The 245,565-nt window shown below is 42.9% G+C and overlaps 4 protein-coding genes, 1 long non-coding RNA gene, 2 other non-coding genes and 1 pseudogene across 15 annotated transcripts; 3 read left to right on the top strand and 5 right to left on the bottom strand.

The window, feature by feature from the left end:
- Nucleotides 1-58,931: 58,931 nt before the first annotated feature.
- LOC131740352 (protein FAM114A2 pseudogene) lies at nucleotides 58,932-64,071 on the bottom strand (annotated as a pseudogene).
- A 5,954-nt stretch (nucleotides 64,072-70,025) lies between these two features.
- On the top strand, nucleotides 70,026-71,162 carry HTR1D (5-hydroxytryptamine receptor 1D). The gene is given in 3 exon segments (XM_059062333.2): nucleotides 70,026-70,301; nucleotides 70,304-70,936; nucleotides 70,938-71,162. Coding segments are annotated over 3 exon segments (1,134 nt in total).
- A 14,662-nt stretch (nucleotides 71,163-85,824) lies between these two features.
- Nucleotides 85,825-90,966, top strand: LOC131755898 (uncharacterized). 2 transcript variants are annotated; one of them, XR_010837597.1, is made up of 3 exons: nucleotides 85,825-85,896; nucleotides 89,758-89,805; nucleotides 90,211-90,966. It is a non-coding gene; the product is annotated as an uncharacterized lncRNA (long non-coding RNA). The 2 variants fall into 2 exon arrangements; XR_010837593.1 differs by lacking the exon at nucleotides 85,825-85,896 and adding an exon at nucleotides 86,247-86,451.
- Nucleotides 90,967-92,297: 1,331 nt separating this feature from the next.
- LUZP1 (leucine zipper protein 1) lies at nucleotides 92,298-175,951 on the top strand. Of its 7 annotated transcripts, XM_067015229.1 has the most exons (6): nucleotides 92,320-92,398; nucleotides 108,446-108,585; nucleotides 144,866-144,930; nucleotides 145,776-145,881; nucleotides 166,680-169,858; nucleotides 171,971-175,951. In XM_067015229.1, the coding sequence occupies exons 5-6, from the start codon at nucleotides 166,799-166,801 to the stop codon at nucleotides 172,124-172,126; spliced, it is 3,216 nt and encodes a 1,071-aa protein (XP_066871330.1). In that variant the 5' UTR covers nucleotides 92,320-92,398; nucleotides 108,446-108,585; nucleotides 144,866-144,930; nucleotides 145,776-145,881; nucleotides 166,680-166,798; the 3' UTR covers nucleotides 172,127-175,951. The 7 variants fall into 7 exon arrangements, with proteins under 7 accessions (XP_058917989.1, XP_066871328.1, XP_066871330.1 ...); XM_067015227.1 differs by lacking the exon at nucleotides 108,446-108,585 and having other exon boundaries at nucleotides 92,301-92,398; XM_067015244.1 differs by lacking the exon at nucleotides 144,866-144,930 and having other exon boundaries at nucleotides 108,446-108,632.
- Nucleotides 111,317-111,389, bottom strand: TRNAE-CUC (transfer RNA glutamic acid (anticodon CUC)). The gene has a single exon. It is a non-coding gene; the product is annotated as a tRNA-Glu (tRNA).
- LOC131740411 (large ribosomal subunit protein eL43-like) lies at nucleotides 143,070-145,209 on the bottom strand. Its single transcript, XM_059036256.1, has 2 exons — nucleotides 145,156-145,209; nucleotides 143,070-143,381 (listed from the first exon to the last, which is right to left on the bottom strand). Exons 1-2 carry the CDS (start codon nucleotides 145,207-145,209, stop codon nucleotides 143,070-143,072), a joined length of 366 nt encoding a protein of 121 aa, XP_058892239.1.
- A 1,773-nt stretch (nucleotides 175,952-177,724) lies between the features above and the next one.
- On the bottom strand, nucleotides 177,725-241,877 carry KDM1A (lysine demethylase 1A). Of its 2 annotated transcripts, XM_059062125.2 has the most exons (20): nucleotides 241,437-241,877; nucleotides 233,315-233,480; nucleotides 219,679-219,738; nucleotides 207,991-208,124; nucleotides 205,307-205,385; nucleotides 204,586-204,678; nucleotides 203,599-203,705; nucleotides 201,933-202,014; nucleotides 200,593-200,687; nucleotides 191,662-191,804; nucleotides 191,199-191,289; nucleotides 189,862-189,996; nucleotides 189,012-189,085; nucleotides 187,473-187,584; nucleotides 184,355-184,487; nucleotides 182,600-182,787; nucleotides 182,063-182,177; nucleotides 179,926-180,053; nucleotides 179,088-179,234; nucleotides 177,725-178,229 (listed from the first exon to the last, which is right to left on the bottom strand). In XM_059062125.2, the coding sequence occupies exons 1-20, from the start codon at nucleotides 241,788-241,790 to the stop codon at nucleotides 178,044-178,046; spliced, it is 2,622 nt and encodes an 873-aa protein (XP_058918108.1). In that variant the 5' UTR covers nucleotides 241,791-241,877; the 3' UTR covers nucleotides 177,725-178,043. The 2 variants fall into 2 exon arrangements, with proteins under 2 accessions (XP_058918108.1, XP_058918118.1); XM_059062135.2 differs by lacking the exon at nucleotides 219,679-219,738.
- LOC131747091 (small Cajal body-specific RNA 24) lies at nucleotides 188,397-188,526 on the bottom strand. The gene has a single exon (XR_009332756.1). It is a non-coding gene; the product is annotated as a small Cajal body-specific RNA 24 (non-coding RNA).
- Nucleotides 241,878-245,565: the final 3,688 nt, after the last annotated feature.

Below are 245,565 nucleotides of genomic sequence, written 5' to 3' on the forward strand. Positions count from 1 at the left end.
CTCTTCTGTCTCTCTTTTCCCTTTTTATCTCTTTTTCTCCTTTCCCAACCATCTTTTCTCTCATACTTTCATTTTTTCTTCCCTGTGCTCATAATGTGATATGCATTTAAGTTTATTCCAACATTTTATTATGAATATTTCAAACTTAGGGAAAAGTTGAAAGAATTCACATTGACTACCCCTATACCAACCACCAGGATTCTACAATTATTTTACTATGCTTGCTTTCCTACATGTCTATCCATCCCTCCATCAATCAATTCGTCTTATTTCTGTGATCCATTTCCAAGTAAGTTGCAGACATCAGTACACAACCTCGCAAATAATTCTGCATGTGATAGGCCTTTCAGTTCATCTGCCAACATGAATCTTTTGGGTTTGCAACACCTCTTCTATGAAAAACACCGTGTACTTTTAATGAGGTTTAGTGGAAGTTTCTTTCACTTGATGGAGCTTAGGTTCTTAATTTATTGTCTTGGTCCTGCCAAGCATCATAACACATCTTTCAATATGAAGACACTTTCTTGGCAGACATCTCTTCTTGGGCTGCATCGAGAATGGTCAAGGATTAGTTAATCATTCAGTGGTGACCATGTTAGTTCATTGTCTTTGGCTGGACAAAGTCCTTAGTAACCATTCCCCACCCACCACACTCCATGACATGTCTTCTCCCACCTGCTGTGTTTTCTAGGAGAAGCTCTTGTTCCTTCCCACATGAATTAGGGAACAATGTCAGTTTCCAGAGCAGAGTGTGTTGCTATGGGAACCTGAAGTTATTTGGAGTTGCAAAATGGTAGCAAGTAATCAGTGACACAACCTGAAACACTCTATAATTGTCCCTGGAGAATAAGAGGGTAAAATGTTTTGTTCTTAGATGAGGGAACTTCTGTGCTTTTGTCCTCTGGGGAGCTTCTGGGAACAGTGTTGAGCTGCTGAGTGAGAAAGCAGCGGGCTAGGAGAAGGTGGCTTCAGGTGGCTTGAAGAGACTCCTAGTTTTCCCTGGTATGTGTCCCTTAGGTAAGTCGTTTATTCTTTCCTTTTTTAAAAAAAAAATTATTTATTTATTTGGCTGCACTGGACGTTAGTTGCAGCACGCAGGATCTTTAGTTGTGGCATGCAGGATCTTTATTTGCAGCATGCAGGATCTAGTTCCCTGACCAGGGATCAAACCCAGGCCCCCTGCATTGGGAGTGCGGAATCTTACCCACTGGACCACCAGGGAAGTCCCATTTATTCTTTCTGAGCTACAGTTTTCTCTTCTGGAAAATGGGGTGTCAGTCTAGAGCTAAAAGGGAGCTTGGAGATAATCTGAAGTTGTTTGATTCTCTGAAACAGATGATGCCTGCACATTTTAGGAAAAAACCCTCTACCTGTGGAAATCAACAGTGAGCAGGAATGTCTGTATACAAAACCCTGGAGTTTCCTGTGCCTTTCTTTTATATGACTCACACATTCACACATTACACTTTGACAGACCTTAATATTTTAACCTACATGCAGTACTCAGGATAGCCTGTGACTAGCGCCATTACGGTACAGTATAATTATTAACCTACAGTCAAAAAAACGTGATGTTTGCATTTCAAAAGATAATGATGCATTTTTTAGAAGATATTTTTGTTCTGGTGTTAACAAAAATGTTTACGAACTTAAAGGTAGAGTAGGAGATGAAATCAGAAAGGTGAAAATGGTGAGGTCTATAGGATCTTAAAGGCTGCTGCAAGGATTTTTGAGAGAAATGGGAAACCAGTGGAGGATTTAGAGCAGAAATATGACTTTCTCACTCAACTGCTGCCACAGGGGTTTCTGTTCCTTGAAAATGAGCAGCTTCTGCAAAAAACATAAAACAACAAAAAAGGGAATTCCCTGGCGGTCCAGTGGCTAGGACTCCTTGCTTTCACTGCTGAGGGCCCGGATTCAATTCCTGGTTGGGGAACTAGGATCCTCAAGCCGCTCGGCACAGCCAAAAAAAAAATCAAAAAGAAAAAATATAAAATGAGCAGCTTCTATTTCAGGGCCGTTACACTGGCTGTTCCTTCCTGCATTGCTCTTTCCACAGATACCTGCAAAGCTCATTCTCTCACCTCTTTCAACCCTGTGCTTCTCCACAATAAGGCTTTTCCTGACTACCCTATGGCAGCCTGGCCTGACTTGCCCTGCCTTTGCACTTCTGATTCCTCCCTACCCTGCTGTACTCTTTCTATAGCACTTATAACCATTTAACCCATAATATATCATTTACTTACTAATTATGAACATTATTTATTGTCTGTCTCCCTCTGCTAGACTGTAAGCTCCATAAAGGCAGGGATCTTGGTCTCTTTAGCCCACCAAACACCTAGAATGTGTCTGGCACATAGAAGGCTCCCACATAGTTGCTGAAAGAATGACTTAAAGGAATACATTTTGATTATATGGAAAATTCATTTTTTTCTCATCAATGATGAGTAAATGGTTATTGAAGATTTAGGATCCTGAAGAACCTCTGAATTATTTCACAGAGGTTCAGTTCTGTTCCGTAGAGGTGTTTACCAAGAGAGTGGACTTCAATTCTAGGAACATTTTTAGCGCTGTTCAATGAAATAAAAGGTTTATGGTCAACTATTTTTGTTATAATTTATTTTCATGTAATTCAGACTTACAGAAGAGTTGCAAGTTAGTACAAGGAACTCCCTATAGCCTCTTTCCAGATTCATCAATTGTTTACATTTTGCCTCATTTGCTTTATCTTTCCCTCTCTCTGAATGTATGTTTCTGAAACTTAAGAGTACATTGAAGACATTACGTCCCTGTAACCATAAATAGTGCATCTTTCAAGAGCAGACATTTTCGGGACTTCCCTGGTGGTGCAGTGGTTAAGAATCCGCTGGCCAGTGCAGGGGACGTGTGTTCGAGGTTCAAGCGCTTGTTGGGGAAGCGCTTGTTGCTCCACATGCCGTGGAGCAACTAAGCTCGTGCGCCACAACTACTGAGCCTGCGCTCTAGAGCCTGCGAGCCGCAACTACTGAAGCCCGCGTGCCTAGGGCCGGTGCTCCGCAACAAGAGAAGCCACCGCAGTGAGAAGCTCGCTCACCTCAACGAAGAGTAGCCCCCGCTCGCTGTAACTAGAGAAAGCCCGTGTGCAGCAACGAAAACCCAAAGCAGCCAAAAATAAGAAAGAAAGAAAGAAAAAGAATACGAGGAGGAGCAGATAAAGTAAAAAAAAGAAAAAAAGAGCAGACATTCTCTTGCATAACCACAGCACAACTGTTGAAATCAAGAAGTTGAACGTTGATAGAATACTATTATTTAATCCACAGCCCATTTTCAAATTTCATCAGTTGTCCCAATAATAATGTCCTTTGTAGCTATTTGCTACCAATCTTGGATCCAAGCCGGGTCACACGTTGCATTTAGTTATTAGTCTCTTTAATCTGAAGTTGTTCTTCAACCTTTCTTTGTGGTGTTTTTGTAGAGTACAAGCCAGTTGTTCTGTAGTTTGTTCCTCGGTTTGAGATGGTCTTAATGTTTCCTTATGATTGGGTTCAGGTCATACGTGCATATTTAGCAGACATACCACAGAAGTGATCTCATGTCCTCACTGCATCATATCAGAAGGCGTATTTGCTGGTTTGTCCCAATATTGCTGATGTTAACTTTAATCACTTGCTTATGACGCTGTCTGCCAGATTTCTCCATTGTAAAGTTACTATTTTTCCCTTTGAAATTAATAAGTTACTTGTGGGGATATTCATTGAGACTATGTTCCTCATGGAACTTTCACCCACTGGTTTTAACATTATTCCTTCTATACTTATTAGTTACACAGGCTACTGTCAGGAAGGACTTTTCTTTCTCCCCTATTCATTTCTCAGCATGGACTCATGGATTCTTATTTTATTCTATGATTTATAACTCATTACTATCATGCATTATTTTACCGCTCAAATTGTCCCAGACTTCTGACCAGCTGTTTGCCTTGAAAACAATTTTACATGAACCATATAGTCTCCAAGTAGGATTTTTTTTTTAAGAGGAAGTGGGTCCTAATTTAGAAAAGGTAGAATTTAGCTTACTGGAAGGTAGAAATAATTAGGTAAGAAAAATTACTTTGGGCAATTTACAGTGACAAAAACACCCTATAGGGACTTCCCTGGTGGTCCAGTGGTTAAGAATCCACCTTCCAATGCAGAGGAAGCAGGTTCAATCCCTGGCCAGGGAACTAAGATCCCACATGCCGCAAGGCAACTAAGCCCGAGCACCTCAACTAGAGAGCCTGCATGCCGCAAACTACAGAGCCCATGTGCTCTGGAGCCTTCACGTCACAACTAGAGAGAAGCCCGTGCGCCGCAGCAAAAGATCCCGCCTGCCACAACTAAGACCCACACAGCCAGAAATAAATACTTTTTAAAAAACACCCTATACACTGAAGTGTGTTAAAATAGCAAGAAAAATAGCACAGCCACTCAGCAGTGATCAGAGCAGGTTCAGTCTAGCAGGTGAGGATGGGTGTATCCTTATGTGAAAGAAGAAAGAGAAATATGCTGCTTGAGCTACTGAGTTGTTTCTGCCCTACAGCAGCTCATGGAGGGGATGGGAGGAGTGATGGCTGACCATAAAGTCAGAATGTCAGTGCTGGAAAGAATCTTAAAACTATTTGGTTTAGCTATTCTTTTTTTAAATTTATTTTTATTTTTTTTGGTTGCAGCAGGTCTTAGTTGCAGCAGGCAGGCTCCTTAGTTGTGGCATGCTAACTCTTAGTTGCGGCATGCAAGTGGGATCTTGTTGCCTGACCAGGGATCAAACCCAAGTCCCCTGCATTGGGAACGCGGAGTCTTAACCACTGTGCCACCAGGCAAGTCCCCTTGTTTAGCTGTTCTTAACCTCTTTGGGGACACAGTCGTTTTTGAGGATCTGATGAAAGCTATGAACCATTTCTCTTCAAAATGCACATACAATATTAGGTACAAATGTGGAGGGTTCATAACTTTATCCATGGATACTAGGTCTATTCAATTAACTTCATTTTTCCATAAACTTGCAATTTAAAGAAGAGTGTTTAATTAAGAGAAGATTTTCACACTCTTAGAACAAATCGAAGTATGATGTGTTTCACTATGAGATCGTCTACAGGTAGATTTTGTTTTACTCTGATGTTTCTCTGAAGGTTCAACAATCAGCTATCAGCCAAGAGTTTATGTCTTCAACAAAGAAGGACCACCTCAGAATCTCCCTTTCCCTACCCACTGGAAAAGAACTGTGCTAGTTACTTCAAACCGTTCACATGTTAAAGAATAGTTACAGGCTTCTGGCTTCATTGCTTAGACAACTTTCAGACTGTAACAGTGGGCCAAGTTAGGATTTCCAGAACTCTTTTTAGCCAAGAAGCAGGTGGCTTCATGAAATTGCACCCAAGATCTGGATTACATAGGACTGAATGAATTGATGAGAGATGATTATAGTTTGAAATATTACAGGTGGGTTTTTTTTTTTTTTTTCGGTTCGCGGGCCTCTCACCGCTGTGGCCTCTCCCGTTGCGGAGCACAGGCTCCGGACGCGCAGGCTCAGCGGCCATGGCTCACGGGCCCAGCCTCTCCGCGGCATGTGGGATCTTCCCGGACCGGGGCACGAACCCGCGTCCCCTGCATCGGCAGGCGGATTCTCAACCACTGCGCCACCAGGGAAGCCCCAGGAAGCCTTTTACTTTCTTCATAAGCTATGTGTAACCGATGACAATTTAGTAGACTCTGCATTTACAAGCTGAGATGAAACTTCAAAAAAGGATCTTATTCTCATTGGCTCTTCACTATTCCCTCCTCCCCCAGAAACTCTTACTGAGTCTTTCTGTTTTTCATGGCAGTATAGTTATTTGCATGGGTTTGTTACGAATATATCCTCTTTTCTTTTGGCCGTGCCACATGACATTCGGGATCTTAGTTCCCGACCAGAGATCGAACCTGTGCCCCCTGCAGTGGAAGCGAGGAGTCCTAAGCACTGGATCGCCAGGGAATTCCCCTATATCCTCCTTTTTGCCATTCTATAATTTGAAAAATTCATTCTGCAGTCAAAGGCTTGCCTTGTCACATTTGAAAGTGATGCTTATTTAATTACCAATTTCGATATGACTAACACTTTTAAGGAAGTAGAAGCCAATGACTTTCACAGCCCTCCCAGGAAAACTGAGCTGGCACCCAGTGAACAGAGTTCCCAGCCTTACAGGTGAATAAGGAAGGTCACTTCCAGGCAAGCCCCCAAATCTTAAATATTTGGAGGACTCAAGAGGAGAGGCATTTACCTAAATTTAAAGTCCAATCTGAGATTGCTTATGAAAATTTGCAACAAATTCATAAGGTCTATCTGGTAGATTAACATTCTCACTGCACCTATGTACATAATCAGGCCAAACCAAATGAGACCAATCTTATTCTGTGATCAAGAATAATCTTTCTTTGAGATCATTTTTTGGTAAAAGGGGGTATATTAGTTTCCTGTTGCTGCTGTAACAAATTATCACAAACTTGGTAGCTTAAAACAATATAAATGTATTACCTTACAGCTCTGGAGGTTAGAAGTCCAAAATGGGTCTCTCACTAGGCTAAAATCAAGTTGTCGATAGAGTTGTGTTTCTTCTGGAAACGCTATGGGAAAAGCCATTTCCTTGCCTTTTCCAGCTTCTAGAAGCTGCCTGCGTTCCTTGGCTCATGGCCCCCTTTCATCTTCAAAGCCAGCAATTGTTGTCAAGTCTTTCTCATGATGTCAGCTCTCTGTTCTGACTCTTTCGCCTACCTCTTCCCAAGGAACCCTTGGGGGACTTCCCTGGTGGTCTAGTGGGTGAGACTCCACACTCCCAACGCAGGGGCCCGGGTCTGATCCCTGGTCGGGGGACTAGATCCCGCATGCATGCTGCAACTAAGAGTTTGCATACCACAACTAAGAGTCCGCATGCCACAACTAAAAAAACAAAGATCCCACATGCTGCAACTAAGACCCAGTGCAGGCAAAATAAATAGATAGATAGATAGATATTAAAAAAAAAAAAAAAAACCCTTGGAATTACACTGGGCTCACCCACATAATCCAGGGTAATCTTCCCATCTCAAAATCATCTGATTAGCAACCTTAATTCCCCTCTGCTGTGTTACATAACATATCTATTCACAGGTTCCAGGGATTAGGATATGGACATATATGGGGAGGCATTTTTCTGCCTACCAAATTGAGAGACTATAGAGAAAAATTTATGCTTCAGCAGAGAACTGCATTGTTTAGAGCAGGAGTTGGCAAACTGCTGTATATGGAGCAAATCCAATAGCCACTTGTTTTTATATCCCTTGAGTGGATTTTACACTTTTAAAGTGTTGAAAAAAATTAAGAATAATATTTTGTAACATGTGAAAATTATACAAAATTCAAATTTTACTGCCCTAAGTTGTATTGGAACTTGGCCAGGTGCACTTGTGTATTATCTATGGCTACCTTCATACCTAAGAGACAGAGTTGAATAGTTGAAACAAGACCATATGGCCCACAAAGCCTAAAATATTTACTACCTGGCTCTTAACAGTAAAAGCTGACCCTGGTCTGGCACACACTTTTCCAGGTTATCTGATTCTAGCTTTTCATTGCCTTTGAACTACTTTATAACTCTGTGAATTGTAGAGAACTGATAGCAAAGTAAAATAATTCTCGTCTATCCACATGCACATTCTGTCTGGCAGACGTTCCATGGATTTTTACTCCTTCACTGTGGAAGAAGCTGGTTTTTCTTCCATTTGGGCATTTATGTCAATATTCCTGATCAATAAATGTGTCTGTTCCTTGGATTCTCCTTTGAACTGGTTGTAACATCTTACCAGTTCCTTCATTGACAATGTGTTAAATGAAATCTTTAATATGTGTTCATTTTATCCCTGAATGCAAATCATGATTTCACCCTTTTTTGAAAATGGTCCTTTAACATGGGCTATTCAGTGAGAGATGTTGAGACCCAGCCTCAGCCCCTCCAAATCCAGCCTCGGCCTGGCCCCTGCTTTGGCCCTAAGATTTCCAAAGCTTCCAGAGATACCACAGAAATCATTCTGCTATTGGGCCTATTTAGTGATAGAGCCAACACCAGGACTCAAGGGCCTGTACAAGGGAGGCACACAGAGGAACGTGGACAGACTAGAAGCTGTCCCGAGGTGAAGAGCTATAGTCTGGGAATCCAAGTGCACAAAAGATGAGACTAAGGAGGCACTTTGCATCGTAGCAGAGCAGATGACCTCTGGGGTCAGACAGCCCGCCTCGTTCCTGTCCTAGTGCTGCCATAATGTGATCTTAGACAAGTGACATTATCTTCTCTGATCCCGCTCCTTCTGTATAAAGTGGGCATAATACAGATTACTTACAGAATTGTTGTGAGAACTATATGAAGGAACTGCGCTTGGGCCAAGGCCTCTCACGTGGTAGGCTTCAATAAGTATTATCACCAGCGGGGGTAGCAAGTAGCTAATGTTGATGGGCACATGAGTGCCATCTTCCAAAGATGACAATAAACATTGCTACCATTCACTCTGTCTTTACTGTGGGGAAGGTGCTAGTTTAGTTCTCACAGGACCTCAAGGAAGTAGGCACTACTATTATAGAGCATAGTTGATTAATGAAGTACTGCCATGGGGAGAAAGGGAGCTGAATTACTCTGACTGCCCCTAAAGTCTGAACGAACCCCAGTTGGTGGAAGTTTCAGAGAGACAAGGGTTTGGCTTAGGGAAAGAGTTGTGAATGTCTGAAGCTGTTGCACGATGGAAAGGATTAACGGACTGAGGCAGTGAACTCCCTATGACAGTGTTCAAGCAACAAGTTTGGATAACACTGAAGATGGGGTGTATATGCTATATAGGAGTTTGGACTAGATGACCTCTAGATTTCTTTCCATTCAAATTCTGGATCCCTGTTTCTTTCCGACTTTGTCATTGATCCATCCCCCTCAGGCCCTGTACTCTCCCATAATCTGAGTCGTTCTTTGCCTCTCAGAAACCTTCTAATCCATGTGGTCCCTAAAAAGTGTCCCAGTTTTATGTTCCTGTCTTTGTTCTCTCTTATGGTAGCTACAAATGGGAGGAGGGGCATCCGCATTTCACATGTCCCCCTGAAGCCATGCCTGCAATGTCCCCTTCTTTCCAAAACAGATTTCATTTCATCCCTTCCTCCATCATAAAGGCCAGGCCACTCACCACTGTGCCGCTGGCCACAGTGGACCAGTCCAGGTCCATCAGTATTCCTCCCCAGATTTTTTTGAAGCTGAAGCTTGGAAGAGAAGTTTTCTTTCCTCCTGAGTACTAAAGTCAAGGGTAGAGGGAATTCCCTGGCGGTCCAGTGGGTAGGACTCAGCGCTTTCACTGCCGGGGCCCAGGTTCAATCCCTGGTCGGGGAACTAAGATCCCGAAAGCTGCGTGGCAAGGCCAAAAAAAATAAACAAATAAAATAAAAATGTAAAGGGTAGAGGTGGAGTTGCTTGTGGCCATATTCCCCAACATGAGGCAGGAATACAAGGGTCCTGCTGGTACCTGAGGTTCAGAGCCAGCCTATCAACCCCTGTCCTTTCCACAGCAGGGCCAAGCAACCCCAACCTTTCTCTCTCTTTTTTTTTTTTCTGGGACTCGGGCCTCTCACTGTTGCGGCCTCTCCCGCTGTGGAGCACAGGCTCTGGACGCACAGGCTCACGGGCCCAGCCGCTCCGTGGCATGTGGGATCTTCCCAGACCGGGGCACGAACCCTCGTCCCCTGCATCGGCAGGCGGGCTCTCAACCACTGAGCCACCGGGGAAGCCCCCAACCTTTCTCTTTTTAGCTTACGTCAATGGGTCATTTGCAACCAAGAGTTCTCTTCCGTGGGTTTACCCTTTGGCCCACCAACCAAATGAACAACATGCATTAATATGTCTGAAGTCTAATTTACATAACCAATGGTCCTCTCCCAAAGCACCGCGGTCTGCAGTTCCTTCCTCCACATCCTTGCTCTGCCCGCGAGGAGTCACTTTATTTGCTTGACCAGAAAAGTCTAAGAGGAGGAGCCAGGGACCTTTCCTGGAGAGGAGAGGTTGGTCCCAAATGCAGTGGTCCTGCCCATACCCGTAACACCTGCCCCTGTGCCCTGGAACATTCGAAGGGATGAATGAAGGAACCAAAAATAGGACATTGCAGGTATTCCTCAAAGGCAACCTCTGTAGCAGTCAGGATTCTACAGGCTGATTACTGTGATAGGACCCTAAGTTCTGTTCTAGATTCTGCCACCTCTTCCCTGGGTAGAAGTGGGCAGGTCAGTGGTCCTTCCAGAGGCAGATTCCCCCAAAGTTCATGAAGCCTCAACTCCAGGGCCCTCATTTGCACAGGCTGTTCAAGACCTTGTACCAAATTCCGTATTTGTAATTTTTCATCCTTTACTTAAATAGGGCCCTCCAAATTGTGTACGTTTCAATACTTATGAATCCCAATCCATCTGGGTCCCTGTTTGGGCCTTGATCTCTAAAGATATAAGAGGAAAGGGTTGTTTTAGATGGTCTCAAAGATCCTTTGGGGCCTCACAGTCTGAGACTCTGCCAAAATGGAGTGCTCCCGGACTATTGGCTTTCGGGGGAGAAGTCTTTGACAAGGCACATAGCACTAAAAACCCATGTCCTGCTTAACATACATCAGTGGTTTCCCATTGCTGCTTAGGTCAAAGGAAAAAATTCTACCTTGATTTATGAAGCCCTGCCTGGCCTGGCTCTTACCTCCCTTTGCTCCATCCCCTTCTTGCTTTCCGAACTCCAGCCACTCTGGTCTCTCTCAAGCCTATGCTCCCCCAAACCACAGGGTGTTTGCACATGCTATTCTTCCTGCCTGAAATGCTTTTTCTCACTCCCATTAAAGCCCCCTGGGGGACTTCCCTGGTGGTCCAGGGGTTAAGAATCCACCTTCCAATGCAAGGGACGGGAGTTCAATCCCTGGCTGGGGAACTAAGATCCCACATTCCTCAGGGCAACTAAGACTATGCACTGCAACTACTGAGCCCGCGCACTCTGGAGCCTGCACGCCACAACTAGAGAGAAGTCCGTGCACCACAACGAAGATCCCGTGTGCCTCAACTAAGACCAAACACAGCCAAATAAATAAATATTTTTTTAAAAAGCCCCCTGGTTCTTTACCTTGTTAATTCCTACTTCTCTTTCAGGTCTTAGCTCTTCCCTGACTTCTTGGAGCCTGAGATGACCAATTCCCCTGTGTAACACCAAGTACCTCTCCTATATAGCATTTATCACCATATAACTTTACATTGATCTCTGTGATTGCTTAATCAATATCCTCTTCCCCAACTAGACTGCAAGCTCTGGCGGGGCTGGGACTGGTTTGATTCTGCTCATCTTCACAGCTTTTTTTTTGGGCCGCACTGCACAGCTTTTTGGATCTTAGTTCCCCAACCGACTGGGGATCGAACCCGGGCCCTCGGCAGTGAAAGCACTGAGTCCTAACCACTGGACCGCCAGGGAATTCCCTCATCTTCACAGCTTTAATGCCCAGCTCAGTGACGTACAACAGGGGGCCAATTTTGTCCCTAGGGGACATTTGGCAATGTCTGGAAACATTTTTGGTTATCAAGACTGGGGCACGCTACTAGTGTCTGAGGCCCAGATACTGCTAAACATCCTATGATGCATAGGACAACCTCCTACAACAAAGAATTATGCTGCCCCAAATGTTAATAGTGCATAGGTAGAGAAACGCTGGCCTAGAACAAAACCCAGCCCAAAGGAGGGGCCCTGTGGATGTTTGCTGAGTGAATGAAGGAGAGGAATCCATCCAGCTTTTTGAGTGTGTTCCTTTCGAATGTGCCCCAAAATGATCTCAAAGATATGATTTGAGGCTTGAGTGTTGAAAAAGGGAAAAAAAACCTGTAGGACTGGAACTAGGTTATTGCCTGATATTTCTGGAATGTAAGTAGATGTATTGAGACATCCTGGAGAGGGTCCCCCTATGTGAGGATTCTGGCACATACACTGGCATGTGAAAATCAGAAAGCCCCTATGCCAGTAACATGAGAAGAGAAATCAATTCTCACTACCGACTGTGACTGTAAAAAGGCCAGAGCCCTGGGTGGTGGGGGCGGGGCGGGGAAGGGAAGTCACCAGGGGGAGGTTCAGGGAGAAGGGAGAGGGGCTTCCCCTTCCAACCCAGTCACCAGGAAAGCTCAGCCCCCTAAGGCTACCTCCCCAAGGGGCCCTCACTTAACACAGCTTGAGAGCTATCTTATCTTTACACTCATCCCCTCAACATCTAATCTGCCTCCAGCTCAGATCCTTGTTCTGTAAAATCTTAAATTCCTTCCGTTCCTCTCACTCTCTTTGTCCCACACATGGTCCTGTCTTTCCTGTGTCACTGCAAAAGGGTGGCTTCACGTTTCCTTGCCTCAGGTCATCCTCTCCTCTTAGCAAAGAGAGCTCCACAGCATCCAAGCAGACACTGAACTGTACTCAGAATGATCATGATAGCTGCTCACCTTTGTACATACGTCCATTTGCAAGTCATGCTCTCACCCAGTGACCTCATTTCAATTCTTTGAGCCCATCTAGCAGATAAAAAAACAGATTCAGAGAAGGAGGTCTGTGGGTGGGTCAAGTAAATGATAAGGATGGGACTTCATTCCGAACCCAAATTTTAGAATTATGATGGTGCCTAGCACATAATGGGTGTGTGAATGGAATAAAACATGAGCCCATGGATCAAGTACCACCACTCACTTTACAAGTGAGGAAATTGAGACCTAGGAAGGTTAAAATTACCTTGATAGCAAAACTAGGACTTGAATTTGAGACTTTGGATTCTTAGCTCAAAGATAATAAAGCCTACAAGACTTCGGATTCTTAGCTCAAAGCCTAAAAGTCTAGAGCTTTCCACTCCATACCCAGCTTCTTCCTCTTTCAGTAGAACTGGGGCCCATGAACTTTTTAAGGAAGATTTCCATCTAAAATGGAAATTGTTTTAAAGAATTTAATAAAGTTATCTTTGTGAAAGCAACCCAAGTGTCCATCGATGGATGAATGGATAAGCAAAATGTAGTGTATACATACAATGGAATATTATGAATCCTTAAAAAGGAAGGAAATTCTGACATATGCTACCACATGGAGGAAACTTAAGGACATTATGCTAAATGAAATAAGCCAGTCACAAAAAGACAAATACTCGGGGCTTCTCTGGTGGCGCAGTGGTTGAGAGTCCGCCTGCCGATGCAGGGGACACGGGTTCGTGCCCTGGTCCGGGAAGATCCCACATGCTGCAGAACGGCTGGGCCCGTGAGCCATGGCCGCTGAGCCTGCGCGTCCGGAGCCTGTGCCCCGCAACGGGAGAGGCCACAGCAGTGAGAGGCCCGCGTACCGTAAAAAAAAAAAAAAAAAAGATTAAGATGGTAAATTTTATATGTGTATTTTTAAAATAAATTATTTTATTTTATTTATTTTTGGCTGCACTGGGTCTTCGTTGCTGCGCACAGGTTTTCTCTAGTTGCGGCAAGCAGGGACTACTCTTGTTGTGGTGCGCAGGCTTCTCATTGTGGTGGCTTCTCTTGTTGCAGAGCACAGACTCTAGGCATGCAGACTTCAGTAGTTGTGGCACACAGGCTCAGTAGTTGTGGCTTGCGGGCTCTAGAGCGCAGGCTCAGTAGTTGTAGCGTATGGGCTTAGTTGCTCCGCAGCATGTGGGATCTTCCCGGACCAGGGCTCGAACCCGTGTCCCCTACATTGGCAGGCAGATTCTTAACCACTGCACCACCAGGGAAGCCCTGTTATGTGTATTTTACCATAATTTTTCCAATTATGGTAAAGAGAGGAAAAAAAAGATTGAGTTATCTGGATAATTCCCCATCTGGGCAACTCTATAAACACACAGATTAAGGAGGTGTCACCATTACCACTTAACTATGTCAAGCACATCATTGCTACTTTGATTGTGGCTTTGGTGGTGGCTTGGGAATTAGGTTAATTTGCACATGTTGGTAGAAGTCTGAGAGGTGTTACCAAATCTTTCATGCATTCTTCTTCCCTAATGTGTCTGTAAGCTTCACTCAAGGGAGAAACGGGTGTGACTTTCAGTGTTTCTGGCATTCCTCAGCCACCTCCTGCAGAAGGACATAGGTTGAGGCAGGATACATCCTCGAAACTGGCCTAGTATAGCTTTTCCCCAAATCGGTCTTTGAGGGCTCCATGCTTCATTCATCCTAAGTGCGGCAAAGACTAAATAAAAGCTCCATCATAGTTTTGTGCTGGGGAGACAAGGTAAGGAATAAGGCAGCCTTAAGGTAAACTGAACCATCTCCCTTTTCCCTCTTTAAGGTGAGGTGGGAAGCTTGGGGCAGGGCTCCATCTCTGTTTCCTAATTCGAAGAAGTTTTGTAATGCAAATCCAGGCAAGGAGGGGGAAAGGCTCCTCTGGCATAAGGAGAGCAAGAATGAAGTTATTGTTTCAGAGCAAACAGGATGAAAACAGTGGTGATAGGAGAATACCAATTTCTCATTCAGATTAGAAAGGTATGATCTCCATGGGGAAATCAGTTCTTATGGAGGGGTGTTTGCTTTCAGATATTTATCAAACTAGAGATTCAGCCTGGAGTGGAAGCACCACCACTCTTTTCTCTATCCGTGGAACCAGGGCTCACCCTTTGCCCTGGACAAGGATGGCCTAAAGAGAACTGAAAATGAGAGAAGAGAGTCTGGGAGCACAGGAGCGTCTGTGCAGGACATCTCTTCACCTTCCAGGTAACATTTGTAATGCTAAAAGCTGAACAATCCATTGCCCCTTTCTACCATCTTCCCACAGGCAAGAGAGATAACTGATGTGAAAGTCCAGTAGAAAATGCTCTTCAGGTCTCATTCATGACCACCCAAGAAGAGTCTGCCAACATCTTCTCTCTCCAGCACAAGTTTTCTCAGCTGAGGCACTACTGACATTTTGGGCTGCAAAATTCCTTCCTGAAAACCACTGCTCTAGCAGAGGCACAGGTGGATTTATTGGGTTGCTAGTGAAGCTGTGGTCTCAGAGCCCCTCATTTGCACCAACACCGTCCAAAGTCCTGGGAGAGGCCCTAACAATGAGTTCAGAGAGTAAACGCTTTTGCAAAATTTGCAAACACAAGATAGTTTTACTTGCAATGAGTTGAGACCACTCACTCCTTTTACTCCAACACTTTCGTACCAAAATTTGTGCTTCTAAGGTTTTATCCTTTTTTAAAAAATTGAAGTATAGTTGATTTACAATGTCATATTAGTTGGAGGTGTACAAAATAGTGACTCAGTATTTTTGCAGATTATACTCCATTATAGGTTATCACAAGAAAATAAGTATAATTCCCTGTGCTATACAGCTGCGGTCCCCAACATTTTTGGCACCAGGGACAGGTTTCATGGAAGACAGTTTTTCCACGGATGGGGGCGACGGAGCGGGGGATGGTTCAGGCAGTAATGCGAGCGACGGGGAGCGTCAGATGAAGCTTCGCTCGCTCACCCCTCCCGCCCCGCCCCGCCCCGCCCCGCCCCGCCCCGCCGCTCACCTCCTGCTATGCGGCCTGGCTCCTAACAGGCCACGGACGGGGTGTTGAGGACCCTTGCTATAGGGTATCTCCTTGTTGCTTATCTATTTTATATACAGCAGTTTGTATCTGTCAATCCCATATACCCTTAATTTGTCCCTCCCTCTTTCCCTCTCCCCTCTGGTAACCACAAGCTTGTTTTCTACATCTGTGAGTCTGTTTCTGTTTGGCATATACATCCATTTGTATTATTTTTTAGATTCTACATATAAGTGTTATCTGACAGTACTTTTCTTTCTCTGTCTAACTTATTTCACTAAGCATAATATTCTCTAGGTCCATCCATGTTGCCAATGGCAGTATTTCATTCTATTTTATGCCTGAGTAATATTCTGTTGTATGTATGTACAATACATCTATCTTCTTAATCCAATTGTCTGTTGATGGGCACACTTGGGTTGTTCCCATGTCTTGACTGTTGTAAATAGTGCTGCTATGAACATTGAGGTGCATGTATCTTTTCGAATTAGTGTTTTCATTTTTTAAGGGTATATACCTAGGAGTGGAATTGCTGGATCATATGGTAGTTTTTTAGTTTTTTAAGGAATCTCCATACTGTTTTCCATAGTCACCGCACCAATTTACATTCCCGCCAACAGGGTATGAGGTTCTCCACATCCTCACCAACATTTGTTATCTGTGTTCTTTTTGATGATAGCCATTTTGACAGGTGTGAGGTGATACCTCGTTGTGGTTTCGATTTGCATTTCTCTAATAATTAGCAGTGTTGAACATCTTTCCATGTGCCAGTCAGGCATCTGTATGTCTTCTTTTTCTAAAAAATTTTTGGCTGCGTTGGGTCTTCATTGCAGCATGCGGGCTTTCTCTAGTTGCAGCAAAAGGGGTTACTCTCCGTTGCAGTGCACGTCCTTCTCATTGCAGTGGCTTCTCTTGTTGCAGAGCACGGACTGGCTCTAGGCGCACGGGCTTCAGTAGTTGTGGCACACGGGCTCAGTAGTTGTGGCTAGCGGGCTTAGTTGCTCCGCGGCATGTGAAATCTTCCCAGACCAGGGCTCAAAACCGTGTCCCCTGGATTGGCAGGTAGATTCTTATTAACCACTGTGGCAGGCGGATTCTTAACCACTGTGCCACCAGGGAAGTCCCACCATCTGTATGTCTTCTTTGGGAGAATGTTTATTCAGGTCTTCTGCCCATTTTTTGATTGGGTTTTTTTTTGATACTGAGTTGTATGGGTTGTTTGTAACACTTTAGATATTAACTGCTTGTCAGTCACATCATTTGCAAATGCTTTCTCCCATTCCGTAGGTTGTCTTTTCATTTTGTTGATGGCTTCTTTGGCTGTGCAAGAGCTTTTTAAGTTTAATTTAATTAACTCCAGGGTCAGATCGACCTGACCCTGGAGTTGGACAGCCCTGGGTTCAAATCTTGGCTCTACCCCACCCTAACTTATTCAAGATTTTTAAATCTCTTTGAGTCTCAGGTTCTGCATTAGAAAAATGGGGGTTTATTGGTGACTCCTTTTTTTTTTGGTTGTGCTTCTCATTAGAGAAACGCAAATCAAAACTACAATGAGGTATCACCTCACACCAGTCGGAATGGCCATCATCAAAAAATCTAGAAACAATAAATGCTGGAGAGGGTGTGGAGGAAAGGGAACACTGGAGAAAAAACACTGGAGAAAAAACACTGGAGAAAAGGGAACCCTCTTGCACTGTTGGTGGGAATGTAAATTGATACAGCCACTATGGAGAACAGTATGGAGGTTCCTTAAAAAACTACAAATAGAACTACCATACGACCCAGCAATCCCACTGCTGGGCATATACCCTGAGAAAACCATAATTCAAAAAGAGTCATGTACCACAGTGTTCATTGAAGCTCTGTTTACAATAGCCAGGACATGGAAGCAATCTAAGTGTCCATCAACAGATGAATGGATAAAGAAGATGTGGCACATATATACAATGGAATATTACTCAGCCATAAAAAGAAACGAAATTGAGTTATTTGTGGTGAGGTGGATGGACCTAGAGTCTGTCATACAGAGCGAAGTAAGTCAGAAAGAGAAAAACAAATACCGTATGCTAACACATATATATGGAATCTAAGGGGAAAAAAAAAAAGGTCGTGAAGAACCTAGGGGTAAGATGGGAATAAAGACACAGACCTACTAGAGCATGGACTTGAGGATATGGGGAGGAGGTGGGGTAGGCTGTGACGAGGTGAGAGAGTGGCATGGACATATATACACTACCAAGCGTAAGGTGGATAGCTAGTGGGAAGCAGCCGCATAGCACAGGGAGATCAGCTCGGTGCTTTGTGACCGCCTAGAGGGGTGGGATAGGGAGGCTGGGAGGGAGGGAGACACAGGAGGGAAGAGATATGGGAACATGTGTATATGTATAACTGATTCACTTTGTTATAAATCAGAGACTAACACACCATTGTAAAGCAATTATACTCCAATAAAGATGTTAAAATAAATAAATAAATAAGAACCATCAAGTACTAAAAAAAAAAAAAAAAGAATCTGCCTGCCAATGCAGGGGACATGGGTTCAAGCCCTGGTCTGGAAAGATCCCACATGCCACAGAGCAACTAAGTCCGCGAGCCACAACTACCAAAGCCCACGCGCCTAGAGCCCGTGCTCTGCAACAAGAGAAGCCACCGCAATGAGAAGCCTGCGCACCGCAACAGAGCAGCCCCCACTCACCGCAACTAGAGAAAGCCCGAGCACAGCAACGAAGACCCAATGCAGTCAAAAATAAATAAATAAAAATAAATTAATTTTTAAAAAAGAACTCTGAATATAAAAATAAAATAATAAATAAACAAATAGATGCAGCAGTAGGGCCTTGATAGATATTGGTATTAATTCTATTTCTGAAACTGGGTGGTGGGTTCAGGGATTTATTATGATTCTTTTTTTTTTTTTCCTTCAGGATCCTAGTTCCCCAACCAGGGATTGAACCCAGGGCCACAGCAGTGAAAGCGCAATTCCTAACCACTGGGCCACCAGGGAGTTCCCAACACAGACAGTTTTGATAGCAATTATTACAGATTCACTTTATCCTAAAACAACTGATTCTAAAGAGGTAGCAAAGTCTTACTTCACAAGAGGACACAAACAATGTAATTGTAAAGGTAAAATAATGACAGCTAACATTTTTGAGTGCTACCTGCTACCTACCATTCTAAATAGTTTATGTGCATTATCATGAATCCTTACAATCACACTGTAAGGTAAATGTTATGATTAAACCCATTTTTCAGCTATGTTAATTGCTATACCCTTCATTTCTGTACTCTGCTGTCTTTCAGGATTGTTCTGAAGGAGGTGCTATTATTATTTTCATTTTATGGATGATGAAACTGAGGCTCAGAGAGGTCAAGTACCTAAGGCTGCATAGCATTTAAGTGACAGAACCAGGATTCATCCCGGGTTGATGTGTTTTCAAAGCCCATATTACCTCTCTAGGTAAGTTACCAAGGGGCCTCTGTGTGCCCAGCTGTGTGCTAGGAGCAGCTGGGGAGACACAAAGTAAGAGAGAGAAGTTGTGGAAGTGCTGTCAGGTGGGACACACCTGTCTTTGCTCTGGAACTGTCACTAATTCACTGTGTGGCCTCAGGCAAGTCAAGGCCCTTCTCTGGGCCCCTGAGTCCCACCTGTAAATGAAGTTTGCGCGTTCTTGCGGTTGTGGCCAGGACATGCCCGGTGACGTGGGAGATGGATATGAGGGCCTGACAAGGAGCAAAGAAGGAGATGATTCAGCTGCTTCAGACTCCCAAGGAGGACAGAAGACTCCAGGGTACAGATGTCCTACAGCTTAAGTCAGAGAAGCCCCTTATCGCAGTCTCCTTATTTCGTCCCAGAGGAGAAAGACCAGGAAAAGGAATGATAGGAAAGGGAGGCATGTGTATGAGTTTCCTGTCACTGCAGTAACAGATTACCACAAACGTGATGAGAGAAATTTATTCTCTCACGATTCTAGAGGCCAGAAATCTGAAATCATGGTGTCAGCAGGGTAATACTCCTTCAGGAGGCTCCAGGGGAGAATATGTTCCTTGTCTCCTCCAGCTTTGGTGGCTTTCAGCATCCCTTGGCTTGTGGCTGCATCTCTCTCTGCTGCATTTTCTTTTTCTTTTTTTTTTTAAAGTCTCTTTTTGCATTTTATTTTATTTTATTTATCTTATTTTATTTTTAAATTATTATTATTATTATTCTTTTGCGGTACGCGGGCCCCTCACTGTTGTGGCCTCTCCCATTGCGGAGCACAGGCTCCGGATGCGCAGGCTCAGCGGCCATGGCTCACGGGCCCAGCCACTCGGCGGCGTGTGGGATCTTCCCGGACCGGGGCACGAACCCATGTCCCCTGCATCGGCAGGCGGACTCTCAACCACTGCGCCACCAGGGAAGCCCTCTGCTGCATTTTCACATCACCTTCTCCTCTGTGTGTGTGTGTCTAATTTCCCTCTGCCTTTCTCTCTCTATATATATATATATTTTTTTTTAAATAGGTGATTTGTTACTTTATTATTAATTCTATTGCTATACATTTTGCATATGGATACATTTTCCCATTTTTTATTGTTATAAAATACACATAAAATAAAATTCAGTATCTTAGCCATTTTTAAAAATATATATTTATTTATTTAGGCTGTCCTGGGTTGCAGCACACCAGATCTTTTCTTAGTTGCAGCATGAAGATTCTTAGTTGTGCCATGTGGACTCTTTTTTTTTTTTTTCATGTGGACTCTTAGTTGCACCATGTGGGATCTAGTTCCCTGACCAGGGATCGAACCTGGGCCCCCTGCATTGGGAGCACAGAGTCTTAACTACTGGACCAGGACCCCAGGACCTGGGACCAGGGAAGTCTGATATCTTAGCCATTTTAAGTTCAGTAGCATTAAATATTCATGGTGTCATGCAACCATCGCCACTATCCATCTCCATAACTCTTTTCTTTTTTTTCCAGAAATCTTTTCATCTTGTAAAACAAAAACTGTACCCATTAAACAATGATTCCTCAATCCCCCCTCCCCCTAGCCCCTGGCAACCACCATTCTACTTTCCACCCTATGTATCTGACTATTCTACGTACCTCATGTAAGTGGAAACGGAGTATTTGTCTTTTTGTGACTGGCGTGTTTCACTTAATGTCCTCAAGGTTTTCTCCATGTTGTAGCATATGTCAGAACTTCCTTCCTTTTTAAGGCTGAAAAATATTCCACTGCATGCTTATACTGCATTTTGCTTATCCATTCATCCATTGAAGGACACTTGGGTTGCTTCCAAACTTCAGCTATTGTGAGTAAGGCTGCCGTTCCACGACAAGGTCACTTGTGATTGTATTTAGGTCTCACCGGGATAATCCACGATAATCTTCTCAATCTCAAAATCCTAAATTTAATTATATCTGTAACAACCCTTTTTCAAAATAAGGTAACATTCACAGGTTCTGGGAATTAGGATATGAACCTACCTTTGGGGGCCATTTTCAACCAGGGTAAGAGGCGCAAGAAAGGGGAACAAATGAAGATGTGGGGAGGGGTGTCCACAAGCGGTGATTTTCAAGCCCCTCGTCTGTGCCAAAATGCCTAATAATTGCCCTCTACTGCCCTGTCTTGTTCCTTAGTGAGTCTGTACAGATTTGTACGACACTCCCAGGTGAAGCGTCCAGATTCTGTCCTTCTCAGGCCCCACAGGGCACAGCAGCAGTGTTACAGTTCTTCCTGGTTTGGCCTCCCGCTGCCGGGAATCCTAACAGATGATGTGCTGTAGGTCTGGGGCCTGGGCCCCGGTTTAGGTCGGCTGTGCTGTGTGACTCTCTGTAGCACTTGGAGCGAGACGCCCCTCCTGAGCCTCACTGCCTGAGCGCCTTTCTCACGCTATTCCCTCCGCTCAGGTGTCTTTTCCACCTTCTCTCCCCTATCTCAAATATCAGTTTACATATCTCTTCCAGAAAACCTTTTCTTAGCTCCCAGGATGGGGCTAGCAGCCCCTGCTCTGTACCCCTGAAGTGGCCTGTTTCCTTGTCTGTCGTTCACACAAACACGCCAGACCGTGGCCACTGCAAGGACCACCAGGGTGACCAAGAGCCTGGAGCCTGACTGCCTGGCATCAAATCCAGGCTCTGCCATTGACTATCTCTGCAGCCTCGAGCAAGTTACTTTCCATTTCTGCGCCTCCAGTTTCCTCATTTGTAAAGTGGGAATAATAATAACAGCCTCTATCATCTAGCGTGATTGTGATCATTCAATGAGCTATTATCTGTCAAGTGCAGAGCCTGGCGTGAGATCTCGGCACACTTCACTGCTGATTACTGTCCTTATCGGTCTCTGTAGCCTCAGGCTCTGACACACAGAGGGCAATCCTGGAAGTGTTGAGTGGGACCAGGTGTTTTCCAAGTCCTTTCCAGTTCTCCCTATTTTCCAATTGGGTGTCAGTGACAAGCTGCAGCAGGAGAGGCCAAGGAGGAGCCACAGTGAGAAATGCACAGTGACTTGAGCACGTCCAGGCTCGGAGTCTGGGGGAAGTTCAGCTGAGCATTTCGTCTGTGATCCCAGTCCTTCCCAGAAAGGATTCAGCCTCTTCTGTTTCTCTTTTCAGTCTCAGCCGGCCCTGTGGATGCTCTCTGAGGAGTCCCTTGTCTGAAAGCTGCCATGAGCTGAGCAGGTCATTGGCTGACCAGCCCGGAAGAGCCCTGTTCCTCAATGTCCTCAGGCGACCACAGCGCTGTGTAACATGGGAGGAGGAGGCTGGGCCAGAAAGCACCTGCAGCTTTGCAGGGAGGCCTTGAGTCAGCTGTGAGGGAGGGAGCAGTTCCCCACCATCCTGCACCCCCCACACACATTTGTCCACAGGCTGTAACCCTTCTTTGTTTCTCTCGCCTTCATGGATCAGTTTTGGAACTTATGTCATCAATGGATGAAGAACCCATAACTTGGGTGGCCTATAAGGTTTATTTTGTATACTCTGTTTTCTCCCCAAAATAGATTCGAAGCATCATGAGGTCGTTTAGAGTGACCTAGCCTGGGCTGGCACTGAGCAAACCGTGTTTTCCTCTTCCTGCCCCCAGGACATGCACCTTCCTACCCCAGGTCCCAAGACTGTGATCCTTCCCAGCTGCATGTCACCCAAGCCCAGCTGAAGCTTGACTGGTCAATGACCTTTCTTTGGGGGTATTTGCATTTGAGAAGCACAGGAAGCCCCAGCAGCCTGCTTCTTCCAGGCCACAGTTCCCAGGAGCCAGGGTTCTGGGAGATGGTCCCAGATAACCTTTTGTACATTCAATCAACAAACATTCACTTGTGCCAGGGCCTGGGATACAGTGGAGAAAATAAGGATCCTGCCCTCAAGGCCTCACCAATTATTGGGGAGACATGCAAATTACAAATAAGATCATTGCAATATTGGAAATGGGAACAAAGTACTAAAGGAGGCCAATAATAGGAGCGGACATTTACTGAGCACTTACTATGGTCCGGAGCTCTGCTATGTGCTTCCATTACAACTTATCACATTGGAACTTCATGATGATCCTGTGAGATGCCCATTTTACAGATGATATTCATACACACCTGGAAGCCTGTGTCTTCTGAGCAGCAATATTGGTCTCCCCCTTACCTCTCTGGCTGGAAGCATTTCTAGGAGGTAGAGTGACAAGAGCACATGTTTGGGACTAAACCCACCTTGGTTCAAATCCCAACTTGGTAACTTCCTAGCTGTGTGAGCAAGTAGCTCTCCCTCCCTGAGCCTCTGTTTCCCCACCTATGATAGGGGGCTAACACCCTGCCGCCTGTTCTAATAATGAAAAACCAAGAGGATGTGGCCAAACCTCCTGGCACCGCCCTGGCACAGTAAACAGCAGCTGTTATTCTTATTAGGAGGTATGTGGATCACTGCTTCAATTCCAGCTAGTTAATTTCAGGAGCTGAAACATTTTCCATGGAGCAGATGCCCACTGGCTCTAATGACAATCTATGGGCAAAAATCTCTGCAGGGAAAAAAAAAAAAAAAAAATCTCTGCAGGATGCAAAGTCTAAAAATTAAATGAAGCCTGAAACTTAAACAAGCCTAAAAATTAAACGAAACAATTCATGTATGCAGAGTGCTTTGTCCAACGTCTAGCACATAGCGGGTGGTGCTCCAGAAATGAGAGCTCTTCCTAATATTTCTAATTCAACAAGCTTTCTTATGCAGACTTCAAATGGCTTTAGCACAGTGTAAATAACCACGATTTACAGAGGATTTTTTCAGGAATTCATCTCATGCTTTCTATCAAGGGACTCCTATCTTGTGCAACCACTTTATCTCTCTTTACAAACCTTGTTAGGTTCTGTGTATTTTTAAGACAAGTTACTTTTTGGCAAGCTTGAATTTGTAACTAGAAAAGGGCTATGATTGCTTTAGAACCAGAGAGCCCATGTGTGAGGTTGCCGTGGAAATGATTTAATGTAAACTTTATTTTACAGTATGCCCATCTAAGTAATTCGTTGGGAATGGAAGAGGAGGGGAGAAGCTAGAAGCAATGTCCTCCAAAAAAGAAGAGAAATAATAACTAGGAAAAGGCTGATGGGTACAGAGTAATCCTTTTCTGCTCAGGGAAAATGTAGCTAAAAGTTCATGCTTCGTGAGGACAGAGGCTGCGTGGAGCTGGCTTTCTTGTGTTTCCTTCTGTCTATGGATTGAGATACAGGGGCAGAAACAGGGATAGAGAAAGAAGGGAAAACAGTAAAGTTAAATAACACTCCCAACTAAAAGTGTGTAGTCTTTATGGCTATGAGAACAGCACTGGCAAGTAAGAAAAGCCACATGTACAGAGTTTTGTAGTTAAGGTGTTTTCAAGCCCCACAGAGATATTTAGATATATATCACAGGAAGTTTTAGACTGTTAAGAGATGAAGAGTAAATTAAAGTATCTTCTGTTCTAGCCAGATCCCGAAGTCAGTGTTAAACCTAACAGTAATAAATAATAGTTAAGAATTAGTGATACCTGGCTACTTGTTTTAATCTAATTCTTGTTCTAATTGCATATATTTTAATACAATATATTATTATATAGAACATTAACATTTTGCTAGTGTTTCATTGGTCTTTTTAAAAAGCAAGTTTTCTCTATTCACTAACCACCCCTTCTGCTAAACGTCTGAGTCATCAGCCAGTTGACAAATATTTACTGAGTGTCTAACGTTTGCCAGACCCTGAGCTAGGCCTATGGGTACATTCGGGGGTACTCAAATTAAGCAGGGTCACTTCCCTCATAGATTTTATAGCCTAGGAAGGGAGGTAAAATTCAAGAAAAATTACAGAATTGCCTTATAGTTGCAGGACAAGTCTGAAGATGTGCAGTTTTGTGCAAGCAGAATATGAGAAGTAGGAGCCTAAAATTAAGTACTAAAACGTCACTCATGCAGATCATGACCTCCAGAACTCTCAAGCATGAACACCAAGAACTAGAATCCTACTCGTGTGCTTTCTGAATTCAGCAAATTTAATTTTTTTTTTTTTTTAGGATCCATTATGTACAAGGTATAGAACAAATGTGATCCTTGCCCTCCACGAGCTTGCACTGTACGTGGGGAGACAGATACGTGGAAACGACCTATTGTAGTTCTGTTATTAGCACACAGTCCTTGAGCCCTTGTTATGGGCCTGGCATGAGGCTAAGTGCTGACGTGTGTTATCTCATTTAGCCTTCACAACAACATCGTCACTCTGGTACTATTAGTATCCTCATTTTTCATATGGGGAAACGGAGTCACAGGCTGGTGAAGCAACTTGCTCAAGGTCACACAACTAGGAAGTGGTGGAGTGGGAATTTGAACCCAGGCCCTGGGTCTCCAGGGCTTAGCTGCCTGGCCACTGTCTGCTGCTAATCACGTTGTGTGAGCAGCTATTTGAACCTATTTTGGACAGAGGATATGAGTCAGGAATTTGGAAAAGTCATACAGTGGAAACGGTGGGAAGGGCCAGAAGTCAGGACAGAAATCCTCAGAACTGAGAGGGGCTCCCGTGTAAAAAGAGACTCCCTTCCATTCCCCAGTGTTGGAGCACATCTGCTCCTTCCCCCTCGCTTTTCGGGCAAGGCACCACCCGGTCCTGCTCTGAGAATGCTGAAAAGCAGAGAGTATTTAACAAAAGCTGGAGAGGAAAGAGGGTCGCGGGACACCCGGGTTGGCTGGGCACGCGTCAAGCCTGTTCCTAGGATCTCCAGAAGACAGCAGCCATCAAGTACGTGTGTCCCCTGGAAACGGACCTGGAAGAGGAGGGAACCACGGGAGGCCCTGAGAGGCATGGAGGTGACAGGCCTGGGCTGGGACCCTCGAGGGTCCCACTCACCAATGACCACTGGGTGGCCTTGGGCAGCCATTATACCTCCCTGGGCCTTGGTTTCTTCTCCCCACTATTCCCACTGCTTCCGCGGTATAATGTTTCCAAATTCCTGACTGATAGCCTAGAATGAGGAAATAGAGGCAAGGTGTGTGACCTTACTCAAGGTCAAGGCGAAGAAGTGGGGAGCCTAGATGCAGACCCAGCTCTCCTCCCCACCCGTCACAGTCCTTCCCACACTCAAAGGCCCAGTTCCCGCACTGAGTCAGGCCCCTGAAGCAGAGGACCAGTTTGCTCTCCGGTGGTTTCCCTAAATCAGTCCCATCGCACACCACCTTCTCCCTCCCCCTCCTGGCCACCCCAAGAGCTCCCTGAGAGCCCAGTGATGTACAGCCCTTCACCCAGCCCACCCCACCACTGAGCACTCAGTCTGTGACTGATGGGTACAACCATTTTCCTGATAAATAATTAAAACCCACTGGACATTTGCAGCCTCAGCTTTTGGGGTAGCAAGTGCTGCCTCGGTTATTTCTGAAATAATTAATGAATGTGCCTGTCTAATCTCACTTCAGGTGTCAGGAGCAGGAAAAGCTGGGGGGGGGGGTCGCTGCTTCTGCCCCACGAGGGACTTGGAGGGTTATATTTATAAATTGGACCTCAGAGCCTTTGTTGAGACAGACCCTCCTTCCCTGCTCAGCTGCTTCAAGATGGCAGATGTTCTGGCCGACCCCCCTGTTCCGACCCGGAGACAACTCTAGACACGCTTTCCTCATACTCAGGCCCACGCAGCTCCACACACAAGCACTTGTGCACTGTCCCCCCCAGCCACACCCCTGAGGTCACACCGAGGGTCACAGTACAGTGAGAGCCAGAGGCATGCTGTAACCCCACTGTGCTGAAGGCCAGTGGCTTAGATGTCACATCTCCCATGTGCCAGGGTCACTAGCAGCATCATTTCCTCTTACGACATCTTCCTGGAGAGGAGTTTTATCACCCTCACCTCCATTTTCCAGTTGGGGAAACTGAGGCTTAGAGAGGGTAAGTCACCCACCCAGAATCCCATGGGTAGTATATGGCAGAGGTGGATTGGAAGACCAGATCTGTTGGACCCTGGAGCTCTTAACCAGTAAATTAATCTGGGAGAGCCAGCAGGTCAGTGGAAACCAGGCTGGATGGAAGTCTCACAGGGACTGACCATTTGAGCAAAGTGTCTCAGGGGTGTCACTGGGGAACAAAGCAACCAACTATCTCCTTCCAAAAATAATAAAAGTGCAACTCTTAGGGGGTCCAAGCAACTCTCTAGGGACCATACACCCGGGCAGCCCTGGGCAGCTGGAAGAGACCAGCCCATTCAGCCTCCTTGAGGGCAGAGGCTGGCACTGGGTCCCAGGAGCCTCTTCTCCTCCATCTGCTTGTGTATCACTATTCTGTTCCTGAAATGTGCCCCTCAAATGCCACTAACATACTGGAGAGTCTGCATGTTTCTCATGTGCGGGGCAAAGGAGGTACTTGGAGGGCCAAGGCTCTTGGGTTAAAAACCCAGAACCTGAAACTTCTGAGGACAAGGAAAGCAACATACATCCTGCCAGAATAGGCTCAGGAAGCCAAGAGAAGCTCTTTGCACCACTTCTGAGGCACCAAAGGTTTGCATGAAGATCTTCCAGACCAGAGTCCTCTGCTCAAAATTAATTAAGCATCGTGACAAAAAAAAAAAAAAGAACAATCAAAGCAATGGCAGTTTTTTTTTAAAGTAGAAATGTTATGCATGCTCATGTGTAAAGAAAAAATTTCTTTTTTTCATGCCTAAACAAATATATGTGTGTGTCTGGGTGTATAGTGTTAGGGCTTCTTGTTTGTTTCTTTTGCTTTATTTTTCTACCAACAAAAAAACCATTTTTTATTGTTCTAGAACATACATTTTTCATTTAACAATATACTGTGGACATCTTTCCAATATTTTTAGATCTGTGTATTCTTTTAATTAATCTAAAATTTTAATAAGTAATACATTCACGTGGTTCAAAATTCCAAAGGTACACCACAGTATTCAAAGATGAGCTTCCCCCACCCCTCCCCTTCAGGCGCCTGGCTAGCTCCCTAGAAGCAATGAGCATTACCTTTCTTGTGTATCCTTCCAGATCTGTTAAGCATGGACAAGCAAATGTGTACATACATTGTCCCTCCCAGTTTACATATCAATATATACTGTACATATAATGTATTCTGTTCTGCACCTTGCCTTTTAAAATTAATACCATGTCTAGAAGTCAGTCATATCCATATGCAACATTTCATTCCTTTTGGTAGTTAAGAACATTCCATGGGAGGTCGGTAGACTAATTGATTCAGCCCTTCCACTGATGGACCTTTAGGTTGCTTCCCGTTTCTTGCTTTTCGCTATTATGTAGAGTGCTTCAGTGAATCTCCTGTACGCCTATCCCTATGTGGTCATGTCTCTATTTCTACCTGACAGATTCCTAGAAGTGGAATTGCTGGGTCAGAAAGTATGCAGACTTTAAATTTTAGTAAATAGTGCCAAATTATTTTCCCAAAGGTTGTAGAAATTTGTGAGCTCACAAACATTTCTCCATATTTTATTATTAATTGTTTACATTTTTGCCAATCTGATGAGAGAAAATAGCATCTCCTGATTCATAATGTACATTTCCCTGACTTCTCTGTGGGGATGAGCATCTTTTCATAAGCATTTTGGTTATTTGCAGTCAATTTCTATGATTGTCCATGTCCTTAGCCCATTTTTCTAGTGAGTTCTTTGTCTTCTTCCTATTTACTTCTTAAAACTATTTTTTTAACATCTTTATTAGAGTATTACAGTGGTGTGTTAGTTTCTGCTTTATAACAAAGTGAATCAACTATACATACACATGTATCCCCATATCTCCTCCCTCTTGTGTCTCCCTCCCACCCTCCCTATCCCACCCCTCTAGGTGGTCACAAAGCACTGAGTTGATCTCCCTGTACTATGTGGCTGCTTCTCACTAGCTATCTGTTTTACATTTGGTAGTGAGTATATGTCCATGCCACTCTCTCACTTTGTCCCAGCTTACCCTTCCCCCTCCCTATGTCCTCAGGTCCATTCTCTACATCTGTGACTTTATTCCTGTCCTGCCCCTAGGTTCTTCAGAACCTTTTTTTTTTAGATTCCATATATATGTGTTAGCATACGGTATTTGTTTTTCTCTTTCTGACTTACTTCACTCTGTATGACAGACTCTAGGTCCATCCACCTCACTACAAATAACTCAATTTCATTTTGTTTTATGGCTGAGTAATATTCCATTGTATATATGTCACATCTTCTTTGTCCATTCATCTGTTGATGGACACTTAGGTTGCTTTATGTCCTGGCTATCGTAAATAGAGCTGCAATGAACATTGTGGGACATGACTCTTTTTGAATTATGGTTTTCTCAGGGTATATGCCCAGCAGTGGGATTGCTGGGTCATATGGTAGTTCTATTTTTAGTTTTTTAAGGAACCTCCATACTGTTCTCCATAGTGGCTGTATCAGTTTACATTCCTACCAACAGTGCAAGAGGGTTCCCTTTTCTCCACACCCTCTCCAGCATTTATTGTTTGTAGATTTTTTGATGCTGGCCATTCTGACTGGTGTGAGGTGATACCTCATTGTAGTTTTTTTGTTTCTTTGTTTTGTTTTTTTGCGGTACGCAGGCCTCTCACTGTTGTGGCCTCTCCCGTTGCAGAGCACGGGCTCCGGATGCACAGGCTCAGCGGCCATGGCTCACGGGCCCAGCCGCTCCGCGGCACGTGGGATCCTCCTGGACCGGGGCACGAACCCGTGTCCCCTGCATCAGCAGGCAGACTCTCAACCACTGCGCCACCAGGGAAGCCCTCTCATTGTAGTTCTGATTTGCATTTCTCTAATGATCAGTGATGTTGAGCATCCTTTCATGTGTTTGTTGGCAGTCTGTATACCTTCTTTGGAGAAATGTCTATTTAGGTCTTCTGCCCATTTTTGGATTGGGTTGTTTGTTTTTTTTGATATTGAGCTGCATGAGCTGCTTGTAAATTTTGGAGATTAATCCTTTGTCAGTTGCTTCATTTGCAAATATTTTCTCCCATTCTGAGGGTTGTCTTTTGGTCTTGTTTATGGTTTCCTTTGCTGTGCAAAAGCTTTTGAGTTTCATTAGGTCCCATTTGTTTATTTTTGGTTTTATTTCCATTTCTCTAGGAGGTGGGTCAAAAAGGATCTTGCTGTGTTTTATGTCATAGAGTGTTCTGCCTAGGTTTTCCTCTAAGTGTTTTATAGTGTCTGGCCTTACATTTAGGTCTTTAATCCATTTTGAGTTTATTTTTGTGTATGGTGTTAGGGAGTGTTCTAATTTCATTCTTTTACATGTAGCTGTCCAGTTTTCCCAGCACCACTTATTGAAGAGGCTGTCTTTTCTCCATTGTATGTTCTTGCCTCCTTTATCAAAAATAAGGTAACCATATGTGCATGGGTTTATCTCTGGGCTTTCTATCCTGTTCCATTGATCTATATTTCTGTTTTTGTTTCAGTACCATATTGTCTTGATTACTGTAGCTTTGTAGTATAGTCTAAAGTCCAGGAGCCTGATTCCTCCAGCTCCGTTTTTCTTTCTGAAGATTGCTTTCACTATTCGGGGTCTTTTGTGTTTCCATACAAATTGTGAAATTTTTTGTTCTAGTTCTGTGAAAAATGCCATTGGTAGTTTGATAGGGATTGCATTGAATCTGTAGATTGCTTTGGGTAGTAGAGTCATTTTCACAATGTTGATTCTTCCAATACAAGAACATGGTATATCTCTGCATCTGTTTGTATCATCTTTAATTTCTTTCATCAGTGTCTTATAGTTTTCTGCATATAGATCTTTTGTCTCCTTAGGTAGGTTTTTTCCTAGGTATTTTATTCTTTTTGTTGCAGTGGTAAATGGGAGTGTTTCCTTAATATCTCTTTCAGTTTTTCATCATTAGTGTATAGGAATGCAAGAGATTTCTGTGCATTAATTTTGTATCCTGCTACTTTACCAAATTCATTGATTAGCTCTAGTAGTTTTCTGGTAGCATCTTTAGGATTCTCTATGTATGGTATCATGTCATCTGCAAACAGTGACAGCTTTACTTCTTCTTTCCCAATTTGGATTCCTTTTCTTTCTTTTTCTTCTCTGATTGCTGTGACTAAAACTTCCAAAACTATGTTGAATAATACTGGTGAGAGTGGGCAACCTTGTCTTGTTCCTGATCTTAGAGAAAATGGTTTCAGTTTTTCACCATTGAGAACGATGTTGGATGTGGGTTTGTCATATATGGCCTTTATTATGTTGAGGTAAGTTCCCTCTGTGCCTACTTTCTGGAGGGTTTTTATAATAAATGGGTGTTGAATTTTGTCGAAAGCTTTTTCTGCATCTATTGAGATGATCATGTGGTTTTTCTCCTTCAGTTTGTTAATATGGTGTATCACATTGACTGATTTGCATATGTTGAAGAATCCTTGCATTCCTGGGATAAACCCCACTTGATCATGGTGTATGATCCTTTTAATGTGTTGTTGGATTCTGTTTGCTAGTATTTTGTGGAGGATTTTTGCATCTATGTTCATCAGTGATGTTGGCTTGTAGTTTTCTTTCTTTGTGACCTCTTTGTCTGGTTTTGGTATCAGGGTGATGGTAGCCTCGTAGAATGAGTTTGGGAGTGTTCCTCCCTCTGCTATATTTTGGAAGAGTTTGAGAAGGATAGGTGTTAGTTCTTCTTTAAATGTTGGATAGAATTCTCCTGTGAAGCCATCTGGTCCTGGGAGGACCATTTTTGTATTAACCCTTTGTTTTATGTGGAAATATTTCCCCCTAATTTGTTATTTTGACTTTGTGTGTAGGGTCATGTGCCAAAGAGAAAAGTTTATTTTTGTTTGTTGTCAAATGTGTCAAGCATGATAATATTTTAAGGAAAATAAATTTATTTTTATCTTAAAAGATAAACATTTTTAATTTAGATAGTGTAATTTCAGCGTGAATGCTGATTTGGCTTGATTGCCAGATGCTTTACTATTCTAGCTATTGTGAAAGAGAAAACAATAGAGCTCACTGGATACAACAAATCTTTTTAATCTGCTTTGTTCCGGATAATTCCCCCCCTCTAGATGATGAAGATGCTGCTGCTGCTGAAGATGCTGATGGCAAAGCACCTACTCTGTGTCAGGTGCTATGCTACACTCTTCCTTATGCTCTACTCTGTGCTATCTCACTTAATCCTTAAAACAGCTTTTGGAGGTAGGTGCTTTTTTTTTTTTCTCTTGAAATAGAATTCACAGATCATAACATTCACCCCTTTAAAGTGTACAGTTCAGCGATTTTTACTCTATTCACAAAGTTGGGCAACCATCACCACTATATAAATCTAGAACATTTTTATCACCCCCCCAACCCCTCAAAAATACCAATGGTAAACTGTTCTCATCTCCACTTTACAGATGAGGAAACAAGCTCACAGAGGTGATGTAACTTGGCCAAGACCACACAGCTGTGTCTGGATTTGAACCGAAGCCCCATTGCCTGGGATGGCATCTTTCTAACTGAGATCCACTATTGTAGACCAGGGATCAGCAAACATTTTCCTTAAAGAGGCAGATTGTAAATATTTCAGACGTTGTGAGTCACTCAGTAAGTAAGTATTCTTTTCACTGAATTCAGGGCAAACCAAGGATAACACCATATGACAAAGAAATTTCTAAATGCCCAAAAGTGGGTCAAGATTCCAGGGAGGTATTCAAGCAGAGGGCAGGAAAGTAGAAACAGTTTTAAAGGGTTGGGTCCAGAATAAACCTACTGGAGCGGAGAATCCAGTTCAAAAGCAGGAGCACCAGACCTATGAGACATCTCCCATCTCAGCTCCCATGTCTAAGAGCACACCTGGCATACAGCAGGCCCTTCAGAAGGTGTATTCTAACGTCTAAAGTTTCACGTGCTGCCCTGGCATCTATGAGCCTCACAGGGCCCCAAAGGCCAGTTCCCCTGCTCCAGTATTCCCCCACCCATCAGGAAAGGCTCTCCACCCTGCTAGTTCCCCTATTGGCCAGACCAGCTGCCCAACCGGGTCCTTTAACCTAACCTATTTCAACTCCCTGCCAGCCTGAGATATTATTCAAACAAAAGAATCACTTCCTCCTGAGGAAAACAGGGGTCACCCCATCCTCAAACCCTCAAACCCCAAACCCTTTGGGTTTACTACAAAGCCCACCCTCCCAAAGCCCCTGCTGGCTGTTCCTGAGTGCAACCCCCATGTGGCCCTGTGTGGCAGGCCATGTACGCTTCTGGGGCTGTGCATATGTTTGATTAATATTACCTTCTCTTTGAGTTCATCTGTCCATTGTCAAGTGTCATGTGTTTGGCTATCTGTACTATTCAGGGCGGGGTTCCTCCCTCACCAACCAGATGAACAGGAGGCAGTCGGAACAGATGCATCCACCGCCCTTTCCCTGAATAATTTTTCTGGTGTCAGCGATCTGATTTTCCCTTGCAGACGTCACCCCCACCCCACCTGCCACTTGGACCTTGTGGTTCAGGTAGGACTGGCTCATTAACATATTACGTCCATTTTGCCACAGTGATTGGTTCAAAGACAGATGCATGACCCAGCTTGATATACTGAGAGTCAATTCCAGGACTTTTTCTGGAACTGTTGAGAAAGAGGCACTTGCTTTCTGCTGAGGTGGTTAATCAAGTAAGATAATCAACAGAAGTTATTGGTGGCTCTGCTTTACTGAGCTCATGGGGAGCCTGTCTGAGAATGAAGCTGTTATAGTGGAAAATATAGCCTGGATCCAGCTATACCTGAAGTGGTGCTGTTCTTAGACATTTTCAGTTACATGAGTCAATAAGTACCCTCCCCCCTTTCTTTTTTGCTTAGCTCAAAAGTCGTGACTAACAACAATACACTCCATAGATATAAATTGAATGAATAAATGCATTTTCAGTGCTTGCTACACTCCTTGGCATATGGTAGGTCTTAATCTGTATCAAATGAAGTCACCCACTTAAGAGAGAAGAAACCTTATCTGTTGGAAACAGAGCAAGGATTAAGATAAGAAATCTAAGATGGTGTGAAATTTTCGGGGCTGTATATTTTCATGTACTCAGGCCACCCACTGAAGCCACCAAGAACCAGAAAGGACTGGTCTGCCTGGGAGGAACCTCCCTGTGTCAGTATCATGCATGCCTCTCTTGGTGGCCCTGCTCCTTTGGATGGTCATCCAAACAAAATGCTTTTTTCCCTAGGTGTGTATAATGGGGTTGGAGAGCATCATATACTTGGCCAAATATTAGGTCTTCCATGAAACAAGCCATTGACAGGTCACCAAAGCACAACTATGTCTTATTCTAGTATAGCTCAATCCAGTGACCAGAGTTACAGTCTATTTAGGGGATGTTAACCAGGGTCCATGGACAGAATTCAGGCAGGACATGGACTTGGATAGTGGAAAATTATATCTGCGTTTTTACTATCTTTTAACCCAAAGTTAGAATGGATTGAGGCAATAAACTACATATTAGCAATTCCTGTGGCTCTGGTTCCTAAAAATCATAGATATTTTGGCATCACATTATGGTTATTGCAGATATCTTGAAATATTGTTTATGGTCACCATGACTTTGAAATTAGAGTACGTAGTTATTACACCAGCTGCTAGATCTTGTTATTTAATGTGTTAATAAAAAAGCACTCTTGGGACTTCCCTGGTGGTGCAGTGGTTAAAAATCTGCCTGCCAATGCTGGGGACACGGATTCGATCCCTAGTCCTGGAAGATCCCACATGCCGCGGAGCAAATGAGCCCATGCACCACTACTGAGCCTGCGCTCTAGAGCCCGCAAGCCACAACTACTGAGCCCATGTGCCACAACTACTGAAGCCTGCGTGCCTAGAGCCCATGCTCTATGACAAGAGAAGACACTGCAGTGAGAAGCCCATGCACCACAACGGAGAGTAGCCCCCACTCAACGCAGCTAGAGAAAGCCCGTGCGCAGCAATGAAGACCCAAAGCAACAACAACAACAACAAAAAAGCACTCATTATTATATCATGGGTTTTAAAAAAATTTTTATTCATTTATTTATTTATTTTTTGGCTGCACTGGGTCTTCACTGCTGTGTGTGGGCTTTCTCTAGTTGTGGAGAGCAGGGGCTACTCTCCGTTGCAGTGTGGGATCTTCCTGGACCAGGGATCGAACCTGTGTCCCCTCCATTGGCAGGCAGATTCTTAACCACTGAGCCAGCAGGGAAGTCCCTATGATGGGGTTTGCTTGTTTTTTTAATTGAAAACATTTTTTAAAAAGTATTTATTTATTTATTTTTGGCTGCACTGGGTCTTCATTGCTGTGCGCAGACTTTCTCTGGTTGCAGCGAGCGGGGGCTGCTCTTCGTTGTGGTATGCAGGCTTCTCATTGCAGTGGCTTCTCTTGTTGTGGAGCACAGTCTCTAGGCGTGCGGGCTTCAGTAGTTGTGGCACGTGAGCTCTAGAGCGCAGGCTCAGTAGTTGTGGCACATGGGCTTAGTTGCTCCACGGCATGTGGGATCTTCCCGGGCCAGGGCTCAAACCTGTGTCCCCTGCATTGGCAGGCAGATTCTTAACCACTGTGCCACCAGGGAAGCCTATAATGGGATTTTTAAAAAGCATTTTGACAACTGTATTTCATTATTATTTGTTTTCTTTGCAATTCTATGTATTGTATTTTAGGCATTTAAAACATGTTCTGAGGAGGAGTCCATAGGTTTTGCCAGATTATCAAAGAGGTCTGAAGCACAGAAACAGGCTAAGAGTCCCAAAACTAGTCCTTTTGTATTGTTATACCCTGAATCCAGTTCTTAGCCTCAGTGGACCTCAATGGACCTATCTATAAATGGGAACATTAATACCTATATTACAAGACTATTGTGATGTTTAAATGACATAAACATAGTATCTAGCCCACTGCTTAATATATAGGAGGAAATCTGGGCATGTTTATTCCCCTTTCTTCATTTCAAGCAGTTCCCAACTGGTGAAGCAGCATAAGGCACAGGGAATTGATGCCAGAGTTTCCCGGGTTCAAGTCCCACTTTTGCTGTTTTATTAGCTGTGTGATCTTAGCTCCCTAAAGCTGTTTCCTCATCTTTGAATCGGGTCATTTTTCCCCAGCAGTGTTACAAGCATGAAAGATTTTACATCTGTAAAATGCCCCGCATGGTGCCTGGAGCAGAGGAGGTTCCAAAAAATAGAAGCTGCTCTCATCACCAACAGTCCCATCAGTTCCTGTCCAAAAAAAAAAGCTGGACACTGCCTAGCACATTCCCAAGTCGTCTTGCTTTGCCAGAGAACCATCCTCATCCTCAGCTCACCCCTTAACGGCCCCAGTCACACCCTGCTAAGTGGTGAGTAAGTATATGGGAATTTCTCTTCCCTGATTTAGCTTTGCCCCAGTCACCGCCTCAGGATAGCTCTGGAGGCAGCCTGGTGCTGTCCTCATGCATAAAATACTAGGTAGTCAGAGCTGAAATGTCCTCTGGACCTTGTGTTATAACTGGGGAACCTGAGTCGCAGGAGGGTAAGGAGACTTACTCAAGGTTGTGCAGATTTCCTTCAGGAACATAGATTAAGTTGCTGTCCTTTCTAAAAATTATTTCATCTTTTCTCTGCATCCTTCCTCCCTGAGAAAGAGAAAAAGGAGGGTCAACCATAGGCCTTTCAGGAAAGTGTAGAAGAAGAATAACGAGAAATAATAAAAGAACTAACTCTCAAGCACTTAATCATGCCTGGCCTTGTGTTAAGAGCTGGACAGACATCCCTTCACACCTCCTCACTCCAACCTAGGAAGCAGGTATTACTATCACCATCTTACAGAAGATGAAACCCCAGAGAGGGCTACGTATCTTGTCCAAGGTCACATAGGTAGTAAGTGGCAGGGCCAGGGTTTGAATCCTGAGCTGTCTGATGCAGCACCTGTGCTCTTCCCCTGATGACATTCCAAAGCCTCTTCTGCTTCTCATGTTTACCGAGTTCCAATGACACTGTGACTTTACAGTCGTGCTGTTGCATGGGGTCAGCACTGCCTCTGTTGGGGGCCCCCAGTCCTGCAGCCTCTCCCTTGTACAGCACTATGCCCTCCACCCCGCACCCCAGTGACAAGAGCTGGTGCCAGCTGCTGGTGCCATGCTCCAACCGGAACCCAGACTCAAGGGGAGCCCTGGAGCTGAGCTGACCTGCTGCCCACCCCACGGGCACCACTGTCCCCCTGTCTTTAGATTACAGGGCTGCATGAACCTGCTAATTGTGTTTGTATTGGGGTTGATTTGTATTTGTGCGCCCCACGTATCCACACACCCCCACCTTGAAAGCAGATGGGCACTTTGCGCCTTCGAAAGAAACATAATTAAGGCAATTTAGCATCTTCCTCAAAGGACGCTCTTCCTCCACATGGGAGGAAATGTCTTTGGAGCTGCGTTAAAATGCTTGAGGATTAATTCTGTGGTGCTCACAGCTGGTGCAATCTAGAGGGGCGGAGGGAGGAGCATTCTTTTGCTTATAGGGCCTGGGGCAGGAGGGGAGGGGACATGGAACTTGCTGTGTGAGTTTGAGAAGACCTCTTTCCTTTTCTGAGCCTGTTACCACATTTGTTTTTTTTAAATAATGTGAAAACAAACAAACAAAACCCTCAGTAATAGTTGGGAGAGCAGCCTTACTGATTCAGAATCCCTGGAGATACTTAACAAGTTTCACAAGTGATCCTGACTCAAGCCAGGCAGGGAAACCTTCGGTTTAGAAGTACAGTATCGGGGCTTCCCTGGTGGTGCAGTGGTTGAGAGTCCGCCTGCGGATGCAGGGGACACGGGTTCGAGCCCTGGTCTGGGAGGATCCCACATACCGCAGAGCAACTAGGCCCGTGAGCCACGGCTGCTGAGCCTGCGCGTCCGGAGCCTGTGCTCTGCAACGAGAGGCCGCGATAGTGAGAGGCCCGCGCACCACGATGAAGAGTGGCCCCTGCTTGCCACAACTAGAGAAAGCCCTCGCACAGAAACGAAGACCCAACACAGCAAAAATTAATTAATTAACTCCTACTCCCAACATCTTCTAAAAAAGATCCACCTGCCAATGCAGGGGACACGGGTTTGATCCCTGGTCCGAGAAGATCCCACATGCAGCGGAGCAGCTAAGCTCATGTGCCACAACTACAGAACCTGCGCTCTAGAGCCTGCGAGCCACGTCTACTGAGCCTGCGCCACAACTACTGAAGCCCCGTGGGCCTAGAGCCTGTCCTCTGCAATAAGAGAAGCCACCGCAGGCTTCCCTGGTGGCGCAGTGGTTGAGAATCCGCCTGCCGATGCAGGGGACACGGGTTCGTGCCCTGGTCCGGGAAGATCCCACATGCCGCGGAGCGGCTGGGCCTGTGAGCCATGGCCACTGAGCCTTTGCGTCCGGAGCTTGTGCTCCGCAACGGGAGAGGCCACAACAGTGAGAGGCCCGCGTATCACCAAAAAAAAGAGGAGCCACCACAGGAAGCCCACGCACCACAACAAAGAGTAGCCCCTGCTCTCTGCAACTAGAGAAAGTCCGCGCACAGCAACAAAGACCCAACGCAGCCAAAAATAAATAAAATTAAATCTTTTTTTTAAATGCTTTTATTTTATTTTTAGTATTTGTAGAATTTTAGCCAGAAGTTACCTTAGTAGCTCCTCTTACATAATGTGGAGCATGAAATTTGCTGATGTAATGTAGCTTGCTCAAAAGCCTCATAATTAATTTTTCTCATATATATGTAAATGTATTTTGAAGTCATAAGTTATATGCTTGAAAAAAATGCCAACAACAAGAGCAAAATGCCAACGTATAAGAGAGTAAAAGGTGAAAGTCCCTTGCACTCACCCTATCGCCCTCCCTCCTCAGCTGACCACTGTTAACAGCTTGGGGGTGATTCCTTCCAGGTCACTTTTCTAGCATTTATGTGCATTTTTATAGTTGTACATATACACAAATGTAGTTTTGGCACCTGAATGGGATCACAGCATATGCTGTTCTGTAACTTGCTTTTTTCACTTCAGCTTTTTTCACTCAGAGAGCTTATCACACCAATACACAGAGATCTGCCAAACTATTTCTAATGCTTTATGGTAGCTCATAATGTAGATATAATATCATTTATTTAACTAAAAGGAATACCAAGGCATAGAAGTCATCTTAATTTTTTTTACAGTGATAAACATACATCTGTATGCGTGTGGGAGAGTATATTTTTAGGATGATATTTAGCAATGGAATTGTCAAAAGTATGCTTACTCGAACTTTTTGATAGCTGATGCTAAATTTTCTTCCAAAAAGACCATCCTGGGCTTCCCTGGCGGTGCAGTGGTTGAGAGCCCGCCTGCCGATGCAGGGGACGCGAGTTCGTGCCCCGGTCCGGGAGGATCCCACATGCCGCGGAGCGGCTGGGCCCGTGAGCCATGGCTGCAGAGCCTGCGTGTCCGGAGCCTGTGCTCCGCAACGGGAGAGGCCACAGCAGTCAGAGGCCCGCGTAACGCAGAAAAAAAAAAAAAAAAAAGACCATCCTCATATGCACTTCTCCCAGTAGTGAATGAGGGTCCCATTTCCTCACATCCTAGCCAATGCTGGGTATTACCAATCTTTTAAAATGTATTCTCTGATGGGTGAAAATCAGCTCTAATTTTTCAAAATAGCATTTCAAATGAATGTTTATATCTACATGGAATTCAGAGGCTTTTTATGTTTTGAAGGGAACACATGAGATTTGAAAAAGATGCTTAGGAATCTCAAATGTATCTGTCAATTAATTTTCCATGCCAGGTGGTTCCCTTGAATTTCAGAAACTGTCAAACTTTCTTTTTCTGGAGCGATGAGAGCTGATCCTTCCACAATATCTGAGGGTTAAATTTGGAAGCATCCATGATTTTTTTTTTTTTTTTCCAAGCCACGTTGTAGAATTAAATTCTGCCTTTCAGCTTGGCTGGGCCCTGGCGGGCGTGGTATGATGGGATTATAAAGTAATGAGACTGGTAGATGTGTGGGTTCACAGCATCAGCCCTATTTCTCTCTGCTCAATTCATCTTTGAGAAAGAACCGAGTACTTACTGGATTCCTCTCTGTAACATGCACACAGCCACAGGGTGGAAGAACACTCCAGGAACAAGGGGCTCATGAGCTTTAGGGATACAAGGGGGAGAGAGGCAGGGAAGCAGTTTTGCGGAGCTGTCCGCGGCGGGTGGGGCGGGGGGCGGCAGGCACAGTGCTGGCTACTCTCCCTAATCTCCTTTAATCTCGGTTCCAGAATAGCGATCCCTCACTTCATGCTTTATACTTTTCATAATGCTCCCCTGTGCATTAGGACCTCCTTTGTCCCCCACCCCAGTCCTTTTAAGAGTAGATGGTATGAGTCCTAGTTCATAGTTGAAGAAATAGACTCAGGCTGAGTGGCGTGGGCCCCAGAGTCAGGTGCCTGCGTTGGAATCCTGGTGCAGTCATTTACTAGCTGTGAGTCCTTAGGCAAATTACCACCCACTCTGTGCAGTTTCCTCATCTGTAAAATGGGAATAATAAGGCACAGACCTCATGATCAGTTGGGAGCTATTGTATGGAAAATGTTCCTTGGGACTTCCCTGGCGGGCCAGTGATTAAGACTCCGCCCTTCCACTTCAGGGGGCATGGGTTCGATCCCTGGTGGGGGGAACTAAGATCCTGCCAGAGGGCAGCGCAGCCAAAAAAAAAAAAAGTGTTCCTCAAGGCAGTGCCTGGAATTCAGTGAACTCGTAGCAGATGGCTCCTGTTTTTTCCAGCTCTCCCTAAGGAGCCCTGAGGAGTTATTTCAGCCCTCTGAGCCTCAGATAGTTCATCCATAAAATGGGGATGATAATCCCCTCTTCAAAGGCTGTTGTGAAGATTAATTAAGGAATTATTTGCATGCTGTGCCCAGTGCCTTGTCACCCTCCTGGCCTCAGCCCTTTCTCTCATTGATTGACATGTTTGGAGGGGTGCCGTCCTGGAATCCTCTGGGAACGACAAGACTGTGGAGGGCGGCAGGGTTGACTGAGGGTGCTGTGTCTCTCCCTGAGTCTGAAATTGGTCTGTGACAACCTACTATGCTTCTCAAAAATGGTCCTAATTTTTCTCCCCTCATCTTCCCACAGCCACTGCTGGAGTCAGGACCCATACTTCCTCCTGCCTGGTCTTCCCCATTGCAGACCCTAGTCTTCACCCATCCTTTACCCTAGCTCTGGAGTTTTGTCCATATCACATACCAAGTTTGGGTTACCAAACCAAACTCTGGTCCACTCGCCCACGCAGTAAAACCTATTTACTGACACTGGGTGGTAGTGAAGGAAAGTGCAGCGTTTATTGCAGGGCACCAAGCAAGGAGTCCAGGCAGCTGATGCTCAAAAGACCTGAACCCCCTGGTGGCTTTCAGGGAAAGGTTTTTAAAGACAGGGTGAGGGAGGGAGGTTGTGGGGTGTATGATCAGCTCGTGGACATTCTTCTGATTGGTTGGTGGTGAGGTAATCGAGAATCAACATCATCAACCTTCTGGTTCCAAGCTTCTGGGCTCTACGTCCTTGTGGGCAGCATGCACTTAACTTCTTCCACCTGGTGGGGGTTTCAGTATCTGCAAAGCAGCTCAAAGGACATGGCTCAGAATATTATCTATAGCCCTTAAGAAGGAACTGAAGGTCCTTGACTTTGTTTAATGGCTAATGGCTAAACTATTATTATTTTGTCTTGCTTGACTTTTTCTCACTTCTCTGATTAAATTTATTCTTTGGAACTCGGGGAAGGCCTAGGAGGCTAAAGTTTCTCTACAAATAAGAGGCAGGTGGAGGGCACTTGCGGGGTGCCCTGCACCCCAGGACCCACCCACTTGCGGGGTGGATCCTGTCCCAGGAAGGTCCCATAGGGTCCTGCTCCGTTACATTTGGAGTAAACCTTTCAATTCAACTATTGTCTGTTCAAATACCTGACTTTCACTGAGCACTTACTATGTACCCAGCAATGTGCTAAATACTTTATAGGCATCATTTCATGTGCCATTCACAATATAGGGAGATGCTTTTACTATGCCTATTTAACAGATGAGCGGGAAGTAACTCATCTAAGGTCACATAGCTGGTAAGTGGAGGAGTGAGGTGGAAACACACTAAAATCCTCACCACAGTCCTGTAAGGTAAGTAATAGCCCTTTTGCATTATTTTATTCATTTGGGAGATACGTACTGTGCATCTAGCATGTGCAGGCATTAATCTAGGGCCTTGGGTAGATTGACAAACAGGACAGACAGCAGTGGAAGAGATGGACGGTAAACAATGAAAATATAACATCAGGTAAGTGCTAAGAAAAAAACATACTGCAACAGGGTAAGGGGAAAGAGCATGATTGAGAGGGAGTGCTGGGGAGACCTCCTCCAGGAGGAGATAGCTGAGAGGAAACCTGAAAGAAGGTGGAGGAGAGAGGAAATGAGGCCTTGGAAAGATGATGGGTCCTGCCCAGGTCACCTGGCAAGAACTAATGGTCAAGTGAATGGGACTCAAAACCAGGTCCTTGGGCTTCCCTGGTGGCGCAGTGGTTGAGAGTCTGCCTGCTGATGCAGGGGACGCGGGTTCGTGCCCCGGTCCGGGAGGATCCCACGTGCCGCGGAGCGGCTGGGCCCGTGAGCCATGGCCGCTGGGCCTGCGCGTCCGGAGCATGTGCTCCGCGATGGGAGAGGCCACAACAGTGAGAGGCCCGCGTACCGCAAAAACAAACAAACAAACAAACAAACAAAACCAGGTCGCTGTGCTTTTCTCTGCTTCTCGCTGCCTCTTTTCCTCCTAAGACATCCCTAAGACTGCCTGAAGTTGGGACATCGAGGTAGAAGCTTCTTCTTGGCCATTTGGTGGGCAGATGCATCAAAGCCCTTCTCAAATGGCTTTGTCATGAATTAAACCAAGATACCAGAAAATCTGCTCCTCTTGGGGGACATACCTCCATCCACAAATAATTGACCAGTTAGACTAAGTTGAATGTTGCTTTTTTTCTTCTTTAAACAGAATTGATCAGTGAATTTTGTTAAAATGACTAATCTGGCCCCAGCCCCAAGTCGGCCCTGCTGGAAGTCAAGAAAATTTGTCTTCTTCTTTGCAAATTACTAACTCTCCAACCCAGCCTGGAAAAGCTTCAGAGAGCAGAGAGGTAGGACGTTATCCCAAACCACAAACAATCCTTCCTCAGAAATTCCTTCCCTCCATGAAAAATCCTGGGGGGCTGGTGGTGATACAGGGGATGAGGGGTGTTCAAATTTAACAGACACTAAATGAGTGCCCACTGTGGGCCAGGCCAAGTGGTAGGTATTTCCATATCCTGTTCCAGTTAATTCTCACAATAACCCAGGGAAGTAGGCACTAACATCCCCATTTTACAGGTGAGAAAACTGTGGCTCAGAGAAGTACTGTACCTGCCCAAGTTCATTCAATAGGAGAGTAGCAGAGCTGGAATTTTCTCCCAGGCCTAACTTCCAAGTCCATTCTCTGTTCTCTCTGACACTTACCTCCCTTCTATCTTCCAGGTTCTGCCTTGTTTTTTCCTTGCCCCCCAACTCTGCAAGAAAGATGTTTTTATTCTCATTTTATAGGTAGATCAGGTGACTGGGTTGCTGGAGTTGTCCCCATTTTACAGATGAGGATACTGAGGCTCAGGGAGCGAAAGTATCAGAATTTGAACCCAGGCCCACCGGCTTTCCACTATACACCAGCAGCCCCAGGGAAGACAGTCAGAGTGACGTGAATAGGGACAATGGGAAATATCAAACTATTTCTTTGGCCGGTTTAAAGTTCTTACAAATTGTATCGCAGAATCTAAAACTTCCCAAGATCCTTGTAGGGAAAGATTCTTGTCTTAGGGGTCACACCAAATGTCCTCTGTGAGCTGAACTTCTCTGCTGCAACTTAAACCCATCACGGGTTGATCTGGGTCAAGAGAGGCCCTCCCTCCCTTCCTGGCCACCACAAGCCTCAGACTCACCATCCCCTCAGATTTCTATTCCCTGGGCAAAGCAATCAAGCTCTTAATTAAATTCTCTGGTTCGAAGTCAAGCCAGAGGAAAACAAACAGGAAAACCTCTCCTGTGGGACCTGTCTCCTCCTTGCACGGAGGTTTGATGCTGGAGATATTATCTATGACTGCTCTCTGGACAGCCATCCCTCACTGCTCCCGGGGCATTTCCTGTTGGCTCCTTCCCTGGCGCAGCCCCACCCCATCTGGCCCAGAGGAAATTGCAGTGGGAGGTGTGGGATGTTATCAAGAGTCTCCTGCATGTTCCAGTTAGGAGTGAGTCTCTGGACTGCAGTCAAGCGGGGAGGGTGGGGGTGGGAATGTTTCAAAGATGGGGAGGGGCAGTGGCAGAAAGCACTGAGACAGGGACTCAGGGACACCTGGGCAGATACCTGAGCACACGCATCCCCCCTCCCTAGGTGACCTCCATTCTCCTCCGACCACCACTCAAATGGACACAAGGAACCACGGAGAGCTGGAAAGAGCACTGGGCTGTGAGTCAGGGAGCCTGAGGTCTAGTCCGGATCTGTTACTAACTCATTGTGTGACTGGTTAATCGTAATCAAAGCACAGTGTGTTGTGGGATTACTTAAGTGTTATGCTAAATCCCATGCATGGATGATCTTACTTCATTCTTATAATTTTGGCCACCCCCCTTTTTTTTCTCAAAGAAACTGAGTCTCAGAAAGGTTAAGTGATCAACCCAAAGTCACACAGCTGGTAGGTGGGAGAGCAGAGATTCAAACCAAATAGTCTGTCTCCAGAGCTCAAGCTCCCGACCACATCCTCTAGTTAGTTCCTCCGTCTGGGTCTCAGTTTCCCCATCTGTAAATTAACGGGATTGGTGTACTTGCACTGCAAAGACCCTTCCGGCTCTGACAAATCTGTGTGCAGTATTCAACATTGGCTGGGAATTCCCTGGGCTGAGAATACAAAGATAAGTGAGGCTTAACCTCTGTCCTCAGGTTATAGACTCCTTGAGAGTAGAAATCACATCTGAATTATCCTTGCTGCCCTGCACCATTTACCTTAGCACCGTGCAGAGCGAAGGTGCTCAAAATATTTGTTGATTCGATGCATGATTCATGGGGGGAGCATGGGCTTCGCGACTTAGATATAATCGAGGTCCCATTCTGTTACTACCCTTGCGAGAGAAAGTCCCCTAACTTCCGTGTCTGGTTCTTCATCCAGCAGCAATCCACAATGGTACCTTGCTGGCAGGGTTACGGAGAGGGGAATGCATGTTAAGCACTTAACATTGTGCTTGGCACATAAGAACTGCTCAATAAATGTTGGTTCTTTTCCTTGACAGATTCTCCATCCTTCCCTTTACCCTGGACACCAGCTGGCAAGGGGCCATGCTGTACCCCTCTTTTGTTGTCCCCTGGTCAAAGCTGAGAACTAACTTCCACTGCTGGAGACTGGTAGCAAACTTGCTGAGCCAGCTCCTGAGTGGTGAGGAGGGAAGAAAACAGGGAGAAGGCTGGGCTTCCGGTTTCCTGAAAAGCCCTCCCCTGGATTCTGATTCCCATGCAGTGCCTGCTTCTCCCTGGTGCAGCTGTCACCTCTGTCTAGACTGCTCTCCCCTGAAGAGATTGCAAACCACAGACTGTCTGATGACAAAGAATGCCGCAGACAGTAGTTCCTTGACACACAATTTGTTCAACCCTCTTCAGAAGACAGCAAGCCTGGCTCCCACCTCCCAAGCAAGGCGGACTCTATGGGAGCAAGAGTGTCTGGGTGGCTTCTTTCATGCATCTATCCATTCATCCATCCATCGATGGTTGAATGCCTATAGTGTGCCAGACTCAGTGCTGGGCATGGGGCATGGCTAGGTGAATAACCTCTACCCTTCAGAAACCCATGATGTTGGGGGAGATGGATGCAAAATAATTGTGAAAGGTGTGGCATTCCAATTACAATTACAGTGATAGGGAACACTCATGGAGGGCTTACTGTGTGCCAGGCACTGGGCTATGTACTTAGGTGCACAATTTTAAGTTGGCCCTCATCATAACCTCACGAAGTAGGTACTGTTATTGTGATCATTTTACACATGAGCAAACAGGCTCACAGAATTTAGATACAGTAGGTCCCCTACATATGAACCTTCAAGCTGCAAACTTTCAAAGATGCGAACGTGCATTCGCATGTCCAACCACATAAAGTACGGTATAGAGTACAGTAGTACAGTATCTTTATTTCAAGCCCAGGATGTCCGGAAGCCAGTGAAAAGCAGCAGTGATGTAGCTGGTACGTACTACTGTACTTTTCAAGGTACTGTACTGTAAGATTAAAAATGTTTTATTTCTTGTGTTTGTTTTTTATGTATTTTTTGTGTGAAAAGTATTATAAACCTATTACAGTACAGTACTATATAGCCGACTGTGTTAGTTGGGTACCTAGGCTAACTTTGTTGGACTTCCGAATAAATTTGACTTATGAACGGGCTCTTGGAACAGAGCTCGTTCGTATGTAGGGGACTTGCCATAACCTGCCCAGGGATGCACAGCTACTGAGCAGTGAAATCAAGATTCAAACTCAGTCTGATCACTGAGTCAACACTTTTACCCCCCACTCGGCCCTTGGATCTCCACAGAGGGAACCACCATTTCTGTTCAGGAGGAAGGAGAGGGACCCTGCAAAGAAGGGGATTTTGGAGTTGTGCCTTGAGGGATGTGAGTCATGGTAAGCCAAGGAGGCGTGAGATTCTGGAAATGAGGGGGAAAGTCAGAACTTTCCACATGGGAGGAAAAGCATCAGCCAGGTTTGAGAAGGCAGGGTACAGAGTGGGAACAGACTGGGGAGAGCCTGGATGCCAGGACAAGGGAGTCAGAACCTCTTCAGGAGAGAATGGGGAGGGCCTGGAGCTGTCTGAGCAAGGGATCCATGAGCTTTAGGAAACCCGGTCTCATGAAGCATGGAGGATGGTTTGGAGGGGGGAAGAAGCTGATCAGGAATTGCCCCCGGTTTTTTCATCATGGCGGCAGTAGGGATTGTGATGATTTCCACATGGGTATCACAGTTCAGGGTACCATGGATTGCCAACCTACCCTGTCCAATCATACCACTCCCTTGTTCAAAGCCCTTCCCTGGCTCCCATGGCTCTCAGGATAAAGCACAGGCTCCTTTACCTGGCATTCAAGGCTCTTCATAAACTGGCCCCTTCCCGCCTCTCCAGCTGCAACTTGCCTGCTTCTCCCTATACTAACAACATCTACAGACTTGCAGTTTCCCTAACCAAATTCTCTCTTTTAGCCCCTTTGCCTTTGCACATGCTGTTCCTTCTACCAGGGAACTTCTCTGCTTTCCTTCCCCCTTCTTTGTTCAGATGCCTCCTACTTGCCCTTCAAGGCTCAGCACAGGGGTGGCCCGTGTTCACCTCCCAGGTAAGGCATTCTGTCCTCTGCGTTCCTTACCCGCCCACACCTCTCTCCCTTCCGCCACACTGAGCTGTGCTTAACGGCATGTGGGTTTTCTATCCCGGACTCTGAACTTCCTGAGAGTAGGGACTGTACTTAACACATCCACTGGCCCAGGGGGAGGTCTGAGAAGCTGAAGTGAACCCTCTCCTGCAGACCCAGCCTCTTCCTTAAACCAGTGGCACTGTGCATCTCCAGCTGCTTTTTTCCAGTTGTTAAATGCTGTCAGCTGTTAGAGTGTTAGAGTGTGCTGAGATGCTGCACATCCTTGTCCCTTCTGTTTCTCATCACTGGTCAGGGCAGCTTCTGGGGCTGTCAGGGTCTTTTCAGTGAGGAGACACAGCCCGGGCACGTCTATATTTTCTCTGCCATGTGATTTCTGACAGCAGATCTCAGGCTAGTACCTCAGCAGCAGCTACAGATGCTTGGGCCATGTAGACAGGACCCCTTCCTCCTCTGTGAAGCTTCAACTTGGGGCATCAGCAGTAGTACCTATTTTGGGCAATGCCTACATTTGGCATTGGTCAATCTTCCTACTTCCTTTTTGGGAGAAGAGCCCAGGGCCTGAGTAGAGGGGAGAAGGCCGAGGTGTGGCTGCCGATAACTCCTGTCTATTTGCCAGTGGTTTATTTGCCTGGGATTTGCGCTAAGACAAAAAGAACTTTTGCATTATTGATGATCATTGATCAGAGCCTGCCGAAAAAGAGAGAGATTGAGAGAGAGATGAAGATTCCAGGCCAGTCATCAAATGGTAAACCAGGAGGGTGAGGAGTGGAGAAAGGAGGGGAGGTCCAGGTGGGTAGAGAACTCATGGAGCAGAAGGGCACAGAAAGACAATGGAGAGAAAGTCTGGAGAAGGTGCTGAGTTTGGGGTGTACCAGATGTCAAACAGCTGTGTGGGCTGGAAATAAACCAGCAGCAGGGGCTGCTGCTGGCTTCTCCCTACACCCAGCTAAGGAGACTTCACGACACGAGCTGTTGCCAGGGACAGAGGGTCACTTCATAATGATAGAAGAGTCAGTTCATGAAGATGATATAACAATCCTAGCAGCAGATGCACCTAATAACAAGGTCTGGAAATGCATGAAGAACAAGGAGACAAAAAGCCCATAAAGGGACAGAAGGTCAACTCCCCCTGAGGGCATGAAACTTGGCCATGCCCAGCCCTGAGCCTCCTCCTGAACCTTTCTCCTCGTCTGTCGTTCCTCTTTGAGCTCAAGTCTTCTCTCAACCTTGGTTCTTAGAACCAGGCAGATTCTTCTCCACACCCCCTGCTGCAACCTGGGGGTTGGGTCCCCTGCTCAGAATCTGCTGCTTGAATGAGCGAGGCAGCTGCCCCTTCCCCTGCCTCTCTGACCTCAACTTCTGCTCTCACTGCCCTTGCCTCGCTGCCCTCACTTGGAGTGTGGTTTCCCTGTATTTCTGCAGGGCTCACTCCCTCACTTCCGGTCTTTGCTCAGATGCCACTTTCCCAGGGAGGCCTCCCCTGACATCCCCGTTCAAAGCCTGCACCTCAATATCTCCTTTCCCGGCTTCATTTTCCTCCACACTATTTACCTCTGTAAACACTTCATATGTTTTACTTACTACATTCACGTAACCTCCATCGGGTCCACAAACGTTTTGTTCACTGCTATGTCCCCAGTGCCTAGTACACGCCTGACCCATAGATCAATACATATTTGTTAAATAAAGGGAAAAAAAAACCTAACTAGGGATAAACACAGGGAACAGAGACAGATGGGGCAGGCTAGGCTTTCAGCAAGGGTCTCTGGGCAGGGCCCACCTCTCACCACCCCCTACTCCGGACACAGCCCGTCCTCTCTCCTGCAGGTGGGGACCGGGGAGCACCGCGCTGCGGACTTCCTCGCCTCCCTTCCTCAGCGCCTACCCCTCCCTGGGCCTGGGCCTGCGGCGACGGCGGAGGCGGGGGTTCGGAGCTCCCGGCCGCCCCGCCGGGACAGGAAGGGGCCGAGCCTCCCTCCTGGCGGGCAGGGGCAGAGTAGGGAGGGAGCCTCGCGGGTGTGGGAAGGAGCTGGGGGAGGGGAGCGAAGAGGAGCGGCGGGCGCGGGAAGAAGGGGAGAGGGGAGCAGGAGCCGCAGGGCGCAGGGAGGTGGGGCTCGAGAGGGCGCGGGCCAGGGAAGAGCCCCCGGGGCGGCGGGGCGGGCGGCGCCCGGAGCTGGGCTGGGGGTCACGGCGGGGATGAGGCAGTCGCCGGCGGGGAGACGAGGCGCTGCGCGAGGAAGAGGACCCGTGAGGGCGAGCCTGCGGTCCGCACCTGCGTGTCCGGGAGGGAGTAAGCGCTCGGAGCCCGGTGCCTCCCGGGGCGGGGGGCGCCGCCGGGGCCCCGGCTGCTCTTAGTCCGGCCGTCCCGGTGGAGCTGGGAGGGGAGGCGGCGCCCTCGTCGGCGCCCCGCTGGCCCGGGCGTCCCGCCTCTCGGCTCCTTCGGACGGGAGGGGCACTCGCCGTAAGGGGGTCCCGGAAGACCTGCCCAGCCGGAGGGGCGCGTCGGGGGGGCGTGGCCCGGAGCCCCAGGAGCCCGAGGATGGAGGGTGGGCCGAGGCAGCGCCCGGGGTCTGCTGCGGGATCCCTGGCGCGCGTTCTGGGGGATCTGGCTGGGCGGGAGGCGCCCCTCGGGCTGGGGCCTGCGACGCCCCCACGTGGCCCCGGGCGGCCGAGGGCAGCCGGGCGCCGCCCCCTGCCGGCCAGGTCCGGGCGCCGCAGGGTCGCCCCTTTCTGGAGCGGAGTTGGAGGAGCGTCTAGTGTGGAGCCTCGGCTTCCAGACCCGGAGCCCGGCGGCCCTGACTTGCTTTGTGACCTTGGGCGGGTCACTGCGTCTCTTCGAGCCTCAGTTTGCACATCTATCAAATGGAGAGGATAATTCTCCCACCCTGCAGGATCTGTGGTAAAAAATGAGATGCCTTATGAATGCCTTTTTATAAACTGTAGAGTTCTGTACAAATCCCAGTTAATTACATAATGTCAGAAATGGAAGGGCACTAAGAGATCTGCTTTATTGCAGATGCAGAGAGTGGGGAATAAATCTTGCCCAAGGTCAAACTGCTTGTAAAAGAATATAAGACTAAAGCCCCTTGCCTCACTAGCTCCGGTGAGGTTCAAGGATTAAGAGCAGGGGCTCTCAATCAGACTGGCTGCATTAGCAAACAGGGCTTGGCTGTTTACTATCTGTGTGACCTTGGGAAAGCCCTTAACCTCTTCTGAGCCTTGGTTTCCTCCCATGTGAGATAGGGATTAGAATGGTCACCTCACAGGGTTGCTGTGCAAATCAAATAGGGTCATTGCTCAGCACAGCACCTGGCATTGGTGGCCATCATGGCTCTGGTTGGTAGGAGCAACCTCTCACTCTCTTCCTTGGAGTCAGCTTCCAGGGTTTTCTAATCGGCCACACCTCGTGGGTCTTTGCTGTCCTCTGGGAGGCGCAGCCACAGCCAGGGTCTAAGCCTTCCTCACAAGGACATCAAGGGACTCTTTACCAACAGCAGCCAGCAAAACCATTTGGGCAGCTGGGCCTTCTACAGCCTTTGGTCTGTCCTTCTGGTGGGGAAAAGTGGGTGGCCTTTGTTATGGAGGATCGGGAAGCCAGGAACTAGAGGATGGCATGGGAGGGAGGGGGCTGGCTACCTGGACATGACTGGCAGGCCCTACGGCCTCTTCCCCTCCTGATGGTGCTAGGACAGGCCCAGAAATACAGAGATGCTTCCTCAGTTGGTCAGTTACCTGATGGATAAATAATGAGGGTGGATACCCCGGGTCATCCCTTCCCTCCTAGACCACAGGTAGATGATTGTTCTTTTTGGCAAGAGTGATATGAATGTGAGCAGAAATACAGATTCTCAAAGCTGGGAATTCCCAGGACCCAAGGGGTCCCTCTCTTTGCACAGACGGCTCCCATCTGAGGCCCACAGAGGGGCAGGGGCTTGCCAAGGTCATCAGTGTCCTCCAGGAAGCTGAATTCAGCAGACACTGTTCAGTCTTTGACTTCCTCTGCTGATTGCTCCTTCCCCCCAAAACACTCTCTTCTCCTGGCTCCTGTGACTTAACACTGTCCTATTTTTCTTCTTGGTCTCTGTTGTTTTTGCAGATTCAGCCTCCTTTCTACAGCCATTAGCTGCTCTGCTCTCCCAGGCCCTCCTCCGTAGTAGAAGATGCTCTACCTGGGTGATCTCATCCACCCCATTGGCTCTAATTACCCCCTCTGTGCACATGGCTCATAAATGCATGTTTGTTGTCAGCCAGGCACTGTGGGAGGGGCAGGGGAAACAAGCAATAAACAAACAAGCAGAAAATATCAGATATGGTAAAGTGCTAAAATGAGCATGAAGCAGGGTGTTATAGTAAAGGATGAGATACTTTATGTTGTCTGGTCAAAGCTTTGCCAAGGAGGTGATATTTAAGGGGCAGGTTGGTAAAAGAGGAGGTCAGAGAGGTAGCTGGAGGGGGCAGTGGGTGAATCATGTAGGGCCTTGCAGGCCATGGTGAGGATTTTGGATTATATTCTGAGATGGGAGCCATTGGAGAGTTTTAAACAGAAGAGAGGGAATGCTGTTATTTCTCCTCAGCTCATTTGAGCCTTCATGAAGAGTTACTCTACATTGATTGTGAGCCTATTGTGCTCTGGTCACTGGAGTGGGGAGGAAATAGGTAGGTCTTCAAGGAACTTCCAAGCACAGGCATAAGAGGCACAAACAAACCTGGAGTCAGGAGAGGGTTCAAAGGATGGAGATTTTGCATCCAGTTGACCAAGGAAGGCTTCCTGGAGTAAGCAGCTTTGAGAAGGGCCTCAGAGAGCAGATTATAATAGATATGTAGTAAGGGGAATGGGAAACATTGCTCTTCCAGGCAGAGGAACAGCCTGAACCAAGACACAAATGCCCCAAATATGTGTAGAGAAGTCAGGGGAAAGGAGACAGAACCCGTGGGGGGAGTGAGAGTCCGGCTAGGTAGGTAGGGAGTCTCGGCTCTTCAGAGCAAGGCCCTGGACCTGGCCATTTATTTGCTGTGAGACCTTGAACCAATTGCATTACATTTCTGAGCCTCAGCTTCCTCATTCCTAAAAGGGAAATAAATGGTTAAATACTGGGGGAGAGAGGGAAGGAGGGAGGATTCCAAGTGTTGGGGATGGGTGAGTAAGACCAGGATAATGGCTCCAAAGGAAGAAAACTGTCGGGAGGGGCTGGGGTAGGGTGGAAGATAGTGGCTCAGCTGAGTTTGGGTTCCTTATGAGACATCCAGGAGGGATGAACAAAGGACATTTGTGGCCAGAGGCACAAAGCACGGGGTTGGGGGACAAAGGTAAAATTGTCAGTGTGCTTCTTTCATTCATCCTTTGAGTAAATCACTACAGAGCCACTATAAGTATTGAGCCCAAAACATACAGCTGTGAACAAAACTGGACTCTGCTCCAGGAAGTTACCACCTTGTGGGGTGAGAGACCCACAAGCACTGGATGCAGGATGATGAGAATTGTACAGTATGAACCATGTCACGAGGTACCGGTTGGCACAGAGGAGAGAGGCCAACCCCACTTCGGTGGAAGGAGGGGACACGTTTCCGCAAAGAGAAGACAGTTGAATTTGATCCTGAGGGTGATATCAGAGTTGGACGGGTGAATGAGGCGGAAGGGTACCCCACACAGGTCCCTGGGCTTTGTGACACACATGTCCCCCTCCCTTCCGGAACTCAAGTCCAACAGCGAGACAGGCAGTCAGCAAGTGACTAGGGCAGTCCAGTGTGATGTGTAATAAGGAGACCATGATCAATTCCATCCCTAGGGTCCAGAGGAACCTCCAGAGAGGGTGGAGGAGACAAGAGGAAGGGCATTCCAGGTAGAGGGAATAGTCCGTGCAAAGGCTCAGAGGAACGAGAGAAGCACAGTGCTTTGCAGGCGGAGGTCTCAGCCAAACTGGAGGTGGGGTCTCTTGCTGAGCGCAGGTCAACAGGAGGATGAGAGGAGAGGCCTGGCCTGTGCAATCTCTGGACAGATAAGCAATAGGAAAAGAAGAAAAAGGATTTGGGGTGCATGGCAGGGAAGGTTGTCCCAAGCTTCAGTCCCGTGGAAGAGGTGTCATTGGCCTCAGGTCCTCTTCACTCGCTAATTCTATTTGTCCTCCAGTGCTCAACTTCAAAGCCACTTTCACCTGGGGATCTTAGGGTTGCCGCAGGTTACGTGTCCCCCCTCCTTTCCCGTGGTTCGCTGCAGGCACCACTGTCATCCTCTGTGGTCCCAGGTCCCAGTTTCCCCAGGGCCATGGTGTCTCCCTAAGAGCAGGTTCCACATCTGTGTTGCTCTTGGCAACATGTGATAGGCCTTTTTTTTTTTTTTTTTTGGCCGAGCAGCAGCGCAGCTTGTGGGATCTTACTTCCCCAATCAGGGATTGATGAACCCATGCCTCCTACTGTGGAAGTGCGGAGTCCTAACCACTGGACAACAAGGGAATTCCTGTGAAAGGCTTTAAGTAATTAGCTTTTTTTTTTTTTTTTTTTTGCGGTATGCGGGCCTCTCACTGCTGTGGCCTCTCCCGCTGCAGAGCACAGGCTCCGGACGCGCAGGCCCAGCGACCATGGCTCACGGGCCCAGCCGCTCCGCGGCATGTGGGATCCTCCCGGACCAGGGCACGAACCCCTGTCCCCTGCATCGGCAGGCGGACTCTCAACCACTGCGCCACCAGGGAAGCCCAGTAATTAGCTATTGAACAGATGAGGAAACAGGCTCAGACAGGTTGAGTAACTTGCCCAAGGTCACAGAGCTAATGGCAGAGCTGGGAAACAAATTCAGTCTACCTGACTCCAAAGCTTATGTTCTAATCACGGTTGTTTTATGCCTCCCAGCAGGGAAAGCAGATGATGAATCCTGTAAACACCAACAAATTCAGTGTTTAATTTCTAGGAAATGAATTCCTTTTGTTAGTACCCTGCACATCCAGTCTGGAGAAGACAGCCTCTCCTCTGTCCTGAAAACAGTTTCACTCCATCGGCTCAAGTGCTTTCTGGGGACCCAGATGTGTAGCATCTGGCGGGGGGGGGGGGGCAGGTTGAGCTCCAGGACCAGGGGATACAGCCCTAAAAGTTTCTCGCAGAATGTGGTCTGTCCTGCCACTCTGCTCCCAGTATTACTCCCCTAGGATGGAAACTCAGATGGGAGGCAGGGAGAGGATTTGAAAATGCCAGAAGCGTATGGTGTGAAATGGGCATGAGAGCATCTGGATACTTCTGTCCTGGATGCTGCTGCAAACAGGAGACAGTGGATGGAAAGGAGCATGGATGGGAGTCTGAAGACTTGGTCTCTGCCTGGAATTCACGCTGTGACCTTGGGCAAGTGTCTTACCCTTTCTCTCCCTATCAGCACCATCAGGGAGTTGGAGTGGATGATTCCTAAGAGTCCTTCCTGCTGTGACACTCTGAGATCCTTCTTGAATCCCAGGGCTGACGTTACTATCACCCCTCACACAACTCAGTGTGGTCAGTGGGGCAGCAGTATCACCTGGGAGCCTCTCTGAAATGCAGACTCTCAGGTCCTGCTCCAGACCCCCAGAATCAGAACCTGCATTTTATAAATTTTTTAACTTTTATTTTATTTATCTTTGGCTTCGTTGGGTCTTTGTTGCTGCGCGCTGGCTTTCTCTAGCTGCGGCGAGCGGGGGCTACTCTTCGTTGCAGTGCGCGGGTTTCTCATTGCGGTGGCTTCTCTTGTTGCGGAGCACGGGCTCTAGGCGCGGGGGCTTCAGTAGTTGTGGCACGCGGGCTTAGTTGCTCCGCGGCATGTGGGATCTTCCCGGACCAGGGTTTAAACCCGTGTCCCCTGCAGGCGGATTCTTAACCACTGCGCCACCAAGGAAAGCCCAGAATCTGCATTTTAAATAAGATCTTAGGTAATGCATGTGCACATTCTTAACTACCTTCCCACCCTTCTCTTTGGGACGTGCTGGAAAAACAGGCAGAGGATTGCGTGCTGAGTGCGGGATGAAGGTGTCTGTGCACCCTCCCATTACTGGACCTGGCAGAGAGAGACCCCACTCAGGTGCGAGTGATGGAGCCCAGCTCATAACAGGGACCCAGCAGAGATTTTTTGAATGTGTGCCGGCACACATGGTTAAATATTTGTGAATGCAGAAGGGAGTGGAACTGACTTGACTCGGCACCTTTTATGAGTGATGGAGCTCGGAATTGAGCAAGCCAGGTTCCAATTCTAGATCTATAGTGTCCTAGCTTTGGGGCCTTAGGCAAGCCATTTCTCTGAGCTTCAGATTCCTTCCCTGGGAAATTACTATAACAGCACCAACTTCAGAGGGTTGTGGTCGGGACTTAAATGAGTTGACATAGGGGAAGTGCTTAGAACAGTGCCTGGGACCTCCCTGGTGGTCCAGTGGCTAAGACTCCGCGCTCCCAACGCAGGGGGCCCGGGTTAGATCCCTGATCAGGGAACTAGATCCTGCATGCCACAACTAAGAAGATCCCACACACTGCAACTAATACCCGGCACAGCCAAATAAATAAATAAATATTTTTTAAAAACCTGCCTGGCACATAGTAAGCTCTTAATCATGTCGGCCATTAATTTACTACTACTGCTATTCCAGCCCTTGCCCACACAGCACCGGGTACTGTCCCAACCCCTTCCTGGGACTGCATTGTTTCATGAGAACAGAGTCCCAAAATGACCCCTAGGGGGCGATATCACCCCTGTTGTAAAGACGGGTTCTAGAGCGGTGCTATCCAATAGAAATACAGTTCAGGCCACAAATGGAATTTTAGATCTAGAAAATTTAGAGGTAGCCACGTTTAAAAAAAGTGAAATTAATTTCTATATTTTACTTACTCAATATATCCAAAGTATTATCATGTAACTGATATAGAAATTATTAATGAGATATTTTACATTCTTTTTTGAACTAAGTCTTTGAAACCCAGGGTGTTTTACACTTAAAGCAGCACATCTCAGCGGCCACATTTCAAGCTCTCACTGCCCGCATGTGGCCAATAGTGACTATTCTAGAGTTTTTCAGCACTGGCTCTGAATCCCAGCTGTGGCACGTATTGCCTATGTGGCCTTGGGCTAGTCATTTCACCTCTGTGGATCTCAGTTTCTTCATCTGTAAAGTGGGGAAAACAACTCTGTCCCAAGGAGTAGTCTCAGGGGCAGATGGTGAGAGTTTAAAACTTCTTTGCCCTCTTTCTCACAAGCATGGGAGAATTCAGTGAGAGCCTTTCTACAATGCATTTAGTCATTCAAGGTGGTCCCTTCCCTGTTGAAGGCTGGTAATTGACCCAGCGCAAGGCTGAAAGTCGGAAGGGGTTGGAGTCTCATGTTTCCCTAACTGTTACAAAGGCTTTGGAAACAAGCTTTATCTGTCTTTGACTTTTTTTTTTTTTTTTTTTTTGCGGTACGCGGGCCTCTCACTGTTGTGGCCTCTCCCGTTGCGGAGCACAGGCTCCGGATGTGCAGGCTCAGCGGCCATGGCTCACGGGCCCAGCCGCTCCGCGGCATGTGAGATCTTCCCGGACCGGGGCACGAACCCGTGTGCCCTGCATCGGCAGGCGGACTCTCAACCACTGCGCCACCAGGGAAGCCCTGTCTTTGACTTTTTAAAGATAACAAGCTTGCCAGTGATGAAGATCACCAGAGATCATCCAGACCAGTGGCTTCCAAACCTGGCTACACCCTAGAAACATGTGGGGAGCTTTGAACAATTACAGTGTCTGGGCTCTACCCCTCAGGGGTTGAAGCCTGGACATGTTTGTTTGTTTGTTTGTTTAACAGCATTTGTATTTTTTTAAAGTTCCCCCAGGTGATTCTGATGCACAGCAAGAGACTCTCTGATCTGGTCCAACCCTCTCATTTTCAAGATAGAGAAACTGAGGCCCAGACTAGGAACTGTCTTTTGTAAGGTCACAGAGAATTAGTGGCAGAACCAAGCTAAAGCCCAGGGCTCCCACCTCTCAGTCCATTTCCCAGGACCCATTCCTCACCAGTTCATGGAGCCTTTTATAAACACTTATTGACCTCTTGCTCTGGGCCAACTGTCAGGGCTATAGGTGCTAAATAAGATGTGGTCCCTGCACTCAATGCCCAGTGATGGAGACAGTCCTGTGCAGCTGTGGGCATCCAGAAGAGGGGTATCTAACCCTGAGGAAGCTGTCCTGGGGAAAGCTTAGATAAGGTTTCATGGGGAGATGCCAGAGCTTAGTCCTGAAGGATGACTTAATCTCCAGGCAGAGACAAAGGTGTAGAGCAGGAAACAGCACTGGGACATGGGTATGGCAGCAGGATGCTGGCAGAAGAACAAGCAGATCTGTGCTGCTAGAGTGTGAAGGTCACAGCCAGCTAGGTTCAGAGGTGGTGCTGGAAATGTAATTAAAGACCAGTTCATGAAGGGTCTCTCTTTTTTTTTTTCACGATTATTATATTTTATTTAAAGGTTTTAAAAAATAAGGGGCAGAGCTCACAAAAGTTACCTGAATCATTAAAAACCACAAAGTTGGAGAACTCTTTTTTAAAAGAGTGGATACCAAAATAGCTTTCAGGAAGAAGATAACCTATAAGTCTTTTAAATTGTTGAAAAAAGCAAAAGAAGGCTTAAGATATGAAAGATAAAAGTTATATTTATAAACATGCTAAAGAATACATTAAAAGAAACACAAAAGAATGAGGAAAAATAAACTGTCTTAATCCTGTTATACATGAACATTGTTACTATGGGACCCTGCAGTCCACTTCAACAATATTCAAACAACACAATCCCCATCACTGAAAGAGCTTCAATACTCCTTTGGAGTTGGCTATTACAGAATTTATCCCGCATATAGGGTATGCATTAAAAACATCCTGGAGACCCAGAATATCTGCAAACATGAAACTGTTTCTCTAAATTGTACTTATTGGTCATGAATCCCGTAAAGGGGGGTCAACTACAACTTGAAGCTCGTCATCTTGCGGTGAGAAAGCAATTTGAAGCCAAAGGGCACTTTGCTATAGTTCATTCATGTGGCTCTAAATATATTCTATACGCTTCTCCTCAATGCCAAATATCTACTGAGAATTAAAGAGGAGATGAAACTTTCTAACCAATTCCAAGAATTCATGAAATAAAGGGTAATCATTACAGAGTTTATATATACACTCAGTTTTCTTAAAGCCATAGATTTTATGATAGAGAGGAGAAAGAAAATGGCATTAATAGATCAAGCACGTGAATTCCAGAATACTGAATTCCTTTTCCTCTTGCTCAACAACCAATTACATCTATGGACTGCAAAATTACAGCCACTGCAAAATTTTTAGTGTCTTGCATCTTGTCAAAGAAAGACCAATATTTTTGCCTGAGTGTCCCCTTAACCTTATGAGCTATTAATTTTTAACTTTCTATAAAATTTCTTTTCAAATAATTTATTAATTATAACAACTGGGAAGAACAGTGAAGGCAACAAACGTCCTTAAACCTGCTCTCCTGCCTGGATTTTTATATACTAAAATAACCTTTCTCCCTCACTTCTCCAGGGGTACCCAGAAGAGAGTGGCATTTCTTGGCCATCACAAGTCTCAGGTAGAATCTTCTCTGTTCTTCAGTGTTCTGACAAAGACCTCTGGACCTATAGCTCATGCCTCTGGTAATTCAGTCTTGTTCTCAATAAGAGAGATCTCCAGCACAGGTAAAAGTAGCTGAAAGGCATCCTGAATGTAGGAAGCACTGTTTGATACCTCTAGAAATACTGCAGTGATTAATGGATTAAGGACGTCTGCCTTTTCCTTGAGCCCAGCAGTTGTTAGGCAGGTGGTGAACTCTTTAGACAGAGAGGACAACTCTTCACACAACACAACTGTCGTCTGGGAAAGGGCTCTGCTCCTTTCTATGGCTGTTACTTCCTGCTTCCTGCCATGCAGAACCAGAGCCGCTGTTTTGTGAAACAGTTCAGTTGAGCAGGCAGTCAATTCTGCTAGGCTCCGGATTGCAAATGCATGGACATCCTCTATTTGAATTGTTATTGATTTGCTCAATTTTTTCTGCTTCCAACTGTTTTTTTCCGTCTTCCTTTTCTTCTCATGGTTTGGCCAGAGATGTCCTGATCCATTCACAGGCTGTATTTCTTGCCCTAGTAAGTTTGTCTGGTTTAGAGGAGACATGCAGCTGGGAAAATAGCTCTCTTGTCTCTTCGGTAAAGTCTTCATCGCCTTTCTTCTCTTCCTCCTCTTCCTCACAGAACTCTGCTAGGGAAAATGCTTCTTTGAGTTGCTCCAATTCAAATTTTAGAGTCTCTAATTCTCCCCCTAGAGAATTAAGAATAGATTTCACCTTTATTTCACTTTCTCGGGAGAGCATCTCCAGAGCTTCTAGATGTGAAAGGCCTTGAAATTCATCAGAGTAAGTAGCCCATAATGAGTTTTCTTGTCCGTTTCCATGGTAACCTCATTGGCGGTCCATAGCTCATCTTTCTCCTTCGCCTCTCGTAAAGCCTGAGACAGTGTGGAAGTCCAGTTCATCAGACCCTTGGTTCTTTTAAATCCAGGATCCCCTTCTGCTATTACATCCATTGTCTTTTTCCCAGTGAATTCTAAGGCATCCAAACCCCCACTGATAACACTCTTTCCTGTGCTCTGAACAGCAGTAGAGATGGTTGAGAATACCCCAAATGGACCACTCATTGGAGAAGAGTTTTCATTCTCTTTGGCATTTGTCTCTCCTGTTGCATACTGGACTTCAGATGAAATTTCACTGGGACTAGGGATTCCAAGGGAAGTCTCTGCCTTCTCAATGACATTTGAAATACCTTGGCCTACTGTGGCTACTGTAGCTGAGGCTGAGGAAAGCAAGGGCTTGCCCCAACTTCCCCAATAGCCCCATCTGGTCTGGGGTACATCTTTGGAAACAGTCTCTTTGCCTGCAGCCTGTGATGTCTGAACAGGAAGAACGTCTGAAGTCTCAAGGTCACTGGAAGGTTTGGACTCTGTTCTTTTCCAAGTAGAAGCTACAGGTCCTGATTTACTCTCTGACTTGGCACTTTGGTCAACTGACTCAAAATTCTTGGTTGGCTCACAGTTCTCATCTTCAAGGATGGAGGTTGCTTCAGTTATCACTTCAGTCTCAATATCATCTTTATCTGATGTGATTAGAACATTGCCGCCACCACAGCTGCAGAGAAGCCGCTCCCTACTCCATGAAGGGTCTCTTTTGTTTTTTTGGTGGTACGTGAGCCTCTTACTGTTGTGGCCTCTTCCGTTGTGGAGCACAGGCTCTGGACGCACAGGCTCACGGGCCCAGCCGCTCCGTGGCATGTGGGATCTTCCCGGACTGGGGCACGAACCTGTGTCCCCTGCATCGGCAAGCGAACTCTCAACCACTGTGCCACCAGGGAAGCCCCATGAAGGGTCTCTTAAACCAAGCCATGGAGCTGAGACTTAATCCCAGGTGCAGTGGGAGCCACTGGAGGATTTTAAGGGAGTGACATGGTCAGACTTTTAGTTAAAAGGAGGATTCTGAGTGTGATGTGATAACAGAATGGAAATGAGTTGAGGCAGGGAGACCATTTAAGCCAGAGAAAATTTTGGCCTGAAACAAGACTGTGGCAACAGGGATAGAGAAGAAGGAAAAGAGCCAAGGTAGAGTTAGCTTTTGGCAGTGGAACTGATAGAGTTTAGTAATTCAATGAAAGAGGGGACTATATCAGTCAGCTATGGCTGTGTAACAAGCTACCCTCAAACTCAGTGGATTAAAACAATATGGGCTTCCCTGGTGGCGCAGTGGTTGGGAGTCCGCCTGCCGATGCAGGGGGCACGGGTTCGTGCCCCAGTCCGGGAGGATCCCACGTGCCGTGGAGCGGCTGGGCCCGTGAGCCATGGCTGCTGAGCCTGCGCGTCTGGAGCCTGTGCTCCACAACGGGAGAGGCCACGGCGGTGAGAGGCCCACGTACCACAAAAAAAAAAAACCAAAAAAAACCCCAATAACATTTATTACTACAACTCATGCCTCTGGAGATTGATTGACTTAATCTGAAATGGGCTGCGCATTTCTGCTATTTTAGCTCAGCTCACACATGCATCTACCCATCAGCTGAGGAGCTCTGTTCTCTGTGGGGATTTGCTGGGGCCTTTAGTGTGAGCAGCTCTGCTCCACATGTTTGTCTCCTCCTCTTGGGACCGGTGGCGAGCCCACACACGTTCTTCTCATGGAGATGGCAGAGTGCAAGCGGAAACATGCACAGTGTCTTGACTAGATTTGGAATCGGTTTACTGTCACCTCTGCCTCACTCTGTTGGCCATAGCAAGTCCATGCTGAGCCCAGAATCCAGGAACAAGGAAATATACACCTCATCTTGACGAGGTGAGATGGAGGCAGCATGGGGTAGTGGAAGCACTGAGCTGAGCTGGGAGGAAGGTGGAACTTTGTGATCTTGGGCAAGACACCCACCTCTCTAGGCCTTAGCAATCTCAGCTGATTAGATTGGATTATATCATTTTAAAAAATTAATTATTATTTATTTATTTTTAATTTTTGGCTGTGTTGGGTCTTCATTGCTGCACGTGGGCTTTCTCTAGTTGCGGCAAGAGGGGGTTACTCTTTCCTGCGGTGCGTGGGCTTCTCATTGTGGTGGCTTCTCTGGTTGTGGAGCACAGGCTCTAGGGGCGTGGGCTTCAGTAGTTGTGGCGCACAGGCTCAGTGGTTGTGGTGCACAGGCTCAGTTGCTCCGTGGTACGTGGGATCTTCCTAGACCAGGGATCAAACCCGTGTCCCCTGCATTGGCAGGCAGATTCTTAATCACTGTGCCACCAGGGAAGTTCCTGTCATGAACAATTCTTGCACATGCCTTTTGGTGAACAGCTGTACATGTTTTTATTGGGTATATAACTGGGAGTAGGAGTTCTGCGTCAGAGGTTTGGCTACTTGTTTGTTTTTTTTAGCCATGAGGCATGTGGGATCCTAGTTCCCCGACCAGAGATTGAACCTGTGCCCCCTGCACTGGAAGCATGGAGTCCCAACCACTGGACTGCCAGGGAAGTCCCTTGGCTACTTTTTAATTTTTGACATTTTCCAGATTTTATAATTGGAGAAACTGAGGTGAAAGGTTGACTTGCTCAAGAAACTGAATAAATTTCAAAACTTGCATTCATTTACAGATAGATAGACTGATTGATTGATAGACACACACTCACATTGAAACTTCTCAGTCTTCCTCTCTTATTTATTTCACCCGCATGACATCCCCGGGAGATAGACTTGACACCCTGATTTTACAGAGAAGACCCAGACTGTGGGAGGTCCCATGAGATAGAGAGAATGAGATGAAATAACAGCTGTAGATGTACTCTGTGGAAATCATTCTTAGATTTGTGGAGAATGATTTGCCCGTCCAGAGCTCACTCATCCGTACCACACAGCTTCCAGAGAAAGAACAGGCATGAATTCCTCTGTGGGGGATTGATTCTACTGCAACAAATCTTTATCACAGCCTTGTTTTTTTTTTTCCCTCCAAAAGGATGGGACTGGCTTCTGAGAATACATTAAACCCATACATCCTGTTTGTTTCTGGCAAGGTTTTATGACTCGCTTAGTTAAAATCAAGATCCTTCCGAAAGGGGAGGTGACTGATCTTCCGGCAGGCTGGAGGAAGCCTTAGTTAAGAGTGATTAAAAAGGACACCTGTGGTATGGCAGCCACTGTGCCTTCCTGGAATCCACATAGCAGTTCTGGGAAAAAGGTGCTGGGACCCCTATTTACAGATGGGAAGAAAAGCGCAGGAAGTGAAATGACTTGCCTCCGTCCCACAGTAGGGATTGTTTGGTGGGAAGGAACTGAAAATCCTCTGTCTGATTTCTTTCTCAGGGCCTGGTGTGTCCATTTGAACTGGCTCAACTAGGAAAAGTGCAAGTTGCTACAAATGAAGTTTCCTGGGTCTAGGGGCTGCATGGACATCTAAGGATAAGGAGTATCACTGGGCTTGGAAGGCTCCCTCCTCTTCTAGGGCAGGTGGTTCCTCTCTCTCTCTGCTCCTTTCTCTGTCTGCTCTGTTCTCCTGCCTCTCTCTGCAGACCTGTTTTTGTTTTGTTTTGGTTTTTCTGGTTTGTTGACTTACGGCTTTTCTGCTCCCCGCCGCCCCTTGCCCTGGCTTTGGTCATGGCTGTGACCTGACTCTCGCCCCAGCATCCTTAGCTTTCAAGTGGCTTCCCTCCATCATCTATCCACCCAGCTGCTCACAATCTCCAATCTAAATTCCCCAGAGAGAATCTGCTGGCTTGTTTTGACTCACATGTCCACCCTGGTCCAGTCAGCTGTGGTCAGAGGTGGCCTGTGGACCACGCAGGGATTGGTCTGCCTGCTTTTTCTCCTCCACCCTCTGCAGAGATGCTGGAGCTGGAGGATGCACGGTATGGCTAGAATCTGTGTGATCTGGATTCCAGGGAAGATGCTGCTGGGCTCTGGAGAGGCTGAGGAGGGTCCTTGCTGCTGCTGTGATGGCTCTCAGAAGTGTGGTGGGCAGGGGAGAAGCTCCCTGGTATGGCTGGTAGCCCTGACAATGGCAGACATCACTCACTAAAATGGACAGTGATGCCTTGTTTCTAGAGGGAAGAGACCTTGTTGCCTGGAGACCTGAACATGGTTGGATACATCCTAGAGAAACCAGAGAAGTCATCATTTACTATGTTGAGCATTTGGGTCCATGTTCTTACCAGTTCTCCCCAAACTCCGGTGAGGTATGAAGTATCACCTCCATCACTAAGGCTCGGAGTGCTTAAGTGACTTACCCAATGGCCACAGTGAGGAAGTGGAGAAACGGGGATTGGGATCTGAGCCTGCCTGACCTAAAATGTATGCTTTTAGCCACTCCCCTCCAGCTCTGTTACCATGGTTACATTTGTTCAGGATGCTACAGTTACAGCACATCACATACATGATCTTACTAGAACTACTAAACACCCCTTTGGGGCAGCATAGCCATGCTAATGTTCCCATTTTACCAACAAAGAAACTGAGGGTCAAAGAGAAATCATGTCTTGCCCGTGGTTACCCTGCTGGTCAGTGGCAGAGATGCGATCAGAACCCAGATCTTTGGAACCAGGATGTATGGATAGGTATTAATGTATCAAAGTCAATGTATCAGTGCTGGTAGTGTGGTTCTCTTTTTTTTATAATGTACAAAATTAAGAAAAATTACAAATATATCATTCCCTACAAAAGAGTATATAAATATATATAAAACATACAGATTAAAGACTAACAATAAACCTCCATGTACTCACCACCACCTTAAAAACCAGAACATCATTGATACCTTTAAAACACTTCCACGATGATTACATCCCCTCTTTTTCCCCTCTAGTGGTAACCACTATCCCGAATTTTTTTTTATTATTATTATTTTTTATTTTTTATTTATTATTGGCTACGTTGGGTCTTCTTTGCTGCACGCAGGCTTTCTCTAGTTGCAGCAAGTGGGGGCTACTCTTCATTGCGGTGTGCAGGCTTCTCATCACGGTGGTTTCTCTTGTTGCAGAGCACGGACTCTAGGCACGCGGGCTTCAGTGGTTGCAGCACACAGGCTCAGTAGTTGTGGCGCACGGGCTTAGTTGCTCCGCAGCATGTGAGATCTTCCCGGACCAGGGATTAAACCTGTGTCCCTTGTATTGGCAGGCAGATTCTTAAACACTGCACCTCCAGGGAGGTCCCTTTATTTTTTATTTATTTATTTATTTTTGGCCACACTACGCGGCTTGCAGGATCTTAGTTCCCCGACCAGGGATCAAACTCGGACCCCCTGCAGCGAAAGCCCTGAGTCTTAACCACTGGACCACCAGGGAATTCCCCTGAATTTTATATTTAACATTTCCTTGCTTTTCCTTATGGCTTTGCCACATATGTTAATATCCTTAAACAGTTTGTTTCTTCTGGCATGTTTTTGACGTTGGCACTGTTATGTTTGTGAGAATCATCCATTTTGATGCGTGTGCTTTGGTTTACTCAGTCTTGCTTCTCTGTAGCACCCGTCATGGGAATATGCCACATTCTGCCATTCTGCTGCTGATGGACGATTGGGTGGTTTCCAGTTGTTTTCTGTTACAGTCAGTACCACCTTAACTATTCTCGTTCCTCTCTGCTGGGGAACACATCAAAGAGTTTCTCTGTCTTATATACCTGGGAGTGAAATTACTGGGTTATGAGGTAGTCATTACATTTTTAGATTTACGACATAAGGCCAAATTGTTTGCTAACAAGAGTCCTCTAATTTGTACTCTGCTAGTGGGAGGTGACAATTCCTGTTGCTCCACATCTTTACCAAACGGAGGTGACGTGATCAGATTAAAATTTTTTACCTATCTGCTGGATGAAGATAGTATCTCACTGTTGTTTGAATGTTTGTTTGTTTTTTTTTTTTTTTTGGCAGTACGTGGGCCTCTCACTGTAGTGGCCTCTCCCGTTGCAGAGCACAGGCTCCGGACGCGCAGGCTCAGCGGCCATGACTCACGGGCCTAGCTGCTCTGCGGCATGTGGGATCCTCCCGGAACGGGTCACGAACCTGTGTCCCCTGCATCGGCAGGCGGACCCTCAAGCACTGCGCCACCAGGGAAGCCCTGTATTTTTTATCTTATTATTTGAAGTGTGATGGGAAAGAGGCGGTTGACTCTAGAGCCGTAGTCTGTATCTCCAAAGGTAGCTGGATTGTGGGAAATTCCCCCCAATTTTTTCCAGTTGGAGAAAGATGGCAGTCAGGAGATAGCCCCAGAATCGTGTGAATTCCTGCAAAGCTCCAGCCTAGCATTCCTGACCGAGGCAATCCACCCCGTCCTTCTTCCCAAGATGTCACCCACCAGCCTCTCAGGCCTTTCTGAGCCCATGCCTTTCACTGGAATGAGGTCATTGGAATCCCTGGAACCCAAGGAGTGACTGCCAGGTTTGTGGGGCAAGCACACCAGCCTTCTGTGAGAAGTGACGGCACCTCGCTCACCCGGACCGTCTGGAGGGAAGAAAATTCCAAGCAGTCCAGCCCGACTTCACATTTTCCCTGTGAACTGAAGTGGGAGGAAATCTTCAGCCAGAGGCCTTTGGGGAGGAGCACGGGGCAAGGAAAGGGCTGGGGTGGCAGGAGGGAATCACCGTTTTCACTTATCACCATTTTCACTTATCACCATGAGATCCCAAACCAGCTTCTCTCCTAGAAGCAAACATGCCTTAAGGCTTTGCTTCCTGAATTGAGGCGGTGTGGAGAAGCGTGGAAATTTCAGAGCTGGCCCTGGACCCGGTTTTTCCACTTGCATGGGGACGACCTTCGGCAGGTGACTTCACCTTTCTGAGCACTGATTGGTTTATTTGTAGGTTAGGGGTCCTAGGCGGAGTTGACCCCCGGGCTGACTCAGTGCCTGGGACATACCAAGAGCCCCATGAAAGATAGTATGATAATATTCCTCAAACTTTGGGAATGTTTTAGAGCAGGTGGCTTAAGATGGGTTTTCTTAAACTGAAGCTGTTTCCCCTCATCTAGGCAGATATTTTTTAAAGATGAAGCATGATTTGGGGAAGTGGGAGGGAAACTACCACATTGCACATTTAGCTTCTTAATGTTTTAAATCAGTCAATCAATAGACATAGACTGAACCTTCCCAACAAAGCCCTGAGCCAAGCAGAATGAAGGAAGTAGGATGATAATGATTCTTGACACTTCTCAGCCTTTTAGTGGGTTTCAAAGGCTGACCTTGCCCAGAGCAATGAAAGCTCCACAGCAGCCCTGGGTGCCACATGGGGTGGCTCCTGTTTGGGGAAGAAATCTGAGACCTAAGGACTTGCCCAAGGTCATACAGGAAGGCTGGGGTAGAATAAGGATTAGAGCCCAGATTGCCCTAGTCCAAGCCAAACCCTCCCCTGTGCCCTGCTGCCTCCCATGCCCGGTGCCAGTCACTGCCTGAGCACTGTCCCCTACCCACCTCTGCTCTCTGCACTCCAGCCTCTGGGCCTTTACTCTTGCCTTTCCAGCCACCAGGAATGCCATCCCTCCTGACCTTGACTACTGAAACCCTTCTCCTTAATGTAGGCAGCCAGTAGAACAATACACAGGCCTTAAGAATGATATTGTGGGGACTTCCCTGCTGGCGCAGTGGTTAAGAATCCGCCCACCAATGCAGGGGACATGGGTTCGATCCCTGGTCCGGGAAGATCCCACATGCCGCAGAGCACCTAAGCCCACGCACCACAAATACTGAGCCTGCGCGCCACAACTACTGAAGCCCGCTCGCCTAGAGCCCTTGCTCCGCAACAAGAGAAACCACCGCAATGAGAAGCCCGCGCACCCCAATGGAGAGTAGCCCCCACTCGCTGCAACTAGAGAAAGCCCACATGCAGCAACGAAGACCCAATGCAAACAAAAATAAATAAATAAATATGAATAAAATTATTTAAAAAAAGAAAAACAGGGGACTTCCCTGGTGGTCCAGTGGTTAAGAGTCTGTGCTCCCAATGCAGGGGCATGGATTCGATCCCTGGTTGGGGAACTAAGATCCCGCATGCCCCACAGCGTGGCCTAAAAAATAATAATGAATAAATAAATAAATCAAAAAACATACAAACTATGAAATAAATTCATACATAATAATTATGATCACATGTTTTAAAAGTATGTGTGTGTGTATATATATATATATATTCTGCCTTGCCAGCTCCATCCCAGGGTCCTTGAAGCTACATGTCTGCTTCCCTTCCTGGGCTGTAAATGCTTTTAGAGCAAGACCTGTTTGCTAAGCTGACCTGGAAGAGATAAAATGAATCATAGGGATTCCTGGTGGAGTTGTAGCATTCCATGCAAGGCAGGGGGAGACACAGTGGCGGCTGTGGATGAGGCTAAGGGCTCTTGGCATTCTTTTTGCCAACCCCATATACCCAAGGGCTGCCTGCCAGGTCCCATGGACTTCAGACCCCAGGACTTGCCCCTGTCCTAAATGCTGACACCCAGATTTAAGTCCTGAGACACAGAGGAGAAAAGAAAATGATTATTTAAGATTTTTTTGTGACTAAATTTCCAGTTTTCATTTGGAAAGCCAAATGTGTTTTCTGGATTTGAACTTCCACCATGAAAAATGCTCTGGGGTTTTTATTTTGGCAGTTAATTTCTTTGCTTAACAAAAAGGTGGTTTGGTTTGGTTTGGTTTTGAGTCATGCATGCTCACTCTAGGAAATTTGGAAAATTCGTATGAATAGAAGAAAGTTCACTGCCCCCCTCCCCAATTCATAGAGAAATAAACTGTAACAATTTGGTATCTTTCCAAGTGGCCCGTGTGTGTGTGTGTGTGTGTGTGTGTGTGTGTGTGTGTGTGTGTAGAGTTATTTTGTTTCGTTTCCACTGTTGCTGAATAAATGGGATGATTTCTGATTCACAGTTTACATAACTGGTTTCATGTCCTTGTAACAAGCCTGTGATGCTTCCAACAGCTGTGGCACTTTGCCCCCTCTGGGGATTGTGGGGGTGGGCACGTCACGCTCCCCTGTACTCTCCTCACACTTGTGAGAGTGCCAGCTATGCTGTACCGCTGCCAGCACTAAACAGTATCCTTTTAATCTTGGAGTTAATCTCGTGTCTAAATTGTCCTTCTAGAACCTAACTCTACTTTTTTTTTCCCTCAACCCCCGAACTTCTGAACACGTGCCCTTCTCGATGAACCCATAGTGACCTCTTTGTTTTGCCTTCTCCCAGCTCATGCATTCTTCGAGTCTTGGTAACCAGAATGTTTTGTCTGTTTGGGCTCCAAACGTTCAGTGGGACAGGAACCAAAGTTAAGTATCTCATGACACGTCCAGACGAACCTGAGAAAATTGTGAGCTGTTGACCGCACTGCCTCTCTGAATCAGCTGGTACTTCTTTTTGTCTCTAGTTTTCAAAGCTCCCCAGAAGGGACTTCCCTGGTGGCGCAGTGGTTAAGAATCTGCCTGCCAATGTAGGGGACACAGGTTCGATCCCTGGTCTGGGAAGATCCCACATGCAGTGGAGCAACTAAGCCCGTGCGCCACAACTACTGAGCCTGTGCTCTGGAGCCCGTGAGCCACAACTACTGAAGCCTGCGCGCCTAGAGCCCGTGCTCCACGACAAGAGAAGCTACCGCAGTGAGAAGCCCGCCCACCGCAATGAAGAGTAGCCCCCGCTCGCGCAACTAGAGAAAGCCCAGGTGCGGCAACGAAGACCCAAACACAGTCAAAAATAAATAAATTAATAAATTTAAAAAAACCACAACTCCCCAGAGGGGACCTGAAATCCAGAATCTTCTCCAAATAGGATGGAGGAAATTATTCTGAAGTTCTCATTAAGCACATTTATCTCTCAAGCTTTGGAAGGAGCCAAAATGCCAAAGGCAAGAATTCCAGAGCACTGCTTACACTGTTTTGATCTCCTGATAAATGTCTAACAAATCCAGCATGTGTCCTGTAGGCCTGACCAGTTGCTGGGCAGAGTTCCAGAACAGTGAGACATCTTGGGATTCATCTGGTTTAGGAAAGACCTTTAACTACCAGGTGGCAGTCACCTCGATGTTCTTTAAATAGTCAAGTTTTGAGGTCTTTTCACTGGGGTCTGTTCTGATGGCTGCCTCCCACCGGCGTGAAACAGAAGGATGACCTCATTCTGTGAGCAGGACAGCTGTGAAGGAAGGAGCTGCGTGTGTGAAAGTCTGTGGGAAGAGAGAGCCACCTACAATGTCCCCACCAAACCAGTCAGTGGAAGGCCTTCTGCAGAGAGCTCCCAACAGATCCCCGAATGCCACAGAAACTCCAGGGGCTTGGGATGCAGGGACCCTCCAAGCCCTCAAGATTTCTCTTGCCGTGGTCCTTTCCATCATCACACTGGCCACAGTCCTTTCCAACGCCTTTGTGCTTACCACCATCTTCCTGACCAGGAAGCTCCACACCCCAGCCAACTATCTGATTGGCTCCCTGGCCGTGACTGACGGCTTAGTTTCCATCTTGGTCATAGGCCCATCAGCATCGCATATACCACCACCCACACCTGGAGCTTTGGCCAACTCCTGTGTGACATCTGGCTGTCTTCTGACGTCACGTGCTGCACAGCCTCCGTCCTGCATCTCTGTGTCATTGCTCTGGACAGGGACTGGGCCATCACTGGTGCCCTGGAGTATAGTAAACGCCGGACGGCAGGCCATGCGGCCGCCATGATTGCCATCGTCTGGGCCACCTCCATCTGCATCTGCATCCCACCACTCTTTGGGTGGCAGGCCACAGCTCATGAGGAGAAGTCGGACTGCCTGGTGAACACTTCTCAGATCTCCGACACCATCTATTCCATCTGTGGTGCCTTCTACATTCCCTCTGTGTTGTTTATCATCCTCTATGGCCGGATCTACACAGCCGCCCGGAACCGCATCCTGAATCCGCCATCCCTCTACGGGAAGCGCTTGACCACAGCCCGTCTCATCACAGGCTCTGCGGGGTCCTCACTCTGCTTGCTCGATCCCAGCCTTCACGAGGGACACACTCACTCCTCCGGTTCCCCTGTCTTTTGTAACCACGTGAAGATCAAGCTTGCGGATAGTGTCCTGGAGCGCAAGAGGATTTCTGCTGCCCGAGAGAGGAAAGCCACGAAAACCCGGGGGGAACATTCTGGGGGCCTTTATCATCTGCTGGCTGCCCTTCTTTGTTGCATCTCTGGTCCTCCCCATCTGCCGGGACTCCTGCTGGATCCACCCAGCCCTTTTTGACTTTTTCACCTGGCTAGGCTATCTAAACTCCCTCATCAATCCAACAATCTGTACTGTGTTTAACGAAGAGTTTCGGCAAGCATTTCAGAAAGTCGTCCATTTCAGGAAAGCCTCTTAGTCTTGTCTGGTGGCGACTCTTGTTATCTTCTATGTCCTGTAACCCAACTGGAATTGCCTTTTTTATTTTTCCTGAGAGTGGGGTTAGTCCTGATATCTTGGGTTTTGGTTCAATCAATAGAATTGTTCAGCATTCTTTTTTGCCGTTGTTTTCTTGACCTCTGAGCCACCAACAGCTGAGCAGCTATGTAAAATGGGACAAGACTTCACTTAGTATAATATTTTCACAGTTCATCCATGTTGGAAAGAATGTGACCACAGGTTTCCCCATCGATGCAATTCAGGCAGAAAGCTGCCTGACTGTAGGAAGACCCCAGGCTCAAAAGGGGAGGCTTTCTGGTCTACGTAAGTTTTGTATGGAGCTTAAAAGAGGGTAGATGAGATTATTGACCTGAGTTGAAAGAGAATTTGGAGTCAGGTGGATGGGTTTCCATTCCATGTGGCACCTTAATTGGAAATTAACACCCAAGTATCAATATTTCTTCCACTGACTCCTTCTTAGATTGAATCTTCCTTAGTTGTTCATGGGGAGAGATTCAGCATTGGAGGTGCCAATGATACAGAGTGACAGAGAGAGATTCAGAAGCCAGGGGCAGGGGAGGGGGATGGTTGGAACCAGATAGCTACCCTGTGCCTATCCTCCTTCCCCAGTTTCTCTGCACCATCTTAATGTTCTGAAGTTAAAACCCACAGTTACCCACATTGAGGTAGATTGACAGGATTTGCACCCACCAAGCTTGGAATACCATTCTGAATTTTTTCCCTATATCCCATTCTCTTTAGAGATCTTAAGCTGTTGAGTATTGTCAAATAAAAAGCATGAAACATCATGATCAGCAAAGCCTCAAAGGGGTAATTTTCCCCCCTCTCCCTGGACATAGAAACCTTTCAATTCAATTCAGTCTCTAGCATTTATTGAGCACCTACCACATGCCAGGCCTTGTGCCAGAGTCCTGGTAGTTATTATTTCGTTGGAGCCTCATAACAATGGAAGTCAGTGTAACATGATGATTAGAGCTGAGGACCTAATGCCTCAGTTCAAATCCAAGTACGACCAATTTCTAGCTGGGTGACCTTGGACAGGTTTCTTAATCCCTCTTTGCCTTGCTTTCCTCAAATGTAAAATGAGGAAAATAATAGGTATATTATTGTATATTTTAATACAGTGCTTGGCCTAAGAGCTCTTATCGTTCTAGAGATACAGAAACTCACCTGCCCAAGGTCAAGCAATATAAAAATAACAGCTGCTATGTATTGAGTGCATGCAATGCTCCTTACATACAATTTCTGGTTTGCTTTCCATCCTCATTTTTCAATAAAGAAACTTGCCTATGGTTAGGGAAGATTTCATAAAGAGGTGACACATCAGCAGCCTCCCAAAAGATGAGCCTTTTTGGGATGGGAGACTAAGGAAGGGGAGGTGTGATGAAGCCTCGTGGGGGAGATGGGGAAGAGCAAAGGAAGGTGGGGAAGGTCATGCCAGGTGGAGAAAAGAGCAGAAACAGAGCCTGGGAGGCCTGTAATGCTCCATGGGGTCTCTGGGCACAGGGAGAAGGAGAGTCAGGAATACGGAATATCAGAAAGGGAGAAAAAAGGAAGGATGCCAAGATAAGGGTAGGGGAGCACTCAGAGGAGTCTTGTGCTGACCTTGGCGTTTCTGCTGGACATCTCACAGTGTGGTCCCTGGACCACCTGCATCAGAATCTCCCAGGGAGACTCCGTCAACATTGAATTTCTGGTCCCCAACTCAGACCCACTACAGCAGAATCTCTGGCAGTGAAACCCAGGAATCTGTTTTAAATAAATCTCTCTCCACTTCTTGCACTAGGTGATTTCTAGGCACTAGATCGTTCCCAAATTTCTAAAATTTCTAAAACCACTGTGCTAGTGACTCACTCACCCCGCGGGGGACCTCCCTGAGCCCAGAGACACGTCTCAGCGCGCTCACTGCTCCCCTCTGCTCCCCGCGTGCCCTTCCCTACTTTCCTTTAAGGCTGTGCTCTTCCCCGCCTCCTCCGTCTCGCTTGGGCCATCTTCCTGATCTGATCTGGGAAAGATCAGGAATCCAGAGACTGGACAGGGAACTATGTACATACAGTGTGTCTCAGTGGTTAAAGGCACAGGCTTGGAGGTCAGAAATACATGGGGTCGGATCCGGTTCTGCCATTTATCAACTGTGTGACCTGAGGCAAGTCCGCTAATCTCTCTGTGCTCCAGTTTCTTCATCTGTTAAGTGGAGTTGTCAGTATTTAAGTCATAGGCTCTTTGTGGGGATTAAATGAGGCAGTGATTTTCAAAATGCTTCACACAGTTCCTGGCACGTAAGTGCTCAGTAAAATGCCACCTGTTACTATTCGAGAACTTTGAGCCAATTACAAAAGAGGCTCAAATGCCACCACCTCGAGGCCTTCCCTAACTGTTCTAGAACAAAGGTTGGTAAACCTTTTAAAAACAGCTTTATTGGGATACAATTCATATACCATAAATTCACCCATTTAAGCGGTACAATTCCATGCCTTTTAGTATTTTCACCAAGTTGTGGAACCATCACCACAATCAGTTTTCATCACCCCAAAAAGAAACCGTGCACACTTTAACCATCATTGCCCAACCTCTCTCTCCCTAGGCAATCAGTAATCTATTTTCTGTCACTGTAGATGGACTCTTCTGGATATTTCATACAAATGGAATCATACAATACGTGGTACTTTGTGACTGGCTTCTTTCTTTTTACAGTTGATCCATATTGTAGCAGATATCACTGTTACATTTCTTTTTTTTTTCTTTAATATTTATTTATTTATTTAGGTTGCGCCAGGTCTTGGTTGCGGCATGTGGGCTTCTTAGTTGCAGCATGCATGCGGGACCTAGTTCCCCGACCGGGGAGCGAACCCAGGCCCCCTGCATTGGGGGGCAGTCCCTACATTTCCTTTTATTGTCAGATAATATTCCATCGTATGACTATACCACATTTTATTTATTCATTTATCTATTGATGGACATTTGGGTTGTTTCCGCTTTTTGGCTACTATGGATACTAATGCTCTGAATTTTGTGGTGTAAGTTTTTCTGTGGACATATGCTTTCATTTCTCTTAGGTATATAACTAGGAGTGGAGTTGCTGGGTCATATGGTAACTCTATGTCTACCCTGTTGAGGAACTGCCAGACTTTTCCAAAGTGGCTGCACCATTTTACATTCCCACTATCAGTGTGTGAGGGTTCAGGTTTGTTCACATCCTCACTCTTACTTGTTACTGTCTGTCTTTGATTATAGCCATTCTAGTGGGTGTGAAATGATATCTCCTTGTGATGGCAAACTTTTTTTTTAAGGGCCAGATAGTAAATATTTTCAGCTTCACAGGTCATAGAATCTGTGTTGTAATTATTCAACTCTGCCATTGTAGCATGAAAGCAGCCATAGACAATCCATAAAGCAATGAGCTTGGCTATATTCCAATAGAATGTTATTTACTAAAATAGGTGGCAGCTCACAGGCTGTAGTCGGAAGACCCCTGATCCAGAAGAGCAGGCACCCCTCCCCTCCATCTACCCAGCCATCTCTATCCCCTTCTCTGACTTTATTATATTTATTACTGATGATGATATATATTTGTTCTTACTTATTGTCTGTCTGCCACCTTTAGGGTGTCAGCTTCTTAAGGGTGGGGATCTTACTTATCATGTATCATTGATCTCCAACACACTTCAGCGCCTAGACATGGTAGATACTCAATAAATATTTGTTTGAATGAATGAATGAAACACCATTTCCAGGTTTATAAATGACTTATTCTCAATGTCTTTGTCTTTAAAGTTTTAAGAGAAGGTAACTGGTTCCTGTGGCTGGAACCTCACATATTATGAGATTTGGTGTCAGGTAGACCTAGGTCAGACTCAGGGCAGTTCTGTCCTGAGTGTAGCTGAGGCAAGAGGTGAGTGAGGAGGCTGGGTGACCCCAGTGTCCCCAGGGAGCCAGGGCTGGGCTGACCCCTTAGCCTGCACTCAGCCCAGGCCCTCTGTCCTTCTGTTCAGATGGCCCCTCCTCCACAGTTTCTACCCAGGGACCGTCAAAGGATAGGCCAGCTTAGGAGAAAGATCAGCTGTTTTCTGCTCTTTCTTCTTATTACCTGAAAGCTGCCCATGCCTGGAGAACTGCACACTAATTAGGCCACATGAAGATCAGATTAAAAATAAACTTATTTCCCATGAGCACAGAGGAAGCCAGTATTTGGGGCTTTACTTCTTCCCCCTCTGCTAACATCCTTGTCATGCTCCTAATTCTTTCACAATTAGTCACAAACACACGCACAGCATGATGGTGATGATGCTGGGGGAGAGCAGAGCCTTGTCTAGGACAGGAATTTGCTAATTTCTGACTCACGCAAGTGTGGCAGACACTGCAGGATTCCCGTCTAGCAGCCAATCCTGCTTCCTGCCATCAATCAGGTCAAATGGCAACATGCCAGTTCCCCCAGGAGGTGAATCCTGATTGGTTTAAACCAGTTGGAATACTTCCATTCCCTTTACTAGGGATTGGTCAAGGGATGGATATGTGACCCAGTTCTGGCCAATGGGATATAAGTAGGGAAACCAACTGGTCAGATCTGCCAGGGACCAGGGGGGTTCCCAGGATCTGAGAATTTAGGTGCAAAATGGAGAAGTACCTTGCCAACCTGGAAAAGCTGGTTATTCAAGATATAAGGGGAAACACAACATTGTAAATCAACTATACTTCTATTTTAATAAATAAAATAAAAAGATATAAGGGAAAGTTGCTAGGGCCTTTGGAAAGATACTCCTTGCAGGAAAAGAGAGACATGCGAGGGGAAAAAAGTTCTAAAAAACGTCTTCCTTCTTGGGAGCAGTCCGGTGAGGATGGGATCACAGCCATCCTGTGATCCTGCAGGAAAACCTCGTGGATGCCCTGAGGATGGCAGAGGAGAAAGAGCAAGCTCACTTCCTTGACTGCATCACCGAGGCACCAAAGCTTCCCTGGGACTGCCTGTCCCAGATTACTTGTTAAGTGAGCAGTAACCATCCTTATGATTTAAACACTGTTCGCTGGATTTTTCTGTTACTTGCTACTGAACGCATCAAGACAGATACCAGGAGGACACACCTCTCTCTTGCTACCGGGTCCTCTCATGGGTTGGATGGCAGCAAGTTTGGGCAGCAGGGGGCACTCTTGGGTTGGCACGGGCTTGGCGCCTTGGGCAGGGAAGTGAGGACAGCCAGAGGATGTTTCTCAGTGTGAGCCAGCCGGTGTGGTAAACAGGTTATATTCATTGGCTGCTTTAAGAGGCAACCCAGGGATTTCCAGTGCAGCACAGGTACTCCCTGAGGTCCATGGGCTCAGGGGAACTCATCTGAGGTCACACTCACACTAATTAGTTTGAATCGAGGTCCATCCCATCCAAAGTGCATTCTCTTTCTCTTCACAGCACTGTCTTGGTTACATCGTGAAGAAGGGATAACTCCTAGAACATTCTTGGTGACAGGGTGATCAGTGCCCATGAGACACTCAGGCCATCTTGGTCAGTACTGACTGTTCTTCCCACTGGGCCCAAATCTGATTTCCAGTAACTTCCACCTGCCCGTCCCTATCCTGCCTTTTTGAAACCTGGAGGCCAGGGCTGTGTCTCCTCAGGCTGATCAACCTCATGCCTCGTCAGAACTTGATGTAACGCAGGAAGGAATTGGCCCATATTGCACTTGTTGTCAAACTAAAGTGCCGAGTCTTATACACACCTAGTGCTTTTCAGCTGGCTACATTCTCCCGCCCCCTGGTCCCTGATTCTATCTCTGCACCATTGAGCCCAAGCGGAGGACTTTTCATTGATCCATGTTACATTTCTTTTTGTAGGTTCCTACACATCATTCTGACGATTAAGTGGGGTTTGAATCCTGATTCTGTCAGCCTCTATATGTGCTATCTCTCCCAGATTTGTGGGATCCTCGTAGTAAATGCATCCCAAATATTAAAGACACTTACAGCTATAAGGGAGAGGGTCAGGGCTCTTGGACAACCTTCTTCAGTCTAGCACTGCCAAAGGTATTGGTACTAACCCCCCTCTTTTATTCAGGGTTCTCCAGAGACATAGAACAAATAGGATGTGCATATATAGAAAGAGAATTATTTCAAGGAATTGACTTACACAATTGTGGAGGCTTGATGAGTCCAAAATCTGATGGGGAAGATGACAGACTGGAGATTCAGACAAAAGGGTTCCACCTTGAGTCCAAAAGCAGTCTGGTGCAGAAGAACCAATCTTGCTGGTGAAGCCCAAAGGCCACCTTCTGGAGAAGTCTCTCTTGCTTAGGGGACATCAGCCATTTTGTTCTATGCAGGCCTTCAACTGATTGTATGAGGCCCACCCACATTATGGAGAGCAATCTGCTTTACTCAAAGTTCACTGGCTTAAATGTCCATCTCATCCAGAAACACCCTCACAGAAACATCCAGAATAATATTTGACCAAATGTCTGGGCACTGTGGTCCTGACAAACTGACATGTAAAGTTAACCACTACACCCCTCTGCTTCCACAGCCAGGCTCCCTGACAGCACATCACTCTGGCTATGATCTCTCATCTTGAGCCCCACAGGGACTCTCATTGATCTTTGTACTCTTAGTACCTGGCACGCAGCCAGTGCTCAATTAATGATAACAATAACCAGCATTTATTGAGCTCCTACTGTGTACCCAGGTACTGCCCTAAGTATTTTTTTTTTTTTTTTTTTTTTTTTTGCGGTATGCGGGCCTCTCACTGTTGTGGCCTCTCCCTTTGCGGAGCACAGGCTCCGGACGTGCAGGCTCAGTGGCCATGGCTCACGGGCCCAGCCGCTCCGCGGCATGTGGGATCTTCCCAGACTGGGGCACGAACCACTGTCCCCTGCATTGGCAGGCGGTCTCTCAACCACTGCGCCACCAGGGAAGCCCTGCCCTAAGTATTTTATGAGCATTTAACTCATTTAATCCACATGAAAATGGTCCTTTTCCTATCCTCCAGATAAAATACTGGAAGTCCCAAGAAATTAGATAATTTGCCCAGTGTCACACTGCTAGTAAATGCTAGTAGAGCTAGAATTCTAGCCCTATAGTTAGTTATACCTCAGAATTCACACTCAACCCCAGTGGATGTGGTCAGGGCCAAAATGGTGTGTGGCTGTGAGGGAAAAGCACAGGTTTGGGAATCAGACAAACTGGGCTATGCATGCCAGCTCTTCCATTTACTTGCTTACTATCTCTCTGTGCCTCAGTTTGCTCTTCTGTGTGGTGTGTATAACAATAACACTAGCCTCATAGGGTGATTGGGACCTGGCACTGTGCCCAGGACTGTAGCATTCAAAACCAGGGAGAGTATTGAATGATCCTGGGCCGTGGTATACTCACAAGGAATTTTTGTTGAGCACCTACTATGTTCCAGGTGATTTACAGACATTTTCTTAAGTAATCTTCATATCAGCTCTGGGATGGATCTGTGTCCTCATCCCCCTTTTACAGATGTGGAAATGGAGTTCAGAGCACTCATGAATCACATAACCAGGCTGGGATTTGTCCTATTGTCCTTAGATATTGCTTAGATATCCCTCTATCCCAGGGATCATAAGCTCAAGGGACTAAGGCTCAGAATGGTTAAGTAATTTGCACATTCATAAGTGAGTGAAGCTGACTGGTGTGATACAACTGAGAGGTGTGGGGACTCTGGTGACTGGAGCTCATATGCCCTAACGAAAGGTGGCAGCTACTACTCATCTCTTACTCACTCGTGCCAACAGAAATGTGTCAGCTCTGCTGACTTTGAAGAGAGTAAGGAATTGGGATTTTTAATGCAATCCCCTTTTTAAAATTTTTTATTTATTTTTAAATTTTATTTATTTATTTTTTTTTGCAGTACGCGGGCCTCTCACTGTTGTGGCCTCTCCTGTTGCGGAGCACAGGCTCCGGAAGCGCAGGCTCAGCGGCCGTGGCTCACGGGCCCAGCCGCTCCGCTGCATGTGGGACCTTCCCGGACCGGGGCACGAACCTGTGTCACCTGCATCGGCAGGCGGACTCTCAACCCCTGCGCCGGGGAGCCCCCCTTATTTTTAAATGTTGACAGCTAATTTAAAAAACAAACCACTGTACAACTATGCAGACAACAAAACAAACCTGTGAGCCAGATCTGGCCCCTGGGCTGCCATTTGGCAACTTCTGATCCTCCCCAGGCTATTGGCTAATTTCTGTACCCTGTACAGCAGTTGGATCCCTCACAGAGCTCACAGTTTATCTGGGGACCAAAGTGCATAAGCAGATTAGAAAACCAGACAGCCTGTCCACCACTGTCCTGTCCCGTACTCCATCCTGTGTCCTGCCCCCTCAGCTTCCTCAGATGCCAGCCTAGCCACCTTCCTGTCACAGGAAGCGCTGGCTTGTGGGAGAGGGAAAGGGACAGTGCCCTGTTTCCACTGCCCCTGGCAAGGAGCAGATGCAAGGAGTCTTCTGCATCTGGGAGTCTTAAGACAGTGCATTTACCTGCTTCCCCAGGGCCCCCTGCAGTCTGCTCCCAAGGGAAAGAGCAGGGATTCCAGACCTGGAGAATATCAGATGGGAGGGGACCTTCAAGGTCATCCAGGACAAGCCCAATCAGATCACTAACATCAGAGAAGCAGCTCACATTTTGATTGCTTCATCCCCCAACAACTCGGGGAGGTGGGAACTACTTATCCCCATTTTGCAGTTGGGGAGACTGAGGCTCAGAATGGTTAAGTAATTTGCACAGCAGTTAAATTGCAAAGCCAAGATAAACATCTAATCATTGTGACCAAGAGCCAGTACTACTAGCTACCAGCCTGTACCACTTCCCCGAGCCACAGTCCCACTAGCTGCTTGACTCCTTCCCATTCCTCCCAAGTTATCCTCGAGCCTCTGCTTACACTTCCAGTGACAGGGTACTCACTCCCCTTCTATGTTTTTAACCACAGCAACACTCCTCCAGCACCAACCAGGCACTAGGCGCTTTAAAAATGTTTTGTATCATTCTATCCTCGCAACAGTCCTGTGTGCTCCACATTATACCCATTTTACAGATGAGAGAACCAAGGCTTAATGTGATAAAGAAACTTGCCCAAGGTTACAAAACTAGCTAGGGACAGACTGGGATTCAAATTCAGGTCTCTTCTTTATGTAGCTCAGACTGAAAACTTCTTTTGGTTTTGGGGAAAGAAATATCTGTTCCCTTAAAGTAACAACCCTAATTCCTAGTTCTCCCATTTCTTTTCCCAGGTGCCCTCTTCAGATATTTGAAGGAAGATACATGTACCCCCTGAGTCTTTTTTATACCAGACTCAATATTCTGGCTCCTTCAACTGTTCTCCCATACTGTGTAGTTTTGTGGTCCCCCTTTCAGCTATTATTTTCTTCATCCTCCTATGAATGAGTTACACTTTCTCCATGTCCCTTTCAAAGTTCTGATCCCAAATGGAACTCGGAACACCAGACATGAACAGGAGTATTACCTCCTTCATTGTACATACGGTGCTTCTATTAATACAGCCTCAAACCCAGTAAAGCATCTATGTTTGAAGCACTGCCCCATGCACTTGTGATAGAGAGTGAATAAGCCAGCAACTTCCCTGTCCTCCTGGAATTTACACTCTTCCCATTGAGCTCAAGAAGGAGGCAGAGCCACAGGTCACTTAAGTGAACTTTATTTATTATTATTATTTTTTAAAATGTATTATCTTTTTTCTTTTTCAGTTTTTTGGCTGAGTCAGGTCTCCATTGCTGTGCACAGGCTTCTCTCTAGTTGTGGCACGTGAGCTTCTCTCTAGTTGTGGTGTGTGGGTTTTTTATTTTCTCTCTCTCTAGTTGTGGCATGCGGGCTCCAGAGCACGTGGGCTCTGTAGTTTGCCGCACGCCGGCTCTCTTGTCGAGGCGTGGGAGCTCAGTAGTTGGGCGTGGGCTTAGTTGCCCCGCGGCATGTGGGATCTTAGTTCCCTGACCAGGGATTGAACCCGCGTCCCCTGCGTTGGAAGGCGGATTCTTAACCACTGTACAAGCAGGGAAGTTCCCACTTAATGAACTTTAGACACAGATCCTAGAATGTCAGAGCTGGTAGGGCCCAATTTCTTCAGGTCCTTTTTTATAGATGAGGAACCTGAGCCCAGAGAGGGCCCGTGACAGACCCAAGATTCCACAGTAAGACAGAATCACCTTCTGCCTTTTTCAGGACCTCAGGCGCAGGTGAGTCCTGGGGTCTCAGAGGGGAATGTAGACTGAGATGAAAATGCCACCCTGGAGAATTTGGCTAAGGACACCTACCCTAGGCCTCCTTCCTCAGAGCTGTCGGCAGAAATCCTGGTCTATTCCAGATATGCCCACCAGGTGGCACAGGGGCACCAGGGAAAGGCACAGGAATCAACGATGAGTGGGAGCCTTCCTCATTCAGAGCAATTATTCCTAGCAAGTGGGAATAATGAGGTGGGTAGACTGCCTGCTCTGGGACAGCACTCAGGCAACTGTATACATTATATGCATATACAGAGGTGAATTCTGCCTCAAATAAGGAGATTGCCTTGGGGAATTGTTAAAAACTTGGATACAGGCGTCATGCAGCCTTGGTAGGAAATCTAGCTCCCCGTTGCTGCTTTATCATGTCACCTCCTGACACCTAGCTTTCGACACATAGAGTGGATGCAAGACAAGGTCCTCATTTCCCAGGGCTCTACACAGAGCCCGAGTTGCTTATGCCCTCTTCCTGACTGGCCCCTTTTCCAGGTGGATGGTGGACAACTCCTGCTGTCAGAGACGTCTCGGTTAGAGGGCAGGGAGAAGATGAGGTTAATGGAATCTGACAATCTCACAGCACAGCTTAGGCCTGGCATCTCGTTCACCTCACATCACACAGGAACCACATGTGCAAAGGCTCTGGGGCTGGGAACTATGTATGTTTGGGACGATGGGGGCCAAGGATGCCTGAGAGCAAAGAGAGGGTTGGAGAAGTAGGCTGGGCCTTGAGGACTATACCCAACGATTGACTTTGAACTTTACCCTGGGAGAAATAGGGAGCGACTGAAGGTTATTCAGAAGGGGGGTGACTTGGTTAGGTAAGTATTGAGAGCCATCATCCTGACTGCAGGTGAAGGGATGAATGGAGGTGGGGGAGCCTGGAGGCAGAGAGACCAACCAGGAGGCTAAGCAAATGAGAGCTGAGACTGGACTCTGTGATGGCGATGGTGGCGGGTTTTCCATCCACTCAGAGCTTCTGACCAGCTTAAGGCACACCATTAACACTTGTCTGTCTTGTCCGGGAGATAGTTCTCACAGGGTAAGGGGCTGCCCAGACAGGAGGAGAAAGTGTTCCCTACAGTGGGTGTTTCCTAGAAGATCCTTGAGAAAAACAGATAGCCTAGGCTAATGAGAGAGATAAGATCCTGGGCCAGGGTGCAGGGGAGCTGCAGTGTGGTCTAATGGTTAGAAACACACATCTCTCTCGTGTCCCAGCCTAGCCAGTTCTTAGCTGTGTGACCCTAGACAGGTCACTTTGCTTCTCTGATATTCAGTTTACTCATCCATAAAATGTGATTGCCAGTAGGGCTCACCCCTTGAAGCTGTTGTCAGGGCAGGGTAATATGCTCAGTGCAGTGCTGGGTACCGAGGAAGCACCCAACACATGGAAGCCCAAGGGAGAGCTTCCGGTTCTCAACTCCCCTTAAAAACAGTCTTTCGCTGTGGCACGGTGGTCATTTTGGCTCTGCAGCACCTCATCAGGCCAGGGTGTCTCCAAAAACAGGCCAGCCTGGGCTGCACACCACACTGAATTAGGCCAAGGGAATTCCAGCCAGAAGCAAAGACATGATGCTTTGGTCAGCCCAGGGCCACATTCTGGGGGAAATTACCATTTCTGTTCCACTTAAAAAAAAAAATTTTTATCTTTATTTATTTATTTATTTTAGCCACGCAGCATGCAGGACCTTAGTTCCCTGACCAGGGATCAAACCCATGCCCCCTGCAGTGGAAGCATGGAGTCTTATCTGTTTCAATTTTTTTGTTTGTTTGTTTGTTTGTGGTATGCGGGCCTCTCACTCTTGTGGCCTCTCCCGTTGCGGAGCACAGGCTCCGGACGCGCAGGCTCAGCGGCCAGGGCTCACGGACCCAGCTGCTCCGCGGTATGTGGGATCTTCCCGGACTGGGGCACGAACCCGCATTCCCTGCATCGGCAGGCGGATTCTCAACCACTGCGCCACCATGGAAGCCCATCTGTTTCTATTTTTAAAGCATTAAAAATGATTTTCCGTACTCCAGGGGTCTCAGGTGAGATTCCTTATTTTAATTTTGCCAGTTTCTCCCTTATTTTGTGAGTGCTGGTGTAGTACAATCTTCCCATAGTTCCGGTCATTGTGGTAAGGGTTTTGTATCTATTCTTTCATATAATCTTTATAGCAACTCTCTTAGGTAGGTACTATTTGTTATTGTCTTCACTGTAGGGATGAAGAAACTGAGGCTTGAAGAGGTTAACAAATGTACCTGGGTCTGACACCAGCCCCTTTGCTTGTCACCATGACACTTACCTGCCTTGTGGACAGGTCATCAGAAAGGCACGTGGGGCACCCTAACAATCTGCCCCCAGAGTTACCTAGTGAGTAGAATGCCAAGGCTTCAATAAGAGAAATGACCATGGGATACAGGACCCAGCAGTTGTCATAAGTCTGATTGAGGCACAGGCCATTGTATTAGTTGGGGTCCCTTATATAACATATACCTCTGAGAGTTTAGTACAGGGAAAAATTGTCTCTTCCAAATCACTGACCTGATTCTTCCAATCAGACTGTAGTAATAGCTAATTCTTATATAGGATTCACCATGTGACAGGCCTGTTATAAGAACTGAATATGCCTTGGCTCATTTAATCCTCCCAATGACCCTAAGAGAGGGGTATTATTATTATATCATCCCCATTTTTCAGATGAAAAACAGAAGCACACAGAAGTTAAATAACTGCCTAAGTTAGTGGTAGAGGTGGGCTTCAAAACAACACAGTCTGGCTCTGGGTTTTGTGTGCTTAATCACATGTTTATTACTTCCCATATAATTTGTAACTCATCCTGTTTCCCTCTTTGCTTTGACTGCCAGGAAACTCAGAGCCATGGTTTTTGCTCTGTCACAATTGCTGTCCTTAGAAAACTTGACCTAGCATTTCTGCTATTATTAGTCAATTTTTCACCTTTCTTCCCTCCTTCTCCACTGTCCTTTGGTCCAGGCTTTCATTACTCCTTGATTCTTGCTCTTTAATTATCCATCAAATAGACTTGCAGCTGCAATGCAAAACCCTTTTTGGAATAGACAAGACATAATGCATCAGTGAGATGAACAGACTATTTCTGCCCAGCTGAACCAGGTGGACACAGTCAGTGCTAGATGGATGTCTTTTGAGCAACTTTTCTGTGACCAACATCATGCTTTGTGAAGTGGAGGACATAACAATGAACCCAAGTTGGTCCCAGTGTTAGTTAAGTTATGCTAACTGCTGTAATAGAGAAATCCTGAGTTCTCAATGCCTAAACATTAAATAGAAGTTGGTTCAATGTGGGTACCATCCAGTCAAGCGACTTGGGTGAAACCCAGGCTGACCAAGGCTCTGCTGTGTTCAACATGTGGTTTCCCAGGTTCACATGGTGTTGGCATCCAGTTGGCAGATGGGAGAGAAATGAGAGAGCTTTGAGAAAGCATACATAGTTCTTAACTTGGATTTGGCCTGGACACAGCACACATTGTCTCTGCCCATATCCCATTGTCACATATTTAGTTGCAAGAGGTGCTGGAAAATGTAGTCTGGGCTGGCTGCTTTGCTCTGAAACAACTCTACACATGAAAGGGGAACATCTCTGGTAAATAGCTGGCATTGTTGCAGTTCACAAGGACTTAAAATTATTGAACCCTTATAAAATGGCTAAGGATACCATGCAGTGTGTATTATGCCCAAGAGGAGGGAAATGTTCTTCCTCTGTTTACAAGGAACCACGAGCAAAATGAAGTATTTATATTTTAGACCAAACATATTTGTCCAACAGGGGAATGGATTGTGATGGGAGAGAGAGAGTTCATCATGACAGGAAGTATTGAAGCAGAGGCTGAATTTTCACTTGGCAGAAGGCTCTAGAAGGAGTCAGGCTAGATGCCTCCTACTAGTCCTTCTAACTTTGAGCTTCTGTGCTAGGCTCCAGAGTCATCTCCGAGTGCCTATTTTGTGTCAAGTTCCAAGTGGGGTTTGGGGGACCCAAAGACAAAGGAGACAGGGTTCTGATTCTCAGGTTACTCACTGTAATGAGTTGAAATGGGACATCTGGGACGCAGGATAGTGGAATGGCCTGAGCTCTGGAAACAGGAGATTGGCGTTTAATTCCTAGCTGTGAGACATCGGAGAAGCCACTTGGCTTCTCTGGTTCTCAGTCTCCTCATTTATAAAATAGGGACAATAGTTATCTTCATAGGTTCTGAGGACTCAATGATACAATTTCATTTAGAGCATTTGTAGCACAGCGCCTGGTAGGTAGTGAACACTATTTACACTAATGTTTTTATGAAGGCCTTGGGTAAGTCACTTCATTTTTTCAAGCCTCAGTTTTCTCATCCGTAGGATGGAATTAATTTCCATCACGGGGCTGGAATCTTGCTGTGTTGTAGGATCTGGGGTCTGCCTTTTCATCTCTCAGCTTCCGGAAGCGGTAAGCGGGTCGCATCACACCCAGTGGGTAAGTACGAGAAGATTTCGCACCGCAGTCGGCACCGTCCCGGACAGAGGAGGAACCTGAGCGAACCAGGACGCGATTTCCTGGCTGCGCTCCCAGGAAGGACGTTTGTGCTGGGTCCCATCCCCCGGCCAGTCCTGCTCAGGAAACGTGGAGAGAAAGCCAGGAACCAGGCCTGCCGGGCCCCGCGGCCCCTCCGCGCCTCCCCCCTCCGCTGCCCCCGACTGCAGGAAGCCGGCCGGCGGGAACGCCCTGCCCGGCGGGTGGGAACGGCCCCGCCGGCTTCCCAGGCCCGCGGGGGCGCGGCGCGGCGCTGTCACTGCGGCAAGCGCGCCGCTTCCCGCGCCGCCCGCACTCCCGCTGCAGTCGGCCCATTAGCATTGCAGGAAAGTGCTGCAGCCCTGGTCCCTCCCGGGCGCCGGAGCGGAGAGGCTGGGTCCCGCAGGCGCCTACGCCCCACCGGGCCCGGAGCCCACGCCGCGGGGGCTGGACTGGGGAGGGAGAGGTGTCCGACCCTTTCTTTTGGGAGGTGAGACGCTGAGGCCTGAGGGTTTGTAGGTGAGTGGCTCAAGGTCATGGCTAGTAAACAGCAGGGCCAGAATTCGACCCGTGGTCTGTTTGCCTCAAGAGTTTGTGCCTTGAGTCTGTGGTCCTGGTCCAGGTTCTTGAGGGGCTTCAGGTTCTTGTGGAAGCCCAAGAACAGGAGGCCTGATTCTGGGGGTTACTGATGGCCTCCTAGAGGTCTGTGAACGCCTTGATTTTGTGTACAGCATCTTGTGTGTTGCATTTTTCCTCAGTTTCAAAGGTGTCAGTGACCCAAAAAAGGTCTTACCATAGCTTTCCAAGGCCCACGGGTTCCCCTGTGGGGACACCAGCTTTGTCCAGGCCTGAGCCTCCTCTGCAATCTATGTGGCATCTTAATGTCACTGCAGGGGAAGGACTTGGGGTCTCTACAGGATCCCAGGCTCTTTCGCCTGGATCTTGAGAATCTTTTTATAGAATCCTGGGGTCTGTTTCTGAATTTGAGGTCCCCATGGGGCACTGGTGTCTCTTTCTGAGGTTCTGAGAATCTCACTATAAAGTCCTATGGTCCCATGGTGTGAGTTCTAAACCTGGCCCTCAGGATGCCTATGAACCCTGAAGTTGCAGGCAAGACTTTGTGGGTCTGTCTGTATTCATGTATACATGGGAGATGTTTCATGGATTTTGCCAGATCCTCAAAGGGGGCCCTGATCCCCCAATCTGGGAAAAACATTGCTCTTGAGCATCCCGTGTTAGACAGACCTTGCTCTCTTTCACCAATAAGAGCCAGGGAAGAATAGGAGGGAGGAGATAAAAGGCAGTGTTGTCTAGTAGAAGAATATGGGTGTGGAGTAGTGTTCTGGGTTAAAATCCCAGCTTTTCCACTCAACAGCTGTGTGACATTGAACAAATTTCTTAACATCTCTAAGCCTCAAGGCCACCTCCTCTAGGAAGCCTTCCCTATGTCTTGGATTCACTTAGGTCCCCACAACACGTCCCCCAAGCTCTCATTGCACCTGGGCCGATACTTTGTGAGATTTTTTTTTTTTTAATTTATTTTTGGCTGCGTTGGGTCTTCATTGCTGCCATGGGCTTTCTCTACTTGCGGTGAGTGGGGGCTACTCTTCGTTGCGGTGTGCAGGCTTCTCTTGCGGTGGCTTCTCTTGTTGCGGAGCATGGGCTCTAGGCTCCAGGCTTCAGTAGTTGTGGCATGTGGGCTCAGTAGTTGTGGCTTGCGGACTCCAGAGCGCAGGCTCAGTAGCTGTGGCACACGGGCTTAGTTGCTCCATGGCATGTGGGATATTCCTGGACTGGGGATTGAACTCGTGTCCCCTGCATTGGCAAGCGGATTCTTAACCACTGCGCCACCAGGGAAGTCCCACTTTGTGAGATTTAATGCAGTTAATTAATAAAGTAATTAACTGTGCTTGATATTTCCTGTCTCTCCACCCCACCAGTCTTAAGGTCTAAGAAGGCAGGGACCTTTGCTGTCTTACACACGTTAGGCTCTCAGCCATTTGTTATGAAATAAATAAAAGAGTGAAGGAATGGAGGGACTGCCAGACACTGCACTAGGGGCAGAAAGGAATTAGAAATGAATAAGCATTGTTCCACTCCTCGAGGAGGTCCCAGGCTAGTGGGGGGTATAATATGAGTTTGTGCAAGGAAGACTGTCCTAAATGTGTTAATGAGGGGGTAAACATTAATGGGGATAAACACTAATGGGGAAAGCACCAAAAGATCCGAAGATGAGTGAGAATCAGTCTCAGAAGAGCTGATGTAATGACTTCCCTTTGAATTATGTGTTCTAACTTACAAAGTGCGTAACTTATGTAAAATATGCAGGTATGTCCTTACTCCACAGAGATGGGGAAACTGCTGCTGGGAAGAGTTCAGTGACTTGCCCGAGGCCACCCAGCAATCATGGCTGCCTAAGTGCACAGTGCACTCACCTTGGAATTTAGCCCTCACCCTTTAGGAATTGAGTTTTGATGTTGTGAAGGTCTCGGTTTAGATCCCAATAGATGTGAGACTTTGGGCAGTTTACTTTACCTCCTTGAGCCTTGTTTTTCTAATCTGCAAGATAGGAATAATGACCTTCATAACCTATATGATGTTGGTTTATAGTAAAGGATCCATAAGTGTTTGTTGAATGAATGAATGAAATACATGTGTTGGTGGGTGGTCTGAAATGTGAGAGGACTTAAAATTATGCCATTTGGGGGTGGTAGGAGAAACTGAGGGTGATTCTATCCCTTCCCACTTTTATTTCCTATGATTCCTGTGAGACTTAAGCATTGGCCTCAACCACATTGTTCTAATTTATTGTTTGGAAACCAACAAAAGTGAACCAGCGTGGGCTTGGTTAGCTTTCTTATTATATACATCTTTACTGCCTTTTTTCTGATGACCAAGTAATACATCCTCCTTGTAAAAAAATTTAAACAGAAAGATATAATGAGGAGAAATGAAAGTGCAGGCAGGTTTAGGTACTGTAGCCACAAGATGCTATCAGATGGTTACTCCTTGGGAGGTGGGGATGGGGCACAGGACAGGGAGCAAAAAAAGATTCTTCCTGTTTAAAGGTCTCTCCTACTGGCCTTGCCATGGTTCCTGGGAGTTCTGTTCAGAGTCTTGCCTCTGGCTATACCATTGAAAGTTCAAGTACAGCTAAGGGCTGGGGAGATGGGAGAAGATGAGAATTGTCTGGGCTGGGGCTTTCCCTGGAATGCCATGAAGAATGAGATGGAACCTGTAGAATTTTCTATGGCATATGAACAGTTGGTTCAGATGCCCATTGCTGATATACCTTGTAGCTGTGTCTTCATCCTCTTTCTCCCTCTTAGCATTCAGAAGAGTCTTTTTTGAAAATTCCTGCTATACGCATACACACACACACACACAGAGAAAAGCAAAACAAAAAGAAAGGAAAAAAGGTGAAGGCTTCGTATTTAGTTTTCTATATTCTCCATTTTGTAATGCATATACTAAGCATTTAAGTTATAATTATGGGATCCTACTACTTCTGTAATTCTGCAACTTATTCTTACTTTTTAAAAAAATTTAACAATACCCAGTAGACACCTTTTCTTGCCTATTCATTAAAATCTATTCCATTCCTTTTACCAAATGAGCTTCTTATAGTTGGGACTATTACCTCCAGTCCAGAGGCCAGCACATGAGAGGCCTTACTGGGAGGCCATGTTGGAATAGTAACAGCAGCCACTGTATACTGGCATGAACTAGGTGCCAGGCTCTGAACTAAGCTCTTTCACATGTTATTTCATTTGATCCTCACAGCCCCTGAATGAAATAAATACTATTATTATTCACATTTTTCAGATGAGAAACTGAGGTGCAGAGACTTGAAAGCCCAAGGTCACACAACTGGTAAGTAATGGAGCTGAGATTTGAATCCTGATCTGTCCTGTGCCAAAGCTTTTGCTCTGAATGAATGAATAAGTGGCTGATTGGTTCACGGGTCCCAGAGAGAAGGTTCTGTCTTCAGAACCTCCCTCCCTTGTATGTCCTGGGTTCTCTCTTCCAAGTGTCTGCAATGCTTGGAATCACCACATAGCAGGGACTCAGTAAAGGCCCTTTCTTTGCCTGCAGCAATCCTGTGGCCATGCCTTCCTTTCATGGGAAGTTGAATTTTTGAATCTCTTATTCTAGAAATAAGCTGCGGTTTGTTAGGGGCTCTTGAGGACCAGCCCAGGCAATTCAGAACAGCCATTTGCCTGTCCCCCCTCGCAGGAAATTAATCAGAACCCCAAAGCCCTTTCCCTCTTCCCGCAGGCCAGCACTCTGGAAACGCCCGGTGCCTTGCTGCAGTTCTGCTAGAAGACTGCGGAGTCGTCAAGGGCAGTTTAACACAGATCCATCTCTCTGTAAGGAAAATGAGAGGAAAGAGGCACAAGGAAGAACTGGGTCAGCTCTGCTGCAAAGGATGAGAACTCGAAGGCGTCCCCAGCCTGTAGGGGTGCTGAGTGACAGAGACACTCTGGGGTATCAGCTGTGACTCTGCAGAATCCACCTGGGGTCTAGAAACTGCAGTTTCTATTCCAATGGCAATGCTCTGCAGGGCCCCTTTCAGTGAGCCTCTTCCTCTCTCAGCGCCTCAGAGTCTTCCACTATGAAATGATTAGATGGATTATCACTAGGGATGCTATCTGGTGTTAGGAACTAGAAATAATATTGATGACAATAATAAGAAGAATGAAGGGCTTCCCTGGTGGCTCAGTGGTTAAGAATCTGCCTGCCAATGGAGGGGACGTGGGTTCGAGCCCTGGTCCGGTAAGTTCCCACATGCTGTGGAGCAACTAAGCCTGTGTGCCACAAATACTGAGGCTGCGCTCTAGAGCCCATGAGCCACAACTACTGAGCTCACATGCCACAACTACTGAAGCCCACGCGCCTGGAGCCCGTGCTCCCTGATAAGAGAAGCCACTGCAATGAGAAGCCTGCGCGCCGCAGGAAGAGTAGCCCCAAAGCCCGCGCCCAGCAACAAAGATCCAACACAGCCAAAAATAAATAAACACATAAAATTTTTTTAAAAAGAATGAAAATAAGAATGACAGCTACATTGTTTGTGGAAAACTGTGCCTGGTGCTTTCCACACAGTGTCTTACGTAATTTTAAACCGAACACCACAAGGACTGTATTAATATGCCCATTTTACAGATGAGGAGAATGAGGCTCAAAGAGAGCTAGTACGGGCCAGAACACGGGTATATAATCCCAGGGTTTTATGGCATCAGAACCTGAGCTCCACAAACGTGTGGGCTCTGACCTCAAGGAAGTGAGGAAGTGCTAAGAAACAAAGGGGAGGTCAGTTTGACACAAGTTAAAATGTGTTCATGCCCACATGAGAGTTAACACAATGCCATGGGTATTCAGAGCAGGGAGAGTCAGCTTCTGGCTGGGGGAAACTAGGAAGAGTTGTAAACTGAGAAGAGACAGCAAGGGAAGAGTATGAGCAATGCGCAGATGTGGGAAAGCAGTGGGTGTGCTACGGGAAGTTTGGATAAACTGTGTGTGTGTGTGTGTGTGTGTGTGTGTGTGTGTGTGTGTGTGTAAAGGTAGGAAGAGATCACACCAGGCCAGGCATTTGGCCTTTATTCCATAGGCAATAAGGAGCTTACACAAGAGATGTCTCAAGAGACCACCTATGCTGTTGCAGTCAAAGAGGAAGCAGCCCTCAGTGCATCTGTGTCCGGGCTTGTGAATGCAACCCTGTGTCAGTATGTGGGAGGGCATCTGAGGGGAGAGTGTCTAGAGCTGTGTTCTGTACCATGCTGGATCTGGGTCTTGGGCTCTCTTCAAAGGCCCCCCTCTCCCTTCTCTGGGCTCTAGGTACCTTGCACATAGTAGGTCCATAGGAAAATGTCATAGAATTATTGGTGGGCCCTTTGAAATCATCTAGTCATTGCCCCTTCCCATTTTAAAGAAGGCAAAAGGAGGGAACATAGATGGCAAAGGACTTGTCTAGGATCACACATGGAATTAATAGAGCTGGGGACTGGAACCCATGCCTCCTGAGTTCAAGCTGAGTTCCTTTTCCACACTTTGCTGAGAAATAGAAAAATTATTTTTTGAGAGATTACTCCATACTGGACCTTGGGCTAAATACCTTTACATGGATTATCCCATTTAATCCCACAATTCCCTGAGAGTGCCCCTTTTGAAAGCAGGACGTCATGTCTTCCATTTCGATTTTGCACCGTGCGTAGCACAGGACCTGGGCACCTAGCTAGACAGACGATAAAAACTTGGAAAAGTCCAAATCCCGGGAAGGGGGAGAAGACAAAGGGGGCGGGACCATCTATCAGCTCCGCCCCCACAAAGACCCCGCCTTCCAGGACGCTGACGTCACCTTCTGGCTCCGCCCCTCATTGTCAGTCTTGGGAGCCGGAGGAGGCGCCGGCCGCCGGGAGCCGAGCGCCGGAGCCCTTGGCGGGCGGGAGCGCGGGCCGTAGCCGCCGAGGTGAGGACTCTGCGGGGAGGTGGTGGGAGCGCGGCGCGGGACGCCGGGCGGGCGGGCGGAGAGAGGAGGGTGCCCGCAGGAGGCGGCCTGTCCCGCCAAGGGGTCGGGGCACCCAGGGGTGACCGGGCAGAACCGGCGGGCGCACCCCGGCGAGGGCTGGGGGTGTGTGGAGTTGAGGTGGGGGTAGAGTTTGAGCGGAATTTCGGAGAAGGAGCTCGGAAAGGGAGATCTTTGGAGCGAGACCTTGAGAATTCTTTTGGAGTTGGAGATTTTTCCTTTGAAGGGGGAGGGAAGCTTCTGAGAGACTTCTTGGTGGGAGCGAGAATCTGAGGAGAAATGTTTGGGGCCAAGAGCTGAGCGGAGGAGGGTTTTAGGGTCGAGTTTGGGAGTTGGGGGTGGGGAGGCGCGCGGGGCCCGGTGGGGGCGGGGAGCGGTGCGGCCGGGCGGGGGGCCGGGACCGCCGGGGAGGGGGCTGCGCGGGGCCCGTGGGCACCCGGGGAGGAAGGAAGTGATCTTACAGGAAGAGCCCGGGAGCTCCCGAGGAGGAGGAGGAGGAGGAGAGGTGGAGAAGGAGGAGGAGGAGGAGGAGGAGGAGGAGGAGGAGGAGGAGGAGGAGGGAGGTTTGGGAGCGCTCAGGCTGGCGTGCGGGCCGGGCTGCGGGGCCCGGTGGCGGGGACGCGTGACGGGCGAGGAGTGGGTCCCGCCGCGGCCGCCGCAGCTGTCCGCCCGCAGCGCCAGCCCGCGTCCCGGCCGATGCTGGTCTCGCAGCCAGACCGCTGGGCCGGGAAGGAATTCGAGGCATTCGCTTTGTTTAAGTTGCCAGTAGACAGTCCTTAGGACTAATTAATGGTGGAATCTGCTGGGGGACGCGGGTGAGCCGGGCCGGGGCCGCCCCCGCCCGCAGCCGCGGTGAACTTTCCGCAGCGCGAGCGGCCCGCCTCCCTGCGCGCCCCCACCCCTGTCCGGGCGGGGAAAGAGCCATGGCTTCCCGGAGCGCTGGAATGAAGTGCGGTTTCTGGGGCCGGTGGCCTCGGGCTGCGAGGGCTGCTGAAGGGAACCCGGCGTCCCAGAGCGGCCGGCTGGGGTTCGGAGCCCGCTGTAGAGCTCCCTGGGGTGCCTGCGGTTTCTGTTAATAACCTTGGAGGAGGCTCTGCGAGCCGAGAAAGACCATCTTGCTTTGGAGCATCTGTTTCTTCGTCGCGTCAGCCCCTTTCCTAACACTGCAGAGCTTGTTGTGGCTTGTTTCGGAAATACCGAGACCAGTGCTCACTCACACTTGAGGGTGGGAGAGGGGAAGAGAATAGGCAGCCCCCACTTCAAAAAAAAAAAAAAAAAAAAAGAAAAGAAAGAAAAAAAAGAAAATCCCTGCAGTGTGATCTCCATAAAGCCCGAGAGACTGCAGATTCTCCGTCGCACCTTCACTGACTTTGATGACCTTGGGAAAGGAATTGTGCTTCTAGTGTTTAATCTGTCCGTTAAGGAGAAAATACTCTCTGGACCTGCTTGCCTTTTGGGGGTATTTTGAGAGGTGGGGTTTGTTCAGGGCGTTTTACGGACTGCTGCAGTTCTGGCCTACAGAGTTGGACTGGTGTCAGAGCCGGGGGAATTTCAGATCACCTATTAAGATTTTAGGGGGATGTTTCCCTTCGGAGAATCTGTACGGTGTGTTCCAGACGGCTTTCTGTTACTTTGCGTGCAGCTTTGGTGGCATTCATGTGGTTAAATTGAATAACCCCCATAGGAAAAAATTCTTTTCTTGTTAGAAATAATTATTTTGCTCAGAATTCCCCTTGGGGCAGATGAAGGTTTTGCTCAATTTACTCAGAAGAATTTTCCAGGTTTCTAAAATTAAATCACTTCTAAACATAGTAACTGAAGTTTGAAAAACTGGTGGGATGGGAAGGGAGTTGATCTAGAGTATGAACAAGGAGCAAATACAGGTTCATTGTTGTCCTGTGATTACTAATAGGGATTGTGAATTAGCCTTGATTAATAGATATTTTCTTACTCTTAAATAATTTAAGACCAAGAAAGGGAACTAGTATTGTTGAGTTGCCTACTCTGTGCCCAGTAATTGTGCTACGTGGTATAGATTTCATATAGTCTTCACAACAATGCTGTCAGGTGGTAGTTGGCATCCCTGTTTCACAGATGAGCAAACTGAGGGTGACTTTCCTAAGTGTATGCATACAACTGGTAAGAAGTGGAGCTGGAATTCAAACCGAAGTCTGTTTCTAAGGTCCACTCTGCATATTGGGTTGGGAGCCAGGAGGTCTAGTTTCCAGGCCTTTGACTCAGCCACTGGGTCACTATGGTTGCTAAAATGAGGCAATTAAGTCTGTTCCCCAATAATAGTACCTTTTCTTCCAGCAATGTTATCAGTAAGCTTTTGAGATATTCTAATTTTTTTGATAGAAAGACAAACATATAAGGCTGTGGTAGAGGTATGTTCTATATGCTTAGGTCCTTAATTTTTTTCTTATGATGGAAGCATTTGTATTACAATAAAGAGCATAGATTTCACTTATGTAATGGAAGATGATGGATAGCTAATGGTCCTTCTGCTGTAGAGGGCATCATTAAGGAGACATTCATAATCAGAAATGGAACCATTTTTCATGGAACATGGCTTTTTGGGACAGTGTTAGTTTATGAGTAGAGCACACACATTTCATACAGGTAGGATCCAAGTAGTCAGACTGAAAGATTTGGTATAAACTTTGATGCACATAATAGATGCTCAGTAAATATTGCTGGATGAATGAATGCATGCATTCTCTTTAAAAAACCCAGCTTTATTGAGGTATAATTTACATACGATAAGATTCACCAATCTGAAGTGTACAGTTAATGAGTTTTGACAAATGTATACAGTTGTGTGATCACCACAACTGCCCTCATTTGTTTAAACTGTGTGTTATCTCTTAGGTGTTGGTTAGCAGAGTGATCGTTGGGAATGTTGTGAAGTTTCTGTGTTCAGAATCGATACTGGTGAGATCAGAGTGTCAGTGTGCCAACTTTGTAGGAAACAGGGAAACCTTAGGTATCTAATGGTGAGGTGCATGAGAAGAGTAAGAGAGGTAGAGATGAGGACACTTGTCAGCTCAGCAGAAAGATAAATTCGTGAGGAACCGGGTTTTCATTACTTTTTAGGATAGGGGATAGATACACTGGGGGGAAAATAAAAATTACACGAAGATTTATTAACAACTTGAATTTCTATTTTTGTTTCTTTTTTGAAACAGTAGCTCTTGAAATATAAAACTTAACATCTTTGGCTATACCTAAGAAGTGCTTTACACAATATGGTTGTTCAAATAATTCTTAAGGGTGGGGATGCTATAAAATGATTAAAGGCCTTGCCTTTCCACCTATGATAGAATATCCTTAGTGTTAATCTCTAACTTGTTTTAGCTAATATTCCACAAAGGGAATACATTAGGTAGGAATTGTGTGTCTTGCTGGGAAAACCTAGATTATTTTTTCCTTCTTATAATTTCTGAAGTCACTGAACCTGTCCCAATCTGCTTCAGCTCAAGTCCCTGTCTTAGAAAATGCTTGAAACTGCTGTATCTGACCTTCTAGAAGAAGCCCCAGTTTTATCTTTGACTCCTCGTTTTTCTTTTTTTTTTTTTTTCTTTTCTTTTTTTTGGCCGAGCCATGCGGCATGCAGAATCTTAGTTCCCTGATCAGGGACCAAAACCTGTGTCCCCTGCAATAGAAGCTCAGAGTCTTAACCACTGGACTGCCCGGGAAGTCCCTTTCTCGTTTTTCTTTATTCATTCTATTCCTATATGTTGACTCTTACTTACATAATCCTCTTCTCCCACCTATGAATCTTGAGAATGGAAACCCATCAACCATTGGCCCTCCATATACCATTAGGAAATGATAATTAAATTAAAATACCAGTCTACCAATTCAACATTTTGGTGGTGATAGAGAGAAAATAAGAACTATGAGGTAGTCATTATCCTCTTTATACATGAGGGAGCTGGGCTCAGAGCAGTTACTGTTGGAGCTGTGAGGGACAGACCATTGATTTCAGCTCAGATGTGATTGATGCTCAAGTTTAGGATCTTTCTGTTTCATTACACGGCTGTATTGGAGTTGGGGTGGCAAGGGAGGAGCTTGAAAATACCATATTAAAATATAAGCTAAAAGATAACGAGCATGGCTCACCTTTTTAGGCATTGCTGTTTTCATCTATTCCTTCTATAATTTCTAGAGATACCTTCTCACATTCAAAGGAATTTATAGCTCATCCTTTATTGTATAACTCCCTTTCTAGACCCAGCATTTATTCTTTATAAAGAATATGGTACTTTGTATTCACTGGCTGCTTGACTTATTTTATGAAAAAGCTCCTCCTGTTTTGTATGGATCTGAAAGCTTCCACCAGATTAATATGTCAATCAAGTCCTTCCGTATTTGCATGTGCTCCTCTGTTCCCATTTTATCTGGACAGAGTAATATTTTTAAAACATATGTTACTAAAAACTTGCAAAAAATTTAAAAAATTACTACAACTTTTAATTGAAGTATATAATATTTATATGTAGAAAAATAAGTGTACAACTTGATGATTTTTTTCACAAACTGAATATACGCCTGTAACCAGCACCCAGATCAAGAAACAGCATTGCCAGGACCTAGAAGCCCCTGTTGAGTTCCCTTTGGGTTCTTGCTGCCTTTCCACACACCCAGGGTAATCACCATCCTGACTTCTAACGGCATAGATCAGTTTTTGTACTTTGGTAAAAATGTTTTACAAACATTTTTACCAAAGTACAAAACATTTTAAAAACAATGTTTTTACAAACAGTTTTTGTGCTTTTGTAAAAATGGAATCATACAGCATATACTCTTGGGTCTGGCTCCTTTTATTCAACAGTATGTGAGTATGCAGAAAATTTTAATGGTTTTGTTTGGGGCTTGGAATAAAATTAAAACTCTAATGCCTTGTATAATCTGGCCCCTATGTACCAACATCATCTTATGTTAGTTTCATGGTCCATTATGCTTCAGTCACCCTAGCTGCTTATTTATTTTTAAACACAAGTTCTTTCCTACCTCAGGGCCTTTGTACATGTGGCTCTCTCTTTCTTGAATACTCTCTCCCCTGCTCTTTGGCTTCCTCCTTCAAGCTTCAGCTTATGATTCAGAGATACTTTCCCTCATGACTTTAAAAAATAAAAAAAATTATTTATTTATTTTTGGCCACGTTGGGTCTTCGTTCCTGAGCGTGGGCTTTCTCTAGTTGCTACTCTTTGTTGTGTTGCGCGGGCTTCTCATTGCTGTGGCTTCTCTTGTTGTGGAGCACGGGCTCTAGGCACGCAGGCTTCCGTAGTTGTGGCACGCAGGCTCAGTAGTTGTGGCTCACAGCCTCTAGAGCGCAGGCTCAGTAGTTGTGGCACACGGGCTTAGTTGCTGTAGCGGCATGTGGGATCTTCTCAGACCAGGGATAGAACCTGTGTCCCCTGCATTGGCAGGCGGATTCTTAACCACTGTGCCACCAGGGAAGTCACTTTCCCTCATCATTTTATCTAGCTAATCCTTTTCTGTTATTCCCTATTACTGGCATACTCCCTTTGTAACACCTATTACAATTATAATGATATATCTGCTTGCCTGATTATTATCTGTCTTCCCAGCTAGACTTCATGGGAACCGGGAACTCATCTGCTTTGTTCACCAGTGTATACCTAGTACCTAACACAGTGAGTGACATGTAGTAGGTGTTTAATAAATATTTAATGACCACATACCCAATTCAGCACCTTTATTTCCATTATCTTCTGTCCTTTTCTTCCATTATCTTCTGTCCTTTTCTTCTCTTATGCTGTTTAATTATTTCATTTTTTCCATCCTTCAAGACTCAGCTCAGTTCCCGATCTTTGAAGTCTGTCCTGACTTTGCAATAGTAAGTCTCTCTTCTCTAAAATTTTGTGACATTTATTGCTGATACGCCTCATGTTCTTGGTTAAGTCACACTAGCATGTATCTTATGTCCTTAGTTGGGTCAGAAACTTCTCACTTTCTCAAAAATCTTGTGGCTTGTTATGCTAGTACTCCTCATGTTCTTGATTAACTTTATTAGCTTGTTTCTTAATTACCTAATTTTATCAGAAGCTTTTTTTTTTTTTTTGCGGTACGCGGGCCTCTCACTGCTGTGGCCTCTCCCGTTGCGGAGCAGAGGCTCCGGACGCGCAGGCTCAGCGGCCATGGCTCACGGGCCCATCCGCTCCGCGGCATGTGGGATCTTCCCAGACCGGGGCACGAACCCGCGTCTCCTGCCTCGGCAGGCGGACTTTCAACCACTGCGCCACCATGGAAGCCCTAGCAGAAGCTTTTTGATAAGAAGCTAAGTTTGTCTTAGCTGGTACTCCCTTCAGTTTCTTTCACTGAACTTTGCTCATAGTAGGCCCTCCGTACAGTTTTAGATGATTGATCATAATGATGCTTATGTATAAGTAATAATTTAATTTCTCAGGCTTATTAACATTTTAATTAGAATTCTGCTTAGTGTTTTCTCTAATCAAAAGGCTGAGAGTGCCCCAACTGCTTCAGGTGCTTAAGATGTGAAAAAGTACAGGAGTCTAGTCCTGCTGCAGATACTTCTCTGGAATCTGTCACTGGAAAAGAACTATGCACAGTGTCTTCTTGGAATGATGCTTAATCAGATGTTTGTCTAATGCTCTCAGATTGGAGCTATTAACTGAAATGAGATACTAGGTACTACCTCATTTGAATTATTCTGTTGAGTAACATTTTATTTTGATATCAACAATGAAAAATTTAAGCCAGTTAAATCTGCTTCAAGCTACCTTCTCTGACTTGCCAATAAGCTCTCTCAATAGTTATTTTTTCTCTTTTATTAATGGTAGAAGAATATATGTATTAATTTCGTATGTACTTTGAGCCAATTTAAGTGCAACTTTGAATTAGTAACTGGGATGGTTTAACTTAATGTACATGTAACACAATTGAGTGATAAATGTAAACCTATTTTTTAAGAGATGCCTACTGTGTATTTTAAGTTTCTCTTTTTTTGGCCACGTGGATTTTGGGATCTTAGTTCCCTGACCAGGGCTCACACCTGCGTCGCCTGCATTGGAAGGCTGATTCTTTACCACTGGACCACCAGGGAAGTTCCATGACTGCTTTTTAAAAACAAATATTAGAAGTTTACAAAATGAGTAGTTATATATTTATTTTAGTGAGATTTCCAAACTGAAATAGTTGGTATACTTCTTTTGAACTTGTCTGTAGAGCGTATTTCATGTTCTTAATCCTGATAAGTGTTCATTTGGGGGGACTTATATTTAACTTTTGGAGATAAGTCTGGTGAATGAAGTGAGTAATCAACATTGTTTCTGGTCATAAATGAGATGTAATTCTAAAAGGTGGAGACTAGGATTTTTTTGTGTATGAGGCTTGTCTTTGAGACTCTTACAAATGGAGTTTCAAAAAGGTTTTGAGCCTTGGTGGCATTGTTGAAAGCGAGTCTTGCTTCCCAAGATGACTTGAATAACAGCACTCATTTTGAACCTCTATAAATAAAAATAATTGCTTGACTATAACTTGTTTAACTTGTATTATGTTTGAATTGAAATTCTCTCTAATAAAGCATTATCTTGTATTAATACCAACATGGATTTATTTGTAGGCTTTTAAAAATTAGTCCCTTTTTTTTTTTTGTCTAAAAAAGAAAGTTTTTAAAAAGGGGGAGAAAGGAACATTTTTAGTTTGCTGAGAGGCACATCTGTATGGGAACAGATTTGAAGTTAATTACAGTTAAAAGGTATTTTCCTATCCCACTTACCAAGGCATTATTTGTATAGGTTTTCTGCAGAGGCTAAAGAGTTTAGATAGAAAAATGACAGTATTTTCCTGTTTCTAAGTGTAAAATCTCTGCTTTTATCCAGTTTCAAGCATTTAACTGGAAAAGTAATTTTTTGGCTCCTTAAATCCTGAAACAGCTTTATCATAAATGTGCTGTCTTTCTAATTACCTGGGGTAATTTATCTGGTTTAGGCCATCTGAGTGATGTATATCTAATATCGGTGAATAAACAGCTCATTTAAGTCTTTTATCAGTACTTGAAAATTTTTCTAAGGATTCTGTCTTATTGAGGACTAATAATAAAACCTAACATTTATTGACTATGTGCCAGCCACTGTACTTAAGTGCTTTTCATGTCTTTATTTAATCTTTCTCTTAACAACTATTTGGGGTAGATACTGTTAATTATCCCCATTTAACAGATGAAAAATCCTTAAGATATGAGCTCAGTTTGTCCACAGTCAACACAATTGGTGAATGCCAAGCTAGGACTTGACTCTGAGCTTGTTCTTGAAAATTACATAGCTCAAACCAGAACACAAAATGATCTTATGAACTGTGTGCATTTAAGGTCATTATTCCTTGAGTAGATGACGTCAACATTGGCTTATGTTTCTTAGGATAGAAAGAATACCATTTTTAGGTTGTGATAAAGATATAGTAAAGTCTTTAAAATGGAATACTGTTACAGAATACACAGAAGCTGATTGAGCATAGAAGATATTACAAATGTAGTTACACTGTTTGTGTAACAAAGTAGTGGTCCCTGGTAGGTTTATATCAGGAATACCAGTTTTAATGCTTTTTGCCACAGCTGTACTGGAGTGCGATATGAGATAGTCTTAATACAATTTGATAAAATTATATACTTCCCAACATAAGCTAAATTTTTTTTCAGTAGGAACCTTGAGGACTGGTGATTATGTTAGACTTTTTTTTTTTTTGAATTGTGTGAGTTTTTTTTTAACATCTTTATTTGAGTATAACTGTTTTACAATAGTGTGTTAGTTTCTCCTTTACAACAAAGTGAATCAGTTATACATATACATGTGTTCCCATATCTCTTCCCTCTTGCGTCACCCTCCCTCCCACCCTCCCTATAGACTTTTGTTTTAAGACTAGATCCCAAGACAGTTTGAAAGAGACTAGCAGGATTTTAAAGTATGATGGAAAACTAGGTGGGTGGGTTGTGAGGCAGTTAATGGAACAGGGAGAAATAATAAGGTAACTGAGGGATAAAATTTCAGATCATAAAGAGAGGCAAGAAGAGTGGGATTTGAGCAGAAATATTAGAAGGTAGTGGTTGTTTAGATAGGTACAATCTACAGGGATGCAGAGACTCTTTAGGGAAGAGGAGTGGAGAGGAGACAAACACAGGTTTTAGTTACATTTTTGGTCAGTTTCACATCAAATTTAAAAGCCAGGAGTTTGGGGACTTCCCTGGTGTCCCAGTGGTTAAGAATCCGCCTGCTAATGTAGGGGACACAGGTTTGATCCCTGGTCGGGGAAGATCCCACATGCCGTGGGGTGACTAAGCCCATGCACCACAACTACTGAGCCTGCACTCTAGAGCCTGCAAACCACAACTACTGAGCCCACGTGCCGCAACTGCTGAAGCCCACGTGCCCTAGAGCCTGTGTGCTGCAACTACTGAGCCTGGGCGCCTAGAGCCCATGCTTCGCAACAAGAGAAGCCACTGCAATGAGAGAACCCACTGCAATGAGAGAACCCTGCGCACCGCAATGAAGAGTAGCCCCCACTCGTTGCAACTAGAGAAAGCCCTTGTTCTTGAAGAATTTAAAATTCTCATTGGGGAGACAGTACCTAGTTTTTAAAATAGTTCATAACAGTCTTGGGCCATATATAAATGCCAAAATGGAGGATGTAGACTTGTGGTTCCAGAGCTTGGGTTTCATAAAACCAGTCATACTTCAAAAGAGGTTTTTGTTTTCCAAGTAAGGACATGAAAACGAAAAACAATCTTTTCATCTAATACCACCATTTTGTAAAAGATGGAACATTTTATTTATTTATATATATTTTTAATTGGGGTATATTTGTTTCACAATGTTGTGTTAGTTTCTGCTGTACAGCAAAGTGGAGTTCCCTGTGCTATACAGCAGGTTCTCAAGAGTTATCTATTTTATACATATTAATTAGTGTATATATGTCAATCCTAATCTCCCAGTTCATCCCACCTCCCCTTTCCCTCCTTGGTGTCCATACGTTTGTTCTCTACGTCTTTGTCTCTATTTCTGCCTTGCAACAGGTTCATGTATACTATTTTTCTAGATTCCACATATATGTGTTAATATACGATGCTTGTTTTTCTCATTCTGACTTACTTCGCTCTGTATGACAGTCTCTAGGTCCATCCATGTCTCTACAAATGACCTGGTTTCATTCCTTTTTATGGCTGATTAATATTCCATTGTTTATATGTACCACATCTTCTTTATCCATTTGTCTGTTGATGGACACTTAGGTTGCTTCCGTGACCTGGCTATTGTAAATAGTAACATTGGGGTGCATGTGTCTTTTTGAATTATGGTTTTCTCAGGGTATATGCCTAGCAGTGGGATTGCTGGGTCATATGGTAATTCTATTTTTAGTTTTTTAAGGAACCTCCATACTCTTCTCCATAGCGGCTCTATCAGTTTACATTCCCAACAGTGCAAGAGGGTTAAAGATGGAACATTTTAAAACAGAGAAATGAAAGGGCATCATTTCAGATGAAAGGAGTTTTTTATACTGAATAATTCAGCCTTATGAAAAGTTTACTTAAGTTTTTTTTTTTGTGTGTGAAAATGCCATTGAATCTATAGTACAATGGTGACTGCTCTAGGAGGTCTATTGTTATGCTGCTAATTTATGTCAAAATGACATCTCATAGTTTACTGAGATTAGTCTGGGCTGAAGTGACCTGTGAGGGCTTCATGGAGGCAGTTAGACTAGAGTTTACAGTGATGGATGGATAGGATTTGAATAGGTGGAAAGGAAGGGGATAGTTTTCCAGGCCCGGGCAGAGCAAGAGAAAAGATACTGAGATTGGAACAAACTTGTATTATTGATTGGACCTGAGAATACTTGTTTGATCCTATAATAGAGTTTAGATTATAGACTAGGAGGAGATAAGATTAGTGAGGTAATGCTCAGGCAGATTATGAACAGTCTTGAAAGTTATACGGAGGAATTTGGACTTGATCTTGCCAACATTTGAGAATCATTGAAGGATTATAAATAGGGACATGACTTGATAAACTTGGAACTTGTAGAGTGATTAATCAGGAGATATTATGTAGATTATTAGAAAGGAGGCCAGTTAAGAATTGTTGTAGAGGAGGCTTCCTTGGTGGCGCAGTGGTTAAGAATCTGCCTTCCAATGCAGTGGACATGAGTTTGAGCCCTGGTCCGGGAGATCCCACATGCTGCGGAGCAGCTAAGCCTGTGCGCCACAACTACAGAGCCTGTACTCTAGAGCCCGTGAGCCACAACTACTGGGCCTGCGTGCTGCAACTACTGAAGCCTGCATGCCTAGAGCCTGTGCTCCGCAACAAGAGAAGCCACTGCAATGAGAAGCCTGTGCACCACAACGAAGCATAGCCCCTGCTCGCTGCAACTAGAGAAAGCCCGCGTGTGGCAATGAAAGACCCAATGCAGCAAAAAAAAAAAAAGAATTGTAGAAATTCAGGTGTGAACACTATTGAGACCTGGATTTAGGGAGTAAACAAAAAGAGAGAGGGATATGTTGGAGAGAAGATTTGAAGAAGGAAGAGATAGGACTTGATAATGTAGAGAAAGAAAGAAAGGATAACTAAGATTATAGGATTGGTAAAACTGAGGAGCATTTGTGATATTAGTTAACTGAAGTTGGGAAAAGGAGAAAGACATAGCCTTTTGCCTTGAATTCTCTGCTAACTACTTTACATCCATGTGTTTTTACAATTCCATTTATTTGAGATATGTTTAGAGTCTCTAATATTCCCCTGGGATTGAATTGGAAGTTAAAAGACTTCCTCTATTTTGGAAGTAGAGCTTATTTGGAAAAAAAAAAAAAGTATGTTTCAAACCACTAAGTTCTTAGTTATGGAAATTATACCCCAATAAAAAACATCATCATTAGATTATCAAGTGCAACAGAATTTTTCGAACGCTTTTTTTACTTTAGGTTTTTTAAAACAGAATTTGTCCTATGTAAATTAACAACAGTGTAGCAATAAGCTGGTTCACCTTGGATGGCTTAGTTTATAATGATATTAGTTAAAATAGTCTTCCAATTTCTGTTATTGCAGCATGTTTTAGTCGAATATATTACCTGCCATTTCTTTAGCATCTCCTCTGTATCAGATACCTGATGTCTGTTAACTCTTTAATCTTTACAACTACCTCATGAAATAGATACTGTTATTCCTACTTTATAGATGAGGAAACTGAAGCTCATAGGGGCTTAAGAAATATCCCTGGGGGACTGGTAGAGTTAGGACTCTAGAGTACAGTGACACAAAACTTGTGTTCTTTATACTACTCTGTTTTGGGGTTAGACCTCGTAAGAATAGGAATGAAGTGTGGGTCAGTTGAGATAATTGATTAGGCAGTAATTCAAATCAGTGAAGTGCTACCCAAATTTAACTGGTGTTTATCTATCCTTTTCCATCCTGTCTATGTGGGTGGGGGTGGGGTGGAGTCAGCTTAAAAGACCAAATAGGATCTGTAGCCCTAGTTCTAGTCAATTACATTCACTTATGTTTTGGATAATGTCTCTCTTATCCTTTTGTAGAGCTCTCAACAAATCCTTATTAAAAACAAATGTTTGATTCAGAAAACAAAAAAATCCCCAATTTTGACACAGTTCAGCAAATTGCTAATCTTGGCAAATGAAATTAAAGGAAGTTTCAGAGTCCAGCTTCTGGGAAAGTGGGACTGAAGATCATTCTACTTGAAACTGTAGTTAGTACTGGAGGCTCACTGTCAGTGATACTTAGCAATTTTTTGGTCTGTTCCTCTCTCTTCATTCCTCTATCATCTGCAGCCATAAAATTCTTTAGCTTACTCTTCATGTTTGCAATTGATAATTACTTCAAAGTTCTATTTTTACTATTTCCTCAACATTATAAATCTAAGCCCCATCCCTTTCCGCCTCATTCATAATGTTCCTTTACCAGCTGCTTCTACTGGGTCTGATAGAACCTGTGCACAAATGTGAGTCGAGTCCTAGGTTTTTAATCTTTTCTCCCAATATTTCCTCCATCTCTTAACCTCTAACTGAAAACAGCTCTTCTCTCTAATGAATACTGTTATTCCTGTTTTTGCTGGTTGAATACTCTTTGACTCCTTGGACTGTGGGAATCAATCAGTGTATGTTTCTCTGATTCTTTACTGTAGCTTCCAGACCACTGTTTTGCTGTTTTTGTGTGGTTTTTGATTTTTTCAAAGCCCCTACCATCTGCTCTCTCCATTTCCATTGCATTTGTCTGGTGACTTTTAGGATCTACATGGATCACTATTCCTCTCCATCCCATTCCCTAGTATCCCCTTTGTTTAGTACCTCCCTCTTACCAGTTATTATCTTTCTCTTGTATTTTAAGCTTCACTCTTTATTGCGTCTTTCCTTTCAGATTATAAACACACTGAGGTCTTTTCCATCCTAAAACAAAGAAATAAAATTCCTCTGCCTTTCTATGTCTTAGAGTTATTTCTATTTTTTTTCTTTCACTGAAACATCTCTAAAAAAAGGGCATTTTGTATGCAGCTTTTTCTTTTATGCTCACTTGCTCACACTCTAATACCTTTCCTGTCTTGTGTCTGTCCCTAACACTTCACTGTAAAGGCCCTTTCAGAAGATCCATTGTCCTTATATTCAGGCATTTTCATGCCTTAATCTCTTAATCCCTAATCTCTCTGCAATATTTAAGCTATTGATCATCTTCCTCCTTGAAGCTCTGTTCTTTGATTAGGAGTTAAAAATGTGTGTGTTTGGCTCCATCTAGCCTAGTAAGGCCATTTTGCCTGAAACTTGGCTTGTTGTTGGACTCTGGTGTTCATCTTGTAGCCTGTACTGACTAGCAGAGAAGGGGTGGAGCAGATTGGCACTGTGCATTTTATAGGGCTCTGTACCCCTGTGGACTTCTAAGAAAATAATTGATTTGACTTGCCAGTCTTCCTTTTCTTTCTCTTTCTCTCTCCCTGATCCTTCTGTGGCTTGTATGTAAAATGGATTCTAGTATTGACTCTGGTTAAATACTTACAATACCTAAAAACAAACATGTCCTTTTTAGAGCAGACTTGTGGAAAGAGTGATATGAATTGAGTTCTTTGGTAAACTCATGTGAGATTTGAAATGCTCCAAAAAATTTGGGAAAGTTTAATGAATATCAATTAATGACCTTAATGAGAAAAATTTTATGTCTTCTCTCTTATTTCGGTATGATTTGCATGGAAAGTTATTTCTGAAAAAACAGATCGGCTTCTATCACAACAAAAATAACTAGACTGAGAATCTCAATATAATAGAATTTCTAAGCCCTACTTATTTTCAGGAGTATTTGCTATAATAACACTGTGCTGTGACAGTTGCCTGGAGTTTATTAGGATTTTGACCTGAGTTTGCCAAGACAGTTTCAGAAAGTTGCAGAGATAGCTGGGAAGGCATAGTATGAGCAAATGTGGGTTAGCCTAATACAAATGCAGTAGAGCAAATTTTTGAAATGGCATGATTTTTTGAGAAGGAAACAGTACTGAGTAATGCCACTTTTTTTGTTGTTTTGTCTTGTTGTGCTGTGTTAAATGAACATTGAAGCCTTGCATCCTGAATTTTTTTTTAATCCTTAGAAGTTTTGAGTCATTCTCTGTCCTCTGATATTTGTCACATTGCCCTGTCAGGAAATGGAATTATTCAGCCTAGAGAGATGATAAAGAGCTTTGGACTGGGTCTGGAGGTTCTGGTTGAGTCGTTGTCATTACCTAGCTATACAAACTTGAGCAAGTTACTTTACAGTTTGGACTTCAGATTTGTCAAATGAGAAGGTGGAGTAATTAATTTCTAAGAAGACACTACCATTTTAATTTGAGGGGTTTTGCAATGTGTCATTTGACACGTAAGAAATACAATGTAGCTTGTATTCTTTGTGGTAGGTATTGTCGCTGTTTTACACATGAGGACACTGAGGCACAGTTAAGTAACTTGTCTGTGCTCCTATTAAAAGTGACATATTGGGCTTCCCTGGTGGTGCAGTGGTTGAGAATCCGCCTGGCCATGCAGGGGACGCGGGTTTGTGCCCTGATCCGGGAGGATCGCACATGCTGTGGTGTGGCTGGGCCCATGAGCCATGGCCGCTGAGCCCGCGCGTCCGGAGTCTGTGCTCTGCAACAACAGTGAGAGGTCCTCGTACCGCAAGAAAAAAAAAAAGAAAAAAAAGTGACATATTGTCTGTGACTCCAGCTCTTCTGTCCCACATAAGTGTATCTGTTACATGTTAATCTCAGAATGTGTACAAATGATGGCATATGGTGGTGGGAACAAAGTAGAATTCAAATATTTGTTGAATGTTTGACTAGGTTATTTATTGTGTTGTTTCCTTAAGCCATGTGCTATTAATATCCTAACATAATTTTCATTACACATTACATTAGTATAGAAATATATACTCACAATTATTAACCAATATGCCTGGGTTTGAATTTCAGCTCTACCATATGATATTTGTGAAAACTTGGAAAGAAACTCTACCTCTTTGTGCCTCAGTTTACTCATCTGAAAAATGAGGTTAATTGTATCTGCCTCATGGCATTGTGAGAAATAAAGGAGTTCACGCGAAGGATTTAGACTGACACGAAGTAAACATATAATCATTGCTAGCTATTGTTATATTATGCTTTTAACTTTTCCAAGTACTTTAAATAACATTTCCTTCAAGTAACATTTCTATGAGGAAGGTAAGGTCTGGAGTTAGCATATTTAGTCCCATTTTACAAAGAAGAAATCCATGATGAAACTTGTGTAAGGATACCAGCACAAAATTAAATGGAATAAAATTTAAAAGGTTATCTAACCCCAATCTGAAAGAAAAAAATTGGTTTGGGATGAGTGTCATAATAGTCACCTCTCTTACAGAAGGAGGACAAACCTGAGGTGTTTGGAATGAGAAGGAAAATCATACCCAGTTACTCTTTTCTTCTGGTCCTTGATTCTCTTCCTGCTGTTAGAAGGGAGCTGGGGAGGATGTTGCTGCGTCATTCCTGTGTCCTAGTCTAGCCATCTAGCAAGCCGAGAAACAGCATTTGAAGGGTATCGGATTTGCTGCGAACTGAGAAAAGAGCTTACCTTTTCTATGTTGGAAAACAAGGTAAAATGAGTGGGAGACGTGTTACCAGTGTGAGCTGTTGCTGTCATGTGAGTAGTTTTCATGGATTTCACTCTTGAACTGCTTCAACTTAATACCACATCCCACTCTTTTGTCCTGTGTCAGTTTCCTGCACTTGTTTAGATCTAAGTGCTTCTGTGTGTGTGTGTGTGTGTGTGTGTGTGTGTGTTTTCTTTCCTTGCACAGCTTGTTATCTCTCAGCTGTCAGCACCTGATTTTGCTGCAGTATGTACTGCATGATCTCTGCATTGCTGTAACCAGATCGTGGTCAGACTTGCCCTTTCCATCTTTTTGATGAAAAGATTTCTTTGCATCTCTCCCTCAGGGGTCTGCTGTAGTGTGCTGTAGCTTTGGAGGCTCTTCCCTACCCCTTGGAAAAATCTGAAGACAAAAGAATTTTTGAGAAGTCACCTTGTTTGGGGGTGTCTCTTGGCTAGGATTTCTCCTGTTAGCCTTCCCTTAGGTCTAATACATATAAACAGTGTCTTCAGCAGATGTATATTGTGCCTGTTCATGTAAGAGACCACTATTCCTAGTCACAGGAAATGCAGAGTATAAACATTGAAGGATATTGAATTAGACTGAATAATGATTAAGGATAGATGAAGTAATATGTCTAGTAGTAGAAAACTTTAGGATCAGGCAGGCCTGGGCTTAATTCCCAGTTCTGCCTTTTATTGCCCGTGTGATCCTGGGCAAATTGCTTAAATTCCCCGAATCTCAGTTTTCCCATCTACAGAACAGACGTACTAATAATACCTGGTTCTTAGGGTTGTTTTAAGGATTAATTGAGAGAATGAATTTATGATACTGAACAGAATGCATAGGTATAGTCCTGTGAGCTGTTACTAACCTTTCTGAAGTTGAGTTCCTTGTTAAAATTGGTATTAGTACTTAGCTCAGGTATGTTGTAAAGATTAAATGAGGATAGAAAGATAGATATCTGGCACATAAATTTTACATGTGCAAGAAACATATGAGGCAACTGAAATACTACAGGCAGTATTTCTTTGGAAGAAACAAATTAAAATGCTGCCCAGGTCATACCAACACCAGCACCTAGACAGTGCTACTTTAGCGGTCTATCTAGGTTACTCTTGCTGTGCTGATCTAAATATGTGCATTTCTAATTGTATTTTGCCCTTGATTCATTGTTTTTTCAGTTTATCTCAGAGTCCAGTCCCTTCTTTTTTATACATAATCATATTCTACTCATTCTCAAAGATAAGCTTAAGTTTCACCATGAAGCTCTTTTAAATCACTCCAGAGAAATGATTTGTCCCATTTCTAAATGCCATTATGACACAGCTTGGACCGATATGTACAGCATTTTTGCTCCCATTATCTGCCTGGAGATAATCTAGTTTAGACATCTTCTATGAAACCTTTCCTGACTCCATAATAAATCATCTGTACTTTGGTTACGGATGTATCCCATTGTGTTATAATTGTTTGTTTACCTTTGTATACTTATAATCTTATGACTATAAGAACAGAGTATCTCTGAATTCCCACTTTGTAGCATATGCCTTGCTCAATAAATATTGAGACTGATGCATTAGCCTTGGGTTGGTATTTTTCTTTTTCCAACCCCGAGAGGGAATGAGTGGGAAGTTCACTTTGGTGTCTCTCTGTGTGTTTTAAAACAACACAAACAAAAATATATATTATGTAATTCACATACTATAAGATTCGCAATTTGAAGGTGTGCAGTTCACTGTAAAAAAAAGTATATTTACAGGGTTTGTGCAATCATCATCACTATCTAATTTCAGAACATTTTCATCACCCCAAAAAGAAACCCCATGCCCATTAGCAGTCACTGTCCATTCTCCCCTACCTCCAGTTTCTGGCAACCGTAATCTGCTTTATATCTCTATGGATTTATCTCTTCTGGACATTTCATACACATGAAATCACACAATATGTAGACTTTTTTGTCTGGCTTCTTTCATCACTGTGTTTTCAGGGTTCATCCTTATTATGGCATGTATCAGTGCTTCATTTTTAGAGCTGAAGAGTATCCCATTGTATGAATATACCATATTTTGTTTATCTGTTCATCAGTTAATAGACATTTGGGTTGTTTTAATTTTTGGCTATTATGAATAAAGATTGCTGTACAAGTTTTTGTATGGATATAAGTTTTCTTTTCTCTTCAGTATATACCTAGAGTAGAATTGCTGGATCATATGATAAATGTGGTTATATTTGCAGAGCTACCAAATTTTTGTTCACAGCACCTGCACCATTTTGCATTCCCACAAACAAGGGGAATGCAAAATGTACAAGGGCTCCAGTTTCTCCACATTGCGGAGCACAGGCTCCGGACGCGCAGGCTCAGCGGCCATGGCTCACGGGCCTAGCCGCTCTGCGCATGTGGGATCTTCCCGGACCGGGGCACGAACCCATATCCCCTGCATCGGCAGGCGGACTCTCAACCCCTGCGTCACCAGGGAAGCCCCTTGTGCTTCTTTTTGATTATAGCTATAATGGTGGGTGTGAAGTGGTATCTCATGGTTTAGATTTGCATTTCCCTAATGACTAAAGATGTTGGAGCATCGTTTCATGTGCTTATTGGCCATTTTGTATATCATCTTTGGAACAATGCCTGTGCAAATCCTTTGCCAATTTTTTAATAGGTTGTCTTTTTTTTCTTTTTTCTTTTTTTTGGCCACCCCGCACGGCTTGTGGGATTTTAGTGGGATTTTAGTTCCCCAACCAGGGATTGAACCTGGGCCCTTGGCAGTGAGAGTACCAAGTCCTAACCACTGGACTGCCAGGGAATTCCAATAGGTTGTCTTTCAATTGTTGAATTTTAAGAGTTCTCTGTATATTTTGGATACTAGTCTCTTATCAGGCATATGATTTGCAAATATTTTCTGTGAGTTTTTGGACCTATTTGCCTAGAATTCGTTGCCCACCTCAGTACATATATATGATATAGTAGAACTAGAGGTCCTGAAAGAGCATATATTGATTGAAGTGATTGCTGTACTACAGGTAGCACTGCAGTTAGGCAGTTCTAGAAGCCTTGAGTTACAGGAAAGGTAGCGAACATTTGACTGGGAACGGGGGAATTTTGGGTTTTAGTCCTAACATTGCCACACCCAGGTAGTATGACCTTGAGCATATCATGTAATTTTTCAGGGTCTCAGTTTTCTCTTCTGTAAAGTGATTTGGACTAGATAGTCTTTAAGGTCACCACTAAAGTTGTTTGAGTTGGTAAGTTCATTGGGGGCTCATGTATTCTTTTTTTTAAAATTTTTATTTTATATTGGAGAATAGTTGATTAGCAGTGTTGTGTAGTTTCAGGTGTACCACAAAGTGATTCAGTTATACATGTATCTATTGTTTTTCAAATTCTTTCCCTATTTAGGTTGTTACATAATACTGAGTAGAGTTCCCTGTGCTATACAGTAGGTCCTTGTTGGTTATCTATTTTTATTTTTATTGAAGTATAGTTGATTTACAGTGCTGTGCCAATCTCTGCTGTACAGCGAAGTGACTCAGTTAATACACAGATAGACATTCTTTTTTTACATTCATTTCCATTATGGTTTATCACAAGATATTGAGTGTAGTTCCCTGTGCTCTACATGAGGACCTTGTTGGGAGCACATGCATTATAAGTCAGATTATACTCCATCTCACTTGTTCCTAAAAAGATCTACATTTTTTTTACTCCATTCCCCCATGGTTTGTGTTTTTTTGTTGTTGTTGTTGTTTTTTTAAATTTGTTTTTTGGCTGCACCGCATGGCATGTGGGATCTTAGTTCCCCAACCAGGGATCGAACCCGTGCCCTCTGTGTTGGAAGTGCGGGTCTTAACCACTGGACTGCCAGGGAAGTCCCCATGTTTTGTGTTTTTGCTGTCATATTTTATATCTTCATGTTTATCCCTTCACTGTTTATTGTGGTAATAGTTGCTTCCTGCCAGTTTCCAGTTTGTTTTCAGTAAGACTTGCTCCACATGTGGGTGTATTTTTGATGTTTTCATTGGGGGAGGTGAGCCTCCTACTGCACCAAGTTGATCTACCCTCTATCTTATTTTTTAACACAGAACCCTTCTGCATGCTCTTACCTTTGGGGGAAAACTTTGTGGTTTTTTTTTCTCTTTGATCAAGCACCCTCTCTTTTTTTTGGGTTTTTTTTTTTTTTTTTTGTGTGTGTGTGTGTGTGTGTGTTATGCGGGCCTCTCACTGTTGTGGCCTCTCCCGTTGCGGGAGCACAGGCTCCGGACGCGCAGGCTCAGCGGCCATGGCTCACGGGCCCAGCCGCTCCGCGGCATGTGGGATCTTCCCGGACCGGGGCACGAACCCGTGTCCCCTGCATCTGCAGGCGGACTCTCAACCACTGCGCCACCAGGGAAGCCCCACCCTCTCTTTTTTTAAAACTAGTCATAATTAATTCTGACCACCTCCAGTCATATTAATAAACCTGGGTTTTGTTAAAAGAATTTATAGCTTAAAAGAAGCCTTCAGAGATCTTTTAATCCAGTGTTCTCTATAACAGATGAATTAGAGGTTCAAAAAAGTTAGGTTCATGGATTTAACATCCCATTTGCTGGGTATTTACTATGATCCTGGCTCAGGCTGTGTAACTAGTTAGTGGCAGAATTGAGATGAGAATTGAGGTGTAGTATCAGGAATTTGCTAGTGTTTCAACTAAGGGCAACAATAATTTGTCTCCAAATTCTGATTCCTAATTAATTTGTAGCATCAAGTAGAACTAGCATATTTGTTACATGCTTTAGGTGTAAATTGATGCATAGTTTTAATTTTTAATCATCTTTCCTTCCTTCAAGGGCCTGTTTTCAGCCTTAGAGAGTTATGTCTCTAAGGTCTTGATGTGGCTACCTGTGATTTATTATAACAATTCCAATCCAAGACCACTGGTTACAATTTCCCAAGCTATGTTCTTTCTGGTTACTTTGACTCCTGATGAAAATGATTTTATATTGGCACTGTGCCTCTTCCTAACCACCTGTTCCTGTTAATGTGATTTTTCCAAATCTTCACTGGAATATGCAACTACATTAGAATCACAAATAAAACTTTCTTGAAAATCTCAAAAGTCTCTACCTAACCCCCCTCTCCAATAAATGGGTATGAGGATAGGCTGATGAAATTATTTGAATAGAAGTGTAGCATATTCTCAAGGAGCCCACAGTTCTTTTGAAATATGCAATTTCAAAAACCAAAAAGTAACTAAAAATGAAAAACATAATCCACTTTATGGCAAAACCTGACCTGAACTAAAGTGAAGCTATTTTTAATTTTATTTATCCTACTTAGTTAGGACTATTTAACTATAAAAATATTAGTGTGTCTACCTACTGGGTGCTGCCCTGGTCCCTATCGTATTATCTTTCCAAAATCTAAAAAATTCTGAATTCCAAAATATATTTAGCCCAAAACATGGATCTGTATTTGTGTTGTTGGTGATAGTTCCTTGTTACATGGATTCTTTTGAAATAAACCGAGGGAGTTGAAATTTTATGTTGGGCCTTCATTGGTTAATAAAGCCTGACAGCTAATTTCCACTACTGTTCTTTGTTTTTCAAAGGAACACTGCAGTGCCATGTATTCATTAATACTGGGGTAGGTATTTTCTTTTGCTCTTCAAAACAGTTGAGAATTTTTATGGTTTCTTTTTTTCTTCTTCAGTTATTATTTTTTTGAAATTCTAAACCTACTGAACAGTTGAGTAAATAGTATTATGAGTATTCATATATCTTTCACCTACATCAGTGGTTCTCAAAGGGTTATTCACAGATTGCTGGGGGTACCCAAGACCCTTTAAGGGGATTTGCAAAGTGAAACTATTTTCATAATAATACTAAGACATCATTTGCCTTTTTCACTGTGGTGACGTCTGTGCTGATGATATAAATGCAATCAATGGTGGATAAAGCTGCTGGTGTATTAGCACAAATCAACATAACGGTATCAAATTGCATTAGTAATAATTGTGTTTGCAACACACTTGCAGTAAAACAGAAATGCCAGTTTTACTTAAGAATGTCCTTGATAAAGCAGTAAAAATTATTAATTTTATTAAATCTTAAATATTGAGTACACATCTTTCAAATATTCTGTGTGATGAAATGGGAAGTTCTATGAAGTACTTCTTTGCATATCAAGGTAGAGTGGTTATTTGAGGAAAAACACTAGTATGAGTGTTTGAGTTGCAAGCTAAGCTAACCTCTTTTTTAATGAATCATCATTTTTTACTTGAAATAATGATTGACAGATAAACTGGTTATGCGGATTTGGGTATTTGGCAGACATTTTCTTGGAAATGAATGAAATGAAGCTTGTTACTTCAGGGAAAACAACTGACAGTATCTGTTGCCAATGATAGGATTAGAACTTTCAAGCAAAAATTAGAATTTACATAATTTTATTTGCCACTGTGAGCTTGGCAGCTTCCCAGTACTTAGTCTTTTTTGATGAGATTGATGATGATATTAACAAAAGTGATTTTTTGATATTGTACAATGAAATGTGTCAACATTTATAAGATCTGCATATCTGTCAACTTAGTGAACCAGTATTTTCCAAATGACCAATGCATGATTTTATAATATCATGCTTGGGTAAAAGATCCATTCAAAGTGCGAGTTAGGGGGATTCTCTGGTTAAGAATGTGCCTGCCAATGCAGGGGACACTGGTTTGAGCTCTGGTCCAGGAAGATCCCATAAGCGGAGCAACTAAGCCCGTGCGCCACAACTGCTGAGCCTGCGCTCTAGACCCCACGAGCCACAACTACTGAGCCCGTGTGCCACAACTACTGAAGACTGCATGCCTAGAGCCTGTGCTTCGAAATGAGAAGCCACCGCAATGAGAAGCCCACACACCATAACGAAGAGTAACCCCCACTCGCCGCAACTAGAGAAAGCCCACGTGCATCAGCAAAGACCCAGCACAGCCAAAAATAAATAAATTCATTAAAAAAGAATAGTAAACCACTAATTACCAAATAAACAAACAAACAAACAAAAACATTGGGGTGCATGTATCCTTTCAGTATTTTTGTTTTTTCCAGATACATACCCAGAAGTGGAATTGCTGGATCATGTGGTAGTTCTATTTTTTTTTTTTTTTGTGGTACGCGGGCCTCTCACCGTTGTGGCCTCTCCCGTTGCAGAGCACAGGCTCTGGACGCACAGGCCCAGCCGCTCCGCGGCATGTGGGATCTTCCCGGACCGGGGCACGAACCCGTGTCCCCTGCATCTGCAGGCGGATTCTCAACCACTGCGCCACCAGGGAAGCCCTATTTTTATTTTTAAAGGAACCTCCATAGTGTTTTCCATAGTGGTTGCACCAATTTACATTCCCATCAACAGTGTACAAGGGTTCCCTTTTCTCTACATCCTCTCCAAAGTATAGTTTTTTTTTGTTTGTTTTGTTTGTTTGTTTGTGTTTTTGGCTGTGCCATGCGGCATGTGGGATCTTAATTCTCCAGCCAGAGATCTAACCCACGCTCCCTGCCTTGGAAGCATGGAGTCTTAACCCCTGGACCACCAGTGAAGTCCCAGTACAGTTGTTTTTTGAGAGATACTCTCTTGAAGAACAGTAATAGATGAGAGATTGATATATAATTGAATAATATATGGTCTCTGACGTAAAAAAGAACTATAATTGGCTTTCTGCATCTGCAAATTCAATCAACGACAAGTGGAAAATATTTGGGGAAAATAATTCCAGAAAGTTCCAAAAAGCAAAACTCGAATTTGCCATGCATGAGGCAACTATCTACATAGCATTTACATTGTGTTTACATAGCATTTACACTGTATTAGGGATTATAAGTGATCTAGAGATGATTTAAAGTATATGGGAGACTTCCCTGGTGGTCCAGTGGTTAAGAATCCATCCTTCAATGAAGGGGACATGGGTTTGATCCCAGGTGGGGGAACTAAGATCCCACATGCCTCGGGGCAACTAAGCCCACAGGCCACAACTACTGAGCGGGAGCACTCCTGGAGCCTGAGCACCACAGCTAGAGAGAAGCCTGCTCCCTGCAATGAAAGATCCTGCATGCTGCAACTAAGACCTGGTGCAGCCAAATAAATAAATTTTAAAAAAAGTATATGGGAGGATGTGTGTAGATTATATGCAAATACTATGCCTTTTATATAAGAGACTTGAGCACTGGCAGATTTTGGTATCCAGAGGGTGGGTGATGGTCTTGGAATGACTGTACTAAGTTTGTATGGTGCCCTGCAGGTAGCTGCAATTAGTTGCATTTCATTGATCAATAAAATGAGGTCACCAGACTGTGCAGAAGGGGTTCAGGCCTTCCTTAGCTTATGATCAAGTGTTAGACCTTTCAGAATATCAATGATGAACATGATAAATAAAAAAAGTAAGAAATTAGAATGATGCCTAGCCTAGTGCCTGGCTCATAATAGGTACCTAATATTTGTTAATTAAAGATTAATATTAATTATTAATAATATTAATATAGAAATATATAATATTAATATATAAATATAAATATATTAATTAGAATGATGCCTAGCCTAGTGCCTGGCTCATAATAGGTACTTAATATTTGTTAATTAAAAATTAAAGACTTAATTAAAGATGTAACTGGAAGGGTGTGCCAGAAAAGACTATACTTGATGATTTATTGAGTGATTGAGTACATTTAGTCTTCTAGGTGCTACAGGAGGTAAAGAGGTAGAAAACAGTATTTATGCTTTTGAGGAGAACCTACAGCATTAGCTGAGAGGAAACAAACTCATAAAAAATATATATATATTTATTTGTTTATTATTTGGCTGCACTGGGTCTTAGTTGCGGCATGTGGGATCTTTAGGTGTGGCATGCGGACTTCTTAGTTGCAGCATGTGGACTCTTGGTTGCAGCATGCATGCAGGATCTAGTTTCCTAACTGGGGATTGAACCCGGGCCCCTTGTATTGGGAGTGTGGAGTCTTACCCACTAGACCACCAGGGAAGTCCCCGTTGTTGTGCTGATAAATATTTATTGACTGTTCCCTACGTGCCAGGTAGTGTTTTAGGCACTGGGATACAGTGGTGAACAAAATTCTTTCCTTCATGGAGCTTACAGACTAGTTGGAAGAAATAAGCAGTAGACCTATTTCAACAAAATAATTTCAGATAGATATAAAGGAAAATAAAACAGTTTGATACAGTAGGGAGTAATGGGAGGAGAGGAGTATACCTTTAGCTGGGATTGTCAGGAAGGCATCCTGAGGAAGTGACATTTGAACTGTGACTAGAATTACGAGGAGGCAGCAGCCATGGGAATATCTGGGAGAAGGCAGAGGAAGCTGCAAGTACAAAGATCCTAAGGTTGTGATTGAGCTGGCCTTTGTGAGAACTCAAGAAGGCCAGTGTGTATGGAGCAAAGAGAGGGATCAGAGAGAGTGGTAAAAGAATATGATAGGAGATGAAGTAGGAGAGGAAGGCAGTGACCAGATTGTGTAAGGTTTTTATTTTTTTAATTTTAATTTTTTGGCTGCGTTGGGTCTTTGTTGCTGCGTGGCCTTTCTCTAGTTGCAGTGAGTGGGGGCTACTCTTCGTAGTGGTGCGCAGGCTTCTCATTGCGGTGGCTTCTCTTGTTGCGGAGCACAGGCTCTAGGTGCGCGGGATTCAGTAGTTGTGGTGCGTGGGCTCAGTAGTTGTGGCTCGTGGGCTCTAGAGCACAGGCTCAGTAGTTGTGGTGCACTGGCTTTGTTGCTCCGCGTCATGTGGGATCTTCCTGGATGAGGGATCGAACCCATGTCCCCTGCATTAGCAGACAGATTCTTAACCACTGTACCACCAGGGAAGTCCCAGGCTTTTTATTTTAAGTGATAGGAAACCATTGAGAAATACAAATTGTACTATATAAAACAACTGAAGGATTCAGGTCATTGATAACGACTTGATTTTAATATTAACTTGATATATCCTGAGGATACTGCCCTCTCCTTTTTTTGCTGTTTTCCTTAAACAGATTTTTATTGAAAAATTGTTATATTCATAACATCGTACTAGTGGAAATACAAAGAAACAATAAGTCCATACATACTACATCTTTGAAGAATTTTGCATTGTAGTTGGAGTGATATGGTGTAAATGCAAAAAATACGTCTATGAGTGCATTGTATAAGAGGACAATACGGGACTTCCCTGGTGGTGCAGTGGTTAAGAATCCACCTGCCAATGCATGGAACACGGGTTCAGTCCCTGGTCCGGGAAGATCCCACATGCTGTGGAGCAACTAAGCCCGCCCCTGCGCCACAACTACTGAGCCTGCACTCTAGAGCCCACGAGCCACAACTACGGAGCCCACATGCCACAACTACTGAAGCCCACGTGCCCTAGAGCCTGTGCTCTGCGACAAGAGAAGCCACCGCAATGAGAAGCCTGCGCACCACAACGAAGAGTAGCCCCTGCTCGTCGCAACTAGAGAAAAGCCCATGTGCAGCAACAAAGACCCAACGCAGCCAAAAATAAATAAATAAATAAATTAAAAAAAGAGGGCAATACATCTGTCATATAGTATATGAATATATGCTAAACAGCAGAAGGTGCCCCAGAAGGGAGGAGCTAACGTGCAGTGGGTGTGGAAGACCTGCACTGAAGAGGAGATGGCATTGTATTGTTTCTTGAATAGATTTGACGAGATGGAGATCGTTCCAGGCAGGGGAAATATCTGAGTAAAGGTAAAACGTGAAGGAATTTGTCCTCAGGAAATAATGAGTAGGTCTGTCGAGGGAAGAAAAAAGGTAATGGCCAGCATGCCTTGAGTAACAGACTAAGGAATTAAGACTGTAGTCTGTAGTTGTAGTGGGCGCTCCTCACAAATCTGATTTGTGCATTAGTCACTTGTATGCTAACTGTTTATTCAACTAATATTTATTGTCTGCTGTGTGCACTTGTATTCTTTGAAATTCTAACAGCCTTGATCACTTGCAGATGTAAAATTGAGTTGTGATTCTGGTACATGGTTTATACATAGATGTAAAAACATGCAGAAAATGAATGAACTGGGAAAAAAAGGATTCTTATAAGTGATCTTATCTCCTTAGGCAAGTTTGACGGGGCGGGATTTGTATCACTAGTAGGTGGTGAATAGTTGGAGGATTTTGTTGAGAGTTGGGTTGGGGGAAATGTTGAAACTGTAGGAAGGCTATGCTGATGTTAAAATGTGTTGCAAGATTCCAAGTCTCATTGTCATCTTGATATTCTGGATCTTGATAGAGCAATGGTCATTTATGTCTGAGGGCTGCAAATAAGAGAATGGTGAGCCTAATGATGAGATTTTCCTATCTTGTTTGTTATTTAAAAATACAACCACAGGGGACTTCCCTGGTGGTCCAGTGGTTAAGACTGTGCTCCCAGTGCAGGCGGCCCGGGTTGGATCCCTGGGCAGGGAAGTAGATCCCCGCATGCCACAACTAAGAGCCCACATGCTGCAACTAAAGATCCCACATGCTGCAACGAAGATCCCATGTGCCACAATGAAGATCCTGCATGCCACAACTAAGACCCAGGGCAACCAAATAAATAAATATTTTTAAAAAAGAAATGGATTGTTGGAAATAAAGATTGTTTTAAAAAAAACATACACATACACACAATCCCAATAGCTCCTTAACTAATTCATTCCCTCTCTCTTTCTTCCTCCCTCCCTCTTCCTCCTTCTCTCCCTCTCCCCCTATCACCTACCCAAGCCCCACTGGCTTTAAAAAGATTTTTACCATTCCTGACCAATCTCAGCATACCAATCTCAGCAGTGTCACGGATAAATGTACTTTATGGCATTAATTAGGACCACTGCTGTAGTCTTTTATTTAAGGTTATTGAAAGTCTTTACTCACTTATTTTCTCTTTAGCTTATGGAGGACTAAACCAATATATAGGCTTACGCTGATAGTGTTTATCAGCTGTCCCTAAGAATTACAGCTTTTATAACTGGAAGAAATCATCTGGACTCTTTTTTTTCACCCCATTTTATGGATCTAACAACTGCTGTTTCTTAGCCTGAAGGAGAGAGTTATTATTTGGATATAAAGGAACCTGTCTCTCCCCACACCCCAATGCATTGTGGTGAGGTCATTGTTGGTCCTCAAACAAAGCAAGATATTGATGTTTATATCCTAGTTCTCTGTCATCAAGAGACTTAATATTGCAGTTGGAGACATAAGGCTTAGACATAAAAAGATTGGTAATGGGGGCTTCCCTGGTGGCGCAGTGGTTGGGGGTCCGCCTGCCGATGCAGGGGGCGCGGGTTCGTGCCCCGGTCCGGGAGGATCCCGCGTGCCGCGGAGCGGCTGGGCCCGTGGGCCATGGCCGCTGGGCCTGCGCGTCCGGAGCCTGCGCTCCGCGGTGGGAGGGGCCGCAGCAGTGAGAGGCCCGCGTACCAAAAAAAAAAAAAAGATTGGTAATGGGTAAGCCACAACCTTTCTTTATTAAGGATAAATTAGTTAGAGTTTAGAACATTTACCTCTTTCCAAGCTAGAGATATAGTGGGACTTTTAATAATGCTGGCCTTAGAGGTTAAGAGTCTTACTTATATCAGGTGTTTATTCTGTCATCAAGGTTCAAATTATACTAATAATTATCTTTGTATAGCACTTTACAGTTTTTGAAGTGTTTCTATAGGCAGTAACACGTTTGAATTTTAGTGCACCATTGTTAGGTGCAGGGACGAGAGCATTTGTCACTACTTTGTAGTTGAAACTTGAACTCAGATTTTACTTCATAACCACCTCTTAGTGTACTAAACAACACTGCTTCTGTGATTTCACTTGCTTTATATTCAGGTCTCCATAGTAATGAATTATGTTTTGATAAGTTCCATTTTAGAATAAACCCAATATTTTTTAAACTGAAAAAGCTATATTTTCCATTACTTTTTATTATTCATAAGGAGTTGAATGAACTTGATTTTTTGTTTTTAAAAACTGAAGGACTGGGGCTTCCCTGGTGGCGCAGTGGTCGAGAATCCGCCTGCCAATGCAGGGGACACGGGTTCGAGCCCTGGTCTGGGAAGATCCCACACGCCACGGAGCAACTAGGCCCGTGAGCCACAACTACTGAGCCTGCGCGTCTGGAGCCCGTGCTCTGCAACAAGAGAGGCTGCAATAGTGAGAGGCCCGCGCACCACGATGAAGAGTGGCCCCCCGCTCACCACAACTAGAGAAAGCCCTCGCACAGGAACGAAGACCCAACACAGCAAAAAAAAAACAAAAAAACTGAAGGACTGAAGAATTTGATCTTAGGTGGTTTCTTGAGTTTGAATTAAAATATCCCATTTAACTCTCATGGATTCAGCAAACATTTATCGAATGTCTTTTATGTGCCAAGCTTAGTGCAGGGGGAGGGAGATGTTTGGGGTGGGGCGGGGCGGAGGGGGGAGGCTTAAGAATGAAAGTGTTACCATGAAAAAAGCAAGAATTTAAAGTCAAGTAGACCTGCATTCAAATCCCAGCCTGCTACTTATTTATTAGTTGCAATTGCTTAACTTCTCAGTTTCAATTTCCTAATCTATAAAATGAGGATAATAATACCTATTTTGTAGGATTGTTTTGAGGATTAGGGTGATGTTTATAAAGCATGTAAAGTACGTGCTTTATAGGATATTATTTCCCATAACGAATGAATAGACAAGTGTGTGTGGTGAGAGCTGAGTTTTGACAGAAAGTGTTTGGCTGACGTAATGTAGAATAGAGTGAGGTGATTTTGGCTGCCAACATACTATGTTCTGCTTTTGTTGAAACTTGCAGCTCTCACATTGGTGTTTGCCAGCGTTGCATTTGACTTCTCATATAATAGAAGCCAAGTCATTCCCAAGGAGTGTAAGTCATTTGGAAACATCTGTAGGCTAGACCTTTAAAATTCTGTTGTAGTTTAGTTGGAAAAAAAACTCACATTACCATAGGGTAGTGAAAGTCACGTGGTGGGGAGCCTCCCTGGGCTGACGCCTAGATTTAATTTTCTGAATGATGTAACCATCAAAAGGAAGAAGAATTACCAACCAGGGTGTAAAGTTCTGTGACAGTAAGTATAGCTGGTAAACTGAATAGGATGAAAGACCAAGAGCCCGCTTCGTTTTCGTTTTTTTTAAAAAATTTTATTTATTTATATTTTTGGCTACGTTGGGTCTTCGTTGCTGCGCGCGGGCTTTCCTTGCTTGCAGAGAGCTGGGGCTACTCTTTGTTGTGGTGCGCGGGCTTCTCATTGCAGTGGCTTCTCTTGTTGTGGAGCACAGGCTTCAGTAGTTGTGGCTCGCGGGCTCTAGAGCGCAGTCTATTAGTTGTGGCGCACGGGCTCTAGAGCGCAGTCTATTAGTTGTGGCGCACGGGCTTAGTCGCTCCGTGGCATGTGGGATCTTCCCGGACCAGGGTTCGAACCCATGTCCCCTGCATTGGCAGGCGGATCCTTAACCACTGCGCCACCAGGGAAGCCCTTGCTTTGTTTAATGAAATGGTGCTTTATTCATTTTTAAACATTTATCGAGTACTACTGTATGCTAGGCACTGTTACGGTGCTAGGAATACAATGGTAGCGGGGTTCAGGACCCCCTTTTCTTAAAAAAAATTTTTTTTTTGATGTGGACCATTTTTTTTAAAGTCTTTATTGAATTTGTTACAATATTGCTTCTGTGTTATGTTTCAGTTTTTTGGCCGCCAGGCCTGTGGGATCTTAGCTCCCCGACCAGTGATTGAACCCACACCCCCTGCATTGGAAGGTGAACTCCTAACTACTGGATCACCAGGGAAGTCTTCCCCACGCACGACCCCCACCCCCCATTTTCTAATAGAACTTACATTCCAGTGAGGGAGAGGGTAAATAAATATTAAATATAAAATATAATGAATCTCAGGTAATGCGAAGTACCATGGAGAGAAATAAAGCAGGAGAAACAAGTAGCAAGTTAGAGAAGGGGTGCCTATTTCTAGATAGGCTCTCTCTTTAGGTAGGATGACACAGAAGACTTATCTGAGGTTTCAGAATGAAGCCAGAGAGTGACCCTCTAAGATAAGGAGCAAGGCTCTTTGGTATAAGGAGTGGAGATAGCTCTGACTTGAGAAGTTGCTTTAGAGGGTGGAAGGGAGGATTACCTTGTTAAGTGATTGAAATCAGCCCATATTAATTCTCAAGTGTCTACTGAAGGGAAAGGAGTAGGTCTAGTTTTGTTGAAAATCAGCCTGAATGCCATCTTTGGAATACATACTGTAGATTACACCGTTCCAGAAAATGTATATTTAGGTGTATAGGAGACCTAACAATTTTTTTCCCCTTATAGTATTTTTAAAAGTGTAGTGTTTGGGCCATCTATATCAGAATACAAATGCAAACTGATGTGCACAAAAGGTCCAATTAACCAGAATATTTGTGGATGGTAACTAGGAATTTGTGATTTTAACAAGTAATTCCATATCCATACTGAGGTTTGAAAATTACTGTTTGTTATCTTGCTGATAGAAATCATCTTCATTTCAGGCTTAGTGGGTGGGCGGGCAAGTAAGTCCCTGCTTTTTTAAGATTCATTACTTTTCATAATCTATGCTGGAGCTTGCATTTCCCTTTGCCTTGATTTAGTTCTTGGCTTTAATCTCTGATATACTACAGCTTCCTTATTAAGATGTGCTGATGTGACAGCAGAAAATGAAACTTTTGTCCTCTTTGCTTACATTATTTTGCATTTTCACCATCAGCCACATACCTGGGAAGGAGCAACCACTGAACAAGAACACTGCGCTGGTTATACAGACTGATATGATTTAGAACAAAGCTTGCTTACGCTCAATAGTGTTTTCATTTTCTGTTAATTGAAAATTCTAGTTTTTTGTGACTTAAGTTTTTTATTTCTTTCATAGGTCTTTAAATCTCTAACATGCAAGATGCTAGATGAAAGAAAAAACAAACAATGAGGATATTGAGAAAGTATTTAATATGTTTAATAGTAGACACTCAGTAAAGTAAATATTCAGTTTGATTTCAAGGGAGGGGATGGAAACAATCAACAATGGCAAATTTAATCATTTGTAGATGGTCAAACCAGTTCCTAAAGAGGCATCACAGCCAACATTCTAGTGGGCACAGTGTAGAAGAAAGTGTGCACTGTTTCCCCCATGTTTAATTTTAGTGATACCACTGATGTTCATTGTCAGGTTGTGGGAAGACTGGTATCTGGGAAGCCCATCTGCCAGGACCCATCTCCAGGCCCGTGGTCAGGCTTAAGACTTTTGTACCTTGCCTTTTGGGTACTGTTATGGCTAATGTCTTCCTTTAGTAGGGACCTTTTGGAAAGAGGTTGAGCCTTTTAGAACTTGAAAAGGGTCTTTGAATGAATGAAAGTCTATACTTTTCATTTTACTGTTAAAGAAAAAGATTCAGAGAACTGAAATTTTCTCTAAGGCCTAGATACAGAATATGATCTGATAATGTGGTTTCTTTCAGTGGTGTCCTACAATTGATTCGTCTTTTAAAAATGTGCCCTCTTCCCCCAAAGGATGCCATCTTTCTATTTAAGGGTTCTTGTAGTTGTTCCATCCTAGTATTTGGTTGATTTTGATTTTGCCTGTCCAGTGATTGGGAGGCCCCATTAGGGTGTGAGTGGCAATTTGTGTCTTGCTTTTAGTAAAAATTATGTAATGTTTAAGAGACAAGCTCTTTAATTTATTTTATTTAATTAATTTATTTTTGGCTGCGTTGGGTCTTGTTGCTGCGCGCAAGCTTTCTCTAGTTGCGGCGAGCAGGGGCTACTCTTCGTTGCAGTGTGCAGGCTTTTCATTGCAGTGGCTTCTCCTGTTGTGGAGCATGGGCTCTAGGCATGTGGGCTTCAGTAGTTGTGGCTTGCGGGCTCAGTAGTTGTGGCTCACGGGCTCTAGAGCGCAGGCTCGGTAGTTGTGGTGCACGGGCTCAGTTGCTCTGCGGCATGTGGGATCTTCCTGGACCAGGGCTTGAACCTGTGTCCTTGACATTAGCAGGCTGATTCCCAACCACTGCGCCACCAGGGAAGTCCCTAAGAGACAAACTCTCAAAGTTAAGGCATTTGGAGGAGCAGTAACTGGTCCCCTGAATTCTCCTCCTCCAGTAACAGAGGAGGAGAATCCACAAAGAATTGATCTCTTTGCTTGGTATCTTTTTTTTCCTTTCTTTTTCCTCCCTTTTCCTTAGCTACTTGACTCCCATAAACTCGGTCTTCTGCAGAGGTATGGTGTGGCATAAGAGGCCTGAGTTGGGAGTCTGGAAACCTAGGTCTTAGGTTCAGTTTTGCTCCAAGCTTCCACTTCCTCTCTTCTGGTCATATTTCTCCCATCATTAAAATGAAAATCAGGGAATTCCCTGGCGGTCCAGTGGTTAGGACTCCGTACTTCCACTGCAGGGGGCATGGGTTCGATTCCTGGTTGGGGAACTAAGATCCCATAAGCCGCGTGGTGTGGCCAAAAAAATAAAATGAAAATTAGGACTGGATAATTGACCCCCAAGGATTTTTCCAGCTTTGATATTCTTTGATTTCATGAATCCTGGAAGGACCACAACTTGCAGTTTGCTTTGACACACAGCATAGATTCTGCACTGGAACTTTACCACAGTGCACCTTGGGTGGTCGCAGCCTGAAGTTTTCTTTTTTCAGGAGGAATGTTTCTGAGAGTGTGGATTTTATAGATAAGCCAGTTTTTGTTTTGTTTTGTTTTAAAGAGTTAAAAGGATAAAAATAGGAGTGAGAGAAGACTTGAAATTTGGATCAGTGGGAAGTACATTATGTATATCCCAAGTAACTGTTTTACAATAGCAAATGCTTTGTTACCTCTATGTAGGGTGGCTATTGCAGGGTACAAGGCGCTGTAAGGAAGTTCAAAGTCCATGTTAGTTTCCACATTTGGAAAAGGAGTGTTGGTTTACCCGAGGGCCTGAGAGGAGGAGAGCTGCTGATGATTAGAGCACCTGTCTCAGCACTTTATGACTAGAAAATCTGCAGTTTAAGCCTGACTTGTTTGGCTTAAATTATGGAAGCTTGTTTCCCCTGAAAATGTCACTTCAACCCTAGGACAGACTAGTGATTCTTGTGGGATACTCAGAGCTCTTTGGGTATTTATCTGTCCCCAGAGCAGGCTTGATTGTTATGTTGTAAGGTGGTAAAATACAGTCTGCTCTGTATTGGAAACCATTCACCCTTATGCTTTATTCTTCTAAGTGGGTGGGGTTCCTTCTATTCCTGCCTGAATGAAAAGCATTTAGCCAACTTCCTGATCATGCCCTGTCTTGTCCTTCATTTTTTCTTTGCTTTTCATTATTTTTTGCTGCAGCTCAGCCCATCATCCATTTGCGGCTCTACACAAGGCAGGAGCCACAAGCTTTGTACATGCTTATTATTAGAAAAGAAACTTATTAAGCTTGAGTTAGGAATGGGTTTTTGTCTCTTGCAGTAGTCACAGGATTAGGATGAAGGGGGAAGCTGAGGGACATGGGGAGACTTGGATCCAATAAAACACTGTAGATTAAATGAAGGATTTGAGGAAATGGAACTTTGGGTAGCTGACAGGGCAAAAATACTTGAGGAATGCTCCGGATTTGATAAATAGGTTATTTTTAGTTTGCAGAAAAAGCGCAGTTTCATCAGTGTAGTGGACCCTTGCAGTTGTGTTTGTAACCTAAACTAATCAGCTTAGGCTGTGCCGGAAGAGTGTCAGGTGGCATGCTAATTTCCTCCTCACTTTTAGTATTGCCTGGTTTAACTCCTGCAGTCCTGTGCCTGGAACTCAGAGCAGTGGTAGTGGGGAGTAATTACCCTAATGCTTGCACTTGGGCTATAGATCTCTGCTGTGGGTGTAATGCAGTGCTTAAATCCAGTGTTCCCTTGTGGGACCCCAAGCATGACTTTGGGTGGTACTGCCTTAGAGTCTGACTTGGCGTTTTTCAAATTAATTTGGCATTCTCTATCCATTTCTCTTGGTTCCTGGTTATTTCATTCTGCTTTAAGTGATTTTTAATGGATTTTGAGCTCTCAGTTATCATTCACTCAGTTCACCTTTATTGAGTTCTCACTCAAATGTGTGCCTGCCATTATTGTAGATGCCGTGTTCTTTGGTGTTTGTTTCTTAGAGACTCTAGATGTTATATATTTTATTCTTTTGAAGAATGTCAGCTTGTTAATTACTTAAAGTATTTAATACCTTAAGCACTTAAAAAAGTATTTAAATTTTTAATTTTGGGAAATACAGTTTATATAAATTACAGGGTCAGAAAAACATGGTCCAGTTTTACTTTGGGTACAGTATGCTCGTTTATATAGGAGATGGACTGTGTTAACTGGAAGATGTGACCTTTGCCCTTGAAGAATTTGCAATGGTGAGGAGAAAACAATAGACATTACAAATTATTGAAGAAAATATAAAAAACAAGTACAAACTAAATCAGTTGTGCATAACTGCCTGAGTATTGCAGGGCCATTTGGTTGGTAGGGTTTATACCTCCCTGCTGGAGTAAGTTTTGCTCTTATTTCTTTAGCTTTATACACAAGGAGGTCAGCTAGAAGCTTTTGAGTGTGGCTGTTTGTAGACTTGGGATTTTTCTCCTTGGGCTGGACTTATTTTTTGCTTAACATAAAAATCATATAACTGATTCTCTTTGAGACAAGGAAAATTTAAGAGGTAGTCAGCCCAATAAAGCAAAAGCAGCTAGTGGACTGATCCATCTCACTTGGGGAGGTCAGGGGAGCAGAGGTAGTGATGTTCCTGTTTCTCCTCCTTCTGGGCTCCGAAGAAAGAGGGTACATATTGAAAGCCCTCCTTTAGTTAATTTCAGTTTACCTTAGGTCAGCAAATTATTTAAAATATGAGCCTCAGTTTGCTCATTATATAAAATGGATTTGATAATACCTCCTTATAGACTTGTTATGAGGATTAATTGAGATTATGGGACTGAAAGTACTTTGAACTATGAAATAATGTATAAGCATTAGATATTATTAGGAGGTATATTATTTGGGGAGGAGGAGGCATAGACTTTTGAGGCCTTCTGGTAGGGCATCACTAGGGAGCCTTTCTGATGATTCTGGGTATTTTAGAATCTGGACTCCCTTTAGTTGATATCAATAAGGAAAATAATATTATTCAGTGTTATTTGAAAGGGGTGTATATGTGGGAAATGAATCATTCTTTCTTAGAAGTCTAATGTAAGTATATCTGTACTTATAAGAACATAAGTATAGGCACTCATAATTTTCAGCTACTTAGCTATTGAACATTTACTGAGTTATTATTATGTGCCAAGTTCTGTGCGTGTGCTTGGATTCAGAGATGATATACATAATCCTGGCCTTTTAAGAGCTCTAGGTGGGAAGAGATAAACCAGTAGATAATTATAGTACAGAATGATAAGTGCTATGCTGGAGATAAACCTAGGGTCCTTCAGAAGGGCTTGTTCTTACTTGATTCCTCTCACTTACCTCTCCAGACTGTTTAAAAACTGTAATAGATCTTAGTGGGGTGGGGCCTGGAGAAAAGAAGCAGTTTGCCTAAGGCCAAGCCCATAGCTAGCCAGTAATAAGCTAGAACTAGAATCTGAGTTGTCATACTCACTGTCTCTTTCACCTATGTTCTTAGCTCCATCAGCACTGACCTCAGTTTTCCACCCTTGTCCTGAATTCTTACTCTTCTAAGAGGCGCCCCGCACCACCATCTTTCCAAGCTTCTGTTTTTATTACCTTGTTTCACAGTTACTATTGCAGTGGAAGTTGGAAGACCTGGGATTCTTTTTTTTTTTTTTTTTTAAATATTTATTTATTTATTTGGCTGTACTGGGTCTTAGTTGCCCCACGCGGGATCTTCGTTGCCATGTGCGGGGTCTTTAGTTGTGGCATGCGGGATCTTTAGTTGAGGCATGCGAACCCTTAGTTGTGGCATGTGGGATCTAGTTTCCTGACCAGGGATGGAGTGTGGGCCCCCTGCATTGGGAGTGTGGAGTCTTAGCCACTGGCCCACCAGGGAAGTCCAAGACGTGGGAGTCTTGGTAGGTAGAAGCTTGCTGAGGTAGAAGAACGGTTCTTAGCATTGGCCGCATGTTAGGATTGCTTACAGAGCTTTTATAAAACACTGGTACCTAAGATTCTGATTTTTACTCTAATGTTTGTTTGTTATTGAATATATCTAAAGTACACAAAATTTTCAGTAAAATACTCAGTGAAGTTTTATATGTGTAAATAGTCATGTGAAGACTACTCACAGGGATTTACCTGGTGGCGCAGTGGTTAAGAATACACCTGCCGGGCTTCCCTGGTGGCGCAGTGGTTGAGAGTCTGCCTGCCGATGCAGGGGAAGCGGGTTCATGCCCTGGTCCGGGAGGATGGGCCTGTGAGCCATGGCTGCTGAGCCTGTGTGTCTGGAGCCTATGCTCCACAACAGGAGAGACCACGGCAGTGAGAGGCCTGCATACCACCAAAAAAAAAAAAAAAAAATACAACTGTGAATGCAGGGACATGGGTTCAATCCCTGGTCTGGGAAGATCCCACATGCCGTGGATCAACTAAGCCTGTGTGCCGCAACTACTGAGCCTGCATTTTAGAGCCTGCGAGCCACAACTGCTGAGCCCACGTGCCCTAGAGCCCACATGCCACATCTACTGAGCCCACGTCCCTCAACTACTGAAGCCCGCATGTTCTAGGGCCTGTGTGCCGCGGCTACTGAGCCCACGTGCCGCAGCTACTGAAGCCCTTGCACCTAGATCCCATGCTCTGCAACAAGAGAAGCCGCCACAATGAGAAGCCTGTGCACTGCAACAAAGAGTAGCCCTGCTCGCCACAACTAGAGAAAGCCTGTGCGCAGCAATGAAGACCCAACACAGCCAAAAAAAAAAGACTACTCACATCAAGATGTGCTCTGGATCAAAATATAGAACATTTCCAAAATTCCAGAAGGCTCCCTCATACTTCTTCCTCATCAGTTACTGGCTGCCCAAGTAATCACTTATTCTGACTTCCATTTCCATTGATTAGTTTTGTCTATTCTTGAGTTTATTATAAGTAGAATCAGATAGCAAGCACTCTTTTTGGGTCTGGATTTTTTTGCTCAGTATCATATCTGGGTATTCATCCATGTTGCATTCATTCATCTAGTATGTAATAGTTCATTGTTAGGATGTACCACAATTACATATCTATTCTACTGTTACGGGACTTTTGGGACAGTTTTGGCTATATGACAAAGCTGCCATGAACATTCTTAGTCTTGCACATGTCTTTTTTTTTTTTTTTAACATCTTTATTGGAGTATAATTGTTTTACAATAGTGTGTTAGTTTTCCCTCTACAACAAACTAGCACATGTCTTTTTGGTAGACAGGCACTCATTTCTGTTGGAATAGGATTGCTGGATCATATTCTCAGCTTTGGTAGATGCTGATAAAGAGTTTTATCATTGTACCTAGGTGTCAGCATTAAAAAAAGTTTTTATTAGGAAAATTTCAAACATTCACAAAGCTGGAGAGGCTAATACAGTGAACCTGTATGTATCTATCTAGATTCAATAATTTTCAAGATTTTGCTACATTTGCTTCATTCCTTTTTTTTTCATTTGTTGAAGAACTTTAAAACAAATCCCAGATATCATGTAATTTTACCCCTACATACTTCAATATGCATTTTTAAATATGGACATTTGCTCATATAACCGTGCCATTATGAAATTTAATGATGTTAACAAATCCTTAATATCTAAGTCCTAGGTCATAATCAAATTCCTTTGATTGTCTCAGAAATGTCTTTGCAGTTAGTTTGTTAGAATAAGGATCCACCCAGAGTCCACACATTATGTTTCTTAAGTTTTTTTTTTTTTTTTTTTTTTTTTGCAGTACGCGGGCCTCTCACTGTTGTGGTCTCTCCCGTTGCGGAGCACAGGCTCCGGACGCGCAGGCTCAGTGGCCACGGCTCACGGGCCCAGCCGCTCCGCGGCATGTGGGATCTTCCCGGACCGGGGCACGAACCTGCGTCCCCTGCATTGGCAGGTGGACTCCCAACCACTGCCCCACCAGGGAAGCCCCCTCTTAAGTTTCTTTACATCTAGAGTGGTCCCTCTTCCCCTGCTCCCCCATCCCCTGCCTTTGTCGAATCATTGACCTCTTAGAGAAATTGAGTCAGTTATCAGACAGTAGTGATAGTTTTGAAAGGTCCACAGGTTTTTCTAATATTTAGCCAGAGTTGAAAACCCCTCAGATAGAGTATTATCTCAGGACTATTCATAAAGAGAGGGTGAAGGGTAGGGGGTAGACTATAAATATTGTGTGGGTGATTGAAGTTATCATGACAGATTAGAGCATGGACATCTTATACAATAGAAGTGGGATGTGGCAGTAGCAATGGTGATGTACCTCAAGGAAGAGTGTGGGAACTAGTTACTGAGTTTGCATTTGTCTATCCTCATTTCACTTTATTGTGTGAATCTTCTTGTTTAGTAGGAACTTCAAAGATTGGTTCTCTAACCTAAGAATCAGAGACTCTGACAAGAAAAAGCAGATATGATTTCTTCCCTGTTGAAGTTCTTTTCTTGTGGAACTGTAGACCATAAGATTTTCTTTTTTAATTAGCTGAACAAAACTGGAAATTAGAAAATAGGTCATTCATACCAATTGAGATACTTGAGGCGTAATGAAAGAAAACTGTAAGGGATTAAAAAATGAAGTTTGTACACAGCATAGGGAGGAAATGTTAAAATACCTATACTGGCCAAAGGCTGGTGTGTCCTAAGGTGGCCACAATAAAGTACAACAGGTGATGGTTTCCTATACGAGGAAGCCCTAGGGCAGTTCCTCCTACTTTGTGCCAAGTACCTTCTAGCAATTAGCTGTCGTATCACTCGATTCTCTTCACCTACTAGGGCCAAATTGTCCAAGTAATCTTATTTTAACTAACTTATCAGATGTGGGTGCTCAACAGAGTTTTTGTGGGAAAGTGATAATGTGGGTCACTGGCATGGATAGAAATGGTATATTCAGTTCAGGAAACCTAGGGAAGGTCAGAGCATAGGATTTGAGGTGTTGTGGGATCGTAGATCATTGGAACTTAGAAGGGCCCTTGGGTTCTTGGATTTTACCCATCCCTCCCCGCAAGAAGGCTTTTTGTTATAGAGAATTTCAAATTTAAACGAAAGGAAACTTCATAATGAACTCCCATGTACCCACACACAATTGCAGCAGTTATAAACTATGGCTGATGTTGTTTCATCTATACCCTCATTTCACTTAACCCCATCCTGTATTATTTTGAAGCAAATTCCAGATGTATCATCTGTAAAGCATTTCGGTATGTATCTTTAAGAGTTAACAGCTTTTTAAATTTAAAAAAACCCACAACATCACATCACAAATTTCACAAGATGGACTTGCCTGGTGGTCCTGTGGTTAAGAATCTGTCTTCCAATGCAAGAGACACGGATTTGATCCCTGTTCAGGGAACTAAGATCCCACATGCTGTGGGGCAGCTAAACCCGTGCGCTCTGGAATCCACATGCTACAACTAGAGAGAAGCCCACCTGCTGTAACAAAGAGCCCGCGTGCAACAACGAAAGATCCTGCATGCCGCAGCGAAGGTCCCGTGTGCCACAACTAAGACGCAGTGCAGCCAAATAAATAAATAAATATTTTTTAAAAATTTAAAAATTCTTTAATGTCATCAGATATCTAGTCATTCAAATTCCAGTTGTTTTATCAATGTAATGATTGTTTTGTTTTTTACAGTTTGTTTGAATCTGGTCCATACATTGTGATTGATTGATATGTCTTTTTTTTTTTAATTTAATTTTATTTTTTTTGCGGTATGCGGGCCTCTCACTGTTGTGGCCTCTCCCGTTGCGGAGCACAGGCTCCGGACGCGCAGGCTCAGCGGCCATGGCTCACGGGCTCAGCCGCTCCGCGGCATGTGGGATCCCCCCGGACCAGGGCACGAACCCATGTCTCCTGCATCGGCAGGCGGACTCTCAACCACTGCGCCACCAGGGAAGCCCTGATATGTCTTTTAAGAATCTTTTAATACATAGGGTCTCTCCATCCACCCACCCTGCTTTTTTTAATATACAGGGTGTCTTAGTTATATGTTGCTGCATAACAAAATTTAGCAGCATAAAACAATATACATTTATTATATCACAGTTTCTGTGGTTTAGGAGCCTGGGCAGGGCTTAGCTGGGTCCCCTGTTTCAGGGTCTCACACAAGGCTGCAATCAGGGTGTCAGCCAGGGCTGCAATCACCTCAAGGTGTGCCTGGGGAAGGACCAGCTTCAGAGTTCTCTCAGTGGTCATTGGTAAGATTCAGTTCCTCCAGGACATGGGACTGAGGCCCTCAGTTCCTTGCCAGTTGGTGGGTGGAGGCCACCTTCTGTTCCTTGCCACATGGACCTCTCTAGCATAGCAGCTAGCTTCATCAAAGCAAGCAAGAGGTGGAGAGAGCAAGAGAGAGGCAAAAAGAAAAAATTCAGTCTTTTATACCTAATCTCAGAAGTGACATCTCATAACTCTTGCCATATTCTCTTTATTAGAAGCAAGTCATTAGGTCCAGCCCACACTCAAGGGAGGAGCCCCCATAGAACGTGGATACTAGGAGGTGGACATCACTGGGAGCCGTTTTAGAAGATCCCCCCCCACCCCCCCGCCCAACACACACACACTCCCTGAAATGAGCTTAGAGTCCAGGTCTGCTAGCTGTCAACATATTTGCCTTTTTACCACATTATTGATGTCAGTGGGGAGAAAAGGGCCTTTAACTCCTGCATTCCATTTGCCTCTATCCGTGTAATAACTGTTATACAGTTTCCTATGACAGTCTGATAAATGTCGTTTATATATGTCAGTAACCAGAGGCAGTTGTTAAAAATCGTAGGTAGGATAAGTTGATTGGCTCTGAGCTTTGTTTACCTTGATCAAGAAATGAACCAGTCACCAGTCCTTAAAAAAATATAGACTATACGTTTCACATTTTGCCAGGCCCATACAAAAAGGAATATAAAAGGATAAGAAGATAGTCTATAATTATTGTGTGGTATGGACAATAAGTGCAAAAAATGAGAAATCAGCAATAAATCAATTCAAATACTTTTTGAGTACTTTCTGTGTACAGAGCTCCATGTTAAGTGCTGTGAGGAATATAAAACTCATTTAAGACAACCTTCTGCTCTCTCCTTAGGAGATGATATAAGATAAAGCTATAATGCAAAGTAGAGTGGAAATTGCTCAAGTAGGGAGACAAAGTACTTTGAGAGTATAGGATAGAGAGGCTTAGAATGTCCAAGCCAAAAGGGCCCTTAGAGGTCATCAGGTGTCATGGTCTTTACCATTTTGGGGACATGGAGCCATTTAGCCAGAGAAGTTCAAGAAACCTTGCTAAGATAAGGGAATCAAGTGGAATTAGAATATAAATTTTTCAGCTGCCAGGGACAGAGGGACTTGGGTTGGAAATAGGTAGCCTTGGGTCATAGAATAGAGTACTCCAGAGCTGGGGACTTTTTCAGTCAAACTTACACCTAAACTGGCCAAATGTAGACTCTGTAACTGCTTTGTGTACCTATAATATAACAGTAACCATGTTTTATAGTGTGCAGAGTAGTTTCACATACATTATTTCATTTGATCCTTTCAGTCTTGTAGTGAAGACAGATTGTTATTTTTGTCTTACAAATGAGGAAACTTTGAGTAAGAGTTTCTCTGAGTAAGAGAATTAGAATAATCCTACAAGGGTCCAGAACTAATAAATTGGAGAGTCAAGACTAGAAATAAGGATTCCATTGCCCTTTGTATAGCCCAGTATGTGTGTGAGTATAAGTGCTGTTTTGCTTTTTTTGATACTGAAGACATTGACTTGAGACTTGTTGGCAAGCATGACTTACTAAAAGAGCATGATACAGAGACACAGCCTTAGCTGCAAGAAGGAACTTGGAGGGGGACCCAGGAGAACCTGGCAGGGAGCCTGACAGTTTCTGGAATCCTCCCCGCCCTTTCAGATGCTGCTTGGTTACACCTCTGGCCCCACCCATCCACCTCTCTTAGTACTTCTTTAAAAGCCTTCCGGTTGGAACTGGGTAAGTTAATTTCTCAAGGTTCCTCTCCTTTTCCTGGTACAACATAGACAGAGGGAAAAAAGAAATTAAATAAACTTGTGCAGAGGATGTAAGGCTTAATCAGAATGGTAATGAGAAGAGAATTGAATTAACATTTATAGGATGTGTTTTATTAGGCCTTATGTGCTTAGACACTTAATGTATATTTTCATATAGCCCTTACAACACCCCCATGAAGTTTAGATATTATAATCTCTATATCCACTTGAAAACACTGAGATTGTGAAGTTCAGTCACCTAACCTGATATGTGACTGAATTATAGTGGGAACCCAGATTCTCTCACTCCCAAGACCGTTGCCATTATAGTGTGTTGCCTGGGAAGCAGGCAGGGTGGACAGAGAGTGTGGAATGGAGACAAAGGGAAGCACTCTAGGGGCTATAAAATGGAAAAAAAGCTTCTTGTTGGGGGTAGAAATAACAGTGATCCCCAAATATGCCTTGAAGTTAAAATGGCTGCAGAAAACCTTTTAAACTCAAGCCCTTTAGTAAGAAAGCCCAGTGTTCTGTCTTGACAGCACCAAGTGAAAGAATATAGAAGGGTGTTTTTATCTTCCATTGTATGTAGTAAGGGAGATGAGATGTGCATGTAAACAAAAACTTCTAGATACTCTGGGCATTTAGGAATCAGTCCAAGGGAAATGGCATCCTAAGTTGGGTGTGAGGGTGTGAAACCTTTGGGCGACTTGCAGCTTGTGAGTGCAGCAGTACTCCGATGAGTGCCCCCATTAAACAGAAACAGACAGAACAACTCTCCTTCCTCAGCCCTGCATTCTCTTTAATCCATCACCTTCACTTTCAAATAGCCGAACTTTTCTAAAAAGCTCTTTATACTCACTTCCTCACTCTGCTCACTCAGCCTGCTCTAGTCTGGCTTCTGCGCTTATCATCTCACTGCAACACCTCTTGCTAAGTAAGGTAACTAATCTCCTCCGTGAAGCTGAATTCAACAGATATTTTTCGTCTTTAATTTTCTCAGTGAAGTTAACACTGTGGTCCGCCCTTTTTTCCTGGAAACACTCTCTTCTCTTGGCTCCAGTGACATAACACCCTCTTGTTCTTCCTCATAGTTCTCTGTGGTTTGTGCAGGCTCATCCTCTATTCTTCAGCTATTGTTCTCCTCTCCCTGGCTCTCCCCTCTCCTCATAGTGGACACTCTCCCTGGGTGATCTCATCCACCCCATTGGCTTTAGTAGCCACACCTCTGTGCACATGACTCATAAATGCATGTCTCCAGCCTAAATCACTCCCCTGTGCTGTAGACTCATCTATTTATTGTCATTCAGGCACTGTTCTAGGCCCTGGGGATATAGTGATGAGCTAGACAGGGAGTGGGGAGGAAGAGACAAGCAATAAACAAATAGACAAACTGCTAGATAAGGTTGAGTGCTAAGGTGAGCATAAGCCAGGGCGATATGTTAGAGGGTGAGAGCTACTTTATATCGGCTGGTCAAGTCTTTATAGAGGTGGTAAAATTTAAGCTGACTCTTCAATGAACCAAAAGAGCCAGCTGTACAAAGGGAAAAGGGAACAGTGCAAAGGCCCTAAGGTAAGAATGAACAGTGTGTGTGCAAGGAACAGGAAGTGAGGAGGGGACCTCCTCAGTAGGAAATGAGGCCAGAGAAGTAGATAGGGGTCAGATCATGTAGGGCCTTGTAGGCTATGGTGAGGACTTTGGATTATTCTAAGTGAATGGGAAAGCCATTAGAGATTTTGTTGTTTTTAAGCAGGATAGAGTCTTGTTCTGATTAAATTTTTAGAAATTAATTCGCCATTATTTGGAGAATGGGGAATGTTGGTAGTAGTGAGGCTTAAGGAGAGGCTATTGTAATGGTAGGGTGAGAGTTCAGGAGCTTGGACTAGGGTGCTTAATAGCAGTGTAGAAGGCAGAGGGACAGATTCAAGAAAATTTGGAAGTAGAGTTGATAGGACTTGCTGATGGATTTGCATGTGGGATGTGAGGGGAAGAAGAATCCAGGATGATTCCAGGTGTTTGGCCTGGACAGTTGGGTGAATGGTGTGGCTGTGGACTGAGATGGGGGAAGATTTGAAGAGGAATGGGTTTGGGGAGAGAAGAGTAAAAGGTGAAGGCCATCAAGCAAATGAGAATATATGGATTTGTGATGTCGATTAGACGTCTAAGTAGAGATATTAGGTAGCTTGTTGGATATCCTTTTGGAGTTCAGGGGGGTCAGTTCTGGAGGTAAAAGCTTTGGAAGTCATTGATATTAAGTCATGGGACTGGATGAGATTGCCCAAAGAAAGGAAGGGTACAGATAAAGAAAAGAGGCCCAGGACTGTCCCTTGTCAAGCAGAGGAGAAGGAGTCAGCAAAAGTGAATAAGGGTGAGCCAGTGGAGTAGGAAGAAGATCGGGAAAGTATGTTATCCCGGAACCAAGGAAGAAAGTGTTTTGACGGAGAAAGAATGTTTATTTGTGTTAATGCTATTCAGAGGTCGAAGAGGTGACCTTAGAATTTGGCAATATTGAGGCCTTTGACCCTGATGAACAGTTCTAGTGGAATGTTGAGGATAGAAGCCTGGCTGGAGTGAACTGAGAGAATGAGAGGGAAGGAAATGAAGAGTGTAGACAACTCTTCCAGAGGTATTGCTTTGAAGAGAAGCAGAGACATTGGGGCTGAAGCAGCTGGAGGAAGTGAGCTCAGAAGAGAGTTTATTTCAGTTTTTTTTTGTCTTGTTTTTTAAGATGGGTAATTCTAGAATCTTGCTTCTCAAATGTGGCCTCTGGATCTAATCTGTCCGGGATCTACATGTGGTAGTACTGTATACGATTTGTACATAGCTTACTTCACACGTGACTCACTATTTGGGTTCACCAACTTACTGGTCTACCATTTGAGAAGTCCACTGATCATATGCTTGGATGTTGCAGCAATGTCACCTTGCTACACAAATGTCTATATGCTTACTCTCAATTTCTGTACCTATAATGGTAACAGTGTGTGAGCCAGTGCCGGTTTGTGGACCACACTCAGGCATGCTTGTATGCTGATGGGTATGAGTCTGTAAAGAGAAAAATGATAATGTAAGAGAGAGTGGGGATAACTGCATATGAAGATAAGAGGGAATTGGTTCCATAGTAGATATGAAAGGTTGTACTTTATATACCAACGAAGAGTCTTCATTGTAGCAGTAGGGAAAGCAGAGTGCTCATGTGTTGTTAGAGTTGGAGTGGAAGATGACAGTTTGATGTTGCTTCTTGGCAGCAAAGTCATTAGCTGATGGGAGCTGGAGGCTTACTGAAAGGGAAAAAGATGTGAAAGAATAATTTTGGGGGAATAGAAAAGTGTACCTACTAAGGGAAATGTAGCGGGATTGCTGGCAGCATTGAGGGGGTCCGTTTGAAATTTGTGGTGGTAAATTTTAAATGATACCAGGGCTTCCCTGGTGGCGCAGTGGTTGAGAGTCCGCCTGCCGATGCAGGGGACATGGGTTCGTGCCCCGGTCCAGGAAGATCCCACATGCCGCAGAGCGGCTGGGCCCGTGAGCCATGGCCGCTGAGCCTGCGCGTCCGGAGCCTGTGCTCCCGCAACGGGAGAGGCCACAACAGTGAGAGGCCCGCGTACCGCAAAAAAAAAATTAAAAAAAAAAAATGATACCAGTCAATGTAGTTATATTTTCTCTAGAGATACAACTTAGTTTATAACTTTGCTGCTTTGGTGTAGGCCTGGAGAGGTTGTTAGTTTGGTTTAACAAGGATTGAAGTTTTACTAGTTGAATATGAAGAAATGAATTAAAGTTGTTTGCAAGGGACTGATTAGGAGGGAAGTGAGGACACCAAGCGGGGGCATGGAATTCGTTAAATTACTTAACCTTATAGTAGTATCTGTTCAGTACTGATAATTGTATCTGTTTCACAGAGTTGTTACAAGGATTAAATTAATTCATATAAATTACCTAGAACAGTGCCTGGTACATAGTAAGTGCCCTGTATGCACCCAGTATTGTTAGCTATTATCTCTTCTGGAGCACAGAACTAGCCTCCTTACTGATCTCTTGGCATCATCCTTACCTCCTTCCATCTGTTGTCCATACTAAAGCCAAAGTGATCTTTTTGAAATGTACACACGTTACATCTTTTTAACACTTAAATGACTTAAATTATTTGGGTAGTTTAATAATAATTTGGGCTCCAAAGGCCTGCATGGTATGGCCCTCTCCAGTCTCATCTCTTGTGTCTATTGGTTCTCCCTTCTTTGGTTATACAGATTTACTTTAGTTCTTCAAGCTCACTGTACTCCCTCTTCTACTTGGAACGTTCTTACTGCAAATTGGAGCCTTCCTAGACCTCCCCCAGTGGGTCACTTTCTATTAATTGTACTTCATGGATTTTATATTTAATATGATTCTTCAGTCAGTGCTTTTCTGTTGTACTATACAAAATGCCTCGAAGACAGCTGTTTCTACTCACTGTTTTATCCCCAGTGCTTGTCCCAGAGCTTCATGTACTGTCAGTCAATATTAGAATGAATGAATGAATGAATGAATGAAAAAAATGAACAAACTACCCATCGACCTCATGTAGGTTTGTGATGTTTGGACTGTGGATCAGGAGTGACCTTTTTGAGGGTGAGATCTGAGAGATGATTCCTTAGAGAGGAGGCATAATGGAGAGGAAAAAGCAAAATTTGGGGCAGAAATACATAGGTGAGAATCCACTTATCAGTTATCACTTATCAGCTATGTGACTTCAAACCTTTAATTTTTCCTCATTTATAAACTAAACATGATGGTATTTTCCTGATAGGTTACCATGAAGATTAAATTAGGTAATAAAAGCCCTTTGGTTCCTTTCTCCTTAGGGTGATTTCTGTGACTTGCTGTTTAACTACATTTGCCATTACTTGCTGTAATCCTTGTGGCCCCTTGATACCCTAATTGTAGACTTCTAGAGGTTAAAGGCAGCCAGCATGTTCTTCTGATTCAGCCAACTTTGTTAAAGCAGGTGAATAACCAACAATTTCTCAGGCATGTCGTTCTGTTGCTAAACCCCACAAACATGGGCTAATTGCAAGGAAGCCTGGTCTCAATTATAACCTACTAGTTAGGAAAGGAAACAGCAGAGCCAGGTGGCCTCCTTGATGGCCTGCATTTACATAGATATGCTGATCACAAATGAGTCTTATCAATTGTTTATTAATACTAAGTTCTTAAGTCCTTTCTTTCCAATTGCAGTCTTGTTTATATTTTGGGGTCTGTGTTGGGTAAGGCTTCTTTAGTGAGGTGAAGAAACCCTGAAGCTCAGAGATGGGATTATTGGATGCCAGTCCTGCCTCTGTTTCTAGCTTTCCTAAAAGGGTCACAAGTCTCTCAGTCTGTTTGCTCATCTGTCATATGGGAGATAAGAGTATCTTCTTCTCATCTTAAGAGGTACATGGGTAAAAAGTTATCCTGGGAGAATTAGAAAAAGAAAGACATTATTTTAGTAGCCCTCCATCATAGATAAGTGTTGAAACCTTTATTATTAACACAGTTTAAGAATTAATGACAGGACTTGAGAAAAGAGCACTTGCACTGGATTCTCTTCCCTGTGGGCAGGTGTGTGGGTGGGGAGGAAGGGCATGAGAAAAAGGCAGGGTTTACAGAAATGGACATGTCTTTTGCAGCTGAACTCCAACATGGTAACCTGAGTGTGGGACGCTGGTCAGTGGTGGTGCCAGGTTAGCTGCTTTCGCCAATCCAGGTGGCACTAGGTTGACTCTCACCAAGCTGCTGGTACTCTTCAGCTCCAGACCACCGATTGGTCCCACCCCATCCTGCTAGCAGCCTGTTTACCAGGTTGGATTTTTGTTGAAGAGACCACATAGGGCAGAAAAAAATGTTAAAATCCCTCCTGGCTTTTCTCACCAACAATCCTGAGAATGCTACCTCAGCAATTATAGGGGTAAACATGACGATCTCCTTGCTTCTCAGTACACACAGTGGGGCACTAGATTTGACTCTTAGGACTTTGGATATTATGGTTATCTCAGGTGTACATTTTTATCCTGCCCTCTCATTTAATACCTTTATACTTTCTTCTTTGCTTATATTTGAAAGAGTTAATTAGTAGATGAGGGGTGGCCTGGTCCAAAAGAATTGCAGGTAATGGTTTCTCTGTGATCCCTAGTCAATCAGGTTCTCTCTGATACCTATTTTTCTGATAACAGAAAGTAATCATTGTGTACACTTCGGTGAAAGCCCTGAGGGTGGTTTTTCTAGAGACTGCGGATGACCCAGTTATTTCAGTTTGATCTACAAGTTTCATTGACTCTTCTCTCTGTCATCTCCACTCTGTTCTTAAGCCTGCCCATTCAGAGAATTTTTAAATTTCAGATCCTGCATTTCTGTTCTAAAATTTCCACTTAAATTTTTTTCAATTTCTCTGCTTTTAATGGATGTTATAATAGCTGCTTTAATATCCTTGTCTGATAATTCCAACATCTGGGTCATCTTAGAGTTGCTCTCTCCTGATTGTCTTTTCTCTTGCAAATGGGTTTAGTTCTTTATGTAATTTGAGATTGTGTCCTGGACATGGATGCATGTGAATGTTATGTTGTGGAGACTCTGGTTTCTGTTGATGTTTTTGTTTTAGCATATAGTTAAGTTGGTTAGACTCAAAATTGCACGTTCTGTCTCACCTGTGGTGGGTGGCAGTTCAAATCTCAGTCCAGTTCTTTGGTCCTTAGCTGAGGTCCTTGGACTCTACCCTGTGCGGACATGGTTCAGGGGTCAGCTGGAGATTGGGCAGAGTGTCACACAGAACCTAGGCCTCTCCATCTCAGGCTCTCTTCTTTCTTCTCATTGTCTGTGGCTTCTCCGGTCTCTCTGTCTTCTGGACAGAAAGCCTAGGGTTTAATTTCTAATTGGAACTTCAGCTGGACAACCCTCAGGTCAAAGCTCCAAAAATGGGGAATTCTTCCCCTGCCAGTCCCTTCTTCCAGTTTTTAACTTCTAAAATCTTCCAGGGCTTCCCTGGTGGCGCAGTGGTTGAGAGTCCGCCTGCCGATGCAGGGGACACGGGTTTGTGCCCCGGTCTGGGAAGATCCCACGTGCCGCGGAGCGGCTGGGCCCGTGAGCCATGGCCGCTGAGCCTGCGCGTCCGGAGCCTGCGCTTCGCAAGGGGAGAGGCCACAACGGTGAGAGGCCCGTGTACCGGGGGGAAAAAAAAAAAAAAAAAAGTTTAAAATCTGCCAGCCATTGTTCACTTCAGATAGTTGTTTCTTATATTTTATTCAGAGTGTTTAGTTGTTTATCTGTGGGAGGAGTGTACTGGAAGCAGAACTACCCACTAGCATTTTTATCTATTATCAAAGTGTTTTGGGAACAAAAGTGATACACATTTAAGAGTTGTTGTTGTTTTTTTTGGTTACATAAATTAACCCATTTAGGCTAGCAGTGTTTCAAATGGTGGCCCTTCTGCTGGTCCTTCAATTCCTTCACTCTTCTGATGGCAGACTTTACTGTGGCGGCAGAAATGGTGTTGTAGGTCCAGGCACCACCAGCTACTGTTTTCATGCAGGAGCCACAGTGCCAAATGCCCACAGCTCGTCTCTTCATCTTGGCTTTGCCACAGAAGGAGCAAGTGTACTTGGAATGCTGGCTGTTTTCAGTTTTCTTCACCATTTTCCTGAGGGAGGCACCGTAATGGGTCCCATATTTACCCACGATTCTGACCTTCTTGGTGCGCCATGTCGCCACAACCTAGGTCCAAGCCCAGAGAGTAAGAGAGCTTTAATCTTCAATCAAATGAGGATGGACTGATGCATTTCCTTAATGTGGCTTGTGAACTATCTCAGGTGGATTCAACCGGGTTCACTTCAACCAGCTTTGCAGCCTTGGGCCAGTCTCTTCTCCTTGCTGGGACTCATTTTCTCCTCTGGAAGATGAGGCAGTTGGGCTCTTCCATGATCTGTAAGGGTCCTGTTATCTCTTCTTCTAGACAGAGAGCACATGCACACAGAACCCTCACTATCACCGCCAACAGTAATAGCCAGAAGCACCAGGGGAGATGCCTGGGGAAGTGATGTGGCTGGATCCGCTGGGGTGAAAGGCTCTGAAGGGGCAGCACCACAGAGTTTGAGGATGTTTACAGTCATCCTTTGTTTCTGGGGACAGAGGACCAGTACACCGAGGATGCAAGAAGTAAATGACATTCAGAAGCAAAGGAAAGAAATCATTTGCCCTTAGCAATAAGGAAAGCCTGTATGATAGTTGAAAACAAATCAGGATCATCTGGAGTTCCTGTTTGTTTGATTTTTGGCAATGTATGCTATCCTGTTTTGAAGAGAATAGGCTCCTGGGCTTTATTACTATGCCAGCAAATTTGGCAGTAGGTGGAGCGGGTAGCAGCTTTCAGTAGAGGTGCTGCTGTCACTGTTAGGAGTTTTTATGTAGGAAAGGTTCTAGGCTATGCAAAGGAAGGTGTGTATGTGTTTGGGGGGGGGTATGTGTCTGTGTGTGTCTGTGTGTGTGGTATGTGTGTGTCTGTGTGTGTGTATGTGTCTGTGTAAGGTGGGTGGAGGGGCAGGACAGAAGGTCTGTGGGCCAGTCCTGATGCTGTTTGAACAGCAACCACACTTAATCTGCGTAGACTGATTCTTTTTCTGAAGTGTGTGGTGGGGGAGAGAGAGCTAGAGAGCTAAAGCTTCTGCCACACCCACCTAGGCCATCCCTCGGGTGCTGCCCCTGATACAGATACTTTTTTTTTTTTTTTTTTTGTGGTACATGGGCCTCTCACTGTTGTGACCTCTCCCGTTGCGGAGCACAGGCTCCGGATGCACAGGCTCAGCGGCCATGGCTCACGGGCCCAGCCGCTCCGCGGCATGTGGGATCTTCCCAGACCGGGGCACGAACCCGCGTCCCCTGCATCGGCAGGCGAATTCTCAACCACTGCGCCACCAGGGAAGCCCTCTTCATCTTAATTCTAGCCTTCTAGCTCCCTAGGAGGATGGAGGTAGGGGTAGATTCTGTATCTGTATGTATGTTACGGGGTTGGTGGTGGAGGTGCGGAGATTGGATTAAAGGGACCAACAGCCTTGGAAGGAGGTCACAGGGTGGTCTGTGGGATATGTAAGGGAGGGATGGGTAGTTGTGATGAAAGGAGGGGGATAGTGTGAGTGTAAGACGATGTACAAAAGCTTTAGTTTTGCCACTAGCTTAGAAGCCATTTTTCTGTTCTTTCTCAGGACTGGGATGGACAGAAGTTTGACCCAGATCTTCCACCTTCATTTACTCTTCTCCAATGTTAGGGGTAAGATTCAATGGGTTAGGAGGCTTTTCAGCCTTCCTGGAGAAGGCTTATTACAAAACCAGGGGTAAAGTTTGCAGACAGGCGCTGTTTTTGTTCTAATTGATATTGAGTAGTTCAGGGCTGTTTTGAGGACCAAGTCTAGAAGGCACCCCAGTGACAGTCAGCATGATGACTTGGCTTTTTGTAGTTGGACAGACTTGGGTTTAAACCCTGACTGTCACTTACAAGCTGTGAGACCTTGGACAAGTCACTTGACTTGTTGAAATTTAGATTCTTCATCTATAAGGGGGTAACATTATTGTGTTATTGTCTGGTGTAAAACATAAAACATATTGCCCAGGGTGTGGTGGATACTTCACAGATGTTTGGTTTTATTATTTTTTTCCTTATGCATATTCCAGAACATCTTATTTTTAGTAGAATCCCAGCTTTAGCCCTAAGCAATTCTGTGACTCACCCTTTCCAAGCTTTAGTTTCCTTCCTTAAAATGAGGGCATTTAACTAGTTGATTTCTGAGATCCTTCCTGAATGTAAGCTGTCATAGGAATTTTTAGACTGTTGGGAATGTATAGGTCTGTTAATTTCAGGAACGACAATGTAGTCTATCCCGGGACCATGTCATCCAGTAGGAAAGGCGAGGTCTCTTAGAGCCAAACTCCCTCTCTCCTCTGAGGAGAGAGATAGCCAGCTTCCTTCAGAGTCAGGATCTGCACCCAGATTCTCCGTTATCTCTTTCTGACATTGCAGTGTACGTCAAGGTCTTTGGAATAGGCCTTTGGGTCAGCCCGGTCTCCGTGCAATTCATGTTTTACCTATCTTTTCCCTTCTGTTTATATTCTCTCCAGGTCAAGAGCCAACTGCCATTAAAAGATAGTGAGTGACTGTTGCCAAGACAACAAGCATCAGGGGAGCAGCCAGAAGCATTGACAGAAAGCTTAAATTACCTAAATGGTAAGTATGTTGTACAGTGATGTAGAGCCACACTGACAGGATTGGGTGGTTTCTGAAGTCTCTACAATTTTACCATTACAAGAGAGGGAGGAAAGTCAGTATTTGTTGATGACCTATTCTGAACCAAATACTGTGTTAAGTACCTCACATGTTTTCTCATTCAATCCACCCAGCCAACCTTCAGAAATAGGCTTAGCTATACCATTTACTGAATACTTACTATATGCTAGGCATAGTCCTGTTCGACAGACATTATCTCCCTTAATATTTACACCAGCCCTATGAGGTAAGTGCTGTTATTTTCACCACAAGGAAGTGAGCTTAGAGAAGTTAAATGACTTCTTCAAGTTCATACAAGTAGTAGATGGTAGGACTAGGTTTTAAACTTGGGTTATTTTCATTGCACTATAATGTTTCTCTCTCTTTTTTTTTTTGCGGTACACGGGCCTCCCACTGTTGTGGCCTCTCCCGTTGCGGAGCACAGGCTCCGGACGCGCAGGCTCAGCGGCCATGGCTCACAGGCCCAGCCGCTCCGTGGCATGTGGGATCTTCCCAGACCGGGGCATGAACCCGTGTCCCCTGCATCGGCGGGTGGACTCTCAACCACTGCGCCACCAGGGAAGCCCAATGTTTCTCTTTTGTGAAAGTTACTTTTTGGTTGAGGCAGTGACTGACATCTAGTTCCTTTTCCTAGCCCTTTCCGGATTGTGTATGCCAGTATCTTATTGGTGTTGTTGACTGAGGCAGTGAAGAGTACTAATGAAATAGAAGAAACTGGAGCAGTGAGTGGCCAGAGGACCTAGTGGTCTTGGTCACCAGCGGTAGCTGTATAATAGTTAGAACAAGGTTCTCTGGTAAGGAAGAGCAATAGGGCAACCAGAGAATGAGTCTGGGAAATGGGTTCTAGGCGTAGGAGTGATTGGACATAGGAAAGGAATCTTAGCAAGACCTCTCACTCTCATGGGAACCCCTCCTGGAAACAGGCATAGTTTGGGACAGGCTCTTCTTGAGGGAGTGGGAAACTTCGAGGCAAATTCTTGCCCTGTGCATTGGTTCAGGATTCTTGTTCTGTTCCTTTCCCTGGAGCATTTTTCCTACCCCAGGGAACTGGATAGGTAATGAAATTCATGTTTGGTTGGGTGGAGTGGCAGCCAGTATTCATTTGTTCATTGATCTTTCTGAGGATACTTTTAGTCTCTCTTGATTGGAGCACCAATGTTTTTTCAATATACTTGATGAATTTGGGAGGGGGCAGTAATCATTTTCATCAACAAAATTTATTACACATACCTCTTATACATAAAGTGTTTTGCTATATACTGGGACTTATGTTCTGATGGTACCACTTACCACGTGCCTAGCACGGTTCTTGGAGCTAAGTGTCCAGCCTTAAACAAAACAGGAGAAAATCCTTGTTCTCAAGGATTATATTCTAATGGGTAGAAATATTTTTTAAAATGAATAGCTAGATATAAATAAATAAGTAGATAAATAAACAACACCCATAGGTGATAGTTGCTCAGAAGAACAACAGCAGGGTAAGGTGGTAATAGGGAGTGATGGGGAGCTGAGAGATTGTTACTTTATGTAAGGTCATCAGGGAAGGCCTCTGATGAGGTGATATTTTAAGCCAAGATCTGAAAGAAGTGAGGAACATACCCAGGGAGATACCTGGGAGAAAAATATCCCTGGCAGAGGGAACAGCAAATGTAAAAGCCCTGAGGTATGAGTGTGACCTGTTCTGTCCAAGGACCTCCAGGGCCGCCAGTGTGCTGGAGTGGAGTAGTCGGGAAAGAGCAGTAGGGAATGAGAGCAGAGAAGTAATGGGACTCAGATCACCTCGGGCCTGAGAGTGGGGGTGAGACCTTTGGAGTGGATTTTATTTATTTAAAAAAATATCTATCTATTTATTTATTGGCTGCATTGGGTCTCAGTTCCAGCACACAGGATGTTTCGTTGTGGTGCACAGGCTCTTCGTTGCAGTGCGCGGGCTTCTCTCCAGTTGTGGCGCATGGGCTTCTCTCTAGTTGTGGCGCGCTGGCTCCAGAGCTCATGGGCTCTGTAGTTGTGGTGTGTGGGCTTAGTTGCCCTGCGACATGGGGGATCTTAATTCCCTGACCAGGGATCGAACCAGCGTCCCCTGCATTGCAAGACGGATTCTTAACCACTGGACCACCAGGGAAGTCCCTGGAGTGCATTTTATTCTGAGCGAGATGGGAGCCACTAGGGAGGGGACAGCAGAGGAGAGACATGGTTTGACTTATGTTTTAAAAGGCTTACTCTGTTTGCTCTTGGGGAATAGACTGGAAGGTGGGGAAAAGTGGGCATCGGCAGAAGCTGGGAGACCAGGTAGGAAGCTTTTGCCTTCTGTCAGTAGTTAGGGCAGGGATGATGGTGGCTCAGACTAGGATGGCAGTGCTGTGTAGCCAGAAAGGAATGATTTCTGGACATATTTTTTTTTGAAGGCAGAGTCAAATTCTAATTCTCCCTGTAGAGATGTTTGATTTATCTGGAGTTAACCTCTAGGTCACATGGGCTTGAGGGTGTCATTGGAAAGTTGACAGTGATCTCTGGTAAAATTCTAAACCTGACTGAGCAAAGGATAAGAACACCGGGATGACTGTAGAAGTCACTAAGAGTAACTCAAGCTAACTGATAATTTTTTTTCTTTAAGTTTTGCCATGATTTTACTTAAACTGTAAAATCAGTACAAGTTTGTTATTGAAATATTAGAAAATAAAGGAAAAATATCATACCATCCAGGGGTAGTTACTATATATATAGCATTTTGATGTATATCAGGGCAATTCATTTTTGAAAAGGTTCCTAGGCTGGATGATCAGGAATATGCTGCAAAGGTGATATGTCTTTAAGTGCTAAAATTAGGTATTTAACATTTTCTCATGTGATCTCAAGACAAAGAAAATTTGGGGCTGGCTTGCATGCAAGTGATATACAAGTACTGATTAATGGATTTATGTTTATCTAGAGGGGTTGTTTTTAGTGGCATTCTGGAGGGCTGTTCTTGGTTATATTTTGTTTAACAATTTGAAAATCAATTTGGATGAAGATACAGAAGAGACATGCCTGTTAGATTAATAAATAGTGAGTGAATGCTTATAAACTGGAAGGTGTAGAAAATATTTAGACAATTGAAACTATTGATTGAAACTAACTTTCAAGTTGAAATGAAAAAAAAAAAAGGTAAATAATGTAAGGGACCAATCAGCCAAAAATATTAAACAAAAAATTTCAGAAATAAACAATTTATAAGTTTTGAATTGCATGCTATTCTGAGTAGCATGATGAAATCTTGCTCCGTCCTTTTGTCCAGTTGACCCTTGAACAACGCGGGTTTGAACTGTGTGGGTCCATTTATATGCGGATGTTTTTCAATAGTAAGTACCACAGTACAACACGACCTGCAGTTGGTTGAATCTACGGATGCAGAACTCAGGATACAGAGGAACTGCGTGTATGGAGGAACTGCCTATATGAGGGGCCAAGTGTAAGTTATACATGGATTTTGAGTGCTGGGAAGGTCATTGCCCCTAACCCTCACATTGTTCAAGGGTTAACTGTGTAGGAAAAAACATAATACATATAGAGTTCTGTACTGTGTGTGGTTTCAGGCATCCACCAGGGGTCTTGAAACATATCCCCTGTGGGTAAGGGGGGATACTCTATCTAGAGGTTTCAGGGCTGTGCACTTTTTGTTGGGGAGGGCCTGTTTGAAAGGCTTCAGAAAACTGCAGTGACAGATGATCACCAGAGAATGGTGCAGGGGAGGCTTGGAAGGAAGAGGAAAAGGGAGAAAGGGGGAATTCTAAACTTGGTCCTCAAACATTACCACCTCAGCCTCTGCACTTGCTGTGAGATTTCAAGGGCTTCTATGTTGCACTCAACCTTATCAGTTACCTGCTCTGCTCCTCCCTTTGTACCTGTCATGTCAGTACTGCTGAGTTACTTAAAGTTCCTCAAATGCAGCATTGTCTTGTTTGCCTGCCCTCCCTTCCTTCCTCCCTGTAAGCAATTACTTTATACCCTTTATGTACCACTGTTCAAAGTGCTGGAGAGACAGCAGTAAAAAACAGCTGCAAGGGGCTTCCCTGGTGGCGCAGTGGTTGAGAGTCCGCCTGCCAATGCAGGGGACCACGGGTTCGTGCCCCGGTCTGGGAAGATCCCACGTGCCGCCGAGCGGCTGGGCCTGTGAGCCATGGCTGCTGAGCCTGCGCGTCTGGAGCCTGTGCTCCGCAGCGGGAGAGGCCACAGCAGTGAGAGGCCCTTGTACCATTAAAAAAAAAAAAAAAAAAAAAAAAAAAGCTGCAAATACAAAAAACATGTTTCTGATCTCATAGATCTTATAATCTAGTAAAAAGAGTCACACGGTAAATAAATTCTCAAGCAATTAAGTGGTAAAATGTGCTAAGAAGAAACAAGTAGAATATCTTACCTTAGAGCTGTCCAAAGATGAAATGAGCTGCCTTGGGAGGAAATGAGTACCCTTCCTGTCATTGAATAGGAGCTGAATGACTACTTGCTAGATAATTTCTTCATTGAGTGGGAGGTTGGATCAGATGATCTCTAAATCCTTTCCAACCTGGAGAATCTCTACCTACTTAGTTGGGCTCCCAACCCTGAGGTTTGCATATCTAAAATACATGAATTTGTGATTCTGGGAAAAATCATTTAAGTCCAGAAATTAAATAGAAACACTCAAGAAGTGCTGATGAGATGTGGACAGCTGAAGGTTTTAAGACAGGTAACTAGAAATTGTCAGGAGGAAGCTGCTTTAAAATAGTTTTCCCATTTTCCTTTAGATCAGGGACTGGCAAACTGTGGTCCACAGGCCCACTGCCTATTTTTGTAAATAAAGTTTAGTTGAAACACATCCATGTCATTTGCTTGTGTATCGTGTATGGCTGCTTCACACTATAATGGCAGAGTTGAGTAGTTGGGACAGAGACCTTAGGGCCTTACAAAGCCTAAAATATTTGCTATCAAACTAAGTTGTATACTTATATGGATACCATCAAACTTTACAGAAGACGTTTGCTGATCCCCTACTTTAAATGACTGTTGGGAACAGGAAGTGAGTCATGGCAGCTGTGTTGGGGGAAAGGGCAGGGCAAGTTTGATTCTGTACTATTTCAGACCTTCCTGGCCCACTAGGACAGGAAAAAGAGCCAGCCTCCAAAATGCTGGATAGGGCCACTTGGAACTGGGTTCAAGACCTTTGGCAGAAGGGAGATCTGAATGAGAGACAGTCAGTGATGTATCTTTCTTTTTTAAAATTCTTTTTTATTAATTTTTTTTGAGATGTTGGGGGTAGGAGTTAATTAATTAATTTTTGCTGTGTTGGGTCTTCGTTTCTGTGTGCGGGCTTTCTCTAGTTGTGGCAAGCGGGGGCCACTCTTCACTGCGGTGCACCGGCCTCTCACTTATCACGGCCTCTCTTGTGGAGCACAGGCTCCAGACGTACAGGCTCAGTACTTGTGGCTCACGGGCCTAGTTGCTCTGCGGCATGTGGGATCCTCCCAGACCAGGGCTTGAACCCGTGTCCCCTGCATTAGCAGGCAGATTCTCAACCACTGTGCCACCAGGGAAGCCCCGATGTATCCTTCTAGTATGAGTTGGAACTGAGTTAGACACTGGTGTGTGTGTTGGGTGGGGGGAGGAAGTTGGCATTAAAGAATGGACTACTCTTCACTTTCCCATGATTTCTGAGGCTTAATATAAACAATTTCCTTCCCAGACCTCACTCTTGGGTACAATTAATCACTTCTTCTGAGCTTCTAGTGCACATACATCAGGTGGTGAAATGTACTAAGTGAAAAGAAGCAGGGTAAGAGGACAGGGAGCAGAAGAGTGGGTGCTATGTTTTGTGAGATGGTCAGGGAGGCCTCTTTTTTTTTTTAATATATATATAATTTTTATTTCTCATACCTCAATAAAGCTGTTACAAAACATACATAATAAAATATTAGGAAATAAATCCAGCAACATATAAAAACATAATAACACATAATCAAGTTTGGTTTATCCTGTGAATGCAAGGTTGGTTTAACATTTCAAAAAAATCACTTTAATTCACAATATTAATTGAATAAAGGAGAAAATCAACATGATCATTTAAGTTGATGCAAAAGAAAACCATTGGATAAAATTCCACACCCTACATGATTAAAAAGAAAAAAACATAAGCTAATTAGAAATGAAAAGGTATGTCCTCAATCTGCTGAATGATATTTACCAGAAAACCTCTAGTAAACATTATAAGTAACATGGAAATACTGAATCCTTCCTCCACCCAAGGTCAATAGCAAAGCAGTATGTCCACTCTCATCATTTTACTTCAACATTGTATTTGGGGAAAATAAATGTCTCACAATTTGGAAAGGAAAAGGCTAAATAGTCATTATTTGCAGAAGACATACCATATATATAGAAAATCTAAAGGAATCTGCAACAGTTACTAGAAATGATAAGTGATTTTAGCAATGTCACCTAATATAGTTAATGTGTTTTTTTCAGGTGTACATATTTATTTATTTTTAAGATAAATTATTTATTTTTTAAAATTTATTTTTGGCTGCATTGGGTCTTCATTGCTGCGTGTGGGTTTTCTGTAGTTGCAGTGAGCAGGGGCTACTCTTCGTTGTGGTGCATGGGCTTCTCATTGTGGTGGCTTCTCTTGTGGAGCACAGGCTCTAGGTGCACGGGCTTCAGTAGTTGTGGCATGCAGGCTCAGTAGTTGTGGCTTGTGGGCTGTAGAGTGCAGGCTCAGTAGTTGTGGCGCAAGGGCCTATTTCCTCCGCGGCATGTGGGATCCTCCTGGACCAGGGCTCAAACTCGTGTTCCCTGCATTGGCAGGCGGATTCCTTTTTTTTTTTTTTTTTTTTGAGGTACGCGGGCCCCTCACTGTTGCAGCCTCTCCTGTTGCAGAGCACAGGCTCAGTGGCCATGGCTCATGGGCCTAGCTGCTTCGCGGCATATGGGATCTTCCCAGACCGGGGCACGAATCCGTGTCCCCTGCATTGGCAGGCGGACTCTCAACCACTGCACCACCAGGGAAGTCAGGGAGGCCTCTTTATTCTTATTTTATAATTGGTTCTAGCTGATTCCTTGAAGGCAAGGGTTGGGTCTTAATGATCTCTCTCTAGCACTTGGCAAAATGCTGGGTGCATTATAGATGTTCCATAGATGTCTACTAAATAAATGTGTTTTACCTGGATAAACCTACTTGATGGGGAATGCAGGAAGGCTGGAAAGAGAGGCATCTGTCTCTTCCCTTTGTGGATGGTCCTGGAGGTAGCAAAGCATTTCTTTCTCTGGCTGTGCTTAGGGCCAAAAGGTCAGAGATAAGTGAAACTCTAACCTCATTTTCGATCCATTTCCTTATTTACCCTGGGTATAAGGGCTGATTTTAGTGAGTCTCTCTTTTTAGGAGGATTCTGCCTAGTGAAACTTACCTTAGGTATGCATAGGGTTTTTCAAAGAGCTTTTGCTGACTTTGACTTTTGCTGTGAGGTAGGTGGGGTTGATATTCTTTTATTTTTTCAGAGGAAGGGTCTGAGATATGGAGAAGATCAATGACTTGCCCAAACAGGGTAGCATTCTTAAAGGAATATGGTCTTTGGAACTAGACTTGGGTTCACGATCTGGCTGTCCTTACTAGCTGTGTGACCTTGGGCAAGTTTGAGGGTACCGATCCCATAAGGTTATTGTGAATGCTGAGCAGAATAATAGTAATAGCTACTGTTTGTTGTGACTTATGTGCAAGGCATTCTGCTAAGTGCTTTACATGCCGGGGGATTACGTATTGTCTTTGTATGGATGAGAAAACATCAGAGAAGTAATTTGTTCGAGTAGATAGATCTGGAGTTCCTAGAGAAAGTATGTTTATAGTAAGTCCTTACTATATTGTCTCTAGTATAGTCATGTTCGATTTGGGGTTGTCCTTTATTTGTTCCCTTTATACCTTTCTGTTTTTATTGGTCTGTGTATAATCAGAATGCCTCCCTTTGTAAAAATGCTCAAGAATTTGTAGGGAAGTGCTTTTACACAATGGGAAGAGTCCTGGGTAGAGTCAGGAGACTAAAGTCCTTGGCTTTGCTAAGTTTCTGGAGAAATCTTGAGTCTCTGTTCCTTCATTTTTAAAATAAGGGGATTGGGCCAAACAGGCAGTTTTATTTTATTTTATTTTATTTATTTATTTATTTTTTGTGGTACGCGGGCCTCACTGTTGTGGCCTCTCCCGTTGCGGAGCACAGGCTCCGGACGCGCAGGCTCAGCGGCCACGGCTCACGGGCCCAGCTGCTCCGCGGCACGTGGGATCCTCCCGGACTGGGGCACGGACCCGTGTCCCCTGCATGGGCAGGCGGATTCTCAACCACTGCGCCACCAGGGAAGCCCCAGGCAGTTTTATTTTAAATAAAAGCGGTAGAACTCTTTCGTGACAGTCATTTGGGGGAAGACCAATATGTTAAGAAGCTAAAACCAGTTGCTTTGGTTGACTGAGTGAGAGAGGGGCCTGACTCAGCCTGCTCAGACCTTTGCCCCTGCTCTCTTTTCCCAGGTGACTCTGGAAGGGGTTTGCTCAGTCTGATTTGAAGGTCAGTGGACTAAATGATCTTTTAGCTGTGTTTTGGCTATGAAATCCCATTCTAAGGAGTGGAAGAAGATCCAGAAATATTTTCTGCTTCAACGCTGGCTCCAATAATTAGAACCTCTATGAGTGGTGTGGTTTTCTGCTATTTATGTCATATTTGCATGGCATAGACCTGAAAGCCAGAAGGGTCATTGTCCAATGGGGAGAAGCACTGTGCAAGTGGCTTGGGGCTTGGGAAGAGACCTTTCAGAGCATTACCACGGGACCTGATATCTATGCTGGCTGTATCTGTTATTGTCAGTTGTTTTCTCCATTGTAATCCATGAGCAAGTAGCTTCTTGACATCATTTTTATTATTTTCTGTTAATGGTTAGTGCCAAAGGGCTGACCAGCCATTTAAAAATTAGGGGGCTCATTCAACCCTATTCATTCATCAAATTTTAAGCATTAATTTATGTGCTAGGCTTCCTGCTGGGTGCTGAGAATACAGTGGTGAAAAAGAAACAAGTTGGAGAGATAAAATTAGTAAGTAAAACTTGAATACATTGTGATAAGTGCTGTGATGGGACCAATACAGCAGAGTAAAGCACAAGAAAGAGGCGACCTGATCTAGCCTAGGGTTTCAGGAAGGAGGTGCTCCAGGAGCCTCCAGGAGGAGGTATTGCCTAAGGTGGGATTTGAAAAAATGAGAAGGAAGTATCAAGCTAGTGAAGGCCTGGAGGTGAGAGAGAGTGCAAGGTTTGTGAAATGTTGAGAGTGAAGAGCTCCGCGGAGTTTGAAGACGAGCCTGAAGAGGCAGGCAGGGAGAATGGACCTCACATGCCCCGTGGGGAGTGTGGGCTTTGTCCCGAGCAATAAGGCCCTTTATTTTTTTTTTTTTTTTTTTTTTTTTTTTGCGGTATGCGGGCCTCTCACTGTTGTGGCCTCTCCCGTTGCGGAGCACAGGCTCCGGTCGCACAGGCTCAGCGGTCATGGCTCACGGGCTTAGTTGCTCCGCGGCATGTGGGATCTTCCCGGACCAGGGCACGAACCCGTGTCTCCTGCATCGGCAGGCGGATTCTCAACCACTGCGCCACCAGGGAAGCCCAATAAGGCCCTTTAAAGGATTTTGAGTAGTGGCGTGTGATAACTCTCTTCTCTGTATATTTCAGTAAGTATTTGCTGTATATTCAGTGAGTTTTGCTTTTTCATTCCTTGTGCTACCCTGGTTGATTCATATCAGAGACTTGAACAGAAAATATAAAGTTGGCACTAAAAGCCTAATGAATAAAAAAGCAGTGTAATTCCTGGACTCTACTAATTCAGAAATATAATTTATAGATGGGGCTGTACTTAGGTTTAACATTTTCCTCTCTGAAAAAGAGATTTGTTTATGTAGTATAAATAAGACTTGTTGAGGAGAATGTTTCAGTTTGGGGTAAGCTGTTTTTTTTTTTTTTTTTAAAACAGCTTAAGATATAATTTATGTATCATAAAGTTCCTCTCTTTAAAGTATACAATTTAATGACTGTCTAGCATACTTACGACAATAAGCTGTTTTAAAGCTTTTTATATTATAGAAGCATCATATATCATTTGTCCTTCAATAACTGCTATGCCAGTACAGATCTTTTTTATCTACTCATTTAAAAGTGATTTATGGCTCCTACTTAGTTCAATCCCCCATCCCCTCCACCCTGTGTATAAAATTGGTAGTTAAGAATTTTTTTTGTTTTACTGTACCACTAGGCAAAAGGCCAAAAACAAGTTTTTTTTTTGTATGTAGGAAAAGTAGATGGGAATAAGGGAAAAGGTTTCTTTCTTATAAAAAATATATAAATGTAGGTTTTTTTTTTTCCTCTCCATTTTTGGGAATGAGGAAGCCTGTAAGCTGGAAAAAGGAGGAGAAGGGGAGACCAAAGGAAGCACAGGTGAGAAGACAGAGAAAGACAATATGCAGGGAAGCCGAGTGGTGGAGAGGTAAGAATAGTCAGGGAGCTGGGCGATGGAGAGGCTGAAGGAGGGAGGCAGGCCCTGCGAGGAGGCCTTGGTGTTTTTTAAAAGCTGAGCATGGGCTCCACCTGGTGGCTGTAGGCTTTAAGTGCAATTGATGGAGGAGATCTTGGGGTTGGAGAGAAGTGGCATTTAGCATCTCCTCAAATCCTGCTTAAGGTTGTTTCTCTTTTGCCCTGGGTTTTCTCATGGGATCGTTGTTGAGTCCATTTTTCTCTCAAATGGAGGCTGTTTTTCTCTTATGGCTCAGACCTTGTTCCCTCCATCCTTTCTCCTAGGTTTAAATGTAATATCAGACTACATCACCCAGTGCCCTTATTGTTGCTGTCATATTGAACCCCAGGGTCACCGCCTCTCATTTCTCGATGACTATAGTTTCTTGTTTAATGTCACTATTTGCAGCACTAGTCCTGTTAATTTGTGGGCTTTCAATGTACAATTCAGGAATCCTTGCAACACCTTTGCCTCAGTATTTCTCTCTTCCAGTGATCTCACCCCTCTCTGTACCTGGCGTTCACAGAATCATACTTTAGTTTTTTAACTTTCAAAAAGTTAAGACTACTTTTTTGGAGCAGTTTTCGATTCACAGCAAAATTGAAGGGAAGGTACAGCAATTTCCCATATACCCCCTGTCCACGTCCCTCCTCAGGTTCCCCCCCCATTATCAACATCTCCCATGTACATTTGTTACAGTTGATGAACCTCCACACACATCATGTTCACCCAGAGTTCATAGTTTGCATTCAGGTTCACTCTTGGTGTTGTACATCCTGTGAGTTTGGACAAATGTATAATGACATGTATCCACCATTATAGTATCATGCAGAGTAGTTTTACTGCCCTGAAAGTCCTCTGTGCTCTGCCTATTCATACCTTAGTTCTTGACATTATCAATTACTGCAACTCCTTGATAATTTCAATTCCCTGAGATCCCTCTCTGATTACCGTCTCCTACCTTTCAAGCTCATTCCTCCTAGTACCCTGACTCCAACAATCCTTCAGTCCTCATTGGTACCTTCAATTCATTGGTCCTATTACGTTTTCACTGTTCTTCACATGTTCTTGATGTTCGTGTTTCTCTTTACTGAGGCTCCCTTGTGCACACCTATAATTTCCTCACTCTTTTCTTGCTTTGTTACATTTGCAAACTTCCAACCCTGTTTTCAGTCCAATTCTCTGTCTCCTCTGTGCCTTCATCTGGTCAGCAGAACAAGACTGAATATAAAAATACAACCTTGCTGATTGGTTTCACTTCAAATCACAACCATGAATTTCAAGTGGGCCCTTAATGTTGCCTGGCAGTCATTCTGTTTTCCACTCACCTAGGTGACCATTTCTGAAACCTGTACTATTCTACCCCCTGCCCTTGTCATCATTTTAAGATGATGATCTTGCTTTCTACTTCAGTGAAAAAGCAAAAACAGTCAAAAGAGAACTTTATAGACTACTGCCCCCACACCTTCCTTCCTACCTACCCACTAACACTTGTACCCATGTACTCTGCCTTCCTGCCTCTTACCATAGACGAACTGTCTGTGCTTTTTTTGTTGTTTTTGTAATATTATTTTTTAAAATTTGTCTTATTGAAGTATAGTTGATTTACAATGTTGTGTTAGTTTCTGATGTACAGCAAAGTGATTGTTACATATATATATGGTTTATTACAGGATATTGAATATAGTTCCCTGTGCTATACAGTCGGACCTTGTTGTTTATCCATTCTGTATATAGTATTTTGCATCTTATCTGTGCTGCTATTGCTGCATCATATGGCTGAGTATGTTTAGTTTTGTAAGAAACCACCAAACTGTCTTCTAAAAGTGGCTGTACCATTTTGCACCTTCACTAGCAGGGAGGGTTCCTGTTCACATCCTTACTAGCATTTGGTATAGTGGTAACTTTAAATTTGCATTTCTCTGATGACAGGTGATGTTGGAGCATCTTTTCATATGCTTATTTGCCACCTGTAGATCTTCTTTAGTGAAGTGTCTGTTAAGGTCTTTGGCCCATTTTAAAATCACATTTTCTTATTGTTATCAATAACAAGTTTTATTTCCTTTGCAAGTTTTTTTTCCTTCAGTCTGTGGCTTGTCTTCTCATTCTCTTGACATTGTCTTTTGCAGAGCAGTTTTAAATTTTAATGAAGTTCATTTTATCAATTACACTCCTTTCATGAATTGTACCTTTGGTGTTGTATCTAAGAAGTCACAGCTAAACACAGGGTCACTAGGTATTCTCCTTATGATATCTTCTAGGTGTTTTATAGTTTTATGTATTACATTTAGGGCTGTGACCCATTTCAAGTTAGTGTTTGTGAAGGGTGTAAGGTTTGTGTCTATATTGATAGTTTTGTGTGTGAATGTCCAATTTGTTATAGCACCATTTGTTGAAAAGATTGTCTTTCTGTTGTATTGCCCTTGCTTCTTTGTCAAAGATCAGATGACCATATTTCTGTGGGTCTATTTCTGGGCTCTCTGTTCTTTTCCATTAATCTATTGGTCTTTTCTCTCACCAGTATCACACAGTCTTGAATATTGTAGCTTTTATAGTGAGTCTTGAAGTTGGGTAGCATCAGTTCTCCAACTGTGTTGTTCTCCTTCAATATAGCATTGGCTGTACTGGGTCTTTTGCCTCTCCATGTAAATTTTAGAATCCATTTGTCTATATCCACAAAATAACTTGCTGGGATTTTGATTGAGATTGCATTGAATCTAGAGGTCAAATTGGGAAGAAATGAATTTGGATAATACTGAGTGTTAGAATCTACGAACATGGAATATCCTTTTATTTATTTAATTCTTCATCAGAGTTTTGTGGTTTTCTTCATATAGATCTTGTACATATTTTGTGAGATTTATACCTGTGTATTTCATTTTAGGAGGTGCTAATACAAAGGGTATTGTGTTTTTAATTTTGAATTCCACGTGTTCATTGCTGGTATATACAAGAAATTGATTGACTTTTGTATGTTACCCTTATATCCTGCAACCTTGCTATAGTTATAATTGCTTATTAGTTCCAGGAGTTTTTTTGTTGATTCATTTAGATTTTCTACATAAGACAGTCATGTCATCTGTGAACAAAGACAGTTTTATTTCTTCTTTCCCAATCAGTATACCTTTTCTTCTCTTTTCTTGTCTTACTGTGTTAGCTAGGACTTCAGTAAATTTTGAGAAGCTGTGATAGGAGGGGACATCCTTGCCTTGTTCTTGATCTTAGTGAGAAAGCTTTGGACTTCCCACAATTAGGTATGATGTTATCTGTAGTGTTTTTTGTAGATGTTCTTTATCAAGTTGAGGAAGTTCCCCTCTGTTCCTAGTTTGCTGAGAGTTTTTATTATGAATGGGTATTGAATTTTGTCAAGTGCTTTTTTGCATCTATTAATACGATCATATGATTTTTCTTCTTTAACCTGTCAGTGTGGTGCATTTCATTTATTGATTTTTGAATACTGAACCAGCCCTGCATACCTGGGACAAATCAAGCTTAGTTGTGGTGTATAATTATTTTTATACAGTGTTGGATTTCATTTACTAATATTTCATTAAGGATTTTTGCATCTGTGTTCATGAGAGATCAATATTGGGCTGTAGTTTTCTTTTCTTGTAATGTCTTTGCTTTTGTTGTTAATGTAATGCTGGCATCAAAGGACAAGTTAGGAAGTATTCCCTTTGCTTCTATTTTTGGAAGAGATTGTAGATACTTGGTATAATTTCTTGGTATAATTTCATAGTGAAATGATGGGCCTGGTGCTTTCTGTTTTGCAAGGTTATTAAATATTGATTCAATTTATTTAATAGATACAGGTCTATTAAAATTGTCTTTTTCTTCATGTGTGAGTTTTGGTATATTGTGTCTTTCAAGAAATTGATTTCATCTAAGCTGTCAAGTTTGTGTGCATAGAGTTATTCATAATATTCCTTTATTATCCTTTTAGGGTCCATGGGATCTGTGATGTCCCTCTTTCATTTCTTTTTTTAAAAAAATATTTATTTCTTTATTTGGTTGTGCCAGGTCTTAGTTGTTGCAGGTGGGCTCCTTAGTTGCGGCAGGTGGACTCCTTAGTTGTGGTATGTGAACTCTTAGTTGCGGCATGCATGTGGGATCTAGTTCCCTGACCAGGGATCAAACCTGGGCCCCCTGCATTGGGTTATTTGTAATTTGTGTTTTCTCTCTTTTTTTTCTTAGTTAGCCTGGCAAGAGGCTGATTGACTTTATTGATATTTTCAAAGAACCAGCTTTTGGTTTCATTGATTTTTTTTTTTCTCTATTGATTTTCTGTTTTCGGTTTTATTGATTTCTACTCTAATTTTTATTATTTCTTTTCTTCAGCTTACTTTGGTTTTAATTTGTTCTTCTTTTTTCTAGTTCCCTAAGATAGGAGTTTATTGATTGCAGATCTTCATTCTTTACTAATATATTCTTTCAGTGCTATAAATTTGCCTCTAAGCATTGCATTTGCTACACCCCACAACTTTTGATAAAATTGTATTTCGTTTTCATTTGGTTCAAAATACTTAAAACGTTTCTCTTGAGATTTCTTCTTGGACCCATGTGTTATTTAGAAGTGTGTTGTTTAATCTCCACATATTTTGGAATTCCAGCTCTCTTTCTGGTACTGATTTCTAGTTCCATTCCATTGTGGTCTGGGATAGACACTGTATAGTTTCTTTTAAACTGTTTGCATGTGTTTTTTGACCCAGAATGTAGTCTGTCTTGGTGAATGTTCCATGTGAACTTGAGAAGAATGTTTACTTTTTTGTTGGATGAAATAGTCTATAGATGTCCATTATATCCAGTTGATTGATGGTGTTGCTGAGTTCAGCTATGTCCTTACTGATTTTCTGCCTGCTGGATCTGTCCATTTATCATAGAGAGGTGTTGAACTCTCCAACTATAGTAATTGATTTATCTATTTCTCCTTGCAGTTCTGTCAGTTTTTGCCTCACATATTTTGATGCACATACACATTAAGGACTATTGTCTTCTTGGAGAATTAACCCCTTTATCATTATGTAATAGCCCCCTTTCCCCTTGATAACATTCCTTGTTCTGAAACCTGCTATCTGAAATTAATGTAGCTACTCCAGCTTTCTTTCTTTTTTTTTTTTTTTGCGGTACGTGGGCCTCTCACTGCTGTGGCCTCTCCCGCTGCGGAGCACAGGCTCCGGACGCGCAGGCTCGGCGGCCATGGCTCACGGGCCCAGCCGCTCCGCGGCATGTGGGATCTTCCCAGACCGGGGCACAAACCTGTGTTCCCTGAATCGGCAGGCGGACTCTCAACCACTGCGCCACCAGGGAAGCCCCCAGCTTTCTTTTGATTAGTGTTAAATGGTATATCTTTCTCGATCCCTTTACTTTTAATCTATATGAGTCTTTATTAAAATTTAAAGTGGGTTTTAAAAAAAAATTAATTAATTTTTGGCTGCATTGGGTCTTCGTTGCTGCACCTGGGCTTTCTCTAGTCGCGTGAGTGGGGGCTACTCTTCACTGTGGTGCGCAGGCTTCTCACTGCGGTGGCTTCTCTTATTGCGGAGCATGGGCTCTAGGTGTGTGGGTTTCAGTAGTTGTGGCATTATTGCTATTATTATTTTGAAAAATTATTATCTGTTAGATAAATTAATAGGAACAATTAAAAATTTTATTTTACTTGGACTTACTCCTCCTCTAATGCTCGTCCTTTTTTTAAAAATGTGTTCTGAGTTTTTGACCTATATCATTTTCCTTCTTACTGAAGAACTTCTTTTAAAATTTTTTTGTAAGGTGGGTCAACTGGCAACAGATCCCCTCAATTTTTTTTTTTTTCTGGTACGCGGGCCTCTCACTGCTGTGGCCTCTCCCATCGCAGGGCACAGGCTCCAGATGCGCAGGCTTAGTGGCCATGGCTCACGGGCCCAGCTGCTCCGCGGCATGTGGGATCTTCTCGGACCGGGGCACTAACCCGCGTCCCCGGCTTCGGCAGGCGGACTCTCAACCACTGTGCCACCAGGGAAGCCCCCCCTCAATTTTTATTTGTCCTAGAAAGTATTTCTCCTTCACTGTTGGAATTGATTTTTTTTTAATTGATTTTTTTATTTTTGGCTGTGTTGGGTCTTAGTTACAGCATGCGGGATCTTCATTGCGGCATGTGGGATCTTTTGTTGTGGCTCATGGGTTCTCTCTAGTTGTGGTGCATGGGTTTTCTCTCTCTAGTTGTGGCACACAGGCTCCAGAGCGCATGGGCTCTGCAGTTGTGGCATGTGAGCTCCAGAGCATGTGGGCTCTGTAGTTTGCAGCACACAGGGTCTCTAGTTGAGGCACACGGGCTCAGTAGTTGTGGTGTGCGGGCTTAGTTGCCCTGTGGCATGTGGGATCTTAGTTCCCAACCAGGGATCAAACCCACATCTCCTGTGTTGGAAGGTGGATTCTTTACCACTGGACTACCAGGGAAGTCTCTCTCCTTCACTTTTTTTTTTTTTTTTTTTTGATACGCGGGCCTCTCACTGTTGTGGTCTCTCCCGTTGCGGAGCACAGGCTCCGGACGCGCAGGCTCAGCAGCCATGGCTCACGGACCCAGCCACTCGGCGGCATGTGGGATCTTCCCGGACCGGGGCACGAACCCATGTCCCCTACATCGGCAGGCGGATTCTCAACCACTGCGCCACCAGGGAAGCCCTCTCCTTCACTTTTGAAGGATAATTTTGTAGGGTACAGCAATCTAGATTGGTGGTGTTTTTCTCTCAACATTTAAAATATTTAACTCTACTGTCTTGTCACTTGCATGATTTCTGAGAAGTCAGATGTTACTTCTTATCTTTGTTCCTCTGTAGGTAAGGTGTCTTTTCCTCTGGGTTCTTTCAGGATTTTTCCTTTATCTTTGATTTTCTGTAGTGTGAATATGATATGCCTCAGTGTTTTTGTTTTTGTTTTTCTTTTTAACATTTATCCTGCTTGGTGTTCTGAGCTTCCTGAATCTGTGGTTTGGTGCTGACATTAATTTGGGGAAATTCTGTCATTATTGCTTCAAATTTTTCTTCTCTTCCTTTCTTCTTCTGGTATTCCCGTTACGCACGTGTTACACTTCTCGTAGTTATCCCACACTTCTTGGATATTCTGTTCCATTTTTTTTGCAGTCTTTCTTTCTCTTTGCTTTTCAGGTTAGAAGTTTCTACTGACATATCCTCATCCTCAAGCTCAGAGATTCTTTACCAGCTGTGTCTAGTTTACTAATGAGACACTCAAAGGCATTTTTCACTTCTGTTGGTGTTTTTGATCTCTAACGTTTCTTTTTGATTCTATTCTATTTCTTTTCTTACATTACCCATATGTTCTTGCATGTTGTCTAATTTTTCCATTAGATTCTTTAGCATATTAATCATAGATGTTTTGAATTTCTGTCTGATAATTCTAACAGCTCTTCCATATCTGAGTCTGGTTCTGATGATTGCTTTGTTTCTTTAAACTGTGCTTTTATCTTTTAGTATGCCTTGTAATTTTTTGTTGAAAGCTGGACATGATGTCCTGGGTAAAAATAACTTAGGTAAGTAGGCCTTTAGTGATGTTGTGGTACAGTGTTGGAGAAGGGGAGGTATCCTGTTGTCCCATGATTAGGTCTCAGTTTTTTAGTAAGCCTGGGCCCCTGGGCTATGAATTTCACAAGTGCTTCTCAGTGTCAGGTCCTATGTGCCACCCCTCTCCCTACCCCATCCCCTAGGTGGTACAGGATGGCTGGAGTTGGGCATATTCCTTCCACCATGTAGAAAGTTAGAGGTAGCTGGAGTTGGGTGTTCTCCTTCCGCCAGGTTAGTTAGGCTCGGATAAGACTCTAATAGGTTAGACCATGGTTTCAAAATGGTTAATTTACCCTCCTCCAGCTGGAAGCATGAGGGAATTTTTTCCCATCTTCACTGTGCAACCTGGTACAGCTCCTGGAGGTAAAGCTCACAAAGTGTGGTGCATCCCCCACCTCAGACTGAGACAACCCCTGTTATTTTTGACTCGCAAAGTTGTCCACCCTGAGCCTCGAGAAGTTTGTCAGTTGCAGTTTAGGTTTTCCTACCCTGGTATTAGTTCTCATGGAGGTTTCTATGCCTGCATTTCTGCTCTCGTAAATTGTGCTCTCTGTATCTACTTGTCTGTTTAACTTTGGGGGAAGCAGTTTTCTCTGTAACCTCAGTTCTCTGATGGATCTAAGAAGAGTTGTTGATTTTGTTTGTTCAGCTTTTTACTTGTTAGGAAGAAGTGATGACTTTAGAAGCTCCTTACATGCTGGACCAGAAACTGAGTCTACCCTACCATCTCTATGTATTTTACTTCTTTCGTGCCTTAACGTTTTTAAAAATTATTTTTTGTTTTGGCAAAAAATGCATAACATAAAATGTATCATCTTAACCATTTTTAAATGTACACTTTTTTAGTAGTGTTAAGTATATATACACACTGTTGTCCAACCAAACTGGAACATTTTTTATCTTGCAGAACTGAAACTCTATACCCATTGAACAACAAGTCCCTATTTCCTCTTTCCCTCAGCCTCTGGCCATCACCATTCTACTTTGTTTCTATGAATTTGACTATTCCAGATACCTCATATAAGTGAAATCATATAGTATTTGTCTTTTGTGACTGGATTATTTCACTTAGTACAACGTCCTCAAGGTGCATCCATGTTGAAGCGTCAGAATTTCCTTCCTTTTTAAGATTGAATAACATTTCATTGTATGTATAAACCACATTTTGTGTATCCATTCATCCACTGATGGACATTTAGGTTGCTTCCACCTTTTGGCTCTTGTGACAAATGCTGCTATGAACATAGGTATGGGGACTTCCCTGGCAGTCGAGTGGTTAGGACTCTGTGCTTCCACTGCAAGGGGCCTGGGTTCGATCCCTGGTTGGGGAAGTAAGATCCCGCAAGCTGCACAGCGTGGCCAAAAGAAAAATTTAAAAAAACAGGTGTGCAAACATCCCTCTGAGATCATTCTTTCATTTTTTGGTTATATATCCAGAAGTGGAATTGCTGGATCATATGGTAATTAGTTTTTAATTTTTTGAGGAACTACCATTATGTTTTTCCATAGTAGCTATAGCATTTTCCCACCAACAGTGTATAAGGGTTCCACTTCTCCACATCTGTACACTTTTTGTTTTTTGATAGTAGTCGTCCTTGGATATCATCTTTGGAGAAATGTCTATTCAAGTCCTTTTCCCATTTTAAAATCAGGTTCTTTTTCATTGTTAAGTTGTAGAAGTTATTTATATATTCTGCTTATTAATGCCTTATCAGATATATGATTAATATCTATTCTTAACAAGGTCTAAAGTTAGTTATAACACTATCCTCTTCGCAAAGAATATAACATTCTAAGAACACTTGAATTCTGATTTCTCTCTTTACGATTTACATGTCATTATTGTTTAGTGTTTCAGTTCCACTTTGGGGAAGAAGTGGAGCAGGATAAAACCAATCTCTAATTGATTTTTATTGTTTAACTGAATCAGTGCTTGTTTGGGTTAATTTCTTTTCCTTCTTACATCTAATGCCTTCTTTAAATGATCAGTTTCTGTATTCTAAAGTACGTCTATCAATAGTTTTTTCAGTGATAAACACTTAAATTTTTATTTTCCTTTTATTTGTTCTCGGTTCTGACTAATTATATCTTTCTTTCATAGTTTCTCTTGGTATTTACTTCTAGGAGATTTACTTCTAGGTTACAGTTATTTTCTCTTAGAGCTTTTAAAGCTGTTATCATGTCTTTTATCTTCTTGACGTCCACTTAAAAGTTTCTGCTGAGAATCCAGTTCACTTGTTATTTCTTCATAGAATATTTGCTCCCCCCCCCTCCTTATTGCTTTTAAAATATCTTGTGGTATTCTGCTGTATCCTTATGATGCTTCTAGGTACAGATTTTATTTTTATCCTTCTTGGGTTGGACTTTGCTTCCTGAATATCGAACAGTTGGTCATGTAAATGAGGCATTTTTCTGTCTTTTTGCCATGCTGCCATTGGTGGCATTCTTCATTAGGGTGAAACTAGGCATCAGCCATAAAGAACGAGTGTTTTCCTACAGGTTTAGTTAAATTCAGTCATTCAACAAATTTCAACAACTGCCATGTTCTAGGCACAAGAATTACATATGGGAACTCTTTACAACTGGGAGCTGAAGTGGAGATTTTAGGTTTGCTGCCTGATATGCTTTCTGCTTTTCTTCTGTAGACTGATAATGGTCTCCAGCTGCCAAAGAAGGTTGTGGATGCCAAGAGAAAGGTAACCATTTCTCATCCCCTCGAGTGGAATTGGGTGCCTCTAGGAGCCCACATTGGCTGGCAGTAGACATGGCTGAATTTACAAGCTACAAGGATACTGCTTCCAGCCGCCACCTGCGGTTTAAGTTACAGAGTCTAAGCCGCCGTCTTGATGAATTGGAGGAAGCCACAAAAAACCTCCAGAAAGCAGAGGATGAGCTCCTGGATCTCCAGGACAAGGTGATTCAGGCAGAAGGCAGCAACTCCAGCATGCTGGCTGAGATTGAAGTGCTGCGTCAGCGAGTGCTGAGAATCGAAGGCAAAGATGAGGAAATTAAGAGAGCAGAGGATCTCTGTCAGCAGATGAAGGAGAAACTTGAAGAGGAGGAAAACCTCACCCGGGAGCTAAAATCTGAGATTGAGCGGCTTCAGAAACGAATGGCCGAACTGGAGAAGCTAGAGGAGGCCTTTAGCAGGAGTAAGAATGACTGTACCCAACTGTGTTTGAGCCTGAATGAGGAGAGAAACCTGACAAAGAAAATCTCCTCTGAGCTGGAAATGCTCAGGGTCAAAGTGAAAGAACTAGAATCTTCCGAGGACCGGCTGGATAAAACTGAGCAGAGTTTAGTGTCAGAGTTAGAAAAGCTGAAATCATTAACTCTGACCTTTGTAAGTGAGAGAAAATACTTGAATGAAAAGGAGAAAGAAAACGAGAAACTGATAAAAGAGCTCACTCAGAAATTGGAGCAGAACAAAAAAATGAACCGAGATTATACAAGAAATGCTTCTAATCTTCTGGAAAGGAATGACCTACGAATTGAGGATGGTATCTCTCCCACACTGCCGTCCAAAGAATCAAGAAGGAAGGGCCCTCTGGACTATCTAAAGCAGGTAGAGAATGAAACAAGAAACAAGTCAGAAAACGAAAAGAACCGAAATCAGGAAGACAACAAGGTGAAAGACCTTAACCAAGAGATTGAGAAACTTAAGACACAAATCAAACATTTTGAATCTTTGGAGGAAGAGCTTAAGAAAATGAGGGCCAAAAACAATGACCTTCAGGATAATTACCTAAGTGAACAAAATAAAAACAAACTCTTAGCCAGCCAGCTGGAGGAGATAAAGCTACAAATCAAGAAGCAGAAAGAATTAGAGAACGGGGAGGTAGAAGGGGAAGACGCTTTCCTGTCCAGCAAAGGCAGGCACGAGAGGACTAAGTTTAGAGGGCATGGGAGTGAGGCACCTGTGTCCAAGCACACAGCCCGGGAACTGTCCCCTCAGCATAAGCGGGAAAGGCACCGAAACAGGGAATTGGTTCTCAACAATGAAAACTATCCTCTGAGCAACAGGCAGGTCTCCTCTCCCAGCTTTACCAACAGGAGGGCAGCCAAAGCTTCCAACGCAGGGGCAGGTGCAGACAGTGGGACTCAGGAGACAAAGAGAACCGAAGATCGATTCGCATCTGGCTCCTCTCAGAGTGAAGGGAAGAAGTCCAGGGAACAGCCGTCAGTGCTGAGCCGCTACCCGCCAGCTGCTCAGGAGCACAGTAAAGCCTGGAAGGGCACTTCCAAGCCAGGTCCCGAGAGTGGGCTGAAGGGGAAAGTGGAGAAGACGACACGAACATTTAGTGATACCACCCATGGATCTGTTCCCAATGACATATCAGGGAGAGGTGACAAGGCTTCTGACACCTCCACCGAGGCCCTCTTTGGCAAGAGGGGGCAGGTGCCTGGCAATGGAAGTCAAATAACTCAGGCTGCAGACTCTGGCAGTTCTAAGGCCATGGGAGCTCTGGCAACATCTAGAAGATCTTCCTCAGAAGGGCTCTCTAAGGGGAAAAAGGCTGCCAACGGCCCAGAGGCTGATACCGGTTTCCCAAATTCCAAGGCTCCACCTTTATCAAAGTATCCTTATAGCTCCAGAAGCCAAGAGAACATCCTTCAGGGCTTTTCAACCCCAAATAAAGAAGGAGTTGATCAACCCATAGCAGTTGTGATGGAAGACAGTAGTCAGCATGAGGCCCTGAGGTGTCGAGCCATCAAATCCAGTGGCAGAGAGAAGCCAGACTCAGATGACGACATGGACGTGGTGTCTCTCGTTACTGCCAAATTGGTGAACACAACCATTACTCCAGAGCCCAAGCAACAGCCCAACTCTAGAGAAAAGGCCAAATCCCGAGGGGGACTTAGAACCTCCCTCTTTGAGAATGATAAAGATGTGGGAACAGAAAATGAATCTGGGAAACCTGTCAGAGCCTCCACCAATGCCGTGGAGCTCCCAGAGGCCAATGGTGCCGGGGTAAAAGGCCAGCGGCCCTTTAGCCCCAGAGAGGCCTTGCGATCTAGAGCCATCATCAAACCTGTCATCATTGATAAGGATGTGAAAAAAGTCATGGGAGGATCTGGAACCGAGGCCACATTGGAAAAACAGAAGTCTACTTCCAAACCTGGGCCAAACAAGGTGACAAGCAGTATAACTATCTACCCCTCTGACAGCAGCAGCCCGAGAGCCGCTCTAGGCGAGGCCCTGCGGGAGAGGCACACGTCCACCAGCAACATCCAGGTTGGGCCCCCAGAGCTCACGTCGGTTAGTAACCATGTCAGCTCCCCCTTTGAGCTCTCCATTCACAAACATGACATCACCCTGCAGTTCACAGAAGCTGAAAGAATGGGAGATGGGGCCCCGAAGAACAGGCCAGAAACGGTGGTCTCTCGGAGCAGCATTATAATCAAGCCATCAGACCCTGTGGAGAGGAATAGCCATGCACCCGCAGTGGAGACAATCAGGTGGAAAAGCCATAGCGGCCCTTTAGAAGTGGGCTCTTCAGATGCCAGACACGTTACTGTGAGAAATGCTTGGAAGAGTAGGCGAGACTTGAACTCTTTAGAAGACCCCCCAACTCGAATAGGTAAAAACGTGGAATCTACCAACACCTACATCCAGAGATCTTCCACAGACTATTCAGACCTCGAACAGCCCAGCTCATACCTTTCTGAGCAGGGCACTCGAAGGGTGGGCAACTCGGGGGATGCCCCCGAGCTCTCCTCCAGAAGGACCCAAAGCAGCCTCACCGCGTCAGAGGTGCTCACTCGTCGGCATCGGGTAGGAGATGCTGTCACGGCTGAAGCCTGGAACCACTTGGCAGGCATGGTAAGTCCCACTTCTTTCCCTCTCTCCTGTTCTCCTTCCACTTTCCCCTTTTCTCCTTGCTTTCTCTTTTGTTCCCCTCTGCCCTGGCCTGTGTGACTCAGGATTATGGAGACTGTGGGGCTGGGAAACACTGAATAGAACTGGGTAGTTCAGAGAACTGTTGAAAATAAGGTGAATTTGGCCTTAAAGAAGAATGAAGTACCTTGAAGAAGGTATTTGGCAGAGAGCAGCATGAATTTCCAAAATCTTTTTCCCGATTTGTCTCCTTCATTTTGCCTTCATATATGAAGGCTACAAAAAAGGAGAGAGATGTGGCCTCTGTTCTCTTGATTTGCCAGGCTCGCCAAAGGAGCTCCCCTTACAGCCCCACAGAGCAGTACCTAGAAGCACAAGAATCAGCTGCAGCTGTTGGGAGGTTCCGGGTAAGAGGAGGAAGCACAGTGGCTTTCTGTAGAGCAGTGATGGAGCCAAGGAAATGAGTTCTTCGGCTGCCTCAGTTTAGACAGATCTTTGCCAGCTGCTGGCATGTAGGGGCTGAGGAGACCTGGGGCTTACACTGGGCCTGCTTGGATAAACTTTATGCCCGAGCGTCACTTTTTGTCCCAGACACCTATCTAGCCCATTATGTCATCAGTCTGAGGGCAGGGCTGGTTCAGTGTGCCTTGTTACTGGATAGACAAATCTAGAATCTTTCCTTATATGCGGGTCAGAGTGCCAGAACAACATATGAAGGGGAAGCCCCCAGGAGTGTCTTTTAGATGTGAGTCCTGTGATGAAGAAAGATGTTTTTGACCTAGAGATTGTTCCCTTCTTTTATTATTTGTTTAAATATTTATTTATTTTTGGCTGCGTCGGGTCTTAATTGTGGCATGTGGAATCTTTCGTTGCGGTGTGTGGGCTTCTCTCTAGTTGAGGCGCACGGGCTCTAGAGCATGCAGGCTTAGTTGCCCCATGGCATGTGGGATCTTAGTTCCCCAACCAGGGATCGGACCTGCACCTGCGCCCCCTGCATTGGAAGGCAGATTCTTTACCACTGGACTGCCAGGGAAGTCCCTGTTCCTTTCTTTTTTTTCTTTTCTTTTTTTTTTTTTGCGATACACGGGGCCTCTCACTGTTGTGGCCTCTTCCGTTGCGGAGCACAGGCTCCGGATGCGCAGGCTCAGCGGCCATGGCTCTCAGGCCCAGCTGCTCCACGGCATGTGGGATCTTCCCGGACCGGGGCACGAACCCGTGTCCCCTGCATCGGCAGGCGGACTCTCAACCACTGCGCCCCCAGGGATGCCCTTTACAGGGTACTTTTAAATCCCCACCCGCTATCGTATTCAGTCTCTCCAACAGCCCTGGTGTGTGTGTGGGGATATTATCCCTAGTTTTTAGATGTAGAAACTGAGGGTCAGCGACACAAAGGGTCTCTTCACCAAGGCCACCCAGGTGAATTACTGGAAGAGCTAAGATTTGAATCCAAGATTCTTGTCTCTAAATCCAATGCTCTTTTACCTTGCCAACCAGACTTTCTCACTCATATTTTTTGATCTGCATTAGCTGGGGAGGAGCAACAAGAACATTAAAAAGGCAGAATTCTGGTAGAAGAGGAGTGCAGAGAAAGTTGGATAAAGCTACAACTGTGGATGTCTGAGAAATATAGGGTGAGGGGCACATGTGAGATGAGATATGGTATAGGAAAGGTCTACATGAGCTTGTTGGTAGTCTGTAGGTGGGAAGTAGGATAAGAGCTATCCAGCTTCCTTTGCATACTTCCCTGCCTCTCCAGTGAGCAAATGGCTCTGATCCTCAGAGGCCTGCAGCCTGCACGTGCAACACTCCAGTAATAATGGCCCCTACTTGGAGGTCCCACTCCAGTGGCCCTGTTCCCGGTCCTGTCCATTTTTAGGGCTCCTGTTCAGCTGTGAGCCTCCCAGTCTACCCTAGGAGCTCTCAGCAGCTTGGAGTTGGCAGGTGGAACGTTTATATTGGCCAGTCCTTTGCAGTTCTGCTGTGGTCAGTCTGCACCCCATCTCCCTCTTAGAGAGGGCCATTGGGGTGGGGAGTGAGGGTGTCTTATTACTCACTGTATTGTTCTCTGCAGCTGACTTTTGTCATCTGTTGGCACAGGAGGAAGGTGACGACTGCACACTCAGTGTCTACAGGCGACTGCACAACTCCCTCGAAAGGTCTGAACTGTCTGCAAAGCCGGGGCTGCCAGAGCCTGGGCGATCCCGGGCTGAGGAGCGGTCGCGGCCCAACAGGCCCTGTGCCGAGGAGAACTGAGCCAGCTGGTGAGGCCTGCTGTCCTCTGCTCCTGCTTCTCAGCTCGTGCGCCTTCCTGCCCTGTGAAGGAGCCAGGCTAGAAAACAGGCCTTGGCTGGGAGACTGGCAGAGAGCCAGGCTGCGGCTCATTGTTTGCCAGTTGGCCAGAGGGAATCAGAAACTACAAGCTGGACGTGGTCACCCAGGGCCAGCCTTCCCTGATGCATGAGTCTTCTCTCCTTGTCCCTGTCCCCGTCCCCCAGGTAGGATGGGCCACTCTGGCCCCCAAATGAGGAAAGACATAGAAACCCCTTGTATCCCCACCACACAACAGCAGCCAAATCTCTTCTCTGCTTCTTGGTGGGTTCTGTGTCATAGGGCAACAACCCCTTCTGTAGTTCATGTTCTGATTTCTTAGTCTCCTCACCGCATCCAATTCACTCCTCATTTGCCCCAGGGGCCTATGCACCCACCAGCCATCAGCTCCATCTAGGGGGTTCCATTTCTTCCCCTGTGGAGTTCCTCAGACTTTTACAGGGGTTTATGGAACTACCCTTTCGGTTGAAGTTTCTCTGACCTGGCCCCCGGGCTGACCATCGTTTTCCTGGGGGCTGAGCACACGGGTACCCACCTACTGGAATGACATCACCCCCACCCCCCCAACCCCGGCTCTCTGTTCACCTTCCAAAGGCACCTGGAAGTGCACGAGCCTCATGCATCTCCTTCCCTGGGCACCAACATGCTGCTGGCCTTGCCTGCTCCTCTCCTGTGGCTGGAGACTTCAGGCTGACTTCGTTGTTTTCTCCTTTGGAATACTCCCAGCCTAACCTGGGCCTGACCCAGCACACTCTGCCTTCTAGGAAGCGCCAGCACGGGGGAAAGTAGACAGGAAGAAGCGATTTCCCCTTAGTCACTCCACAAAGCAATGGCTCCACGAAAGGCATGGACTTTGTTCCTCCTCCTCATCCCCCGTGGAGGAGGTATCGCACTTTACCAAGCTGATGCATTCCTACAGAAGTGGGCCCATGATTTCTGCAAACCAACTGTCGTTATGATGACTTCATTGGAGGAAAGGTAATACGTGCCCACCAAGGGCCCTAGATTCATACAATTCAAAACGCAGCAAACCTTTCAGGAAGCCACATAAAGAAAAATGATTAGATTCCTTATACCAGAAGGAACCATACATTCTTGGCACTGCTTTTTCTATAGCATTCTCTCAGTTCAAAGAAGGGATCCCCTTTCAAAGGCTACCTTTATGAAGCAGACACTGTTCCTTCATAGTGAAAGAGCATTAGAGTGGAAGTCAGGAAAGCTGAATTTTCTTCACGGCTTTGTACTTCCTTGCTATGTGACCTTGGGCAAGTCATTGTCCTCTTGGGGCCTCAGTTTCCCTATCTGTAAAATGAGTTCTTTGAAATGGATGGTCTCTAAGGATCCTAACTCTGGCATTCTAAGATTTTCCTGTTTCCTCCCTGTGGGGGGTGATTCTCACTCATGGAAGGTATCGTCCAAATGGGTTTACATGTGTCCTTCCCATCGCCTTTGTTTTTTCTGGGCCTTATTCTTTCCAGTTCCCCATGTTTTAATGTCATGAGGATGAACTCAGAGAAGTTCCCTTGGCCTCACTTTTCCAGTTTATAAAGTGAAAGGGTGAGGTTAGATGGTCTCTGCGACCCTTCTCAACACCAACCTTGCCCAGTGCCACACAGCAGGCCACGTGCTTTCCACAGCACAAGGTGTGTATCTCCTGTTCCAGTGCTTCTTGAATCTTCTCTGCCTCCGCTCAGGGTGGGAACCAGCGTTCGCCCCTCCCTTGTCTGCATCAGATTTGGCGATCCTGGAGGAGGCTTGGGGAGCACCTACCTGACTTTCACGGACAGGAGTGTTTTGCTTATACTTCCACTTTCTGGAGTTTTGCCAATCTAAGGGTATTTGTCATGTGGCTTGCCTTTTCTTCACATTGCTGCCTCAGATACTCAAGATGCTGTTTTCAAAATCTCTTCCTGCTGCTTTTCCTGGGTCATTGGCTCAAGGCTGCAACCTATCACTTGTAGCCTCCCTGCCATTCTTCTTAACTGGTTGTCAACCCTGAGAGTCCAAAGGAAACAGACCCCTGTGGCGGTCAACTGAGGCTATAGGAAATTAGGTCTGTGGTTCGTTGCTGGTGGAAACAGAAGGGCGCCAAACGATGCCTACAAAGATCTCGCCGGTAATTGTTGTCTTTTTGGGCGTTGGAACCCTGGATTCTGGTGCTGTAGCTCCTGGTGCCAAAGTCTGGATCTTTCCACATTTTAGCAGCACCAACATCTGCCACCACCCAGAATGCTCTGTGGAAGAGGGACAGCTATGGTGCCCTTTTGCTGGGGCTGCTGTCTTAAAATCTGAGTGCAATAGGGTTTGATTGTAACAGTTATTTCAGGATGAATATTTTGTTTCCTTAATCTGCACACTTTCTAGAGCCGCTGTAAAATATATTTTATTTTTAAATGTCCTCAGCATTGCAGAAAATATATTTGTAATAGCAAGTGAACGCTAGAGGCTCAGTTCCTCTGGGCTTCAAATGGCTGGCAAGGCTGGCTGTCAAATTCCAAAGTTGGAAGGCCTGTTTCTGAAAAGCAACCTAGGTGTGACCGTCTGGACCCAGACACCATCAGGGGTCCTGGAGGAAACTTCCAAATGGGAGACCCGGTAGTTGAATAGTTGTCTAATCAATCAAGCCAAATATTCTCTCTGTCCCAGCCAACAAACCCACTTTTATGACCAGCCTCTTCTGCAGCTTGGCTCCAACTCGGAATTTTACTGGCAGGTGTATGGTGTGTGGGAGGGTTCCTAGTAAGGTCTGGGAAGCTGGCACTCCAGAGCTGCTTGCTTGGAGGAAGTAGAGCTGGCTCAGTGCTAGGAGCTGGTCTCCTCCACATGCCGCCGCCTGTCTCTCTGGTACTAGAAACAACCAGAGAAAGCTGCAGGGAAGGTGGGCAGAGAAGTGGCTGTTTCTGCTTTTGCGTAGCAAGGAAACAGTTCCCGGGTGGGCCACAGGGATTTGCAGTGGGGCCAAGAATTCCAGCCTCGGCCACAGGCAGGCCTGCACGTGACGCCATCACCCTTGTGGGGTGTGGGAGCGTCTGGGTTGGTCTTGGACTTGCCATCCTGGGGCAGTTTTAGTTCTTTATATTTAGTGGGTTAGTGCCATGTGCTATCACTTCCCAGTAAAGGAATAGGGACCCAGCCCTTGGGTCCCCAGCTGCCTTTGTAGGTGTGGGTTTATTGTTACTCTGACAAGACTGCTTTGGAAGAGCTGCTTTTAGGAATTTCCTTTTAAATACCCCAGGTTGGGGAACAACAGGGCTCTCCTCAAAGCCTCACAACCAAGATCATAGGAAAGGGGCCCTACTTTCCTGCTGCTTCACAGCTCAGAACATGTACTGAATGGAATGTATTTTTAAGAGAATAAAGTCTATTTTTTTTTTTTTTTTGTATTTTAAAGATTGGGAGGGCTAGGGAAGTAGCCCTCAAATAAACTGTTATTACATTATAGGCCCCCTCGCTAGGGGACACATCCGTATCTGTCGGTCCACACCTACTTGCTCAGGCAGGTGCTCTGGTCTCTCCCCTGCCCCTTGGAGTCTAGGTGCAGCAGCTTCTCCTACATTCCTGCTCCAAGCATGGGACCAAGGAGGCCAGACCCTGTCGCTGGAAACCAGGGCGAAGCCATGAGCAGTGACTCAGGGCTCCTTGGGTGCATGTGTATAGTTGAAGCTGCCTGTCTGCATGTATCCTCTGGCTCTAATGCTGTCTGTTGGCTCTGCAGCACAATATGTAACCAATAAAGCTCCCTAGTTTCCATGTGCTTTGTGTGAGTGTGAGTCAGTGATGCCATTTATCCCATTTTTCTTGATGTCATCTCTGTGTACAGCTGTTGCTATGCACTGGTGCAGCTAGTATATTTCATTTACATTTACTGAAAATACTCAGCCAACTACTGATGCTGTAAGGACTGGAAACAGCTGAGGCTTGGGAAAGGACATTTCCTCGGACTCATGTAAGTGGACTTAGAATCATATAGCAGTTATTTCATTGCTACATTTTTTTTTGCGGTTTGCGGGCCTCTCACTGTTGTGGCCTCTCCCGTTGCGGAGCACAGGCTCTGGACGCGCAGGCTCAGCGGCCATGGCTCACGGGCCCAGCCGCTCACCAGGGCACGAACCCGTGTCCCCTGCATCGACAGGTGGACTCTCAACCACTGCACCACCAGGGAAGCCCTCATTGCTACATTTTACTTTTAGGCTCTTCTTTCATCACACACAGACACACACACACACACACGTCTCCCAAGCTGCTCCTTTCATCACACACACACACACACACACACACACACACACACACACACACACACACACACACACACACACACACACACACACACACACACACACACACACCCCACCCCCACCCCCCCCCTCCCAAGCTGCCTATGTCATTTATTTAAAAAACAAAAACTTCAAAGACCAGCTAGGATTCAAATATAGGTTGTGGTCCAAAGTCAATATACTTTGCTCTTCTCACCTTTACATCATAGTTACACCACTTGCCCTGATCCTGGTGTGCAAATTTTTCCCATCGTTGTCACTCATTCCAGGACGACAGAAAAAGCCCTCCATCTTCATCTTCCAGTCAGACCACCAATGTAATGTCCCTTAAATCTTACTAAGAATAAAAACCTCATTTAAACTAATTATAGGGAAGAATTGACTAACAGGAGTAGAACCCAGCTTCCAGAAGCAGATTATGTACATAACTTACAGTAACATAGTTTGTTAGGAACCCTTTGGAAGAAAAAGGCACTGTCCCCTTTTTGTAAAAATGTTTTAACCTTACATGGCAGAAAGGACTTTGCAAATGGGATTAAGGATTTTGAGGTGGGGGAGAGATCTGGGTGGGCCTTAAATGAAGTCACTAGTATCCTTATAAGAGGGAGATAAGATCTGACTACAGAACAAGAGAAGGTGATGATGGAAGCAGGGACTGGAGTAATGTGCTCTTAAGGTGGAGGAGGGGCCACAAGCCAAGGAATACAGTCACTAGAAGCTGAAAGAGGCAAGGAAATGGAATCTTCCTTCTTCAGAGTCTGCTATGGTAATTTGTTACAGCAGCAACAGGAAATTTCCACTATGTTACCTAACCCTTGATCTCCTTAAACTTTTCTATCACTACCTTGGACAGAAGTGGAAAGTTAGCACATACCCATGGAGGGAATCTAGGGGAATAAAGCCAGGATGGTCTGCCAGAGGCCCACCCAAACTTTGTGTCAAGGCTTGTGTCTTATCTTGAAAATTCATTCAGTTTCCTAATATCCATATGCTTGACCTGCAGCTTCCTATCCCTGGCACACGGTCACCCCACAATCCCAATGGGGAAGCCTAGCCCCACAGACCAGGAAGTCCTTTGCTTCTATGGGAACCCCTCTCAATCCTGTCTTCTGACCAGACCAAACCATTTTCTCCTTTATATAAACATCCTCTTTATTTAAACACGGATAAAACTGGCATTCTCAAAGGAGTAACACCCCTGCCTTATAAATAACTCAAACCCTAAGGGGAAACAAAAAGATAAGACTAATTTTCTATGAAGTTTTATTCTCAAAATATAAAAAACCACCACACACAAAGAGACTAAGATGTTCTCTTGCAGCACTTGCTTGCCTCAGTCCTAATGAAGAACACAGACTCCCACACTAATGGACAAGTGCCTCCCTAGCTCTAAGTCACTTAAAGGAGGCAACCTCCTTGGCCACCTGACCACCAGGAGCTCTAGCAGTTGATCTGGAGCCCAGATGCCAGGGTGAGTTTCTCAGTGGAATCTAATATTGCTAGAAGAGCTTTGCTTATGCAGCAAAAGACACAAACACGTCGTCCTCTTCCCTTAGAACACATCCATCTCACATGCTCGGGGACTGCTGTGCAGGGACGCCTGGTGTGGCCTGGCGAGGCAGGGTATACATGGCCCCCAAGAACTGGTCTGCAATCCTTCCTGCTTCTCTCAGTCCGCTCAGCAGAGCACCATGGACCGTGGCTGGGTAGTTACGGATTGTATGTTCTCCAGCAAAGAAGAGTCGTGGAATAGGCTATTGCAGGAAAAAAAATTAGAGAAAATCAGCAGGCTGCAAATACGCTTTATTGTTGTTTAAACTGCCAAATTCCTGTTGGCCTTCGAGGGCTCACTTCCTGCCCTCCCCACCCCACTACTGGTCCATCATTCTCCCCAAAAGGGTCACCCTTATCAGCAGGCATGTTCCTAGAACAAACAGAAGTAGAAATGGGGCAATAAAACTTAGCCCAGCCTTAGTTCTAGGGTGATGCTTAACTGCATCTGTGCTTATTTATCGGTTTAATTCTGGGGGATACCCAGTTGTAGAGCTTCCTTTGCCTAATGTATCCCCTACTAGAGGTGTGGTGTCCCCGACTACTCTGAAGCAGAGCGAACACAGCACTTGTCCTCATTCTGGAACACTTCTACCTCTCAGCTTAGAGCAGGCCTTACTTACCACAGGGTCCTGAGAAACCCTGACTACTCATAAAGACGTTAGGTTATTTCTCAGGGGCATGTCCTGGAGGCCCCGAAGTAATTGGGATCCTAAAACAATCCTACGAGCCAGTACAAAATGGAGCACAATTTAAGATGGTTTTGTTTTTGTTTTTTAGGAACAAAAATCTGAATAAGGAAAAAGTAATTGGTTTTTTTTACTCTGGACTCTTACATTCTGAACACAGACTGTCTAGACTGACAAGGCCGACACATAACAAGTTAGACACAAATAATATCGCTCCTCCCTTTCCCTCTGCTCTTGGTTATCTGAAAGGGTCCAAGGGTCCAAGACTGACTAAAATATAAAAAGAAAACCAGTGGCACTATTTCTACCCTGAAATCCTGGGATACTGGCCTGTTTCCAAATAAGCCCACGTATAGTTTGCCAGTTTCTCACCTGTGGGGCACCTGGAATTGAGGGGCCAGGAGTGATTGGCTGAGCCATTAAGTCATAGTCATTTCCAGATGATCCTGCGGCTACATAGGAATAGGAGCCCCGGGCCCAGGGATCAGCACGCCAGCGAGACACCACAGTTTCCTTGGGCTAAAGGAGAAACCATGAGTGGAAGTTATTACTGGACACGAAGGACAAATTGGCCATTTCTGAAAGGTGGAAAAGCTGTGATGGGTGGGGATACAAGTGAGAGAAAGGCAACAGACACAAGAGTTAACCAAGTGATAAATGCTGCTGCTATAAAATAAAATAAATGCCTTCAGGCTGCAAGGAAGCCTCCAGATTGCCTTCTCAGCTATGAATCCAGAGATCTACCCAGGGATTGATCTCTAGTCCCTTTTAAAATTCACATGAAACATTAATATGCCTTCTCTCAAAGGAATCACAAGTGACTAAAAGTGTTCAGTGGACCTAAAGAAAGAATAACAGAAAAAAGTACCAAGAGATTCTCTTCAGACTTCCCTTGGGGAGGTGGCCACTTCGTCTGAAAGGTGGTTGGGGAATTGGGGGTGGGGATGCTTCCACAAGTAGAGACAACAGACAACACAAGCAAAGAAATGTGGCAAATAGCCTTCTCAATCTCCTGGCCCATGTACTGGGGGCTTTTCTCAATCCCATACTTAGGGCATGAACTCTAAACATTAGCATTAATATAAACCCAGCACACAATTCTGGCTGAAACTGTCCTGACCAAGAATCTATGCTGCAACTCGAGATACATCAAACACTGCTTTAGTCTAAACCGCAGAACCTCGCGTGCCCCCGCCCCTTACTTACTTACCTGGGGCACTGCGCTGCTACCAAAAATCCCTTTGAGAATGGCCAGGCATCGGCCAACGATCACATCATCACTTATGTTTTCCATGATGCCAGCAGCTTCTCCTGCCACTAGTGCCAATAGTATTGGAGCTAGAGAAACAGAAAGGACAATTCCAGGGTTTTCCTACAGACTTTTCTCAAGTACCTCCTTATCAGGTCTCACATTATTCTTGGCTGTTTGAAATCTGATGACCAATAGACAGACATGCACCACTCATGCTAAACACATGTTTCTGAGCCAGCAACCTGAATCCTATCCCCAGAAGGGTGCTGGCAAACCACAGTGAAGTGTGACTCATGTACTTCACTGCTTATAACCTGGCAGAATACAGAAGTCCTGAAGATATAACTTCAGATCTTGCTATCAAGTGTCCCTATATTTAGGCACAGAATTCTTAGACATCTCCATGACCAGGGCTGCATCCTCTTAGCTGTCATCCCAGGCCCTTCCATAATCATCACCCTTACTCACCCATTTCGTGACTGTGTGCAACAGGCTTATGTGACAGCCACAGTACTAGATGCTAGGGATATAAAAACTATAAACTAGACTCTATACTCCAAAGATCAACAACAACAAAAATAATCATAGAGATAATTACGAACTGTGATAAAAGCTATGGAAACACAGAATACAGAGAAAAGAATACAAGGACATAATTTCATCTGAGGCAGTGGGAATACATGTGTCGTGGAAAGTCTCTTTGAAATAGTGACATTTGGGCCACGCCCTGAAGCTGTGTAGAGTATGCCACGCTGGGAAGGAAGAGAAAGAGAAAAATAAAAGCGCCCCAGGCCCAGGGCACAGTACAATGCAGAGGCCCCAAAGTAGAAGACAGCATGGTACATTTTAGGATTCCAGGAGGGCAGACAAGTGTGCCTGGAGGCTGGGGAGGGCATGGACAATGAAGAAGCTGAGTAGAAAAGAAGGGTTAAATTATTCAGCCTTCATGATGGCCACGATAATGAAAGCCATCAAAAGAAAGAAGTGGGGGGCTTCCCTGGTGGCGCAGTGGTTGAGAGCCTGCCTGCAGATGCGGGGGACACGGGTTCGAGCCCTGGTCTGGGAAGGTCCCACATGCAGCGGAGCAACTGGGCCCGTGAGCCACAACTACTGAGCCTGCATGTCTGGAGCCTGTGCTCCACAACAAGAGAGGCCACGATAGTGAGGCCCACACGCTGCGATGAAGAGTGGCCCCCATTTGCTGCAACTAGAGAAAGCCCTCGCCCAGAAACGAAGACCCAACACAGCCATAAATAAATAAATAAAATTTAAAAAAAAAAAGAAAAAGAAAAAGAAAGAAGCAGGGATAGCAGTCAGTGGCTACTGGCAATTGAACAAGTATGAGGTAAGAGTGGCCTGGACTGGGAGGTAGGCAGTGGGAAAGAAGTAAACAGGTCTGAGAGAGAGAGTGAGGCCCTGACAGGACTTGATGGCCTAGATCAGGAAAGAGAAAGAGCATTCAGCTGTTGCCGGAAACAATGTGCTCGGGGAGCAAATGGCTCCTCTGTGGAGTTAGTGGCCCTGGCCATGTGAAGGATGTTCAGTACCGGGCAGTGAGGAGTGATGGAAAGAACCACGTGCCAGTCAAACTGGTTAACTGATGTGTCTGCACTGTCAAGGCCAGGCCTCCTGATACTGCTGCAAAGGAGAATATCTGACATCCTTTTCTTGGAATGAGGTAAGATCTAAATATACTTCTTTTTTTTAAAAAAAGTGCTCTATATAGAACTAAGAGCAACCCAATTACAGAAGAATGTAAAACAGGAGGTAGGAGTTTGATAAATACATTCTAGGGAAAGTGATCGAAGATTCAGGGGCAAGTCAGATACAAAAGTCTGAGAATGAGGAATACAAGTTTCCCTTTCCAGGAAGCTTCCCTGGGCCTGACCCCCTGGCCGAGTTGATTTCTTCTTCTATGTTTGCTCTTGCAGTGCCCTGGGCTTTCACTCTCACTCCACTTCCTGCCCCGTTCTGAGGCTGCCAACCTCCTTACTGTATCCCCCACTAGGTTGTGAGCTCCTCGAAGGCAGCTACAATATTCCTAATTCTCTATTCCTATAAGGATGTAAAAAGATGAAAACTAGAAAGCCGTTACCTTTATAGAGGTTCCAGAAGAGGAAGAGCTCACCCCTGCTGGCAGTTGTACTGCCAACATGTCCGAACAAATTGACACTTGGATCCCAGAATACCCGGTCAAAACACAACACGACCTATTGTAAAAAAGGAGCACATAAGCTGGTGACAGCACTCAGAGAACATGGCTTTAAAGCACAGCTGTGCCTCAACAGGAAGTACTTCTTCCTCAGACCTTACTAAATAAGTTCCTTCTAATCTACTCTCAGTATAAGCCTAGAAATCCCTATTATAAATGTACTACTTAGGAAGACATTTAGCACTCACTCTCTTTTTATAGGCTTGGGTTTGAGAAGTGACCCCAGAAGACAGTCCTCATGGATACTTTATACATAATTAGGTACTAAAGTGAATGAACTAACAGGTCTCACCCTGATATCACAGAGTTGAGAGCACAGCAAAATGTTCAAAAACGCAAACCTCTCTCCTCTCTAAGTGGAGGGCAATCAGACTGGTATTTGTACACTGGGTATGTAGAGAGGTACCTAGGGCAAGTTACCTTGTTAAGGTTGCCAAACCCCATCCTTTGGACTGCAGATGTTTTCCACTCAGGAAGAGGCGGCACAAACTGAACAGCTGGTGGCTGCTGCTTCAACACACCCAAGGGAAGGGTACAGAGAACTGCATCACACTTATAAATAAATGTCTGGCTCGTGGAGCGGGTATTCACAGCTATCACTTCACATCCTAGAGAGGTTAGAGGAAAAAGGCTTTACTGGTGATAAGGATGATACTGACAAGGGTATTGAACATTTAGCACACAGCAGAATCTACATGCTATCTCAGTTAATTCTTACTACAAGTCTGTGAAGTCAGTTCTGCTCATTTTCTACAAAAGAAAACTGAGGCAGAGGTGAAGTAACTTGTCTAAGGCCATACACGTAACAAGTGCCAGGATTTAAACCCAACAGTCAACTTCAGGGTCCTCGCTCTCTACCACCATACTACTCCACCTTCCCGACGGATACACTGGGATCTTTTGGACTAATAATAGGACCTTATCATTTACCAAAGTTAAGTAAATTTAGACCAAAATTAAGAGTAAAATGCCTATCCTGATAGAACCAATACCTCTTCCACTGTGGTTAGGCGCTCACTAAGGACCAAAAGAAGAAGAATTATATCAGAAGCCTGTGGTGCCAATCTAAGGGATGCAGGCTAAAACCACAGAGCATGCTATCCTTGAGAATACACGGTGATGCTTAGCTTGCCAGGATGTGAATGAGCTCAAAGCTGACCACAGAAAAGGTACTGAAAGCAAGTTAATGTAATTTTCCCTCATTTGTGTTCAATTTTTTCTTCAATAAATGTCTCTTTACATAACTTCTGAAAAATACATAGATAGCTCAGAATAAGTATGTGAGCTCCATACATGCCCATTTTCTGTGGCCACAGAACTAGGGAAAATGACACAAAAGCTAGTCTCACTGTTCTCCACCTGTCTGCAAATGGCTATTTAAGGCTGTAGATCTTCTCAACACCAGCAGCTAGAAGCTGCCTCTGAAGGGAAAACTAAAATAAAAATGGTTTCACTGGTTGTTAAAAAAATTATCTGTGGTGATCTCAACAACTCTAGAAAAGGGGCCATGGAGGGCAAGACTGGTGGCCACATCTCCACTAGTCATGAGAGCCCTTAGAGGGGGGGTGACTAGCTTTCTTAAGGAGTTCAAGACTATTAATTCCAAAGGTGGGTGGATGATGGACTCTCTGCACTCCACATGAAATGTACCCTGACAGCAGCAATAATGAGCACAGAGCCTACTGCCATCGGAATCACAGGGCAATTCCATCTCTGAAGTCAACCTATCAGCAAAAGTGCTCCCAGAACGAGAAACCAGCCTAAGCATTTAGCCCACCTGAATAGGAAAAGCCAAAAACCAGGATGCAGATGGTGAAATACAAGGGGTGGGTCCCACTGGAGCCCTAGGGGCCCAAATCCTGGTATTTAAGAGCATACTTAGCAAAATTACATCCAAACTCCCTGGCTGTTTACTATAATACCAAACTAATATGCACAAACTGGAGACTCTAAAAACTGTCCCAATTTTCTGGTTTATACTATGATGGGGTCAGAGCCTCTAAAGGCTCTACAGCCTCAGTACTTTTGTAAATGCAAAATTTTAAAGTCAGGAATCATAGTTTATGAGACATTCTATCAGGAAATGTACCTAAAATTTTTTCTGTAGGTCAAACTCAACAAAAGATCAGTACCATGTTTCAAAGTAAGAGATTTATCTTACCAGTAAAGACGTACCTGAAGCTGTGTAGCGAACCTGCCGAACTGCTGTGTTCAGTTTAATGTCCAGGCCTTCTGCTAAAGCCACAGGCACACATGAGTAGCCATTCCTCACTGTCAGGTGGCTGCCAGTAAACTCAAAGTCATCATCCTAAAGAAGACAGAAGAGGACATATTTTCACTTTCTTAATCTAACTTACGCCATTTATATTGAGTCCTTTTATAAAATAACACTGAAAAAACACCAGCTTGTGGAAAGTCAATATTCTAAGACAGAAATTAAAGAATAATCACTCAGTCTTCCACTACAGCTACCCCAGGAAACTAAAGGGAAAACGGAAAAAAAGCCAGAATGTCGCTAATGGCTATCTCTGGGCAGTGAGATTAGGGCTGTTTCTTCTTTTCTGTGATAGACTTTTTATCATCACAGTCCTACACCACCAAGTCCAGACTACCTATGGCGGGCAGGAGAGGGAAGGAAGCTTACTGAGTAAATTCAGATGATACCATAAAAGTTTGTTTGGCTTTTGTATGTGCTATTGATGTGGCAGGATATCAGATTCACCATCCTAATTACATTTTCTTCTACATAACAGCAAAATCAGTTTTTATGGCTTAAACTTACAGGTTTTAAAGTTGAGGAAGACTTCCAAAACTAAAGTTGGTCAAACCAGATGAAGGTAAATCTAGGATTATAAAAACTTGCCCAAGATAATCCATAAAGAAGTCAAGATTTGGCCTGGAAGAATTCCCAAAATGATTTCATGTCTTTGAATTTACTGAAAAATTTTCCAAATAGAGAAACTTCTGAAGGCTAATTGATTTTTCTAATTCCATGAAACTCCTGGGGAAAACATACCATGATTCTTAGGAATTAGATAAAAATATACTGGGCTGGCAGCACAACTCTCACTACTTAGTGACTAATTTGTTCCCCATATGGGAACACACACCTACATCAAAACATTAAAACACATCACCGACATTAAATATTTAATACAATCACAAATGAATACATATTGCAACATCAAATGACAGATCAGTGACTAGAGGTAATTTAGTATTTACATGAAAAACCATAAAGAAACTGGAAATTCTACAAGATTTGTACCACTAGCAAGTGCAATCCTTGCCATAATTCAAATTCTGAAGAATACCAGGACATAATCTGAAGATGAAGAAGTAAAAATAATTTTACAAGGAAAATGTATAATGAAAATGAAAATACATAAGTAAAATATAATATTTACTTCTATACAATCTTAAGTCTGGCCAAAATCTCAGATTTAGAGATTGGTCCATTCAGCATCTAAGAAACCTGGTGATTTCTCACCAGTTCAAGAGTAAATCACACTGAAAACACTTAAGAATAATTTAACAAAAGATGTGTAAGACTGGTACACTGAGAATTATAAAGTAATGCTGAGATAAATTAAAGGAAACCTAAATAAATGGAGCGATATACCACGTTCAAGGATTAGAAGACTCACTATTGTTAAGATGACAATCCCAGAAGGTATTTTTTTTGTAGAGACTGATAAGCTGATTCTAAAACTTTATAGAAGATCTAAAATAGTCAAAACACTTTCAAAAAAGAACAAAGATGAAGAACTTACACTACCTGATTTCAAGATGTACTATAAAGCAAAAGTAAACAAGACAGTGTGACAGTGGCATATGGATAGACAGACATTGAATAGAAGAACTGATTTTCAACAAAGGTGCCAAAACAAATAAAGAAAAAAGATGGTGCTAGAATAGCTAATTAGATAACCATATGGAAAAATATAAACCCTACCTCACCTCTCACTATACACAAAAATTTAACTCAAAATGGGTCATAGATCTAACATAAGCGCTAAGCTCACAAAACTTCAGGAAGAAAACAGGAGAAAATTTTTGCAGTCCCAGTTTAGACAAAGATTTTTCAGGACACAAAAAGCACAAAGCCTAAAGAAAGAGTTGATAAACAGGACTTCATAAAATTAAAAACTTTTGCTCTTTGAAAGGTACCATTTAGAAAATGGAAAATGCCAGTTGTAGACTGGAAGAAAGTATTTTCAAAACATAAATCTGACAAAGGAACTGTATCTAGAATTTACAGAACATAATGAACTCTTACAAGAGGACAAACAACTGTTTTTTAAATTTAATCTTTTATTTTCTTTAACTTTTTATTTTATACTGGAGTATAGTTGATTAACAATGTTGTGACGGTAGATTTTTTTAAATAAGCAAAAGCTCTGAACAGACTTTTCACCAAATAATTGACATATAAATGGCCAATAAGCACATGAAAAGATGCTTCACATTACTAGTCATCACAGGAATGCAAATTAAAACCACAATGAAAAACTACTATACAACCATTAAAATGGTTAAAAATTTAAAAACTGGCGTTATCAGGTGTTGGTGAAATCATGGGGCAACTGGGGCTGGCATACACTACTGCTGATGAGAATGAGATGTGGAAAACCGTTTGGAAGTTTCTTATAAAGTTAAAAATCTACTTCCCGCAGACCCAAGAATTTTACTTCTAGATATTTACCCAAGAGAAAGACATGAACGTTCACAGTAGCTTCAATCATTTATAGCCAAAAACGAAACAACCTAAATGTCTGTCCATGTATCAGTGAATGGGTACATTCTGTGGCCGTATCCATACAATGGATATGAATATTACTAAACAAAAAGAAACAAACTATTGATATACACAACAACAATGAAACTCAAAATCAAAAAAGGCACACACAAAAGGCTATATACTGTACAATTATATACTGTATGGTCCAATTTACATGCAATTCTAGAAAAAGCAAAACTATAGTGACAGAAAGCAAATCAGTGGTTGCATAGGGCCAGGAGCAGGAGGGCTGGGGACTGACTGCAAAGGGACAAGAGAACTTTTCAGGGTAACAGAAATGTTCTGTATCTTAATTGTGGGTGTGGTGCTTCATGACTACGTAAGTCTGGCAAAACATCAAACTGCTCACTTAAAATAGGTGAGTGTTATTGAATATAAATTATATCTTAATAAAGCTGTTTTTAAAAACACACATACAAACAAATTTAACAGTGCCTCTTAGGAGCCCTCTCAAAGACATGTGCAACAAAATACATGGTAAGGGAATTTTACCTGATCCCAATGTTTAAGGGAAAGTGTAGAGAGAGGTGTGGCATTAGCAAATTCAAGATTTGCAAAATGCCAGTCAAGTATTTGTCTGTCTCTTGACGATAGATACACATCACTGCAAAATGAGAATAAAGGAGCACAAGGTTATTAAAGGACATTACTACGATTCTCAATGGGCTGATGTGGATGATCTCAGTGAGACTATGCCTTATGTGAAGAAATTCTAAGTCAAAAAGCAGGACCGTATCTGTCTTATTAAGCCCTTTATTCCTGCTGCCTAGAGCAGGCCAAGCTTACCGCATAAAGCAAAGGCCTGACTGTAATTCCAGGAAAAAAAAAGTCTTCTTTATACTGTTACCTTGCATTATAAAAGCTTACTTAAAAATTTTTTTTTGTTTTATATTTTGAATAAAGCATGGACTTTTTTTTTTTTTTAATTTTTTATTTTTTTAAAAAGCCCCATGTTACAAAAAGTCTTTTAAGAAAGTAGATCTGGCAAAATGCCATATTAGAAGTAATATATTATGAAGCGATATACTATCCAGAGTAGTGAGGTACACAAAAGGAAAAAAGGAGTCAACTACCACTTTGTAAAAGTGACTTAGAGTGAAAAGTCAGGTCACAAAAGAAGAGATCCTGCCTCGCCTTGAAACCCAAGCAGTCGCCAAAGTATGCCATTATTATAGGCAAACAGCTTCCCATATCAATTAGACAAGTGCCATATCCATTTCCAAAAAATACTGTTAAATTTTCCTTCAAGAAAGCATTCCTTCCCACCTACCCTCCACACCCCCACTCCCCAAATGTTTCATGAGCTACACCAGTAAGTGGTTATACATTCTTTTACAATCACACCTTCAGGGAATAAAACAGGCAGCCCATTTACCTGTACACAAACTGCTAAGATCAGACATGAGATGTACACATAAATGTCAGCAGTGGAACGATCCACCCTTTTCACTTGCAAAGGGTGAACAGAAAGCTACTATAATTCTCTAGGACATTTACAAAGTGTTATCTTCACCTTGAGAAGAAACTGAATAAAAATAAATGTCCACAGGACTTTTTTTTAAAAGCAAGAATGGGTAGCATCCCTGACTACAGAAGAGATGTATGTGGAGGCCGGATGCAACATGCAGCACACTGTCACCATATAAGAGGTCACTATCAAAAACCCAATGGAAATGAAGTGTAATACTTTCCTAGTCCCCAGAATTATGAGAGTTTAAAGCAATACCACCTTCTACACCACTCAAAGACAATTTTCATTCATGTATCAAATCTTATGGGAAAAGGCTATCTTTTAAAAAAAGATATGTAGATTCAAGTATCTAGGACACCATTACCCATTAAAATATAAGAGTAGAGAATTAAGGAACCTGACAAATAGTCCTATGTGCACAGATGCCTTCCATTCATTAAACAATCTACAATACATTCACAGAACATAAATAAAAGCCCAGGGTGCTTTGTAATTTTTCTTTTAAATCTAACAGAAGGAACAGTAAAAGCTATCTTTCTGAGCATTCGTGTTTTCCTTACCTTGGGGGATTCGCTTCCAATTCTTGAAGTTTTTCTTCTAGCTTTCCTTGTGTTTCAGCTAATTCATCATACTCCTGATAAAATTAAGAGAACTGGGTTGATCTTGATGGATCAGAGACCCACCTAGTTATTTATACCACAAAGTGTAAGGCCTGGACCATATCCCTGTTCAGGTCAATCTGCAAGTGTGCCTTAGCTGAAGGCTGGAGGTTGGGTCAGGGCTCAGGGATGGTTGTTCTTGGAGACAAGTTACAATGTTAGCCAAGAATTAAGACTGATGGGGGTGGGGGCGGGGAGGTGGGGGAGGATGCAGAAGGAGGAAATAAAGAAACACACCAGTATGCTACACAGTAAGGATGAAAAAGAATAGTGACTACCACTTCCGGTGCGTTTACTGTGTCCCTAGCATGGAATAAGCACTTCAGACCCCCTACACATGAGGCAGTACTAACACCATGTCACAGATGAGGTGACTAAGGAGTCTAAGGTCACATGGCTAGGAAATACTAAGTTAGGGATTTCAACCAGACAGTTTGACTCCATTCAATAACTCTGAAGTCCAAGTTCGTTATCATTATTTTAAATTGTCAGAGATAAACTATGACAGAGGGCTAAACTGATACGTAGGTAAGCTAAAGGATGACACTGTGAAAACAAGGGCAGGAATTCTGCAGAAAAAGCAGACAAAATTAACCCATTAAGTTCCCACAGCTCCTGTGTACCAAACCCTCTTCTTCCTACTACAGGCACCTGTGATTGGCTAGTGGCTCTCTCTTTTCCAAAGTTTCCTGAATCTATACTATTTCTTAGGATTCCAAGTAAAAATCATTGAGGCATGTATGTACCATACCTTGCATAAGGCAGTTAGATCCCTGTGTTTGCTTTTCACTAAGAACTCAGCAGTGATATCTCTGGGTGGCTTGACTTCAGATGCTTCTTTGTATTGCTGATGGAGTTCTTTAATTTTCTCTTTTAAATTTACCATCTAAGAGGGAAAAATACAAATTTATCATTCCAGACAGTAATTCATTGCCAAAGCATGTACTTTGGTTCCTCCCCTAAACTGCTATTATACCAAAACAGGGTTATACTGCAAGATCTATGGAATTCTTAAATACCTCTTCCAAATCATGACATTAAAAAAAATATTTTAAATGACATTTTAAAACAGGAAAAAATCCTATATGGCTCAACATAGAGGTATCACATCACTATCAGATAAGTAGGACTGGCTCTGTCTTCCAAAACAAATGGGAGAACTAGGAATGTACCATTAATAAAAATACATAATTAATTAAAAATTAACTACCAGGAAAAACAAACTGTCTCCAATTAAACTTATTGCTTTGGGAAACAAATCGTCATGATTTGTTTTTTAAATATGTAAAAGGTCAAATCATCACACAAAGAACCTTAAAGAACCATTCCCAATGTTAGTTTTTTCGGATTTCTGGTGGTGCTACCCAAGACTAAGGTGAAGGTTAAAGCCTGAGACTGGGAGCTTCACACCAGCTGGCCATGTTCTAGCCACTCTTCTCACTTCATCCGTACCACAATCCATGAAGGAGGTGTGCCAGAGACCTCTTCATTTGACAAGATGAAGAAACAAGGTACAGTGAGAATGAGGCAAGAGTCCAGTCACAAGATGCACCCAGATTTTGCATCATAAAGCCCCCAAGTTTGCAGCTGGCAGGATGAGGAGAAACAAATGGTTTCCCAGTCTGAAGGTGGGGCTCTGGAAGATGGCATAAACAAGGGCCCCCTTATAGGTACCATTGGGGAATATCCCCATATTGGCACCTCAAGTGGAATAATTATGCCAATGAATTACGGTACTGGCTGCTGACATGTTGTCTTCATCAGTGGGAACTTAACCCCAGCACAGCTGATCTCCCTCTCATCCTAGACTTCAGCAGAGGGCACTAGGCCAGCTTTGCAACAGTCAACAGCAACCTGACACAGGAAAGATCTATTTCCCCAGCAACAATTTACCAATAATGCCATACTGAAAGACTGACAGATAAAACAGTGCCTTTTGCCAGTCATTATTTTCTTAACAATAATGAGCTGTGCAGACTTTCTCTCCCATGGAGAAAAAAAATCAGAAATGCTTTTAAAATTTCTAAATTAAAGGCCTTCTCCCCCTACTGATGCATCTTCAGCTATGAAAAAAATATAAAATTTCACCTTATTAAGAAGTTCTTTCAGTTCCTCCTGAGTTTTCACTATCTTCTTCCAATGTTCAATCTGCTCATCTTTGACATGCTTTTCTTGTAACCTGAAGAGACAATATATATGCTCTGGCCACACAGCCAGCCTTGCTGAGTAAGACAGGTGCCCATCAGAAACATTTGATGGCATCAAGGCCCTCTAAAATTTCTAATACTTTGGAATAAGAAAGTTGGCTGGTGGCAAATTATTTTCTAGGCTATGTTAAATACAGTTAATTCAATACCATAAAAGACATGAATTTTACAATCGAGAGAGCCTTAAGGATCATGTAATTATTTTAAATAGCTTTACTTTTGGATTTAATTATTTCACAAGAAAATAAGTGAAAACTAGCTCAAATAAAGTGAAAACTTTAAACATTAAATAGCAAATCTATAAACGGAATCCATAATACAACAAGCGGTATCAAAGTACTTACTGAATGACAACTTCCAATGCCTGGCCGAGGGACACAGGCTTATTATTGAGGACATTGAAGTCTAGTTGATGACTAAGGTAAGATGTAGCTTCTAGCAACCGGTTAAACTCTTGCTCTACCATTTCATCTTTCTCTTTAGGAACCTGAAAATTTGAAGTATGGCAGAGTTGGTCCTTATATGACTAAACATAACCATCCATGAAAACACAAATGCTCTACAGTTTAAAAGGTCAAAATATGTATCTCAAAGGGGAAACCTTTGAGGACAATGATTCAAACTCTCTTTTCTATGAAGTGGTCAATTCCATTAAATGAGATATGAAATGTTTCAGCCCGGATATTTTCCTGTTCTCATGATTTTGCCCTCAGAGCTGGGACTCTACCTCTATTAACAGCCACAGGATTCACACTGGTGCTGAGTGAAGTCATGTGGAGCACAAGGTGCCCTGGAGTTGACATGCACTGAGATAAGCTGGGCTGACATGCAGACAACACACTGGAGAAGTCCCAGAGAACAAAGACTATGTCAACACACCTGAGCACCTTCCAGAATAAGGACAGGATGAAAAAATAAGAAGCCCAAGGTATCTGCTTCCCCTCAAAGACGACAATTTCAGGTAGGAGTAGGGAAGAGAGAAGTGAAATTCATGGCTATTAATAAGAACACAACAGCATCTTAATTCTTTCTCAGAGTAATAGTGTTTTATGGCACCAATTAAGTTCAGAGTTGAATATCCAATGCTCTTAGACTATGAGTGACTGAGGTACCAGGTCTGGCTCACTACTGTGGAGTAAGAGAACAGACTGCAAAGCAGATCGTCAAGCTGCAAGACCATGCTCCTAATCCCTGCTGGGCCCCTACCTAGTGATACCATCAGTTAGCTGACACAAATTCCTCTGCTACTGCTTAATTCAGCCCCAAAGTAAACTGTATCTACAATCCTATTGCTGAATTCATGGGAATAGCGAGAAGGAAAAAGCATGTTTAAGGCAAGCAACACTTGCCATAAAAAGCTAGGCATTGGGACTTCCCTGGTGGTCCAGTGGTCCGTGCTCCCAATGCAGGGGGCCTGGGTTCAGCCCCTGGTCAGGAAACTAGATCCTGCATGCCACAACGAAAGATCCCACACGCAGCAATGAAGATCCCGTGTGCCACAACTAAGAGCCAGCACAGCCAAATAAATACAAAAAAAAAAAAGCTAGGCATCAACTGGGAAACGGGATTGAAAATTTGGATTTTCACTTTACCATCAACCTAAAATTGGTAACAAGAAAACAAAACATGAAAGTAAGTCCTAATAATCACTAAGGCTGAGGAAGAATGACCTACAATTAGAGGTAACTATTATGGACAAGATCATCACAGTAAAACTCTGCTTCTCATCTGCAATTCCTTCAGTTTTGCCCTTCCCAATTAAATGGATGCTTTCGAAGCACTAGCCTCTGCCCCTTCACTGATGAGTCACACAAGTAACTCTTATCAGATGAGCAAAAAAGAATATGGTGAGAAGTATAATCTGCACCAAAACAAAGGGAAAAGGACTGCAACTCTCCTTTGGAACAGTAAATTATGACAAGTCACTATAACTAATTTAATCAAAATAATATTTTAAAGCATCAAGTTCTAAAAGATCACACATGGGAGAGATCAGGAAATCTTTATGAATTAGAGAATCCCCCTTAGTCTTAGAAATAGAAACCCCTGAGAATCTTTTGGTTTATGCTGAGAAATAAGGCAGTGAATCTGGCTTTGGATGCTTGGTGCCATTTATATATCAGGGTGGTACCTAGGACTTGGTGGATCAAACACATCTGACCTACCCATTCAAGTCCAGGGCCAAAGAATGGAGCTCTTGGTGACATCACTACTTGTTCTGATTACACAGCTATCAGAGCTGATGGAAGTGACCTTCTTTTCAGGAATTTCATTTACTTTCCCGTCAGTTACATATACTCTATATATGATGGTCACATACAGAACAGCTCAAAGCAATGCTGAAATTTTGCTTGGTGTTAATTCCCGCGGTGATGTTACAAAAGATGGTTCTAAATTTGGTGCTCCTTTAAAAAGGAAACAATCACATTTTCAATATGAAATCTACATAGTTACAAGATCTTCACTGATCACGGATACAACGTGAATGACTGCTTTTCCTGGAGTACAAATGGTGATATTTCTACATGTGGCTTCTAAAATGCCTAGCAGGAGGATGCTATAGCAGCAAGAGGGACCAGATCACATATGCCTGTACAACAGGACAGAAAGTGCCAATACACCAAGTTTGCAAATGGTACAGATTAAAGCTGTTCCAGTGTCAATTGGATGGCTTGCTTTGGACAAGCTCTAATCTTTACAGCTAGGGAAGTTCATATTGAAAAAGTATGCAGTACTCAAAGGCTCAGTATCTGGGGTCCAGGGTGTGTGGTACAGAAATATTTAAAGGGACACTGTCAAGGTTAGAGGGACCAAATTTGACCTTTTGTTTCTTCCCTCTGTTTGCTGAGCAGCCCACTTGATTCGTTACACTTTCCCCTTTAGTCCACCCACACCCCCCACAAAAAACTTGACTTTTTACATGCGCTTTCAATGACAAATACTCAAATGGCACCAGCCCAACACACAGGTGTAACTGTACAACAACAAACCAGTGTGAATGTATGATGGACGGGATCTTTGGAAGGGAAAGATTTAAGTTTCAAGCTTTTAATGGGTTACTGTAAACAGTGAGGAAAATGAATTGAAAAATTATGAAAGAAAAATACCTTGACAGTGTCCTTTTAACCAGTGCAGCAGAGAGAGAAATAAACTGTAAATAACAGCCCAACAGCCAAGCCAAGTTTAGTTTTGTAAGACGGCAGTAAAATCAAGGCTTTAAACACACAGCATGACAGAAGCATTGTGAGCTCAGAAGCTGCAACTACCACAGAAATAAGGAACAGACTGTACAGAGACTAAAACGAGAGAGTCAAAGCACAGAAATGGGCAAAAAAAGGCACTTTGGGTGGGGGTGGGAGTTATAAAGGGAGACGGTGCAGAAAGCAGAGAGGAATAAGCAAAATTCAATACAAGAGAAAAAGAACAATCAAACCAAACAAACGAACACCAAACCAAAAGATCACTGCCGCATCTGACTGATACCAGAATGACATGACTGCATCTCCAGGACACCCCCTCTAACTCGGGGCTCCAGTCAGTAGTCAGGTCCCATCCATTTTCTGCTAAGCAGTTATAGGAATGTTGTCAGTGACACCAGGGATAGCTTTGAAACCTGGATTTTTTCCCATTAACTTTAAAATTCCACTTTAAAATTAAAGAAATATTTGGAAAATAGTAAATAAAATACTTGTCCATTAGGACACCAATACTGACTGGGAGAAAACCAAAATGTGTCTTTGATATATTTAAACCTTGAATCTGTTTCTAAAATTAATCTATTAGATAAATTCTACTTGATACACTCCAACAATGATAAGAACTTTAGCAATTGACTACCCTAAGCACCCCCTACATACCTGTTTCAGGTCATTTCTTTCCCTTTGGTAAGAACCCTTGGACTCTGTTAGTTCCACAAATAATTATGAAAGGATGTTGAAATATTGGCAATCTCTAAATACAAGTCACAATAATTTTAGTTTAATCTGACCCTTCATTCTTTTTTTAAAAAATAAATTTATTTATTTTTATATTTGGCTGCGTTGGGTCTTCGTTGCTGCATGGGCTTTTTCTAGTTGCTGACAGCGGGGGCTACTCTTTGCTGTGGTGCGCAGGCTTTTCATTGTGGTGGCTTCTCTTGTGGAGCAGGGGCTCTAGGTGTGTGGGCTTCAGTAGTTGCGGCACGTGGGCTCAGTAGTTGTGGCTCACAGGCCCTAGAGCACAGGCTCAGTAGTCGTGACCCACGGGCTTAGTTGCTCCGTGGCATGTAGGATCTTCCTGGACCAGGGATTGAACCTGTGTCCCCTGCATTGGCAGGCGGATTCTTAACCACTGTGCCACCAGGGAAGCCCTAACCTGACTGTTCTATTCTATATTCTTAAATTTCATCCTCAGAAAGGAACTCAGCAAATGATTACCAAGGCTTAAGCACCACATTTTACGCAGCTGGATTTCTATATTACAACACAGTGACAACACATAACAACTAATGAAGAAGCAGTCTTTTGGGAAAGGACCTTTGATACAGTTTCCTAGCAAAGAATCAAACAAAAAGGCTATTGCTTTAAACAGATTTTATGATTTTTCAAAACCATTTATTTCTCAATGAAAGGCTCCAAAAAAATGGTTCCTTCAAGACTAAAAATTTGGTGAGTCTCACTCCTCTAAATGGGGTATAATCCTGACTGTTTTGATCCTATTATATGGAGCATCCATATATGGAGGATGGATTATATGGAGCATCCCTGAACATGGCCGGGGTGGGGAAGCCTGTGTGACTGGCTCATGCAGAAAAAATTTTGGTAGAGCCAAGCAACTTTCTGAACAGGGTCCCTGATTCTGTAAGAAGTCATCTCAAAGGAAGGACAGCTCTCCTTAGTTCTACCTCTGGCTGCATCCTATCATCACAAGCTTGGTAGGTCTTCAAAAACATTGCCCATCTGTCATACTTCCAGTCTGCATAAGTTCTCTAGCAGCAGAGCAAAAATGGAGTTAAGTATATCTAGGTTCCAGGTACTCAAAGTTCTGAGATTTAGCCAGAGAAATCCTCAGGAAGAATTACACATTGAAGAAAGTTGTAATGGCCAACAGAGGCCACAGTCAACCTCCACCTCTCCCATCCCCATGCACTGCTACAATTACGGTAAATCGTGGAAAGAAATTTACATATGAGGAATTTCTAACCCAGATTCCCAAATAGCTAAGGGAAATGAGATATTATTAACCCTGAAGGGAGAATAAGGAAAACAGGTATATCTTTAATTTAAATAAAATTCAATGTGATTCTATAAATGGAGACTGTTGCCTCCCTCTCCTTCTTTTACCTCATAAGGAATCTTTCAGGGGATGTAAATAACTGACTTTCCTAGAGCAGGGACTAAGCCATGTGGACAAGGCACACATGGCATGTCTAAGGAGTGCACTCCAGCAACTTCCAGCACGTAGCAGAGGTGCTCAGTAAATTCTTGTTAAATAAATTAATATAGTTTGGAAAAGAAAAGTCAGTATTTTTTTTTTTTTTTTTTTTTTTGCGGTACGCGGGCCTCTCACTGTCGTGGCCTCTCCCGCTGCGGAGCACAGGCTCCGGACACGCGGGCTCAGCGGCCATGGCTCACGGGCCCAGCCGCTCCGCGGCACGTGGGATCCTCCCGGACTGGGGCACGAACCCGCGCCCCCTGCATCGGCAGGCGGACTCTCAACCACTGCGCCACCAGGGAAGCCCGAAAAGTCAGTATTATAACTATATTTGAGGGGAAAAAACTATTTTGCTACTTCAAAAACATTAAAGGAAGGCATGAGATTTTTACATTTATAAAAAGCAGGGAATGGCAGTCATGATTTTAAAGGGTAGAGAAAGCAAAGACTGCCTTAAAGATACCAAAGATGTTCCCAAAAAGGAAAATGAAAACTGAAATGGCCAAGATGCCTCTGTCAAAAGTATAACCACCTAAACACCACTCTCTATGAATAAAAGTGGAAACTTGCTAAGTTACGATAGGTACTGAGTGTATCCAATCAATGGTATTTGTAAGAAGCCTGGCATGTGTTACCTTTCAAGTGTTATCTTTCTTCCTCATAACAGTTGAGCCATTCCCAAGTAAAAATCAGGTTCTGTTTCTCTAAGTAGTTACTGAGTCTTTGGATCTCACTTAATAATCACACACACACACACACACACACACACACAAAGTCTCTCTCTCACACTCACTCACTCACTTAAGATACCTTTTCATTACTCAAAAAAAGTCAAACACAAAATTAGAATCTAAAGCCCCCAAGTTACTAGCTGTATAGGAGATGCAGAAAACACTCAGTCATTTCTCTAGTCTCCCCCACCAACCCATGTTTTCAGTCCTCTCACTGGTGACTCCCAAAATGTTCCTGAAATATGAATTACCCTATTTCCCAACCTTACCCATATCTATTTAAAACTGCATAATTCAGAGGATAACTCCATCATCAGTTAATCCGAGGGCACCTGCTTTATTAGCTCTGATTGTTTTTATAGGCTTGGAAGATACTTCTATTTATAAGAATATCCTATAGTAGAACCAGATTAGAAAGCCCTGTTCTAGTCAACCAAAGCCATAAAATAAGCTTCCTTTGTCAAAAACAAACACACAAGCTCAACATACTAGCTGCCAGTCCAGGACCAGAGAGAAGAGAGAGGCAAACTCTTTCAGGGATTCTTGTGACTGTTATTAAAACAATTATAAGGTAACAAAACAAAAACCACTTACTACATGATTTTTTTTCTATAAATGGCTGAGTATGGTGATATGTCCTTAAGACAATATTACAAATGATATTAATAACTGAGTTAACTGCTGGCCTTGTATAGGATGAAATAATTAATTTCTATGTACTAACAACAGAACCATCAAATCAATCACCCTCTTTTCCACTGAGGCTATCCAGAGAATGGAGAAACACATCCCATTTCGTTCAACAGTTCACTGAAGAAAAATCAATGGCTGAGTGAATATCATCACTCTAGGCGGGCCTCCTTAGAATAACTATTAAAAGAAAGCTCTCTGAGAAGGAGACTCAGCTGATGCAGTCACACTGGCAGTTAGAACTGCACCTCACCCCTGCCCCCACCTTCCCTGAACTATCAGCCAGGCAGAACAGAACAAGTGTGGGCATTAAAGCCGGAACACCAGACAACAGACCTTGGCTCTACAACTTATTGACTATAATGACCTCAGGGAAACATATGCATGTGCTTTACATTATTCCCCTGCAAAATGGGAGAATGAAGCAACAGACTGAGTTATTCCTTAGATTTCTAAAGCCATGACACATATCTGTGATTATAAGCATAAATTAACCAGGCTATAAGCTCTTAGTACTTGTCATATAAGCCAAAAGCCGGTCTACTGGTCACTGGTTGTCCATTCCTACTCTGAGCTAGACCACTGGGAACAGCATGATTAAGAAATATTAATATGTCTTCTTATGTGTGATTAACTAACTTAAGGCAAGCAGAACTCAAAGCTGCAAAGAATTTTTTCCCAAATTTGAGAATCCTCCTTATCATCTGGCTGCTTCACCAAATACGAACAAACCAATCCAGAAAAATCCTATAAAGATCAGAGTTGAATGACAACAAAATGCTGAAAACCACACACCAGCTTAACAACTGTGTACCAAAATGCTACTCAAAGGGCTGGTCCTGGTGAGATAAGGAGCTTATGCCAGAACATAAACTAAAGGCACCACTTCTTTCATTGACAAAGTCTTGCTACCAAAAAAAAAAAAAAAAGTCATCATCTGAACAAACATCATGGTTAAATGATGTGGTTTATTTACATTCTGGCACAAGATATTAATCTCATCCCATACTAGTAACCAACAGTTCATGGACTGGCAGCTGGCTGTAGGCCACACTTGAGCGAATATTGGTAGGTTATTTAGAAACAAGTGTTTTAAAAAATGTTTTACAGCTTATCTAATACCAAGAAAGCAGACAATTTCTTTGGATATTTCTACTAGGAAAAAAAACCTCACTTTTTACTGTTAGAAAGACTAAATGAACCTGCTCTACATTCAGGAAAGTCTAAAGAAAAAGATAGTCTCTCACAGATCAGTGATAATCTTTGGTTTGGATTCCATTACTTCTTGAGGACTAATGTAATACCTACTTCAGGAGACCCTGCTTCCTCAATTCAATTCTCTAAATTACTGTCTTATCTACCTAAAACACCTATCTGGTCATGTCTCTTCCCCTGCTCTCAACGAGACTGGAAAAATGGGAGTCCATTATAGTACTCTTTCTACTTTTGTATATGTTTGAAAATTTCTATAATAAAAGGGTGGGAAAAGATAATTATTTGTGTACAAGTACCACCAGACTATGGGGTCTTACATGGCAGGGACTGTCTTATCTCTTTATCTTTTACAGGTCTTTGCAGGGTAAATAGAAGTTTATAGAATTGTTGAATTAACCTCTACTTCATCCTTTTCCTTTCTACTTTATTTTGCCAGAAGGCTGCCTGCCCTTTCCCCTCACCCCCAAAAAAGCCCTGGGAGGAAATATGGATCCAGAATGGTCGGGATGGGAACCAAAACATTTCCTAAAAGTTTGTACTTCTCTGATATGAACTGCATAAATCCTAAAGGTAGACAGGAAAAGGTGAAGATGTCCCATGGGACCTATCACACAAAATTCTAGAGTTGGAATCTTACCACTTTTAATAACAGTAGGCTAAACTGCCATATACCTAGCAAACTTTCCCTTCCTTCAAATATAAAGATGATAGTGTGTTTATAGCCTGAGAATTGTAGACTCCCTCACTCCTAACAGGGGAGTTGGCAAAAATTCTGCTGAATACAAACTTTTGAGTTTCACAGACCCCTAAAAATTAGGACTGACTTACATAACCTATAATACAGCTGTTAAAACACTCTTACTCTCCCATACTGAATATCACTTCCATGTTACTACCATACCAACCAGAGGAAGCTCCTATGCCTGTGATCAACAAATACTTTAACCTACCATCAGGTTAGTATCACCATTTAGCTATTAGCCCATCAAAAACTAAAAAGTTAACAGCCTAGCTAGCCGAATCTTCATTAAGTATTTAAAGATAAATGCCTAAACAGGCATGTATAACCCCTTCCTATATAGCTCAGAGTTAAGAAACAATCACAATGTCACATCATTTCTACTCTCAGTTCATATTTATATGTGTGTATATTCATTCACATATTTCCCCAAAATTGTTTTCGACTGAACCAAAGAAATTGTGAAAAGTGGTTTGTTGTCAACTTACAGCTTGTCCATTAGCTTCATAAAGTGGGCATTTTTGCTTGATCTTGGCCAGTTCCATATTTACTTGCTTGCTAACCACAGCCATGGGATTCCCTCCTAGAAAAAACTCCAACAATTAAATTCAACATACCTATGAAAAGAGAACAAAAACCTCAATGCAAAAATAGTTTTACTCAAAATTTAAAATATCAAAGCTTAGGGTACATGAATTATATATCAACAAAATGCCCAAAGTAAAATAAATATTTAAGTTAAGCATAAAGAAGAAAGCAAAACATTACCTATTACCAAAAATTAGTTAACATTACAGACACTTCTAGATTTTAAGTGCATAAAATTACAGACATATACATACAAAAGGATCATAACACATGCAGTTTTGTGATCTTTTTTCAACTTAGCAACAAATGTGGAAATAATTTGATGTTAATATGGAGCTACATAATTTTTAGTGGCTGTATAGTTCTCATTGTATAATAATTTAATTTTCTAATCTGTGGTTTCTAACATTCTGCTACGTCACTGTCCAGTTGTCTATTTTCTTAGGATAATTTCCTAGAACTGGATCCGCTAGGTCAAAATCTATGTACGTTTTAAATTATGCTCATACTGATGTATCTTTTCAGGAAGGCTATTTGTCAATTTACCTCTCACTAATACTGAGAACAGTATCCTAACCAATATATTTAAAAATTGTATCTATGGCTTTAAAATATAAGATTAAACAGGGACTTCCCTGGTGGCGCAGTGGTTAAGAATCCGCCGGCCAGGGCTTCCCTGGTGGCGCAGTGGTTGAGAGTCTGCCTGCCGATGCAGGGGACACGGGTTCGTGCCCTGGTCTGGGAGGATCCCACATGCCACAGAGCGGCTGGGGCCGTGAGCCATGGCCGCTGAGCCTACGCATCCGGAGCCTGTGCTCCGCAACGGGAGAGGCCACAACAGTGAGAGACCCGTGTACCGCAAAAAAAAAAGAATCCGGCCAATGCAGGCAACAAGGGTTTGATCCCTGGGTCCCGGAAGATCACACATGCCGCGAAGCAACTAAGTCCATGCGCCACACTACTGAGCCTGCGCTCTAGAGCCCGTGTGCCACAACTACTGAAGCCGGTGCACCTAGAGCCCGTGCTCCACAGCAAGAGATGCCACTGCAATGAGAAGCATGCGCACTGCAGCAACTACAGAAAGCCCGTGGGCAGCAACAAAGACCCAACGCAGCCAAAAAAAAAATACATACATACACACACACACACACACACATATATATATATATATATATGTAAGATTAAACTATTTTATGAGTCTCAGACCTTGTATTACAGCACAAAACTAAGAACTACTTACCAAGACCTGTTACTACCATGGCTCCAAGATCAGCTACGTAGTTTCCTTTGCGAAATGTAGCAACTCGTCCACCCACACGATCCTGTTTTTCAGAAATTAAATGGCTAAAATCATAAATTCTAGTTTAACCATAATAACCTGGCAAGGTACATCTCTGGGCTCTTTGATAACTTAAAAAGAAAGGTGGAGTTAAGAGTTTACATGGAGTATGATGTGAGCACAAAGAGCAAATGAAGTTTAACTATTTGAGAGAGTGGTAGGTAATGAATGACATATAAAAAAGGAACAGAATTAAGTGATGTGAGGTAGGAAACAATTTGACACCCAGAAGACATACTTAGTTACTGGTACTATTAGCCACCTACCCTGATGTCTCTAACACTAGTTGTACAGGCTGAGCAAGGGCCACTCACATAGAAAATATTTGTTCACAAATTTCAACACTAAAGGCCATTTTTCTACCATCATGTTCTGACTCTTGCCCCACAGTGTCAAAGTCAGCTGTGAATGATTTGATAGATGACTTCTCTGACAAATGCCTCTCCAGTGCAGCCCCATGCCCAAGGGCAGAGTGTCTACTGAGCATGAACTGTTGACAATACCTCTCATTTCTACACAGGCCCAAGTGTTATCTTTGCTGACTGTAGATCTTCAAGTATGGGGAAATCTTACTGAGCTGCACTGATACTTCAGTCATGGATTACATGAAAGTACTCTGTAAACTCCAAACAAACAAATGAAAAAAAGCAAAACAAAACAAAAACCTGCACACATGGGTAGGAATCATGATGATCCCATTATTCCTTGCTGTATTATTTGTACATAGGAGACAGAGGGCACACAAATGTTTTCTGAATTAATGAATAAAATATTAAAGACTGTATCAGGAATTATTTAATTTTGATCTCCCCATACTCTATTTGAAAAGAACATTTTAAAAAATCAGGAATTTGTAAAAAGCAATTTAGATTACCCTGCACAAAACATTTTGAAAGCTTTTATAAAATTTTAGATTGTTTAGGTTATGTGAGAAGTGTTTTGTTGTTGTTTGGTTTTTGTTTTTTTTAAATGGTAGGAGTCAAGGGAGGTCTTTAAGCCACTGAAAAATAATTAAATCTCAAAAATTACTCATGAAAATGATTTGAATAGTAACAGCCTAATGGGATGTTCGTTTTTTCCACTCTGTGCCATCATCCCCATCCTCTTTCAGTTTCCATTTCCCTCTAGGACTAATGATAAGGAGACAATATCTTGGCTTCACCAGGAGGTAAAAGATGGCTGCTGTCTGAGAAGCAACTCTTTTCCATTTACAATCAAACAGAATACAATTCACTCTGTCCCACCACCAAAAATAACTGCATCCTGTAAAGGGTATGTCCGAGAAAGCCCCCAAATTGAAAGTTAGCTGCAAGAAACAATGACCTGAAAATATACACCAAAGGGCTATATGGATTACTTATAAACTTTAAATAGTCACTGAGCACTTTTCAAAGTTTTACTGTCAAAAATGCTTTATCCAATGTAGTTAACACTGTCAAAATACTTTGAGTATTATTTAAATCAGTTTGGTTTAGTTCAATTTGGAGGATTCCTTAATTTGCAACAGATAATTTCCTTACCATATTTCCATTAGGCTGGGCTTCTAAACCCAAAATAAAATTCTTACCCTGGCTTCCAGAAGTGTGACATCCATTCCAAAACTTTGTAACTGACGAGCTGCTGCCAAGCCCGAGACCCCAGAGCCTATAATGATTACCTTTCCTGTCTTTTTAGCTAAAATTTAAAAATGAACAAAAATTAAAATACTTTGTTGTAGGTTTAAGAGTTTTTATTTGTCATTTTTTTAATCAAGAAAATTTCTAGGTTCTTAACGTTATGACGTCTCACAAAGTAAACGAGTCAGTTATTTTCAAAATATGAAAACTATATGAATACAAACTAGTAAATATCTGAAACTTATCAACTTTAATTCAATGTTGAAAATTCATAAATGAAATCCTTTATCTTAAGATTTACTTTCTCATTACCTCAGCCATGTGCTTTAGCGTCTGTGACCCTTGGTTAATTTATTATGAATAATCTCCCACATTTACCTCACAATTAATACTTAGGACAATTTGAGCAGTCAACCAATCGATTCTTAAAGCTATTTTCTTTAAGCTCTACTTCTGCAGTCTTTAGTTTCTTTTTATGAAAAATTATTAAAGCATAAATATATTATAAATAGACAGATGCATTAATTCTCAAAATATCCCTATCTTCTGATTCCTGACAGACATTATCCAGACACCATGAAAGGGGTAAAAAGCATTTAAAAAATAAAAATGCAACCTTTAGCATTGCATTAAAGAACTGGTTAATGAGAGAAAACAAACTTCCTACTTTATAACTGATTTTTTTCATTTTTAATAAATTTTATTTTGAATTGTTTTTTCTTAAATTGGAAATTCAGTATCTTTTACCAAGTATTTATCAAACCAGAAATTATAGGAAATTCACATTTACAGAGAGATTTTACTTTAAATTTGACTTATAAGAAGATAAACTTGGGAATATTTTGACTCTAAATATGGATTTAGAAATCAAAATAAAATGCTAAAAAGCCTCCTGGAACCTAATTTAAAACCATAAAATTCATTGGCCAGGTCCTTACTTGGGAGGGGCTTTATCCTCTTATAGATGCCGAAGTTGATAAGACCGTGACGCTCTAAATAACTGTGAACTCGGTGGACAAGCACAGTATCACCTACAGAAAAATGAATTTAAAAACATGTTTATCTTTTTAGCACTTTAAATGGAAAACTCTTTTAACTCTTCTTCTATTTCTCCATTATGAAGTCATTCTATTCATCTTTTCTATAAGCTTCAAGTCATGTGACTCCTTTAGAAAAGTGATTCTTAGAACTTTTAATCTGTGTGGTAGTCCAAAATGCATATCACATAATTATGAATTTTTAAAAATGACATCCCATTACAGATGAAATGAAGGACAAAACCAACCCTTTTAAAAGTAGTATTATGCTCATTTACTTTGGCAAAAACTTTACAAGACTGCTGGTGGCAAGTGGGAAATGAGAAAGCCAGATAGACAGCCAACTGAATGCCACCAAAGTACTATGTGGATTGAAGCTGGAACATATAGGTCTGGAGAAATTATTAGCAATCTCTGAACTCACTCACCTGTCAACACAATTAAAAAATCAGAAAAACAATTACAAACACACAAAATAGTTTTGCTGCAAGGCTCATTTTTGCATAGCACAAGAAGATGAAAATTCATTATCAAATTCATATCAAGGAACCATGAGCTTCTGGAAGGAAGTATCCATTTTCAAATCCAGTTCAAAATCAGTCCTATTGAACACACTACTTACTGTTGTAAGGCGCTTCTAATTGTTGGAGAGTAGCCTCAAAGGTCAGCTGAATCTTTGGATTATCCAACCACAACTGCAACTGTATTTAAATGATAGAAACTGTATTACAATCAAATAGACATATACCAGTTGATCACTTTAAAACATCTTTTTAACTTTAAGGCCTCAAATATAGGTTTTCCTTTCAGTGAAACAGTAAGGGTTATATTCCTGACAAAGAAACTAATGAAACACAAAACTATGTCAAATGAGTGAATTATTAAAGAAGTTAGGAGATATTTAGCCTGCCTAGTAACTTGCCAAGATCATACAGCTGGGGAGCAACAAGAATTTAAACCTGGGTTAGATAACTCCAGAGATCCTGAGTAGATACAAAATCAAATGATCAATTAGATATGTGGGGAGGGGTGTGTGCAAAGGATAACTCCTCAGTTTGGGGCTTGCACAACTAAATGAGTTGGTATGCCATTCACTGAATGAGGGACACTGAAATAAGAGATAATGAGTTAAGTTTCAAGACAACAAGAGGAGGTGAAAGACTGGCATCTAGATACATAGCTGGGGTTCAGAGGAGAGTTAAGGTTTAGAACCACTTCCTTATGGGTGATAACTGAAGCCAAGTATGTAGAAGAGGGCTCCTAGTGGGAAGGAACAGGGGAGAGAGGAGAGGACCTTAAGGAACTCTAACCAGTTCACATAGTGGCCTGTTGTTAAGGATAAGGCTATAAAGCATTCAGAGAAGACAACCAAGGAGGCAGGAGAAAAACTAGAATAATGTGTTAAGCTAAGGGAGCTGTGTATTTAAGAAAGGAGGAGTCAGATTATTTTGAATACTGCTGAAAAAGCAGTAAGATGAGGAATAAAAAATATTATGGTACAATCAATGGGCTCTAACATGAATTCTTTTCAAACTGAATATATATCTGCAAAATGCAAGACCAGCTGAATACCATCATATTTATGTCTTAGCTAAAAGTTAATAAAGACTGCTCCATAAACAAGTTTCAAAGAAGGAATTAAAGTGTAAATAAATTCAATTACAAAGAGATATGACCAAATCCATATGGACCCTCTGCTTTTCTCTGTGGCCACTGTCAAAGGAAAATGGAATTCCTCAAGCACAAAGTGGGCCCAAGTCCATCACCCCTCAACACAAGCCTTCTTCCTCCTTCCATCTTATAATATAAAGGTCAGGTCATAGGTTCTAGTTGAATAATCCTAAAGTTGTGGTTTTAAAATCTGGAAGCAAAAGATGCAGTTTAACACGAGAGAACTGATACAATTCTTACAGAAAAGAATGACTTAAGTTCCATTTTATAGCCAGAGACCACAACTCTAACCTGGGCTAGTCCTTCCCCAAATCCGGATTTCTGGTCACAGGTAATGAATCAGAGAAAATAGAGATCACTGTAAATCTACCACTCAAATTCAAGTAAAAAGTAAAAACTCCCCTCAGGATGAAACAAAAAAATTACAATTTTGTCTGAAATCCACTTAGAACAAATGTTGACATGCTACACACAGAAACTGATTCAATTATAAGACAAATCAGCTTCAGAAATGCACATTAAGAATTTTCCATTCACTTAAAAAAAATCACCCTATTTTCCTTCACAAAAAAGAACCTTTATTCTGAACTACAAAAACCTACCAATCACTCTAGATGAATGGCATTTAACAATCCAAATTTAGCAGTAGTTTTGCAATGTAATGGTCAAAATAAAGATGTTAGTGGTGGCTAAAAAGACATCTCTGAGCTACATCCAAAATAACTGAAATTACAACATGAATTTCTTCTACTTTGTATCACTCCAGAGTACAATGAATATGTTCTGAATAGTATATAAAGAATTTCTGATGAATAAAGGACATTAAAGAGAAATTCACAGAAGAAATACAAATGACTAATAAATGTGAAAAAGCAATCAGTCTAAGTAATCAAAGAAATGGAAAATAAATGAAATGATTTTGGTCTACTACAGCCGCACAGATTATCATCATTTTAATCACAAAAACAGGGCAGGGTAATGAGGGTGTCAACTGGATCAGCCTCTCTGGGAAGCAATCTGACAACATGTATCAAATCTTTAAAAGCGTTCATACTTTTTGACCAGGTAGTTTTACTTCTAGAACTCTATCCTAAGGAAATAACCAGAGATAAGAGTTAAGAATGTATAAAGCTGTTCAGAGCTTCATTATAATAAGCAAAAATGGACATTTAAATGGCCAACAGTTAAAGTATGACCCAACTGTCAGACAAAAAAATATTTTGCCAACATTAAAATCAATCATTTAGCCAGAGGAGGAAGATGAACGAGATGAGTAGAACAGAATAAGGGTTTCTCTTACCCTGGGAAGGAAAGACAAAGTGATTATTTTTAATGTATATTTTTTAAAAAAGTTATAAAGATTCTTATTGTGCATTTATGAGGTTATGAGGAATGAAAAGGATCCAAAGAATGCATGGAAGTAGGATCTCAATTTTGTAAAAACAAAAATTAAATATACATTAAAAAAAATACCTGGAGGAAAAAAACCCTAATTTTTAACAGTGGTTATCTCAGAACAATAGTATTACAGATAACTTAAAAATTCTTTCCTCTCTATTTTTCCCCCCATATTCTATATAAAAGTAATATGTACCTTTTACAATTCAGGTGGATAAAAGCTGATTGGAAACTTACTGTGCGGTTTCTAATGAACAGAAAAACCTTCTGGGTCTGCTGTGGTCCACTGATGATATCTGGAAAACAGGCTGCTTCTTGAGAAGTCATCCGGTCATGAGGAAGTCTACTCTGGAAAGCTGCACCCTCCACACCTAACAAAGAAAAGCAAAGAACTTCTGGGAAAAGTGCAAGTGAATACAAAACTAGGGATAATGATTATGCCTCAAACTCCTTTCTTGCCTGAAGAACCTCTGTAAAGCTTTGCCTTATTTGCAGACTGCTCTCACTTCCTTTTTAAAAAAAACTTTCAATTTGCTCAAAAGCTGAAACATCCTTAGGATGTAGTCATTCTTTTGAGCTTAACATTCCAAAAATCAGTTTACTAATGAGTGAAACAATATACCTTATAAAGCATAAGGCATTCAGAATATTTTCTTCATCCACAAAAAACCTTTAAAATATTGGAGGCTACTCTAATTAAAATTAGCATTATTGATAATATACAAAAACTTTTAAAACTAAAGAACCAGAGTAAAGGAAAATACACTAACAAGAAAGCAAAAGAGGCTATGGAGTGAAAAACACAATCACATGCCTTCTTTTAGGACTACAGCAGGGAACATGAAGAGGACTCTAAGGTTTAATAACCAACACATGATCTCATCAATGGCACCATCCATCAGTTCTTATAATTCAGTGCTGGCAAGCAGTGAGAGAAACTAAGCAGACTACAATGAAGAGACAAAACAAAGCAAGGAATTCGCCTTTTCTGGCAGAAACATTAGAAATGCTTTACTACATATTGCAAGTAAAATATTTTACTGCATATACTATATAGCAATATATATACATAGTATATATATAACTTACATAACAAGTATGATTATTAAAATTGGGTATTAAATTGGTATTTTTATAAGCTGATGGTTAAGTACATCTTTATAAGATGTTCTTAGAAACATTCACATATATTTTACTTTTATTTCTAAGATGATCTCTCTCTGGTGGTCTAGTGGTTAGGATTCGGCACTCTCTATCTAAGATGATCTTACAAATATATACTTAACCATCATCAGCTTCTGAACATATCAAGACAAAATTTAAAGAGTTTCGAAATTCAATACCACTGAAGTAATTATATAAGTAACAAGATAGGCACCAGATATCCATATTTAATCATTTTAAAGCACATAAAACAAGAAGCTGGAAGCACTGATAATGGAAGCAACATTAAAGGAAAGGCATTAGTAAGATTAGGAGAATAAAAAGAACAAGGCAGAGACCTTCAATATGGCGGAGGAGTGAGACGTGGAGATCACCTTCCTCCCCACAAATACATCAGAAATACATCTACACGTGGAACAACTCCTACAGAACACCTACTGAACGATGGAAGAAGACCTCAGACATCCCAAAAGGCAAGAAACTCCCCACGTACCTGGCCATGTGGCTGACAGGGTCTTGGTGCTCCAGCCGGATGTCAGGCCTGTGCCTCTGAGGTGGGAGAGCCGAGTTCAGGACATTGGTCCACCAGAGACCTCCCAGCTCCACATAATATCAAACGGCAAGAGCTCTCCCAGAGATCTCCATCTCAACGCTAAGACCCAGCTCCACTCAACAACCAGCAATCTACTGTACTGGACATCTTATGCCAAACAACTGGCAAGACAGGAACACAACCCCACCCATTAGCAGAGAGGGTACCAAAAATCATAATGAGGTCACAGACACCCCAAAACACACCACCGGATGTGGTCCTGCCCACCAGAAAGACAAGATCCAGCCTAATCCACCAGAACACAGACACTAGCCCCATCCACCAGGAAGCCTACACAACCCACTGAACCAACCGTAGCCACTAGGGGCAGACACCAAAAACAGTGGGAACCACAAACCTGCAGTCTGCAAAAAGGAGACCCCAAACACAGTAAGTTAAGCAAAATGAGAAGACAGAGAAAAACACAGAAGATGAAGGAGCAAGGTAAAAACGTACCAGACCAAACAAATGAAGAGGAAATAGGCAGTCTACCTGAAAAAGAATTCAGAGTAATGATAGTAAAGATGATCCAAAATCTTGTAAATACAATGGAGAAAATACAAGAATCGTTTCACAAAGACCTAGAAGAACTAAAGAGCAAACAAACAATGATGAACAACACAATAAATGAAATTAAAGATTCTCTATAAGGAATCAATAGCAGAATAACTGAGGCAGAAGAACAGATAAGTGACTTGGAAGATAAAATAGTGGAAATAACTACTGCAGAGCAGAATAAAGAAAAAAGAATGAAAAGAATTGAGGACAGTCTTAGAGACCTCTGGGACAACATTAAATGCACCAACATTCAAATTATAGGGGTCCCAGAAGAAGAAGAGAAAAAGAAAGGGACTGAGAAAATACTTGAAGAGATTATAGTTGAAAACTTCCCTAATATGGGAAAGGAAATAGTCAATCAAGTCCAGGAAGCACAGAGAGTCCCATAAAGGATAAATCCAAGGAGAAACACACCAAGACAAACATTAATAAAACCGTCAAAAATTAAATACAAAGAAAAAATATTAAAAGCAGCAAGGGAAAAACAACAAATAACATACAAGGGAATCCCCGTAAGGTTAACAGCTGATTTTTCAGCAGAAACTCTGCAAGCCAGAAGGGAGTGGCAAGACATATTTAAAGTGATGAAGGAGAAAAACCTACAACCAACATTACTCTACCCAGCAAGGATCTCATTCAGATTTGACAGAGAAATTAAAACCTTCACAGACAAGCAAAAGCTAAGAGAATTCAGCACCACCAAATCAACTTTACAACAAATGCTAAAGGAACTTCTCTTAGGCAGGAAACACAAGAGAAGGAAAAGACCTACAATAACAAACCAAAAACAGTTAAGAAAATCGTAATAGGAACATACATATCAATAATTACCTTAAATGTAAATCGATTAAATGCTCCCACCGGAAGACACAGACTGGCTGAATGGATACAAAAACAAGACCTGTATATATGCTGCCTACAAGAGACCCACTTCACACCTAGGGACACATACACTGAAAGTGGGGGGATGGAAAAAGATATTCCATGCAAATGGAAATCAAAAGGAAGCTGGAGTAGCAATTCTCACATCAGACAAAACAGACTTTAAAATAAAGACTATTACAAGAGACAAAGAAGGACACTACATAATGATAAAGGGATCAACCCAAGAAGAAGATATAACAATTGTAAATATTTATGCACCCAACACAGGATCACCTCAATACATAAGGCAAATGCTAACAGCCATAAAAGGGGAAATCGACAGTAGCACAATCATAGTAGGGGACTTTACCACCCCATTTTCACCAATGGACAGATCATCCAAAATGAAATAAGGAAACACAAGCTTTAAATGATACATTAAACAAGATGGACTTAATTGATATTTATAGGACATTCCATCCAAAAACAACAGAATACACTTTCTTTTCAAGTGCTCATGGAACATTCTCCAGGAAAGATCGTATCTTGGGTCACAAATCAAGCCTTAGTAAATATAAGAAAATTGAAATCATATCAGGTATATTTTCCAACCACAGTGCTATGAGATTAGATATCAATTACAGGGAAAAATCTGTAAAAAATACAAACACACGGAGGCTAAACAATACACTATTTAATAACAAAGAGATCACTGAAGAAATCAAAGGGGAAATGAAAAAATACCTAGAAACAAATGACAATAAAAACATGATGACACAAAACCTATGGGATGCAGCAAAAGCAGTTGTAAGAGGGAAGTTTATAGCAATACAATCCTACCTCAAGAAACAAGAAACATCTCAAATAAACAACCTAACCTTACACCTAAAGCACTTAGAGAAAGAAGAACAAAAAAACTCCAAAGTTAGAATGAAAGAAATCATAAAGATCAGATCAGAAATAAATGAAAAAGAAATGAAGGAAACAATAGCAAAGATCAATGAAACTAAAAGCTGGTTCTTTGAGAAGATAAACAAAATCGATAAACCATTAGCCAGACTCATCAAGAAAAAAAGGCAGAAGACTCAAATCAATAGAAAAAAAATGAAAAAGGAGAAGTAACAACTGACACTGCAGAAATACAGAGAATCATGAGAGATTACTACAAGCAACTATATGCCAATAAAATGGACACCCTGGAAGAAACGGACAAATTCTTAAAAAAGCACAACCTTCCGAGACTGAACCAGGAAGAAATAGAAAACATAAACAGACCAATCCCAAGCAGTGAAATTGAAACTGTGATTAAAAATCTTCCAACAAACAAAAGCCCAGGACCAGATGGCTTCACAGGTGAATTCTATCAAACATTTAGAGAAGAGCTAACGTCTATCCTTCTCAAACTCTTCCAAAATCCAGCAGAGGGAGGAACACTCACAAACTCATTCTACGAGGCCACCATCAACCTGATACCAAAACCAGACAAAGATGTCACAAAGAAAGAAAACTACAGGCCAATATCACTGATGAACATAGATGCAAAAATCCTCAACAAAATAACAGCAAACAGAACCCAACAGCACATTAAAAGAATCATACACCATGATCAAATGGGGTTTATCCCAGGAATGCAGTGATTCTACATTATACGCAAATCAATGTGATAAACCATATTAACAAACTGAAGGAGAAAAACCACGTGATCATCTCAATAGATGCAGAAAAAGCTTTCGACAAAATTCAACACCCATTTATGATAAAAACCCTCCAGAAAGTAGGCACAGAGGGAACTTACCTCAACATAATAAAGGTCATAAATGACAAACCCACAGCCAACATCATTCCCAATGGTGAAAAACTGAAACCATTTCCTCTAAGATCAGGAACAAGACAAGGTTGCCCACTCTCGTATTATTCAACATAGTTTTGGAAGTTTTAGCCACAGCAATCAGAGAAGAAAAAGAAAGAAAAGGAATCCAAATCGGAAAAGAAGAAGTAAAGCTGTCACTGTTTGCAGATGACATGATACTCTAGAGAATCCTAAAGATGCTACCAGAAAACTACTAGAGCTAATCAATGAATGTGGTAAAGTAGCACGATACAAAATTAATGCACAGAAATCTCTTGCATTCCTATACACTAATGATGAAAAATCTGAAAGAGAAATTAAGGAAACACTCCCATTTACCACTGCAACAAAAAGAATAAAATACCTAGGAATAAACCTACCTAAGGAGACAAAAGACCTGTATGCAGAAAACTATAAGACATTGATGAGGGCTACCCTGATGGCACAGTGGTTAAGAATCTGCCTGCCAACGCAGGGGACACAGGTTCAAGCCCTGGTCTGGGAAGATCCCACATGCTGCGGAGCAACTAAGCCTGTGCACCACAACTACCGAGCCTGCGCTCTAGAGCCCACGAGCCACAACTACTGAAGCCCGCATGCCTAAAGCCTGTGCTCCACAACAAGAGAAGCCACCACAATAAGAAGCCTGCGTGCCACAATGAAGAGTAGCCCCTGCTCGCTGTAACTAGAGAAAGCCCGCGTACAGCAGCGAAGACCCAACAGTCAAAAATAAATAAATAAAATTTTTTAAAAAAAGACAATGATGAAAGAAATTAAAGATGATACAAACAGATGGAGAGATATACCATGTTCTTGGATTGGAAGAATCAACATTGTGAAAATGACTATACCACCCAAAGCAATCTACAGATTCAATGCAATCCCTATCAAACTACCAATGGCATTTTTCACAGAACTAGAACAAAAAATTTCACAATTTGTATGGAAACACAAAAGACCCCAAATAGCGAGAGCAATCTTGAGAAAGAAAAACGGAGCTGGAGGAATCAGGCGCCCCGACTTCAGACTATACTACAAAGCTACAGTAATCAGGACAGTATCGTACTGGCACAAAAACAGAAATATAGATCAATGGAACAAGATAGAAAGCCCAAAGATAAACCCATGCACATATGGTCACCTTATTTTTGATAAAGGAGGCAAGAATATACAAAGGAGAAAAGACAGCCTCTTCAATAAGTGGTGCTGGGAAAACTGGACAGCTACATGTAAAAGAATGAAATTAGAACACCCCGTAACACCATACAAAAAAATAAACTCAAAATGGATTAAAGGGGATTCCCTGGTGGCGCAGTGGTTGAGAGTACGCCTGCGGATGCTGGGGACACAGGTTCGTGCCCCGGTCGAGGAGGATCCCGCATGCCGTGGAGTGGCTAGGCCCTTGAGCCATGGCTGCTGAGCCTGCGCTCCACAACGGTGAGAGGCCCACGTACCGCAAAAAAAAAAAAAAAAAAAAGAAAAAAAAAGAAAAAAAAGGATTAAAGACCTAAATGTAAGGCCAGACACTATAAAACTCTTAGAGGAAAACCTAGGGAGAACACTCTATGACATAAATCACAGCAAGCTCCTTTTTGACCCACCTCCTAGAGAAATGAAAATAAAAACAAAAATAAACAAATGCGACCTAATGAAACTCAAAAGCTTTTGCACAGCAAAGGAAACCATAAACAAGACCAAAAGACAACCCTCAGAATGGGAGAAAATATTTACAAATGAAGCAACTGACAAAGGATTAATCTCCAAAATTTATAAGCAGCTCATGCAGCTCAATATCAAAAAAAAACAAACAACCCAATCCAAAAATGGGCAGAATACCTAAATAGACATTTCTCTAAAGAAGGTATACAGACTGCCAACAAACACATGAAAGGATGCTCAACATCACTAATCATTAGAGAAATGTAAATCAAAACTACAGTGAGGTATCACCTCACACCAGTCAGAATGGCCATCATAAAAAAAAATCTACAAACAATAAATACTGGAGAGGGTGTGGAGAAAAGGGACCCTCTTGCACCGTTGGTGTGAATGTAAATTGATATAGCCACTATGGAGAACAGTATGGAGGTTCCTTAAAAAACTACAAATAGAACTACCATACGACCCAGCAATCCCACTACTGGGCATATACCCTGAGAAAACCATAATTCAAAAAGTCATGTACCATAATGTTCATTGAAGCTCTATTTACAATAGCCAGGACATGGAAGCAACCTAAGTGTCCATCGACAGATGAATGGATAAAGAAGATGTGGCACATATATACAATGGAATATTACTCAGCCATAAAAAGAAACAAAATTGAGTTATTTGTAGTGAGGTGGATGGACCTAGAGTCTGTCATACAGAGTGAAGTAAGTCAGAAAGAGAAAAATAAATACCATATGCTAACACATATATATGGAATCTAAAAAAGAAAAAAAAAGAGGTTCTGAAGAACCTAAGGGCAGGACAGGAATAAAGACACAGATGTAGAGAATGGACTTGAGTACATGGGAAGGGAGAAGGGTAAGCTGGGATGAAGTGAGAGAGTGGCATGGACTTATATATACTATCAAATGGAAAACAGATAACTAGTGGGAAGCAGCCACAGAGCACAGGGAGATTGGCTCAATGCTTTGTGACCACCTAGAGGGGTGGGATGGGGCGGTGGGATAGGGAGGTGTGAGGGAGATGCAAGAGGGAGAAAATATGGGGATATATGTATATGTATAGCTGATTCACTTTGTTACAAAGTAGAAATGAACACACCATTGTAAAGCGACTATAGTCCAATAAAGATGTTTAAAAAAAAAAGAAGAACAAGGCAGGTAAAGATGTAACTTAGAAAATTATAGTTAAGCTATTGAGGTGTTGCTTCCACAAAGACATGCAAACACTATCTAGGAAAAAATAATGGTTAACAAGAGGTTAAGCAAAAATGTCTAATGCTACTATGGGCTGTATGTTAAGAAATACTGTTGTTGGAGACAAGAAAAATTCATCCATTCACAGTAGATTATGAGGGCACAAATACTGTATTCACAACAGTAGATCAAATCAATAATCCTCACATTTAATGAATCTCAACCTAAAATTAAAGACTGTCAGGAGAAAATTTTTCCTTAAGGAAAAAAATAATCAGTAACAGCCATATTGTGGAGGGTGAAGCATGAAATTAAGGCATGAAAAGAAGAAATGCTGACTATCAGACATATAGGTTATTTCAGTAATTTGAAAGTTTCTAAAACTATACAGCTTTTTTTTAAAAAAATTATTTTTTGGCTGTGTTGGATCTTTGTTGCAGCACACAGGCTTGCTCCGCGGCATGTGGGATCTTCCCAGACCAGGGATCAAACCCACGTCCCCTGCATTGGCAGGCAGATTCTTAACCACTGCGCCACCAGGGAAGCCCCCACTATACAGCTTTGATGTCCCCAGTCCTGTACCCCCAAATCAAAATAAATAAACAAAAAACAAAGCCAAGTCCCCAAACATGTCACATGTATAAGAAGCATTATCTACCCAATAATCCTGAGTATTTGGACTAAATACCTCTTAATAGGTTACTTCTTGGTATATTTCATGAGTGTATACTATTAATAAGACAACCAATGAACTCTGTAAACTCTACTTCTCCCTCCCAAAAATAGGGCAGTTTTCTTTCTTAGCTATATTATCTTTTATATATATGTTTAATAAGTGGTCAATGAACATCAATCCTACTGCAAAATACTACGGTCAATGACAGTCAGAAAAACCATGTGGGGAAAAAGCACTAAATTTTACATTATATTTGGTTCCTCATTCCAAGTGTTCTTATCAACAGAAACCACTCCAATATAGTTGGCTAATTTGGGAAATATGTAACAATTAAGAAATTTTATATCAGTCATATGACAGTTTTAAATTACCTTTGAATCAAACATCAAAAGTTTAACAAAAGGAATTAAAGAAGCCAAGTTGTAACATTAATGTATATATGGAATAACACTGTTCTCCATCTCTATCTTCTATATAACATCTAAAAAAACCCCCATTTATTCTTAAAAATAAATTTTTTAAAATGAAAAATGGTCCCTAAAAACTCAGTAATTATTGCCTTCCTTCTGGTTTTTAGGAATGAAAATTACTATTTCAAAGAAGCAAACCATTATCAAAATCAAGGTGAAAAGTGTGCAAGACTAAAAAAATCTAACTTTTTTCCAAGGAAACAAAAAATGTTAATTTGGAACCTAAACTTCTCAGAAGCTAAATCAAAACATTCTTTCTATAAAATATTTCAAAATGAACTAACAAACCACTCTGGATAATCTAACTCAAGTATCTCCTTTAGAGGGAAGAACCTTACAGAATACAATTGTCTCCCGTATAATATTCTGATTAAAAGTAGCAGTAGTATATATAATTCAGAAGTATTTACACTTGGCTCTGGAATACAGTTTTAAACTTTGGTGTTGTGTGTACTTAACAAAGTCTGGTATTCTGGAAATTTAGAATATTTCAAAGATGCTACCTTAATTTTTTTAAAGCCCCAAGGCTGCCTACATACCAATCTTGCTCTCTGTTCAATTCCTCTTTCTCACCACTTCACACAGGAAATTTCCAGCATCACCTTTCAAAATGCAGTCATGCTAAAGCATAATTGCCTTTTCTAATGGTCTGATTGGCTCATGCTTTATCTCAAAACACAGTAAAAGTAGTTAAATATTTAAGGGACTAATTTAGACCTTTCCGGATATATCAATTAAGCAGAAAAAAAGGAGGGGGAAGTGAGGATATAGGATTGCTATTCCCTGAAATCATTTCCCTCCCTGATTCTGACACAGGTAGCATCTTGAATGAAGAGAGATATAACAACAGAAAAGAAGGCCTCCATGAGTTTCTTGCCTTTTTCCCCCCTTTATTAATGTAGATAAAATTAACTACAATTAGATTTCTAGCTAAAGAGGGAAAACAAGAGCCTGACAGGACGTACATATAAACTTCCTAAAATTAGTTAAGTTTAGATGCACCATATCCAGTCCTATAATAGTTTTAAAATAAAAGAATAAAGACTAGGGGGAGAAGAGAGAAAAAGGAAAAAGAGGAGAATCCTATGATTTCTTATGCTTTAGATTTTTTTATTTTTAGCATAAACGCACACTTTAAATTATTCTATGAGGGAGGGTGTAAGGAATAGTCTACGCATAAGAAACGAGACCTCTGGGTTCTCACTCTTCCACAGTTGGGTATATTCCTGGTCGAGTCATTTAACTTTGTGTTTCAGGGCCTGATAAAACAGGGGAGATACAAATACCACCTGTTTGAAGGTAGAAAGCTAGGCAAGATGACCTCAAGTTCCCTTCTAACTTAAGATTTAGGATGTAAACACCAACTTGATGTGATTTTTTAAAAGTCAAGATGTGATCCTGGTCCCAAGATACTCAAGACGGTCATTTGGTTTTGTTAAGAGAATAACGTTAATCACTTATAAGCATACGTTTCTAACTCTGATCATCTCACAAATGCATGATTCTGAAGAAGGTGAAAATCTAAAGAGATCTTGAAGGGTTCAGAATAGTCACCACCATTCCTGGAAACACTTAAAACTCATGTTCTACTAATATTAAGTCAGTAGCACCACAGTTCTATATGAAAGTCTGCTTTTACTTTCAGCAATACAACATGTTTACTTAAGCAAAAGAGTAAACTTATTACTCATGTAAAAACAAAACAAAAAGAAACAAGAAAACTCAATTTATTTCTTCAAGATTAAAGCTCTAAAGGCTATCCCTGACCTTCAACAGTTCCATGGAAGATCCAATTGTGCATCATTTGATGAAAAGCATTCTTGAAGATTTATCTGCCATATACAGACTCTGAATGAGAATTTTAACTCCTCTAAGACAACCATGTACTGATTATCAACCTCCAATCCTTCGAATAGCATTTAAAGAAGTCTACTTCTAACATTCTGGATCCCCTAAGTACTCATTTCTGTATTAACATTGAACTATTTTTGATCCAAGAGAGTAAAATACAAATACTCCCTGGACCCGCTGTACACAAACTATAATAAACAAATAATTTTAAACTAGACTTAGTTTAAACTAGTTTAAACTAGACTTAGTTCAAAAGTGACAAACTCCAAAAGTGATATCTATTCCAAGTCTATCAAAATGTATATATAAACTAGTTTTGAGCACTGGCACACACAATAGCATCCTTTAAGAGGTAAAGGATGAAATCCAGATATTCTACTTTGGATTCTTGGAACAAACTTTAACTGTTCCAGATAGGCCCCTATAAATCATTTAACCCTTTACTTTTTCCAAAAGTTAAAATCTCATAGTTTGGTCTGAAAAGAAACAGCACTTCAAGCAGACTTTTTAACAAAGATTAATTTTCATGTGAGAAACAAAATGTTTAAACTGCAAAATGACTAACTATGTAATGTTAACTGAAAAAACTGTATCCAATACCACTTAACAACCACTTCTCTTGCCCACATAGTTCCTCTGACTAATCCTAAAATGCCTTTCCATCCTGTTTTTCAGCCTATGGCTTCCCCTCTGTGTATAAAGTTATTTTTCTTTGTAAAGGTCCCATGATTTCTAAGTCTATGTTTTATATCATGTTTACTTTTACTATAAAGGCTGCTGGGGAGAAAAGTACCCGCCATCTCCTCAAAAACATGAAGAAGAGTGGAGGGCTGAGATCGGCCTGAGGACTTCAAAAGGTTTTGCTTGCCTTTGTTCTGGCTACACTTTCTCCTATTATACTACTCTGTCCTGTGGGTTAAAGTTCCCCTGAGCTTCTGGCTAAAATGTGGGTACTACAGCCAAAAACACTTGCAAGCATCAATCCCTGACTTGGCGGCTCTTGCTAAGTGGCAAGCATCTAACGCCACCCTCACCTGATGCTTGGCCGTCTCCATACCCTCCAGAACTGTCGTCTTGAAGTCCTCCTGCTTGCCCTGTGGAAGGAAAGAGGAGAACTCAGGGACCTTACTCCATAAATTGAGATAATATCTGGACATAAAGGCCTAATAGTTGGCGACTCACGAATTCACCACCAACTAGTTAACGCATATTCAGAGAGCTCCTTCTTCTGGAATCAAGGCCCAGGGAATCACATTATATAGTCTTCCAAATTCTGGTCAGGAAACTTCAACTTTACATGCTGATTCTTGTTGAAAGGTAGGAGAACAAAGTACGTAGTATTTCTAATTGCTAAATCCTTGCTGTCAGTCTTAACAGTCAAGGTTGGATGGGGGAAAAGGGATTCCAAATGTCTTTTACTACTTGTTGCTAGACTGAGAGTGGGTGTGACATGGGCTCTAGGATCTGGAGTTGCAACAATTCAGCATCCGCTCAATGTCTCTTAAACTTTACCTATCTAAAAAGAATATATATAAGACAACAAGCAAAAGACATAATTTTAATGAAAAATTCTCCCCTTGACTTCAAAGAAGGGATGATAACTAAGAGATTCAGTTCCAAAAGAAGTTTCATTCACTATACATACTAGACAGAGCCAGATCTGAACATGCCAGTGCTTCCTCAGTAACACTTTAATTAAAACACCATAAAACACCTCACAGTCATATGCCAAGTACTTGTAGATAGACATAACACAAGTCGGAAAGCTGGAGCAGGCAAGATGGTGGGGGAGCTTCTACCTCAAGCTTCATAAGAAGCCTGCTAAGAAATTTTCCTCATTGATTAATGTACAGAAATAACTTTAAGAAAAGTATCACAGCTTGAAAGTTCAACCTGAGAAAGTTAGGATAGATCATCTTCCAGACTCTTTCAAAAATCAATCACCAAGACAGATGCAATGATCCTCTTAAGCCTCTCGCCACCTGATATACTATGGGAAAACTACCGTGTGATCTTTGGAAGATATGAAACACCATCCCCCAAAGATCTAAAACTGGACACTCTTCATTAAACAGTTTATTCTAAAAGAATCTCAACTAGAAAGCAGATTGATTATTCCACCATTTGAGTTAAAAGGCAGCAGGAAAGTAAAACTAACATAGCCCCCTTACTGTAAGAATGATCCCAGGTCTGTGAGACTTAAAATGACATTTTCATCTATAAGTATATGAAGGTATTCATACATAAATAATTTCTGACAATATTATAATGTGTTGCTAGATGGTATATGGTCTGCTTTGAAAGTAGAATAGAATCCCATCCTAAAATTATTTCACATTGCTCTTGTATAAACGGTACTTTAGGTTCTAGAAAGTTATGCTTCTCAGACAAGGTACAAGGTATATGATTTGTTGTTTACAGCCTTTGGAAAGGGCATATAATTATGAAGAGGTAACTCCAATTATGAAATCCAATCTGTAAACTTATCTTGAAAATGCAGGCTGTACATTTAAAATTTTACTTTTAAAGTTTACATTAAAAAATGTTCATTCTTAATAACTTATGGATTTATTCATTTAAAAGTCTTTCAGAGTTAAAAAGTTTCAGAGTTAAAAATTGTTGTCATTATTTTCTTTGGTTCCAAATAGAACCAAACTAGACCAGAAGATTAAGCTATTATTTTAGAAGGGGGAAAGGGGCTGAAAACAATGAAAGAGTTTCCAAGAAGAACATTTAGGCATTAGGAATAATATAGCTCTTCTTTCTCAAATTATGTTTCTGGCTTCTTTAAGAAAGAATGAAAACAACAGTCTCTTCTAATGATGGTATCTCACTACTTCTTAATAAGTAAAAACAAAACCAAAAAACACTTTCAAGCTTGCCATTAAGACTGAATTATTTTACCCTTTCTATTTCTATCATTTTCCTTCTTCTCCCACTACATGTCATACAATATGCTATTTACTGTACTTATTTTTTTTCTTGTCAATGTTTTTTCTTAATAGAAATATGGATTTCTTACCCCTGACTTATGTGCTCAAAAGGTCAACAAGGCTGCTCTTTTACAACAAGGTAAGGCAGTCTTTTTTGCTGTTTGCTTTTGAAAAGAGGTACTAACAAAATTCCTATAAAGACACTGTACTTTGATAAAATACATAGGAGAAACATGGAAAATATTCAATACTCTGGAAAGATTTTTAAAAGGTATCTCTCTCATAGCAACAGAAAGTCAAAAAAGAAATGAAACTCTAAAATACTACTTAAGCAGAGAAACAGGAGAAAACCAAGCAGAAGATGATATAAACATGAAAGAAATGATGGAAAACAAAAAGTGCTTACAATTAAGTAAATGAACTATATATTTGTCTCTTGAATTGATGAATATTTATAACCTGCTTGAAAGTAAAGTTGCTATTTTCTCTCTAATCACAATATACTCATGAGTATTTTGAGGGTGGCTACTTCTCCAAAGACAGCAGAAAACAGCACCATTTTTATTAGTGGTATTCTAGACCAATTCTTCCTCTTTTTTGTTTTTTTGCTTTACCAGCTCTCAGACTCTTTATTTTGCCAGCATGCTATAATGTTTAAAGCACAGAATCATGCAATACAATTGGCATAAGAAACAGTCTTATAATTACATATTAATTTCCTTTATTCTTTAACAGAATATTCATTTTATTAAGAACAGCACACATACAAATGTTTGCAGCTAACTTTCCATCCAGGTAGTGTCTCTGATTAGAACATAAAAAATGCCATATTCATTTGCTCTTCGGGTCTTTCGGGCCTAGAACTCTGCTTCTGACAGCGGCACAAAGACATGGAACAGCAGGCAAATGTGGTTGTTATCTTCCATGAGCTCAAATTCAAAACAGAAGATGAAAATATACACAAGCAACTTTTTAATATCACCTTGATTTTGGCACTACTGAGCGAGCAGACTTCCTTTTGTTTTCACACACCCCCGCCAACAACACACACACAAAATCCTCAAGTTTGAAGTAGGGACCCTAATACAGTCTATTTGTGCATATCTTCTCCAAGTTGAAAATAAAATCTTTTCAGTTTATCTTACATAGCAGCCTTTCAGTTGTCCTCTAATAAATCTTTTACAGATCTGTTAAGTTATTCTTGAAGAACAGTTAAGTATTTTAGTTATAGTCACACTACTGAATTGTTTTTTCATCTTGATTCAAACTCTCAAGAGACCACTCTTTCAACATCTTAAGAGGAAGTCTATTACATTCAAATACTTTTATCTGGCGGGCATGGAGGTGGGAATCATCGGTGTGTTGTTCCCAGGAACACAGTGAACAACATATTCATCACATTTTGACTATTTAGTTTCTTGGAATCACATTAACTGATAACTTTGTAAACATTTTGAGGAATTACTAAATCTTCTAGGAAGCAATGATCTTTAAACAGAAAATCAATTCATCAAAATTTATTTAATCAAAACTTTACCAAATTTACAGAATAAACATAACTGCCAAGGATTGACTTCAATCGAACCTAACAAACTGGCAAAGGAAAAAAACACCTCAAAAGTTAAAACCATCTTTGAACACACAAGTTTGTACTATATTAACACACTAGTTGAGTTTCTTACTTAATAATCTCACAAATTTAATGTTTACCGAATACCCATCCAAACTGCCAAGCACAAAATCAAAAGTAGAAAAGGCTGAGTTCAAAGGGCTCATAATCGAACTGGGGAAAGATGAAAAATATCCAGAAAGAAACTTTTTTTTTTTTAAAGGAAACAAGAAACACACACTTGGGGGAATTAGGGAAGCTTTTCTGAACAAATCCAGAAATTTGGATAGAATGGGGTGGGGGGTTCGGGGGACGGTGAAACCACAGCATGGTCCAGAACATTTACAAAAGCAAGGAGAAAACCACAGACATGGTATGTACGAAGAATCGCACACAGCAGCACCTTGCTTAATGAAGGAGATGACCTCAAAGAGCAGTGGGAGACACAAATGATAAGCAAAAATGGGCCATTTTCAGGGCCAAAACTTAAACTTGATCTTAAGAGTAATGCAGGAGAATAGTATTTTTACCAGGAAAGCAACAAAACAAGTGATATTTTAATCAGTTTGTACTAGATGGATTAGAGGGGAAAGGTGATCTAGATAAAGGAGACCCAGTCGAAAGACTACTGAAATAATTTAGATGTGAAGCGAAATCCAGCAGAATAAAAACGTGACAGTAAAAATGGACAAGGTGAAGAGGCTGTGCACAGGAAGACACATGACTTTACAAGAGACTTGATGAAAGAGATAAGGGACTTTCAAGACTCCAAGCTTCCAAAGTTCAGGAGAATAGTAATACAATGGACAAAATGGGAAATCTGGGAGACAGGTTAGTAAAATTAAATGGAATACTCTAAATATGGTTGGAAATTAAAGACTAGAACTCACAAATGAGAATGGGTATAAGAAATTTTAAATCAACATGGAAGTAAAAAATTTTGAAGCAGCTGTATGATTAATCTCATAAGGAAAGTCACAGTTTCAAAGAGGAATTGGTCAACATAAATGATTTAAAAAAGTAAAAAATAAGAAAAAAATTGAGAAAATGAATTATTGGTGACCATCACCAAGTCGTGCTGCCTTCCTGTCCCTGCTGTAGTGAGAGGTGGCTTAAAAACACCTTCAAGTATACCACTCTTGCTTGATACATCTCTTCCCTGCTAGCTTTTTGACTATGATTTTTGGCAGAAGAATAAATGATCTACAGCAGCTCAAAGAAACGCAAAGCAAAGTAAACTGGGCTCAGAGAGGTAGACTAAACTAGCCTGAAGGAAGAGCCTTGGGGGTTCCTCTGAAGCACATTAGAGGCATTTTAAAACACCTAACACTGATCAGTACTCCCCAACAAAATTAACCAAAATGAAACCTCCAATTAGAGCAGCAATTCTAGGGTTACACCGTCATTTAAAATAATGAACTGGGACTTTCCTGGTGGCATGGTGTTTAAGAATCCGCCTGTCAATGCAGGGGACACGGGTTTGCACCCCGGTCCGGGAAGACCCTACATGCCGCGGAGCCACTGAGCCCGTGCGCCATACCCACTGAGCCTGCGTTCTAGAGCCCGCATGCCACAACTACTGAAGCCCGCACGCCTAGAGCCTGTGCTTCGCAACAAAAGAAGCGACCGCAATGAGAAGCCCACATGCAGCAACAAAGACCTAACACAGCAAATAAAATAAAATAAAATAAAGAACTAAAAAAGATAGCCTTAAAGTCTAGAAAGCAGGAAAACAATGCTTCCTGAGGTGGGAGCCTGCCTGGAATTTTCTCACTGTACCACTGGAGGAGCTGTAGCACTGCTTTGCTCCTGAACTTAACACTGGGGCAGAACTGAGAAGCTCAGTAGCAGGGATCCTATATAAAAGAAAGTAAAAGCCCTACAAGCTAGGGAAGAAAGCAAAGGTTTTGTAAGCCAGTTGAAAGAACTGGCTTTTTCACATGCTATTTCTCTCCACATTCCATAGATTTTCCTTATTTTGTTGCAAAATCTTGGTCTGTAGTTCACTTTTCAAAATGTTGCAAAGAAAGCCCACAATTCAGATGCTATGCTATGCTGCTCAACTACCAAGCTTAACTGTGTTTGAGTACAGGTAGTTTTTTAAAAACAAAGCTTATTTTTCTAGTTATTTACCTGTTTTTAAAAGTTCCAATATTGAACTTTATTCTGGAGCTGCTATTAAACGAACCATTATAACTTTTCACAACTGATAACCATGAATGTATTTCCCAACAAGAGAGTTCCCTTTTCCTGCTCATGTAACAGTTTTTCAGAACTCTGGCTATCTGTATCTTCCCGGGCTATGATTAGAGGCTCCTTCCATCTTAAACATGATTTGAGTCTACAATGCTATGAAAAACATACAACTTCTTAGGCTTTAATTAATCATATGTATTCATCTATCTTCAAACATCAGAAGATGCTAAAAAACAGCAAAAGCAAAAATAATTCTATTTTCAAATGTTTAAAACCTCTGTGATCAGCAAATATGGCAAAATTTAATGTTATATCTCGATAGTTGATACATGGATTTACATTGTTATTCTCTGAGGAGAGAAAGTCTTTATTAGACAGTACCAAGATTTGCCACTCCTCCTATGATTTAACATATAAAAGCTTAAACAATTATCTATTTTGTAAAAAATGGTCTATTCACATTATTGAAAATGGGCTACCACATACACTTTCCAGTTTCCAAAAGTGACCGAGTATGTATGTCAACCTAGTCCATTACCTAACCTGATTTTTTCCTGACTAGAACACGGATCTGATGCAACTAGAGATTACCATACTAAGTGAAGTCAGAAAGACAGATACCATATGATATCACTTATACGTGGAATCTAAAATATGACACGAACCTATCTAAGAAACAGAATCGTGGACATAGAGAACAGATTGGTGGTTGCCAAGGGAAATGGGGTTGGCAGAGGGATGGAGTGGGAGGTTGGGGTTAGCAGATGTAAGCTTTTATATACAGAATGGATAAACAAGGTCCTACTGTACAGCACAGAGAACTATATTCAAAATCCTATGATAAACCATAATGGAAAAGAATATTTTAAAAAAGAATGTGTGTGTGTGTCTGCGTGTGTGTGTGTGTATATATATATATACGTATAACTGAATCACTTTGCTATGCAGCAGTAATTAACAACACTGTAAATCACCTACACTTCAATAAAATAAATAAATTTTAAAAAACAACACCAACCCACTGTATTCCTGGTTCAACTGTGTTTAATAAATACATTTGTACACAAAAGTGGAGCCCATATCTTCTCATATGATCCTCATATCAAGCCCAATTTTTCAGATGAGAAAATCCTCAAAGTATCCTGTTCTTCTATTATTCATGATCACACCAAATAAAGGATGGTAGCAAAAGAATACGAGGAGATTACAAAAATAAAGTTGCTCAGCTAAACAAATTACTATTTTGCCTTAATAAAAAATAAAGCAAAATAATCAATAAAATAAAATCATTCATTAAGAAAAGCAGGTCAATCTCTAAAGACCAAACATAACTTGGTAGCATCTGATTCAATGGTTCTTATCAGCCAAAAGCAGTAAACAGTTCTCAAAAAAAAAAAAAAAAAAAAAAATCAGGGCTTTCAAACGGCTTCATAAAAGCCTTAATTAACTTCATTCCTTCATGTTTAAAGTAAACTTCCAAAATCCAATTTTGGGAAAAACATCTGAAAACAATTTCTGCAGTCTCACCATACTTTGTATATACTTTAATTGTATTGTTTCTTCATTGTTGTCAATTACTATCTGTAACCCTAAACTGGACTGTGAATTCTTTGCAGGAGGACCTAGTCTTCAGCCTTGAACCCTCAGAATCCAGCACCATGCCTGGAACAAAGCACTATAGTTTTACAATTAATGTACGTAGAATAAAGTGAATGAGGAGCTGCACATTTGAGAAAACCTTATTTTGTGTAGAAAATGTCTCTATAAAAATTTCCCCCTCCACACCACCAATCCCCTACCTTGTTGGGTTTCTTTCTTTTTTTTTTTTTAAAGCTCTTCCTGTAAGTAAAGAAGGATCTGAAGACTTCCTTCCTTTCCACGCTTTCTGCCTCTAAGTCTCTCCAAATTTTTACCCTGAAATGTAACATCTAAGAGTATTTTGCCTTCTATTATACATTTATGTATACATCTGTATCTCATACTAGGCTATAAATTATCTGAGAGTAGAGACCATGTGTTGGATACTAATATACATCTTGGTCCATTTTTAGTAATCTCTCAAAATACAAAAATTTTGTTGAATTGATCTAGGTTACTTTTTCGGCCTGTGACATCTTCCCCCAGCTCTCTAGTAAGTTATTCTGGAGCATAGTTCCAAATCAGAACGCTGAAATGATGCTATACAAAAAAAAAAAAAAAGGTTGGGACTTCCCTGGTGGTGCAGTGGTTAAGAATCGCTTGCCAATGCAGGGGACACGGGTTCAAGCCCTGGTCCGGGAAGATCCCACATGCCGCGGAGCAACTAAGCCCGTGCGCCACAACTACTGAGCCTGTGCTCTAGAGCCTGCAAGCCACAACTACTGAGCCCGCGTGCCACAACTACTGAAGCCTGCACGCCTAGAGCTCGTGCCCCACAATGAGAAGCCACTGCAATGAGAAGCAAGCACACTGCAACGAAGAGTAGCCCCCGCTCGCCGCAACTAGAGAAAGCCCGCGTGCAGCAACGAAGACCCAACACAGCCAAAAATAAATAAATAAATAAATTTATTTTTTTTTAAAAAGGCAAGAAAATTAATCCTAGGTCTGTTTTCTAAATGTATACACATCATCCTTCATATGATGAGAAAATCAAATGATTTCAGGCACTTAGTTGACACTAGCAGGCCAAAATGGCAACATAAACAACTCTTCAGGGATCAATTTCCTAGCAACTTCTACTAAACCTACAAAAGAGGGTCTCCTGCTGGGTATGGGGGCTGTGCACTTGTAGGCATGGAGAGAGAAAAGGCTGGGATGTGCCACTTGAGAGTACTTACCGCCTGATATACAGAAGTATTCACCTGAACTCTGACCATAACTATCCACACTGCCAAATCCAGCATTTTTACTGACTGCCATCAGTATGACTGCGTCATAGGAGAGATGATCAGGGTACTTTATAAACAAAGAACTATGAAAATATAAGGACCACTGTACAAATATTGGGACCAACCATTGATTTTTTTCTTTTAAAGTAAGGTCCATCTTCAGCTCTTCTATGGTCAAATTCCATTACACCGAGTTCTAAAGGATAGTCCAAAAGGTTCTGTCTTTTAGATTTTTGCTACAGCAAATAAAGCAACTCATCAAGTTTTCGGTCAATCTCTTGTCAACAGTATTTGTTATCAAATTTCACTGAATTTTAAGCTAAATTCTTCTACCTATACATGTACATTTTGTATATTTTATATAAATTTAGTATTTTTACTAGTTCAGGTTGCATCTCCTTTTGTGTGATTTTTAAATACTTTCAATCTACAGCATGACTATTACATGAACAAGGCCTCCAAATTATTAAAATCACACAGAATTTTTGTCATAGCACTCTCTCACATCTCATTGTTTTGTAATTTGTTTAAAAGCCTACATCTCTTTCAAACACATACACCAAACACATCCAAAATTACCATGCACAACAGAGAAGAGAGCAAATACTTTCCTTTGTTTATATTCTCACCAGAATCCTTATTTTAAACAAGGAGATAAAGTGATTCTTCCCACAGTCATTCAATAAAATGGAATATAATAAAGTCATCACTGACCAGCTAACAATATATAAAAAAACTGATTTGAAGAGTTAATCAATGGTTAATGGAAGGCTTTGAGTTTCATTAGAGTATTAGCACAGCACTGAGCCTGGAAAAATGGTACACATACAGATACATGCAAATACATACATATATTTTAAACATACTTCTGATGTCTCTATTGAGAAATCCGTTAACGTGAAGTCTTAAGAAAGGCATCTTAAAAACCCATTTCAAATTTCATTTTATTTACTTTAGAGTAAGTATCCATACAAATCTTAAGGTATACACAACTAAGCTACTTCTAACCCCAAATGTTAGAGTTCCTAAACAGTAATCCCAAACCAGAGTTCCTAAACAGTAATTCAATACAAAAATTTAAATCCAGGAACTACTAGTGAGATTTTTCTGGAAAATTTCAACTGCTGAAAGGCAGTGAAGGGAAAAAAACTATGTTTTGTATGAAAATAAAAAAGCTAAGTGCTAGCAAATTAGTTAACTTAGTAAAACCTCACTGAGGAATAATCTAAGGTATACAGGGTAACAACTGAGTCAAGAAGGGAAGAAAGCTTTTCTCCAATAGAAAGCTACTTTAACAGAGCGGCAATTATTCTAAACCAGTGTGTAAACTCCAACCGAGATTTTACTCTATTTTTATAGACGCTCCACTATTATGTGGCACCACTAATAACCAAACATTCAATTCCAAAGACAACCTGTTCAGGCTCAGTTGCCACTTTTATCTTGATAGAAAAGGTACTGGAAAACCAAATAAAACCATCGTTTGTTAAAACAAATATATTCAGAAGTGTATAGTAAATATAAAAATACATGGAAATGTTTAAGAAAACAAATCAGGTGAATTTTAAACATAAGCAGCAATATTTAGTATGAAAAATACATTTACCCATGTGACTACCACAGAACTAAATGCCACATTGTTATAATTAAAAACTGACAAATCTACAAAGTGTTTAACCCAGAACAGAGAACTTTTTCCCAATTAAATAAATCCAAACAGAAAAAAACCCAAACCTCCTTTTTTTTTTTGGCCACGCCGTGTAGGCTTGCAGGATCTTAGTTCCCAGACCAGGGATCGAACCAGGGCCCAGGTAGTGAAAGCGCTGAGTCCTAACCACTGGACCACCAGGGAATTCCTGAAACCCAAACCTTGTTTGCCAAAAAATTCAACTTTGATATTGAGAACATTTTTCCATTGATCAAAATCCAGTAAACTCAATTACCAAAACAGCCTAAATCATCTCTCCAATCCCAGTCTCTTTACTCCTTTACTTTGCCCTTATAGTGCACATAGATTGATTTTTCCAAAACACGTATTTTGGTACAGCACCTTCACTCAAAAAACCTCAGTGTTCCCCATGACCAGATCCTCCAGTGCTTAAAGGACATCAAGTTCAAATTCCTTAGCCTGGTAACCAAGGCTCCAACCTTCCTTTCTGGCCTCCTAGAGGAACTCTCCTAGAGGAATCTTCTCCTAGAGGAATCTCTAGAACTCTCCTAGAGGAATCTTCTCCAGTCAAAACATTTTACCCACTGACTTCAGAATACCACGTGCTTTCATAATTAACAAAATATTCTATTCTTCTTAAGATTAACACTGTGGAAAGCAAAGCAAAATTTTCTAAACATGTTTAAAAACTGGTAAGAATGAAATGTATTCAAACCTTATATATTTTAAGAGAGTAAGTTAATGTCTAGTTATCACCTAAAATAAGTGAAAAGATGTGGTAAAGAACCAGACACCCACATCTTCTCTCAAGATTTTAAGATACGCATATGGTAAGTCTTCCATTCAATTTCTGAATGAAAACTTAAGTGAAAGAACTAGTTCGGATAAGACAAGAGATTTTGGAAACCCTGGACAGTTTCTACATACTTGAACTTCCCTGATAATATTTACTCACCATGAGGACCCAAACTATTTCTAAATTCTGCAGGCCAGTAAGTTACCACTACTTTTCCAGGGTAAGTATTCCCTAATTCACCCTACAAATGTTTAAAAAAAACTTTTTTTGAGTTGTTTTAGAGGAAAAATAACTTTATTTTCATAACCACAAATAATTGGTAAGTTTGGGCTGTTATCAGCACATCTCTGAGCACTGAAGATACCCTAAACTTAAGAAACAAAACTTTAACTTTCACCAAAATATTAAATAGTTTAAAACTTAAACTAAACCACTGGATTAAAATTAACTAGAACATAATGGCATAAAGACAGTTCCCCAGATCCTAAATCCCTTTGCTAAGATATTTACTTTTGGGGACTTCCCTGGTGGTGCAGTAGATAAGACTCCATGCTCCCAATGCGGGAGGCTCAAGTTTGTTTTTTTTTTTTTTTTTTTTTTGCGGTACGCGGGCCTCTCCCGTTGCGGAGCACAGGCTCCGGACGCGCAGGCTCAGCGGCCACGGCTCACGGGCCCAGCCGCTCCGCGGCATGTGGGATCTTCCCGGACCGGGGCACGAACCCGTGTTCCCTGCATCGACAGGCGGATTCTCAACCACTGCGCCACCAGGGAAGCCCGGGAGGCCCAAGTTTGATCCCCAGTCAGGGAACTAGATCCCACATGCATGCCACAACTAAGGACCCTGCGAGCTGCAACTAAGGAGCCCGTCTGCTGCAACTAAGACCCAGCGCAACCAAATAAATAAATAAATAAATAATTTTTAAAAAGATATTTACTCTTTGTAGGAACAATATCTGACATTTATGGAAGAAGGAAAACAAAATAAAAAACCTCTTTCACAAAAAAGAAAACACCAAGACTTGGTTTAAAATTTTCAGAGGACAGTGTATATCAACTTGATACCTTATGGTAAATCAGTTTCTTACTGGAGACACAACTACACAAAAAACAGGGTGAGGCAGTATCTGAGATATCAGATCATCTACTGAATAACAGAGTCCTTAAACTAAGAGATCAGCAGCCTCTGGAGCTATATAACAGCTATCAGGATTATCCCCATGTATCTCATTAGCGAATCTACAGCGAAGGTAGAAAAAAAGAAAGGCAAGAATCAAAGAATATAGAAGAAAGGAGTAGAGAGTCAAGGGAAGAGTTGGGAGTAAGGACAGAAAGAAGGGGAGAGAGCTAAATGTAAAAGACTAGGAAAAGGAGGGAAAAAAAATCAACTAAAAGAGAGGAGGTGTTGTTGAGGTACATTTGCCTCAGGGACATTACTCCCAAAGGTAATATACCACTCCCAGTAAGTAACTGTCCGATAAGTTATTTTAAGAAAGTTTTAGGAAAATCATTCTTAGGAAATCTGATTCCTGAGAAGATTTAAACCCAGAATCTATCTTTTTCTAAATGCTCCCAAACTGTATTCTTTTATTACATTTTATTACAATTACTGTAAATTATAAATTTTTATTTTTGAGTGTTAGCCAGAATCTGTTTGATAAGATCTAAGTTTAAATTAACACCTGATTTGTAATGCTCTCTAAAAGAATTGGTGAGGTGAATGGGTCTGGAGCTACTGGAAATACAGAAAGTATTTTAAGGAGAAGAACTTAGTAAAAATTCAAAGTCAAGAAGAGTTAAAGAGTAGCCATTAAAGGCAGAAGATATGAAATATTAATTAAGATTCTACTTTTGTTTGGTCTCTCCAAAACAAAGGGGTATTCCTAATTGATCTGGGTATCATCAGTAGGACTCACTGAGGGGATGTTAGTGAGCATTCTTTTAAGATGTTTGAACCTCTGAAAACAGTACTGTAGGCTCCAATAATCTTTCAATGTCACAGGGAAGATTGTGTGACCTTAGAATCTCTTCATAGCCTTTTCTTACACCATTCTTTTGACTGGAGAGCTCAATAACTAAACAATAACAGGCACTTAAGTCTTTTCTTTTTGACTTCAGAATGTATTTTTATCTTTGTTCACCAGGAAAAGACCCTTTCCAAAACTGATCCACACCACGAAGGTTTTACCTGAAAGTATCTAACCATGAAGTAAATGGCATAATTTAGCCAGAATAATTTCTGAATCATTCTATCTCTAAATTCTGAATCAGAGTTATCACTGAAAGGTTTGGTTCTTTGGGTTTGGCTTTCTGTGCATTTTCTCCAACTTTCCAGCTGCCTTACACAGCCATTATCCTTCTACCCTCATTCTTTACTTTCCTCCTATATGTACAGACACACACAAATAGAATGCCAGTACCACTATGTATATATGCATGTATATTAATTAATGTGTGTATACATGCATATGTGCACACACACAAAAATACACATGGCCAATATAAGAGTATAAACCAAAGACATAAAGAACATTGCAGAATAGGAATTCAGTTATTCTTATTTCTAAGATAAAACAAAACTGTGGTTAGTTACTACAACTCACCAGATGGTTCCTCAGGCTCACTTTCATTTTCTTCCTCAGGTGGGGCTTGAGGGGGTGGTGGGGGAAGCTTCTTTTCCTTCTCTGCTTTAGCATTTCTCTCCTCTTCTGAATAATACTCATCTTCTGAGAGGTTGGCCAAACTTTCATCCATCTCTCTGTACTCTACCTATATGGAGATTATACCAGGCAAAGCTAAATACAATGGACATCTAAAGTCAGAAACTCAGTTTGGAACCATCAGTAAATATGAATTGTTTTCTAACTTCAATTTTTAAGGAAAATAAGCAAATAACAAGGAACAAGCTAGCTCATAATAGGTTACCATTAAAAACAAAATCTCTCATGAAATAATCTTGTGTCAGTTCAGATTTAGCCCAAACTGTAACTTTTACATCACAGTTCTGAAATTCAAATCAATGACTCTGAGGCTCTCTACAAATAAAATTTAATTGTGTGTTTGTGTGTGCATCTATACGTATGTATATATCATGTTCACATACTGGAAGTTTCAACAAAAGCCTAAACTAGCCCTCAGTCAGACAAAAATACAGTTAGCTAGAATAACAAGTCTGTCTAATGCCAATCTGTACTTCTAACTACTATTCCATAGGTAAATAGCAAAAGAATTCTAGAAACCAAATTGAGGAGTGGGGAGGGTGGGCAGGGAATAAAAGTTGCAAATGGCAATAAAACTGAAACAATAAAAAGGCACATTTGCTTAAAATAAAAACAAAACACTGGTGACCTAAAAGAGTTGAATGATGAGAGCAAAGAATCCTTATTACAACAAATTAAGGAGTAAGTCATGTGGAAATGGAGACTACAAGCCTTACTGCTAATTCACACCAGTTACAAAGGGGAAAACCAGGTAATAAGTAGAAAGAGGAAGCAGTCTTAATGAATATTTTATTGGGGGGTAAAGCAACTTAGGATAGGGAAGATTATTATGGACCTCTTTGTTAAAACGTGTAATGTGGTATTACAAATAGTCACCAACCTTGGAACACTGTCAAATCATCATTTTGACCCCTACCCTAACAAGGAAGCCACAGAAACAACAGCTCTCTATTCCAGATTCAATGAAAAGATAAAATGAATAAAATAAAAAGTATTTATTGGAGGTGGAGACAGGGCAAAGACAACATGGCTTCCAAATATAATACATCAGATTTCTGAAATGCATCGTCCTGTGGATTACAGTGAATATAATTTATTTTAACTTTCGAAATATCTTTGAAATCACTCCAGATGGCTGGCTGCTATTATCTGTCTTCTTTTTTTTTTTTTTTAATGACATGACCACAGGATTTGGGTGGTGGGGGAGTAGGTAGCTAGGGGAGGTAAGAGTTTTACTGAAAAACGGATTGGGTTAGAAAATGTAAACAATTATGGATAAACTGAATAGCTTTGACCTGTGCTCTAAGAATTTTATTTAACAGATGAATAACTATATTTATCTATCAAATACTGAACTGAGAACATGGCACAATGGAGAAATGATTATGAATGAGCATCTCTGCCCTTAATAAGCTGAAACTCTAGTTGCAAACAAAAAAACCTGATCAGGTAAACATCTCAGAGACTTTACAATAAAATCTCCCCAAAATGCAGATAACAAACTTTATCCTGCTTGACTGAGATTAAACTGTTAGGAACAGACCTCAGGATAATGGGTAAAGCAGCAAGGAGGGAAAAAAGTTTCAAAGAGGGAGCTGGGTTAGAAAATGTAATACATGTTTACAGTACGCAGCTTCCTTTCACCTTTTACCCCTCAACAGTGCTTGATCTCTCCCTGTCCCAAAGATTCAGCCCTTTAATCCCCTGCCCATCAATCCTACCCATTCAATCAATAATCCCTTAACAAGTGCCTACTGTGGAACTGGGCAATGTGTAAATTCTGAGACAAACACAAACAACAATATATGATCCTCTCTACTGAAGTAGTTCAGCTTTTGCCTAAGACACCATGCCCTTTGAAGGAAAAATGAATCCAAGATTAAAGTTAGGGAAACACTGCATTCTTTATAAGCCCCCTCTAGGAGAGTCATAATACATGTTAAAAGTACTGAGAAGTTTCACAGCAAAAACAATCTTTTTTAATATTGTTTAATCCAATGTTCTGATGTGATAACTACTAACAAGGAATACAGTAGGAAGAGGCTGGTCTAGAGTTCTTAGCTTTCAAGAAAAAAAGGAGATCAGAAAAATACCTAGAGATAGGAGTAAGAATATCTAAGGTAGTATTTGACAGCAACAGAAAAACAACTGTGTTCCACAGAACCCTTGGATTTTTTGGGGATTTCATTTACTAATTTTAAAATGTATTTTTAACATGAGTACTCATATGTGTTAAACCAAACCATAACCCTTTAGAAATCACCAACACATGAAGTTGTACTACTTAGATAACTCAATTTTGGGTAGACTGAAGAATAAAATTTCTTCTGCTATCTCTGTTCAACTGAGAGAGTGTCCTGAGATGGCAAGACAAGCTAAAAACAAAGGAAACAACCTTTTGCACTACCACTACTTGTCAATCAGTACAATACTTCATAAACAAAATACAGAAATTATTGAGGCTGCAACTATTATGCTTAACCTCCACTCTCAAATTTGGCTCTACCAAAATAGCTTCATTGTCTCAAAGATGGACAACTAATATAAATGTTATAAATGTAAACTTCATACAAAACAGGCAAGTAGTATTTTATTTTGGGATTGTGCATAAAATTATATTTTGTAAAAAAGGATTTCTCCACTTACGAAAAAGTTTAAAAACCATCTGAAAGAATCATACAAACTCTAAAAACTAAAAATTATTCCCCTGAGAAAAAGAATGGATACTATGAACATAAAGGATTGGGAATCTTTTATCCCTAAGTAAAATCCTGAGACTTCAGAGGTTCTACAACTACTTACAACCAAGTACAAAAAGGTGTCCCAACAGGCAGACGAGTCAGTAAGGTACTTGTTCTTACCTGTACACCTGTGACTCTCAAATTTATATCTCTAGTCTCTCCTATCTCTTCCACACCCTTGCTACAGTGATTCATTCACTTCCCAACCACCTTAAAGCTCCAGTCTTTTAACAGTTCTTCCTTGTAATTCACCTAGGGCACAACTGCCAGATTAATTTTCCAAATACACTGTATTTTCAGATAGTTTAACAAATGAATGACAAAACTGTCAAACCAGCATATAAACTCTCTAGCTCTAACTAGTCAAATTTACCTCTAATCATTTTCTAACACACTAGTCAAAATCATCCCTAAACTCCCTAAAAGCTACTCCCACCTTTTCTGTAAATCTAATGCCTAAAATTCAAGGCCCACATCCTCTGCAAATTATTCCCTAAGTCTTCCAAACTTACAAATATATCTTTCCCTTCTCTAAATTCTCATAGCACTTATACTTCATAACCTAGTGCAATGCTGTCTGACAGAATTTTCTGTGATAATGGAAATGTTCTGTATCTGTGCTTCCAATAAGGTAGCACTAGCCACCTGTGGCTATTGAGCACTTACCATGTGGCTATTTAGAATCAAATTAAAATTAAAAATTCAGTTCCCTCAATCTACTAGCCACATGGTAAGTGCTCAATAGCCATAGGTGGCTAGTGGCTACCATCCTGGACAGCACATATCTAGTATTTGGCTCTCTACAACCTAGATACAACTCCACAACACTACTGATCCCTCCAACTTATCTTGCTCCTAGAAGAACCTCATTTCCAATTAAATTCATTTGCCCACTGTTCCCAACATTCAGTTGTCCACTCTGGATTCCCTGTTGCTTCTCAAACCACTTTCTATTATATTCCAAGCATTTTTCACTTCCTTTTCTTCCCTAGTAGTACTTAATCACTGGGTACCTACTTACTTATGCCAGACACTGCAATAAGCATTTTATTTACATTATATCTAAACCTAATAATGTTACAAGGTAGGGTTTATTTTTCTGAGGAAAAGGAATCACAGGAGGATGAGTTAACTCCAGAAGTCCATCCTCTTCCAGACACTTTTTAAAATTTTGTCCTTTTTCAAGGCCCAGTTCAAGACCGCCATTCCTTAAGCTGTGTGGTGTTCCCAAAGTCTCAGCCCAATTTAACAATTTCAAACCTTAAATAGTTTGCCATAATGTTAGCATAGACATTCAGAGGTGAATTTATTCTGAAACTAATGAAACTTAAGCCTCAAGGACCCTCAATTGCATGGACTCCTTCCAATACCCTGAACCTAATTTTGATTACATAATTATATAAATATTTACTTATTTATATAATTATATACATGTTTATGCATATATACATTTTTTTAAAAAGAGGGTTCCCCCCAGGGACTTCCCTGGCAGTTCAGTGGTTAAGACTTATTGCTTCCACTGCAGGGGGCATGGGTTCAATCCCTGGTCGGTGAACTAAGATACCATATGCTGCATGGTGTGGCCAAAAAAAACCAGTGCCCCCCCCAAAAATGAATAAGCTCCCAGGCTATAAAATATAGATATATCCCCTGCATAAACTCTTGAGGCAAGGCCTTGAAGCAAGGTCTATCTACAGTGGACTCAGCTTCCATTTTACTCCTTTATGGATACTCTATCCCTTGAGGTCTGTTTCTTCTGGTTCCCAAGACTAGCTATGAATACGTAGGTCAGCTTCCCCAGTTCTTTACTTCCTAGTTGCTCACCAAATAAACACATAACCCATTTTTCTTTTGAGAGTTTCAGAGCTAATCACAAAGGAAAATTAAACACAGGAGAATTACAAAGAAATCTTATAGCAAGCCCCAAATTAATCTAGATTCAACACAATCCCAATCAGAATTTCAGCTGCCTTTTTGCAAAAATTGATAAACTGATCCTAAAATTTATATGGAAATGCAAGAGATACAGAATAGCCAAAACAATCTTGAAAAAGTACAAAGCTGGAGAACTCACACTTCCCGATTACAAAACATATTGCCAAGCTACAGTAATCAGGGCAGTGTGGTACTGGCATAAGAACAGAAATATAGATCAATGGGATAGAATTGAGAGTGGAAAAATAAACCCTTACATTTATGGTCAATCAACAAGGGTGTCAATCATTCAAAGGGGAGAGAATAGTCTTCAACAGATTGTGTTGGGACAAGTGGATACACACATGCAAAAGACTGCCACGTAAAAAAATTAACTCCAAAATGATCATAGATCTAAATGTAAGAGCTAAAACTATAAAACTCTTGGAAGAAAACATAGGAGTAAGTCTTTATGACACTGGATTAGGCAATGGTTTCTTAGATGGAACACTAGAAGCAAAAGGGACAAAAGAAAAAATAAACTGGAAATCAAAATTTAAAACTTTTGTAATCACCGTATATACAGAACTCTAACTACTCAACAATAAAAAGACAACACAATTTAAAGATGAGCCAAGGATATGAATAGACATTTCACCAAAAAAGATATACAAATGGCCAATAAAGACAAGAGAAGATACTCAATTCAACATCTTTAGCCTACATATTAAAACCACAATGAGATACCACTTCACACCCACTAGGATGGCTATAATAAAAAGACATTATCAAGTGTCAATAAGATTGGAGAAATCGGAACTCTCAAATATTGCTGGTGGGAATGTAAAATGATGTGGTTGCTATGGAAAACTGTTTGGCAGCTCCTCTATAAGTTAAACAGAGATACCATACCACCCAGCAATTCCACTCCTAGGTATCATACCTAAGAGAATCAAAAACATGTTCACACAAAAAAGTGTACACAAATGTTCACAGCAGCATTATTCACAATAGTCAAAAAGTGGAGATGTCTATAAAATGATGAATGGATAAACAAAATGTCGTATATTCGTACACTGGGATATTATCTGGCCAGTGAGCTATCACGTACTGAATGGAGGTACTACAACACGGATGAACCTTGAAAACATGCTAAACCCAGACACAAAAGGCCACAGATTATATGGTTCCATTTACATAAAATGTCCAAAAAAGGCAAATCCACAGTGACAGAAAGATTAGTGAATGCCAGGGGTTGGAGCCAAGCGCGAAGGGAGAATGCCTGCTAATGTTACTGGTGTCTTTTGGGGGTGATGAAAATATCCTACAATTGACTGTAGGATATTGTGCTGGTTGTACAACTTTGTGAATATGCTAATAATCACTGAATTACATACTCAAAAATGGTAAATTTTATGGTATGTGAATCATCTCAATAAACCTGTTTTTTAAAAAAAATATCTGAGGGACTTCCCTGTGGCACAGCGGTTAAGACTCCGTGCTCCCAATGCAGGGGGCCTGGTTTGGATCCCTGCTCAGGGAATTAGATCCCACACGCATGCCACAACTAAGAGTTTGCATGCCACAACTAAGGAGCCTGTGTGCTGCAACTAAGCAGCTGGCGAGCCACAACTAAGGAGCCCGTGTGCAGCAACTAAGAGACCCAGCATGCAGGTATGCATGCATAAATAAATAAGAGACACCTCGTTCTCTTAAAAAAAAAAAAAAAAAAAAAAGATCATTGGGTTTCTGGCCAAATTTTCTATTGAAATAGTTAAATCAAAACCCAATTGGGGGGGCTTCCCTGGTGGCGCAGTGGTTGAGAGTGCGCCTGCCGATGCAGGAGACACGGGTTCGTGCCCTGGTCCGGGAAGATCCCACATGCCGCGGAGCGGCTAAGCCTGTGAGCCATGGCCGCTGGGCCTGCGCGTCCGGAGCCTGTGCCCCGCAATGGAAGAGGCCACAGCAGTGAGAGGCCCGCATACCGCAAAAAAAAAAAAAAAAAAAAAAAAAAAAAACAAACCCAATTGGGCTTTTGCCCTCTATTTCATTTCAGAGAGTTGGGAGTTGCCAACCTATGTGTTGGTTACCCCCCCCCCCCCCCCCCGCCACCAAAGACTTCCCTCCTTTATACTTGGAGCAGGGTGTTCTTGGAGAGAGATCTCTCAAAACTGGGCAATTCAATCTGAGGGCTCTCAATCTGGGCAGTACTCAAGAAGCTCCTCATACACACTGACTTGGTATATCCACTTAAATTATATAGAGATAGAAAACTTGTAATATGCATAAATTACATAATTTAAAATATTCAGTTACTTAAAATTATATGTACATATATTTCCAGTTTTTTCAACTGTACCATGAAATCTCCAGAAAAGGGCCACGTCTAAAGTCTGTGCCCTACTACTGCCCCAGTGCCCTGCTCACTGTTGGTGTCACATATGGTCCTTTGTTTCAGAGGCTGATGATATCTTATCACATTCTAAGTGTAGGGCTTACATTCCAGTTCTACCACTTACTTAGCTTTGCGACTCTGGGCAAGTTGCTTAAACTGTATGCCTCAGCTTGCTCATTCCTGAAATGGGGCTAGCAAAACCTGCCAGTTGGTGTTTAGCAAAAATTAAAAGTTGGTGACGCTTTGAACACAGCATCTGGCACCCAGAGATGTGAGTCTGTATATACTGTCCTGTGACAAAGCCTTTTCTTTTCGTATATTTACACCCTGACTAATTGATATTAACCCTCTTAATCAGCTTCCTCATTTGTAAAACTCTACATCAAAAGATCGTTGACAGGATAAAAGGACAAAGAGCAAAACTCTCTAGCACACAGCAAAGGGCTCAAAAAAAAAAAAAAGTTCCTTTTTTTCGGTCTTCAAGGCTAAGGCAATTTCTTTAGCATCACCCTGCAGCCTCAATGTGCTCCCGGCCGAAACACATAAATATTGCTGAGCAGCTTCCAGACACATCTGTGGACAAACAAATGATGTATGTCTCCAGCAAGGCCAACCATAACTCCACGTTAGGGAGCCATTTTTCCCAGTCAAGAAAATGAAAAGGTGTACGAGATATGAATGAGTAAAATACCCGTCCCCGAGATCCCCCTTTCCCAGGACGGCCCGGTCCTGGCATGAAGACGCATTCTCCACAGGCAAAGACTTTCCCTTCTCCCACCTCACCCAGCCAGCTAGTGGGGAGGTGGGTGGAGGTCGGTGACTGGGGAGGTCGGGGGGGCATGGGGCTCAAGGCGCAAGACCGGGGCTCGCGCGGGTTGGGGGTAATGCGGTCTGGACAACCTCGGGGAAGCTTGGCACCGGGATTTGCTGTTCGAGGGCGGGGGTCGGGGCTCACCTTCGCCCGCTTGCGCCGACTGGTCCGTCGCCCCTCCGGAGTCTCTGCGATTCCCGTTTCCATGGGGGTCGCAGACCCTGGCACGACGGTAGGCCCAGCTTGAGGCCCGGCGGACCCCGGCGGCTCAGCCAGGCCCCCGGGGGGCGAGGCCCGCGGGGGCTCCTTCTTGCGGGGAGTGCGCTCCCCAGCCGCCCCCGGCCCGGCTTCGGCAGGGCCGGACAGGCCCGCGGGCGGCGCGGCCACCTCAGAGCCGTTCTCCGAGCCGCCCGCTGCCCCGGCACCGGCCTCTGACCCGGCCGCCGCCGCCGCTGCCGCCGCCGCCGCCGCGGCTGCTGCCTTCTTCCCAGACAACATCTCGGGCCGCCTGGCTGCGGACGGCCGTATGGGCCGCTCGGTCTGTCGATCCGTGAGTCCGGAGCCGCCTCGCTTCACTTCACACAGTCCGCGCGTTGCCAATCGGTTTTGCGTATGCGCGCGCTAAGCGCGCTCCGCGCGCTCCCGCCGCGCCCGAACAATAAAGCCCGAGACGCCCACGGCCCCGCCCTCTCCGCTACCATAGAGCGGCGTCCTCGAGGCTAGAGCGGCGCCATGGAAAATTGCACGAAGCTTTCCTAGAGCGTCTCCTTAACCTTCGGGGTCGGTCCCAGCAAGGTCTCCCTTCTAGGGCTTCTGGGCCAGACTGTACCTCCGAGAGCAACCATTTCCTCCAGGGACTTGCGTGTATTCATAAGTTTATTCGTTCACTCAGTCATTCACCTACTCATTCGTCAGTTCAACCAATATTTATTAATGCTCACTACGTGAAGTTCTTGCTCTCGAAGAGTTTACAGGGGAAAACACTGATATGTAATTGGTAAATTATCGTATTTACTATTCATAATTGTCCTGCTTCGACTGGGGAAATCTTGGAGAGCAAATGAGTTTCGAGGTAATAAAATGGACGAAAGTTAGGAAATCCAGATATGAGTCCAAACGGGATTGCCATTGCCTCCGGGGCTTTGTTCATGCTCTGTCTTCTGTCTGGACACCCTCCCCGTTTGCACTTCCTCACTCGCACCTCCTCCCACTCCTATGCTCCCATCTCCACATACATGACGGCTTTCCACTCCAGGTTAATTCTTTTTAATGTCGCTGATGGTGGTGGCGGTTTATTCTTTTAATACCTCCAGGACTCCTTCACTGACCCAACACTGGAACAGGCCTTGTGTTCTTCAAGCTTATTTCCTCTAGGACACAGAGCTGTAATCGCTTTTTTACAAGTTTATGTCTTCAAAGTTATAATTCTCAAAAAATACTTCCATTTATACGTGAAGTTCAAGAACTGGTAAAACTAATCTCTAGTGATAGAATCCAATCAGTGGTTGCCTGGGATGAGGGTGGGGGTTGACTTCAAAACAGCTGGAAAGCTCTTGCTGGGGGTGATGGAAATGTTTTCTATCTTGACTGGGGCGTGTATACATTAATCAAAACTCATTGAACTACACACGTAAAATAGGTGTATTTTATTTTATGTCGACTTTACATCAAAGAAGTTGAATATTTTTTTAAAACTAAGCTAACAGAAAAAAAGAGATAATTAAGTTCAGGAAAACTAAAAACTATGCCAGAGGGGCTTCCCTGGTGGCGCAGTGGTTGAGAGTCCGCCTGCCGATGCAGGGGACACGGGTTCGTGACCCGGTCCGGGAAGAACCCACATGCCGCGGATCGGCTGGGCCCGTGAGCCATGGCCGCTGAGCCTGCGCGTCCGGAGCCTGTGCTCCGCAGCGGGAGAGGCCACAACAGTGAGAGGCCCGCATACCGAAAAAAAAAAAAAAAAAAGCTATGCCAGAAAGAAAGTGTAATCATAATACAACACATGGTTCAGCTGTGAACTACACTGACATGTCTATAATAACGTAAGCAATGAATATTGTTTTAACCAAAGGGATAGAATTATATGGGGAGAATGGAGGAAAGAGAAAGTTTGTGGAGGAGAGGGGTGAGAGGGGTTTGCAGAAGAGGGGACAAAGTGGGAATGGAGGCGGTTCTACATCGGAGCTAAATGCCCAGATAACACCATGAAAAGATAGTATATAATTTCAAAATTGAGAAATTCAGAAATAACAGTATAAGCATACTACTCAGATATATCAAGATAAATACCAGGAGAAATAGCTAGAAGAGTTGAAATTGGTTGTTTGAGTCATAGAATGTGAGAGTGGGAAGGGATGAGATGACAGATGGAAATTTGTTTGTTTTCAACTCTGTAGTTCTATCTGACTGGCTTGCACGTTTAGTAGTTTGATAAAATTTAAAATTAGATTTAAAAAATATGCATATCCTATGACCCAGCAATTTCACTTTCAGGAAAACATTCTAGGGAAATGTTTTAAGTATGTGTACAAAGATTTAACTTTAAAGTGTTGGGCTTCCCTGGTGTTGCAGTGGTTAAGAATCTGCCTGCCAATGCAGGGGACATGGGTTCAAGCCCTGGTCTGGGAAGATCCCACATGCTGCGGAGCAACTAAGCCCCTGTGCCACAACTACTGAGCCTGTGCTCTAGAGACCACGAGCCACGACCACTGAGCCCATGTGCCACAACTACTGAAGCCTGCGCACCTAGAGCCTGTGCTCTGCAACAAGAGAAGCCACCTTAAGGAGAGGCCTGTGCACCGCAACGAAGAGTAGCATCCTCCGCTCGCTGCCCGCGTGCAGCAACAAAGACCCAAGGCAGCCAAAAATAAATAGAAAAATAAATTTATTTTTTTAAAAAAAGTGTTTATCTCAGGTTCCTAAGGCCCAACAAGTGGCAACTAACTGAATATATTAGAATAACATAATCATTAAAATTTACATTTGAACATAAAGAACTCCCATACCAAATAGTGAGCACATGTCAAAGATTTATTTAATTCATTCTTTGTTTTTTTAACTTAAAAAAAATTAATTTATTTATTTTTGGCTGCGTTGAGTGTTGTTGCTGCACACGGGCTTTCTCTAGTTGCAGCGCAGGGGCTACTCTTCATTGCGGTGGTCTCTGTAATTGCAGAGCACGGGCTCTAGGCACCCGGGCTTCAGCAGTTGTGGCACGTGGGCTCAGTAGTTGTGGCTTGTGGGCTCTAGAGAGCAGGCTCAGTAGTTGTGGCGCACGGGCTTAGTTGCTCTGCGGCATGTGGGATCTTCCCAGACCAGGGATCGAACCCGTGTACCCTGCATTGGCAGGTGGATTCTTAACTACTGCACCACCAAGGAAGTCCCTTAACTCGTTCTTGAGAGAACAGCAGGATGACAAAGATGGTTCAAAGGAAAATATGAGAAACTGATAATATAGTCACTGGTCAGTGGAACACAGAATGCTGGAATAAGACTGCAAAGTTGAATAAGAAAAAAAATAATGTCCTACAAGGCCATAAAACTGTAAACTTTGAGGTTATCTTTTCTGTCAGACAGAATTAATTTGCATCTATTTGCAAACAAAAATCATTTGCAACTTACCCATTTTTTTCCCAGAAATAACTAATTCATTAAAAAATTTAATTTAATTCATTTAAAATTAATTTTTAAAATTGTAGTAAAATATATATAGCATAAAATTTACCATCTTAACCATTTTTAAGTGTACAGTTCACTAGTGTTAAGTCCGTTCACATGGTTCTGCAAACAATCTCAAGAACTCTTTTCATCTTGTAAAACTCTGTACCCACTAGACGACAACTCATTATTCCGCTCTGCTCCCAGCCCCTGCTAACCACCATTCTACCTTCTGTCTCTTTAAATTTGACCACACTAGATAGCTCATATAAGTGAATCAAATAGCTTTTGCTTTTTGCTTATTTCACTTAGCACAATGTCGTCAAAGTTCATCCATGTTGTAATGTGTCAGAATTTCCTTCCTTTTTAAGGCTAATCCCACTGTATGTATATACAACATTTCGCTTATCTATTTATCTGTTGATGGATTTTGGGGTTGCTTCCACCTTTTGGCTATTGTGAATAATACTGCCATGAACGTGGGTGTACAAATATCTCTTCAAGACTCTGCATTCAATTTTGGGGATATACCCAAGTGAAATTGGTGGAGCAACTTTTCCATCTGACTTTACAGAGTCAGGACCCTAATCAATATTAAATATTAAACCCAATAAAATTT

This window comes from Kogia breviceps, chromosome 1 (assembly GCF_026419965.1).
Source record: "Kogia breviceps isolate mKogBre1 chromosome 1, mKogBre1 haplotype 1, whole genome shotgun sequence".
NCBI classification, from domain to species: Eukaryota; Metazoa; Chordata; class Mammalia; order Artiodactyla; family Physeteridae; genus Kogia; species Kogia breviceps.

Excerpts from the sequence above, each read along its gene's own strand:
- LOC131740411 (XM_059036256.1), bottom strand. The coding sequence starts at position 145,209 with ATGAAGAATCTAAATTTCAACAAGTCAAGTGACTTGTCCAAGGTCTCA. Across the intron at positions 143,382-145,155 it reads TGTCCAAGGTCTCACAGCTT|GTTGTGGCGACATGGCGCAC; the intron begins GTAAGTGACAGT and ends GCTTGGACCTAG.
- LUZP1 (XM_059062006.2), top strand. The coding sequence starts at position 166,799 with ATGGCTGAATTTACAAGCTACAAGGATACTGCTTCCAGCCGCCACCTG. Across the intron at positions 169,859-171,970 it reads GGAACCACTTGGCAGGCATG|GAGGAAGGTGACGACTGCAC; the intron begins GTAAGTCCCACT and ends CTGTTGGCACAG.
- KDM1A (XM_059062125.2), bottom strand. The coding sequence starts at position 241,790 with ATGTTGTCTGGGAAGAAGGCAGCAGCCGCGGCGGCGGCGGCGGCAGCG. Across the intron at positions 204,679-205,306 it reads ATTAGAAGCGCCTTACAACA|GTGATACTGTGCTTGTCCAC; the intron begins GTAAGTAGTGTG and ends ATTTTTCTGTAG. Across the intron at positions 200,688-201,932 it reads CATGGTAGTAACAGGTCTTG|GAGGGAATCCCATGGCTGTG; the intron begins GTAAGTAGTTCT and ends AGTTTTTTCTAG.